General features: G+C 42.9%; 4 protein-coding genes across 8 annotated transcripts; 2 read left to right on the top strand and 2 right to left on the bottom strand.

Annotated features, from left to right (window-relative positions):
- Positions 1-44,177: 44,177 nt before the first annotated feature.
- On the top strand, positions 44,178-151,106 carry LOC135507577 (mineralocorticoid receptor-like). Of its 3 annotated transcripts, none has more exons than XM_064927099.1 (9): positions 44,178-44,609; positions 46,425-48,368; positions 103,301-103,428; positions 121,647-121,763; positions 122,675-123,034; positions 124,895-125,039; positions 132,096-132,226; positions 143,334-143,491; positions 145,980-151,106. In XM_064927099.1, exons 2-9 carry the CDS (start codon positions 46,444-46,446, stop codon positions 146,133-146,135), a joined length of 3,120 nt encoding a protein of 1,039 aa, XP_064783171.1. In that variant the 5' UTR covers positions 44,178-44,609; positions 46,425-46,443; the 3' UTR covers positions 146,136-151,106. The 3 variants fall into 3 exon arrangements, with proteins under 3 accessions (XP_064783171.1, XP_064783169.1, XP_064783170.1); XM_064927097.1 differs by having other exon boundaries at positions 103,301-103,437; XM_064927098.1 differs by having other exon boundaries at positions 44,178-44,637; positions 103,301-103,437.
- Positions 151,107-158,354: 7,248 nt separating this feature from the next.
- On the bottom strand, positions 158,355-225,973 carry LOC135507574 (rho GTPase-activating protein 10-like). Its single transcript, XM_064927095.1, has 23 exons — positions 225,318-225,973; positions 201,879-201,974; positions 201,297-201,358; positions 194,320-194,391; positions 193,776-193,877; positions 192,222-192,332; positions 191,245-191,349; positions 190,075-190,204; positions 189,879-189,985; positions 189,529-189,623; positions 188,416-188,497; positions 188,203-188,245; positions 188,017-188,085; positions 186,870-186,944; positions 184,583-184,667; positions 181,967-182,025; positions 179,325-179,430; positions 177,475-177,634; positions 174,436-174,565; positions 171,395-171,548; positions 164,546-164,629; positions 163,431-163,531; positions 158,355-161,643 (listed from the first exon to the last, which is right to left on the bottom strand). Exons 1-23 carry the CDS (start codon positions 225,469-225,471, stop codon positions 161,555-161,557), a joined length of 2,271 nt encoding a protein of 756 aa, XP_064783167.1. The 5' UTR covers positions 225,472-225,973; the 3' UTR covers positions 158,355-161,554.
- Positions 222,738-239,721, top strand: LOC135507573 (protein arginine N-methyltransferase 9-like). Of its 3 annotated transcripts, none has more exons than XM_064927093.1 (13): positions 222,738-222,827; positions 227,253-227,460; positions 228,037-228,185; positions 228,501-228,737; positions 229,184-229,351; positions 229,834-229,936; positions 230,652-230,761; positions 231,095-231,284; positions 231,560-231,743; positions 233,923-234,664; positions 234,787-234,940; positions 236,914-237,036; positions 238,246-239,721. In XM_064927093.1, the coding sequence occupies exons 2-13, from the start codon at positions 227,263-227,265 to the stop codon at positions 238,513-238,515; spliced, it is 2,628 nt and encodes an 875-aa protein (XP_064783165.1). In that variant the 5' UTR covers positions 222,738-222,827; positions 227,253-227,262; the 3' UTR covers positions 238,516-239,721. The 3 variants fall into 3 exon arrangements, with proteins under 3 accessions (XP_064783165.1, XP_064783166.1, XP_064783164.1); XM_064927094.1 differs by lacking the exons at positions 222,738-222,827; positions 238,246-239,721 and adding exons at positions 226,494-226,845; positions 237,361-238,229; XM_064927092.1 differs by lacking the exon at positions 222,738-222,827 and adding an exon at positions 226,495-226,845.
- On the bottom strand, positions 239,048-246,249 carry LOC135507576 (transmembrane protein 184C-like). Its single transcript, XM_064927096.1, has 11 exons — positions 245,614-246,249; positions 245,375-245,505; positions 245,202-245,238; positions 244,654-244,770; positions 244,344-244,432; positions 243,026-243,100; positions 242,209-242,302; positions 241,954-242,066; positions 241,435-241,534; positions 240,978-241,149; positions 239,048-240,720 (listed from the first exon to the last, which is right to left on the bottom strand). Exons 1-11 carry the CDS (start codon positions 245,728-245,730, stop codon positions 240,386-240,388), a joined length of 1,380 nt encoding a protein of 459 aa, XP_064783168.1. The 5' UTR covers positions 245,731-246,249; the 3' UTR covers positions 239,048-240,385.
- Positions 246,250-247,448: the final 1,199 nt, after the last annotated feature.

The following is a 247,448-nucleotide window of genomic DNA, read 5'->3' as shown; positions in this document are numbered from 1 at the left end:
GAACAAATGTGAGGTAGTCTGTTTTACAGTGTCCAGTATCCACTCTGTACTACTAGCAGTTCTCTCATTGGGAGATTCTCAATTAGAAAAAGTCCATCCTCGTCTCCTCCATCCTCCATCAGGAAACCGATAAGCGATCAAGGAGAGTGTCAATTTGTTAGTAGGCGAACTAAGGAGTATCCTCCCCTCCCGGATTACCTCCTTTGGTTCACTAGAGTATCCAACCAGCATCTATTTCAGAGGACTTTTGAAACCAGCCACGCCCCCTTTGAAACAGCTGTGCTTCTCTCGGAGGAGGAAAGCACATATTTAAAACAATATGATACATTATTTTATCTATAAATGGTCTAGCACAATTAGATTTGATTTGACAATTTTACACATTTATTTTGTTATTCCCTTTAAACGTAATTTGCATGATGACGCGCTAGTGATTATGAAGAGTCTAATTTCTTACAAGCACATTTGTTTCCATGTTTTCTCTCCTCATTTATCTCTAACCTTTTACAAAAGGAACATTTCCTGTTGTCCTCGGTTGGCTGGCAGGCATCTTTTGTTTCCGCCCAGTCTTTGTCAGCCTAGACAGTGGGAAGTCAGTCAGTCAGTCACGTGTGTCTTCTCCGAGTGTGTAGTTTGTGTTATGCCTTGTTGAAGTTAAAGGTCCAATGCAGCCATTTTAATCTCAATATCAAATCATCTCTGGGTAACGATTAAGTACCTTACTGGGATTGTTTCAATTAAAATTGTTTAAAAAAGCAAAAAGCTTCTAAGTAAAGAGTAATTTCTGGAAGTGTTTTGAGAGTGGAGGGACAAACTAAAAACTAGCTGTTATTGGAATGTTGATTGCACTGGGCCTTTAATACTCGGGAGCTTTTGGTTTAAATATTTCAAAACAAGATGATCGGATGAAGTTTCCTTGTTGTGTGGTGACATCCATTGGTGTGATGTTCCGAGCCCATCCTAAGGGGGAAGAGGAACGAAGCCAGCAGAGAGAGAAGACCCCGAAAAGGATTTCATTATCTGCCAATAGACTTTTCTCACTGGCAGCTGTGTCACCCACAACAAGTAGACTACACTACTATCCAGAATCACATCACCTTAGGGCTGAAGTTGTTGATGCTTGGGAGGATTTATGTGCCAGCTTTCTCTGATGTTTGCTTTAAAATGTGACCTGATTAAACACCGTCTCTCTCTCCCTCTCTATCGACCTCCCTCTCTTTCTCACACTTCTCTCTCTCTATCTTTCTCTCTTCTCCGTCTCTCTCTTCTTCTTCCTTCTGTCTCACTGGTCTCTCTCTCTCCCCCTCTTTCCCTCTCTATCATACACTAACACGCTTCATCTTTTACACGTCTGTAGATTGGGACAGGTGGCCTTTACATAATTGACCACATTGCTGTGTGGGCTCTTCTCCCTCCCCTCCCTTGGCGTGCGGGGCGGCTATGCCGGCTAAAACTCAGCCATGCTGCTTCCATCGAACCCCTCAGCTGAACCCATCACACTGTATCTAGAGCTAAGAGCAGTCGCTAAGAGGAATCTCTCACAATCTCACAGACAAACTTTTGGGTAACTGCATAATGCATTATGATTCAGGTATAATGCATTGCAAGACTTGTCATAAGAATGTTATGACACCTTTATAATGGATTATTGATGACTATCAGAAAAGCCCAACCTTGCGTGGTACTAATACTATGAAATGTTCTTCGCGAAGGAATGAAATATCAAATAACATTGGCACTGGTCCAAACAAACTGCCATCCATAATTTATTACCCTGTTAGTGGGTTTATCAAGTAATACAGTAGGTTGGGTTGGGTTGGGTTGGGTGACAGTTGAGATAAACATGGTGTTGTAGATTGATTCTGACAATCTCTGTTGGTTGCATGGTTGGTGTATTTATACTGGACAAAATTTGCTTACATCCGTGTTAGTGAGCATTTCTCCTTGTTTTAGAGAATTTGGCAGTACGCCCAACCAGCCTCACAACCGCAGACCACATGTAACCATGCCAGCCTAGGACCTCAACATCTGGCCTTTTTACCTGCGGGGTCGTCTGAGACCAGCCACCCGGACAGCTGATGAAAGTGTGGGTTTGCAGAACCAAAGAATTTCTGCACAAACTGTCAGAAACCATCTCAGGGAAGCTAAACTGCGTGCTCATCGTGCTCACCTGACTACAGTTCAGTGTCGATACCAACTTCATTGGTCAAATTCTACCCTTCGATGGCCACTGGCACGCTGGTGAAGTGTGCTCTTAACAGATTAATCCTGGTTTCAACTGTTACAGGGCAGATGTCAGACAGCGTGTATGGCGTTGTGTGGGTGAGCGGTTTGCTGATGTTAACGTTGTGAACAGAGTGCCCCATGGTGGCGGTGGGGTTATGGTATGGGCAGGCATAAGCTACGGACAACAAACACAATTGCATTATATCAATGGCAATTTGAATGCACAAAGATACTGTGACGAGATCCTGAGGCCCATTGTCGTGCTATTCATCCCCACTTCTTCCATGGCCTGCAATACTGACATGTTTGGGATGCTCTGGATCGACGTGTACGACAGCGTGATCCAGTTCCCGCCAATATCCAGCAACTTCGCACAGCAATTGAAGAGGAGTGGGCCACAATTAACAGCCTGATCAACTCTATGCGAAGGAGATGTACTGCGCTGCAATGAAGCAAATGGTGGTCACACCAGATACTGACTGGTTTTCTGATCCACGCCCCTACTTTTTTAAGGTATCTGTGACCAACAGATTCACATCTGTATTCCCATGTGAAATCCATAGATTAGGGCCTAATGAATGTATTTCAATTGACTGATTTCCTTATGAACTGTAACTCAGTAAAATATCTGAAATTGTTGCATGTTGCATGTTGCATTTATATTTTTGTTCAGTAGTATTTTATTAGGATCCCCATTAGTTGTTGACAAGGCAGCAGCTAGTCGTCCTGGGGTCCAAACAGGAATAAAACAATTCTTCATAACCTACATCGTCAAATAAAACACCACATCAAACAAAACATTGTGCATTATACATGTATACACTGCTCTATTACTGCATCCTGTATTTACAGTATAAAATGTACAGTATTAAAATGTGTGGCTGTGTGTTCTGTGTGTGTGTGTGTGTGTGTGTGTGTATGCGTGCGGGTGTGTGTGTCCCTTCCCAGTCCGCGTTGTGATGCGAGGTGTTGTTTTATCAGTTTATCTGGTGTGTGAGTTATATGGCCTACAGTATATTACAGTTGTACGTCCCTGGAACCAGTCGGTGGAGCCATGCCAGTGTCATGCCTCTACGGCTGTAAATCACTACCATTGACAGACTGAATTTTGGTCTGGGGAAATCTCTAGGTGTGTGTGTTCCTGCCCTGGGTTCCTCTCTCATGGGGAAACGTGCAGACGGATGGATAGTGGGTCAAACTGGGTTTTGTTACCGGATAACCTAGCAAGATCAAACATGGCCTCAATATACTATGTCAAAGATGCTGAGATAGGCGTTTTACATTCATTCAAGCTTTACATTGTTTTATAGTTATATCGATGAGCTCCTGGTGTTGAGTGTGTTTCTATATTTGTTGTACAACCAGGCTGCTCGTAAAGTTTGGTCGAAGAATTGAGAGTCCCATCAATACGATCAAACACCCCTCTCTTCTGAAACACGCCACTCAAACAGACAAGCTATAACACATTCTCGTGTTGGATAACAACCTAAAGCAATACCAAAATGTCGCTATGTTGCCAATAGCATGTTAAGTAGCTGACTTGCAGCACTGCAGAACTACAATGACAATGCAGTTCGAACAATTGTGATTATTCACCAAGTGGAACAAACGAGGACTTGTTGAAACAGTGTAGAGATACCAGGGGAATGTAGACGTGACAGTGCGTGCAGTAGAAGCATTTGGAGAAATTCAAGGAATGAGAAGTGAGAGGTTGGGACAAAATATAGGCCAATCATTTGATCACTTTCCCACTTTTCCTGTCTGTGAGAACTAATATTACATAGTGATATATATATAGTACGTAGATGCAGGGGAATTGCCCTAAACATTCACATATAGAACAGAGACATAATGGCTGAAATGGATCGTTAGAGGCAAGTTGCATACACAAAGCACCATTCCAAGAAATTCCAAGAAACACAGTATCTGTATGTGGGAAAGCTGTGCGTGTGAAAACAGTAGGACTTGTTTAGCATTAGGCTATATGGTTGCTGGAGCTACTGTAGTTGATTCTTTTAGAGTCTTCTATGCTATGATGTGGAGGTTTCTGGTGATAACTTGGTGACTCGGTAACAGAATGCCAAAGCAAAGTATTGAGGGAGTGGATATAATAGGAGATGTTTACACTTCCTCGTTCCACATACAGTACCCTGAGTACAACTATCCAAGGTGCTGGACACCTCACATCCTCTATGTATACAGATACGACAGTAAAAAGGAACTTGAAGCAGTTGCCATCAAGAAGAGTCAGCAAAAAATAAAAGTTTTCCAATAAGTGGGAGATTGTGCTTGTGTGTGCAACTCTCCACAGGAAGCTCATTAACACTGGAGCCATGGCAAATTCCACAGCTGATATACTGAAAGTGCTTTGGCTAACTATCTAAGAGTGTGGACAGGCTTAGATTGGAGTCATAGGTCTCGCAATTATTGAGCATGGATATTGTCATAGGAAGAGCCAGATCAAGGATTCCTCAGGGGACCAAGATAATCTTTCAGAGAAACCATGGATGAAAAGGAAAACTTCAACCAGGAATCAAACATACTGTTAAACTTGATAACACAACCAATACATAAAACATCAAACAAAAACGGCATCTCTAAGGCTAAGGTCAAGGAGAACAACAACTAAACAGTACAGCAATACAGCTCTGAGGTAAAGGTCAAGAACAACAACGTGTTGATTTGTGGTACAGGAGTTTCCTCTAAATCCCCTCCAAAGGATGAGCTTTAGGCCTGTGGCCCTGTTATGTTTGTTAACTCACAACACACCATGAAGGGTGTGACCTTTCCCCTCCTAACCCTGCTACACACACACATACACACACACACAGCTATTCTATTGTGGCCTCAGGGCGGCTAACTTCCCCTCTGACTGACGAACAAGTCCTGCTCTGTGATTCTGACTCCAGTCCAGTGGGGTCTGGCCTGGGGGGGAAGGAAGGAGGTAGTATTTCCCATCAGGAAAGTCAAATCTTGCCAACGGTCAGCAGATCTGGAGTTATTCCTAAAACAACTATAAATAAAACAGCCTAACCTTTATGTACCTGTTTTGTCTTCACTTACTGTACAACTAGTCTCAGTGGGCTGAGTCCTGTTATCTACTGTGTTATTGAATGGTGGGTTAGAGGGACGTCCCTGCTTCACTATACACAGTATCTGTGTCTTTATAACACACCAACATGGTTCTCCTACTCTTCACACTGTTTTGCTGACCCAATCTGTACTATGCTGCCTTGGATATCTTCAGCATAGTTCTAGAAACTATGTTGGATTGCGTAACTAGGTCAGCCCGGTACGGCTTGGTTGGGCTCAGTGGTGTAGAAAGGGTAACAGAGGATGTTATGGTCCTTCTAAAGGTGAAGTGTGTGTTTTCTGTCATGTGACTCTGCTGGAGGGCCCATGTGGGTTCCCGCTGTGGATTCCTCCCTAACAGATGGTTATGGGCTGTGTCTGTGTGTCTCTCTCTTTCTCTCTTTCTTTCTCTCTCTCTCTCTTTCTCTCTCTCTCTGTCTCTTCCTCTCTCTCTCTGTCTCTCTGTGTCTCTATCTCTCTGTCTCTCTGTGTGTCTCTCTCTCTCTATCTAATTTTCTCTCTGTGTCTCTGTGTCTCTCTCTATCTCTTACTCTCTCGCTGTCTCTCCCTCTCTCTCCCTCTCTGTCTCTCCCTCTGTGTCTCTCCCTATGTGTCTCCCTGTCTCTCCCTCTCTGTGTCTCTCCCTCTCTGTGTCTCTCTCTCTGTATGTATGTGTGTGTCTACTGTACAACAACCCTGTGGTATTAGTATGTTATTAGTGCAGTAGGTGTCCTGTGGGCGACCTGATCCTTTAGTGAATGGTTTATCACTACAAACGGAATTATTTAGCCAGGGCCTTTATCCCAAACTGACCTATATTTTACATTGAATTACTTGTTGCGTATCATTTTGCTTTAATTGTAATGTTTACCTCAGGTAACAATCGGAACAATCAGTCCAGACAACCTACAATCAATTCAGGACAAATACTCCTATGCTGACCTATTGTCTGACTAGACCAGACTGAATCAACAGTGCATATTTTGGGGTAAATGTGAAACACGCAGGACGGACCCGTTATTATTGTATCATACAGTTCATAATGGTCATTCTTCTTACGGATAATTAGAGGGATAGCAGTGAATACTAAAATGTCTTATGATAATGTCAGAAATAGTCAGCTAGATCATGTGAAAATGTCAAACTTGACAGTCAAGAGATGTTAAAACTAATTTCCGAACCCCAAAAGGCACAATTAAAGGGGATAGGTGTCTATCTATCCCCTTTAAAACAATGTACTGAAATCAGTATTCAGACATTGCTCTTACACAATGACCTTTCCTTGAGGTAAAGGTTGTGCTATATTTGATGTTGCACAAAAGCAGAATCTTTAGTCGCTTGAATGAAACTAACTGTCCACTGGCGCATTCAGCAGATAGATACACAATTATGTTGAGCAGTGTGTGTGTGTGTGTGTGTGTGTGTAGCAGGGTTAGGAGGGTAAAGGTCATATCCTTTATGGTGTGTGTGTGTGTGTGTGTGTGTGTGTGTGTGTGTGTGTGTGTGTGTGTGTGTGTGTGTGTGTGTGTGTGTGTGTGTGTGTGTGTGTGTGTGTGTGTGTGTGTGTGTAGCAGGGTTAGGAGGGTAAAGGTCATATCCTTTATGGTGTGTGTGTGTGTGTGTGTGTGTGTGTGTGTGTGTGTGTGTGTGTGTGTGTGTGTGTGTGTGTGTGTGTGTGTGTGTGTGTGTGTGTGTGTGTGTGTGTGTGTGTGTGTGTGTGTGTGTGTGTGTGTGTGTGTGTGTAGGACAGGTATAAGCCAGAGGAACTGTTCTGGTATTAGCCAGAGGATCTGTTCTTGTCCCTCTGTGCTGTGGACAGTGATGTTAGCCTACTTTGCATGTGTTTGTTGTCTAGGGGTTGTTCAGCTCAGGTTTGTGGCAGAGCTAACCTCTGTTTTGCATTTTCATTTGGGTTTAAAATACATTAATAAAATATTCCTTTTGCATGGAATTTGCATTAATGTCAGTTCCCATAAGGGCACGCCAATGTCTCATCGCTACAATATTTCTGGCAAGTGTTACAGGTTATTTTTGACGGCTTGGTTGCTGAATATGTTGTTAATGACAATTCAGTTTTTCATAAGGTGTTAGAAATGTACACTACTCAGTCTCACACTCTCCCTACAACAATAATATAATAAAGTGACAAGGAATAATCAGGGGACAGAAATGTACCATTAGGAACATTTTGAATATCGTTGCAATTTGGCAGAGACCTTACTTGAACTATGAGAAATGATTATGTGTTTAATCACTTTGTTCTCAAACTGATGAGGAAGCCTCACAGCACAGGTGTCACTACAAACCTTCTTCTCACTATCCATCCCTACAACACTACTAGCTTCACAAGCATACCATTCTCGGACTTCTCACTGCAGAGCAAAACAGCACTGCCCATAATTAAATAAGTCTATCAGCTGAGTGAAAGATATGATTACATCCACTGACTCTATGTTTTTACAGTATATTCCTTAGGGCTGTAGCTCCTGCCTAGGAAATATTGTTAACCTACAGGGCCATTCATTCATGTTGCATCATCTTCTCATACTGTCTGTGTGTCTGCCTGCCTGTCTGTCTGTCGGTCGGTCTCTGTGTGTGTGTGTAATGACTTATTGTGGAAAGGTGTTTACAGAGGAGTTGTCAGGACATGCAGAGTCAACAAGGGTGTGCCTTAGGGGCCACTCCACTCCTATGCAGTAGTAATTAAAGAATCCTCCAAATAGGCCGAGTTTGAGAGAAAAGACAATTACTGTAAATTATTCAAAGGGTTTAATATTTCAAATTAGAGCCAATCAAATTCCCAAACTGATTTCCTACCGACAACCCCTCTATCTACGCAGCACTCACACAGGAAGGATTCAAGAAAGGCAGTATCTTGGAATCACCTTCATGTTATTGTTTAAGATGAACTGGGCTGTTGCCACGACAACGCTGGGGAAGTGTTGGTTGCCTCAGGCTGCCTAATTTCTTGTTTCCTGAAATAGCCTCTTAGCGCTTTAAATTGTTTAAACAGATAACTGGAAATCTGGCCCTGTGCCAGGAGCATGCCCCACTGCCACATGGGATATTAGAGGCGGCACAAACAGAGGCCCGGCCACTGCGAGGGAATAGGTCCAGCAGCCAGAGAGTCACATCTCCCCCGATCAGTCGCTTTCAACCAGCCCGGCCTGCTAATTGTCTTCATCTCAGTCAACGAAGGTCTCCCATTTGCTATCGAATTAGACCAATAAGGAGCTAAGTCATAGGGCGCTGTTGTTGGAGTGGAGGGGGAGGAGGGGAGGCTAGATAATTAGATGATAAATGAATGCTGTCTAGTTCATCCAATAGGCTTGGCTGTCATAAGATCCTGGAGTAATAGTGTTACATTAAAAACCAGACAGGAACATAATCTGTTGACTATTAGTTATATTGTTTTCATAGCATTATTACTCAGAAGAGGGCATTCCACACACACACACACAAACTCTCACTCACACTCTCCCTCTCTCTCTCTCTGGCTGCTGGGGTCTGGGGGAGATCATTTTCGGCTACATTAGCAGCAGTCTCCATGTCCCTCCAATCCCCCAGCGAGCCAGCCAAGTCCCCTTGATGAAAGCCATCAGTCACTGCTGACCAACGGCTCTAGTCACTGGACTGTGAAGGGGATGTCTCTATAAGCACCTCTCTGCCCACCGCCAAATTATGATTTAATGACTTTAATTCCCACCTTCCCGGGGCTTATCAAAAGGTTAGTTCAGGAGCACCCTGACAAGTTTATAAGGGCCTTGTTGGGTGTTTGGCTGGGGGACACTGCAATGCAATTGCTTTGGACTCCGGACACACAAGCTATGTATGGCTTGTTGAATGCATATTTTGGTGGTTGTTGGTTACCACCAGGGCTGTTGGTGGTTGTTGGTTACCACCGGTGCTGTTGGTGGTTGTTGGTTACCCCTGGGGCTGTTGGTGGTTGTTGGTTACCACCGGGGCTGTTGGTGGTTGTTGGTTACCACCAGGGCAGTTGGTGGTTGTTGGTAGTTGGTGTTTACCACCAGGGCCGTTGGTGGTTGTTGGTTACCACTGGGGCTGTTGGTGGTTGTTGGTTACCCCCGGGGCTTTTGGTGGTTGTTGGTTACCCCCGGGGCAGCTGGTGGTTGTTGGTTACCCCCGTGGCAGTTGGTGGTTGTTGGTAGTTGTTGGTTACCACTGGGGCTGTTGGTGGTTGTTGGTTACCACCGGGGCTGTTGGTGGTTGTTGGTGGTTTTTGTTACCACCGGGTCTGTTGGTGGTTGTTGGTTACCACCAGGGCTCTTGGTGGTTGTTGCTCGTTGTTGGTTACCACCGGGGTTGTTGGTGGTTGTTGGTTACCACCGGGGCTGTTGGGGGTTGTTGGTTACCACCAGGGCAGTTGGTGGTTGTTGGTAGTTGTTGGTTACCACCGGGGCCGTTGGTGATTGTTGGTGGTTGTTGGTTACCACTGGGGCTGTTGGTGGTTGTTGGTTACCACCGGGGCTGGTGGTAGTTGTTGGTTACCACCAGGGCTCTTGGTGGTTGTTGGTGGTTTTTGTTACCACCGGGTCTGTTGGTGGTTGTTGGTTACCACTAGGGCTCTTGGTGGTTGTTGGTGGTTGTTGGTTACCACCAGGGCTCTTGATGGTTGTTGGTGGTTGTTTGTTCCATTCCCCCAGCGAGCCAGCCAAGTCCCCTTGATGAAAGCCATCAGTCACTGCTGACCAACGGCTCTGGTCACTGGACTGTGAAGGGGATGTCTCTAGGGCTCTTGGTGGTTGTTGGTGGTTGTTGGTTACCACCGGGGTTGTTGGTGGTTGTTGGTTACCAACAGGGCTCTTGGTGGTTGTTGGTGGTTGTTTGCTAACACCAGGGTTTTTGGTGGTTGTTGGTTACCACCGGGGCAGTTGGTGGTTGTTAGTTACCCTCGGGGCTGTTGGTGGTTGTTGGTTACCCACAGGGCTATTGGTGGTTGTTGGTGGTTGTTTGTTAACACCAGGGTTTTTGGTGGTTGTTGGTTACCACCGGGGCAGTTGGTGGTTGTTAGTTACCCTCGGGGCTGTTGGTGGTTGTTGGTTACCCACAGGGCTGTTGGTGGTTGTTAGTTACAACCGGGGCTGCTGGGGATTGTTGGTTACCACCGGGGCTGTTGGTGGTTGGTGGTGGTTGTTGGTTACCACCGGGGCTGTTGGGGATTGTTAGTGGTTGTTGGTGGTTGTTGGTTACCAACAAAGCTGTTTGGGTTTGTTGGTTACCACCGGGGCTGTTGGTGGTTGGTGGTGGTTGTTGGTTACCACAGGGGCTGTTGGGGATTGTTAGTGGTTGTTGGTGGTTGTTGGTTACCAACAAAGCTGTGTGGGTTTGTTGGCTACCACCGGGGCTGTTGGTGGTTGTTGATCACCACCAGGGCTGTTGGTGGTTGTTGGCATTACAGTCATATATTCTTTAGGCAGAGAATGTTGGTGCTCTACACTTTCCCAAACACACACACACACACACACACACACACACACACACACACACACACACACACACACACACACACACACACACACACACACACACACACACACACACACACACACACACAACCCTCTCCTGCCCCCAAACATACACACACTGGGAGTAAGACTGATGTTTGACTGAGTGCGATCAATGTGTGGAAAATGTAACATATGCTCTTGGTGACTGTGTAGATGAAGAGTGATGTCTTGGGGAGTGACACGTTGAAAATAACATGGAGGGAGAGAGGATAGTCCCATGATTGTAGATAACACACAAACATTTAGAGAGGATAGTTTTCTTGACTCTGTTGATAGCCTGCTTAAACCAGACTAAATGCTGCAATCAACATTGTGAAACAACGTTCAGTCAGTTTCAATCAGGTTAATCCACCAATGTTCAGTCAGTTTCAACCAGGCTAATCCACCAACGTTCAGTCAGTTTCAACCAGGCTAATCCACCAACGTTCAGTCAGTTTCAACCAGGCTAATCCACCAACGTTCAGTCAGTTTCAACCAGGCTAATCCACCAACGTTCAGTCAGTTTCAACCACGCTAATCCACCAACGTTCAGTCAGTTTCAACCACGCTAATCCACCAACGTTCAGTCAGTTTCAACCAGGCTAATCCACCAACGTTCAGTCAGTTTCAACCAGGCTAATCCACCAACGTTTTTCCTACACATACATGTGTCTCTGTCAATCACCCTCATCATGTCTTCTTATGGAGTGATTTACACAAAATATATTCTGATCGAAAGGTAGTCATAATAAGATGCAGCTGCCATACCCGTACACACACACACACACACACACACACACACACACACACACACACACACACACACACGCTCCCATGATTTCATGAGTGGTGTGCAAAACAGATCGTGCCTAAGCATTGGATTTATCTGTCAGCACCAATTTATGACTGTCATTTAATTTTAATTTTTTTTATTTTACCAGGCAAGTCAGTTAAGAAGAAATTCTTATTTTCAATGACGGCCTGGGAACAGTGGGTTAACTGCCTGTTCAGGGGCAGAACGACAGATTTGTACCTTGTCAGCTTGGGGGTTTTGAACTCGCAACCTTCCGGTTACTAGTCCAATGCTCTCACCCTAGGCTACCCTGCCGCCCCTGTCATCATCATTATCATTGGGAGTAATATCTTTGGAGTACATATGGAGCAGTACTTTCTATTCCTGGGTGGGTTGTTAATGGTGAATATTACTCCTACACAGCCTATCTAACAGACATGTCATACACTGCCTGTCTGAGTACATAATCTGGTTATAGGATGGATATGCCTGAGGATCCTCCCTATCTACAACATATGGAAGAACAAGATAGCTTTTATTTAGGGGGAATTGGGATACTGTTGTATGTCTCTATAAGATTTTTTTAAATGATGGTGATTATGTTGATGGTGATGATGATTTTGTTGTTGATGATGAAAACATCAATGGACAATACAAATATAATTGTTGATCTCCTCCTTTATATGATATGGGCTTGTTTGGAATTACTTACAAAGACAAGCATTTTGATATTCACTATACTCTTAAAAAAGGGTTCCAAAAGGGTTCTTCGGCTGTCCCCATAGGTTGGGTTCTACATGGAACTCAAAAGGGTTCTACCTGGAACCAAAAGGGTTCTTTAAAGGGTTCTCCTAAGGGGATAGTCGAAGCACCCTTTCAGTGTTCTAGATTGCACCTTTATTCCTACGTGTACCGTAGGCCTAATAAAGCATTGTCACCATATGCTTATGGCTGTTCAATATGATTACCCATAGGTACCTCCTCTCCTCAGCCCAGTGACAAACCATCAAATGGAGAACATAAAGGTTTACTAGTCGAGTTGTGAGAATGGCACGGATGAAAGAACCAGTTTTCAAAGGGACTCCTTTTCTTTGTACTGTGTCATGCACATTTAAACCAATATTCTCCAACACAACACAACACAGTGACCTGGATCTGATCTGAAGCCTGTGTGGAGGAAACCAAATAATGAAAGTAGCTATAGTTCCAGTGGATTTTTTTATCCTTAGATAATTAAAGATTTACCAAACCGATTCCTCTGTAAGGCGTAACCACGTAAGTGAAAGTTTGATTTATTTGATTTTAGAAAATAGGATTTGGATTTGTGATTCTATATCAGACTCGTCATGGTTGAGGAAATAACTATCAAAGACTGGAGAAAAAATGATTCTCCCCAATCCCGAATGAAAAGGAAATGTATTTCTAAGATCTCTGAGCCAGATATGCCTTTTTGTTTTGCTAGAGGTAATTACTTTGCTGCATTTAATAACTGCTCTTTTTTACATGTCCTCGAATCAAAACAGGACTGGAAATGTTTTATTCAAAACAAGTTTTTTAATGAATGTAGGTCAGATCATTCTATATATATATAAAGACATCTGCATAGTTCTCTATTTCATTTAAAAACAATATTTCTGTTGTTGTTGGATGTCTGCCATATCTGCCAAGATAGAATTTAACATGGACAAAATAAGGACGGAATTATGACACCACTTATGTAGAGTACTTGTGAATGTGTTAAAATAATACACTGAACAAAAATATAAACGCAACATGCAACAGTTTCAACAATTTTACTGAGTTACAGTTCATATAAGGAAATCAGTCAATTTAAATTAATAAATTAGGCCCTAATTTATGGATGTAATTTGAATGGGTATAAGCACACCCACTTGGGAGCCAGGCCCAACCTCTGGGGAGCCAGGCCCAGCCAATCAGAATGAGTTTTCCCCCACAATAGGGCTTTATTGCAGACAGTAATACTCCTGTTTCATCAGCTGTCCGGTTGGCTGGTCTCAGACAATCCGGCAGGTGAGGAAGCCGGACGTGGAGGTCCTGGGCTGACGTGGTTTCACGTGATCTGTGGTTGTGATCCCGGTTGGACGTACTGCAAAATTCTCTAAAATGACATTTGTGGCGGGCTTATGGTAGAAAAATGAACATTAAATGTCGCATTGTGTTGTGTGACAAAACTGCACATTTTAGAGTGGTCCCCAGCACAAGGTAAGCACACCTGTGAGCACACCAAGCACAACTGTGTAATCAGCTTCTTGATATGCTTCACCAACAGGGATGCATACAAAGTTGTGCACAACATTTGAGAGAAATACGTTTTTTGTGCGTATGGAAAACTTCCGGGATCTTTTATTTCAACTCATGAAACATGGGACTTTTCATGTTGCATTTATATTTTTGTTCACTAATAGTTTGGGCTAAATGAAGAAAACAAAACAGTTCTTATATGAGATTGGCACCTTGGCCCATCCTCTTTCCCCGCCTCCCCAGAACTTATGTGGGTCCTCAAACTGACCTTTGACTGCAGTAGTGAGGAAACATGACCTATACAATAAGGCAACCAAATACTTTGAAGCGCAACTATTTATTTTTTTAGACCCTTTTTCTCCCCAATTTTGTGGTATCCAATTGTTAGTAGTTACTGTCTTGTCTCATCGCTGCAACTCCCGTACAGACTTGGGAGAGGTGAAGGTCGAGAGCCATGCTGTCACGACTTCCGCTGAAGTTGGCTCCCCTGCCTGTTCTGGTGGTGCTCTGCGATCTTCGTCACCGGCCTACTAGGCACCACCGATCCCTTTTTAGTTTTCTGTTTGTTTTGTCTTATTAGTTGCACCTGTGTCTTTTGTGTTTGCTTGATGGGCTTCCTAATTTAAAGTTAGTATACCCACCCTTGTTTTATGCAGGATTATTCTTGTGTTACGTGTGTGTGTGTTATTAGGTGTGTTCGTGCTCTGGACCTGGTATCCTGTGTTGTGGGCATTGCTTTTGGTGCCGTATTAAAGTGCAATTCTTCCTGTGGAACTCTGCTCTCTGCGCCTGATTCTTCCCCACACACCTAGTCTCTCGTGACACATGCATCCTCCGAAACACAACCCAACCAAGCCGCACTGCTTCTTAACACAGCGCGCATCAAACCCGGAAGCCAGCCGCACCAATGTGTCGGAGGAAACACCGTACACCTTCCGGGTGGCGCAGGGGTTAAGGGCGCTGTACTGCGGCGCCAGCTGTGACACCAGAGACTCTGGGTTCGCGACCAGGCTCTTTCGTAACCGGCCGTGACTGGGAGGTCCGTGGGGAAACGCCCAATTGGCCTAGCGTCGTCCGGATTACGGAGTGCTTGGCCGGTAGGGACATCCTTGTGTCATCACGCACAAGCGACTTCTGTGGCGGGCCGGGCACAGTGCACGCTAACCAAGGTTGACATTGGTGCGGCTGGCTTCCGGGTTGGATGCGCGCTGTGTTAAGAAGCAGTGCGGCTTGGTTGGGTTGTGTATCGGAGGCATGACTTTCAGTCTCGCCTGAGCCCGTATGGGAGATGTAGTGTTGAGACAAGATAGTAGCTACTAACAATTTGGATACAGTGAAATTGGGGAGAAAAAGGGGTAAAATTCAACAACAACAAAAAACACCATACACCTAGCGACCTGGTCAGCGTGCACTGTACCCAGCCCACCACAGGAGTCGCTGGTGCGCGATGAGACAAGGATATCCCTGCCGGCCAAACCCTCCCTAGGCCAATTGTGCGCCATCCATGGGCCTCCCGGTCAGAGCCTGGGCTCGAACCCAAAGTTTCTGGTGGCACAGCAGGGACTGCGATGCGCCACCCAGGAGGCCACAGGCAACTCTGTTTTAATGTTAGTTATGTTTACTCAGATAACCCAATTCTGTTTAATATTCATACTGCCAGTGCACATATGATCCTAATTTACTCTCAACATCACAGCTTAATGTAACTGGCCACATAACAACTCAAGCTTGTTTTCTTTTTGTATTGTTCAATTCTTCATTTTTTTAAATCTTAAAAATAAACCAGAATTCCTAGGAGATGACTAAAGAACATGTGCAGCCACAACACTTAGCGATAATGAGGCAGACTACAAACTAAAGAGCGAAGAACTACATACAATAACACAACTCGTTTCTGAAGTAGTGTGTGTGTGTGTGTCTTCTGTGCGGTTGAAGCAGCCTTGAGTGTGTAGCTAAGCTAAAGGCTGCATACCCACTGATGGCTCTGTATCGAACAGACGGTGTCGTCTGCCACTCCAGGCCATTCACGTAGACTCTCGGCAGAGGAGAGTGAAATGTGAACAGCTGTCTCTTTTTGCAATTAATCTTATTCTGCTGTCCAGCAATGAGGTATGGTCCTGTTTCAAGGTTATTCAAGTTCTGTGTTTTATATTAGTTTTAGTTTACTATAATAACCTTGTCTTGTATTACCATATTGATCGCTTGGGAGGACTGTAATATACTGTATTATTGACAGAGAAAAAAGGAAAAGGTTCTTGATAGAAACAGTTCTCAATGCCACCGAGGTAGTCAACAGATGATCTCACTGAAGGACAAGTTCATAGCACTGAATGACACTGTACTGCCCATAGTTCAACTATACCATCATGGTATTAGCCTGACCATGAACTTTCTTATTATCGCCATTGTCCCACATCTGCACTGACTATCCGATGAGTTCTACAGCAACGAAGGCAATAGTTGACCACTAACACTGTAGCGTTCCTATCTTCTTCTAGACTTTACTGAGAAACGCAGTGAAACTGGCTTTAGTGGAATCCTTCACTCCGATATTACAGGACCAGACGAGGTCATGTAATCATTTGAGTCTCACAATTTTGTAGTGTATTGAATATCTAAATACCTACTGCTCTGTGGCCGGCAAAGCCTGAGATGCACTGACAATGTTACCTCTAATATTAGATATCTAGACTGGATCTGTCGATGTTAATACCTGGAACAATTCCCCCCCCCATCTCAACTTACAGCAGCCAGCCACTCAGGTCAGAACTCATATTCCAAAAACCTGAAAAGTTTCAAAAAGTTGTATTTCTCCTGTTGGCAAAGTGCGGACTGTGAAGTGAAGAAAATGATTGTGGAAGCCAGACAAATTTACACCTTGGCGGAATATCACGAGTCCTGCAATTTCACACAGACACAGTTTTTTGCTCCACAGAAACAGCCAGGAAAACAGCCAAGTCTGCCACTTTCCAGATGGAGGGTATGCTTATGAATAATGACTAACTCCGAAAGTTGACTCTGACTGCCGGTGTTACAATGTTAGCTAAGGCGCAAATTTTCATCCACATTACTTATATAACTAATTGTGTGTTCATTTGGGGCCAAAGTTTCTTCATTGTTACCAAGCACAGGCCTTTAAAGGTAATAAGAATATGCAATTACAGTATGACAGCATTGTAATATACTGAAGAGGCTGTTTGTTTACTGACATGAACAACACATACTATCAGGTATGAAGGTAAGACCCAGATGCAGACAACGTAGAATGAACAATGGTTTAATAATCCAACAGGGGCAGGCAATAGACAGGTCAAGGCAGGCAGGGGTCAGTAAACCAAAGGTGGGGCAACGGTACCGGCAGGCAGGCTCAGGGTCAGGGTAGGCAGAGGTCCATAATCTAGAGGTGTGGCAAAGGTACAGGTCGGCAGGCAGGCTCAGGGTCAGGACAGGCAAGGGTCAAAACCAGGAGGGCGAGAAAAAGAGACTGGAAAAGCAGGAGCTGAGACACAAAACGCTGGTTGACTTGACAAACAAGATGAACTGGCAACAGACAAAGAATCCAGGTATAAATACACAGGGGATAAAGGGGAAGATGGGCGACACCTGGAGGGGGGTGGAGATAATCACAAAGACAGGTGAAACAGATCAGGGTGTGACACATACAGCGCATTCGGAAAGTATTCAGACCCCATGACATTTTGTTACATAACAATTTTATGCTAAAATCAATCTACACACAATACCCGATAATTACAAAGCAAAAAAAGTTTTGGGGAAATGTTTGCAAATTTTATTTAAAAAAAAAAATGAAATATCACATTTACATAAGTATTCCGACCCTTTACTCAGTACTTTGTTGAAGCACCACTGGCAGCGATTACAGACTTGCGTTCGGAGACCAAGCATCATACCCAAGTCTTCTTGTGTATGGCTCTACAAGCTTGGCGTACCTGTATTTGGGGAGTTTCAAATCCAATTTTATTTGTCACGTGTGGAATACAACAGGTGTAGACCTTACAGTGAAATGCTTATTTACAAGCCCTTAACCAACAATGCAGTTTTAAGAAAATACCCCCCAAAGAGTAAAAGATAAGAATAAGCAGTACATTTAAAATGTTGTATTTTATTTAACTGTCATTTAACTATGCAAGTCAGTTAAGAACAAATTATTATTTACAATGATGGCCTATGTAATTAAGGTATTTCTGTTTTTTATTATTCATAAATTAGCAAACATGTCAACCTGTTTTCTCTTTGTCATTATGTGGTATTGTGTGGAGATTGATGAGGAAAAAAAATAATTGTATCAATTTCAGAATAAGGCTGTAACATAACAAAATGTAGAAAAAGCCAAGGTGTCTGAATAATTTCCGAATGCAGTGTATATAGAAGACATTTGACAAAAAAAAGGTGGCATCCTATGCCACGTTAAAAGTCACCGAGCTCTTCTTCAATCAGGCCATTCTACTGCCAATGTTTTGCTATGGAGATTGCATGGCTGTGTGCTCGGTATTATAGCATAGCCGAATCCACTCATTTGAAGGGGTGTCCACATACTTTTGTATATATAGTGTTAATATTATATAAAATAAACAGGTGAAATGAAGAAGAAATACACAGAGAAAGCTTGCAGTGAGTGGTCACACTTCCTCCGATAGTGTAACGACTGTTGGTGGAAGAAGGTGAGGACCAAGATGCAGCGTGGTAAGTGTTCATCATTATTTTAATAAACTGAACACTAAATACAACAAGGAACAAAAGAAACAACCGAAACAGCTCCGTCAGGTGCAAAACACACAAAACAGAAAATAACTACCCACAAACACCAGGTGGGAACAGGCTACCTCAGTATGGTTCTCAATCCGAGACAGCGATTGACAGCTGCCTTTGATTGGGAACCATACCAGGCCAAACACAGAAATACAAAACATAGAACAAAAACATAGAATGCCCACCCCAACTCACGCCCTGACCAAACTAAAATAGAGACATAAAAAAGGAACTAAGGTCAGGACGTGACAGATATGTTACATTTCACTGAAGAATCCACTTCCTTTTTACTCCTTTGAGGCTAGTAGGCATTCCCTCCATTCCTCCCCTCCACCCCACTTTCCCAGAGCTCTCCACGTAGCAGCAGCTACTCCTTCCTCAAAATTGAAAGGCACTAAAACCTGACAGCACTTGCGGCAAGTCTCCGAGAGAAAGAGAGAGAGAGAGAGTCAATTAAAAAAAAGTGAATTTAATTTAATTTAATTGAGAGAGAGAGAAAGAGAGAGAAAGAGAGAGGAAGAGCAAGAAAGACAAGTCTCCAAGAGAGTGAGAAAGAACAAGAGAGAAATACAAATCTCCAAGAGAGAGAGAGAGAGAGAGCGAGCGAGCGAGAGAAACATGCCTGAGATACAAAGAGAGATAGCGAGAGATAGAGAGAGAGATAGAGAGTGAGAGCGAGAGAGGCACTAAAACAGCCGCCTGGCTGTGGCCTAGATTTTCTTTTCAAATCCGCTCTGGAAGCCCTCGTCTCTCATCCTCAGCTGCACTGTACCATGAGCTCCGAGCTCTGAGTGGGGCTAGGCAGCCGTCTCTCGCCTCGCCGATCTGTGCAGCACAGCACATCAAATCCCAATCTGTGTTAATTTGAGTGTGGGTCATTGTTTATTTTTAGCAACTGCCCTCGTTCTTGGGAAACAAGCAGTGATTTCTTTTTGCTCTGGTGACTCCAAACCTAGAGAGAGACTGGCTGACTATGCACTGTATGTAGACGCATGTTTCTAGTTTATGGATACAGTATTTGATATGTTCTGTATATTCATGCTGTTTCAATATGTTGTGATAAATCAAGACTACAGTAGTTCTAGTTTGTTTTCTTTCGTCCATCTTCACAACTTTTAGAATTTAGACCTATTTAGGATTTAGACCAATTATTTTCTAAAGTAATTGGCCTTAAATGCATTATAATTAAGCAGTAAGGCACGGGGGAGTGTGGTATATGGTCAATATACAACGGCTAAGGGCTGTTCTTACGTACAGCGCAACGCAGAGCGCCTAGATACAGCCCTTAGTCACAGTATATTGGTCATATACCACAACCCCCTGAGGTACCTTATTGCTATTATAAACTGGTTACCAACGTAATTAGAGCAGAATAAAACAGGTTTTGTCATATCCATGGTATACGTTTTGATATACCACAGCTGTCAGCCAATCAGCATTCATGACTCGAACCTCCCAGTTTATAATTATAAACAGTATTTGCTTTCCTATCACTCCATGTAGTCCAAGTCAGGTCAGTCAGTGTGAGTGAGTCAAAGCGGTGCTGTACTGAGTTTGGTAGCCACCCACCCTGACACATTGTATGGCATGTTATGCAACCAGTATCAACTAAATCACCAGTGACAACACATAGTGTTCTATACTGTAGCCTAATCCCTACTAACAGTGCAATATTATTGTCCAGGGCCCACTATCAGGAAATAGGGTGCCATTTCAAACCCAATCCCAGTAAGCAACCCAATTTGTGATGAGTTTGGTAGCCGCCCACCCTGACACATAGTATGGTGCGTTATGCAATCAAGTGTCACAGCCTCCTAATTGCCAGTGACATCGCTCAGAATGCTTCACTGTGAAATGAATCACAACACAAGCGCCAGGCAGCTCTACATATTTTACACCCAGTGCGGCTTGTAATTCACAACAGACGAGCTAATTAATAAACCACATGCAACACAAATACCAATGAGCTACATTACAAGACACTTGATGTCTAAATGATCATCGGCCACCTGTAAAACGATGCGGGGGACTCCGAGTCAGAATACCAAGCACATCATTTTTTATATCTTTTCTTTCACTAATTGGTCTTTTTGCCAATCACATCAGATCTTTCCCATTAGATTTGTTCCAGAGCAGATCTGATTGGGCAAAAGATCATTTAGTGAAAAACTAATTTGGGCTGCCTGTGTAAATGCAGCCTTAAGAGCAATATCCAGAAACAGATTGCTTCTAGGTAAAGTATGGACAGATAGAACTGATTGTATTTAGGACCACGTTGTACATCCAACTCAAAATACATTCAAAGCTCATTATAAATTGGGTGGTTCGAGCCCTGAATGCTGATTGGCTGACAGCTGTGGTATATCAGAACGTATACCACAGGTATGAAAAAACATAGATTTTTACTGCTCTAATTACGTTGGTAACCAGTTTATCTGGGTTTGTGCTACACTACCAGTCAAAAGTTTTAGAACACCAACTCATTCAAGGGTTTTTCTTTATTTTGACTATCAAAGACATCAAAACTATGAAATAACACATATGGAATCATGTAGTAACTGCAAAAGTTTTAAACAAATCAAAATACAATTTACATTTTAGATTCTTCAAATAGCCCCCCTTTGCCTTGATGACAGCTTTGCACACTCTTGGCATTCTCTCAACCAGCTTCACCTGGAATGCTTTTCCAACAGTCTTGAAGGAGTTCCCACAGCGGGGCAAAAAAGTATTTAGTCAGCAACCAATTGTGCAAGTTCTCCCACTTAAAAAGATGAGAGAGGCCTGTAATTTTCATCATAGGTACACTTCAACTATGACAGACAAAATGAGAAAAATTATGGTGGAAAATAAGTATTTGGTCAATAACTAAAGTTTATCTCAATACTTTGTTATATACCCTTTGTTGGCAATGACAGAGGTCAAACGTTTTCTGTAAGTCTTCACAAGGTTTTCACACACTGTTGCTGGTATTTTGGCCCATTCCTCCATGTAGATCTCCTCTAGAGCAGTGATGTTTTGGGGCTGTTGCTGGGCAACACGGACTTTCAACTCCCTCCAAAGATTTTCTATGGGGTTGAGATCTGGAGACTGGCTAGGCCACTCCAGGACCTTGAAATGCTTCTTACAAAGCCACTCCTTCGTTGCCCGAGCGGTGTGTTTGGGATCATTGCCGTGCTGAAAGACCCAGCCACGTTTCATCTTCAATGCCCTTGCTGGTGGAAGGAGGTTTTCACTCAAAATCTCACGATACATGGCCCCATTCATTCTTTCCTTTACACGGATCAGTTTCCACCCCCATGCTTCACAGTAGTAATGGTGTTATTTGGATGCAGTGTAGTGTGTTACTGATGGTAGGCTTTGTTACTTTGGTCCCAGCTATCTGCAGGTTATTCACTAGGTCCCCCCGTCTGGTTTTGGGATTTTTGCTCACCGTTCTTGTGATCATTTTGACCCCACGGGGACCCCACGGGGTGAGATCTTGCGTGGAGCCCCAGATCGAGGGAGATTATCAGTGGTCTAGTATGTCTTCCATTTCCTAATAATTGCTCCCACAGTTGATTTCTTCAAACCAAGCTACTTACCTATTGCAGATTGAGTCTTCCCAGCCTGGTGCAGGTCTACAATTTTGTTTCTGGTGTCCTTTGACAGCTCTGTGGAGTTTGGAGTGTGACTGTTTGAGGTTGTGGACAGGTGTCTTTTATACTGATAACAAGTTCAAACAGGTGCCATTAATACAGGTAACGAGTGGAGGACAGAGGAGCCTCTTAAAGAAGAAGTTACAGGTCTGTGAGAGCCAGAAATCTTGCTTGTTTGTAGGTGACCAAATACTTATTTTCCACCATAATTTGCAAATAAAATCATTAAAAATACTACAATGTGATTTTCTGGATTTTTTTTCTCATTTTGTCTGTCATAGTTGAAGTTTACAGGCCTCTCTCATCTTTTTAAGTGGGAGAACTTGCACAATTGGTGGCTGACTAAATACTTTTTTGCCCCACTGTATGCTGAGCACTTGTTGGCTGCTTTTCCTTCACTCTGCAGTCCGACTCATCCCAAACCATCCCAATTAAGGTTGAGGTCGGGAGATTGTGGAGGCTAGGTTATCTGATGCAGCACTCCATCACTCTCCTTCTTGGTAAAATAGCCCGAACACAGCCTGGAGGTGTGTTGGGTCATTGTCCTGTTGAAAAACAAATGATAGTCCCACTATGCCCAAACCAGATGGGATGGCATATCGCTGCAGAATGCTGTGGTAACCATGCTGGTTAAGTGTGCCTTGAATTCTAAATAAATCACTGACAGTGTCACCAGCAAAGCACCCCTACACCGTAACACCTCCTCCTCCATGTTTGACGGTGGGATATACACATGCGGAGATCATCCGTTCACCCACACCGTGTCTCACAAGAACATGTCGGTTGGGACCAAAAATTTCCAATTTGGACTCCAGACCAAAGGACAACTTTCCACTGGTCTAATGTCCATTGCTTATGTTTCTTGGCCCAAGCAAATCTCTTATTCTTATTGGTGTCCTTTAGTAGTGGTTTCTTCGCAGCAATTCAGGGTAGCCTAGTGGTTAGAGTGTTGGACTAGTAACCGGAAGGTTGCAAGTTCAAACCCCTGAGCTGAAAAGGTACAAATCTGTCATTCTGCCCCTGAACAGGTAGTTAACCCACTGTTCCTAGGCCGTCATTGAAAATAAGAATTTGTTTTTAACTGACTTGCCTGGTTAAATAAAATAAAAAATATAAAACCATGAAGGCCTTATTCACATAGTCTCCTCTGAACAGTTGATGTTGCGATGTGTCTGTTACTTGAACTCTGTGAAGAATTTATTTGGGCTGCAATTTCTGAGGCTGGAAACTCTAAAGAACTTATCCTCTGCAGCAGAGGTAACTCTGGGTCTTCCATTGCTGTGGCAGTCCTCATGAGAGCCAGTTTCATCATAGCGCTTGATGGTTTTTGCGACTACCTCATGAAGCTGATTGAAAGAATGCCAAGAGTGTGCAAATCTGTCATCAAGGCAAAGGGTGGCTATTTGAAGAATCTGAAATATAAAATATATTTGGATTTGTTTAACACTTTTTTGGTTACAACATGATTCCATATGTGTTATTTCATAGGTTATTCTACAATGTAGAAAATAGCAAAAAAAAAAACAACTTTTGACCGATAGTGTATATGCCAATATTCCATGGCTAAGGCACTCCAAGTTGCGTCATGCGTAAGAACAGACCTTAGCTGTGGTATATTGGGCATATACCTCACTCCCTTCGGGCCTTATTTCTTAAATAGACTCTAGTAGTGAATAGGAAATTGGAGTTCGACAGTTCCATATCTACAGTAGCTCACAACTGTTAAAAACGTCTTAGGGATGAGATGCCGTTAACGACACGACAACAGCCAGCGAAAGTGCAGGGCACCAAATTCAAACAACAGAAATCTCATAATTAAAATTCCTCAAACATACAAGTATCTTATACCATTTTAAAAGTAATCTTGTTGATAATCCCACCACAGTGTCCGATTTCAAATAGGCTTTACAGCGAAAGCACCACAAACGATTATGTTAGGACAGAGCCAAGTCACAGAAAAACACAGTCATTTTTCCAGCCAAAGAGTGGAGTCACAAAAATCAGAAATAGAGATAGAATTAATCACTAACCTTTGATGATCTTCATCAGATGACACTCATAGGACTTCATGTTACACAATACATGTATGTTTTGTTCGATAAAGTTCATATTTATATAAAAAAATCTCAGTATACATTGGCGCGTTATGTTCAGTAGTTTCAAAAACATCCGATGATTTTGCAGAAAACCACATCAATTTACAGAAATACTCATTATAAATGTTGATGAAAATACAAGTGTTATACATGAAACTTCAGATACACTTCTACTTAATGCAGCCGCTGTGTCAGATTTCAAAAAATCTTTACAGAAAAAGCAAACCATGCAATAATCTGAGTACGGCGCTCAACAAGCCCAAAAGATATCCGCCATATTATAAATATTTACTTACTTTTGATGATCTTCATCAGAATGCACTCCCAGGAATCCCAGTTCAACAATAAATGTTTGTTTTGTTCGATAATGTCCATAATTTATGTCCAAATAGCTACTTTTGTTAGCGCGTTTTGTAAACAAATCCAAAGTCACGAAACACCTTCACTAGGAGCAGACGAAATGTCAAAAAGAATCAATCTTTAGAATGTTTTTAACATAAATCTTCAATAATGTTCCAACCTGAGAATTCCTTTGCCTGTAGAAAAGCAATGGAATGAGAGCTACCTCTCACATCAACGAGCGTCACGAGCTTGTGGCACTCTGCCAGACCACTGACTCAAAGAGCCCTTATGAGCCCCTCCTTTACAGTAGAAGCCTCAAGCAAGTTTCTAAAGACTGTTGACATCTAGTGGAAGCCTTAGGAGGTGCAACATGACCAATATCACCTGTATCTTCAATAGGGAATGAGTTGAAAATCGACCAACCTCTGATTTCCCACTTCCTGGTTGGATTCTTTCCTCAGGTTTCTGCCATATGAGTTCTGTTATATTCACATACATCATTCAAACAGTTTTAGAAACTTCAGATTGTTTTCTATCCAAATATACTAATAATATGCATATATTAGCAACTGGGACTGAGTAGCAGACAGTTTACTCTGGGCACCTCTGGGCACCTTATTAATCCAAGCTGCTCAATACTGCCCCCAGCCATAAGAAGTTATTAACACAATTTGGTAAATGTATCCTTATTTCCAAATGACTGAGCTATTAATGTTGTGCCTGGTATTAATAATTTAGTTATTCTATTTTCACGACAGGTTGAATAAGATATAATGTGAAGATAGCATGTCATGAAGTTACATTTCAAGAGCTTGGGTGTCATGTATCTCCCCAAGGAGAAGTGGATAGGGAGTCAGGCGCAGGAGAGAGCAAACTTCGAAAAAGGGCGTTTTATTTTTATTATACAAGTCCAAAGAACAGGAACAGGACTACAACAGTAGCCTCAAAACAACCGGACACCGTCCAGAAAAAAAGACCTGTTCAACAGAACACAAGAAAACACAACACAAACAAAATGACAGCTAATGTATCAATCCCGCACAAAACCCAGAGGGTATGGCGAGATTAAAATACCCCCCCTAATTACTCTAAATCGAACACAGGTGAAACACAAGACAGACATAACCAAACGAAAAGGAAAAAGGATCGGTGGCAGCTAGTAGACCGGCGACGACGACCGCCGAGCGTCGCCCGAACAGGGAGAGGAGCCACCTTCGGTGGAAGGCGTGACATTGGGGCTATATCTGCAACAAGATGATTCTGAGATAATTGACTTTAAAGTTTCAAAACCTCATTGGTTTGAATGGTGTCAGCAATTTTTATATTTATATTCTTTTTTGAGTACTATATAGGTAGAGAACATTGAACAGAACAAGACTATGTCATTAACTACTATTTGACAAAAATGCAGATATAACCTTATAGTCCCAAGCTCTCGGTTTGTTTGGAGAGGTAATGCAGGGAAAATGGCAGCCTCAGACCCATCATAAAGTTATGTTGGAAATGGTCTGTATCTGGGAACCCATGAAGAGTAGTTTATCCCCTCCCGTTTTCTTAGCATTATAAATATATGAACGGTTCCCTCAGAATCACACACGACTGTACATAGAAGGAGTCAAGCATAATCGATGTGACATGCATTTCACATTTAGTACACTTTAACTTCTGGAAGGGCTGGTTCTGACCGGTTTCTGATGTTTGGAACACATACGCCCGGCATGGAGAGATAGTAAGCTGCCCAATTTGGGACGAAGCACAGGCTAATTGGTTTGACATTTCGCTTTTGTTTAATGAGTGTTAAAATTAGGTTGGGATCATGTTTACCTGCTGGTAAACTGTGTTTCTTTTCAGGGGTCTATGATTAGCTTTGATCTTTGGCGAGGGCTTCTAAGTCTAATTGCTCAGATTGTTTTTTTTGTTTGAAAAATACAAAGAAAATAAGTTGCCTTTTCCGTCGAGACATCTTTAAGATGGAGAGCAGACAGACAATTAGTTTATTTTTACAACATTGAAAAAGATGCGAAAAAGTCAAACATTGCTCTTTAGATAACTGTTGATTCTGAAGTTCCTTATTGGTCAGAAGTTCTTTGTTATTCTCCACACGAATGCCCAATGAAGTTATGCTTCATCCATGAATGACATGAGATCTCAGTCTCAAATTTGATCACCAGTGCATCCAGACTGTCTTGTTCTCTGAATAGCATAGCTTCAAGGTGTCTGTGTGAGTTAGTGTCAGGTCATTTCACCATATTCACCATGTTTTTCCACCCTTCTCTGAGGCAATCCTTTGCTGCCTCCCACCTGCTCTGGCTGAGATGAGTGTATGTGTGTGTGCGTGTGTGTATGCGTACATTCGTACGTGTGTGTGTGTGTGTGTGTGTGTGCGTGTGTGTGTGTGTGTGGGTAGAATGAGTCAGATTGGGCAGACGGCGAAGAGAGGGAGAGATTTACCAGACAAGTAGGAAGCTGGCTACAGCCGCTGGCCGACCAGATTGAATACAGTACTTTAATCAATTTAAGAGATGTGGAGCACCACAAATCAACTAAAGAGATGGGGAAAACCACAGATTATCTAAAAGAGATGGGGAACACCACAAATCAACTAAAGGGATGGGGAACACCACAAATTAACTAAAGAGATGGGGAACCCCACAGATTAACTAAAGAGATGGGGAACCCCACAGATTATCTAAAGAGATGGGGAACGCCACAGATTAACTAAAGAGATGGGGAACCCCACAGATTAACTAAAGAGATGGGGAACCCAACAGATTATCTAAAAGAGATGGGGAACCCCACAGATTATCTAAAGAGATGGGGAACGCCACAAATCAACTAAAGAGATGGGGAACACCACAAATTAACTAAAGAGATGGGGAACGCCACAGATTATCTAAAGAGATGAGATGGTGAATGCCACAGATTAACTAAAGAGATGGTGAATGCCACAGATTAACTAAAGAGATGGTGAATGCCACAAATTAACTAAAGATATGGGGAACACCACAGATTAACTAAAGAGATGTGGAGCGCCACAAATCAACTAAAGAGATGGGGAACACCACAGATTAACGAAAGAGATGGGGAACACCACAGATGATCTAAAAGAGAAGGGGAACACCACAGATTATCTAAAGAGATGGGGAACACCACAGATTAACGAAAGAGATGGGGAACACCACAGATTGTCTAAAAGAGATGGGTGGAATGCCACAGATTAACTAAAGAGATGGGGAATGCCATAGATTAACTAAAGAGATGACAAACGCCACAGATTAACTAAAGAGATGGGGAATGCCACAGATTAACTAAAGAGATGGTGAATGCCACAGATTAACTAAAGAGATGGTGAATGCCACAAATTAACTAAAGAAATGGGGAACACCACAGATTAACTAAAGAGATGTGGAGCGCCACAAATCAACTAAAGAGATGGGGAACACCACAGATTAACGAAAGAGATGGGGATCCCCACAGATTATCTAAAAAGAGATGAGGAACACCACAGATTATCTAAAGAGTTGAGGAACGCCACAGATTAACTAAAGAGATGGGGAACGCCACAGATTATCTAAAGAGATGGGGAATGCCACAGATGAACTAAAGAGATGGGGAACGCCACAGATTATCTAAAGAGATGGGGAACACCCCAAATTAACTAAAGAGATGGGGAACACCACCGATTAACTAAAGAGATGGGGAATGCCATAGATTAACTAAAGAGATGACAAACGCCACAGATTAACTAAAGAGATGGGGAAAGCCACAGATTAACTAAAGAGATGGTGAATGCCACAGATTAACTAAAGAGATGGTGAATGCCACAAATTAACTAAAGAAATGGGGAACACCACAGATTAACTAAAGAGATGTGGAGCGCCACAAATCAACTAAAGAGATGGGGAACACCACAGATTAACGAAAGAGATGGGGATCCCCACAGATTATCTAAAAAGAGATGAGGAACACCACAGATTATCTAAAGAGTTGAGGAACGCCACAGATTAACTAAAGAGATGGGGAACGCCACAGATTATCTAAAGAGATGGGGAATGCCACAGATGAACTAAAGAGATGGGGAACGCCACAGATTATCTAAAGAGATGGGGAACACCCCAAATTAACTAAAGAGATGGGGAACACCACCGATTAACTAAAGAGATGGGGAATGCCACAGATTAACTAAAGAGATGAGATGGTGAATGCCACAGATTAACTAAAGAGATGGGGAACGCCACAGATTAACTAAAGAGATGGGGAACGCCATAGATTAACTAAAGAGATGAGATGGTGAATGCCACAGATTATCTAAAGAGATGGGGAATGCCACAGATGAACTAAAGAGATGGGGAACGCCACAGATTATCTAAAGAGATGGGGAACACCACAAATTAACTAAAGAGATGGGGAACACCACAGATTAACTAAAGAGATGGGGAACACCACAGATTAACTAAAGAGAAGGGGATCACCACAAATTAACTAAAGAGATGAGATGGTGAATGCCACAGATGAACTAAAGAGATGGGGAATGCCACAGATTAACTAAAGAGATGGGGAACGCCACAGACTAACTAAAGAGATGTGGAACACCACAGATTATCTAAAAGAGATGGGGAACACCACAAATCAACTAAAGAGATGGGGAACACCACAGCTTATCTAAAGAGATGGGGAATGCCACAAATTAACTAAAGAGATGGGGAACGCCACAGATTAACTAAAGAGATGTGGAGCGCCACAAATCAACTGAAGGGATGGGGAACACCACAGATTAACTAAAGAGATGGGGAACACCACAGACTAACTAAAGAGATGGGGAATGCCACAGATTAACCAAAGATATGTGGAACACCACAGATTATCTAAAAGAGATGGGGAACACCACAAATCAACTAAAGAGATGGGGAACACCACAAATCAATTAAAGAGAAGGGGAACACCACAGAATATCTAAAAGAGATGGGGAACGCCACAGATTAACTAAAGAGAAGGGGAACGCCACAGATTAACTAAAGAGATGGGGAATGCCACAGATTAACTAAAGAGATGTGGAGTGCCACAAATTATCTAAAGAGATGGGGACTGCCACAGATTAACTAAAGAGATGAGTTGGTGAATGCCACAGATTAACTAAAGAGATGGGGAACGCCACAGATTAACTAAAGAGATGGGGAACACCACAGATTAACTAAAGAGTTGGGGAACGCCACCGTTTAACTAAAGAGATGGGGAACGCCACAGATTAACTAAAGAGATGGGGAACACCACAGATTAACTAAAGAGTTGGGGAACGCCACCGTTTAACTAAAGAGATGGGGAACGCCACAGATTAACTAAAGAGATGTGGAACACCACAGATTAACTAAAGAGATGGGGAACACCACAGATTAACTAAAGAGATGGGGATCACCACAAATTAACTAAAGAGATGAGATGGTGAATGCCACAGATGAACTAAAGAGATGGGGAATGCCACAGATTAACTAAAGAGATGGGGAACGCCACATATTATCTAAAAGAGATGGGGAACACCACAAATCAACTAAAGAGATGAGATGGTGAATGCCACAGTTTATCTAAAGAGATGGGGAATGCCACAAATTAACTAAAGAGATGGGGAACGCCACAGATTAACTAAAGAGATGTGGAGTGCCACAAATTATCTAAAGAGATGGGGAACACCACAAATTAACTAAAGAGATGGGGAACACCACCGATTAACTAAAGAGATGTGGAGCACCACAGATTAACTAAAGAGATGGGGAACCCCACAGATTAACTAAAGAGATGAGGAACACCACAGATTAACTAAAGAGATGGGGATCACCACAGATTAACTAAAGAGATGGGGATCACCACAAATTAAATAAAGAGATGAGATGATGAATGCCACAGATTAACTAAAGAGATGGGGAACGCCACAGATTAACTAAAGAGAAGGGGAACGCCACAGATTAACTAAAGAGATGGGGAATGCCACAGATTAACTAAAGAGATGTGGAGTGCCACAAATTATCTAAAGAGATGGGGACTGCCACAGATTAACTAAAGAGATGAGTTGGTGAATGCCACAGATTAACTAAAGAGATGGGGAACGCCACAGATTAACTAAAGAGATGGGGAACACCACAGATTAACTAAAGAGTTGGGGAACGCCACAGATGAACTAAAGAGATGGGGAACACCACAGATTAACTAAAGAGATGAGATGGTGAATGCCACAGATTATCTAAAGAGATGGGGAATGCCACAGATTAACTAAAGAGATGGGGAACACCACAAATCAACTAAAGAGATGGGGAACACCACAAATCAATTAAAGAGAAGGGGAACACCACAGAATATCTAAAAGAGATGGGGAACGCCACAGATTAACTAAAGAGATGGGGAACCCCACATATTAACTAAAGAGATGTGGAACACCACAGATTAACTAAAGAGATGGGGAACACCACAGATTAACTAAAGAGATGGGGATCACCACAAATTAACTAAAGAGATGAGATGGTGAATGCCACAGATGAACTAAAGAGATGGGGAATGCCACAGATTAACTAAAGAGATGGGGAACGCCACAGACTAACTAAAGAGATGTGGAACACCACAGATTATCTAAAAGAGATAGGGAACACCACAAATCAACTAAAGAGATGGGGAACACCACAGTTTATCTAAAGAGATGGGGAATGCCACAAATTAACTAAAGAGATGGGGAACGCCACAGATTAACTAAAGAAATGTGGAGCGCCACAAATCAACTGAAGAGATGGGGAACACCACAGATTAACTAAAGAGATGGGGAACACCACAGACTAACTAAAGAGATGGGGAATGCCACAGATTAACTAAAGAGATGTGGAGTGCCACAAATTATCTAAAGAGATGGGGACTGCCACAGATTAACTAAAGAGATGAGTTGGTGAATGCCACAGATTAACTAAAGAGATGGGGAACGCCACAGATTAACTAAAGCGATGGGGAACACCACAGATTAACTAAAGAGTTGGGGAACGCCACTGTTTAACTAAAGAGATGGGGAACGCCACAGATTAACTAAAGAGATGGGGAACACCACAGATTAACTAAAGAGTTGGGGAACGCCACCGTTTAACTAAAGAGATGGGGAACGCCACAGATTATCCATCAATAGTCTAGCTAGATAGAGATGTTTATCTTGATCAAAACCAGCAACCATCCACAAAATCCACAGACAGACAGACGCACACAGACATATACACACACAGGCACACACACACAGACATATACACACAAACAGGCACACAGACATATACACACAAACAGACACACACACACACACACACACAGGCACTCAGACATATACACACAAACACACTGGAGGTGGCTTTACTAATCCCTTCCCCCTCCTGCCTGGAAAGTTACATCACAGTCAGTCTGACCCATTTAGAAAGCTTGTCTCCGTCTCTGCATTAGGGCTCACATCCAACAGGTTCAGGTCAGGTCACCAGGATCTAAAACCGCCCACGGAGCCCAGCGCAAGCCTATTCTATATGTTGTGTGTGTGTGTGTGTGTGTGGCTGAGTGCGTGTGTATGAGGAGAGAGAGAGAGATGTGTGTGTTTGTCTACTGTATGTGTAATTGTATGTATCTACAGTATATCTAGGTCTGCATTTGTGCAGGTGTGAGCCTCTGAATCTTTACAAGGTACTGCCAAATAAGATGACCTTGCAAGAGAGATGCAGTATATCATGGATACCAATTTATGCTCGCATAGACAAACAGTGACTAACGTGTCATGAAAAACAAGGAACTCAGTTGAACTGCTATGCAAATGAATCTGCATTCACCTCAGTGGCTTAACTGAATCTGGCGCCCACCTATTTTCCAACAGATAATGAGCTAAAACCTTTTTGTTTTCATAAAGAAATAACTTTCCTGGACAGAGAAAAAGGAGGACGGTAATTCAAACCACTAATTTGTCCAGATTGAACCTTGTCGTATTTACTAAGCCTTTCACCTCTCTAGGTGTCTCGTTGTCGCTTGAAATCAACTTGCACAAAGACACCACTTATCATGTCAGCAATCAACTCTCTGCGACCATCCTCTAGCTGTTGTTGTTGATCCAAAATGGCCACTGATAATATATGATCCTCCCCCCTAAAACGCTGTTTAAATAAATCTGACACCATGTGGCGATGCATAATTCAATTTACAGTAGTGTCCTGGGTGTTCGGATTGGAACCAGGGGCCTTATTTAGAACTGTTGCTCAAATTTCACAGTAAATATCTGCATGTGGATATATGTTGACATTTATGAACTTGGCGTACACCATATGATTCCCGTAAGCCTATAAATCGTGAACAAGCATTATAAGTCTGCCTGGAAAACGCCCTTCATTCACCTTTTATGGTGACAGTAATGTCCATTATTTGCTGTATAATTTGGAACTACTGAAATTGGGTCACGCCAGTTTCTAAAAGAAAGAGCAATTAAAAATTTGATCAAATGTTTTTGTTGGTGTTGGCAGAGTATTTTAATATTTTGTAGTAACTTATGCTGTATTTGCCAAAGGAGATAACAGAGATAACAGGTCTGTGGACAATGCTGTCAACATGGGCCTACACTACATCCTCAAAACACCTCGATAACCCAAAGACAAATGCAAGGATATTGTCTGTGGACTTCAGCTCTGCGTTCAATACCATCATCCCAGAACTGCTACAAGACAAACTCTGCCAGCTGAATGTGTCCAGCTCTATCTGTCCATCTTTATCCCCTAGCACTGGAGCGCCACAAAGATACGTGGAATCACCTCTACTCTACTCACTCTGCACCAATACCTGCCCCTCCAACAATGCTGTCTCGTTCGTTATATGGAGGAGATCAAGGCGCAGCGTGATGTGAATACATACTTATTTAATGAAGAAAACACTAAACAAACTTACAAAAACAACAAAACAAACGTGATGCTATAATATAATAGTGCCGACACAGGCAACTAGACATAGACAATAACCCACAGAGAACCTAAGGAATATGGATGCCTAAATATGGTTCCCAATCAGACAACGATAAACAATAAACAGCTGCCTCTAATTGAGAACCAATCTAGGCAACCATAGACATACATAACACCTAGACTAGTAAACATCCCCATAAACATACAAAACCCCAAGACAAGACAAAAACACATAAATCACCCTTGTCACACCCTAACCTCACCAAAATAATAAAGAAAACAAAGAATACTAAGGTCAGGGCGTGACACATGCATCTGTCAAACTACTCAAGTTTGCAGATGGTACAACTCTGGTTGGTCTCATCACCAACGACGATGTACTACTTGGGGCAGCAAAATCTCCCAGTCAATCTTGATCCGGTTTTACGTATCAATCGTTGAGTCCATCTTCACCTCCTCCATCACCATCTGGTTTGGGTCTGCGTCTGCCCGCTGCAAGGACAAACTGCAACGCATTGTCCGGTCTTCAGAGAGGGCTGTCGGCCACCACCTGCCCTCCATCGGGGAAAGATCATCGTCGACCCCTCCCACCCCGGTCCCCCCCTTCTCCAAAAATTCACCTCTGGGAGGCAGTTCAGGTCACTGATGACCAAAACCTCCCGCGACCTGAAAACGTTCTTCCCCCAGGCTGTGGCCCTCACCAACTGGCCATCTGGCCCATAGAGACTAAAGGACTGTGCACTCCATGCTGCACACCGCATCAAGCCTTCTCTGAACTCTACACAAATTAACTGCACTATACTGCATTGCACTCTGTCCATCTCTCTGCATTTAGATATATTCATACTGATGGTGTAAATATGTACATCCAATGTATATCAACCATATACCCACTATACATTTGTATATCTGCTAATTCTGTATTAGCTCTATGCTCACTCTACCTAGTTGTATACAGTATAATATAAGTCAACTTTGTTAAAACTCTGTTGTATGACTCTAAATGTTGTCTATCAATAGCTGCACCACGTCACCAAATAGTTTTATTTATTTGACCTTTATTGAACTTGGCAAGACAGTTAAGAACAAATTCTTATTTTCAATGGCGGCCTAGGAAACAGTGGGTTAACTGCCTTGTTCAAGGGCAGGATGACAGATTTTGACCTTGTCAGCTTGGGGATTTGATCTTACAACCTTTCAGTTACTTGTTCAACACTCTAACCACTAGGCTACCTGCTGCCCAACATTCTGGGTATGTGTAAATGTACTTAGTGAATAAAAGTGATTCTGAGTCTGAAACATAGTCTAGGCTATGCCAAAAAAATATAACAATAGTAGTTACAGTAGTTGAATACATAATTCAATGTAAAAGGTCAACTGTTTTTTCACCTGTTAAATTTGTATGTTATAAATGCACACAGCAAAACTTGAAATATATATTTTTACGAGGCTACTAACCAAAACATGTCGATTTCACTAACAGACAACGGCTGCATCTTGTTATGTTTTAATTTTGTAATATACAGTATTGCAATTAATAAGCATGCCATCATATTGCAAGTACTTCCTTGCAATACAATACTTCAACCACTAGAAAATGTGCGTACGCATGGTCTGAAGTTTGGGTGGAGGTAAGGACATTCTCACGCCAAGTCAAATAACAAAACAAAAAAAGTTCTGTTTTTAGAAATGACAACTTTTGCAGGAAAACTTGCGCACGCACGTTTTGAGGTGTATTATGTACTTACGCAATGTTTATAAATGAGGCCGCTGGCACCTTGGGCTATTTATGTTTTGAATGTTTTCCCTGCATCCCATGCTGCTTTGGCATCTGGTCCAACCCGGGCAAGGGGGAAGGAAGCGTGTGCTACAAGGCAACTGGGGAATATCAATTTGTAATCTACTTGACACAATTTCGTCAAACATCCCATTATGTAGTGATGAAAACGGACATGTTAATGTGCTGATCTGGAGTCAGGGGATGTAGCCTCTATACCCGGTGTTCCTACTAAATATTGATCATGTGTCTCATACTGCCAGGCAGCAGGAGTAAACAGGTTATTCAATAATAAACACGTTTCAGCTGACTCGCCTATGCTTTAGTCAACAGTGTACAGCTGTAGGATCTTAATTCGAACCAGTTCAACCACTTTTGTGTGGGTTGATGCATTTTTCGTAAGGGAAAATCAATTTTGAGTATGGAGATTACAAACCTCAGAAGGAATTTTAAAGTTCAAGTACACTACACATTTTACAATGTTCTGCATTGCAGGAAAGTTCTCCTGCAAAAGGGTGATCAAATTAAGATCCTACATCTGTAGGCTAAATCCCCTAGGGGTATTCACATAAATACTGGCTAGCATTTTATATAGGGAGTAGGTTATTCCAGGCTTAGGTGTTATATCAACCTGTCTTATATTTATATCAATGCAAAAACATGTTATGGTGTACTACTGTGTCAAAGGCTGGATATGGTATTTGTTGATATTCACAAAGTACCTCAGAGTAAGAGTGCTGATCTAGGACCAGGTCTCCTCTTCCATATAATCTTATTATTTATTATTTAAAAGAAGAAACAGATCCTAGATCAGCACTCCTACTCTGAGATTCTGTGCTTTGTCTCTGAATGTACTTAGTAAAAGGAGACCGCTAACAGTCAGTTGAAGTCTCACATGTGAGGGCTTAAGGTACGTGGCAAAAAGGATATTTAGACAGTCTGTCTTCGATTTCCATCGACCTCTATTATGGGAACGAATCAAAGCGCTTAAACTTTATTTTGAGCGATCTAAAGGCCATATATTGGAGAATTTGACTTTTTTTTGATGACTCTCTCTCCCCATCTCTTTCTTTCCTTCACTCACTCACTCTCACATAATCTCTGTCTCTCCTCCCCACTCTCCCTCTTTCTCTCTCTCGCTCTTTCGCTCGCTCTTTCTCCACATGAGGTTATTATGTAGTCTGGGCACCTGTGAAACCACCGTAACCTTTCTCAGTGTGCCCTTCCTTGGTATTGCCAAGAGGGACATACAAGCCATGGCCAGCCAGCGCCCAACAATGGATTCCTATGAAAAACATTAGTAATTGCCCTGATGGGAGAATTGAATCAGTTTTCCAATATCATTTTTAGTTTTCAAAATATCTGCACGTGAATTTCCACCAAATCAGACTCAAACGTATGCGATGATGCAACCGCCATAACCCCACCTCTGTTTTTTATGTTACTAGTATCACTGCTGTAAGTTTGCTTTGCACATGCGTCCATTTTCATTCTATCTCTCTGAATCACAATGTAGTTCAATGAGACAAATGGGTGGATGGACGGATTATTACATTGTAGTGGGGCGGCAGGGTAGCCTAGTGGTTAGAGCATTGGACTAGTAACCAAAAGGTTGCAAGTTCAAATCCCCGAGCTGACAAGGTACAAATCTGTCGTTCTGCCCCTGAACAGGCAGTTAACCCTCTGTTCCTAGGCTGTCATTGAAAATTAGAATTGGTTCTTAACTGACTTGCCTAGTTAAATAAAGGTAAAAAAGTACATTATGGCTAATTGCTCTTTTACCAAATTTGAATAAGTACATACAAAGGAAATACAAGTGTTATCAAAAGAATCTGACTGGCTGTAGGCTGTAGTTCTTAGTAGGCTTTGGTTATGTTATTTCACAATAACTGGCATCATATATTTGATATCAACCAGGCGCATCACATTCATGTTCAACTAACTCCACTGACCCAATAAACATATGACACCGAACAGTCTAAACATGAGTTATACATGTTGTTTTGACTAAATGTAATTATGGTTGAGTACCTTAGCAGCATTCCCTGACCTATATACTGCACATTAAGACTCTGGCTAGCTCCGGTTTCAAAAGAGATGAGTTAAGCCATGCTAACAACACATACCCTTTAGTTGACCTTTATGGACTAGCTAGAGAGTTAGAACCTCACTGTGAAGACAATACTGTGTGTGCTGTACATGTGTGTGTGTGTGTGTGCATTGAACTACACCCCATATGCATTATGGTGTGACGCCGCAATGCATCATGGACGTGTTAACTAAAGTCGGACACACACAGTGAGACCAGGTTGCTCATCCAATATGCTCCTGGCACGGCCGAGGATCCAACTCATTTACTAAAGAAATTGTTTACGGTGGCAAGCGGACAGAGGCTGTCATTAGAGACGTGTCGTTGTGTCTTCCCCAAATGAGTCACTGTGTCCAAACAAACAACCTTATTGAAAGCTACACCCATGGGCCTGTTAGCCCACTGAAACGTAAGACACACGTAGCATGGACGACGGATACAAAACGTGCCACACACGGGCAAGGCTGTCGGAGAACACTGCTTAAATTGGTGAAAGTGGGTACTGGCCTGTACACTTGACCAGTAGCGTGGGTTTATCACAATCCAACCGCTTGATAACTAAATATATTCACTGAGCTAAATAAAGAAGATGAGGTTGAGGAATAGCGTCATTAGACAAAAGAAACTGTGTCATTGGACAAATTAAAGACACAATAATATAGGGAAGAAATGGCTTAAAGTTGTGTGATTGTTTTTATTGTACTCAATACAACTGGTGACTGGTAGGGTCCTGAAAAAATCTCTTTACTATTGCTGGAATTGAACATTAGCCAGTCAATGGCTGAAAAGAAAAATGACACTACCGACATTCGAGAGTGGGACTTTAACAAAACAGGGGATGTCGGGTTGGCAGTTGGCTGATTAAAACTAACACCATAATTACTACATACAGTGGGGACAGTAACTTCTGCTGTTGCGAAGTGTTTTGTTTTGGAGTTAACATGCTCCAATTCACCTGTCCCCATGAGGCACCCTGTACCTCTCCCTCTCAAGATAACGTCGCTGCTGCTGCTCGAGTAATCTGCCGTACCGTCTACCTGACTCCGATCACTGGAGTGGATGATGCCTCTAATCATAGTTATCATTCAACCAAGAGGACTAACTGTCACTACATGTTGGATGTTCATTTGATCACCCTGTTGCTGGAGAACTTGTCACATCCTGACCTTAGTTCCTTTGTTATGTTTCTTGTTTAGGTTGGTCAGGGCGCGAGTTGGGGTGGGCATTCTATGTGTTGTTCTAGTTTTGGTTTTCTATGTGTTTGGCCTGGTATGGTTCTCAATCAGAGGCAGCTGTCAATTGTTGTCTCTGATTGAGAACCATATTTAGGTAGCCTGTTTTTCCCACTTGATTTGTGGGTAGTTGTTTTCTGTTTAGTGTATGTCACCTTACAGAACTGTTTCGTTTCATTTGCCGTTGTTATTTTGTTTAGTGTTCTCTGTTTAATAAATATGAACACCTACCACGCTGCATATTGGTCCGATCTCTCCTACTCGTCCTCAGACGAGGACGACGAACGTTACAGAACTACCCACCACCAAAGGATCAAGCAGCGTGGTAACGGGCAGCAGCAGCGGCCGAAATCGCAAGACTCCTGGACATGGGAGGAGATTTTGGACGGCAAGGGATCCTGGCCACAGGCTGAGGAATATTGCCGCCCCAAGGATGAGCTGGAGACAGCGAAAGTCGAGAGGCGGTGGTATGAGGAGGCAGCAAGGCAGCGCGGCTGGAAGCCCGGGAGGCAGCCACAAAAATTTATTGGGAGGGGGCACACGAGGGGTATGGCTAAGTCAGGTAGGAGACCTGAGCCAACTCCCCGTGCTTATCGTGGAGAGAGAGGGACCAGGCAAGCACTGTGTTATGCCGTGAGTCGCACGGTGTCCCCGGTGCGCATGCATAGTGTGGTACATAGCAGCGCCTCGTATCGGCTAGGTTGGGCATCGAGCCAGGTGCCATGAAGCCGGCTCAGCGCATCAGGTTTAGTGGCTGAATAAAGTGAGATCCCAGAAACTATGTAAAATCTTGATAGATCAGAAATTAAATACAGTAAATGCATTGATTTATACCAGTGAAGTCCTTATAGTGTCACACCCTGGCCATAGAGAGGCTTTTATTCTCTATTTTGGTTAGGCCAGAGTGTGACTTGGGTGGGCATTCTAGTTTCTTTATTTCTTTGTGTTTGGACGGGTGTGGTTCTCAATCAGAGGCAGCTGTCTATCGTTGTCTCTGATTGAGAACCATACTTAGATAGCCCTTGTTTCCACCTTTCTTTGTGGGAAGTTGACTTTGTTTAGGGCACATAGCCTTGAGCGTCATGGTTTGTTTTTTTAGTGTTTATTGTTTTGTTTGGCGTCATTTTCCAAATAAAGAGAAAATGTAGACTCACCACGCACCTTGGTCCTCTTCTTTTAACGGCCGTGACATATAGTGAAAGTTCGCCAAAGACTTTAAAGGTCATGTATCATAATAAAAAAATTAAAAACTATAATAAGAAACACATTTTTTGGGGGGGGGGGTTGCCATCTACAAGTGGTGTATATTCTATTTTTGGAGGCAAAATTTAATTGCAACTTGGCCTTTAAAGATCCATACCCTAGAGAGAAGACAAGCCCAGGTAAATGATTTAACCCATCACGAAACAGACATGTTTATGATCTTGTCTGTACCTATTGCAGGCAGGGATTGATTGGCGGCCATTTTGTGAGATAAATGAGGAAGAACTGCCTGGCTGCCAGAGCGGAGGCGGGAAACTGTGGTGGTTATCACCTCCTTGGGAACAAATTTCCTGCTCTTTTAAGCAGGTTCCCAACCATGCAGGATTAACAGCCAGCAGAGCAAACTGCTGGCTGCAGGTTGGGCTCTGTCTGTCTGTCTCTCAACACTGTCTGCTGGTAGATGTACTGTAGGTAGCTTCACCTTGGTCATGGCCCTCAAATGAACCTGTAAATACCATAGATAAGTGCTCTCTCTCTCTACCAGTGAAGGCTGGTAGGAGGAGCTATATATGAGGATGGCTCATTGTAATGGCTGGAATGGAATAAATGGAACGGTATCAAACACATAACACAAATGGAAACCACGTTTGACTCAGGTCCATTTATTCCATTCCAGCCATTACAATGAGGCTGTCATCCTATAGCTCCTCCCACCAGCCTCCACTGCTCTCCACTGACTCCCAGCTGCCGATTCTCTTATTTGGGTTATGTCTGGCTCAGGGGAAACTGAACTGGGATCACGGTATACTGAATTCAGCCCACTGGTTATAGGGTTATGTCTGGCTCAGGGGAAACTGAACTCAGCCCACTGGGTACAACTGTTTTTGTTCCAGCCCAATACCTACAAAAATTATATACAAAAGTGAGAATGTTATCACAAAGATTCAAACATGTCACACCATCATGACAACTTTAACTTGACTGTACGTACATACCCCAACCAGAAGCCATAGATTACAGGCAACATCCACACTATGCTAAAAGGTAGAGCTGCCGCTTCCAAGGAGCGGGACTCTAACCCTCAAGCTCATATGAACTCTCACTATCCCAAACAGGCAAAGCATCAATACAGCACCAAGACTGAATCGTACTACACCAGCTCCGACGCTCGTCGGATGTGGCAGGACTTGCAAACTATAACATACTACAAAGGGAAATACAGCCGCGAGCTGCCCAGTGATACAAGCCTACCAGACGAGATTAATTACTTTTTTGCTCACTGCGAGGCAAGTAACACTGAAACATGCATGAGAGCATCAGCTGTTCCGGACGACTGCATGATCACACTCTCAGTAGCTGATGTGAGTAAGACAGGTCAACATTCACAAGGCCGCAGGGCCAGACGGATTACCAGGACGTGTACTCCGAGCATGCGCTGACCAACTGGCAAGTGTCTTCACTGACATTTTCAACCTGTCCCTGGCTGAGTCTGTAATACCAACATGTTTCAAGCAGACCACCATAGTGCCTGTGCCCAAGAACGCTAAGGTAACCTGCCTAAATAACTACCGACCAGTAGCACTCACGTCTGTAGCCATGAAGTGCTTTGAAAGGCTATTAACACCATTACCCCCCCCCCCCTCCTCTCCCCTGTAACTATTCCCCAGGTCGTTGCTGAAAAGGAGAACGTGTTCTCAGTCAACTTACCTGGTAAAATAAGGGTAAATTAACATTTTAAAATATCCCAAAAACCCTAGACCCACTCCAATATGCATACCGTACCAACATACCAGATGATGCAATCTCTATTGCACTCCACACTGCCCTTTCCCACCTGGACAAAAGGAACACCTATGTGAGAATACTATTCATTGACTTCAAAACAGCGCTCAACATCATAGTGCCCTAAAAGCTCATCATTAATAAGCTAAGGACCCTGGGGCTAAACACGTCCCTCTGCAACTGGATCCTGGACATCCTGATGGGCTGCCTCCAGGTGATAAGGGTAGGTAACAACACATCCCCCACGCTGATCCTCAACACAGGGGCCCCTCGGGGGTGTGTGCTCAGTCCCCTCCTGTACTCCCTGTTCACTCATGACTGCAGGACAGGCATGACTCCAACACCATCATTAAGTTTGCCGATGACACAACAGTGGTAGGCCTGATCCCTGACAACAATGAGACAGCCTATAGGGAGGAGGTCAGAAACCTGGCCGTGTGGTGCTAGGACAACAACCTCTCCCTCACTGTGATCAAGACAAAGGAGATGATTGTGAACTACAGGAAAAGGAGGCCCGAGCACACCCCCATTCTCATCGACGGGGCTGTAGTGGAGCAGGTTGAGAGCTTCAAGTTCCCTGTTGTTAACATCACCAACAAACTATCATGGTCCAAACACACTTAAGACAGTTGTGAAGAGGGCACGACAAAGACTATTCCCATTCAGGAGACTGAAAAGACTTGGCATGGGTCCTCAGATCCTCAAAAGGTTCTACAGCTGCACTGTCGAGAGCCCTGACTGGTTGCATCACTGCCTGGTATGGCAACTGCTCGGCCACCAACCGCATGGCACTACAGAAGGTAGTGCTTACGGCCCAGTACATCACTGGGGCCAAGCTTCCTGCCATCCAGGACCTCTATACCAGGCGGTGTCAGAGGAAGGCTTAAGAATGTAAAAGACTCTTGCCGCCCTAGTCATAGACTGTTCTCTCTGCTACCGCAAGGGCAAAGCAGTACCGAAGCGCCAAGTCTAGGTCCAAAAGACTTCTTAACAGCTTCTACCTCCAAGCCATAAGATTCCTGAACAGCTAATCAAATGGCTACCCAGACTGTTTGCATTGCACCCCCCCACACCCCACCTCTTTTAAGCTGCTGCTACTCTCTGTTTACTATCTATGCAGTCACTTTAACTCTACCTACATGTACATATTACCTCGACTAACCGGTACATTGACTCTGTACCGGTACCCCCTGTATATAGCCTCCCTTTTTTATTTTACTGCTGCTCTTTAATTATTTGTTACTGCTCTTTTTTTATTTTTTACTGAACACTTATTTTTCTTAAAACTGTATTGTTGGTTAAGGGCTTGTAAGTAAGCATTTCACTTTAAGGTCTACACTTCTTGTATTCCCGCGCACGTGACACATACAATTTGATTTGATACGATTTGGAGTGCCAGATCAGAAACTGAAATATAGCGCCATCCGGTGGACACAATTTCTCCAGTCATAACATGTTGCAATACTGTACTAAAACTGAGAGCTCCAAAGGTGATCGCATATAGGCTATAAAGCCGAGAGAAATCACTGAATTCACCTCTATGGCATAGTGACGTGTCCAGTGTGCTGGTATTTATATATTATGGGTTATTAGTCACTCCTATCTAAGATCAAAGGATGTAGTCAGAGGAAAAGCACCAACATCCTGTTTTGATTTCACTCTGCTAACACTACACAGCAGAATGTTTTTTTTAATCATCTGAACAAGACTTGTGTATTATCATGTATTATGTCCACTACATATCATCATTAAGGATCATTTGATGCTTATTTATGATTCATAGGCACTAAACACTTACTGTTGTTGATGGTGTTATTTTCATATCTCTGACTAAGAAAGGTTGATAGATTATGTAGCCAGTTCCTGCCAAGGGGGAAGATGTAACAGTCTCATTAGACCTATGCCCTATATGTCAGACAGTTATTAACATATATCCACTTCAGGGTCTGTGGACAACAACAAGTTGGCATACAGTTAGTATAACCTCACAACAGCACATTATTACAGATACATGTGCAAAATGTCAGCCTTGCAAAGCACAGTGCCATTGTCAAAGATCAATACTGAGGTTTCAAAGTGGTTAACGATGCATACTATGCATAATATACCTGTTTTTATTCAACATGAATAGGCCTACTGTGTATTTTATTCATGTTGAATTTAGGCCTATTAGTAAATGTCGTAATTATATCCTACTGCAATGTATTATTCTGTTCGACACTATCTACAAAAAAAATGACAGCTGTCATATTTATTTCATCTCGTTCAACGCTCTTGAGAAGGGTCTCCTATCCAAAAAGCATTTTGAGTATTAAGTATTAAAACGGAGAAACTCAACCATACTTTAAATGTAAAGGTGCGACCGAACGCACTCCCCTCCCTCCCTCCCCTCTCCCTCTCTCGTCCCCGCCACCCCTTCAGAGTTTGTATTGCACTCGCTACAGAAGGAGGGTTCATGTGCACAGAATGACGTCGCACTGCAAGTCTGTCTGACTCCTTCGCTGTTTTTATCAGTCATTCTATCGAAGGGCTAGAAAATCATAAATCTGCGGAATTATGGTCCGAATGTGAGAATATCTGATGCGTCCGATCTATATGTCGCTCTCGGTCGGTGTGTCAAAGCAGCGTCTTGATGTTGAGGATTACGAGTGATATAGGCTACGCAGCTCAGCAGAGTTCTAGCCTACTGTTCTGTGCGTTGAGCTGTCAGAACTGAAACTAGTGGATGTATGGCAAGAGACAATGCAGAATAGCTGATGAGGGGGATATTGTAAAGAAGAAGATATAAGGTATAGGCTTGGTTTCGTGTCTTTATTCTCTCTTCTGGATTATTGCCGCCCAGCAACACAGCCACTTGACAAATCTGAATGTCGTAATTAAGGTAAGGGCGCCGAATGATATAGCTCGAGGTAGGTAAACGTCTTGTGGTTATTATAATACTTAGATGAATATGTCAACTCCCTAAACGAAATGTACATCACTTTAATTGTCACCGGAATTATCCCCAGGCAATCTTTAACTTTGAACTATATCCTGGGGGACCGCTCGGACAGATTGTGACCTACAGTATAGGCTATAAATACAATTAAAGGCTGCTCTCTTTCTCTCTAAACAATAAAAATTGCTTAATAATTTGACTTATTTTCGCCCAGCAAGCTATTGGCGCATTTATTTATTATGGAATCTAAACTTAAAATCAGTTGTTTATGACTTTTCAAAGATCAGTTAATAACAACTTGAACTTTGTCTCCAGCGACATTTCCATCAGATAATCATGCTTTACAATAAGAAATAATGGATAAGAGTACGGCTTGCTCTGCTGTCATTGCAGAACTGAGACGTCTGAAATGACCTGCTTGCTAACTATTAATGCACTTTTGAAATAGTTTTGCACACTCTTCGATCAGTTGCCATCAATGTCAAAACTGTGATGTTCATTTTGGTAGATCAGATTGCCCCTCAAAATATTGCATAGCCATCATCTGTCGTTACAACCTGGCATGTAGCCTACCTGTTTTTGTAGTTTGTGCGTCGACAACTATCCTATCTCATAAGCGTTCTCATTTAGTATAGCCTAACCCGTAATTAGGTCACCTCAATCAAAATATCAGTGTTTTTCTTTAGTCCTTCTCTTTGACAGTAGGCTACAACATAAGTTTACCAGAGTATAAATTTAGGAACAACAGCATTACATTACGCATAATATAAAGGGCTAAATGTGATAGCATGCGTCAATATTGCGCATTGAATTATTCTAGAAAATTGTTATATGTTTTCCAGAAGACGCTCAAAGATAGATACCATTTTCAAGTTATGTCGCAGCTATGTTGTGCCTGAAAAAACAATAGGGGATTGACAGAATAGTCGGACCAATCCGTGAATGGCGTGATGAAAGTTTATGTGACGCTGGGTCTGTCTCTATCCAATGGAAGTGCCCAAGAGGAGGAAATGGACACTATAAAAGCACGTCATGTATTCTTTATTTTTTTAATCAAACTGTACTGACTTGGCGATTTAATAGTACAGTTAGTGCAATTACTCCAGCAAACCAGAAATTATCATGTCATACATCTAAAGAAATGCATAACTATTAACTAACTATAAGGAACTTGTTATGTATGACCCCAGAGATATTCTGAGGTCTCCAAACATGATTTAGGCTGTCCCAAATGACACCCTATTCCCCCATAAGGCTCTGGTCAAAAGTAGTGCACTTTAAAGGGAATGGGGTGCCATTTGGGACACCATGCCTTAGACAAAGTTCCCCTATATAACCATTTCAGGGATTCTTAGTTTAAAATCCAAAGCAAATAAACAGTTAACTAAGTGAGGAGGAATGTCTAAATGATTTTCCAGAAATGACTGACTTGATTGACAGAGAAAATGCTTGATGATTTAAAAGGATACTTCACTTCGATACAGGCGATGTTTGGCAAAATTTTCCCGCGATAAAACACACTTAAGTCAATCTTAATGAAATCGCCACCCATTAAATAAATACTTTACACTGTTCATGCTTTAATAAATATTTGTGTTAAATTACAGTTTTTATATTCAGTAGTATGTTCTCAGCTTCGGCAATGTGAGATTCTAGCGGCTTTTGCATGATATGTGAATAATGCATAAAAAATACCCTACACTTTGAATTCATATTTAAACAGCATTTATCACATTAATGTATTCCTTCAACCTGCAGGTAAATCAATGACCCAACGATGGAGACCAAAAGATACCCAAGTTTCTTCGAAGGATCCACGGACACAGAGAAGAACAGATGGTCCCATGTCCCCAGCAGTGCCATGGACTACTGCTGCAGCGGAGCCGAGGAGGCCGACAGCCTGAACCTGAACAGCAACAGTGATGTCCTGATGGACATAGTCAATGTCAGCTGCTCTCCCAGCAGCAACACAGCCGACAGCAAGGAGAGTAACAATAACAACGAAGAGAAGAAGAAGCCAGAGCAGCAGCCTACTCTCAAACTGACCCAGAACCAACACCAGCCTTTTGTTCTCCCCCTCTTCAACAGTTCCCTCCATGGGAGGAAGCCAGAGATGATGGACTCCAAGGAGCTGTCCAAAACTGTGGCTGAGTCCATGGGCTTGTATATGAACGCGGCCAGGGAGGCCACAGACTTTGGCGGCTTCGGCCAACAGGGGGGTCATTGTAGTCCGGGGAAGATGTACCCAGCGGGAGTTTGCGGGCGCCCCTGTCTCGAGGACAGCCAGTGTGCTGCGTCCGGGGGGAGCCCCAAGTTGAAGTCCCCTTCTACTGGGTTCCCGAAGCAGCCTAGCTCCACCCCAGGGGATTGCTGCTCATCTGGAACCCCAGCAGGGTCAGCCGTCTTGGGCTTGTCTCTGTCCTGCAGCCCCCAGACGCCCAGCTCCATCTCCAGCCCCGGGGGCAGCAACAATCTAGTTTCGTCCACCACCAGCCCCACCTGCTTTGGGGGGCCGTTCGCCTGTACGACTATCAGTAACCCCGTCAACCAGCATAACGCTGCCGGACCAGCTCTGGCCCACAACCACGTCCACAGGAGGAACTCTGCCACCTGCAGCCCGGCAGGCTCCAGCACGGTGGGGTCACCTCCGCTCACCAGCCCCCTCAACGTGATGCGCTCGCCCATCTCCAGCCCTCAAAGCATGAGCAGCGTGCTCTCCCCACCGTCATGCAGCACCTCTACCAACATGAGGTCATCGTCTGTCTCCAGCCCCACTGGCAGCACCAACATGAGGGCTTCATTGTCTATCTCCAGTCCGACCACCGGGGGCCCCATGGCAATGTCCTCGAGCCCCAGGAACCCCTCTGGCGGCGGGTGTGGGTTTGCTGTGTCCAGCCCTGCTAGTGAACTGGGCCTGGTCCAAAATGACTCCAACAGTCCCGAGGGACGAAGAGACCAGCAGGACTTCAAGGAGTTTGAGTTCCCCAAGGTGGAGAGTGTGGACGGGGAGATGTTCAACGTAGGCCTGGACCACATGGGTATGGTAAAGTTCATCAAGAATGAACCCGACACGGACTATAGGAGCATGTGTCTGGGTAATGGTAGCAACAACACAAAGTGTAACCAGGCCACCGGCTGCCCCGGCAATGGCTCACCTTTCATCACACAGGTAAAAAGTGAGCCAAACAAAGATGGCGGCGGATGCATGAATCCTCAGTGCTACACTGAGCAGCAGCAGCAACACTCTATGGGTCTCTTCCAGTCAGGTCCGTCCGAGATTACCTACTTGTCCCTGAGGGACAACATTGACGAATACAGTCTCTCTGGGATCTTGGGTCCTCCGGGCACGGAGATGAATGGCAGTTACGAAGCCGGCGTGTTCCCCCACAATCTCCTGTCTAAAGTTAAACAAGAGAACAACGATGGCAGCTACTACCAAGAGAACAACAACAACGTTGTGCCCACCTCGGCCATTGTGGGTGTTAATTCAGGCGGACACTCGTTTCACTACCAGATCGGAGCGCAGGGGACAATGTCTTTCTCACGGCACGACCCAAGGGATCACGGGACGAACCCCTTGTTGAATCTAATTTCGCCTGTTACCGCGTTAATGGAGTCGTGGAAATCCCGGCCCGGCATGTCGCAGGGTCCAAGAGGAGAGGGCTATCCAGGTCACGGCTGCATGCCAGACAGCATGTCAAGGTAAGAAAGAAATCGATGTATGGACAAAAACAAACTGCATTGTGGGTACTGTAGTGTTGCTGCACAACTCCAGCACAGTAAGAGCGGCTGGCTGGCTCAGAAATGTTTGTTACTTTCAAAATAGAAAAGTTCAAGGAGAAAACAAACAGCATTGTGGGATTGTAGTGCTGCTGCACAACTCCAGTACAGTAAGAGTGCTGGCTCAGAAACTGTTGTTACTTTAGACTTGTTACTTTATGTTACTTTAGACTTGTTATAAGACATGATTGATTGTCCACAGCATCTGCGCAAAACACACCCAGTGGTATAATCCAAGGGCTCTCATGTGCAGAGAGATTCTCCCTGCTATATAGCTTTCGGGTGGAACTGAGTCTGTTTACTACAGTGTGACAGGATGAATGAAGGGGACAGTGTGTCTGACTTAAAGACCATGTTGCTCAGAACTGAGAGGTTAAAGAAGGGCGTTTTCTCCGAGTTGGGGACTACCAGAATACTAATAACAACAAGGCTTGGGAAAGGGAAAAGTAGCTGGATGTTGGCTTGGCTGGGAGAACAGGAACTAAGGGATGGGGTCCAGCATGAGATCGCAACATCGCAACATACACTGCTGCCCTGGCCCTATTCTCTACTGTATCCAACAGAGGCTAAAGTTTGTTCTCTTATCAGAGCTATGTGTATGGACAAAAACAACATTTATTGTACTGTTATTGAGAGGTCCTGAAGGGACCTTGTGTAATGCAAATATATTTTTACGAGCCTGGGCTGGCCATTATGTGGCGACGTCATAAATTATTATGAATGATTGATCACATGCTTTTGTTGCCAGATGTAGGAAACAAACAGTCGCCTGGCAGGGCAGAGCCCCGGCCACCAAACAAAAATAAACATGCAGAAAAACGTTTTGTTTTGCACAGGCAAATACTGTATGGCAACGTCTAACTTTGACACCGTTGATGTTCGGACAGTTTATCTGATGTCCCAGTAGAGTGTGAAACTAAATACAGCATTATGATATTAAGATCGAGGATGAATAAAACAAAAGTATCACAGCTATGAAACCAACCAGGAAATTGGAAAACATTGTCCAACTTTGTTGCAATTTCAGTATGTGAAGGAGTTACATAAGGAATCCCTTCCTTGCAGAAGGAGTTTATTTGTTTACAGTTAAATTAAAGATATGAAGATATGATTATGGTTCTGGTATTTGGAGAGTTTGGGAGTTGTTTTTGGTGTGATATATTATTTCATTTTTTCCATTTCACAGAGGGGATGTATATTAATGGTGGTATAAAATCTGAGCTGATCACCGAAGTCGTAAACGAATACATGACATGGCACACTGTAAATGCCCTGCTTATTATTGCATTTTTACCAGCTCGAGTCAGTGCAGGAAGCACTAAACAAATCTGCAAATGGTATCCCCTCCTGACTTACAAAACCTTGATACTCAGATGTTTCCCAAAGAGAAATATATATATTTGTTTCACCTTTATTTAACCAGGTAGGCTAGTTGAGAACAAGTTCTCATTTGCAACTGCGACCTGGCGAAGATAAAGCGTAGCAATTCGACACATATAACAACACAGAGTTACACATAGAATAAACAAAACACAGTCAATAATACAGTAGAACAAAGGAAAACAAAAAGTCTATATACAGTGAGTTCAAATGAGGTAAGTTAAGGAAATAAATAGGCCATGGTGGCGAAGTAATTACAATATAGCAATTAAACACTGGAATGGTAGATTGGCACAAGATGAATGTGCAGGTAGAGATACCTGGGTGCAAAGGAGCTAAATAAATAAATAAATACCAGTATGGGGATGAGGTAGGTAGATAGATGGGCTGTTTACAGATGGGCTATGTACAGGTGCAGTGATCTGTAAGCTGCTCTGACAGCTGGTGCTTAAAGCTAGTGAGGGAGATGTGAGTCTCCAGCTTCAGATATTTTTGCCAAGGAGGGGCCAGAAGTATACAGAATGGTGTCGTCTGCGTAGAGGTGGATCAGAGAATCACCAGCAGCAAGAGCAACATCATTGATGTATACAGAAAAGAGAGTCGGCCCGAGAATTGAACCCTGTGGCACACCCATAGAGACTGTCAGAGGATCGGACAACAGTCCCTCCGATTTGACATATTGAACTCTATCAGAGAAGTAGTTGGTAATCCAGGTGAGGCAATCATTTGAGAAACCAAGGCTGTCGAGTCTGCCAATAAGATTGTTGTGATTGACAGAGTCGAAAGCCTTGGCCAGGTCGATGAATACGGCTGCACAGTAATGTCTCTTATCGATGGCGGTTATGATGTCGTTTAGAACCTTGAGCATGGCTGAGGTGCACCCATGACCAGCTCTGAAACCAGATTGCATAGCGGAGAAGGTATGGTGGGATTCGAAATGGTCAGTAATCTGTTTGTATACATGTGATTATTTGTGGCAATGGGGCCTGGCTTGGTATGTTTGTGTTTGTTGGTTTTCCCCAGAGACAAGCAGAGAAGATTAGGCCTACTACTGCTAGGAACTAGGCTAGCACAATGGGTCAATGTGTTCCAATTTGGTTGCAACCAATGATTTATGTGTACACTAGTTGACTGATAGGGGGCGCTGTGTTGAAACCACCGTGCCTCCATTTTCGCACTCCCTTATGTTGTAAAAAAAATATTTTGGAAGCTTTAGAAATGCATTTATTAATGTCTACATTAATTTTGCCACATGTATTATATTACAGACACCTTAATGCATAATCTTAAATTATATTATGTGAGCTAAACATTTAAAAAATGAAAAAATACATCATGTATTTTCCTTTAGTATATATGTTTTAGCTTACTAGTGTTACTTTCCCCACTATAGCAAAATATACTTCAATACATGTAATTTTGTCATTAAAACAAATTGAAATACTGTAGAATCCCATTCATTCCTATGGAGGACTGCTCCTACTGGGGGAAGTGCCAATATGGCCGACTGGTGACTTCAAAGCCTCTAAATGGCCAATACATAGCATCAGCAATCCAGGGTTTATATACATCATTGGTCGTAACTAATGATTTCTCTCTCTCCCCAACCACTTTATTTGAACGCACTCACAAACAGATCTAAAACAATTATCCAGTCTCACTCAAAATAGCACCAATAGCACCATCCGGCTGGTTAAAAATGGGGCAATGATCATGTCAGCCTTTGTCCTGAGGCTGTTATGTTGGTCCAGGTCAGTCCCTGTCCCATTGACCTCCTATCGATAGACCATGCTACAATTCATCCAGTTGTTCTGGCTGTCTGATCAGGGCTATTCTTGTCATACTTGGCTATGGAATGGTCAGTCCACTTTTGGCATTCCAGTACAGTAGAGTATGTGACAGGGGGTTAGGGCATGTATTCAAAAAGTGTTTTTAGAGTAGGAGTGCTGATCTAGGGTCAGGTTATAAAATGTTCATAAAATGTTATTCATTATGAACTAAAAGTCGTAACTGATCCTAGATCGGCACTCCCAATCTAAAGACTCTTTGTGAATATGGGCCCAGAAACTTAGTTGAGATGAGGTGGGAATGAGTTAGATTTGCATGTAATTCTGTCAGCTCAATTTCTATGGTTATATGCAAAGTCATGTCATTTACTGTAAACAACCCAATAAAAAAACTATTTTCTACTGCCCTTTATGACCTAAATACTTGACTCTGCTTGTATAACCCTCTCTAACCCCCTCTTTCAAGATATCTGGCCTGGTTTGACCCCCCACTGATTTGAATAATGCTGGCTCATGATTAACAGAAATCAATTTCTCTTTCAACAGTGAGAATGATTATCCCTAGGGTACGAGCAGCAAATGAACTCAATGGTTTTTCCTAAACGGTTGGCCCGCCCCTGGATTCATTGTGTTTTAAATCAATACTGGACACAGAGGAATAGCCGGATGTTTGATTGGCAGAGAGAGAGCTGATGTCTATGTGCAGTGGAGTGACTATACGTGTGTTTGTCTTTACACACGTGTATTGTGTGTGTGTGTGTGTGTGTGTGTGTGTGTGTGTGTGTGTGTGTGTGTGTGTGTGTGTGTGTGTGTGTGTGTGTGTGTGCGTGTGCGTGTGCGTGTGTGTGTTTGTATGTGTGCGTGTGTGCCTGCCTAGAGTATCTGTGGGTTTCTGTGGGAATACAAGGCATGCAGTTCCTGCCAAATGACCTGGCCGTTACCTTGGAGACAACCTGTCTCTTCCCCTATGGTGGGAGCCAGAGCTTCAAGTGATGTTGACGGGATCACTGCCACCCTAGGCCTAATGAGATACAGCTTAGCCCCCTAATGTCAGGCAGGATGACAGTCAGAGGTGGGGCCTGGCCTGGCCGTATGGCAGAGACCCAGATACAGACACATCTCTGGAACTTCCCCACTCTATAAAACTATACACTTAGCTCCTCACAGGAGAGGTTCAATCAAACACACACTGGGGAAGACTAGCCAGAGTCCTGCTGTTCTCAGGGAAACAACACTTCATTCCAACTACACATAGCTCATCACAAGAGGAGGGGTTCAATCAAAACTGCACTGCAGAAGACCCATATGCCTGTGGTTAAGAAATATTGCTTTATTTAGTTATATTCCTGTGCTGAGATTGCTGTTTTTATGTGATTAATCAAAGTTTTTTGGAATCAGTTTTACTCAGTAAACAATGTATATGGTACCTATTAATTACATTTTATTAGAGTGTTTACAATCGTTCCAAGTAGCCAAGCGTTGCCGCAGTGTGATTTGGATTGACTTCCTGCCAGGATCACATAACCCCCAAAAGTCCAATTGCAGGAATTCTATGGTCCAGTTCAGCCCTGGATGGGTTAGTATTGTGCCCAGGCCAGTATTTCATCAGGAGAAAGTTACATAACCGTTAAAAACCAGCAAGAAACTGGAACTTCCTTTGATCAACTGAAGCCTTGGATGGCAGGGAGGAAGGGAGGGAGGGAGGGAGGGAGGGAGGGAGGGAGGGAGGGAGGGAGGGAGGGAGGGAGGGAGGGAGGGAAAGATTGAAACAGAGAGACAGAGAGTGAGAGAGGGAGAGAAAATCGAGAGAGAGAGAGAGAGAGAGAGAGAGAGAGAGAGAGAGAGAAAATCGAGAGACTGCTAGGTCGAAGTAGAGAGAGAAATCCCTGTGCAGTTAATATTTCTTTCAGGCTTCACTTTGGTTTCCTCTGTAAATGGGGTAATGTTTTTAATTAAAAATGACTGTTCGTCGGAGGAGTCTGGATTACTCAGAGCGAAAGCGTTTTAACTTTAATTCACAAGAGCAAAAAAAAAGAGAGAGAGAAAAAGAATCTCCTTGGCCCAGAATTATTTCCCGTCAGAGCCTAGTTTGCTTCAGTGCTTTGGGAGAAACAGGTGGCCAGCTGTATGCGGTGCAGAGATTGACATTTTGAACGCAGAGGATTTCCCCTGCTGTATTTAAATAAGATTATATTTGACTGTATGTTTTGTAGGGAATCCGATAGAAGTATTTACTGTTTAAAGCGTGTAGGGGACCCTACAGTCCCATGTACAATACAGTACTACTTTAAAGTCTGTGTAAAAGCTTAAAATCTTATTTTCAGTCTAGTTTCCTTACCTCCTCAATTGAGATATACACAGCCATGATCAAATGATCAATTATCTGAACAAAATATATTACTATAAAATGACCTAGTTTTGGGTGCTGGATTATTTGTGTGCTCATTCCCTAAATCTCCAGATCTCTGTGTCACCCTATTTAGAGAGTGCCCTGTTGACTGGGACTATGCTACAGTGTGTTGACATTTCTAGAGTTTTGTTTAAAACTCTTGAGACGCCATCCTAAATGACGAGCTACTTACAGGATAAATGCTGTCAAGCACCATTAAGTCATGGAAATGGTGTTAGTGTTTAAATCAATGTGGCCAGGGACCAAATTCAGATACAACCCAAAAGGCCCAGTACACTTGTAGGTACCTGGTGGCTGGGTCTAGATCAGTACCACAAACATGCAAATACAAAAAGAAAACATATTTCTCTATCATCCTCCCACTAAATGTTATGCTTATGGATAAAAGAGAGTATTGATTTAAAGTGACGCCGACGTTGATTTTTTTGCACATACTACATCTCGTCATTGTACTTCTATGGCACCAGCCTGGAGAAGAGGAGTAGAATCGAGTCAGGCGGAGGAGAGGAAGTGCCGGTTAAAAGAGAACGCTTTGCCTCTGGACCTGGGCCAAGTCCCAATGTTCTCCTGGCAGGATGAAAGGGCAGACTCCTGAGAGAACGCTAATAGCCCTTTAATTGTATGTTCTTCTACTAAATTAATGAGTAGCATTGATTTGATTAATTCAGACGCGGCTGGATACTAATATCTAATTAAATCCACGTCCTCGTGGTGTGGCTCGGTACGGCTGGCCCCAGTGCATTGTGGGTTGTGAGGCTGTGAGGGACGTTAGTTGCTCGTTTGGGATGTGAATGTGAAACAGGGGTGTTGGGGGTCATGTCCAAGGTGTCTTTCCCTGCCCTAGCAAGGAAAGTGTTGCTTGAGGAGGTAAAGACATTGAAGCCTGGGTCTTTGCTAATTCCACGTGGTCACATGAGAACTACTGTATGTCGGGTCCTCACCTTTGTGTTTGTGTGTGAGTGTGTGACTTACACACACACACTATTTTATGTTGAGTGTGGTATAATGCTGGATAAAAGAGGACTTATTAAACGACAGAGCTAACAGATGGAAAGTTAGTCATAGACTGGAGATATCACAGGGGTGATATATAAAAACACCAGTCATTATTATCACTATAAGGATTATGAGAGAAATGTGCTCAAAAATAATTACTTGAAGCTATGGACTAAAATAAAATAATTATTACAGTTGTCTTATGAAATAAATGTTGTATTATAACATTCAAAGACTGCCTTAGTTAAAAACACTGAACATGATTCTCTTCATTAAAAGATGAGAGGAGAAAGGAAGGATATGACCTAATTAATTGATACTCATACAGCGGTAACTACTAGTTTCCTACCTCCCCGTCTTTCTCTGTTGCTGCATCTCCCCTCTCTCTCACTCTTTGACTGTACATTCCTCTCTCCCTTCCCCCCTTTTCTCTCTCGTTCACTCTCTGACTGTACCTTCCTCCCTCCCTCCCTCATTTCTCCTCTCTCTCTCTCCCTCTGACTGTACCTTACTCCCTCCCTCCTTTCCCCTCTCTCTCGGACTGTACCTCCCCCCCTCTCTCTCTGACTGTACCTTTCTCCTTCTCCTTCCCTGCTGGGATCAGAATGCCTGTCCTCAATTCAACCTCTTCTTGAAAGGGTTTGATGAAACTTGCCCAAATTTCCAGGGTGGGCCGTACTGTAGGCACAGTCTATGTGTGTGTGTGTGTGTGTGTGTGTGTGTGTGTGTGTGTGTGTGTGTGCGTGTGTGTGTGCTCAGACTTTATTACCTATCGCTGACATACAGAGGCTTGTCCCTGTCCGTCATTGAGCTCTTTTACATACTGTATGAAGAGAATGTAACTGTATACATCTACCACTGCAACACAAAGCATGAGATTATTGTGACGACTGCCCTGGTTTCTATCAATAAAAGCTGAAATGTGAAATGGATGAGAATAGTGTCAGGCCTAGTTGATGAAAGAGTTATCAAGACACTGAGGCTCCTATCATTAAAATAGACGACTGTTTATGAGCTTCCACAATGCCCCTTTAAGTTTGTTCTTCATTGTTGGTGTAGGCTACGATTCATAACAGCAGAATTCGATTGTACGATTTTGATATTACGATAACTTAATTGTGTCCAGATGGATTTTAAGGTAGCAAATGTTTGATTTCTATCGATTTGATGGACAAGGACATAATTCACATTCATCCGAACTATAAAAAGCAATGTGATCCATACTACATTTTAGTTTAGTTCTTTGAGTGAGATCCATACTACATTTTAGTTTAGTTTTCTGAGTGGATTTCCCTCCTCTCCTTCTCAGCGCATCATTGTCTTCCTCCCTGCATTCTGATCTGCTCTACTGACCAAAATGGCATGGCTCGATTCATCATTCATGTTTAATTGGAGTTTGTATTCAAGTTCTGAACTGCTGTGTTTACTTAGTCTAGCTAGCATCTTGCTCATCGCTGGACATGACGGGACTCGATGTCACGCCCTGACCGTAGAGAGTCTTTTAATGTCTTTTGGTTTGGTCAGGGTGTGATTTGGGGTGGGCATTCTATGTTTTGTTTTCTATGTTTTGGCCAGGTATGGTTCTCAATCAGGGACAGCTGTCTATCGTTGTCTCTGATTGGGAACCATACTTAGGTGGCCCTTTTCCCTCCTTTCTGTGTGGGAAGTTGTCTTTGTTTGTTGGCATTATAGCCGTTAGCGTCACGGTTTGTTTGGTATTTTTTTTATTATTTTTTTATTTAACTAGGCAAGTCAGTTAAGAACAAATTCTTATTTTCAATGACGGCCTAGGAACAGAGGGTTAACTGCTTGTTCAGGGGCAGAACGACAGATTTGTACCTTGTCAGCTCGGGGATTTGAACTTGCAACCTTTTGGTTACTAGTCCAACACTCTAACCACTAGGCTACCCTGCCGCCCCCTGTTTGGTTCGGCGTCTTTTCTCTAATAAAAAGAGAATGTACGCTCACCACGCTCACTGCGCCTTGGTCCTCTTCTTTCAACGGCCGTGACACTCGACTCACAGACATAAGCGGAAATGGATGTCATTAAGGAAAACACTTCCAAAAATGTTAATTGTTCTGCTTCAGCAGTCCGTTAACTAGGTCAACACACACCCACGTACACATACGCTCTGTTCTCTTCAGAATATGTCTAATACATCTGAAGAAATGGCACTATGGCTATGTGATGGCATCGACCTATATTAGTAGTAGCATACTCTCACACAGAGCTTCTCTTTATATTCTAACCCGGTGTGCTCTGTGCTTTGTCGGGTCTTGAGTTGCACCCATAAAAACCCACCCCATAAAATCCCTGGTAGATTGTTATGACTCAGGCTATTGGGAGCTTGGCTTTGTCACAAAAATCATGTATGTAGCGCCCTGGGGACAGGCTCTGATAGTGTAGCACCCTGGGGACAGGCTCTGATAATGTAGCACCTTTGGGACAAGCACTGATACAGTGACCCAGCCAAGGTAAAAGGAGACTTCCAGGGGTCTGGTGACAGTCCATAGAAAAGACACTGTATCACATTACACAGAGAGCTGACACGGACACAATTGGGTGACCAAGACGTAAAAAGGGGTAAACTGGTTTAGCAGGAATCAAAATGGCTGCCTATTTCAGGAAGGGATGGAGGGTAGGGTTAGAGAATCATCCTGTAATTGCCAGGGCTTTTGTGTTAATGACAATGACATTGGCCCACAATGGTCCCTGTTATGTAGAACAGATCCAACGGTATTGTGTACAGGTTGTGTGAAGGTATGTGTTGGGGTGGCTCTGGCGCCCTAGAACACTTGTGTGACTTACAGGCTGTTGTATTGTTGTGCATACCATGTTGTGCAAACGAAAAAATGTTGACTTGACAGTGATATTTTCATACAGTAATGGTGAGAGATATTTGTTCCCATGTCGTGTTTACGAGTGTGCCTGGCTGCCATGTCCAAATAGACTGGTGTCTTTTTAGGGGAAGACCTGGTCATAGGTCAACCTGGACCAACCTAGATCCAAAATGGCAGATCAGGATACACTAGAACCATTGTGTTCCTTGTCAATTGGCTCCGTGGACCCACAACGTTTCTCTACAATGCACTGCCCTAGGACTGGCACCCCCTGGCCCTGGTTTTACTGTACTGTACCTGGCACAGGACAGACATTCCCTGTTTACTGTCTGCTGTTGGTTTGGCTGACACCAGCCACTTGGTTTCAGCTGCTTGGTTCAGTCTAATCGGTTAGGGAGACAGGGTGGCTTTTATTTGGATTTAGCCCTGTTAAGCAGGTGGGTTTCTGTCCCGGCTTCAATAGGAGCCATGTTTTATATACAAACTGCCTGGGTTAGTAAGCCAGAAGGGGCTAGGGTGGTTGTGTTGTTAGTTACAGTGGCCCATACTTTGAGATTATGGTTCCAGCCACAAAAGACACCTATGAAGTTATGTTAGTTTTACTTTTGAATAGTTACTATACATTACTCTCAACACAATACTTGTTGTCTTCTTCTTTGAGTAATGTATTCATTGGCAAGGTAATTTAGAGGGTAGAAGGATCCTGCATGCTTCAGGTGTCCATGCATATGATTCTTCTTGTGCTTCTTGTGCTTCAGCACACAAAACATATTTATCTTGCAGGAGCACTGTCTTGTCTATAAAAAAAAGAAACAGAGAAAACAAACAGTGTTTTTTCCTCTTGATGCAAATTCAAGTAATACCCGTTGCAGAGTAGATCTTACTAATGCAAATTAGCATTTAATCCGGCGTTTAAGGCATAACTGGAGCACAAATCTGGAGTGATAATTTGCAGTTTTACGGTCTGAATGGATGGCTCACTCACATACTTAGAGGCTTGGGCCAGTCAGCCAGCCAGCCAGCCAGCCAGTCGGCACTTAAAACACAGGTAGTAATGCAGCTAGCTAGCTTGCTCCTTCAACCCAGCTTTAGCTAACACAATAACCCAGCTTCAGTAAACAACTCAAAACAACAACAACTAAATTTAGGCCCTCTAGATGGCTGTGGCACATTGTTTTTGTGGAATGAAACTAGCTCCTTTAGCAGAAGCGTCAGCTAACAGCTAACACTATGACACAGCTTCAGCTAACAGCTAACACGAAGACACAGCTAACAGCTAACACTATGACACAGCTTCAGTTAACACTATGACACAGCTTCAGCTAACAGCTAACACTATGATACAACTTCAGCTAACACTATGACATAGCTTCAGCTAACAGCTAACACTATGACACAGCTTCAGCTAACACTATGACACAGCTTCAGCTAATAGGTAACACTATGGCACAGCTTCAGAAACAACAACTCTTGCCCCAACACTGCACTGTATCCCATCTAGATACGGCTGTGACATATTGTTTATGTGGTGCCCACTCTGGTAGAGCCAGTCCACTTTTCTCCCCATTATTCGGAGGGGGAAGTCTGACCTATTTATGCTCAATGCATTAGCTAGCAGTGTGCTTCAGCTTCATTTTGTATCAGCCCAGGCAACAGTTGTTATCTTTGGCCTTGGGTAGACCATGATTGCATTCCAAATGGCACCCCTTTCTCTTTAGTGCACTACGTTTGACCAGGGCCCATAGGGCTCTAGTCAAAAATAGCACACTACATAGGGAATAGGGTGCCTTTTGAGAAGCACCCCAGGGCTAACAGGGCTGAGTGTCTGTCAAGCTACATCCAGGAGTGTTCATTAGGGCCTCTCTGAAAAACTAGCTGAGTAACCTGACTAACGAGCTTGTACGCTACAAACGTTTCCATGGTAAATGGCTGTGTCACTTTACTGCCCTTACATTTGCCATTGAAAGCGAATTGTTTTCCCTATATCCATCCACACAGTCAAATGTACCCTGACTTCCACATACTGTAGTTTCTTTGAACAGAGTAGTCTATTGTCAGTTCATTCTCTAAACCTCTCCTCTGATGTCTTTCCCAGTTTATTGACAAGGAACACGTGCAAAAGCTTCTGCAGACGGTTTGTTTTTGGAGGAGGAGGATGTTTTCTTGGGTTGTTTTTGACACGTTTGAGATGCCTGGAGTTCTTTCTTCCATTCCAGTGTATGTACTTACACCCCTGCAACATGTACACAGTCATTCTTCTAGAATTGTAAGAACAGCTGTTTAAAGAGCATAGATGTTCAGGTACTCGGCTGACACCATTCCATCAGGCCTGCGGGACAGCTTGTTTGACAGGTCGTGTGAAAGGTGTTGAGCAGACCTGTTTGAGACCAGCCCAGGGAAGGATCCAAGTCACTCACAATAGAGCCTAGAGACGTTTCCACAATCATCAAGTAAACCAGGGGACAGAAAGAAAGAGTTTGTGGCCTACATATGGTCTTACAGTTTAACAGCCTATATCTACAATGGTGGTGTGGTATAATGGCATAGCCTTGGTTATTATTCTTGCCAGTAGAGCTTCCCACGCAATGTTAACCTGACACTCCTGGGCAAACACCCTCCCTCCGATCCTATTCATCACAACCATAACTCCAACTCCAACACGTCAGTCCCAGATGCACTCCCTGAACCCTTGACCCCTGGGCCCTGAGTTATACTAACAATGCTCTGTTAATAGGGCCCCTTTACCATTCACATGCTCATAAATAAGCTTTTACTATGGATATTTTCTACCTTTTATGGATTATTTTGTCCATATAGATTTTTCTTTCAATGACTGTCCAAATGAGAGGAATAAAACATCAGTGTATATTACACCGAGGTGTGAGAGGTTGAACAGCCCAATCACCACAATGTCCGGTTCATAGGCTCAGTCTGGAAATGTACGTTGTGTTTTGCCATTGCTTGTTATACTTCAGCCCACACCAGTTTCCTACAGTACAGTGCTGCTACTAACAGTCCATGTCCGAGGCAGTCACTAACAGATGCCATGGAGCGGACAAATCTATGTACAGTAAGATTCTGTTTATGTTGCTGGGCTGGTGTCCTCTGTGCTAAGAACAGGGTCACGGACATTCTAGAACCAGATGTTGAAAGCCAATAAAAACGGACAAGTCATACCAGAGTGACTGTCAGTTTGTCCCTGCTGTACAGTACGTGACAAATAGAGGCTCTTTCCATCTCTGTGATGGAAGTTTGCCGACACATCTTATAAAGTCAGAAGAGCACAGATTCAAATCGAAATAATCTACTGTTAAAACGGGCCAAACTACAATACAAGACTCGGAAGGCTACAGATTTGAATCTAAGCCATCTGCCGTAAAAACAGGTCAAACTGCAACTGGTCAAACCAAACACTATCAATGAGGGCCGTTGTGTCCTGTTGTCTCCCGGCTGTGCTGTAATGTTTATTAAAATCCCCTTTGTGGTTGTATTAGACATGCTCCAGTGCCGGAGTGGCATTTTCAACATCCGAACAAAGCTACATCTCATTACATAAAATATAAAACACACACAACCACAAACGTGTGCACACACGCATATAAAAACATACACTACCATACTATGAAAAAAAGTCCAAACACTCACAGTGTGAGGGGTGATTTCCCCATGTGATTACACTGGAAAGAGACAAAACTCAACAAGAGAACATTTCCATACGGCAGAGGATGAAAACCTGTTAATAAGAACTGTGCACCCACAATGCATGCATGTGTGTGTGTGTGTGTGTGTGTGTGTGTGTGTGTGTGTGTGTGTCTGTGTGTGTGTGTGTGTGTGTGTGTGTGTGTGTGTGTGTGTGTGTGTGTGTGTGTGTGTGTGTGTGTGTGTGTGTGTGTGTGTGTGTGTGTGTGTGTGTGTGTGTGTGTGTGTGTGTGTGTGTGTGTGTGTCTGTGTGTGTGTGTGTGTGTGCGTGCGTGCATGTGTGTGATGGAGGTTGGACCTGGCAGACCGGGGCATGGGTCATAAAGGTTTTACTTCTTATCTCACCCCTCATATTCTCACCAGGCATATTCCCAAGTTGTTGATTACGGTAAGGACCGATTTGATTTTGAAAAGGTTGAGAGAGGAGGAGAGGAGGAGGTGAAACACTTATTCCTGTCTGCGTGCAAGGCGAGCGGGAGGGCAGAAAGTAGATCAAATGAGAAAACATTTACAACGAGTCACCATGCAGGCACCTAAGGTTATTGTTTTTAATGACAGCCACATCCTGGTGCAGGAGCCAGACAACCAGACGACTAGACCACCGCGGCTATGCTGCACTGCCTCAATGGGAACTGAGAACTGAGCGGTGGGGTAAGCTTTGTCCCTCATCACAAGACGAAAACAGTGTGTGTGTGTGTGTGTGTGTGTGTGTGTGTGTGTGTGTGTGTGTGTGTGTGTGTGTGTGTGTGTGTGTGTGTGTGTGTGTGTGTCTCTACCAACAAGGTGAGCATGTCTGCCGGACACACACAGATAAGCATGAACACAAAAAAATGCTGAGTCAAGTTTACAGAATACCATCCCGTGCATTGCCTTTCGTTTCACCTCAGGGTGAGTGTTTAATGGTCCTCCCCCTCATAGATACCGAAATGTACAGCCCTAGGAGATCTTTACTTTACATTATCCTAGAGTATAAACTCCTCAGTACTCTTGACACTCAACAGCTGCTGCAGAAGACTGCTCTCTGTGATGCTACGACACACACACACACACACACACACACACACACACACACACACACACACACACACACACACACACACACACACACACACACACACACACACACACACACACACAGTTCGCCTATGACTAAACCTTCTGTTTCTCTGTTCACAAAATTCCTAACGACGAAAGATCATAGAAATGGATTCTACTCACTAATCCGATCCTCACACATTTACTGAACAATATGTAGCCATTGTCTTAGTTGAGCCAGCGCCACCCTGAAGCATATGCCAACATTACATTGGTTTTGGCCACAGGGTGTGCTGGTTCCATCGTTTTCTTTCCCAATTGTGGTAGTCAGTAAACATCTGCAGGGCCGAACTATGTCAGTCATTCCCTCTGTGGTTTACTGTGGTTTGGCTTCCTCTGTGGTCCTCTAGTCTATAGACTCACACGTGTCTGTATTGGCTGTATGGCAGACTGTATGATGGGCTGTGGGTTGATGATGTGGCTGCTGATTTGGGGCACTGGTAGCAATACACAAAGTAAGCATGTACAGTATGTCTTGTTTCATGGTACAATGTTCAATTGTGTTATAATCGCAGACCTAGAATATTAAGTTTTCATCGCAAATCTGCCCGAATGAAGGTCATGGTGAGATGATGAGCTTTGAAAAACCAAACAACTATCTTTGGGTTTTGGGAGCCTATATTTCTTGGCCAGTTGTGATTGATTCTTGGATGAGAATGAGCGGACGCTGTGGTGTGGCGTTGGATTACAAATTACATCCGTATTGGAAAGACGAGAATTCTTTGCCGGAGGTCCGACCTTGAGGCTAGTCCATTAGAAATCAATAGGCATTTGCGTCTGAATTGGCTAAATGCTTTCCTTAAGGACTTCTCCCCCATAATCATCATATTACCGCCAATGTCTAGTGGAAATCTGTCTGTGGCAAAGACTAGGCAGTTTGAATCAAGATCAGGTGTGGGCTCTTTGCTAAACTTAAATGCCACAAGCTGTGATATTTACAGCTATAATACCCTCAACTTGATAGCAAACCAAGTGGCGGTCAATGGGTTGCCATTTTGTTGTTTTTCTAATCAAGGATTGGGCCTTTAAAAAATGAGGGAAGTGTACACAGGAGCAATGTGACACGGAGGACTAGAGTCACTTACAAGGAGAGTGAACGTATGATTGGGCATTTCTTTTTTGGGACGACACCAATCTATATTTAGCAAATGGGTAATGATACAGGGCAGATACTGAAGGACAGAGAAATGTGTCAGACATACTCTTTTACTGCACGCTACATTGCTTAGGACTGGGGAGGACATTGATGGAAATCTCATTATCCAATGAATTAAGAATATATTTAGTGGGTGTGTTAGGGACATACTCTGATTGGTTGGGTTTTAATGAGTGATTTGCTTTGTCATTCTACTATTTAATACTTTGTGACTTGGCCTTAAATGACCCTAGTTAACGTCGAAACCTATATAGAATTGTATTATATAGGCCTAAGTCTAGAATATGTGTTTTACGTTTCATGAATGTCACATAGACCGTTATTGCAGAGGCCAGCTAAGAAGGTCAAATATACTGCCATGAGTTCAATCAACCATCTATAATTAGTTAATACTATATTCAAATTACTGTCAGTAAGCTAGGACATACACTTACAATACATTTCCTGCAATATGAGTCTGTGCATGCTACTCAAGACCACTGGCTGTTTTGTCCATTGGCTACTATTTTTAACCAATGAAACATATTGTACCTGAATCAAATAACATTGTATGTTCTTAAATTAGAAACATCACTGGCTTAGCTATATTGCTCAGTATTTCTACTGTCACGCCTTGGTCTTAGTATTTTGTGTTTTAGTTAATTAGTTGGTCAGGCCAGGGTGTGACATGGGTTTATGTTTGTTGTATTTCTTAGTGGGGTTTTTTAGTTATTGGGATTGTGGCTGATTAGGGGTGTGTGTTGCATAGGTTTGGCTGCCTGAGGCGGTTCTCAATCAGAGTCAGGTGATTCTCGTTGTCTCTGATTGGGAACCGTATTTAGGTAGCCTGGGTTTCACTTTGTATTTCGTGGGTAATTGTTCCTGTCTCTGTGTTAGTGTTCACCAGACAGGCTGTATAGGTTTTTCACGTTCGGTTTGTTGTTTTTGTTATTTCATGTATCGTCATTTGTTCTATTAAAAACATGAGTAACCAACACGCTGCATTTCGGTCCGACTCTCTTTCGACAAACGAAGAACGCCGTTACAGGATCACCCACCACACACGGACCGAAGCAGCTTCAGTGGGAGAGGCTACACCATTTGGAGAATTGGACATGGGAGGAGGAACTGGACGGAAAAGGACCCTGGGCTCAGCCTGGTGAATATCGCCGCCCCAAGGAGGAACTAGAAGCGGATAAAGCGGAGAGGCGCTGGTATGAGGAGGCAGCACGGCGACGTGGATGGAAGCCCGGGAATCAGCCCCAAAAGACCTGCGCAAACTCCCTGTGCTTACCGGGGGGCTAGAGAGACCGGCACCGTGTTATGCAGTGGTGCGCACGGTGTCCCCAGTGCGGGTGCATAGCCCGGTGCGGTATATTTCAGCTCCGCGTATCGGCCGGGCTAGATTGAGCGTCGAGCCAAATGCCATGAAGCCGGCTCTACGCATCTGGTCCCCAGTGCGTCTCCTTGGCCGGCTTACATGGCATCAGCCTTGCACTCGGTGTCTCCGGTTCGCCTACATAGCCCAGTGCGGGCTATTCCACCTCGCAGCACTGGCAGGGCAACCGAGAGTATTCAACCAGGTAAGGTTGGGCAGGCTCGGTGCTCAAGAGCTCCAGTGCGCCTGCACGGTCCGGTCTATCCAGTACCACCTCCACACCCCAGCCCTCCGGTAGCAGCTCCCCACACTAGGCTTCCTGTGCGTGTCCTCGGCCCAATACCACCAGTGCCAGCACCACGCATCAGGCCTACAGTGCGCCTCGCCTCTCCTGCCCTGTCGGAGCCTTTCTCCTCTCCAGCGCTGCCGGAGCCTCCTGCCTGTTCGGAGCAGCCTGAGCTGCTAGTCTGCATGGAGCAGCTAGAGCTGCCAGTCTGCAAGGAGCTGCCAGTCTGCATGGAGCAGCTAGAGCTGCCAGTCTGCAAGGAGCTGCCAGTCTGCATGGAGCAGCTAGAACTGCCAGTCTGCAAGGAGCTGCCAGTCTGCATGGAGCAGCTAGAGCTGCCAGTCTGCAAGGAGCTGCCAGTCTGCATGGAGTTGCCAGTCTGCATGGAGTTGCCAGTCTGCATGGAACAGTCAGAGCTGTCAGTCTGCAAGAAGCCGCCAGAGCTGTCTATCTGCATGGAGCAGCCAGAGCCGCCAGTCAGCATGGAGCAGCCAGAGCCGCCAGTCAGCATGGAGCAGCCAGAGCCGTCAGTCAGCATGAAGCAGCCAGAGCCGTCAGTCTGCCAGGATCTGCCAGTCAGCCAGACTCTTCCAGATCTGCCAGTCAGCCAGACTCTTCCAGATCTGCCAGTCAGCCAGACTCTTCCAGATCTGCCAGTCAGCCAGACTCTTCCAGATCTGCCAGTCAGCCAGACTCTTCCAGATCTGCCAGTCAGCCAGACGCTTCCAGATCTGCCAGTCAGCCAGACGCTTCCAGATCTGCCAGTCAGCCAGACGCTTCCAGATCTGCCAGTCAGCCAGACGCTTCCAGATCTGCCAGTCAGCCAGACGCTTCCAGATCTGCCAGTCAGCCAGACTCTTCCAGATTCTGCCAGTCAGCCAGACTCTTCCAGATTCTGCCAGTCAGCCAGACTCTTCCAGATTCTGCCAGTCAGCCAGACTCTTCCAGATTCTGCCAGTCAGCCAGACTCTGCCAGTCAGCCAGACTCTTCCAGATCTGCCAGTCAGCCAGACTCTTCCAGATCTGCTAGTCAACCAGACTCTTCCAGATCCGCCAGTCAGCCAGGATCTGCCGGATTCAACTGCCTGGCTGGGCTTCTTCTCAGTACTGGGCTTCCTCTCAGTACTGGGCTTCCTCTCAGTACTGGGCTTCCTCTCAGTCCCGAGCTGCCCCTCAGTCCCGAGCTGCCCCTCAGTCCCGAGCTGCCCCTCAGTCCCGAGCTGCCCCTCAGTTCAGTGGGGTTCTGGGTGAGGACTATTCGGCCATGGTCGGCGGCGAGGGTGGATCATCCCAGGACGCGAAGGGGAGGAACTATGACATTTATGGAGTGGGGTCCACGTCCCGAGCCGGAACCGCCACCATGGACAGACGCCCACCCGGACCCTCCCTATGGTTTTGAGGTGCGTTCGGGAGTCCGCACCTTAGGGGGGGGGTTCTGTCACGCCTTGGTCTTAGTATTTTGTGTTTTCGTTAATTAGTTGGTCAGGCCAGGGTGTGACATGGGTTTATGTTTGTTGTATTTCTTAGTGGGGTTTTTTAGTTATTGGGATTGTGGCTGATTAGGGGTGTGTGTTGCATAGGTTTGGCTGCCTGAGGCGGTTCTCAATCAGAGTCAGGTGATTCTCGTTGTCTCTGATTGGGAACCGTATTTAGGTAGCCTGGGTTTGACTTTGTATTTCGTGGGTGATTGTTCCTGTCTCTGTGTTAGTGTTCACCAGACAGGCTGTATAGGTTTTTCACGTTCGGTTTGTTGTTTTTGTTATTTCATGTATCGTCATTTGTTCTATTAAAAACATGAGTAACCAACACGCTGCATTTCGGTCCGACTCTCTTTCGACAAACGAAGAACACCGTTACATCTACAGTAATGTAGTTAATCGCTTGTAGTTACTGTCTTTCTACAGTAATGTAGTTAGTCTCTTGTGGTTACTGTATTTCTACAGTAATGTAGTTAATATTTCTATAAAGCATTTGCAAGAGCTTTCTATCTTTCACTGATTGCTCACGGTACTGTTATTTTCTAAATATGAATTTTATGATAAATGGAGTGTATTTGCTTTGGCCCCCGATGTTTAAGTGTAGCCATATGTGAAAGCAATGTCAATTGGTTTAAGATTTAACTGTAAAGGCTATTTATATATAAAATGAAATCGTTTTTTAAATGAACGTATTTGTTTTGTTATTTTTTACCTCCAACCACCCATCTCATTCCCCCAACCTCACCCAGCCAACATGTCTCCACCCCCAACCTCCCATCACATTCCCCCAACCCCACCCAGCCAACATGCCTCTACCTCCAACCTCCCATCTCATTCTCCCAACCCCACCCAGCCAACATGTCTCCACCCCAACCTCCCATCACATTCCCCCAACCCCACCCAGCCAACATGTCTCCACCCCGAACCTCCCATCACATTCCCCCAACCCCACCCAGCCAACATGACTCCACCCCCAACCTCTCATCACATTCCCCCAACCCCACCCAGCCAACATGCCTCTACCTCCAACCTCCCATCTCATTCTCCCAACCCCACCCAGCCAACATGTCTCCACCCCAACCTCCCATCACATTCCCCCAACCCCACCCAGCCAACATGTCTCCACCCCGAACCTCCCATCACATTCCCCCAACCCCACCCAGCCAACATGACTCCACCCCCAACCTCTCATCACATTCCTCCAACCCCACCCAGCGAACATGTCTCCACCCCAACCTCCCATCACATTCCCCCAACCCCACCCAGCGAACATGTATCCACCCCAACCTCCCATCACATTCCCCCAACCCCACCCAGCCAACATGTCTCCACTCCCAACCTCCCATCACATTCCCCCAACCCAGCCAACATGTCTCCACCCCCATTCTCCCATCACATTCCCCCAACCCCGCCCAGCCAACATGTCTCCACTCCGAACCTCCCATCACATTCCCCCAACCCCACCCAGCCAACATGTCTACACCCCCAACTTCCCATCACATTCCCCCAACCCCACCCATCCAACATGTCTCCACCCCCAACCTCCCATCACATTCCCCCAACCCCACCCAGCCAACATGTCTCCACCCCCAACCTCCCATCACATTCCCCCAACCCCACCCAGCCAACATGTATCCACCCCAACCTCCCATCACATTCCCCAACCCCACACAGCCAACATGTCTCCACCCCCAACCTCCCATCACATTCCCCCAACCCCACATGTCTCCACCCCCAACCTCCCATCACATTCCCCCAACCCCACCCAGCCAACATGTCTCCACCCCGAACCTCCCATCACATTCCCCCAACCCCACCCAGCCAACATGACTCCACCCCCAACCTCTCATCACATTCCTCCAACCCCACCCAGCCAACATGTATCCACCCCAACCTCCCATCACATTCCCCAACCCCACACAGCCAACATGTCTCCACCCCCAACCTCCCATCACATTCCCCCAACCCCACATGTCTCCACCCCCAACCTCCCATCACATTCTCCCAACCCCACCCAGCCAACATATATCCACCCCAACGTCCCATCACATTCCCCCAACCCCACCCAGCCAACATGTCTCCACTCCCAACCTCCCATCACATTCCCCCAACCCAGCCAACATGTCTCCACCCCCAACCTCCCATCACATTCCCCCAACCCCGCCCAGCCAACATGTCTCTATCTCCAACCTCCCATCACACTCCCCCAACCCCACCCAGCCAACATGTCTCCACTCCGAACCTCCCATCACATTCCCCCAACCCCACCCAGCCAACATGTCTCTATCTCCAACCTACCATCACATTCCCCCAACCCCACCCAGCCAACATGTCTCCACCCCCAACCTCCCATCACATTCCCCCAACCCCACCCAGCCAACATGTCTCCACCCCCAACCTCCCATCACATTCCCCCAACCCCACATGTCTCCACCCCCAACCTCCCATCACATTCCCCCAACCCCACATGTCTCCACCCCCAACCTCCCATCACATTCCCCCAACCCCACCCAGCCAACATGCCTCTACCTCCAACCTCCCATCTCATTCCCCCAACCCCACCCAGCCAACATGTCTCCACCACCACATCAGTCATCCACTACACCCCCCACCCTCCCAGCGACCAGAGAAAACCTCCCCATACCACTCCTTCCCCATGCGCCTGAAAGCAAAGGGGAAAAAAATAGGAAAATATGTATAAATATATTGTTTGTTTGTATGTGTTGGGCTTTAGCTAAGATTATTCTTTACATAGTCAAGTATTTTGTACATGCCTCAATTGTTCCTTGACTAGCACCATTCATTCTCGCTGTCGATAATTCTAATGTTACAACTTCCATCTGTAAATAGCCCACCCAATCTATCTACCTCATCCCCATACTGTTTCTATTTTATTCACTTTTCTGCTCTTTTGCACACCAGTATCTCTACTTGCACATCATCATCTGCTCATTTATCACTCCAGTGTTAATCTGCTAAATTGTATTTATTCGCTCCTATGGCTTATTTATTGCCTACCTCCTCATGCCTTTTGCACACACTGTATATAGACTTTCTTTTTTCTACTGTGTCATTTATTTGTTTATTGTGTTATTGGCTTGTTTATTGTTTACTCCATGTGTAACTCTGTGTTGTTGTCTGTGTCACACTGCTATGCTTTATCTTGGCCAGGTCACAGGTGCAAATGAGAACTTATTCTCAACTAGCCTACCTGGTTAAATAAAGGTGAAATAACTAAATAAATAAAACAGTAACTGTATCTATCCGCTGGTGAATTGGGAGAGAGTGAGGTGGTTGCCATCTAAGAGACAACATGTTTTTTGCGACAGTGCTGCCTGCCAGCAGTAATCGTCTCTGATTGATTGAGAGATTCAATGATTCATTGTTAAGTAACATAATACTGTAGATGCATAGCATTGAATATTTATAGTCGTGCATTTCAAAATTTATTTTGTAACTTTGCCTCAGAATTATTTAACTGCAGGGCATATCACATTTCGACAAAAACTTTGGCAACAGACAGTGAACTTTTGGATAGAGAATCATTTCAGCTAACATTTTTCCTATTTCACAACTGAATTCTATTTCCCCCTTCAAACATTTCATTATTTAATTACATATCTGAACTGTACAATACTCCTCTCTACTCTCTATTCAATTCTCATCACAGTGTGTGGAAGGAAAACAAGTGGTATAATGTGAGAAAGGATGAGGGTAACGAAGAGAAAGGATGAGAGAGCAAAATCCCTTGAGGGCATGAGGCCAACCCTAGGTCTCCTATAAATCTGTATATAATTTCCCCAGTGTACAAAATAACCTGGTTTATACACTTTTAGAAAAAAAGGGTTCCTAAATGGTTCTTCAGCTGTCCCCATAGGAGAACCCTTTTTAGTTCCAGGTATAACCCTTTTGGGTTCGAGATATAACTCTTTTGGGTTCCATCTAAAACCCTCTCTGTAAAGGGTTCTACATGGAACTCAACATGGTTATAGCTGGATCCAAAAGGGTTCTACCTAGAACCAAAAAGGGTTCTTCAAAGGGCTCTCCTATGGGAACAGCTGAAAACAAATGTAGGTTCTAGATAGCACATTTTCTTCTAAGAGTATAGAGCACAAAAACCTTAAAGGTCCAATGCCATCATTTTTTATCTCAATATCAAATCATTTCTGGGTAACAATTAAGTACCTTACTGTAATTGCTTTCAATTAAAATGGTCAAAAATAAACAAAAAAATAGCCTCTTAGCAAAGAGCAATTTCTCAAGAATTTTGCTAGGACTGTCTGAGAGTGGGTCTGAGTGGGGAGTGGAAAACTGAAAATCTCCTCTCTGTTATTGGCAGAGAGGCTCCCACCAAAACAGGCTGAAATTTCAGGTGGTCTTTTCAAACAGCTCTTAATCTAAAAGGGCATTATCATCATTTTCACAGTATTATTTCAACCTAATAGTGTGGAAATATATATAATTCACGTTTTTGAATGCACTTGGCCTTTAATATAGCCCCTACATTAGCACAACTAAAACGACCCTGTATCATTAAACATCTCATTGGACTTATCCTCCATCCCCTGGACCTATTAATAGATAGAAAAATAGGTTTACCCAGGAAATGAATAGTAGTGTTCTTGGTAATCTATGCCTTATGTGTACAAAATCAGAACATTCAAATTTCCCCCTGCCGCCATCTGTGCATACAATTGATTGCATTTAGGTATAATAAGATTAAGGCTCAATGCAAATGTTCCGCCGATCTGTCGTATTATACAGTATACCCTTAAGTAGGAGACAAATACACACAGTAACAGGACATTGAACAGTCGATAAGGGGAATAGAAAACAGTAATAGGACATTGAACAGTAGCTAAGGGGAATAGCATACAGTAACAGTACATTGAGCAGTAGCTAAGGGGAATAGCATACAGTAACAGGACATTGAGCAGTAGCTAAGGGGAATAGCACACAGTAACAGGACATTGAGCAGTAGCTAAGGGGAATCGCACACAGTAACAGGACATTGAGCAGTAGCTAAGGGGAATAGTACAGAGTAACAGGACATTGAACAGTCGTTAAGGGGAATAACACACAGTATCAGGACATTGAACAGTAGCTAAGGGGAATAGCATACAGTAACAGGACATTGAGCAGTAGCTAAGGGGAATAGCACACAGTAACAGGACATTGAGCAGTAGCTAAGGGGAATAGCATACAGTAACAGGACATTGAGCAGTAGCTAAGGGGAATAGCACACAGTAACAGGACATTGAGCAGTAGCTAAGGGAAATAGCATACAGTAACAGGACATTGAGCAGTAGCTAAGGGGAATAGTACAGAGTAACAGGACATTGAACAGTCGTTAAGGGGAATAACACACAGTATCAGGACATTGAGCAGTCGCTAAGGGGAATAGTACAGAGTAACAGGACATTGAACAGTCGTTAAGGGGAATAACACACAGTATCAGGACATTGAACAGTCGTTAAGGGGAATAACACACAGTAACAGGACATTGAACAGTCGTTAAGGGGAATAGCACACAGTAACAGGACATTGAACAGTCGTTAAGGGGAATAGCATACAGTAACAGGACATTGAAAAGCTGCTAAGGGGAATAGCATACAGTAACAGGACATTGAACAGTCGCTAAGGGGAATAGCAAACAGTAACAGGACATTGAACAGCTGCTAAGGGGAATAGCATACAGTAACAGGACATTAAACAGTCACTAAGGGCTTACGTAACAGGACATTGAACAGTCGCTAAGGGGAATAGCATACAGCAACAGGACATCAAACAGCTGCTAAGGGGAATAGCATACAGTAACAGGACATTAAACAGTCACTAAGGGCTTACCGTAACAGGACATTGAACAGCTGCTAAGGGGAATAGCATATAGTAACAGGACATTAAACAGTCACTAAGGGCTTACCGTAACAGGACATTGAACAGCTGCTAAGGGGAATAGCATATAGTAACAGGACATTAAACAGTCACTAAGGGCTTACCGTAACAGGACATTGAACAGTCGCTAAGGGGAATAGCATACAGCAACAGGACATCAAACAGTCGCTAAGGGGAATAGCATACAGTAACAGGACATTAAACAGTCACTAAGGGCTTACCGTAACAGGACATTGAACAGCTGCTAAGGGGAATAGCATATAGTAACAGGACATTAAACAGTCACTAAGGGCTTACCGTAACAGGACATTGAACAGTCGCTAAGGGGACTAGCATATAGTAACAGGACATTGAACAGTCGCTAAGGGGAATAGCATACAGCAACAGGACATCAAACAGTTGCTAAGGGGAAAAAACATCAGCTGTTTGTGTAAATACATAGGATATTATGGGCTGTATACACTGTATATATATATTAAGGTCCAAAATGACTGGCACTCTTGATAAAAGGTGAGCAAAAAAAACTATTAAATACATAATACAAATACTGAGCTAAATTGTATGCGCCAATAGTTTTTTGTCTTGTATTATTTTATACTAATTCAAATGCTAAGAGAAATACATTTTGTTTAACAAGTAATCGTTGACTTTATACAAACAGGCAGGGGTAGTGACCTGTATAGCCTCAAGGCAGACCCTTTCGAAGTATACAGTAGTAGAAGGTTACATTATGTAGTGTAAGCAACAATGTCTACAGTGCATCCGTCCGTCTTAACCTGGCTGATGTCCAGTGGCTCGGTAGACTGTATTGTACGTGTTAAAGCCCCAGCTTTATCTGCGTTCTGTACATTCAACCCACTCTTAGAAACAGAGATTCTACACGGAGTAACACGTTCCTAATATTGAGTTGCATCCCCTTTTGCCCTCAGAACAGCCTCAATTCATCAGGGCATGGACTCTACAAGGTATCAAAAGCGTTCCACATGGATGCTGGCCCATGTTGACTCCAATGCTTCCCACAGTTGTGTCAAGTTGGCTGGATGTCATTCTTGACCACACACGGGAAACTGTTGATTGTGAAAAACCCAGCAGCGTAGCAGTTCTTGACACACTCAACCATGTGCACCTGGCACCTACTACTATACCTCGTTCAAAGGCACTTCAATCTTTTGTCTTGATCCTACACCCTCTGAATGGCGCACATACACAATCCATGTATAAATTGTCTCAAGACTTAAAAATCCTTCTTTAACCTGTCTCCTCCCCATCATCTACACTGTTTGATGTGGATTTAACAAGTGACATCAATAAGGGATCATAGCTTTCACCTGGATTGACCTGGTCAGTCTGTCTCATGGAAAGAGCAGGTGATTGTCACGTTCTGACCTTTATTTCCTTTGTTTTGTCTTTATTTAGTATGGTCAGGGCGTGAGTTGGGGTGGGCAGTCTGTTTGTGTTTCTATGTTTTTTCTATGTCTGTGTTTGGCCTGATATGGTTCTCAATCAGAGGCAGCTGTTTATCGTTGTCCCTGATTGAGAACCATATTTAGGTAACCTGGGTTTCACTGTTGGTTTGTGGGCGATTGTTTCCTGTGTCAGTGTTTGTGCCACACGGGACTGTTTCGTTTCCATTTCACTTTGTTATTTTGTATTTGTGTCATGTTCAGTCTTTTCTATTAAAACATGGACACTTACCACGCTGCGTATTGGTCCGATCCTTGCTACACCTCTTCAGACGAAGAGGAGGAAATCTGCCGTTACAGTGATCCTAATATTTTGTACACTCAGTGTATATTGGCTATGAAAGCAAAGTTCATATCTACTGATACCTGGCCTTTTCACCTTGTCCCTATCAGCATGGTTCCAGCAATGATGGTGGATGCATAACCAGGCCAGCTAAATACTTGTTTTGGTTCTGTTCGGTCCAGTAGTGTTAAAAGCCCTAGACAGGGTGTTAGCCCCACTGCTGAGGACAAGGTAACCTGACTGACCTGGAATCAGCGGGAGAGCAAATCTCACCTCAGGTCTGTTACGACCCTATCACTCCCTTATCAATATTCTGGACTTGTGTGTGATCCAGTCTCCTATCCTCACATCACCTACACAGGACAGCCCCCCTGGAACCAAATCCCTTGACGTAAACCCGAGCCCACTTAGGTAACAGACCCAACACAGGTTAATGCAATAGCCACGAGCAGGGGGAACGGCTCAAAACATATAGGAACCTGACTTGGACTGACCTCAGTCTATACATTACACAAGTACTACTACTGCTGTCTGTAACCTCGTTCCACACAGCCCCAATTCATTTCAATGCATACATTTGGATAAGCAGATACCACACACATGGGTATAGAATCAGATTTAATCAGGGCAGAGGGTAAACATGTGCAATGAAAGCCAGACAAAGCAGAACGGGAAGGGAGAGGTCTGTTTGTGCTGGTCCACCTGTAGTCACTTACATGCCTCAACAGAACAGAGTGGAGGTATACTCTTCCTCCGTGCTGTTTCACAGTGCCAGCGCAAACGCATAGACAGATGCTACTGGGCTACGTTCCAGCTGCTGTGTTCATTTGGGCCACACAAATAGCTTCTACCTTCATAGTCTGTTACTGTCAGATAGTTAATGGATAAATCATTAGAAATGGCTCCTGAGGTTCCTTCCTTGAGACTGTCTGAATTGAATTCTGGGTAATTGGATTGAATGGGGCCACCTCATTGGCCTACATACGTATTTATATTGTACTTAAGGCGCTTAATGCCAATGACACTGATCTGATGGGACTGACATTAAAGCTTTTCCATCCGTAGGGCTGTTATGAGGTCTTTGGACGAGAGGGAGGGGGGGGAAAAGAAGATATACCCAGAATAGAATAGAAGAGAATCGTCATTGCAGTCGCTTTTGTTAGAAAGCTCCGGTGACGTGTCAATTTCAATGTGTCATTTTCACTGACGTCGCCCGAATGAACACGGCGGTTGAGGCTCGCACTCGAGCGACAACGGCGTCTTGCGTTCCGTCTGAGACAGCTCAGGGTGCTGAAACCAAAAGAGGTTCTTCTGCAATTTTCGGAGGAACGTTTCTTTGCTAATACACGCTGCTCGACTCGAGCGAGGAGAGAAAGTATGCTAAGTACTACCAATGTTTATTCCCTTGACCTAGAAACTCCACATCCCTACAGTCCTTGGCTGGCACACACACTGCATAGGTACATACCCAGTGTTCATAGCAGTCATAAATGATTTCTTCGCTCACTACCTGTGCTACGTCTCCCTTGCAAGTTCAGTCCCGAAAGTTATCAGGCTAAGTAAATGTGTTATCGGGGTAAGTAAAAAGTTATCAGGCTAAGTAAACGTGCTATCGGGGTAAGTAAAAAGTTATCAGGCTAAGTAAACGTGCTATCGGGGTAAGTAAAAGTTATCAGGCTAAGTAAACGTGCTATCGGGGTAAGTAAAACGTTACCAGGCTAAGTAAACGTGTTATCGGGGTAAGTAAAAATTTATCAAGCTAAGTAAACGTGCTATCGGGGTAAGTAAAAAGTTATCAGGCTAAGTAAACGTGTTATCGGGGTAAGTAAAACGTTACCAGGCTAAGTAAACGTGTTATCGGGGTAAGTAAAAATTTATCAAGCTAAGTAAACGTGCTATCGGGGTAAGTAAAAGTTATCAGGCTAAGTAAACGTGCTATCGGGGTAAGTAAAAGTTATCAGGCTAAGTAAACGTGCTATCGGGGTAAGTAAAAGTTATCAGGCTAAGTAAACGTGTTATCGGGGTAAGTAAAACGTTACCAGGCTAAGTAAACGTGTTATCGGGGTAAGTAAAAATTTATCAAGCTAAGTAAACGTGCTATCGGGGTAAGTAAAAGTTATCAGGCTAAGTAAACGTGCTATCGGGGTAAGTAAAAGTTATCAGGCTAAGTAAACGTGCTATCGGGGTAAGTAAAAGTTATCAGGCTAAGTAAACGTGTTATCGGGGTAAGTAAAAGTTATCAGGCTAAGTAAACGTGCTATCGGGGTAAGTAAAAGTTATCAGGCTAAGTAAACGTGCTATCGGGGTAAGTAAAAGTTATCAGGCTATGTAAACAAGTCCTCTGATGAAATGAAGAAAAAAAATGAATTTTTATTTTGCTCAGAGATTGACATACTTTCAGAGATGAAACACATTCAAATGACTATGGGTCTATAATCTGCAATGAAGGGAATAACAGAGATCTAATGACCCACAGTCTTGAGGGCATGAGAAGTTGACGTCAGGTAAGAGCATGGTACAGCCTTCACAGGTTAATTGCATGGCTTAACATATAGCATGAACACATAGCATGCTATCTGCCCAATGGGCAGTCGGTAGGCTTGTCGTTATGCTCAAATGTACATTACATTTGCATGGGGCAGAGGCAGAGAGACGTGAGTCAAGTTGACACATTTACTGAGAAGATATCATGGCAACACTACAGGTTATGGATAAGGGTCTTTGAACTTGACCATTACAAAACAAACTCTTTATAAGACATTGCTTACTACCGTGTTTGTACAATGCCTTTCTGTAAACAGGAAGTAAACAGGAAGTCAGATTATGAGCCCTGTATGTCGCCCATCTGGCCATTAACATGCATTGAGCGAGATCCAAAATCCATTTAGCTAAGAGCAAACAAGTTTTGTAATGTGCTATACTCCAAGTTATCCCGAAGCATTCATTCATTCATACAAGTGCATCATTAACTGATTGATCTTCGGAAGCCTTTGAAAGAGGCGGCTAGTTGGATATCCATGATGAGACTATTAAAGAGACAATCATTTACATTTGAAGTCACCTTGATTTGATATTAAATACAAGCAATTAACCCTGGACAACATGTTGATTTAACCAGTTAATTACTTATTGGCTTACTGCTGTGTAGCCCTCTTTGATGACTTCTTACTTCCTGGAGAATAATACAAACATTCCATATTGATCCGCTTGCGTCTTACTCTTAGTTTGCTTACAGATTACTCAATAAGACAATTATCACTGAGAATGCAAGATAGAGGGTGGGAGAGAGAGAATTAGAGAGAGCGAATTAAGAGAGAAAGTGATAGGAGGGGCTGAGAGATAGAAAGTGATAGGAAGGGCTGAGAGACAGAACGTGATAGGAGGGGCTGAGGGAGAGAAAGTGATAGGAGAGGCTGAGAGAGAGAAAGTGATAGGAGAGGTTGAGAGAGATAAAGTGATAGGAAGGGCTGAGAGACAGAACGTGATAGAAGGGGCTGGGAGAGGGAAAGTGATAGGAGGGGCTGAGAGAGAAAGTGATAGGAGAGGCTGAGAGAGAGAAAGTGATAGAAGGGAATGAGGGAGAGAAAGTGATAGGAGGGGCTGAGGGAGAGAAAGTGATAGGAGGGGCTGAGAGAGAGAAAGTGATAGGAGGGGCTGAGAGAGAAAGTGATAGGAGAGGCTGAGGGAGAGAAAGTGATAGGAGAGGCTGAGAGAGAGAAAGTGATAGGTGGGGCTGAGAGAGAGAAAGTGATAGAAGGGAATGAGGGAGAGAAAGTGATAGGAGGGGCTGAGGGAGAGAAAGTGATAGGAGGGGCTGAGAGAGAGAAAGTGATAGGAGGGGCTGAGGGAGAGAAAGTGATAGGAGAGGCTGAGAGAGAGAAAGTGATAGGAGAGGCTGAGAGAGAGAAAGTGATAGGTGGGGCTGAGAGAGAGAAAGTGATAGAAGGGAATGAGGGAGAGAAAGTGATAGGAGGGGCTGAGGGAGAGAATGTGATAGGAGGGCTGAGAGAGAGAAAGCAAGCCTGTGTGCGACCGAGTGTGAGAAAGTCAACGAAAGAGAGAGAAGGAGAATAAGTGAGAGAGAGAGACAGAGAGAGAGAGAGAGAGAGAGAGAGAGAGAGAGCGAGAGAGAGAGAGAGGGAGTGTAAGAGAGAGTGAAAGGGAGAGCAAAGCAAAAGTTACCTCACAACGTGTTGACCTTGGGCACATCAACGCTACACTCAAGGAGGACTGTACGTGGCCCGGAGTTAGGTTGGATCGAATTGTTTTCTACCAGGGACAAATAAAGGCCCTAAATGAAATACTGTTGGTATTGTTTTGGGGTTCTACATTGGTACTAACACTAAAATCTGTCCCAGTATAATAGTGTCTAGCGTAGGGCCCAACAGTGTTTGTCCACAGGGGAGAAGTCCACTGTTACAAATTCCCTGCCGGTTACTGTTATCAGCACCTCACAACCCTGAGCTGCACACTCCCCTCTCTATCCCCCACGACTGACCGGAGTCTGAGAGTCTAGGAGGTACCATAAACCTGCCTCTCAAACTCTCCCTGACCTGTGGGACCTGTGCCCTGATGGTTGCTAGAGATGTTACTAGGGGGCTGGACATCTGCCCATCCTCTTGACTTGAGTCACACAATACCATCAGTTTCTCTCAAGCAGTGGCAGAGTGCCTCTGCTCATCAACAACTGGACTCAATAACACTTTCTGGACTAGTGGGATGCTGTGCGTGCACAAAGTGAGTTGACATTTGTATATTGTTCTTCACAGTTAGTTGTTACTATGGTGGTACACTGCCTTTGTGTATAGCTGTATTGTAATATGTACAGGTAGAATATACATTGTCATCCTTCCCTTGTTAATAAGCTTGTTGCTATACTTCTGCTATCAGTTGTAGTATTGTGTACAGTGAATGGATTACCTCTGTTTCAAAAACCACCACCATTCCACTACCATTCCACTACTATTCTACTACCATTCTACTACTATTCCACTACCATTCCACTACCATTCCACTACCATTCCACTACCATTCTACTACCATTCCACTACCACTACCATTCCCATGTTTATTTTGTATTTATTTAACCTTTATTTAACTCATCCCCATGTTCATCTTCCTCAGTGTGCTTAAATAAAGTTCCTGTGTATGTTAACTCTTGGGCTGCTTTATTCCCCTCTAACTGGGGGTGGAGTCACAAACCAGGAAAATAACCCTAACCCTAACGATTGACATGGTACTAACCCTAACCCTAATGATTGACATGGTACTAACCCTAACCCTAATGATTGACATGGTACTAACCCTAACCCTAATGATGGACATGGTACTAACCCTAACCCTAATGATTGACATGGTACTAACCCTAACCCTAATGATTGACATGGTACTAACCCTAACCCTAATGATTGACATGGTACTAACCCTAACCCTAATGATTGACATGGTCCTAACCCTAATGATTGACATGGTACTAACCCTAACCCTAATGATTGACATGGTACTAACCCTAACCCTAATGATTGACATGGTACTAACCCTAACCCTAATGATTGACATGGTACTAACCCTAACCCTAATGATGGACATGGTACTAACCCTAACCCTAATGATTGACATGGTACTAACACCTAACCCTAATGATTGACATGGTACTAACACCTAACCCTAATGATTGACATGGTACTAACCCTAACCCTAATGATTGACATAGTCCTAACCCTAATGATTGACATGGTACTAACCCTAATGATTGACATGGTACTAACCCTAACCCTAATGATGGACATGGTACTAACCCTAACCCTAATGATTGACATGGTACTAACACCTAACCCTAATGATTGACATGGTACTAACACCTAACCCTAATGATTGACATGGTACTAACCCTAACCCTAATGATTGACATAGTCCTAACCCTAATGATTGACATGGTACTAACCCTAATGATTGACATGGTACTAACCCTAACCCTAATGATTGACATGGTACTAACCCTAACCCTAATGATTGACATGGTACTAACCCTAACCCTAATGATTGACATGGTACTAACACCTAACCCTAATGATTGACATGGTACTAACACCTAACCCTAATGATTGACATGGTACTAACCCTAACCCTAATGATTGACATAGTCCTAACCCTAATGATTGACATGGTATTAACACCTAACCCTAATGATTGACATGGTCCTAACCCTAATGATTGACATGGTATTAACACCTAACCCTAATGATTGACATGGTACTAACACCTAACCCTAATGATTGACATGGTACTAACCCTAACCCTAATGATTGACATGGTACTAACCCTAACCCTAATGATTGACATGATACTAACACCTAACCCTAATGATTGACATGGTACTAACCCTAACCCTAATGATTGACATGGTACTAACCCTAACCCTAATGATTGACATGGTACTAACCCTAACCCTAATGATTGACATGGTACTAACACCTAACCCTAATGATTGACATGGTACTAACCCTAATGATTGACATGGTACTAACCCTAACCCTAATGATTGACATGGTACTAACCCTATCCCTAATGATTGACATGGTTCTAACCCTAACCCTAATGATTGACATGGTACTAACACCTAACCCTAATGATTGACATGGTACTAACCCTAATGATTGACATGGTACTAACTCTAACCCTAATGATTGACATGGTACTAACTCTGCATCTAAATTCACTACACTTCTGCTCTAAGTGTGCACCTGTTCACTTCCCCTCATTGGTTTTAGATGCATGGGGAGGAGTGCACAAGTGTATACTTTCCTAGAGAATTGGGATTGAGGCTAACTAGTCGTTATTGCCATGGTTGAGGAGGTGATGTTTCAGTACAATCTGTAGCCAAGCCAGCATTCACAACCAATTAAATCAGCAGTATTGTTACTGATTGATGGCCGACGGCAAGCGTCTCAGACACACGGATTAATTGATCCTCTGGTTCCTGTTTTCCGTTAATAACAACTGATGGTATCACAATAAAACAAACAGGATTCAAAATGGAGCTCTAGACAACATCCTGACTCCGAAGGGGAAACTGGCTTTCAGGAGAAACTAGTATGCATGTTCATGTGAATTACCTTCAGTACAAACAGTATACTGGTATTGCCAAAAACCTAAAGCATATTTACCCAAAACCAGGACACATGAAGAGGAATTTGTCCATATATTAAGAGTCGAATTGTCTGGCCACCAGAAAATAAAAAATCTCTATACAGTCCTGTGTGTATGTTTGACAAACAGAAGGAACTAAGAGACGAGGAGGAGGAGGAAACAGCTGAAGAAAGATGTGGTGTTTACAAGACCTTGTAGAGTACAGAAGTGGTGGCAGGCACAGGCCCTGTGGCGCTACAAAAAGCCAGTCTCTTGTGCGTCCAAAATGACATCCTATTTCCAATATGGTGCACTTTGTAGTGAATAGGGTGCCATTTGGATGCAGCCCCACAGAGGAGGACAAAGGAGAACCAGGGGGCAAGGACTTGCCAGAAGAGTGGATTTACTACAGCCAGTGTAGCACTTAGGGAAATGTGAATCTTACTCCTCAGTTTGAAGTGTCGCCACTTGCACCACCGAATAGCTAGTCTTGGTCAGGAGGGCGGTGGTGTGTGCTAGCAAAGCAGAGGTCCTGGGTTCGAGTCTCAGTGTGCGCTGAATCAGGAGGAAGCGGTAATCGCTAAGCAGGCAGTGTGATGTCTGTTATACCAGGACATGAGGGGGAATTCAAAGCAAAGGTCAGAGGTCATTGAGGTTAGATTTACTGTATGTTTTACATTGTATACAAATCTGGGTTGGGGTGAATTCAGAAAGTAAACCAAATTGGAATTCCAGTGTATTTCTTGAATTGAAATGGAATAGACCCCAACCCTGAAAAACATTTATATATTGTGGGGGCTTTTGTGTTGGGATAAGATGTGTTAGCAGAGGGGAAAGTGGTTTTGGAAACAACCATGGCAGTTTGATGAGTGGGGATATAGTTAAAAATATATACATCAAAAACCTATTTGAGTTAAAGGATATATGGTATTGATGCTTGTGGGGAAGAATAGTCTAGCTCTGAGTCCGGAGTGACTGTAATGTATACCTAAGTGACAACCCGTACGACGGTAGTGGCTGCCCAAAGACAACAGATTATATATACCATTACTGGGCAGTTTATCTAGTAGAAGTAGACTGTGACGCTAATGTGTGTGTAGAGACCGGAGGTGCTAAACGGAAAATATGACCTATTGGTTCTCTAAAGACTAGCAGCGGTAAACCAGTTCAAAGGAGTGTGTGTGTGTCACCTCGTCTGGGGTTAAACTGTAACCAGAGTGTGTGTGTGTGTGTTTTGGCCCGGCATCATCCCAGCACAGGGCACTACTTACACTATAATACCGTGTTTTGACAAGCTTTCTTGTAAAAGTTACTAAGGACAGGCAGACCCCAAGGGCAAAATACACAGAGAGAGAGAGGGGCGTATAGTCGAACCTCAAAGGCTGCCAATGTCCTATACCTGGTGTCAAAACAGCACTATGTAGTATAGAGCACAGGGCCCATATTCAAAACGCCTCTTAGTAATGCTGATCTAAGATAAGGTCCCCCCTGTCGATATAATCCTAATCATTATGATCTTAAAGGCCAAACTGATCCTAGATCAGTACTAGAGCAGATGGGAGATTGCATATCCCTCGTTGTTCTTCCCCCGTCTTAGTATTGTATTTCTAGCTCTCAATCAACCAATCATGCTTTATTTTCCATTAACAACAGCGAAACAGGGTTTTACAAGATGAATCAGAATTGTGAATATATAAATGCCACAGCTACAAGCAGCTTTTCCGCTGTGCGTACAAAGCCCTGTCTTTTCAATAGGAAATCCTTTGTTCGCCGTACAAATCCCCACGGTCTCCTATTTAAGCACTCCTGAAAACGAATCTCACTTGAGACTAAACTCCAGCCCACAAAGAGTAATTAAAGAGGCCAGAAATCCACACTGACTGACTGACTGACTGACTGACTGACTGACTGACTGACTGACTGCAGTAGTGAAGCGCTGTTAGGACTTTTAGGAAGAGATCCATCTCCACAGATCTAAAACCCGTCTCCAGCTCCTGTAAAAATTATACACTATTTTCACTTCCCACTTTAAACAAAGATAACTCCCACACACACCTTCCAAATAAAGCACTATATATATTCCCCCTCCCTCCATCCTTGCCTGAGACCTAGCCGTCTCCCATCATTCCTAAATATTTATGAGTGAACTCGGAGGGATGTCATGTATTTATCCTAATCTTCAGAGTTTTATACACCTCCAACAATGAGACGTACTGTTTGCAGAAGACGACAGTGAAAAAGAGGGGGATGAATTGACAGTATTTCCTTGGGAGGGAAAATAGAGGGAGATATTCCTGGAGGCCCCAAGAATATTTGAGTTGGGCAGCGTTCTATTTGAACTGGGGCGTCTGAGCTGCAAAGCCTGGTCGGTGTGATGATTCATTAAAAGTGCGACGTGATAGGAATTATGATGGGGCTGCTTTGGATCAGCTGGGGAGAGAGAAAAGATAGAGGAGTAGAGGGAAGGGGTCAGATGAGTTGAGAGGAAAAGAGGGAGCCTGTAGAAGAAGAAGAAAGGGACAGAGATGGAGGTGGAGGGAGAGAGAGAGAGAGATACAGAGAGTGAGAGAGAGAGACAGAGAGAGGGAGAGTGAGAGAGTGAGAGAGACAGACAGACAGACAGACAGACAGACAGACAGACAGACAGGAGAAGGTGGGGGAGATCAAAGAGAGGGACAGTTGTACTAGATTACTGTTTCTGGTGGTTACATAACTGTGTTCTACTGCTAGGTAGCTAGGCTACTCTCATTTAGCTGACTTGTAGCAATATTTTATGAGCAGGATTTCAAGCATAGTGTACAAGCACCACCACAACACTGTCTGCTGGTAGATGTACTGTAGCTAAATTCACCTTGGTCATGGCCATCTCTCCAGCCCACAAATGAACATGTAAATCCCATAGAGAAGTGCTCTCGCTCTCTCTCCCTCCCCCTCTCAACTGTACTGGACCGCCTGCCTGCTGACATCCAAGGTCCAAGGTGACATTGGCGCCCGGCTGAAAGGGCACAGCTTCTCGCGCCACTGCAAATATTTTTCACCTTATTAAATATACATCAGTAGATGGGTCCGGGCATATCTGAGGTAGCTCTCTCTCACCTGAGCCAAGGTTACTGTGATTGATGTTATTTCTAACCTCTTGTCTTGAACGGCCGGCTGGTTTTTAGTTTTAGGGCTTTGCCCTCCCGTCGAACGGTCGTCTGTGTGGAAGGACAGCAGGGAGAGAGAGGGATGCAAAAAGGGGGTGGTGTTTTTGAGGGGGTGGGGGGGGGGTGAGTAGAGGGCAGGGAGTGTGTTCTTAGAAAGCATCCTGATCTTTGAAGCATCTCTGACTGGCTAACTGCACATGGTTCTCTCTCTCTCTCTCTCTCTCTCTCTCTCTCTAAACATATGTCTACATTGCCAAAGCAAGTGAAATAGATAATAAACAAACGAGAATGAACAGTAAACATTACACTCACAAAAGTTCCAAAAGAATAAAGACATTTCAAATGTCATATTATGTCTATATACAGTGTTGTAACATGTCTCTCTCTGACTCATGTCAACACAGCTGGGCATAACTGCCTGGCAGTGCCTGGTTTGGGGTGCTGAACCCACTGTGTGATTGGAACTGGAATCACAGTCAATCCAGAGACATTGATGGTGAATCACTGTATTCCACACTGTTACAGTCCAAATCGACTCTCTGTGCATTTGAATAGTCACCCTCCCATTACGGTTTCTCTGTCTTCAATGCTCCTTGTTGCACAACCACCCGTGACCTTTCTCTTTTGTATTTTTGAATAACACAGTCCAAATTGTGCATAGAACTGGTTTAAACGAGAAAGCATCTTACAACTTTAACGTGACACAGCTTCTTCTTCTCATGCGACTGACTGGCCACATTATTATTGCTCTGATTAGAATCAGACGTTTCACAGGAACATTATCATCCACAGGAGGCTGCTGAGGGGAGGACGGCTCATAATAACGTCTGGAACGGAGTGGATGGAATGGTCGCGAACGTATGGTTTTCATGTGTTTAATACCATTCCATTCCAGCCATTACTATGACCCTGTCCTTCCCAATTACGATGCCACCAGCCACCTGTGACATCATCTGAATTTGAGGATTTTAAACAACATATAGCACTGCTGGGATTGTGGAAAAAGCGTCATCAGATGCATTACGTTCCCTGGATAGTCTATTATTGTCTGTTTGAGGCTTTTCTTTATAATGGTTTTGTTTTTCACTGGGACGTGATTGCAGCGCGTCCTAGAACAGGTGTGGCATTGTTCGTCCAATGGCCATATGTGCCAGTAATCCACTGACGTGCACAAATTCAATAAAGGTCATCGGGCAAGGACACATTTAGCTTTAGCAGAACCGGGTACGTGTGTTTGTGTATGTGTGTGGTCCTAATGCTTTTGGTCCTTAACATTTTGTAGCACGTCTGTGTAGGATCCTTTGTACTACTGTGGTGGGTCAGAATCTCAAAGTTGACCTTTCAGAAAAAGAAAAATACAATGCTTTGTAATGAGTGTTGCCCTGGGTTAAGCCAGTCAAATGCGATTTCAAATCAGTGTTTCCCCTAGGATTTTTTTCATCTGCGGTGGCAAAGTTAGCAGATGTGGTCTTTCTGGGGAATACATCTATATTATATCTATAAAAACATTTGGGCAGTGGCGGCCACGATTTAGGTTCGCCTCTGCTAAATGCATGTAGAGGAAACACTGAAAGCCTAGTTTTATTTTATTGACTCAGGTGTAAAAAAACAACAACAACAAAAAAATTCTTTTTATTGGGGTGGGTAGGGGGGGGCGGGCGGGGCATTCTACAACTACATCCATTATCCTCAGCTAAACCGGGATTAGAGAGTATTATGTTACACTTGAGTATCATAGATGTGACCTCCCTTATACTGTACTCTACCAGCCTCATATGGCTGATTGGACGTTGTTCATGTAATAACAGAAGCTGTGCAGCTACACAGGTCAGGTCAGGTCAGGTCAGGTCAGGTGCTTGTAGGGGTTTCATTGCAAAATATGATGAGAGGGAAGACGTCATCACGCACTATTCTCTCCCAACAAACACAGAGTTGTACAACGAACATAACAAAGTTATCATATAGAGGTATCATATAGCTATGTTTTTCATTTATAAAAGACCTGCACATTTGATGGGAGACAGGAGAGTTTCATGCATCATCAGGTCTTATGGTATATGGTACAGGCCTAAAGAAAAGGTACAGGTTCAGGCAAGGACAGGTACAGTAGCCAATAGCATAGTAGTCTATAACTACATTTACCCAAAATGCCTGCAGAAACCTACATCTCAGTTGGTGGTCCAGCTATCTAGCTAGCAAGCAGCTAGCTTAATGTTATCCTGGTGAGCTAGCTAAAACAATAAAAAAATTTAAAACTATATATTTTTGCGTATTCATACCTGTCATTACACCCAGTCAGTTGATGTGTTGTTATTTTTTGAGGGAGTGATATTCAACCCAGCTTACCTGTCAACAAACTCTTGAGGGATAGTTGTGCCCGGACTAGTCCATTTTAGAAATTAGTGGACATGGAGACAAAGTACAAACTCAGAATCATCTTAGAAATACATTGTGAGATTACTACAGATACAGTTTATTCTTCATAGTCAAATGGTAATTTGTGCATTCTTGAAAATGAACATAATACATGCAATTTGTTTGCCACTCTGTCTATACTTGAAAGAGTCCCCCCCTTTGGAGGAGGATGCATTTTGCCATTGCCCAATGCTCTCTATACGTTTTTTATTTTACTAGGCAAGTCAGTTAAGAACAAATTCTTATTTACAATGACGGCCTAGGAACAGTGGGTTAACTGCCTTGTTCAGGGGCAGAATGACAGATTTTGACCTTCTCAGCTCGGTGATTTGATCTTGCAACTTTCCAGTTACTAGTCCAACACTCTAACCACTAGGCTACCTACCACCCCAAGACATAGACAGAGTTTACCTAAAGTTGGACATGATTTTAAATATGCTAAAGTTGTGATAAATGCATAAGCTAAATGTATATTTGGGAGATTTTTTTTTAACACAGTAAACAATGCATCAAAGCATCAATTCGTGCAGGGATCACATGCATAATACTTAAATGTATGCACTCTCTGTCGGCCTACTGTTGAACTGCTTGGGATAAAAGCATCTGCTAAGTGGCATGTATTGAAGTGGAGGTTGGCCTCACATGACACCTTGTTGTGACGGGTGTAAGCAGCTTACAGAGTTTTGCCTGGCCCTAGATGAGGGAATAAGTGTCTGTGGATAGGGCTTCATGTTGGGCTCCAGAATGCAGCTATTCCATAGCTCAGCATGTCAAGATATCCAAAACAGCATCCTATTTCCTATGTAGTGCCAAGGGCCCTGGTCAAAAGTTATGCACTATATAGGGAATAGGGTGCCATTTTAGAATTCAGACGTAGTCAAATACTACATAAAGCCTGACTGGAAAGATTCAACAGTGCTAGGCAGTCTAGCTAGCACTCCCAGTCCTATGCAGAATGTGCTGGTCTAGTGCTAACCACATGGCAGTGTGCCAGCTAACGAGGGCCCTGGCTGGCAAGCAGTCCTGTGCAGTGCCTGCCTGCCTTGTAGTTTCTTGTGGTTGCGGTTTCATACTCTGTGACTTTACTGAGATGCTCAACCCTTACAGATGTAGGATCTTAATTTGAGCCAGTTTGCTACAGTAGGAGAATAATCCTGCAGCAACAGGAAATGTGAATTATTATGTGGATTATAATTAATGGGATTTTTTTGTAGGTGTTGATACATTTTTCATTAGAGCAAATCATATCAAAGTGGAAATTACAAACTTCAGAAGCATTTTATTTTAAGGAAGATTCTCAGCAACAAAAGAATGGTAACATTAAGATCCTACATCTGTAACTGTACATACAATAAACCCTACTGGCAGATCTGCTAGCTTGGCAGCTATACTGTAGTTTAGGAGAGGACACTCTGAATATATATTGATGTACTGTATATCACTGGAGGCTGGTGGGAGGAGATATAGGAGGACATTCTCATTGTAATGACAGGAATGGAATTGATGGAAAAGAGTCCAGCCATTACAATGAGTTTGTCCTCCTACAGGTCCTCCCACCAGCCTCCTCTGATGTATATACAGTAGGTTAGAGAATTAGGCTACAGACCTATACCCACACACTCAATATTTTGAAGCATAGTACTATACTGTAGGAGTACAGTATATATGTATATATGTACTGTATATCGTGTACATATTACAGTACATTAGAAGTAAGCTATATCCCCATTGCATAAGACATCTCTCAACCAGTCTCCTTCCAAAACCTATTCAATCTTTTATTTAGAATTCACTGACTGGTGGTTGGTGATGGATATTGCATGTGACAGCTATGCTAACGTCTATGGTTGCTGGCAACACGTCACTGCTAGTGTAGCCGAGCTTCTCCATCTGCATTGCTTGCTCTTTGGGGTTTTAGGCTGGATTTCTGTATATGCACTTTGTGACATCTGCTGATGTAAAAAGGGCTTTATAAATACATTTGATTGATTGATTGATTGCCTACCTACATTACTGCTTTTTGTGCCCAGCTAACACCCACAGTCTTTTTTTCTAAATATCCTCATGTTACGATGAAGGTCATTCTTTGAATACGGTTCTGCAGATTACAATGTTATGCCAAGCTTGACTATGTGTTTTAACCATTAACGTACTAATGCACAATTCAATTAAATTCAATACACAAAGTGGGCTATGTTAAAGACTAGGCCTATTAAATAGTAGTGTATCAACAGCATGACTGAAGCCCACCCACAGCTTTTATCGTAGCGTGTGTGTGTGTGTGTGTGTGTGGGGGGGGGCTCGTTTCTATCATGGGGATGAGAGAAAAAAATCAGTTTAAAGCTCATTTCCTTGAATCTACACATTTTTCCATGGGGCTGAGCGAAAACCAAAACATAATAACAATGGGGGCCCCATGCCATGACATTTTTTGAATTTTACATTCTCTCTGAATGTGTAGTTTTAATTTGTGGTTGTTAGTTCTCAAAGATGATCTCATAATAGCGCCATGATCTTTTCTCCATACTGTATATCTGGTTTAGTTGTTCAAGTTAAATGAATATAGCGGAAACACTGTGTTTGTCTTTGTATCGATGCTGAGTGATTTTCACTTGTATGCGGACATCTGGCTACTGTAGCTATAATGTTTATATTGAACTGCAGGGACTCTCATACTCTCACATTTAACTCATTAAGATACTGCGATTGGTCAAGTTGGCTGTCTGACAAGCAGGAGGAGGAGCAGTCTGGGTCTGAGTTTGGCTGCTCATTGTTTATTGTGCTGTAGTGTAAACACAGTCTAGATGCAATCTTCAAAGCTCAAGAGGAGGTTAGGGGTCATTGTACAGATGGAATTCATAAGGGAGGCTGGCTGCTGGGTTTACTGTCGTCACGTGACTACGGCATGAAGCAGTGGAACAAATGGGACACGCCATATAGTATTAAAACATCATTTCTTTAGGGGACTTCCAAGTGGTGCAGCGGTCTAAGGCACTGCATCTCAGTGCTAGAGGTGTTACTACAGACCCTGGTTTGATTCCAGGCTGTATCACAACCAGCTGTGATTTGGAGTCTCATGGGGCGGCGCACAATCGGCTCAGCGTTGTCCAGGGTAGGCCGTCATTATAAATAAGAATTTGTCCTTAACTGACTTGCCCAGTTAAATAAAGGTTAAATAAATAATGGTAAATAGTTTACTTGCATGCCCTAGATCAACATCTGTTTTTAGCTGCACTTTTAGAGTCCTACTCTTTACATTTATGCATGCTCAGGTCATGACCTCTCCACACACTTGAGTCTCTACACTTTCTCCCTACATGTGCACAATCCATCTTACTGGCCCAATACTACTGTACTCTGTGATGCGACACAAAGCATGGGCTTTGTGTCGTTAAAGTGTGAAATAACTGTTGCTGCAAAGTACAATAGAGAGGGAGGAGGGGGAGAGAGAGAGAGAGAGCTGTTAGCCTGGGTCGAGGTGCATGGCTCAGGTCAGGGCTAGGGCCTGATCCTCACAAGATAATCTTGCACTTTAGAGATTTGCTATTCCTGTTTGTCATAGCTACTCTAAACTGACTGTGTTTTGGTCCATACCCTGGCTTGGTCTGTTGGGGCCGAACAGACAAGGCCTGGAATCGGAGCTGTAGAGAACCGTGGTAGGGCGGGGGGATAGGAGGTTAAACGCTAAGGGTGGCAAGGGTCACAAGTTCAACTGTGTCACCGAAAGCAGAGGATTTGTTGCCTTAGAGAAACAGGATTTAGCAGTGCAGCTTTGACGCAGCAGGTTCTGTTTATGTCTATGGGCTACGCCACTAAGCGAGATTAGTGTAAATAGTGTGCCGGGTTACCCCAAAGGTGCTGAAAACATGGCTTTTTCTTCAGTTTGATTAGATTTAACGCTTAACGCCAACTCGCTCGCTTGTTTTCCTTGCTATTGTACAGGTTTTATTTTGAGGGGGGAATACGATCAAAGTCATTGCATGGTGCTATTTATTTCATTTTCTGTTTTGTTTTTAAAGCTCATTGTGTATATGACCAGGCTTCTTGTTTGGGGTAACTCACAATTTCCCATGGCCTGGAAATCAATCCTATGCCCAGTAAGTTTATTTCTCAACAAGTCGTCTTGCCAGCTGGTTGCCGAATGTGTAGGCCTATTACTGGGAATTTTCTGGCTGCTTCCAGCACAACGTTCCTGGAAGTTTGCAGCTAAAAACAGAAACAATGAGGTTCATTAACTGATCAGAGAGCTGTACTGGACTTGTGAGGCCTTGATTCTTTGAGTCAATACAGATATTGTCTCAGCTCCAGATCAAAGTGGTTCAGACTTGGGTTGCGTCCCACACGGCAGGGCCCATAGAGCTTTGGTCAAAAGTAGTGCAATGTAGGGAATTGGGTAATGGTGCAATTTGGGATGCATCCTTGGACTGTTGATCAAGAGGTTTTCTCTGGTCAGATACAGAGCTGGCACAACCGGAGTCATTACTCATTATCGGCCTAGTAGATAATTCAGTTGCAAAACAACAGCAAAGATGTCTACCAAGAACCATTTGAATCTGATGAACCCTATTTGGAAGATGGGGGTTCTTTGTAAGACAAAAGGTTCTACCTAAAAATCCAATCTATTAATAGTTGGACTTATTGCACCCGTTACTGAGATGGTTGTTCCAGTTTAGATGATTTAGGGAGTCTCATTACTCAGCCTTGCCTATCCTGGCAGTCATTCTGAATGCAGGTAGCAGGTGATTAAAAGTTCAAATTGTTGTAAGTGTTCTACAAATCAACAGTGATGGAAAAGTACTCAAAAGTCATACTTGAGTAAAAGCAAAGATACCTTAATAGAAAATGACTCAAATAAAAGTAAAATACTACTTGTGTAAAAGTCTAAAAGTATTTGGTTTTAAATGTACTTATGTATCAAATGTAAAAGGAAAGTATTCTAAGTCCTTATATTATGCAAAACAGACAGCAAATTTCTTGGTTTTTAATTGTTTGTTTTTTAAACTTACAGATAGCCAGATCAGAGGCAGTAGAGATGACCAGGGATGTCCTGCCAAAATGTAACAAGTACTTTTGGGTGTCAGGGAAAATGTACAGAGTAAAAAGTACATTATTTTATTTAGGAATGTAGTGAAGTAAAAGTAGCCCAAATTATAAATAGTAAAGTAAATTACAGATACCCCAAAAACTTCTTAAGTAGTACTTTAAAGTATTTTTACTTAAGTACTTTACACCACTGAAAATCAAAATATATTTTAAATGTGAGATTCTTCAAAGTAGCCCTTTGCCTTGATGACAGCTTTGCACACTCTTGGCATTCTCTCAACCAGCTTCATGAGGTAATCACCTCATGTAAAAATGAGGTAGTCACCGGTAAAATAGGAGAACCATTTACAGGTGGTTCCATGAAAACCCCTCTGCAAAGGGTTCTACCTGGCACCAAAAAGGGTTCCTATAATGGGACAAACCAAAAAAACATATATTATTCCACTTGGCACCTTTTTTTCTACGAGTTTAGTACAGAGACATAGTTTGTGCGCCAGGCTAGACAGCAGCTCATTCAAAACCGTATCACATGACTGAGGCCTATGGATTTTATTACTACTTCTGTCTCTCTAGACTCTCTGATGTTGACAACCGGGAATTATGGGAGTTTCCAGCCAGGAGTTCGTTCCTTCCCACTGAGATAATAACAGCCTGTCACTCACATCGCCGTGGAGATTCACACGAACATTCTTAGATGGTTTCATTATCTCAGGCAATTAGTTACAGTCAGTGCTGCATCTGTAATGGCACCCCATATTATACCATATATAGTGCACTACATTTGACCAAGGCCTATAGGTGTGACAATGAGTGATGGAGGCTAAATTTAAGTTGCATAATGGATTATTTTGTCCTCAGGCTTAGTTTTAATCACTAAATGTCAAGGTTCTAGCTTAAAGGAGGGTTATACCAGGTCAGCTCTATGTCTCTACTAACCTTTCAGCTGGTATTCTAGGTTATTTAAGGTAAAGGTCAAAGTTCTCGGTCGGGAATGGGATACTATGTTGTGAAATACTAGCATACGAGCATACCCATAGACTTGCATTCATTACGTTAATTAACGCGATGGACACAGAGACATAAAAAGGGTATCCACATCTGGGGAAGTAGATAAAGGGCCTCGTTGCCAACATCCTGAAGTATCCGTTTAACTTGCCATAAAACGGGCTATTCTCAGCTATATGTCAGGAGATACACTAGGCGAGGTGCAGTTAGACCTGTGGATCTGGTTGGGCTGTTTTGCTAGCAATTAAGGCGGGGGTGAGTTGAGATATAATCTCTCTCTCTCTCTCTCTCTCTAGCCAAAAGTGAAACAAACAATAAAACATTTCCAGTAAACATTACACTTACAAAAGTTCCAAAATAATAAATACATTTCAAATGTCATATAATGTAATGTAAAGTGTTGTAACGATGTGCAAATTGTTAAAGTACAAAAGGGAAAATAAATAAACATAAATATAAGTTGTATTTACAATTGTGTTTGTTCTTCACTGGTTGCCCTTTTTTGTGGCAATAGGTCACAAATCTCGCTGCTGTGATGTCACACTGTGGTATTTCACCCAGTAGATATGGGAGTTTATCAAAATTGGATTTGTTTTCGAATTCTTTGTGGGTCTGTGTAATCTGAGGGAAATATGTCTCTAATATGGTCATACATTTGGCAGGAGGTTAGGAAGTGCATCTCAGTTTTCACCTCATTGTGTGGGCAGTGTGCACATAGCCTGTCTTCTCTTGAGAGCCAGGTCTGCGTTTGGCGGACTTTCTCAATAGCAAGGCTATGCTCACTGAGTCCGTACATAGTCAAATATTTCCTTCATTTTGGGTCAGTTACAGTGATCAGGTATTCTGCCACTGTGTATTCTCTGTTTAGGGCCAAATAGCATTCCAGTTTGCTCAGTTTTATTGGTAAATTATTTTCAATGCGTCAAGTAATTATCTTTTTGTTTTCTCGTGATTTGGTTGGATTTAATTGTGTTGCTGTCTTGGGGCTCTGTGGGGTCTGTTTGTGTTTGTGAACAGAGCCCCAGGACCAGCTTGCTTAGGGGGCTCTCCTCCAGGTTTATTTCTCCTTAGGTGATGGCTTTGTTATGGAAGGTTTGGGAATCGCTTCCTTTTAGGTGGTTGTGGAATTTAACGGCTCTTTTCTGGATTTTGATAATTAGCGGGTATCGGCCTAATTCTGCTCTGCATGCATTATTTGGTGTTTTACGTTGTACACAGAGGATAGTTTTGCAGAATTCTGCATGCCTAGTCTAAAATGTTTCCTCCTCCTCCTCTCTAGGCTCTCTCTCGTTCTCTTATGAGAGAGAATGTAGATCTGTTGTTGTTATCAGGAGGGTCAGGGACAGTTTATGTGGTGAGCAGACAGCACAAACACAGATAAGATACAATAAGGAATGAAATCACAGCCCAGATACAATCGGACAGTCAATTCATGTTCTGTTGCGCAAGAAAAAAAAATTGGGATGAAATACCCAGAATTCCAGATATGCCCCACTTTGTACACTACCGGTCAAAAGTTTTAGAACACCTACTCATTCAAGGGTTTTTATTTATTTTTACTATTCTCTACATTGTAGAAAAATAGTGAAGACATCAGAACTATGAAATAACACATATGGAATCATGTAGTAACCAAAAAAGTGTTAAACAAATATTTATATTTTAGATTGGAATGTATTTCAATGAACAGGTGTGCCTTCTTAAATGTTAATTTGTGGAATTGCTTTCCTTCTTAATGCATTTGAGCCAATCAGTTGTGTTGTGACAAGGTAGGGGTGGTATATAGAAATAGCCCTACTTGGTAGACAGCTCAATTAAGCAAAGAGAAACGACAGTCCATCAAAGGCTATGATTTGAAGAGGGAGTGGTTGCAGAATTCATTGGACAATACCCAGTAAGCAATACAAAAAAAAGGAAAGGGAAAGGGGGGAAACCTAGTCAGTTGTCCAACTGAATGTAGTCAACTGAAATGTGTCTTCTGCATTTATCCCAACCCCTCTGAATCAGAGAGGTGCGGGGGCCTGCCTTAATCTATACACATTCAAAAGTGAAAAACTGTAGATATGTTGTCAAAAATGCAACTCAAGGCTAGAAGCATCAGAACCCATAGAAAGCAGCGTTGGCCACAGTTAACCTTTTACCACCCGTGCAACCACAGTGGCCAGTGTACAGTACTGTAACCATAGTATCACTGTAACAGAAGTCTGGCGTAGGGATACACATATCAGATTTCTGTGTGCTCAGGTACTCTCCAAACAGGCCTTATGCTAGGGTCACCTTCACAGAGGCTGAAGTAAAGTAGCTCCCTAACAACAGTCTCTAATTCCACCTCAATAGACCTCTGTGTCTCGTTGGGAGGTGGTGAGTGGGTGTCCTAATGTTTAGGCTGTCTGACTACAAGTTACATAACTCGTTTTATCCGTTCTCTATCCCTCTCTCTGTTTGTTTTACATCATCTTTTTCTACATTTCGAGGTGTGGATTATATAAATAGTGTACTCTAGACCATAGCGGGTCACGGTACTGTAGCGCTATTGTTTGCACAAGTCAAGGGTACTTCTCTTTCAAGACTGTGGGTTCAGTGAGGCTATGGCTCTTGTCTGACCCCTGTAATACAGTATAGCTGAGTGGAATTAGTCAGTGACTATATCGCTGTCTATGTACCCGAGCTAAGCCTACACAAACACGCACACGCGCCTAGTCACCTTACCCATATACATATCTACTGTACCTCTATCACTCCACTATCCCTGCACATTGTAAATATGGTATTGGAACTGACTCTGCATGTAGTTTCTTATTTCTTATTATTATTTCTCGTGTGTTTTTGTTCTACCTTATGTTGTTTTTAGTGCTACATTGATATTGACCACTGCTTTGTTGGGTTTGAAGTTTGCAAGAAAGGCATTTCACTGTACTTGCTCGTGACATTAAAATGTGAAATACACACACATCCACACACACGCACAGACACACACAGACAGACACACACACACACACATGACCCCCATCCTTTACGTCCACTCTGTGTATAGTTCAGATGTGGGTGACGGACAGAGAGATAGGAAGAGAGCAGTATAGTACATGCCTGATGATATCTTTGTCTTATATCCAACAGGGCCCTTGTGAGGTTATCCAGGTTGTTTACGTGATATGTAATGTTAATGTACTTATCGGGGTCAACGGGTTTGATTCCCTCACATAGGTTCTGCCTTCATGGTCACAGCGATGACATCTAAAATCACCCACGTAATGCGTTTACACGAGTAACCTTCTGAGAACGCCTCCCATTACTTTGTCAATGACGGCAGATACCTTGTTATTTTCTGTTCAGTTTCCACGGTAACCATTCCGAAATCTAACCTCATTTCAGCGTTCATCTGACCCCAAGGGCACTCTCCTTTCCTGACCTGTGTTCTGGTCTTGGAGGCTAACTGACAGTCTTGAGCTAAAAACAAACCAACTCTTTCTCTCTCTAGCCAGGCAAAATACAGAGGCAACTGACACACTAAGACAGATTTGTAGTGAATAAATAAAATACACATGGAAAAAAACAAATCTGTATCGACAGACAATTATTGTAGGATATCCAATAGGCTGTTTATCATCCATAGAGATAAACAATCTCCAATAGTATCCTTCTATGAGGCTGCATCCCTGCCTTTCCCCCGAATACCACCACCATTAACTATAGCTAAATCACCCATCTTCACTAACTTAACTCATTCTGACCAAGCATTCCTTACACAGCTGAGAAAGTGTCCAGATATTCGAAGCATTCTGAGTATTCTCAGTGTTATCCTAGTGTGACATCCAAATTAGCCTGGCGTCTAGTTTGAGCTCCAACATCTGTCTTGTTGTTGCCCAATAACGCATTCGCCGTACAGTCAGTGAGTGGCTCTTTTCTGGCTTCACACCCACTATCACATCTCCAGGCCTTATCTAGTTCTCCCATTATCATATAGTCCCCTGAGACAAAATAGAGTCTCTAGTGAGATATTGCTGGGGGGAAATCAATCCCATAGATATTTTACGGATTCATATGGAGTGAGGCAGGGCGAGAAATAAAGGTTGTTTGCTCAAGTTTTTCTGACTAGAGATTTGTGCGATGAAATAAACTGCTATTGTATTGCCTGTATTATTGTTTGAAGATTAAAGTTAGACTACAAACAATGAAAATGCTTCCTGGGACTTTTTGTATAGAAATATATTTAAAAAGGACTGTGGGGGAGGGGGGGGGGGGCTTTGATCTTCTGGTAGCATTGGCAGTCCCCTTGAGTTCGTCTCCAATGGTATATGTCTAATGTCAAAGAGGCTGGGGTCAAGAGTGAAAAGAATAAGAGCTCCTTTTTAGACATGTATCTTGAGGCTAGATATATCACCTGCTTTTGCATGTGTCTGGTGGTGGTAGAACATTGGGCCCTTAAAGGGATAGTTCGGGATTTTGGCAATGAGGCCCTTTATCTACTTCCCCAGAGTCAGATGAACTCGTGGATACTGTTTTTATGCTCTCCTAACCTGCTATGAAAAATCAGTTCCTGTCATAGCTGTATTGAAGTGGTGTGTTTTTTTTAGGGAGTCGCCTATTGGAACAGCTAGCATGCTAGCTAGACTTAGAGTCATTATGCTAATGGTTCGCAAAAACCACCTCTAACTTCCTTCATACTGGATGCAGAGACAAAAAGGGTATCCACGATTTCATCTGACTCTGGGGAAATCCCGAACTAACCCTTTAAAAGTAGTTATATCATTTAGGATTAATTCATTATAAAAAAAGTAAGTCATATACACTGAGTATGCAAAAGGTTAAGGACACCAGCTCTTTTCATGACATAGACTGACCAGGTGATTCCAGGTGAAAGCTATGATCCCTTATTGATGTCACTTGTTAAATCCACTTCAATCAGTGTAGATGAAGGGGAGGAGACAATTTAAAGAATGATTTTTAAGCTTTGAGACAATTGAGACGTGGATTGTGTATGTGTGCCATTCAGAGGGTGAATGGGTAACACTACATATTTAAGTGCCTATGAATGGGGTATGGTAGTAGGTGCCAGGTGCACCGGTTTGTGTCAAGAATGGCAACTTTGCTGGGTTTTTCAAGCTCAACAGTTTCCCGTGTGTATCAAGAATGGTCCATCACCCAAAGGCCATTCAGCCAAGTTGACACATCTGTGGGAAGCAATGGAGTCAAAATGGGCCAGCATCCATGTGGAACGCTTTCGACACCTTGTAGAGTCCATGCCCGATGAATTGAAGCTGGAAACTCAATATTAGGAAGGTGTCCCTAATGTTTGGTATAGTCCATGTATAAAGAGTTGAACTGACAAATTGGTAGATATTGACATTGTGATTCTGATTCATCGCAGAGTGCTGGTTGAATGTTGCGTTATATACTTGTGCTAACTGCAAGGGTTGATAGCATACTTAATGTTCAAAACAACACCAGCAACACCCGAATATCATTTCCACGGACCAAAGAAGTGATTCTGTTCATCAACTCGTACTCGGCGAAACATATAAAATGGCTGATTATTAGTGTTAGTTTGTTGCTGCAGCCTTATAAAGCACATTTGGGTGTTGGCACGGTTTTAGTCAGGAGCAGATGGAAGGATGACACTAATATCTGGCTGTAGTATTAAAAGAGGTTGAGCTCATTGCATTAAACAGACATTACTGGAGAGAGCTGTGGTTATGCTGATTCTGGTGAAAGTACATTAGAGCTCTTCATACAAATAGACAACTGTCTCTGTTTCGCCATAGAGCAGTGCCACGCAAAGTTGGGGTCGCCAAAATGTTTAGAAAACATTGAGTACAGATTGTTGAATGGGAAAATATACAAATGTTTTTGAGAAATTTTATTGAGCAAATGTATTTATTGGTTTCTTTTCATTTTGATAAGAGTTAAAAATGCAACGAATTTACCGATTTTAAGGTTGTGTCATTAGATTTGAGGTCGGGTCACAAGAAAATATTGGGGAAAAATAAGGTCCACAGAAATTCTGGTGAAAGAAATTGGATACCAGCTGAAAAACTTTGAATACCACTGCCATAGAGGTTTAACAGTACTGTATAAATATGCTATTGAAATAAAGATATACCAACTAACAAGTATTATATTCCATAATGTTTGTTGTTGGTAGGTTCATGTAAAAAAACATTCTAGAAACAGGTATGCAGAGATAGCCCATAGGGAATTGGGTGCCATTTCATATGCATCCATGTCTGTATGGAGCCCATGTCAGTTCTCTATCCTGACTGGGCTGGGTGTTGTCTTCCTTCACTATACTACAGTTCTGTTGGAGCTGTGTGTGTGTGTGTGTGTGTGTGTGTGTGTGCACAGTCACTGCAGCCAGCCTTGGCCCGCTGTCTGTCTGCTTGTTTCATAAGCAGGAGTCGGGATGACCTACATAACTCCTCCCAGGGAGGGGAAGTCACCTTGTCGGGGACCGGCCGGCAGCGAGGCAGGGGCGGGGGCGCGGGGGTGGGTGGATGAGTTTATTGTGACGTGGCAACTGGCTTACTGGCCCTGTATTCACCACGCATCTCTGCATCGTTTTGCTGATATTACAGAGTCCAGTCAATGCATTTTGGTGTGGGAAAGATGACTGGGTTTGTGGGAAATGAGGTCTGCTTAGCAGGCTGATCATAAATAGAACCACCCACACATACACACACACACAGGCCCTGTGCCAGATCCCCCCCCCCCTCCCACACACACACACACACACACGCACACGCACACACACACCTCGATAGAGACTCCTCTAAGCGCGCTAAGAAATTGAATGTGTGTGTAGATGGTCAAGGTTGAATTAGATCAGCGCTCCTGATTGTATCTGCTTGCCGCTGTTGGTTTACCCCCTCCAGCAAGCCCTGGCAGGAAGTGTGTGTGTTAGAGCCAGTGTGTGTGCCTGAGTGTGTGTGTGTGTGTCTGTGAGAGAAGACAGCTCGTTTGATGAAGGATGTCGGTAGAATGCTAACCAGACAATCACCTTGTGTGTTATTGATTGAGATGAGAGAGGTAATTAGATGGAAGGAGGGGGGCTGGAGGGAGGTCGTTTTTAATGTCTTGATACGATGTGTCCTGCTTTTGTACCTATCCTTGTTTTTGTTGTTTCAGTGGGGGGTAGGGTGTGTGTGGGTTTCTATGCATGTGTGTTTATTTGTGTGCATAGGTTATTTTTGTGTAAATCAGCAAAAATGTGTATTATAGACTAAACATATGTTTTTACCATGTACAGCATTTAGTCCACAGCACTGTAGCTTTACATTAAACACTTCAAATACCCCTGGAATAATAAGCCATCTTGTCAATAACAACGCTGTGCTCTGTCTGGTTTTTACATCTCTCTCTACATAGTCCTCTTTTGGTTACGGCTGACTCAGTATCTGGAGTAGACATTAATAACTGACATTAATGAATGTCCCGCCCTGAGAAACAAGCCTTCAATATGTTACCCAGTGTATTCACAACTTCTCCAGAGTTTACTCCCGCAATTTAGGCTGATGCCATGTGCATCATTTGAAAGGGTCACTTTCAACCCTTTCCACAGGACATCACTGTGCCGCTGCCGAGTTCCTGCCCCGAAAACTATGTCAGGTTTCACCCAGCGATTTAATCTGATCTCTGCTGATTCAGCAAAACTATTTGGAGCACCCAGGCCTGGTCCGTTTTTAAAAGTTTGGGCAAAATGTATACTTCTCTCCTTCCCTTCCTCTCTCTCTCTCCTTCCCTTCCTCTCTCTCTCTCCTTCCCTTCCTCTCTCTCTCTCCTTCCCTTCCTCTCTCCCAGTGCTCAGAGAGATTCATTTTATGGTGCGTGTAACTTACAGTATAGATTTGAACTTATCGTAACAGAATAGCCATATCTTATCAAAGCCTCATTTTCGACCTTGCCTAAGTACAGCAGGCCAATTGACCAATGACACTGGCTACACAGTACAATATTGAGTCTTCACTCGGTATTTCTTGCATAACCCCAGTACGCTCTGGTTAAGTTGACCTAAGACATACAGTGCCTTGCGAAAGTATTCGGCCCCCTTGAACTTTGCGACCTTTTGCCACATTTCAGGCTTCAAACATAAAGATATAAAACTGTATTTTTTTGTGAAGAATCAACAACAAGTGGGACACAATCATGAAGTGGAACGACATTTATTGGATATTTCAAACTTTTTTAACAAATCAAAAACTGAAAAATTGGGCGTGCAAAATTATTCAGCCCCCTTAAGTTAATACTTTGTAGCGCCACCTTTTTCTGCGATTACAGCTGTAAGTCGCTTGGGGTATGTCTCTATCAGTTTTGCACATCGAGAGACTGACATTTTTTCCCATTCCTCCTTGCAAAACAGCTCGAGCTCAGTGAGGTTAGATGGAGAGCATTTGTGAACAGCAGTTTTCAGTTCTTTCCACAGATTCTCGATTGGATTCAGGTCTGGACTTTGACTTGGCCATTCTAACACCTGGATATGTTTATTTTTTAACCATTCCATTGTAGATTTTGCTTTATGTTTTGGATCATTGTCTTGTTGGAAGACAATTGACAATTGGACCTCTGAGACTATCACAGTGCAGGTGTATTTATACGGAAACTTGATTACACACAGGTGGATTGTATTTATCATCATTAGTCATTTAGGTCAACATTGGATCATTCAGAGATCCTCACTGAACTTCTGGAGAGAGTTTGCTGCACTGAAAGTAAAGGGGCTGAATAATTTTGCACGCCCAATTTTTCAGTTTTTGATTTGTTAAAAAAGTTTGAAATATCCAATAAATGTCGTTCCACTTCATGATTGTGTCCCACTTGTTGTTGATTCTTCACAGTTTAAATCTTTATGTTTGAAGCCTGAAATGTGGCAAAAGGTCGCAAAGTTCAAGGGGGCCGAATACTTTCGCAAGGCACTGTAGGTGAACTCGTCTGGCATATTATTAGAAAATGTCTCCGTAAGCCATAGTGACCCCGTAAGCCATAGCATGACTCACAACATAGAAATGGAGAACAACATGATTGAGCAAACTTGTGTGATGTGTCATCACATCAACGCATACATAAGACCTACAATGCCCTGAGCCCAATGACTAAGCGATCCACCTATATACCTGTGTGTGTGTGTGTGTGTGTGTGTGTGTGTGTGTGTGTGTGTGTGTGTGTGTGTGTGTGTGTGTGTGTGTGTGTGTGTGTGTGTGCGTGCGACTAAGTTTTCGACCTATCTGTGTCATCAATAACAAGTTAAGTCCTCGTCCGATTACCACCTGGAGAATCTTTAATTATGGCGCAAGACTCAGTGACATGACAGGATGTGAACTCTGCTGCCAGGCCAGCCCACAGTGGGAGCTGTCCCATTATCAACTTGGCTGATAGTCTATCGACATTGGTTTCACATCTCTCTCCACATGTGGACAACGGCGTAGGTCAGACCTATAGCCTACATATCTTAGAATCCATTATTTAGGAAACAGTTGTTTCAAAGTTGACCTTAGACATCAGCAATAGGTAGTTGAAGGGGAGATATTGTTAGGTCAGCCTAATGTAACATCTGCTAACAGTTTCTGCCTTTTGTCTGTAGTGATTCTGACTTTAACCTGTACTCTGTCATCTGGGCCAAATCAACTCCATAGTCTTGCTTTTATTTTGCACGAATACATACAAACGCAGGCAGGCAGGCAGGCAGGCAGGCAGGCAGGCAGGCAGGCACGCACGCACGCACGCACCCCTCCTCACAGCCTCTTGTCTGTCCTTTGTTTTTCTTAGCCTGCTAAAGACGTCTCCTCTGTGTTTCTGTCAGCGTCATTTCCAACTCGCTGCAGTAAATCTGACAAGTGCAAAGTCTCTTTTCTGTCAGTTGGCAGGGATCCTCATGGTTAGCCACATTGTGCGGCTAATGTACTGTTTACGTAGTAAAAATGTGAATGTTTCACAGCATCTCAGAGGCCTCCGTTTCTTTAAAGGCTAAACTGTGTCGTCTCTGTGTGTGCTTTTGTTTCAGCGCGTCGCTGAGACACCCGTCGTCCACAGCCAAAGTGTGTCTGGTTTGCGGGGACGAGGCGTCGGGATGTCACTACGGGGTTGTTACATGCGGCAGCTGCAAGGTCTTCTTCAAGAGAGCCGTAGAAGGTAGGAAAAGTATGATATGCCTTTCCGTTTGGGTCTGGGTTTGGGTGCTTACTAGCGTGCCTCCTGTTGAAGTCTGAGGAACCCTCCCTTCTATGGCCTCAGACTCCAAATGGGACACAGTGTAAAGGAAAGTTTTAAAGAAAGTGTGACATGCATTTTAAAGAGCTTCTGTTTATAATCTGCTTTTCTGTCTATAGGAATACAGTTGTTTGGGGACAGAAATATGCCTGGTCAGAAGATGTGAATATGGCCTTTAAAGATAATTGTCGGCCATTTTGGTTGTGTGCGAAACACAACCCCTCCATTAGCGGGTTTAAACCTCAGTGCTAAGTTAAGTTAGCGCCCTGGCACTAGGCTAACTCACACCAGTCTCCATATAGTCTCAGAGGAATAACCTCCAGGAGAAAATGCTGAGCTAGCAACAAAGTAGCCCAAACCGAAAACATACTCACCCAGAGAGAGGTGACACCAGACCAGTCAGTCTAAAAAAACACCAGTAAAGTTTAAAAGGAAGTCGTAAACTTGTGTTTACGAATGACTCCATTTTTGGAGCTTCTAGATAATTACCTGTGAAATATTTATATTTTTAAATAGAAATGTATGACTCATTCAGAAACAAATAAGGTTAAATTGCTCCGCATGTACAGTTTGTGGCCTAAGATGACTGAAAACGTCATAAAAACTTCACAAACTACATACTTCTCCCACAACAGCCCTTTATGCTGTGTTTTAGCTGGGGAAAATCAACAAAAACTCATAATGCGCTTTTCATTTCTGTGTGTAGCGTGAGCTGCTTGGCTAAATCTCTCACACACATATACGTGCACGGACACACACACACACTCTCCTCGAGGAGGCAGGCAAGCAGAAACAAGGCAGTTGGTAGGTGTTTTTTCAGCAGTCAACTGAGGAACTACAGTGAACTCCTATTGAATTATGTCTTCATTTGATGATATTTACAAACAGTCAATATATGTATCCCTATGAAACCGGATTAGGTCTCCTGGGTTATCGGATCAGAAATTATATCATTCCACTCTGAGCGTGCCCGGGAGGGCTGGGAAGAGTTAACATCTAACAGCTGAAGATGTATGTTTGCATGTATGTATATATGTATGTATGTATACTTGCATCTGGGTCTAGACTGTGTAGACTGTGTGTGTGTGTGTGTGTGTGTGTGTGTGTGTGTGTGTGTGTGTGTGTGTGTGTGTGTGTGTGTGTGTGTGTGTGTGTGCAGCTGTTTGTGCAGAAAGCAGGCAGCAGAGTTGGCCACATGAGGTTGGTTAAGAGTGTTATCACCCAGGCCTATTCAGTCTTATTTTAGGCTCATTCAATTCCAAATGGGATACACAGTAGGAATCTGTAGACTGTTTGCCTCATGGGAAACTGCTGTGATTTCTGTGGAACAACTGCTGCTTTGTTTGCTTGTTCAATTAGCCCCTAAACATGTCCTCTTTCCGTGTGTTAGATAGCCATGTCAAATGATCAAATCAAATTGTATGTCACATGCGCCGAAAACAACAAATAAGAAAAAAAGTGTAAAAGGAAATAATAAAATATCGAGACAATATACAAGGAATACGAGGTAGTTGATGTGAATGGGGGCGTTCTCGGCTCTCTGTTTCCTGTAGTCAATGAACAGCATACTCACGTAGGTGTTCCTTTTGTCCAGGTGTGAAAGGGCAGTATGGAGTGCAAGAGATTGCATCTTCTAAACCAAATCAAATCAAATCAAATTTATTTGTCACATACACATGGTTAGCAGATGTTAATGCGAGTGTAGCGAAATGGTTGTGCTTCTAGTTCCGACAATGCAGTAATAACCAACAAGTAATCTAACTAACAATTCCTAAACTACTGTCTTATACACAGTGTAAGGGGATAAAGAATATGTACATAAGGATATATGAATGAGTGATGGTACAGAGCAGCATAGGCAAGATACAGTAGATGGTATCGAGTACAGTATATACATATGAGATGAGTATGTAAACAAAGTGGCATAGTTAAAGTGGCTAGTGATACATGTATTACATAAGGATGCAGTCGATGATATAGAGTACAGTATATATGTATGCATATGAGATGAATAATGTAGGGTAAGTAACATTATATAAGGTAGCATTGTTTAAAGTGGCTAGTGATATATTTACATCATTTCCCATCAATTCCCATTATTAAAGTGGCTGGAGTTGAGTCAGTGTCAGTGTGTTGGCAACTCAATGTTAGTGGTGGCTGTTTAACAGTCTGATGTCCTTGAGATAGAAGCTGTTTTTCAGTCTCTCGGTCCCAGCTTTGATGCACCTGTACTGACCTCGCCTTCTGGATGATAGCGGGGTGAACAGGCAGTGGCTCGGGTGGTTGATGTCCTTGATGATCTTTATGGCCTTCCTGTAACATCGGGTGGTGTAGGTGTCCTGGAGGGCAGGTAGTTTGCCCCGGTGATGCGTTGTGCAGACCTCACTACCCTCTGGAGAGCCTTACGGTTGAGGGCGGAGCAGTTGCCGTACCAGGCGGTGATACAGCCCGCCAGGATGCTCTCGATTGTGCATCTGTAGAAGTTTGTGAGTGCTTTTGGTGACAAGCCGAATTTCTTCAGCCTCCTGAGGTTGAATAGGCGCTGCTGCGCCTTCTTCACGATGCTGTCTGTGTGAGTGGACCAATTCAGTTTGTCTGTGATGTGTATGCCGAGGAACTTAAAACTTGCTACTCTCTCCACTACTGTTCCATCAATGTGGATAGGGGGGTGTTCCCTCTGCTGTTTCCTGAAGTCCACAATCATCTCCTTAGTTTTGTTGACGTTGAGTGTGAGGTTATTTTCCTGACACCACACTCCGAGGGCCCTCACCTCCTCCCTGTAGGCCGTCTCGTCGTTGTTGGTAATCAAGCCTACCACTGTTGTGTCGTCCGCAAACTTGATGATTGAGTTGGAGGCGTGCGTGGCCACGCAGTCGTGGGTGAACAGGGAGTACAGGAGAGGGCTCAGAACGCACCCTTGTGGGGCCCCAGTGTTGAGGATCAGCGGGGAGGAGATGTTGTTACCTACCCTCACCACCTGGGGGCGGCCCGTCAGGAAGTCCAGTACCCAGTTGCACAGGGCGGGGTCGAGACCCAGGGTCTCGAGCTTGATGACGAGCTTGGAGGGTACTATGGTGTTGAATGCCGAGCTGTAGTCGATGAACAGCATTCTCACATAGGTATTCCTCTTGTCCAGATGGGTTAGGGCAGTGTGCAGTGTGGTTGAGATTGCATCGTCTGTGGACCTATTTGAGCAGTAAGCAAATTGGAGTGGGTCTAGGGTGTCAGGTAGGGTGGAGGTGATATGGTCCTTGACTAGTCTCTCAAAGCACTTCATGATGACGGAAGTGAGTGCTACGGGGCGGTAGTCGTTTAGCTCAGTTACCTTAGCTTTCTTAGGAACAGGAACAATGGTGGCCCTCTTGAAGCGTGGGAACAGCAGACTGGTATAGGGATTGATTGAATATGTCCGTAAACACACCAGCCAGCTGGTCTGCGCATGCTCTGAGGGCGCGGCTGGGGATGCCGTCTGGGCCTGCAGCCTTGCGAGGGTTAACACGTTTAAATGTTTTACTCACCTCGGCTGCAGTGAAGGAGAGACTGCATTTTTCCGTTGCAGGCAGTGTCAGTGGCACTGTATTGTCCTCAAAGCGGGCAAAAAAGTTATTTAGTCTGCCTGGGAGCAAGACATCCTGGTCCGTGACTGGGCTGGATTTCTTCCTGTAGTCCGTGATTGACTGTAGACCCTGCCACATGTCTCTTGTGTCTGAGCTGTTGAATTGGGATTCTACTTTGTCTCTGTACTGACGCTTAGCTTGTTTGATAGCCTTACGGAGGGAATAGCTGCATTGTTTGTATTCAGTCATGTTACCAGACACCTTGCCCTGATTGAAAGCAGTGGTTCGCGCTTTCAGTTTCACACGAATGCTGCCATCAATCCAAGGTTTCTGGTTAGGGAATGTTTTAATCGTTGCTATGGGAACGACATCTTCAACGCACGTTCTAATGAACTCGCACACCGAATCAGCGTATTCGTCAGTGTTGTTATTTGACGCAATACGAAACATGTTCCAGTCCACGCTGGAGTGTGGAGTCAGCTTGGTCGGACCAGCGTTGGACAGACCTCAGCGTGGGAGCTTCTTTTTTTAGCTTTTGTCTGTAGGCAGGTATCAGCAAAATGGAGTCGTGGTCAGCTTTTCCGAAAGGGGGGCGGGGCAGGGCCTTATATGCGTCGCGGAAGTTAGAGTAACAGTGATCCAAGGTTTTTCCGCCCCTGGTTGCGCAATCGATATGCTGATAAAATTTAGGGAGTCTTGTTTTCAGATTAGCCTTGTTAAAATCCCCAACAACGATGAATGCAGCCTCCGGATAAATGGTTTCCAGTTTGCAAAGAGTTAAATAAAGTTCGTTCAGAGCCATCGATGTGTCTGCTTGGGGGGATATATACGGCTGTGATTATAATCGAAGAGAATTCTCTTGGTAGGTAATGCGGTCTACATTTGATTGTGAGGAATTCTAAATCAGGTGAACAGAAGGATTTGAGTTCCTGTATGTTTCTTTCATCGCACCATGCCTCGTTAGACATAAGGCATACACCCCCACCCCTCTTCTTACCAGAAAGGTGTTTGTTTCTGTCGGCGCGATGCGTGGAGAAACCCGTTGGCTGCACCGCATCGGATTGCGTCTCTCCAGTGAGCCATGTTTCCGTGAAGCACAGAACGTTACAGTCTCTGATGTCCCTCTGGAATGCTACCCTTGCTCGGATTTCATCAACCTTGTTGTCAAGAGACTGGACATTGGCAAGAAGAATGCTAGGAAGTGGGGCACGATGTGCCCGTCTCCGTAGTCTGACCAGAAGACCGCTACGTTTCCCTCTTTTTCGGAGTCGTTTTTGGGGTCGCTGCATGCGATTCATTCCGTTGTCCTGTTTGTAAGGCAGAACACAGGATCCGCGTCGCGAAAAACATATTCTTGGTCGTACTGATGGTGAGTTGACGCTGATCTTATATACAGTAGTTCTTCTCGGCTGTATGTAATGAAACCTAAGATGACCTGGGGTACTAATGTAAGAAATGTAAGAAATAACACGTAAAAAAACAAAAAACTGCATAGTTTCCTAGGAACGCGAAGCGAGGCGGCCATCTGTCGGCGATGTATGAGAATTGGAGTGGGTCCAGGAGTTTGGGATGATGGTGTTGATGTGAGCCATGACCAGCCTTTCAAAGCATTTCATGGCTACAGATGTGAGTGCTACAGGGTGATAGTCATTTAGACAGGTTACCTTGGCCATCTAGGCACAGAGACTATGGTGGGCTGCTTGAAACATGTAGGCATTACAGACTGGGTCAGGGAGAGGTTGAAAATATCAGGGAAGACACTTGCCAGCTGGTCAGCGCATGCTCTGAGTCCTGGTAATCCGTCTGTGAATAACCTGTTTAAAGGTCTTACTCACATAGACTACGGAGAGCATTATCACACAGCCATCCGGAACAGCTGGTGCTCTCATGCATGGTTCAGTGTTGCTACCCTCGTAGCGAACATAGAAGGCATTTAGCTCGTAGGCTCGCGTCACTGGGCAAATCGCGGCTGGGGTTTCCCTTTGTAATCCGTGATAGTTTGCAAGACCTGCCACATCTGATGAGCATCAGAAAGGTGTAGTAGGATTCGATCTTAGTCCTGTATTGAAGCGTTGCCTGTTTAATGGTTCGTCAGAGGGTGTAGCAAGATTTCTTATAAGCGTCCGGACAAGTATCCTACTTCTTAAAATTACTTAAGGAGAAGATTGTGTCACATCTAAACTGGTACTCTCAGGTATTGTAGGCCATCACTCTCTCTCTTACTGTAGTATGTGTGTCCTTTGTGATGTGTGCAGTGAGCCCAGCTAGCGCTTACCTTACCTGACATCAGCATAGCTGCTATGAGGGGAAGGGTGGGGGAGTGAGGATGAGAGGTAGAGGGGGAGGGAAAGAAATATAGAGGTGGGCGGGAAAGAAACGGGGGAGGGAAAGAGAGGTAGGGTATAGAATGAGAGTAGGAGAAAAAGACAGGGGAATTGCAAAAGAGAGACAGAGGGCAGAGAAACAGACATAGAAGGGAGGGGGAGTGAGAGAATGAGGCAGACAGAAATAATGAGAGAGAGAGAGAGAGAGGGGGACAGACAGACGCAAAGAGGAGGAGCTGAGAGAGAAAGTAAATGAGAGAGAGGGAACAAGAGCGAGAGAAAGAAAACTAAAGTGATGCGTCAGCACCGAGCTCCGGAGAGGTGTAAGTAGGACGTGAGGAGACGTTCTAGTTCTCCTCCTCCCCCTCTCTCCTCCTTCCCCTCGTCCTCTCTCCTCCTCTTCCTCAATGTGAAAAACCTGGCCTCTGTGAGTCTGATAATGAGCTATGAGAGGAGACTGCAGGACAACATCAAATCAACGGGAGAAATAATCCATGTTTAATTTCTGTCAAGGCGCCCCCCAGCTGCCTCACAGGCACGACGGCCTCCTACTGCCTCCGCCCATTAGACCCAGTTACAGACTCAGAGTCTCAGACCCATTTACAACCCACAGCTAGTTAGTATTCTTTACTCATCGTCAGCTCACATTAAAATCCTGTGTACTAGGGAGGGGCCACTTCCTCTCAATGACAAAGTCGAGTAGTCTATAGGCTGGTCTCAGATCTCTTTGTGTGGCATTGGCAATAACCATAGGATTAGGTGATACTGTACAAAGGGCCAGTGTGAGTAGTGGAAGGAACTGGAATATAATCTATAATTCAGGTTATAATTTTGGATTGGACGTAAAATAGGTATGTACTGGGTTTGTGTGAATGGTAGTGTTTGGTGGTTTGGTAAGTGTAGCTTTAAACTGTGGTCAGCTGAACAGTATACCACTCTGATCTCAATGGAACTTCTCATATACAGTATATACACCTCTTGGGCCAAGTAACCGAAAGGTTGCTGGATCGAATCCCTGAGCTGACAAGGTCAAAAATCTGCCGTTCAGCCCCTGAGCAAGGCATCCACTGTTCCCCAGGCAACGATGACGTGGTTGTCAATTAAGGCAGCCCCCCCCCACACACCTCTCTTTGAATGCATTCAGTTATACAACTGACTAGGTATCTCCCTTTCCCTTTCCACCCCATGCTGCCTCCCACCAGACTGAAACCAGATGATGTTTAATTCCTTTACGGAAATGTTCGCCCACTAACTGTTCCCTTAAAGATCTCTCATTTCAATGAATAAATATTCCATCGTAATTTAGAGAATAACGGTGTATGCATTTTAATACTCGTCCGTTTGTCTTTTTATATACATTTAGTTATTATGACAAATCGCCTTCTCTGTGTAGCTGAGCACAAGGCATCATTTATTTGAGCTTAGCAGCTGTTGCTAAATGGAAAGGGTTACGGGGCTTATGAATAACACCCAGAGGTATTGCTGTAGAATCATTATCTCCTATAAAGTTGTAGACAAATGATCATTCATTTCTGAGCCTTGTTGGTCGTTGTTTCACCTCATACAGAACCTACAAAACTAACTGTTCAGGCTTACTGTAGTCTCTGTTACCTCGCGTAGGAATTTGGTTTTGTACGTGACTTGAATTGACAATGTATATAAAAGCTGTTAGAAAAGGTTGAATATAGTACCTTTCCAAGCCAAGCATCTTCACATGTTGAACTAGTCTCTACTACCCCCTCCCCTAAAGCCTCCCCTCCACTACCCATCCCCTATCCCTCCCCTCCCCTATCCCAGTGTGGATATAGTATCTTTCCAAGCCAAGCATCTTCACATATTGAACTAGTCTCTACTACCCCCTCCCCTCCACTATCCATCCCCTATCCCTACCCTATCCCTGAAGTCATCCCAGAGACAGTGTGTTGATACAAGACAGCTGGGCTCTGTAAACCACTCCATGTGGACTGCTGCTCTGGGATGCGTCTCAAACGGCACCCTATTTCCTAAACAGTGCATAGGGCTCTGGTCAGAACTAGTGCACTATAATAAATAGGGTGCCATTTGGGACACATCCCCTTTCTGGTCTGTAAGACTAACTGTTGAGTGCTGCTAGCTTATTATTCACATGTCATCAGTGGTTTGGCATACCGCTCCGTTTAATAATATTCACTACAGTTCCTTTATTCCATGACTTATTACTTTACTGCTTTTACTTTATTGACCTCAAAGGTCTACTGTGAACCCGTTCAACCGTGTTACAGGCTATCTGTGTATATTATTACAGTATGTGGCATAGGGATGGTTAGCATTACACTGATGTAAAGTTCTCCCTCTCTAACGTTCCCTCTCATTCTTTCTCTCTGTCTCTCTTCGGGCATCAGTTGAAAAGTTCATCTGAGGACACGAAGGGTACTGTTTATAAGTTGACTGGCAGGTCCGTGCTCCAATCAAATGGTTTATATTTTGACTGACAGGTCTGTGCTCCAATCAGATGGTTCATATTTTGACTGGCAGGTCCATGCTCCAATCAGATGGTTTATATTTTTACTGACAGCTAGGCTGGGTCTCCCAGCCATTTATTAGACTCAGTCCCCGTCTCAGTCCCTCTCAGACGAATGGCATACATGTCCTTCTATCAGACTTACAGTAAACATACATTGATGTAATGTATATTTATTACTGTCACGCTATATGCATTTTCACATTTTATAGAGATGTGATGTCCTTTGACTACTCTGATATATTTTATATGAATTTGTCATGCTATATGCAGAATAACAATAAGCATGGTGTTCCAAAATTGCATATTTATCCAAGTTGTACCATACAATGAACACCACTTGTCCCTTTAACGTAAGGTAAAGTGAAGTAAGCAATCATGGATTGTAATCAAAGCAGGCATTATAGCAATCTAATCCATACTAACAACGTTACATAAACTAACAGGAAGTCATTAAGACCACCTCTTAGGTTGTGTTTCACCCACTTCGTTAAGGTTACCTTAATCCCGGTAAACCCAGAACTAAAATCTTGCCTAATTACTGTAGGTCAGATGCTCGTAACATTTATATTTACCTAGTCTGGCCACGAGAAATTCAAGTTACCAAAACACCCAGTGAAAGCAGTTTTTGATCATGCACCTGTATTAGAGCCTATAGACACCTATATAATCCATGACGACAGTGCCCTCCCCTTGACCCCATTAACGACTGTCAACGTAATTAGTGAACAAGGCCAGACAGTGACTGACTGAGGGTGCAGAATTTCCTTAAGCCTCCAGTAATTATGCTAGATAATTAAAAGTAATTGTGTCATTTAATGGAAGCCGAACCCTTTCACACCACAGTTGTATTAATTAAATGTTGCAGGCAACAACAGCTGTGGATGATGCATTGATAAAACACTAGGCCTGAATTCTATATTTTTTTTTGCAGATTATAGTAATTTGTTTAGCAACATGAGTAAGTAGGCAAAGTACCAAGTTTACCCAAGGTTCATTCAACTATTGTCTATGCTCTGAATGCTAGTCACCTTAGTAGCAGTCCTGGTTTATCGTATAGGCCTTTTAAACAGTGATGTGTGGATGTAGGCCTACGGCTGGCCTTCAACTTGTCCAGCTCCAGACCCAAATGAGCCTACAGTATCAGCGGTTGCCAGTTACTATTAATTGGTTCATTCTAGTATTTTGTAGTTTAGATGAATAGTAGGCAGTAGTTTTAGTAGCAGTCTTAGTCCATTGTATAATAGACCTATGGCAGTGCTATGCGGATGTATCGTAACCGTGAGTGCCAGTTAATATCTAGCCAACAGACCGACCGGTCCCTCCGTGTTTCCTCTGTGTCCTTAACTCAACCTGACCTGAGATGACCCATGTAGAAATGTGTGTGTGTGTGTGTGTGTGTGGAGCCACTCATGCCCTCATTGCCCCGCGGCAATAAAGGCCTCAATTACCACCCATCTACTTCCTCTTCCAAGCTGATACCTTTGTTCTTTGACATCAATGCAAAGAGGGTTCCGAGCACTGGGTCGCTGGGTAGGATACACCTTAAGTGTTTAACCAAATAACACCGCCAGGCCAATCAGATGGGCTTTATCAATGTTATCACTGGCTCATTGGTTTGTGGTTGATATGCGCAGGAGCAGTGTTGATACAGTTGTGGTGTGGGGGTAAGTGTGTGTGGGTGGGTGTGTGTACTGTTGATGTGTGTATTGGTGTTGTGACTGTGCTTTGCAGAACGTTTTTTGAAGAAAATGATTTTTTTGTGCTTGTTATGACTGAAATTAAAGTTGTATGACTGTACCTACTACACCAAGCCAGATCAAATTGCGTAGGTCTATATTATGCTAAATATGCAAGTGTGCCAATTATCCTCCACCTACAGTATTGCATGTCATTACATAGACTGTTGAATTATTGCATCACAAATGGTATAATTCCTTGAGAGTGACTAAGCACTGTGGTTGTCGTGGTAAAGCGGGAAGTTCAACCTGTAGGGGCGGATGTGGTTGCCGTGGTTACTGGATTAACCTTTAGGATAGGCGGTGAGTCAGGTCAGTGACTTTATAAAATCAGTAAATCGTGCACACACTGTTGTGACAGACAGGGCAGTTGGGAAATCCAAGAGGGTTGTATATGTGTAACTATTAGCCCCAGAAACAGGTAATGAAGCACTTTCTGATTTGTTTTATTTGGAAGAGAAGTCACTTTTGTTTTGGCCCGCTGCCGGAAATGTTTATTTTCAAAACCTCTATAAAAGAACGCTGCTCCTTCCTTCTGAATAGAAATCAAATATATTGTCTTTCATGTTCAAGTTTTTAAATGTCAATTGTAAAGTATTTTGTCTGTAATGTCTTTTTCGCTGTGTTGGACCCCAGTAAAACTGGCTGTCACCACTGGCGTTGACTAATGGGGATCCTAATGAATGAAATGGAGGTCCAAGAGAACGTCGACCACTAGATGTGTGTGTGAGAGGGAAGGATGGAGAGGTAGGTTAAAGAATGGGGACTATACCTTCATGGATATAGACTATACCTTCATGTTGAAATAAAGCCTCATTAGAATGGGGACTTGATATAGACTATACCTTCATGTTGAAATAAAGCCTCATTAGAATGGGGACTTGATATAGACTATACCTTCATGTTGAAATAAAGCCTCATTAGAATGGGGACTTGATATAGACTATACCTTCATGTTGAAATAAAGCCTCATTAGAATGTCCCGGTGAGAGAATAATGACCATGGAGACATGTAAGGCTGTGAGCCTGGGGTAAAATAACAGACGTTTGAGATAATAGGGGAGTAGATGGGAAACCCAGATCAACTTGGTTGGGGGGTGCCTATTCCCTCTCGTTGAATACAAAATGTATAGAGTGTGTGTGTTTGAATGACTTCCTCAAGGTGTACCATGAATGTAATAGGAATGTGTTGAGAACTTCTGTTGAAAAATACCACTCATTGAAAACAAATTAGTGCTTTTCATTCTGAGCCTGTGTCAAATTCTCCAGCGTTTTGTTTTTTTTATCTGGTGAAAGCCATTTAGGAGCCGACTGCCTTAATCCAACAACAACAGTCGTTACACAGCTGTATGCAGCCTAGGTGGCCTATGTCAAATGTGTTGGATGTGTGGTTGAAGACATTGCCTGGCTAGAATAGACATACCACTGGCAGGATCTCTGTTGTTGTCGTCGTGTGTGCGTGTGACGCTCGGTAAACACTAAATATAGCCTCTCCTAATGACACAAGTGTCTTAGACAACGCCTCTTCACTCAATGCGGGACAGATATCGGACAACCTATGACCACGAAACACGAGCCACGGTCTCAAGTTCAGACTATTTAAATAGGAACTGCTTAAAGGCTACAGTACTGTATGGCCTAAACCTGAATCTGTGGAGGACATGGGCCTCTCAGACTCTTCTTTCAAGGATGTTCTCAGTATCTGGCAACCCAGGTCAAAAAAATAAAATAAAGGGTTGTTCAAAAGGGTCTCCCATAGGGAGACATAGTATTCCCCACATAGTAATATCCCCATAGCGGTTTTATGCTCCAGTTGACAGACAGGGTCCGCTCATAGGCCGGTTGCCAGATTTTGATGTCACAAATGCAGCGAAAAAGAGACATCAATGGAGTTCATTCAGGAACTCCCTCGGTTGCCATGTAATGTAATGGAGTTCTCTCTACTGGAGCTGGTTGAGCACTTACGGTAGTAATGTAGCCGTAGCCCTTTTAAGACGATTGCAGGAGATTTTATATTGTATTAAAGTATAGTATTATAGGAAGGAAACTATGTACAAAATGTGTTTTTGGTATCATTATAAAAAGTATAATGTTGATTTGATCTGTTCCTTGGTATATGAAAACATTATGATGTAATAATGGTCCACCATGTCCATCAGTGCACATTCACATTCTAGGAATGCTTCTATGGAGTACAAATAGAGGCAATGGTTTCTTGGATTAAATCAAATCTATTTGTATTTGTCACATGTGCCGAATACAACAGTAGACCTTACAGTGACATGCTTACTTACAAACCCTTAACCAACAATGCAGTTTTAAAAAAAATACCTAAAAAAGTAAGAGATAAGAATAACAAATAATTAAAGAGCAGCAGTAAATAACAATAGCGGGGCTATATACAGGGGGTACCGGTACAGAGTCAATGTGCGGGGACACCGGTATAGAGGTAATTGAGGTAATATGTACATGGAGGTAGAGTTATTAAAGTGACTATGCATAGATAGTAACAGAGAGTAGCAGCAGCGTAGAAGAGGGGGGACAATGCAAATGGGCTGAGTAGCCATTTGATTACATGTTCAGGAGTCTTATGGCTTGGGGGTAGAAGCTGTTTAGAAGGCTCTTGGACCTAGACTTGGTGCTCCAGAACCACTTGTCGTGCAGTAGCAGAAAGAACAGTCTATGACTAGGGTGGCTGGAGTCTGACAATTTTTAGGGTCTTCCTCTGACACTGCCTGGTATAGAGGTCCTGGATGGCAGGAAGCTTGGCCCCGGTGATGTACTGGGCCGTGCGCACTACCCTCTGTAGTGCCTTGCGGTCGGAGGCCGAGCAGTTGCCATACCAGGCAGTGATGCAATCAGTCAGGATACTCGATGGTGCAGCTGTAAAACCATTTGAGGATCTGAGGACCCATGCCAAATCTTTTCAGTCTCCTGAGGGGAAATAGGTTTTGTCGTTCCCTCTTCACAACTGTCTTGGTGTGCTTGGACTATGTTAGTTTGTTGGTGATGTAGACACCAAGGAACTTGAAGCTCTCAACCTGCTCCACTACAGCCCAGTCGATGATAATGGGGGCGTGCTCGGTCCTCCTTTTCCTGTAGTCCACAATCATCTCCTTTGTCTTGATCACATTGAGGGAGAGGTTGTTGTCCTGGCACCACACGATCAAGTCTCTGACCTCTTCTCTATAGGCTGTCTCATCGTTGTCGGTGATCAGGCCTACCACTGTTGTGTCATCAGCTTAATGATGGTGTTGGAATCGTGCCTGGCAGTGCAGTCATGACGGGGAGTACAGGAGGGACTGAGCACGCACCCCTGAGGGGCACTGTGTTGAGGATCAGCGTGGTGGATGTGTTGTTACCTACCCTTACCACCTGGGGGCGGCCCGTCAGCAAGTCCAGGATCCAGTTGCAGAGGGAGGTGTTTAGTCCCAGGGTCCTGAGCTTAGTGATGAGCTTTGAGGGCACTATACATTTAAGCATTTAACACTATGGTGTTGAACGCTGAGCTGGAGTCTATGAATAGCATTCTCACATAGGTGTTCCTTTTGTCCATGTGCAAAAGGGCAGTGTGGAGTGGAATAAAGATTGCAACATCTGTGGATCTGTTGGTGTGGTATGCAAATTGGAGTGGGTCTAGGGTTTTTGGGACAATGTTGTTGATGTGACCCATGACCAGCCTTTCAAAGCATTTCATGGCTACAGACGTGAGTGCTACGGGTCGGTAGTGATTTAGGCAGGTTACCTTAGTGTTCTTGACCACAGGGACTATGGTTGAAAATGTCAGTGAAGACACTTGCCAGTTGGTCAGCGCATGCTCGGAGTACACGTCCTGGTAATCCGTCTGGCCCTGCAGCCTTGTGAATGTTGACCTGTTTAGAGGTCTTACTCACATTGGCTACTGAGAGCATGATCACACAGTCTTTCGGTACAGCTGGTGCTCTCATGCATGTTTCAGTGTTACTTGTCTCGAAGAGAGCATAGAAGTTATTTAGCTCGTCTGATAGGCTCATGCCACTGGGCAGCTCTCAGCTGGGCTTCCCTTTGTAGTCTGTAATAGTTTGCAAGCCCTGCCACATCTCACAAGTGTCGGAGCCGGTGTAGTACGATTCGATCTTAGTCCTGTATTGACGCTTTGCCTGTTTGATTGTTCGTCAGAGGGCATAGCGGGATTTCTTAAAAGCTTCAGAGTTAGAGTGTCCGATCCTTGAAAATGGCAGCTCTACCCTTTAGCTCTGTGCGAATGTTGCATGTAATCCATGGCTTCTGGTTGGGGTATGTACATACAGGCACTGTGGGGACGACGTCCTTGATGAACTTATTGATAAAGCCAGTGACTGATGTGGTGTACTCAATGCCATCGGAAGAATCCCGGAACATATTCCAGTCTGTGCTAGCAAAACAGTCCTGTAGTTTAGCATCTGCTTCATCGGACCACTTTTTTTTACCCGAATCACTGATGCTTCATGCTTTTTGCTTGTAAGCAGGAATCAGGAGGATGGAATTATGGTCAGATTTGCCAAATGGAGGGTGAGGGAGAGCTTTGTACACGTCTCTGTGTGTGGAGTAAAGGGGTGTAGAATTTTTTTTCTCCCTCTGGTTGCACATTTATCATGCTGATAGAAATTAGGTAAAACTGATTTAAGTTTCCCTGCATTAAAGTCCCTGGCCACTAGGAGCACCACTCTCGGGATGAGCGTTTTCCTGTTAGTGTAACGGATGTGAAATGGCTAGCTAGTTAGCGGTGTTCGCGCTAAATAGCGTTTCAATCGGTGACGTCACTTGCTCTGAGACCTTGAAGTAGTAGTTTCCCTTGCCCTGCAAGGGCCGCGGCTTTTGTGGAGCGATGGGTAACGATGCTTCGTCCCCTCACGCCCGGGTATGGGAGAGGGGACGGTCTAAAGTTATACTGTTACATTAGCTTATGGCGGTATACAGCTCATTGAGTGCGGTTTTCGTGCCAGCATCGGTCTGTGGTGGTATGTAGATAGCTACAACAAATACAGATGAAAACTATAGGTCGATAGTGTGGTCTACAGGTTATCATGAGATACTCTAACTCAGGCGAGTAAAACCTTGAGACTTCCTTAGATATCGTGCACCAGCTGTTGTTTACATACATGCATAGGCTCCCGCCTTGTGTCTTACCAGAGGCTGCTGTTAAATCCTGTCGATAGAGTGTATATCCTGCCAGCTGTATGTTCTTAATGTTGTCGTTCAGCCATGACTCCGTGAAACATAAGATATTACAGTTTGTAATGTCCAGTTGGTAGGATATACTTGCTTTCAGTTCGTCCCATTTTTTCCCCAGCGATTGAACATTAGCAAACAGGACGGAAGGCAAAGGCAGATTAGCCACTCCTTGCCTGATCTTCACCAGTCACCCTGATCTTTTCCGCGTAATCTCCGTTTCCTTCTCCAGCGAAAGCTGGGGATCTGGGCCTGGTCGGGTGTCTGTAGTATCTCCCTCCTGTCCAACTCAAGAAAAACTCTTAGTCTAATCTGAGGTGAGTAATTGCAGTTCTGATGTCCAAAAGCTCTTTTCGGACATAAGAGACGGTAGCAGCAACATTATGTACAAAACAAGTTACTAACAAAATATCATGGTTGGTTAAGAGCCGATTAGACGGCAGCCATCTTCATATTTATTATAGTGGACGACTAGGTGATGAATCTGGAAATGGGGAAATCTGTTGTAGTAAGTTGAGTTTCTAAGTATGTGAACAAATAGATTCTCTGTAGAGCCGATGAGGATAAACAATATTTGTCCGGTTCATATAAAGTGTACGGGGCAAAATCCCTGGAAAAGGAATTCATCACTTATCAGCAAACACACCTTTTGTAAGTGTTGAGAAACATAAAATCCACACTCACCCACCAATACATACAGGAACAAACAAAATACTGTACATGTACACACACAATTTGGAGTGTGTAACTTTCTGACCATGATTAACAGGATTCATGGGAATGAGCTGGACACTGGATAGAAGGGCTCCAAGAAAAGTTTTCCTTTTTTCAGAGTCTGAACCATCCAGTGAGGGGGCGGGAAGAGGGCAGGAGGGGGTGGGGTTAGCGTAGTGCGTTTCCTGTGTCGCAGTTTACTGTTTTTTAGAGCAAGAAAAATGGGCTTATGTAAGAGTCATGTGATATAGACAGAAATAGTGGAGGACTGGAGGGAGCTAGACCTAGCTACAGCTGCTGCCTCTCCTCCCTTCCCTCCTCCCTTCCACTCTCTTCTCCTATCTCCTCTCCCCCTTCCCCTCCACTTTCCCCTGGCAGAGATCAGACTACACACACACTGTGCAGCTTCACACACACACACACACACACACACACACACACACACACACACACACACACACACACACACGGTATGGTCACACATACTGTACATTGACGCACAGTCATGCATGCATGCACACAGAAGGCCAATGCAGCAATACGCTTGCATGCCAACACTCCCACACACATGCTCAGAAACGAGTATGCATGCAGGTACACACATACAGTAGGCACTCTCACACAGAAACACACATGTATGTACCAGTGGAGCCTGCTGAGGGGAGGACGGCTCATAATAATGGCTGAACTGGAGCAAATGGAATGGCATCAAACACCTGGAAACAATGTGTTTGATAGCATTCCACTGATTCCGCTGCAGCCATTAACACGAGCCTGTCCTCCCCAATTAAGGTCCCACCAACCTCCTGTGGCACGTACGCACACCCCCACTTATGTAGACACTCCGACTTTGTCAACCCTCCGACTTTGTCAACATCAAATGAAATGTAATGAACTATGTCACTGTATCCTGTTTTCTGGCTGTACTCTGTGCATCTTGCTTGGCCACTTCCTGTGGCTGTGACATACCATAGTGAAGGTTTTTGGGCCATAGCTCGGGTCAGTGTGTGTGTGCATGTGTGCATGTGTGTGTGTGTGTGTGTGTGTGTGTGTGTGTGTGTGTGTGTGTGTGTGTGTGTGTGTGTGTGTGTGTGTGACAATCACGGTGTTTGTGTAGCTTCCGTGGAGCAGTGGAGGCGCGCTAAGCTGGCCGTCCCTGGCCTGAGGAACGAATGTGTGTGTGGGCGCGTGTGGCACTCTGAGGCTGGCGGACGTGTAGAGAGGAAAAGAAGAGGGATGAATAGAGGAGAGGAAGAGGAGACGTACAGTGCTGGTCCAGTGGCGCGGAAGCTGGCTCTCTGAAACAGGAGATCATTTGGTTTAGCTGTGGGCTAGGCAGGGAGGAAGAGGGGGATTCTCTGCCTGTTAGCGTCACTGTCAGAGACTGGAGCAGTCCAGGCACTAGTCAGAGAGAGACCGACACACACGCAAAACAGGGTGCGCACACACACACACAACCGATGCCTCAGCCAGCCACACTCTAGTGTTTAGATATAGTACCCATGTACCATACAGAAACACCATTAGTGACTATTTATAGTTCTAGTGGAATAATCCCATTTGATGTTATGTGCAATCAATTCTAAAGCCTTCGTTTCTATGATGTAGTATTCATATCACGAGACCATACTGGCCAGTTGAGGAAATCCTCAGTATATGTACTGTATATGTCTGTGTGCAAGAATGGCTTAAGGTATCAAGATTTCTTGGAATTTTAGGTTGTTATAGTATATTATGGAAACACATGCATTTGAGTACAGATGTAGGATCTTAATTTGATCTTAATTTGAGCCAGTTTGCTACATCAGGAAAATAATCCCGCTAACAGGATATGTCAACGATTATGTTGATGATAATTAATGGACATTTTTGAAGGGGTTGATAAGTTGTTCATAAGGGAAAATCAAGTCTGAAGTGTCAAAGTCTAAATAACTTCAGAAGAATTTTTAAACGTTAAGTACACAACGTTTTCCTGCAATAGGGTGATCAAATTAAGATCCTACATCTGTAAGTTATCCTATTGTCCTCCATATGTTTCAGCTTCCTGCTGTCTTGTCTCTCAGCGTTCGGCTCACTATTAAACTTCCTGTCTTCCTGTCTGTGTGTGTGTGTTAAGGCCAGCACAACTACCTGTGTGCCGGAAGAAATGACTGTATCATCGATAAGATCCGGAGGAAAAACTGTCCGGCCTGTCGAGTACGGAAGTGTCTCCAAGCCGGGATGAATCTCGGAGGTACGGAATCATAAATGCCAGATATCCTAAATCTGAACCGATGCATCTGAAATAACACCCTATTCCAAGGAAATGGGAGCTTTCTAGGACTAACGGCTAGTATTGATGAGCGGCCAATCAGATTCCTAGTCTGATCATAGGCAGGTTCAATGACAGGAACCTGAGAAATATGTCGGTGCCCCGACTGATTGTAGAACCGTAAAAACAGCAAAGTTGAGGGTTATTGTGTGGAGTCAAATTGGTGCTACTTTGAGATGTTCTGTATCATTACAGAATCCACAGACAAGTACAGTTTGCAGGCCAATATTAACGTGTGATACAGAGTTTGGATACGGCCAGGGAATCAAAATAGACTTGCTTATACAGCAAGAAAAGGTTTTCCGTTTTACCGCTATTGCAATATACAGAACAAATGTTTTCCTTACTGTACTTTGTCAAAGGTGGACAGTCTCCAAATCCTGATTCACTTCCTAACATACTTTCCCTCAAAGTTACAATGTCCCTGGAGAGGCAGAAAACACTTCTGTTAGGATATCTTGAGCACTACTACATCTGACAAAAGTGCCGATAGAATATTTTATTGAACCTTTATTTAACTAGGCAAGTCAGTTAAGAACAAATTCTTATTTTACAATGACGGCCTACCCTAGCCACACCCTCCCCTAACCCTGACAATGCTGGGCCAATTGTGCACTGCCTTGTGGAATGGTCAAAATGACACTTAGCTTCCAAAAGTCCAACAATTGCCAAACAAAGTTAAGCTCAAATTCAGCTTGAATATTTGTAGTTACTTCAGTATGTACACTTTACATGCTCTCCTGTCAACAGAACATCCTGAAACAACACAATGCAGAAACATCATGGTAAGTTGTACTTTAAGTTGGAGCGTCATTCTCTCTTCCTCCCTACAGCGCGGAAGTCTAAGAAGCTAGGCAAGCTGAAGGGTGTGAACGAAGACTCGACCCCCACCAAGGAAGGGGGGCAGACGTGCCCTGGATCTGGAGGTGGAGGGGGGTACTTGTCCTCGGGAGAGAAGGAGCTGAGCACCAGCCCCACTAATGCCCTGGTGCCCCACGGCCCTGGAGGGGGGCTGATGACCCCCTACCTGCCCCCCTCCATCTGCAGCGTGTTGGAGCTGATTGAGCCAGAGGTGGTGTTTGCGGGCTACGACAACACCCAGCCTGACACCACCGACCACCTGCTGTCCAGCCTCAACCAGCTGGCTGGGAAACAGATGATCCGCGTGGTCAAGTGGGCCAAAGTACTTCCAGGTTAGAGTGAGATACAGTATCTTCCTTTTATTTCTAATATCTTTGATGGCTTTGGTGGAGGCCAAACTACTTCCAGGTTAGACAGACATGGGGGTTCTGGATGGGATTGGGCGGTACAGATGTAAGGAAGAGTGGGTTATCTTCCTTTCCTATACAGTAATATCTTTGAAGGGGACATCTGAAACAGATAAATGTCGAGAGTCAACTTGATCCCATTCCATTCTAAATGCTTGGGGGCAGAGACATCATAAATCTCTTGAGTGGGCGTATTGGCTGTTAGGAGAAATCACTATCATGTATTTTATACTCCAGGCATATTTTGACATGGTGTGGTATTATTAACATTTGTGTCTTCTGAATATATCCGGCAGAAATGTTCCCGATCTCGTTAGGAAATGATTCTGCAATGCGTTAATGAGATTAGCGATAGCATCCTATTTAAAGCGAAAATGTAATCAAGATTTAAGATTTGGAAACGGAGCTAATTTACATTCATCAGCCTTTTATAAATAATGTAAATCAAACTCGTTTATGCTAAATTTTACTTTAATATACCATTTGTTTTTTTAAAGAGGTGAGTAAGTTCCTAAAACTGTCCATTGGTGAAATATTCAAAAGATGCCTTACAGGCTTACAGTCACAGGTACCTCTTTGATGCCGTTTCATTCGCTGTATTGCAAATATTTGATACCTCTTCCAGGGTGTCTGCTTGCCATATCCGGACATATAAATAGAAAGGCAGACACAGTAGGTGGAAACCAGCCCCTCTCTCTCCCCTGTCCCTCTCTCTCTCTCTCTGACTTTGAAAGTTCCACTGCATTCAGTTTACATTTGGACTTAGCTCTGCTAATAGAAGCTCAGAAACTCAACTCCAGAAGACTCTAATAAGGCAGACTGCTTTGCGCTACATGGCTGCTGTAGACTATAAACAAGCCTTGGTCTGGACAGTCCAGTGCCACAGTACACAGGAAGCCTAGTATATGCTGTGTGCAGCATCCTGTACTGTCGTCACTGTAAACACTATTGACTTGTTGAGTGTCTTCAGTCCTCAAGCACTTTGATGGGCGACCCAAAAGTTAATCTTTTAATAAGCATCTTAGACCCAGCTATAGATTCTTCCAGGGAGCACCATTGATGTACAGTAAGCCGGTTATTTGAATCAAGAGCTTTGAGTCCTTTTTTAAAAACCCACAGGCGTAGCCAGCAATACAACCCACACACTAATTCAACAATGAATTGATACCGTGACACATTGCGGGCTTGGCAGCGGCTGCATGGCTGACGACTGACATGCAAAGCCTGGAATAGTACCTAAGCTCTGATCAGTCACTTTCAGTTGCAGCATTGGCACCCTCGTTGGGACTCTGCATTATAAAATGAGGAAGAGTTCATATGTAATGCTCTGTATAAAGTCGGAGTGAGAGATTGGCAACTTTCCCGCCTGTCTTTTTAAGGGCCCACATAGACAACAGGCCAATAATTAGAAGCCTTGGGGGATTTTGTGTAAAACAACACCGGGTGAATACTCTGCGGCAGTTTGTTCATGTCTGAACAAATATTGGTGCTGCTAGGCACCTTGCCATATGCGTATACACTACACGCATGAGACAGAGAGAGAGAGGAAAGACTGGGTGAATGCCTCATGGGTTGTTGTACCTGTGTCTCTCTAGGTATGTCACTGGTCCTGCATTCACTACTGTACTCAATGTAAGACTCACTACCTCTCACCGTTTCCCTTCCCATCAGCCCCCTTCGATTCAATTCAATAGCCTTCATTAGCAGTAGACGTCAGGGACTTTCATTGCCAAATCAAACATGCAGGAACTTATCACATCAATAATGGTCCTCTCTCTCTCCCAGGTTTCCGGGGCCTGCCCATAGAGGACCAAATCACCCTGATCCAGTACTCTTGGATGTGTCTGTCCTCCTTCAGTCTCAGCTGGAGGTCCTACAAACACACCAACGGACAGATGCTCTACTTCGCCCCCGACCTCGTCTTCAACGAGTAAGTCTGTCTACCACCGGCCTAGTCTCGCTTTACACTTTACAGATATGCAGTTTTCAGAAAAAAAAGTTATAGAGTTCCCGAACAAAGCCAAACGGCAAGTCCATAGTTCCTCCTACTTCTCTCAGAGTGACGCCGGGATTGAAAAAACTGCTCAGTGTCTTCTGACTGATAGTCAGATAGCCCTGCTCCCTAAAGCAAAGGCTTTTGTACCTCTAAACGGCTCCTCGATCCCCAGAGCACAGTTGATCAGAGCGGAGCGGGGAGTCAATGGGGCGTGTGATCCGCTCTAATATATTTGAACAGGAGAACAGGAAGAGGAAATGTATATGGGGCAGCTGCTTATTGGAGCTGTGGTGCATGACTGGTGCATTGAAGTGGAGGGTAATGGTATGGGACCTGGACAGGGCCAGTGCAGAGGGAGAATACTGGCCCCTACAGGTGGCTGGGGAAAGTGCATCAATCCCAGATGGAATGGAATTGATAGTTGGCTTGTTTGATTTTGTAAAAGAAGGACTTCAATGCAAGGTTTCCTGGCACACACACAAAAAAGACAGACAATAATGAAGTCATTACAGAGACCAAGTATGCTTGGATACAATGCCATTACATGTAAAGTAAAATGAGAAAGTTACATTCTATCATTTAACTAATTCCATCTATGATCATAAAGTTACCTACAGTAGATGCCTTCCTAAGCATGTGCTGCTGATACATATTCTAAGACCTTCTGAAACGCCTGTGTGTGACGCAGTTACAGTGGAACTGCCTGTCTGAGTGACAGATGGTCCAGGTATTCTGGGTGACAATCCCCATGAGAAGTATCCTACACCAACTTGATTTACTGCATGGCCTGGATGTCGGCTGGAATGTCCACAGTGCTCTGTCACGAAAACCTGCATGTCACCCTAGTGTCCCCACTATCCCCGGTGTGTCAGTGACTGACCATGGTATCAGGCCAAGGTCCCCAGTTAGGAGGATGGCTACAGCATGTCCCTGTAGAGATATAGACGTATAGCGAAACAAACCTGTCTGTCGCTCTATAGAGACATATAGAGTAGAGAAACTAACCTGTGTCGCTCTATAGAGACGAGTAGAAAAACTAACCCGTCTGTCGCTCTATAGAGATGAGTAGAGAAACTAACCCGTCTGTCGCTCTATAGAGACGAGTAGAAAAACTAACCCGTCTGTCGCTCTATAGAGATGAGTAGAGAAACTAACCCGTCTGTCGCTCTATAGAGATGTGTAGAGAAACTAACCCGTCTGTCGCTCTATAGAGATGAGTAGAGAAACTAACCCGTCTGTCGCTCTATAGAGATGTGTAGAGAAACTAACCCGTCTGTCGCTCTATAGAGATGAGTAGAGAAACTAACCCGTCTGTCGCTCTATAGAGATGTGTAGAGAAACTAACCCGTCTGTCGCTCTATAGAGATGTGTAGAGAAACTAACCCGTCTGTCGCTCTATAGAGATGAGTAGAGAAACTAACCCGTCTGTCGCTCTATAGAGATGTGTAGAGAAACTAACCCGTCTGTCGCTCTATAGTGACAAATAGAGAAACTAACCCGTCTGTCGCTCTATAGTGACAAATAGAGAAACTAACCCGTCTGTCGCTCTATAGTGACAAATAGAGAAACTAACCCGTCTGTCACTCTATAGAGATGAGTAGAAAAACTAACCCGTCTGTCGCTCTGTAGAGATGTGTAGAGAAACTAACCCGTCTGTCGCTCTATAGAGATGAGTAGAAAAATTAACCCGTCTGTCGCTCTGTAGAGATGTGTAGAGAAACTAACCCGTCTGTCGCTCTATAGAGATGTGTAGAGAAACTAACCCGTCTGTCGCTCTATAGAGATGAGTAGAGAAACTAACCCGTCTGTCGCTCTGTAGTGATGTTTAGAGAAACTAACCCGTCTGTCGCTCTATAGTGACAAATAGAGAAACTAACCCGTCTGTCGCTCTATAGTGATGTTTAGAGAAACTAACCCGTCTGTCGCTCTATAGTGACAAATAGAGAAACTAACCCGTCTGTCGCTCTATAGAGATGTGTAGAGAAACTAACCCGTCTGTTGCTCTATAGTGATGAGTAAAGAAACTAACCCGTCTGTCGCTCTATAGTGACAAATAGAGAAACTAACCCGTCTGTCGCTCTATAGAGATGAGTAGAAAAACTAACCCGTCTGTCGCTCTATAGTGACAAATAGAGAAACTAACCCGTCTGTCGCTCTATAGAGATGTGTAGAGAAACTAACCCGTCTGTCGCTCTATAGTGACAAATAGACAAACTAACCCGTCTGTCACTCTATGGAGACGAGTAGAGAAACTAACCCGTGTCGCTCTGTAGAGATGTGTAGAGAAACTAACCCGTCTGTCGCTCTATAGTGACAAATAGAGAAACTAACCCGTCTGTCGCATCTATGGAGACGAGTAGAGAAACTAACCCGTGTCGCTCTATAGAGATGTTTAGAGAAACTAACCCGTCTGTCGCTCTGTAGAGATGTGTAGAGAAACTAACCCGTCTGTCGCTCTGTAGAGATGTGTAATATGTGTAGAGAAACTAACACGTCTGTCGCTCTATGGAGACGAGTAGAGAAACTAACCCGTCTGTCGCTCTATAGAGATGAGTAGAAAAACTAACCCGTCTGTCGCTCTAGAGACGAGTAGAGAAACTAACCCGTCTGTCGCTCTATAGTGATGTGTAGAGAAACTAACCCGTCTGTCGCTCTATAGTGATGAGTAGAGAAACTAACCCGTCTGTCGCTCTATAGTGATGTGTAGAGAAACTAACCCGTCTGTCGCTCTATAGTGACAAATAGAGAAACTAACCCGTCTGTCGCTCTATAGTGACAAATAGAGAAACTAACCCGTCTGTCGCTCTATGGAGACGAGTAGAGAAACTAACCCGTGTCGCTCTATAGAGATGTTTAGAGAAACTAACCCGTCTGTCGCTCTGTAGAGATGTGTAGAGAAACTAACCCGTCTGTCGCTCTATGGAGACGAGTAGAGAAACTAACCCGTCTGTCGCTCTATAGAGATGAGTAGAAAAACTAACCCATCTGTCGCTCTAGAGACGAGTAGAGAAACTAACCCGTCTGTCGCTCTATAGTGATGTGTAGAGAAACTAACCCGTCTGTTGCTCTATAGTGATGAGTAGAGAAACTAACCCGTCTGTCGCTCTATAGTGATGTGTAGAGAAACTAACCCATCTGTCGCTCTATAGTGACGAGTAGAGAAACTAACCCGTCTGTCGCTCTATAGTGGTGTGTAGAGAAACTAACCCGTCTGTCGCTCTATAGTGATGAGTAGAGAAACTAACCCGTCTGTCGCTCTATAGTGATGTGTAGAGAAACTAACCCGTCTGTCGCTCTTTAGAGATGTGTAGAGAAACTAACCCGTCTGTCGCTCTATAGTGATGTGTAGAGAAACTAACCCTTCTGTCGCTCTATAGTGATGTTTAGAGAAACTAACCCGTCTGTCGCTCTATAGAGATGAGTAGAGAAACTAACCCGTCTGTCGCTCTATAGTGACGAGTAGAGAAACTAACCCGTCTGTCGCTCTATAGTGATGTTTAGAGAAACTAACCCGTCTGTCGCTCTATAGTGACGAGTAGAGAAACTAACCTGTCTGTTGCTCTGTAGTGATGTTTAGAGAAACTAACCCGTCTGTCGCTCTATAGTGACGAGTAGAGAAACGAACCTGTCTGTCGCTCTATAGTGATGTGTAGAGAAACTAGCCCATCTGTCGCTCTATAGTGATGTTTAGAGAAACTAACCCGTCTGTCGCTCTATAGTGACGAGTAGAGAAACAAACCTGTCTGTCGCTCTATAGTGACGAGTAGAGAAACGAACCTGTCTGTCGCTCTTCCCCTCCTCGAGGAGGAAGCAGTTTGTTCATCTCTAGTCCTCGAGGAGGAAGCAGTTTGTTCATCTCTAGTCCTTGAGGAGGAAGCAGTTTGTTCATCTCTAATCCTCGAGGAGGAAGCAGTTTATTCATCTCTTGTTCTTGAGGAGGAAGCAGTTTGTTCATCTCTTGTCCTCAAGGAGGAAGCAGTTTGTTAATCTCTAGTCCTCGAGGAGGAAGCAGTTTGTTCCTCTCTAGTCCTCGAGGAGGAAGCAGTTTGTTCATCTCTAGTCCTTGAGGAGGAAGCAGTTTGTTCGTCTCTAATCCTCGAGGAGGAAGCAGTTTGTTCATCTCTAATCCTCGAGGAGGAAGCAGTTTATTCATCTCTAGTCCTCGAGGAGGAAGCAGTTTGTTCATCTCTTGTCCTCGAGGAGGAAGCAGTTTGTTCATCTCTAGTCCTTGAGGAGGAAGCAGTTTGTTCATCTCTAGTCCTTGAGGAAGCAGTTTGTTAACTTATGGTTTCTATGGCTCCTTAGTGACTTCCTTGTCTTGACATTGTTTAATGAATTAATTTGCTGGAGCTGGATAGTCCGCCCACTTGGATTTTTCGTCCTAATTTAGTTAGGTCTACTGATTGAGAGAGAACTAAAAAGACAAATGTGCCCTTGATGTCAAAGCCAAATACATCTAAATTAAAGAGCAACTGCCTTCATAAAGCAACGAATCCCTTTGAAAACTATGTGGCATCGATATGAGTCCGAAACGGTTATTCTAGTGTCAAAATTGACTACAACGTGTAAATAGGATAATTTTGGTCATAAAGTCAGTCTCATCTAAAATGGAGTTTGGAACGTCTGTACATGTAAATGAAGGTTGGGTTTTGATTTGATTTGGCGATTTGGCCATTTTCCCACTAACATGGGGTGAACAGCTGCAGTGATTGCTGTCTATCCAATAGCATAGACGGTGAGGCAGACCTACCCAGCAACTCCCACTTTGTTTACATAAGACAACACATTATTTACTTGAAAAATACTGCACCAAATACCTTAATGTAAAATTTCACTACTAAAACATCATTGGCATAAATGTAAAAATTAATGAAAGATTTGTTGAGTTCTTAGATTTATTCTGGGGATTATGAGGAAGTGAAATAGGCTTCTGCACCTGCAGTGTCTCATGGGAGACCAACGTCATTAACCAAATGCAGAATCGGTCAGGAACACACTTCCAAGACTGAAATCTCATCTTTCTAATGAGCAACAGAAAAAAACACACCAATCTGTGTTCAGTGGCTCTTTAAACTTAATTTATGCATTAACGTTTGATAATAGCTTGCAATAGCTCTATTAAAACGGTTATTCCAACTTTTGGGCCCGTAGTGGGTGCATCTAGACCTAAACTGTAGCAATTGACAGAGGAGGGTCAAGAAGGTCATGCAAAGTTCCTTCTCGACCCAAGAGGATAGAAGATAACGAGGTATAAACAAGACTCTGAAAGACGTTTGCCAATAATATCCAGTGACCCCAAGAAAAACAAACACAATACAAACTATTGTATTTTAAGTGGGGGTTATAGAGTTGTAGTTGCTCTGTCTATCAGGGATATTCACATCAGTGAAGTGAGTCTGACTTTTTACGTCCTCGCTCTTGCTTCCTGAATCTCTCTCCATGGCAACGGTGAGAGCCGGAGAGAGAAAAACCAGGGGCAGTGAGTTTCTTCTAATTTTGGGCAATGATTCAGCAAAATTGATTTCAGACAAAATATGTAGAGACTTCTTATACTCAGACCCAAGGTTCTCCAAATAATGAAATGCAGTTTGTAGAACTCCAACACAATGCTTCTCCTAAAACACATACATTTTTCATATGTTCTTAAGTTAGACAAAGTCAGACAGACAGAAATACAGTCAGACACTCAGAAAAAGAACGAGACACTCAGCTAAACCAAGCCAGATGAACATCGTATACAGTAAACTAGTTGGACTAATTAGTATTTGAAACCTACTTTATGCTTATAATGAGAACATATGCACCAATTCTCCCTTGTTGCTGCAAATCTGTTTCAGAATGTTAAGACTGGTTCGATCCACAGAGCAGGATCTCCCTCCTCTGTCCTAGTGTCACGATGCGGTTTCTGCAGTAGTATCACATGAGCTGCCTCCCAAATCGCACCCGAGCCCCACAGAGCACTGGTCAGAGGTAGTGCACTAAATAGGGCACGGGGTGCCATTTGCTATGCAGCCCTATGGTGAACTCCCTTTCAAGTGGAGCCACACCGCTTGCATTTCATTATTCGAGTCTCGACATGATGGATGATTTAAAGTGGAGAAGGTGGCTTCCAAAACACATAATTCCCTGGGATTTGCGGCATCTGCATAACACATTGGCTCTCCCTCTCCATCCGACCATACCTACTCTACTGTCCCTTTGCCCCGTTGTTGTTGGTTGGCCCTTTCTGCACTTTGAAAGGATTGAGATCAACGTCTCTGATATGGTGTGTGAGTGACTATGTTTAGAACAGAGTGTGTATGTTAGTGTATCTGCGTGTTTTCAGGTACCATGACTGGGGTGATGCAGTAAGTCTTACCCAGCCTTTACACGGTGTACTGAAGCAGCTAAGTCATCTGCGTTGTGTTCCTGTGGGTGTGCAGTGCTCTGCACTCTAGAGGAATTTGGCTCTCAACTCATCCTATCTCAGCGAGTAGAATAACGATGTGGAAAGATGTTCCAAAGGGTTGAGGCGCAGTAGTGTGTGTGTGTGTGTGTGTGTGTGTGTGTGTGTGTGTGTGTGTGTGTGTGTGTGTGTGTGTGTGTGTGTGTGTGTGTGTGTGTGTGTGTGTGTAGGGGGGAGGTTACAAATATGTTGTATGTTATCATGTGGTGGATGGTGGGAAATGTACATAAGAGTTTACATGGATGATTCACAGTGTTTTGGGGATGTTGGCTGTATTTCATGGACATCTGAGATGAGTTTGGCTGGACACAATACAGTCAATGCTACTGGGAGCTTACTGAGCCATCCCACACTTCAACGTCTACTCCACATTGGTTCAACGGAATTGAATCGAACTGACGTGAAAACAACGTTGATTGCACCAGTGTGTTCCCAGTGGGAATGCACTCAAACAGTTGTTTTTAGAGGTAAACGTACAGCGCTGTATAGTGAGAGCAAGAACCAATACGCCTCAGGCACTGACCAACCATCCTTTCTCCCCCCAGGGACCGCATGCAGCAGTCAGCCATGTACGACCTGTGTCTGGGCATGAGGCAGGTGAGCCAGGAGTTTGTCAGGCTGCAGCTCACCTACCAAGAGTTCCTCTCCATGAAAGTGTTGCTGCTGCTCAGCACAGGTAAGTCAGCTGAAGGTGTGTGGAAGGGGGGGAAGTGTGAGTTCCTTTGCCAGAAAAACATCCAACTCTAAGTGAGTGTGTGCATACAGCAGTGTGTGTGTGTGTGAGAGAGTGTGAGTGAGAAAGAGAGTCTATATGGTGTGTGTGTTTTTATTGTTGCACCAATAAACAGATCGCTGAAGTGAGTTAGTGTGTATCAGCCACATGTCAGTATACAAGCAGGTTGACAGAGTAAATAACAGGTACATCACTTGTCATTTGTTTGCTGAGCTTGGAGTTGGAACACAAACAGGAACCAGGGAATAATAACAGGTATACATACAGGGTCATGTCTATAATAAGCTGGAGTTGTATACCTTCTAGGTATGCACGGAAAGCAGGATTGGGTGACACTACAGGATACAACGATCATGCTATACCTCTGGCATGCAACCTGTCATGACACTAATGTGCCAGAGAGAAAGAGAGAGGGCAATCGATGGAGAGAGGTAAAATAGTGAGAAAGCACACACAGAGAGAAGAATCTCAGTGTGAGAGAGGGATTTACATTTTAGGCGTTTAGCAGACGCTCTTATCCAGAGCGATTTACAGTAGGGAGTGCACCCCTTTCTGTACTGGTCCTCCTTCTGGAATCGAACCCACAACCCTGTCATTGCAAGCGTCATGGTCTAACAACTGAGCCACACGGGACATAAAGAAAGCGAGACCCCCATATTGTTTCACCATATGGCAATTGAGGACAAGGTTCTTGTTGGCGTCCAGCAGTAAACGCAGTCGGGGGCAGAGCAGGCAGGCAGAGCTACAGGAGGGCAAGGCTACATAGGCCAGTTATGGGAGCTATTTTGGGAGGCCAGGCTTCAGCCCTCTGCTCTGCTTTGAACTGCCGCCGTGCGGATTTGTAGGAATGTTTATTAGACTTGTCAGGCAGGGCCTCCGTTTGGAGGATCCTGGGTTGTCTCACTTGGAGCTATAGGCAGCACTACTCAGCTTTCCATGGATTTCTGCCTGATTGATAATGCCTGGCTAGGAGTGTTGTTAGAGCAAACAGAGCGGAAAATGACAAACTATTAAAGGGATGCTTTGGGATTTTGACAATGAAGCCATTTATCTACTTCTGCAGAGTCGGATAAACTCATGGATTACATTTGTACGTCTCTGCATCCAGAGGAAGTTCGAGTTAGTTTCGCGAGCCAGTGCAAGCTAGCGTTAGCAATTACGCCAATGCTAGTTAGCAAATTCCTTCAAACGGTTATTATTTAACGAGGCAAGTCAGTTAAGAACAAATTCTTATTTTCAATGACGGCCTGGGAACAGTGGGTTAACTGCCTGTTCAAGGGCAGAACGACAGATTTGTACCTTGTCAGCTCGGGGGTTTGAACTCACAACCTTCCGGTTACTAGTCCAACGCTCTAACCACTAGGCTACCCTGCCGCCCCTCATTACAACAACAAAAAAATGTAGGCACCCCCAAACTACTTCCCGCAGCTATGACCCTTTTAATACAAAATTACGTTATCGACACCTAATTTAGTTGCATATTGCTTTATCTACCTGCAAGGGGTGGCATTTAGCCTCGAGGTTAGAGCATTGGGCATTTAGTCTCGAGGTTAGAGCGTTGGGCCAGTAGCCCAAAGGTTGCTGGTTTGAATATTGGAGCCAACAAGGTAAAACATTTTATAATAATCTGTTGATGTGCACTTGAGCAAGGCACTTAACTCTAATTGCTCCAGGGGTGCTCCAGTGGCACTGGCCATGACCCCACTCAGAGGATATGCATAAAAAAATACAATTAACTAAAATGTGTATCTTAAATGAAAAGGATTTGAATTAAATGAGATTTTAGTCCCTAAATTCTAAGCATTCCCAAAGGGCATTGACACTGGCCTGACATAACCTGAGTATCAGTAAATTAATATGAACGCAGGAGTGCTGTTGGAGTGGAAGGATGGAATGAATATATATGTGAGTGAGTGAGTGAGTGAGCGAGTGAGAGCACAGAAAGAACGAGAGCGCTCTCTGGTCCGTCTGTTGTTGTTGCCTCTTCCCTCCTCATCCTCTAGAGCCTCTCCAAAGAGCCCTGCTGTACTTAATAAAGTCCAGTCAAGCACTGGGCAGCACTCCAAAACCTGCTGTTTTTCTCCTACTTCCTTCAAACATGGCCCAAATGGAGGGAGAGAGAGAGTGCTGTGGTGATCTGACTGATCGTATGTGGCTGCATGGATCTGTCAGAATAGGGTTTTAGTAGTGTCTGTCAGAGATTGCATCCTACTGTAGGTCTTGTGGATGATGATAGAGGTTTTCATTTTAGCATCTCAATCCTTCTATACTGAAGTGACTATGAATTTGATGTTGTTTACTTTTTAGGTTTGTAAAAGGCTGTTTCATCCTCTTTTAATATTTGTGACTAACAGTGAAATTAGATCTGATACTTGAGGCAGAGAAAACATTTCCAGCTACCAACATCCTCCATATCCTTGAGCACAGACTGTCACCAACTAATAAAGAGAGATAAGGATAATGTGTGTGTGTGATAAGTTATTGTGGAAAGGTGTTTACAGATAAGTAGTTGTGTGTGGAGCTGTTTTTTGTCTTTGACCTTGGTTAAGGGTTCACTTGCCCTGCAGTGTCTCATGAGACCCTGTAGAATGGGTGTGATCTGATAAAAACAGATGTACCCTTCGGCTCCACAGTGATAGTGTATGGAAACATTATCTTTTAAACAATACTCGGTAATAGAACGCCCCCTAATACATATTGTGGTGGATGATTTGGTCATAAAATGGTTTCTAAACTTGACATGCATTAGCCTCACTCACTAGGTGGGTGCTACACTAAAGGTAGATAACGTGAGTTACCCCACGTAAAGTAGTGTTCTAAAACTAGTACAAAAAAAGCAATATAATCATTATATAAACCACAATCCATTATTATAATCTGATTTATTTGTCAGATAGATAATAATCCTTTGAGTGTTATTCATTAGGGGGGCTGTTTTTGACATTGTTTTATTAAACGTTTCCGGTGCGACAGGATGCGATATCTTTCTGGATTAAGTTTTATCTAGGAGCAAAACAGTCTACAGGCATATTTGTACGGCAGTCTTTGAAATACCCTGCATTTCCCTTTGTAAGCCGGTACATCATGGCTTGAATCAAGGCCAAGACACACAGTCAGTGAGGTATGAGCTGGTAAGACTAAAGCAGGAAGCTTCATGTCATGTGTGTTTAACGATAGCATATTTTCACAATGACACCCAATATAATATATAGGCTATGTACAGAACATATCAGGAGGCAGAAGCAATGCAAGTATTTCTAGGTTGTGAAAAAAAAGAAGAAAAAAAAGAGGAGGGTTCAACAGGTTGCAATTCATAAAAAATCCTGGGTCATATTCATTAGGGAGCACCGTAGCAAAAGGTTTTGCAATGGAAAATGAAAACAAGCATTTCTTATTGGACAAGTTCAGGTATAGATAGTCCCTCGCTATTTCAGTCAGTTTTCTTACGTTTGGTGCTTATTATTATTTATTAAACCCGGTGCTGCTTAAGAAATATGGATGTGCGTGCGTGAGTGTGAAATACGGCCTGGTTGACACATCTAGGTTGGGTACCTGCGTTGAGTAATTGCCCCACTTACTGCCGGCCACGCCCCTAAATGACACACTTTCTGCCGGCCACGCCCCTAAGACACTTTCTGCCGGCCACGCCCCTAAAAGACACTTTCTGCCGGCCACGCCCCTAAAAGACACACTTTCTGCCGGCCACGCCCCTAAAAGAAACTTTCTGCCGGCCACGCCCCTAAAAGACACACTTTGCCGGCCACGCCCCTAAATGACACACTTTCTGCCGGCCACGCCCCTAAATGACACTTTCTGCAGGCCCGAGACACTAAATGCCAACTGGAGCTGAATTAAATTAGGGACTGAGTCAGTGAGGCAAGAACACAGGGCCCAAATGTGGCACTGGTTTTAGCATGTTCCTGTTAACCTCTTGAAACTCTGGGGGCGCAATTTCATTTTTGGATGAAAAAGGTTCCCGTTTTAAACAAGATATTTTGTCACAAAAAGATGCTCGACTATGCATATAATTGATAGCTTTGGAAAGAAAACACTCTGAATTTTCCAGAACTGCAAAGATATTGTCTGTGAGTGCCCTAGAACAGGAGCTACAGGCAAAACCAAGATGAAACGGCAACCAGGAAATGAGCAGGATTTTTGAGGCTCTGTTTTCCATTGTCTCCTTATATGGCTGTGAATGCGAGAGGAATGAGCCTGCCCTATCTATCGTTTTCCCCAAGGTGTCTGCAGCATTGTGACGTATTTGTAGGCATATCATTGGAAGATTGACCATAAGAGACTACATTTTCCAGGTGTCCGCCCGGTGTCCTCCGTCGAAATTGGTGCGTCATTTTCAGCTGCTGGTATTTTTCCATGGGATTCTGAGGGGAAAGCAGGCTTCCACGAACGGCATATCAATGAAGAGATATGTGAAAAAACACCTTGAGGATTGATTCTAAACAACGTTTGCCATGTTTCGGTCGATATTATGGAGTTAATTCGGAAAAAGTTTGACGTTTTGGTGACTGAATTTTCGGTTCGTTTCGGTAGCCAAATGTGATGTACAAAACGGAGCGATTTCTCCTACACAAAGATTCTTTCAGGAAAAACTGAACATTTGCTATGTAACTGAGAGTCTCCTCATTGAAAACATCCGAAGTTCTTCAAAGGTAAATTATTTAATTTATTTGGTTATCTGGTTTTTGTGAAAATGTTGTGTGCTAAATGCTACGCAAAATGCTAAGCTAGCTTGCAATACTCTTACACAAATGCTTGATTTTCTATGGTTCAAAAGCATATTTTGAAAATCTGAGATGACAGTGTTGTTAAGAAAAGGCTAAGCTTGAGAGCAGGCATATTATTTTCATTTAATTTGCGATTTTCAGAAATCGTTAACGTTGCGTTATGCTAATGAGCCTGAGGCTGTATTCACGATCCCGGATCCGGGATGGGTAGTATCAAGATTAACGGGATCGATATGACAACAGCCAGTGAAAGTGCAGGTCGCCAAATTCAAATCAAATCAAATTTATTTGTCACATACACATGATCAGCAGATGTTAATGTGAGTGTAGCGAAATGCTTGTGCTTCTAGTTCTGACAATGCAGTAATAACCAATGAGTAATCTAACCTAACAATTCCAAAACTACTACCTTATACACATAAGTGTAAAGGGATAAAGAATATGTACATAAAGATATATGAATGAGTGATGGTACAGAACGGCATAGGCAAGATGCAGTAGATGGTAACGAGTACAGTATATACATATGAGATGAGTAATGTAGGGTATGTAAACAAAGTGGCATAGTTTAAAGTGGCTAGTGATACATGTATTACATAAAGATGCAGTAGATGATATAGGGTACAGTATATACATATACATATGTGATGAGTAATGTAGGGTATGTAAACATTATATTAAGTAGCATTGTTTAATAAGGGCCACAAAACAAGCCGCAAACAGAAAGAACAGAATCCCTCTCTCTCGCCTTGATGCTTTTCCAGAGAGCTCTAGTTACTTCTTTGTCATTCTTTTGCTCTTGGTCTCTGCTACGTTCTAGGCTAGGTTTGTGTGTGTGCGTCTGCATCTCGCACGGTGTCTATGCCTCTGTGTGTGTGTCGTGCCTGCGTATGTACGACTGAGCATTGCCATTCGCTGAGCGATTTCCTCCAAGATGCAATGCTAACTGACAGGCTCTAGTCCTACTCTTGCCTGTGGCTGTGTGTTCTAAAAAACAAAAAGTCCTGTCAACTGTATTTTCCCACATGGCTCTCAGCATCAACAGGTGTGTGTTTCTGTCTGCCACATGTTTGTTTGGGTTAAGTCTTCAAATGCAGAGCTTCAAACTAGGCTAATTAAACATAAAATCAAATCAAGTGTATTTGTCATATGTACATGACACACATGGTGTACACAGTACAATTAAATGTTCACTTGCAGGTGCACCACATTTACTACAGACGGAGTATAGTACAGATGTAGGATATTAATTTGAGCCAGTTTGCTACAGCAGAAAAAATAATCCTGCAGCAACAGGAAGTGTGAATTATTACGTGGATTATAATAAATGGGCATTGTTTCAGGGCCGGTAACAGAGCGAATCAGTTGGATGGGCATTTGATTTCTAAAAACGAGCCGTTTTTTTCCCAGGAATTGTGTTATTGAGTGTTATAGTAAAGACCACAGGCAGCTCGTAGTTTCAAGTTTGGAGATTTTACAATTTATCCTACCATTTCTACCGATCTTTGTTCCAGTTATGGATTATATTTTATATAAAATGTTTGTGGAACAGTTTCATTTCAATAATGTTTTAATTTTCAAAATTATTGTCACGTGGTTAATCATAAAAATCTGAATCAAAACGATAAAATCTAAAATTTAACTAATGCAAGAGTACCAGCCTTTGCCATATGAACACATTGATACACCGTGATACTTTGGCAGCTAAAGAAATGAGTGCATGTTACCCAGAGATAGCCTACTAGCCAATACAGCAGTAGGCCAATAACTTCCATCGTCAACTAAGTAAAATACATAGGCCTAAAGCCAACTAATAAATCAGCCTGGTGAAAATTCAGGTTCTGTCAATCGTATTAATCTCTATACTCTGCCTCCCTTTCAACCTGTCTTGACGTGAGCTATCACTAGTAAAGTGCAATGTTGTATCAACTCAGCAGGTTGGCGTGCTCGTGGGCGCGCGCTCCCTCAACCACTCACATCCTCATTGCTGACATGGAGCACTCCAAACAAAAGACAAAAAATGTTAAAACTCCTAAATTATGGATATAAAATTAACTTCAACGGATTTCTCTGCAAACAACATTTCCACTCTTAGAATGAGAATAATAAATGTCTGTAATACATGCATTAACATAAATTAAAGTAGCCAGATGACAGGGATGAACGGTACATTTAGTAGACCTACTGGTTACATATGTAATGGTGAATTGATTAAAACAAATCTAATCAAAAGGGCAAACAATTCACACAATGAAACAATGCAGCAGACAGCGGAGCACATTCTGGAGAAAGACGCCCATATCGTCGCCACACACCACTCCCCTTCTTGTCTCAACACTTTAAATGATACTCAAGACACATTATCTTCACACATTTAAGATCGTTTTCACTGACAGCCGCAACTAAATAATCAACTAGGCCTATTGCCAAGCGCGCTGCCCAAATCGCTGGCTTCCCAAATAGGCATAGGCCTTTGCATGTGATTTGAGACAATCCACAGATTTAAGTGCAACGTGCCATACTCCTTTTGTCCAGACTATCAGATACATGACCTGCACATACAGAGACGGAGGGGTGCTGTTTCGCTCACGCTGATACTTTATCTGAGATTGAGTCTTTCTGTCAGCGTGCATCTGTCAGATCAATGGATGGGCAAGTAGGTACGGTAGGGCGGGCCAGACCCCCTAAGGGAAAATCAAGTCCGGAATTTCAAAGTGGTATTAACAAACTTCACAAGCATTTTTAAAACTTACAGTGCCTTGCGAAAGTATTCGGCCCCCTTGAACTTTGCGACCTTTTGCCACATTTCAGGCTTCAAACATAAATATATAAAACTGTATTTTTTTGTGAAGAATCAACAACAAGTGGGACACAATCATGAAGTGGAATGACATTTATTGGATATTTCAAACTTTTTTAACAAATCAAAAACTGAAAAATTGGGTGTGCAAAATTATTCAGCCCCTTTACTTTCAGTGCAACAAACTCTCTCCAGAAGTTCAGTGAGGATCTCTGAATGATCCAATGTTGACCTAAATGACTAATGATGATAAATACAATCCACCTGTGTGTAATAAAGTCTCCGTATAAATGCACCTGCAATGTGATAGTCTCAGAGGTCTGTTAAAAGCGCAGAGAGCATCATGAAGAACAAGGAACACACCAGGCAGGTCCGAGATACTGTTGTGAAGAAGTTTAAAGCCGGATTTGGATACAAAAAGCTTTCCCAAGCTTTAAACATCCCAAGAAGCACTGTGCAAGCGATAATATTGAAATGGAAGGAGTATCAGACCACTGCAAATCTACCAAGACCTGGCCGTCCCTCTAAACTTTCAGCTCATACAAGGAGAAGACTGATCAGAGATGCAGCCAAGAGGCCCATGATCACTCTGGATGAACTGCAGAGATCTACAGCTGAGGTGGGAGACTCTGTCCATAGGACAACAATCAGTTGTATATTGCACAAATCTGGCCTTTATGGAAGAGTGGCAAGAAGAAAGCCATTTCTTAAAGATATCCATAAAAAGTGTTGTTTAAAGTTTGCCACAAGCCACCTGGGAGACACACCAAACATGTGGAAGAAGGTGCTCTGGTCAGATGAAACCAAAATTAAACTTTTTGGCAACAATGCAAAACGTTATGTTTGGCGTAAAAGCAACACAGCTCATCACCCTGAACACACCATACCCACTGTCAAACATGGTGGTGGCAGCATCATGGTTTGGGCCTGCTTTTCTTCAGCAGGGACAGGGAAGATGGTTAAAATTGATGGGAAGATGGATGGAGCCAAATACAGGAACATTCTGGAAGAAATCCTGATGGAGTCTGCAAAAGACCTGAGACTGGGACGGAGATTTGTCTTCCAACAAGACAATGATCCAAAACATAAAGCAAAATCTACAATGGAATGGTTCAAAAATAAACATATCCAGGTGTTAGAATGGCCAAGTCAAAGTCCAGACCTGAATCCAATCGAGAATCTGTGGAAAGAACTGAAAACTGCTGTTCACAAATGCTCTCCATCCAACCTCACTGAGCTCGAGCTGTTTTGCAAGGAGGAATGGGAAAACATTTCAGTCTCTCGATGTGCAAAACTGATAGAGACATACCCCAAGCGACTTACAGCTGTAATCGCAGCAAAAGGTGGCGCTACAAAGTATTAACTTAAGGGGGCTGAATAATTTTGCATGCCAAATTTTTCAGTTTTTGATTTTGTTAAAAACGTTTGAAATATCCAATAAATGTCGTTCCACTTCATGATTGTGTCCCACTTGTTGTTGATTCTTCACAAAAAAATACAGTTTTATATCTTTATGTTTGAAGCCTGAAATGTGGCAAAAGGTCGCAAAGTTCAAGGGGGGCGAATACTTTCGCAAGGCACTGTAAATACACTACAAGTTTCAAATGGCCTGCATAGCAGGAAAGGTCTCCCGGAACAGGGTGATCAAATTAAGATCCTACATCTGTATATCAAATGCAGGCCTCAAGGGTCAACACAGTGCCTCAACTCAGCCATAGGCAACCCAAAAAATAGCTTTTTAATTGACATTTTTAAAGGTATCAAAACTGACCATAGAAACAGTACAAGGAGAGCAGCTTGTCATTAGCGTACCACTGTGAGGCAGGTCGAGCCACGCTGTGACACCAGAAGGATCTAGCCAGGCAGGTAGCCTATCCTCCTAGACTGGTCCTAGATCTGTTTGTGTTATCTTGCCATTTCCTAGGGTTATTGTCATCATGTGGGCAAAGAACAGATATTGGACCAGGCAAGTAGCCTAGGCTTCTAGACTGATCCCAGATTGGTTTGGGCTGTCTTGCCAACTGCTATGGTCACTGCCATGTAATGTTTGGATCAGATCTGGGACCAGGCAGGTCCTAGACTGATCCCGGACCTGTTTGTTCGGCATGATTATTCTGACCATAGGTGATGGCTATACAGCACCAACAGATTTGGGACCAGTCCGGCAGGTAGACTACTAACCTGGGCTATGGTGTCATCCTTCTCCCTATGAAAGAGGATGTCAATTAGACTTTAAAGTGTGTCATTTGGAACAGTTGGTTGCTCTGGTTTGAGGTAATCATTACCTGAAGCTGCTTAGTCAATTACCAACATTAGGTAGAGAACACCTGCCTTAGTGTGCCAACACGGTGTGTGTGTGTGTGTGTGTGTGTGTGTGTGTGTGTGTGTGTGTGTGTGTGTGTGTGTGTGTGTGTGTGTGTGTGTGTGTGTGTGTGTGTGTGTGTGTGTGTAGAGTACCTAACTAAACACTGTCCCGTGATATTGCACTTAATAAAACTAAACAATTGTTTTTTGACCTATAGACCTGTTTTCAATATATGTCTGAATAACATGTGATGCCTCTGTATGACCATAATAATGTAGGTTACTGTGTACTATGATCATCTACTGTAGTAGTAGCAGCTATGATAATCAACAGTGCGCAGGAGGCTGCTGACGGGAGGACGGCTCACTATAATGCCTGCAAAAACATTAAAACCATGCTGATACAATTCCACTGATTCCACTCCAGCCATCACCCCTCCCCAATTAAGGTGCCACCAACCTCCAGTGCAACAGTGGCAGAGTTGCAGGCTACTAGTGATAAAAGCACTGTGCTGGTTAGTTTGATTACTGTACCTGCAGCACTTTGTTCATTACACCACAGTGTATATCAGAAGTGTTCCTGTAGGCCTCCACTAGAAGAAAGATCTAAGAGAGACTGTGTTGGGAGACTTGAGAGACAGACATTCTTTGAGAGACGAGGTGTTTCTTAATCAGTTAGCCAGCCAGACACGGAATGTCATTTAAGATGAGGTTGGCAGGCAGCCATATCGCCGTTAGTTTGTCCTCTACGGAGATATGAGCGAGGGAGGGAGAGAGAGAGAGAAAGAGAGAGCGAGCTAAAGGGAAAGAGAGATTTAGAAAGGGAGAAATGGAGAGGATACCTGTATCCATCCTGAGAAGACACACTTATATAATTTCTCACTTAAAATACTCTGTACATCCTGTTCATCTCTCAGTTATTTGACTGACGCTGTAAGTCTAAACAGTACAACTACCATGAACTGAATTAATGGGCGAAGTGACAAAGGGTTGATGTGGTTGGTCAACAAAAAAAAGAGTAAAAAAAGGTAATTGATTAAAATACTTTATGGTTAGAACTGTCGGGTGTTCAAATGAAATGTTCTCAGGTCAAGTTTAGGTCAAACTGCCATGTGCTTATACAATACATGTACCTTGTGTTACGCAGGCTAGTTGTTTACACCTCCCATTAATACTTATCTTTTGGCTTCCTCTCTCCTCTCAGTTCCCAAAGAGGGTCTAAAGAACCAGGCAGCGTTTGAGGAGATGAGAGTGAACTACATCAAGGAGCTGAGGAGGTCTGTGGGCAAGGCCACCAACAACTCTGGACAGACGTGGCAACGCTTCTTCCAGCTCACCAAGCTACTGGACGCCATGCATGATGTAAGCACTGGACCCGCATCACTGTATCCATAACATCAGGCACTAGACCCGCATCACTGTATCCATAACATCAGGCACTAGACCCGCATCACTGTATCCATAACATCAGGCACTGGACCCACATCACTGTATCCATAACATCAGGCACTGGACCCGCATCACTGTATCCATAACATCAGGCACTAGACCCGCATCACTGTATCCATAACATCAGGCACTGGATCCGCATCACTGTATCCATAACATCAGGCACTGGACCCGCATCACTGTATCCATAACATCAGGCACTGGACCCGCATCACTGTATCCATAACATCAGGCACTGGACCCACATCACTGTATCCATAACATCAGGCACTAGACCCGCATCACTGTATCCATAACATCAGGCACTGGATCCACATCACTGTATCCATAACATCAGGCACTGGACCCGCATCACTGTATCCATAACATCAGGCACTGGACCCGCATCACTGTATCCATAACATCAGGCACTGGACCCGCATCACTGTATCCATAACATCAGGCACTAGACCCGCATCACTGTATCCATAACATCAGGCACTGGACCCGCATCACTGTATCCATAACATCAGGCACTGGACCCGCACCACTGTATCCATAACATCAGGCACTGGACCCACATCACTGTATCCATAACATCAGGCACTGGACCCACATCACTGTATCCATAACATCAGGCACTGGACCCGCATCACTGTATCCATAACATCAGGCACTGGACCCACACCACTGTATCCATAGCATCAGGCACTGGACCCACATCACTGTATCCATAACATCAGGCACTGGACCCACATCACTGTATCCATAACATCAGGCACTGGACCCGCATCACTGTATCCATAACATCAGGCACTAGACCCGCATCACTGTATCCATAACATCAGGCACTGGACCCACATCACTGTATCCATAACATCAGGCACTGGACCCACATCACTGTATCCATAACATCAGGCACTGGACCCACATCACTGTATCCATAACATCAGGCACTGGACCCGCATCACTGTGTCCATAACATCAGGCACTGGACCCGCACCACTGTATCCATAACATCAGGCACTGGACCCGCACCACTGTATCCATAACATCAGGCACTAGACCCGCATCACTGTATCCATAACATCAGGCACTGGACCCAGCACCACATCACCATGCCAAGTCCCATCAACAAGCCTCCTCTATGCTATGCATACACAGAGCAAGTTCAAATAGCAGGTCCCCATCACTGATTGGAGTTTAACAATGTAAGGTAGTATCTCTGAAATAACATATTGCATTCCAATGACTAGCCCTAAAGGGTGTTTATTTTGGAATGGGCAGAGATTGCCCTGTATTGGTGAATGAATGGAACATGGAGGAATCAATGTCCAGGCTCAGAGTGGTGGCCTGGTGGGTCAATACAACTGTCCCCCTAACTAAATGCACTGAACGCACTGACTGTAGGGGTTATGCAAGGACAACTTAGCATGTGGTGAAACATTAGGAGCTAGAAGCATTAGGAAAAATACTCACATCTCACAAAGGGAAAAGTCCCTGATATTGGGGCTTTGACAGTCTAAAATCAGTCTGTCAAACCATACGTTTGAAAGAAGTAGGATTTGAAGTGATTGACATGCATCAGAAAGGTATTGGGAAGTTCAGAAGATCAGGCAATAATATTGTTTTTTTTTCCTCCAGTCTGATTTAGTGCCTGGTCTTGTCCACTCTAATGAATCCTGCCCTGTTTGTGGGCATTGTAGACACATACGTGTTCCTGAGAGTCTTCTCCTTCAGTGATGGGGTCATAATATTTTGTAGCTTAAACTGCTGAAAAGAGAGACGCATTTGTAGGAAGAAAACAAAAAACGCTCTGTTTATTACAACCACATCTAGCAGCTACCAGAGGTTACTGACGTAACCCTGGTTCTATGAATCAAGCAATTATTATATTTATTTTTCCACCAGAGTTTCCCTCGTGATACCATTTTCAACTCATGCAACCCCTAGTTTGGGAAACAATGCCCTATGTAGAAGAGCAGGTATAGTCTATTGAGAATCAGTAGCACCCCCTAGTGGTATGTCAGACTCATGAGTCGTGACCCCTAACCGCTAAACAATTACAGTCATATCAATGCCATGACAACGTTAACCTAAGGATCTGGCTATGGTAGGTGGCATCACAGAAAAGGGGAATGCCAATGATCCCAACTTCCAAGAACAAGGCTTTGATTGTATTGTGTATTATTCACACTTCACAATAAGCCAATGAAATCCCTATGCAAACACAGCTTGATTCTATCAAACTTACAACTCTCCTTCCCGCTCTCCCTCCCCCGCTCTCTCTCTACCCCTCTCAATGTGTATTTTCTACATTTATTTCTCTGCATTGTTGGGAAGGACCCATTTCACTGTTAGTCTATATGTGACAAATAACATGTTATTGATTGATCCCTCCCTCTCTCTCTCTGTCCTCTAGCTGGTGGGGAACCTGCTTGACTTCTGTTTCTACACGTTCCGTGAGTCTCAGGCTCTGAAGGTGGAGTTTCCAGAGATGCTGGTGGAGATAATCAGTGACCAGATACCAAAGGTGGAGTCGGGCAACACACACACCCTCTACTTCCACAAGAAGTGACTGTACTGAGTCCTTGGGAGGAAGAGAGGAGAGAGAATTAAATAACGAGAGGGGGAGGAATGGGAGAGGAGGAAGGCCAAGGAAGGACCCTAGCCTCAGGAGTGGCCTAACTACTATGCCAGCCAGTCAACCTGCTGCCCCCTCCCCTTTCACAAATGAGAGAGGAAGTGACACATGAGGGGCAGGAAGTGAGGTGGAGAAAGTTGAGTCCCCCACACTGCAATCTCCGTCCGCCGGTTAGAGAGGTGACGCTGAGTGAGTGACATCTCAGCACCAAGGAAAACGCACTGAGGACGACTTTTTAAAATGTGACAAAAAAGCATCCCGACCCTTAGCGTGCCCCCCCAAAGACAATGATGATGATGTTTTTCTATGGATTCGAAGCCATACATTTTTTTGGTTGCGCTAGTCCATACATTCACACAGACCCACGTGTACAGTAATGCAGCACGCACACAGGTAGACAGTAACACACACCATCTTACCATCCTGAAAAATGTCAGATGATAACTGTGCTTTTGCATTGATTCATGGATATTAGTTCTACTACTCTGACAATATGGAAAACAATGCTTAGATGTTGCTATGCAGTGTATTTTCATTAGGTTACATGGCAACATATACTTTTTTCATGACAAAGACTAAATGTAGGGTTTCTGTGAGAGGATCAAGGTCTATTTGAACATACTCCAAGGGCTATACAAGCTTAACAATAAACTGAATAGTTGCTTAAAGAGCTAACTAATTCCACTTTTGTTCTGCAGTGGTGTGCATTACAACACCCAAATGCCCGCATAACTAAAATTGTTTTAACGTTGTATAACGATCAAAAACGTAAACTCTTATTAATATGCAAAAACTTCAAAATGAAGAATTTTCAAAAGTATGGTGTTTTGTGTGATCCAGTGTGAAAAAAGTTGAATAACAGTTAAAAGTGAATCTGCCATGTCATACGTGAAGGCTTTCTGATATGTAGATGATTAACTACGCAACATTTGTCAGTAGATTAATTCCATCCAAAATAGGTGCGGGAGTATGGAAACACCTGATAGATTCACAATGACGACTTTCCCTCACATCGTAACGGCGGTACACCCAGTTAGTTATCCAGGGGTTCTCAACTTTTTGGGGCTGTGACCTCTTTTTTCATAGCAAATTCATCAGGAACCCATTCATAAATCAGAACACAACTCTAATGACTAAAAATAGCGTAAAATGATTTTTACTAGGACTTTGGCTGTGCATGGCTGGACGAACCAAGTCTTGGGCCCTGGGAAAGACCATTTTAAAAGGCCCTTGGCATCGGAGAGAAAACGTTGCCGTTTTCAAGCTAATTTCCTGCAATTCTACACATTTTGTCATGGGGCCGATTTGTTGTTGTAGCTTTAAAGTTAATATCCTGAAATTCTACACATTTTCCACAAGGCAGAGAGAAACCTTAGCTGTTTAAAGCTTGAATGACAGTGCATATAAAAAAAAAACATTTTTGGGGAATACAAGCATAATTAATATTGAATATTGATAATTGGTTGAGTACTGTGGATACCAATATCCCTGTGAGCCTCCCAGGCCTATGTTCCCCAGGGTTAAGAACATCAGTTGTACAGTAGATTAATATGTATTACACCCTTTATATAGTATTATTCCACAGATCCCTTGGCCCAGATTTGTTTAATCTGTTAGTAATAATAAAAGTACAAAAAGAAATGATATATTTTGAGATGTGGAGCCCACTTTGAGAACCCCTGAGTTATACAGTATAGTTAAAACATCAGAGCACCCATTTCTTGGTCTATTTCTACGTACTTACAGTGCATCCAAACCAGCACCCTTTGTGAAGTCAACCGACACTTATCTACCGTTTCCAGAAATAATAATGAAGCATTTGTGTTGTTGCAAAGGTTTTCGGTTTCATAAACCAGACATTTTACACCTAAGGTGCTTCTTTTTGTAAACGTAAAGATGAAATAACACTTTTCTGGTAACTAACACATGTACAATTATCAGCATTAGATACAGGGTTGGGTAGGTTACTTTCTAAATGTAATCTGTTACAGTTACTAGCTACCTGTCCAAAATGTTAATCAGTAACGTAATTTTGGTATTACCCAAACTCAGTAACGCAATCTGATTACTTTCTCCTTAAGAGACATTAGATGATGACAAAAATAGTCCATCAAACGCATTGTGTGTGTCATCAGTGGTCTCCGACTTGTGATCAGATCCGCTCAGGTGGAACTTAAACTTGCCTTTCTCATAGAGAAAACGGAAAGGTGTCGTAATGGATTTTTTTTTCACAAACATCCATTCTGAATTTAAAAGTAATCCAATAAGTAATCATCTGTTTTTAAAAGTAGGCATCCGTAATCGGATAACAACATTTGTGCTGGTAAAGTAACTGATTATAGTTGCATTTTTTTGTAATCAGATTACATGTAACTCTCCAACCCTGATTAGATACAATAACCTTCAAACATACTGTATGGCGTTGATATAGGAACTGGATGTTGGAAAATGCCATTACTCTACAGTCACAGTGCTTTCAGTAAATGCATAATGTATTCAAATTTACCTGGCAAGTGGCAAATACATACAGTAAATGCAATGGCACTTGCTTAGGTTACAGTCACATTTCCCCCACTGTTGTACAGAAACTGTTTTGGAAGTACATGTTGATACTGCTGATAAATGATTGACTCATTGCATTGGCCACCTGTCCTGATTTTGTGTTGTCCATCTTGTCTTTGGGCCAACTCTAGATGTATGGCCAGTCATCTGGACCATTCTTACCAGACCTGGGTTCAAACATGATTCAAAACCTTTCAAACTACTTTGAGCATTTGCTTTAGTCTGCCGGGACTGGCAGGTGGGTGGGGTTTGCATTTTTTGGGAAATTTCAATTTGTTCTATTGCAAAAGTCAAGCTCAATTAAGTACAGCTAAAGAATTTGAAACCATTTCAAATAGTACTTGAACCCAGGTCTTATTCTTACTAGTTTCACACCAGATTGACTGACTGCTTAACCATTGTGGAACACTATGATGCTACTGAATAGCGTGAGAGATAGAGAGTCGTTTGAGAGGAAAAACAGAGGGGGCGTTTGGTTCCATCGTTTCACCTCGTTTGTGAGTGAGTGTGTGTGGTTGTTTGTTTTTTTTTCCTGGCAAGCACGAGCATAATTGATCTGCATTTTTCGAGGGCATTGTTAGTTTTCCTACATTCTATAGGATTATGCTGAATATCCTAATTGCCTGAATTAGATTTGTACAGAAGAGATGTGACATTTGAGGCATTAACCCAACTAGAACATTGTGTGTCTGGTTGATAACTAAATGTGAATAAAAACGGGGAGACCATGCATGAATAAGGCCTATAGTTTAAAGAGATAGTTCACTTCAAAATGTGAACTCCCCCTTTAAGGTGCTGTTGGTGTTTCACTATAGGTTCTACTTTCTAGGAAGCTGTCCAGAGTTGGACATAGAGAACAGACAATGGCAGGAGGATCACGATTAAAGAAAAAGCCAGTCCCTATGCTTAAACGGTCTCATTTTGCAGACTGTCCATCCATGTCCCTTTTGTACATTGCTGTGTTGAAGTTGTGAACTGAAGGACTCTAAAGACATGCTGTAAAGAACTGCTATTATTTTTCTTCTTGTTCTACTCCTCTACCCTCTCCTTTTTATTTTTTAAAAATAGTGTCAAAAAAGGTTCATAGGACGAATGGGAAAAGTATTTTTGAAAGAATTATATTTTGCTGGAAACAATATTTAAGTACTTTGTCTAAAAATAAAAAACATAACTTTTTTTGTAAAGTGAAATGTTTATGCATGCTTTTTTTGATGAGATGTTTACATTGTATTTAAGAAGGGAAAATTGTGCCTTTTTATCTCACCTGATTTAAAATTTTACAGTATATATTGTAAATAATAAAGTCATTATGTTTGAGTAGTGTAAAAAACATTTATACTTTAAAGGAATAATCCAGTCAAAAACTATATTTTGGTATTGGTTTCATGAGTCCACTGTTAGTGTAAAAAAAATAATAAACTACTTCATCAGTCAAGTTTTCAAGATGTAAGATTTTCAAGAAGCAAATGCTGTCGTGGGTGTGGGGGGTAATTTTCAACTCGGAATTCCAAGTGGGAAACTCTGGCATATTTCTAGAGCTCCGACTTTCTAACCCTGAAGATCTCTGACATGATTTTACCCCATTTTTTGTCTTGAAAGCACCAAAGTTGCACTTTGCTTATTGAAAAACATACATCTTGAAAACTTGGCTGCTGACATGCAAAAACATTGAGACTGTATCAACAGGGGACTAATGAAACAAATTAAATATATCGTTTTTGAGTGGATTATTCCTTTAACTTACATCTTGTTGGAATATCTGCAGTTCATGCGGCTCCCACTTGTTATCTTGTCGTTTTGGATCATAGAAAGAAATGGCACAAGGTTCACACGGAAAAGCTAGCCTGCTCCCAGATCTGTTTGTGCAGTATTGTCAACTCTTGCCAGTCATTGTGATGCCAAACATGATAACGATTGGCAGGAGTTGGCAAGACAGCACAAACAGATCTGGGACCAGGCTACAAAAAAGCCAACGGGTTAGAGTGAGTTATGAAAGTACCAAACATTGTGACAGACACTTTACTACCTGAATGTTAGAGAAAGAACAGAAATGTCATCTTTTTTTCTTCTTCCTTTACAAATAATGTTAACTGTTTATCTGATCTGGCATTGTTTTGTACTTTTATTTTGCATTTTATGTCAATGTGACTTAAAAAAAAATAGGCAAACATATGTAATGTCTTTGTTACAGAGAGTAGACAGTACCAAACTATGGATCAATGAGTTCTTGCTGTTGACATGATTATCTCCCAAACCCCTTGGCGATATGTGATTTAATAGCACCACACAAATCAAGCAATCAAAAAAAAAAGATTAAAGCTGAAATACTGTAGGTTGAAAATACTCTTGCCTCTTCAGTTTGTTCATCTATTAAGGTTCCAAATCAGATGCATTGTGAAAGACAGGTTGATGTGGTCACCACAATTGGGATTCATTTGACTACACTTCCAATCCATTTAGGAAATAATCTGGACATACCATTTGAATTGGAAGAAAAGGCTCATTGGGGTATAACTCTTGGATTGACTGAAAGTCTGACACCTAAATGGATTTGACTCCAATACTGGTGATAATATAGAACCCAAACCGTGCTACCCTGGGATTTCTAGAAATAACCATTTGTATCATTGAGATATGGATGCATCATGACTGTTCACAGGTTTAGTTGGCTTGGTCTCAGGTTTTGCAGTGCTCCCAATGGAAGTTCTACTGTATATGGCTTACTGCCTTGCTCAGAAATAAGTTAGTGTTTATCTGCTCATCCTTTTACAGTACAACACTATGCATGTGTACAAAGGGATTTCCGACCACCATCTCATTTACAGTATGCATATAGAATAACAAATGAGGACTTTCAATTCCGATATATTCTAAACAAAAAAGCGTATTACTCATCTTTTACAGCATTAATTTATCTCTGTGCAAGGACATGGATGTACAGTAAACTCCAAAAGTATTGGGACAGTGACACATTTGTTGTTTTGGCTCAGTATTTCAGCACTCTGGATTTGAAATGATGCAATGACTATGAGAGGTAAAGTGTATCACTATGCTAGGATATGGGAGCAAATACTGAACTTTAGACTATTTTATTACACAAGTGAATTTGTCCGAGTACTTTTGGTCCCCTAAAATGGGGGGACTACGTACAAAAAATGCTGTACTTTCTAAACGGTTCACCCGATAAGGATGAAAATACCCTCAAATTAAAGCTGACAGTCTGCTCTTTAACCTCCAGTCATTGTATCATTCCAAATCCAAAGTGCTGGAGCACAGAGCCAAAACAACCAACCATGTGTCACTGTCCTAATACTTTGAGCTCACTATGTAGCTTACCATCGATTTCTGTCCTACTTCACCGATTATTTGCAGGTTACAGTTGTAATGGAGCCACAGCATTCACATTTTTTAAACAAACTATAACCCCATATATTGAGACTAAGCCATATCCCCAAAGCCACATCCAAGCTCAGCATTTCCTATTAATAGCTCCTGGTTTGTTTTTATCCCAAAATACATTTTTAATCCAATGCTTTGTACAATATTTGTCAGCAACTATCCACAGTACATGAATATCCTTCAGCGTGAATAAAAACAACTAGTTCCTACTACAAACTGTATATCTTGAAGCAGATATTTGCCATAACTGTGTTTGCAAAACTATCAAGAGATTCCAATAAAACCGTTAACAAATAATGTCATTTTTGATTTGCAGTTTGTAAGTAACATCGAGTGTGTGAATGCGTCGGAAGACCCCAATGAGATTGTCTGAAAGAGGAAAACCAGAGGGAATGCACACAGCTCGGGCCACTGGCTTATCCAATATGTATATATAGATCCAAGACTGGGAAAATTAGAGTAGGAGGATGGGAGGGATAGAGAGCCAGATGACTAATTAAGATGTGCCAGGAAGAGAAGAAAATGAGTCAAGAGACAGAGAGAGTTTAGCATGTTATCCAAATGCATGTTTATTTGTTTTGCTAGTATCAACTTATTTGTTTAGCTCATACAGACTTAACAATTCAATAGATAATGAAAGAGGGATGGAAAACAGCAGAGGAAAACAGAAGAGAAAGAGAATGAGACTAGAGACATTTATAATATTATAACCCCTCCCACCCCTCCGCCAGCCACCCTTGTAGACAGAATCACCATTAACCTCATTAAAAGCTGATCTGAAAATACTCCTGGATGCCAGACTGCAGCAACAGAACCCGACCAGACAGTATTACTTTTGCTCATTTCTTTTCTCTCCCTCGCTCTTGAAAAATCCACAGCCCACTTCCAAATCTCCCCCAGATTTCCAATAGCTTTCACTGTGTAGTCGTGCCAGATAAACAGAATCTATTGGATCAGTCCCATTTCACGGCTGCACCCGGCGCACATGGCAGCTTCTGTGGCCCCCTTTCTCTCTCAGCTACCTCTTTTTTCTCTCTCCCAACATTCTACACTCGGCTTTACATTTATTTCTCTCTCATTTCTTCATCTGTTCTTTTCACCCTGCATTGATTCTTATCACTTTCATTTTCTGTTGCCTAATCGCACTCTGGAAAATCCTTTCCCACCAAGATAGGCTAATATTCAGATATTCTGATTGAAGGGAATTGAGATTTTAATCTGGTGTATTAGGATAACAATCACATTGTGTTCGTCATATTCTTCAAAATGCTTACTTAGGGGCCCTTCCCAACAATCCAGAGAAAGAAAACAGAGAAATAATAATAGAAAAAAACCCACAAGTAATAGATACACAATGAGTAACTTGGCTATATACACGGAGTACCAGTACCGAGTCAATGTGCAGGGGTACGAGGTAATTGAGGTAGATATACACAGCAATAAAGTGACAGGATAGATAAACAGTGCAAAGGGTCAATGCAGACACGCTGAAAAAAAAACGCAACATGCAACAATTTCAAAGATTTGACTGAGTTACAGTTCATACTGTATTAGGAAAGCAGTCAATTTAAATAAATTGATTAGGCCCTAATATATGGATTTCACATGACTAGGAATACAGATATGCATGTGTTGGTCACAGATACCTTAAAAAGTAGGTGTGGATCAGAAAACCAGGCAGTATCTGGTGTGACCATCATTTGCCTTATACAGCACGACATCTCCTTTGCATAGAGTTGATCAGGCTGTTGATTGTGGCCTGTGGAATGTCCACTGCCACCATGGGGCACTCTGTTCACAACTTTGACATCAGAAAACTGCTCGCCCACACAACACCATACAGTACATGCTGTCTGCCATCTGCCCGGTACAGTTGAAAACAGGATAAATCCGTGAAAATCACTTCTCCAGCATGCCAGTTGCCTTCGAAGGTGAGCATTTGCACACTGAAGTTGGTTACGATGCCGAACTGCATCAAGACCCTGCTAATCTCAAACGATCCCGCAGGTGAAGAAGCTGGATGTGGAGGTCCTGGGCTGGCATGGTTACACGTGGTCTGCGGTCGTGAGGCGGCTTATGGTAGAGAAATGTACATTGCATTCTCTGGCAACAGCTCTGGTAGACATTACTGCAGTGAGCATGCCAATGGCATGATCCCTCAACTTCTGTGGCATTGTGTTGTGTGACAAAACTGCACATTTAAGAATGGCCTTTATTGTCCCCAGCACAAGGTGCACCTGTGTAATGATCATGCTGTTTAATAAGCTTCTTGATATGCCACACTTGTCAGGTTGATGGATTATCTTGGCAAAGGAGAAATGCTCACTAACACAGGGATGCAAACGAATTTGTACACACAATTTGAGAGAAATAAGCTTTTTGTGTGTATGTTCATTTTCTGGGGATCTTTTATTTCAGCTCATGAAACATGGGAACACCACTTGACATGTTGAGTTTATAGTTAACCAAATACCGACCCGGACTAACTACTTAGCCATTTTATGGATTGGGGTAGAAGCTGTTTAGAGTCCTGTTGGTTCCAGACTTGGTGCATTGGTACTGCATTGGTACTGCTTTCCGTGCGGTAGCAGAGAGAACAGTCTATGACTTAGGGGGTTGGAGTCTGACAATATTTAGGGCCTTCCTTTGACACCGCCTGGTATAGAGGCCCTGGATGGCAGGGAGCTTGGCCATAATAGTGTACTGAGCAGTACGCACTACTCTCTGCAAGGAGTTGCCCTACCAAGCAGTAAGGCAGCCTCCGTTTCCTGTAGGCCACGATCAGCACCTTTGCCTTGCTGACGTTGTGGGAGAGGTTGTCCTGGCACCTTACTGCCAGGTCTTTGACCTCCTCCCTATAGGTTGTCTCACCGTTGTCGGTGATCGGGCCTACCACTGTCATGTTGTCAACAAACTTAATGATGGTGTTGGAGTCGTGCGTGGCCACGCAGTTGTGGGTGAACAGGAGGGAACTAAGCACGAACCCCTGTAAGGTATTACAGATTGGGTCAGGGAAAGGTTGAACATTTCAGTGTAGACACTTGCCAGCTGGTCAGCCACATATTCTTTTATAAAAAGGAAAGTGTTGAGACTTCTGTTACATTGTTATGGCATAAGCTGAACACTGTCACTAGGCTATGTGGTCTAGGGGCCATGATGTAATAAAAGACAAGGTCTACTTTTAGGTGCTCAAGGACACCGCACCGCAGGTGGTGGACGACAGCTGAGGCGTGGACGAAGACTGCTGGCCGAGGATATTAAAAACATCCAGCTAGATTTTTACTGTATCAAAGTACACAAGTATAAGTGACGACATGGATGATTGGGGCTATGCTGTAAGTGAATCTCACGAATAGACAGACAGGCAGGCAGCCAGTCAACTTTTTCTAAGTGAGCAGCAATACAGAGTCATTTTCATCCCAGCTCCTTCAAGTCCTAATATAAGTAATATTGGGTTAGCTCCTCAACTAGAGTGACTACAGTAGTATCAGTGATTTTCTTAACAAATTACCTAAATATTGGCAGGGAGGGTGAAAGAAGTGGAGCAAACAGACGCTGAGTGAGACAGACAGAGGCTGCCCACAAAGCTCGCTTTGCAAAATAAATGTAGACATGCATGTTATTCAATCATTGCACCCACACTGCTCATGAGTGTCTGCGTAGCCAGGCGCTAAAAAGTAACTTGGTTCTATTTGTGACGCTTGATATGCTGCAAGTCCCGACTCTCCCATCTCATCATTGGTTTTTAGGAGCATATACCCATTTGGGTGATTGAAAGATGAACTGAGGTCCACACTCCAGGCCAGTTGATGGTGGTAACGCATCTTGAAGATGGTTGCCAACCGCAATATAAAGTACAAAGAAGAAGCCAGAAGGAGGAGCTATTACTAGAAACAAAGTCTGTTTACCCTTTTACCTGTGGATTAATTGTCAGACGACTAGAGGACCTTGTACATTTCAGGTAAAATAACCAAATGTTTATATCCCAGGACATATTAGCTAGCAACAAACAGCAAGCTAGCTAAATTTCCATAAATGTTTGCTTATCCACCGGTCCCGATATTAATATAGTTGGTTCAGAGTTCGTTTTGATATCTCAATCTGCGTAGTCCTGATCACATCTGGTGTGGGGGGACAAAATTCAACATGTGTGGTCAGCATGTGAGGCAGTAACATGCTGACCAGACACGTCGCATGCGCGAGCATCGCAAAATAAATGTAGAAATCCATGTTATTCAATTATTTGGCGCGCCATCAAGCGATCTGCAATGCCAAGGGCTAAAATAGAGGTCAGTTCTATTTCTGACGCAGATCGTGCTGAAAGTCCTGCCTCTCCCATCTCATTGGTTTATAGAAGCAGGTACCCACGTGCCATCTGCTCATTGGTTATACCCACCGTGGGCGATTGAAAGACAAACCGTTTTGCCGGTCGTCATGGAAATACTATGAAAGTTTAGATGGATCACCATATAAATTCAAGGATGAAAAAGGCTGGAAGGAGGAGAGATGACTAGAAACGATTCGGTTGGCCGTTGTGTAGATTAATTGTCGGGGTAGAGGAACCTTGTGCATTTCAGGCAAAATAACAACTCAATGTTTATATCCCAGGACAAATTAGCTAGCAACAGCAAGCTAGCTAAATAGGACAAATTAGCTAGCAAGCGCAAGCTAACTATATAATTTCCATACCTATTTAATGCTTTTCGACCTGTCCCCAAATTAATGTGTCATTGGTTCAGAGTTTGTTTTGACATTTTAACCTGCGTGTCGTGATCACGTTTGGTGTAGGGGGACAAAATACATGTATGCACGATGTCGCAAGCGCAGCCTGTTTGGGTTCCGTGTAAAATGGACAAACGCAAAAAAGAGATGAGACGTAAAGAGAAAAAGAGCAAATTAAAGCGACACATAAAGACAAAGAGAGAGAGGCAGATAGTAAAGACAGACAGAGTGAGAGAGACAAAATCGAGGCAGTCTGATAGTGAGAATAATTTGAGTCTCATTAGCTCAGCCTTGTTTGATTATGTAACCACTACTGTCACAGCCTCTTTTGCCGTCTTCATTTCGAGCCATGACTCCTCCTTCGCCATTACCCCCCCCCCCCCCACACACACACACACACACACACACACTACCCTCCCCCTGGACACAGACCACCCTGTATTTATTTTTAGCCTAAACATCCGACCCAGCTAGTCGGCATGCCCTGCTCTCCAGTACAGACTACGTAAGAGTGGATGTCTTATGGTGCTTTCAAGACAACTGGGAACTCTGGGGAAAATAAATAAATAAAACTAGGTAAGATAATGACGTCAGTGATCTTCAGGTCGGAGCTCTAGAAAGAGGCCCAAGTTTCCGACTTGGCTGACCATTTAAAACAAATGTTTCCCAGTCGGAGCTCGTCCCCCCATCATGTTCCAAGCGGTCTTGAATGTGCTGAAGTCAGATTTCGAAGTCCGGTTGTTTTGAACTCGGCAAGACTTGGGAGGCCAACGACGCGTGATAATGATCGAACACTGCATCACATCCCAGTGGCCCGCTGGAAGCAATTTGTACATTAATTACGCCAGATGAAATCCCAAGGATTTTCACATGTGAGTGGATGATTGAGGTTAGATAGAGACATCACGTGGCCTGTTGATACAGCCTATGGTCCTTCGGAAAATACTGTAGTCGTACAGCTCGTACAGACTAGCTTTGTCGGTCTATCCTAATGTATAATGCAAATTTAAGTAGGCCTCCATTATAAAGTGGAAGACCAACTCGACTGCAGACAGTCGGATGTAGCAGTCTGAATCAGTGATGAAAAATCTCTGCAGTGTCTATAGAAAAATGTCTACTGAATATCCAATGACTCAATAAGTAGAAAGGAAACATTCAGTAAGACTTCAAATGATTTCAATGTACTTAAAAATACAGATACTGTTAATTTGTACCGCTAGAACAAGCAGGTAGAGGTTGTTTCATTAAAAACTGCAGTAGCCAAAGATGTCCATTTCTTAAAAATGATAACCTTTGATATATATTCTATTCAATTGTTCTTCCACAGAAAGTCCTGACAGTCCAACAAACTTCTTTGAAAAGATTCAGTGGAGTTGCCATTTTACTTTATATCAAATATTCTTTTGGAAAGACCATTTCAGTCTTCAGTGTCCATCTACTCTCCAGTTATCAGAAGAATACATAATTGGGTAAAGAATAAAAATGTCTTTATTTAACATTGATCAAGAGGACATCCAATGTTACAAAATTGAAATGGATGCCAAGACCTTCAGACATGTCATGAATCAGTCTTAAATTACTGCAATGCAAAATGAGAGAACAAAAGCTCTTAGAAAAATGAAACTGGCTTTTTTGAACGGCAATAGAATAAAAGTATTGTGATGCGTTTAGTACACTTACAATTCTAAAAACCACTCCAAATGAAACCACTAAACTTTAATTCAGTTGACCACTTAAAAAAAAGGGCTTTTGGAATAGAATATACTTGGCATTTTGTGTGGCCTTTTAAAATAACTATATACACAGCCATAGACAATACGATTTGGAAAATACTGCATTTGTGGTCGTGGTAATAAAATATTTTGTCAATTTGGTACAGAATGAAAAAAATTAGATGTGAACGTCATCTAATTTTTGTAAATTCTGTTCAGAAAGATTGACCGTCAAATTTGGATCTATAAAACCAGTTTTCAATAAAACCCCACTGTTTTGCACATTCCCACACATAACTGCGATGAACATGGTCACACCTAAAGAATTGATTAGAACTTTAGATACTCATTCCATGTCATTTCAGCAAGCCATCTGTATTTTGAAACATAAGATTTCCATTCCTGCAACATAATTTTCTTGACATTTTATTTGAGAAATGAAGCTAATTGATTGCACCCAAATTGGCCCTTGTAATTTACAGGATTCACATAATATTCAATAAATATAGTACCCAACATCTTACTTGGACCAAAGGTTTTCCTATCAAACGCCACCCAAGGACCCCCACACCAATCCCACCCCAATGGTCAGTATACCGCATCAGTTCTGTCTAACAAGTAGTATGGAGCTGCGGCTTGTAATGTAGTCCCTCTGAATCAGGTGTTTCACCCCCCCCCCCCGTTCAGAGAAATTTGCCATTTGAAATCAATTGCATTATTTACCAAATATTAGTCTAAAAGTACCAGGTTGTCAACTTGATGTTGCTGTTCCTACTACTGACACATCCCTCTGTAAATGTTAATGGTCTCGTGTTTATTAAAACAGATTACAAGTTTCTTTGCAACTTTGGGTAGAAAACCAATAGCTTTTGCTACATTGTGTGGTCATCCTCACAAGTCAAGACAGTCATCTATGAAAGCAATTCAGTTCGTCTGTCTTAGCAGCCTAATGATTCAACCCAACAAATGGCAGCTGAGTGGGCAACACCTATGGTGCAATTCTCATGATAACTTTTCCTACAAGCCCAAAACTCTGAAGAAATGGGCTCGTGATTAAAATGTGACAAAAACCCTAACAAAATAATAAAATCATAAACTATTGCATGGCAGTCGTACATTTTTAAATATAATTATTTGAATATATATGTTGTGTGATTAGCAACCTGTAACATTAAACCCAACACCATTGCAAAATACTATACAGTGTGTGTTTGGGACTTTTCCCATTGAACCCATTAGAACTGCTGTAGCCTAATGGTTTGTTTATTCACCAGGAATGGTCAAACTAATCCAGACCTTTTTTTAAAGGGAACAAACCACACAGAGGGGCTGTTTCCTGGACACAGATTATGCCGAAGAGAAGGACAACCTGAATTGCTTTCATGGAGGACTGGCTTGAATTATGAGGATGGCCACAATTTAGTTTCATCATGAGCAAAAGCTATTGGTTTTTCTACCCAAAGTTGCAAAGCATGGCAATTTTGTGACCCATGTTTGGTACAAGGGTCACAAAAGGTGTGACCCATGTAATAAACACAAGAGACCAGCAACATGGATAAAAGGGTGTGGCAGTAGCAGGAACAGCGGCATATAGTAGGAAAAACCTGGTACTCACTAATTTATGGTAATGCCAGCGACTTCAAAATAGCTAATTTCTCTGAACAGGGGGAACCCCCCCCACCAGATTCACAGGAAATACATTATAGGATGAAGAAGCAACACTCCAAGCCGCAACTCCATACTACTTTCTAGACAGAACTGATACTGTATACTGGTTGTGGGGTGCAATTGTGGAGGAGTGTGAGGGGTTTGGGTGGCTATTGGATTCCTCATGTCTTACTCATTGGTAGGAAGAATTATGGTCAAATGTTACTATATTTATTGAAGATTATTTCAATCCTATTATTTTAAATAGCCAATATGGGTGCAATCAATTAGCTTAAATTCTTAGAGATCAAATTATGTTTCAGGAATGCTAATCTTATCTGTAACTACAGAAACGATTTCAGCACAATCTGAGATGGTGGGTGTCAAAATCCTCCTTGTGCTTTTTGAAGTGGAAACGATCCGATAGCTAATCTAAGCTCAGACATCATTGAATGGCTAGGTCAACAAGTATGCAGAGGAAGAGTGTCTGAACCATAGAAATACAATTATATTTCTATGGTTTGATCGAAGGAGAACCATTCCAATATGACTGCCTCTATGTCATGTCAGTGTACAATCTGTCACAACGGTGGATACCATACTTTGAAAAAAACAATGAAAAAAAAGAAGAGCTAATATTGTGGTAAAAAGAAAAAATGCAATCAATGTGCCAATTAAATAAATCACAATATACCAAAGCACCTCTTGAAGAGTATTTCAGACATTCTTCACGGAACACAACTCTTTAGCATTTTCCAAACATACCCGTTCAGTAAATACACGTCAACTGTCTTGGTGTTGTAAGGCACCTTAAAATGTTTCTTGCTTTCCTATATCCAAGATAATGGATTGTACATCATTGCTGGGGGATATTTATTTTAATTTTTTTATTATTATTATTCTGCATTAAAGTTAATGAACGTGTTGATGAACGCATAGTAGTCGCCGGGCAGGGAACGTGAGAGTTGAAGGCATAAGAAAAAGTATGAATTTGAGAATGGGAGTGTGTCATCATCGACTTCATGGATACCATGTATAAGGTGACAGTTGGGCGAGATACAGCCATAGATGGGAGCAGGCCAGGCGACCCTTGGGTTTGGCATACAGCATCTAGACGTAGATTGTCAGGGATGACGAGACCCCTCTTCCACTAGCCTGATCCAAGATATGTTTGTGCGGTCTTCCCAACAATGTTTTGCTGTATAGCAAACTTCCACAGTTTGGTAATGACTATGACCATAGAGGTATACGGCACAAACAGCTCTGGGACAAGGCTAGTCTTCCACAGAGTATACAGGCTAAGGTTCTGGACTACAGCATCTCCACATAGTTTTCAGGGATGAGGCCTTTCTTCCCCTCCAGCTCTCCTTCCAGCCAGCCAGGTTCCCTGGAAGGTGCCACTGCAGATGGGAACAGAAGGTACCAGGAGACAGGGTGAGATAGGAGTAAACACACTGCATTTCATCAGTGTTAGAAAACACAGATGGCTGTGTCAGTGAGAGAGAATTTTGCTCAGAACTTTATGGTTGACTTTTTATAGTCGGCATAGATAGAGTATATAAACAACCATCATCTCAGCAAACAATGAAATTGTGGTGGAAATAAAAATTAAAAAAACTTTCTGTGCTCTGGAAATACTCAGCAATTACGGAAAGTGATGGGCCATGTCATCCTCATTTTGTCCATTCAGGTAATGTACCCCATTTGCTGGGAGAATGACTCAAGAGGGTATCATTGTAGGCTGTGTTTGGCACAGATAAGCTTTTCAGATAACAGGGACATGTTCATTTGGCACTAAATGGATTAAAACAGACATACAGAGAGGGACTTCAATCAGAATTATTCATTTCAGTTCTGCATTGCAAAATGTTTGAAAACGTTTTTAAGTTGGTCTTCCCATGGTGCCGGACCATCTTCAGACTGAATATGAGATAATGATAGTCGATAATGATAGTCGGAAGTAAATTGGCAGCAAAATACAGCACCAATGGATTCCTACCCAAACTCTGTATATTTGACTAAAGTGAAATGGGCTGAGATATCTTGATGCATAACTTTAGTATTTTCTAACCCATCTCTCTAAAATGTTTATACTACGTGATATTTGGCTCCCTTGCTTGTGGTGTATATTTAATGTGATACTATTTCTTATGAGATGGAAAACTCAAGATGATATTAAAAAAAGCTGTGCCATTATTAAAACTATTATTGATAATAGGTTGAGACCATGTTTGGTTAGGTATGCGCAAGCCAATATAGGTCTCTAGTTAAGCGTTTGGCCATATTTGCCCTCATACTGTAACACTTCTTTTGACAAGGGTTCTTTCATTTGTCGAGCCATGCACTGCCAATTGACTGTGGCTTTGAGATAGTTGGATTCTCAATATGAGACAGTGAATCATATTTTTCAAATATTTTTGGTTCGAGGGTGTACATGTTATATTTTCCGTCTGAGTTACAATCTCAAACACCTCAGTTAAACTCAATTGGAAAACAACCCCATACCAGATAATATTTTATTAGTAGAGTGTCTCGCTTGCCTGACCACTCACCATGAATTTAATTCCTCTGCTCTATTAAATTGCTATATACATTCAGTCTGAATCTGACATCCTAGAAGTCATTGAGGGGAGTTGTACAAAACAAATTGAATCAGCGATTCAATCATCTCTAACAAATCAAAGTTGATAAAGTCATCATGGAGGCTGGCTCTGGCCCAACCCATCAGTTTCTGGGACCAATCAGAACTGTCAGAATGTGTTCGCATTCTAGAAATCATATGGCAAATATCCAGACTCATCGTTTGGCAAGAGGCCTATGGATGGGTAGCTAGGCAAGTGTCTTGCATCTTCAGGAACCCCAGCCCATATGCATACTTGAGTAAGCCCTCAATGATAATTGACTGGTAATACCCAGCCACGGACGCATCTTATCAACAACAATTACATATCCTCTTGTTGTAAAGACTCATATCAAGACCATTTCCCTTGACTGACTAGAGCTCTGTCAAGTCCCCTTTCAGATGGACTGGAGAGTCACGACCTCTCCTCTCTCCCTCTATCCATCACTCAGTCTGATTCAAGATCAGATTGGGCTGTCCTGTTACTGGTTCCCTCACGGAATCCAATATGCCCGGCGGTTCTTTGAGATTTGAGTGAGCGACAGTTGTCGGAGCGATAACACTTACCGGCGCTGAATATTGCTCCGACCTGGAAGGATAACTCAGATTCGTGCTCGGCCTCGCACGGGTACACCGCCATGGCTCTCTTGCCGCCGCCACCGGTGACACTGAAAAATGAAGACAATCAGTGAGCTGGTGGGGCTTTGGGAGAGAGGGAGATCAGAGGATTACTCCACGGTTCAATCTAGGCTAGGTGATCTGTACTGAAACAGCAGGGAGAAAATGAGCAGAAGGACTATGGGTATCTCAGGGGCTGGCGCGAACCAAGAGGACTGTTGTCTGGCCGCTATCTGAACCTGGCGAGCGAGTCCACACACCACCGTCCCCCTCTGAGACACAGGGTCAGTGTGGATGCATCTCAGACTGCAGGCATGCACCAGGCCACAGCGATAGACACCCATTATGGTTCTACTGAGATAAAGAGCAGGGCAATTCTAAAGCAGGTTTCTACACACACAGAACATCCGAATGGAATTCCTGAGTTCCTCTCCTGGCACTGTTTTATGAAAAATTCTACCCGTAGTGGTTACAGACCTAGACACTGAGGCTACATTCTTAAAGTGAATGTGAGGTAAAAGGGTTGTCTAAGACGTCATATGCATGCATAGCCTTACAAAGGTTAGAGAAGATGCTTTTCTGGCCTTGACAAAACAACGTGTTTATTCGGCAAGGTTTTTGTTGTTGTTGTGCCCCCTTTGCAAATAGTAATGCCTGCTGCCAGTTGAGAACTATGTCGAAAACTCAGCCTTCAATACCTCATACCCTGATAAATATTTCATATACCTACACTCTGCAACAACAACATTGGAGAGCAAAACATATCTATTCAAACTGAAAAACTTTTGCGGATGCCGAGTTGTCACCGCAACAATCTTCACCTGCACTTTGGGATTTGTTCTTTTGAATAGAAGGTATTCTTACTGCATCTGGAGGAACAGGCCTTTTGTATATATTAAATAACATAATGGATTGCCCATAACGACTTGGCCATGTGCAATTTCCTCAGCATAATTTGAAAGCTTGAATTAATCATTGTCTGGTAGGTAGCCCAACTATGGGCTTCATGTCTACAGAGTTCCAACAGAGTCCATTCAAATACCTGTGTGTGCGCGCGTGCTTACCCATCCACTGTCTTGTCCCCATCAGAACTGGCTTTGGTCAGGGCTCCAGAGTTGAGCCACGAGGCTGCTACAGCGATGCAGGCCCTGCAGTCAAGAGGGAACAGAGGGTCAAACGTCTACAACCAGATACCAAATACCTACAGTACCATCCCAATGACACCGGACAGTGGTCATTCACCCAGTAGTGGGTCTTAGTCTTTTCCCTGGCCAGCGTGAAGCCTATGAACTCAGATTGTTGCAGCATGTTTGACTGAATGGTTAATGTCCTCCCATCTGTATTTTACTGCAGTGAGAAGGTCTAGGTGACCGCTATCGTTAAGTTGAAAAGTGAATTCCCTTCTCAAACGCATATTTCAAGTTGTTTAAGTTAAACATGCTTAATTCCCTGTAGTCAAACATAAAAAAAGTACACAGCCATCTCAAAACGACTGCTATAATTTACACTGAAATCATTAGCAATTGTCGGGAGTGAGAAGTAGAGTGAGGTTTTAATGGCTAGTGCCCTTGAGCTGTGGGGGGGAAGCCAAAGGGATTTCAGCAGGGGACAGTGTGTGGCAGAGAGAAGAGGCTGGGAAGAGCACCACACTTAACAGCTAGCTACTTTCGCACACAGCCAATTAATATTCCACCTCCAGAATCTACACAGCCTTGGCAAGGCTTACAGAAACTCACAGGTTTTGTTCTAATTACCTTTGTTTGTACAGTTTTTGTAAAAACAATTCTGTAGTGAAGGGCACATTTAGAAAATTCTACACAAGTTCATTTATGTGAGATATTTTTTTTTTTAAAGGCCAAAATCAGTGGAGTGTTTCAAAAAGGAAAGAACAAAACAAAAAGGAGAGATTTGGCCCTTTGTGAAGCACAGCAGGGCACCCAATCAAGGGTCATCACAAAAAACTATTGACAATTCATCAGATCTAAAAAAACAAAACAAAAAAAGTCTCATATTGTGGCTGAATTAACACGGGATGTTTTTGATAATAATACAGGGGGGGGGGGTGTATGACCACCACACCATCTCAGGGCAACTCAACAGCCTTTAACATGCTGATTGCAGAATGCCAGGGAGAGCAAATTTTAGACAGAGGAACACATACACAGAGAGAGAGGAACAAAGAGACGAGCGGCACAACCCCCTGTGAATAAAACATTGAGATTAGGTGCATAATTATTACAAATCTGCCAAAGTTCACAGCTGTCCTTATGAAGCATTGCTTGAATATTCTTGAAAATCAATGTCCTACATTTTAACCACTTGTTTTACTGATATTTGAAGTATGGATTAGTCCAATGGTATAAAAGTACATGCGATTGACCCATTCTTCTTTAGAGCCATAAATTGTATTTTCCCCCTAGGAACAACTTCCACTGTTCTCAGGACAGACAAAAAAACAAAAACAGTATCACCAACTTAGAAAGTTAGAGAATGTTCTAGAGAACCATTACCAGAGGTCCTTTAGCCTGAACAGTGTAACTGGAGGGGAAAACAATTCCCTTAACAGTAAAGCCTCCACTTCCCCACTAATTCAACTGTCCTCTATAAACTACCTGGGGAGGTCACAGCCCATAACATCTGTTCACCAAATGGATATAAGTGGAGACAACCTATAGACATGACCATTCACCCTAAAACAGCTATACCAATCCTATTAACCATTACTAGTAAAGATGTCTTGTACCATACGCTAAAGCAGGAGGACGGACGGGGCAGAGTGCGTCTGCGCTCTTTTATGCTCTCTGCGTCAAGTCTCGTCCTACTTTAACCTCCAGAGACAGAGCAGGGTCAGCCAGGGCACAGAGGGGCTGAGAGGGACAGCCAGCGTCAAGCCGCCCTCCCTCCTTCCCTGCCTGGGGCCCATGCTAATACAGCGCAATGAGTAAATTGCTTCTAGCCGCTGCTCCCATAGAGACACAAATACAATTAGAGCGAGCAGCTTGGGAGGGCTTGGGGGGCAGGGGTTACAGGTGGGATGGGAATGAGGGAACATAGTCCATACCTCTCTCTGGCCATGACTTCTGCTATCAGAATACGAAGATTGCATTGAATAGACGGGCCAAGATACACAAAAGTGGCTTTGTGGTGTGATTGTGTTCAGATCTGTCTGACTACTTCAGGAGGTGGTCAGGGCTGCATTGTGTGTGGATTTCTCCTCAGTCTGGACACAATCACGTCATCAGCACTCCTCCCACGAGTCTCCAGAAAACGTGTTTTGGGACAGAGTCACCCTTTCATTATAAAGTTAGAGGAAATACATTCCTAGCGTGTGAAGAATGTGTTTTCTGGACTCAAATGCTAGCCTACATTTTGAATAACTTTCACTAAACAAAAAAATAGTTTGTCTAACCTGTTTGCAATCCATTTAGCTTTGTTGCTAGCTTGCTATTGAGGTTAGCTGGCTAGTTAGCTACAGTAGTTAGCTACTGCCATCAAGTTGTTGTTGTGTTACCATATTTAGCCTATTCCAAGGTTTGTAGAATGCATACTGGCATTTGAATATAGCAGGAAAAAGGAATCTGGACACACTGTGGCCACGGTAGACACTTAAAATGTAGGTGTAGATGCATAACGTGTTCAGAATTCCACGATCAGAATACAAAAACTGTATTAACTCAAGTGCAGACATGGCGTCTCTCCTTCATCTATCCGTCCCCCCTCTCCAACCTCTCCCTCCATCAGGTGCAGTCAGTGCAGTGGATGCCGGATGGTGTGGGTGATTTATAGCTCTGCAGTGTGTGTGTGGAGAGGGACCACTGGTGTCTCAGCTGCTCCACGGGGACGGAGCGCTGCAGCAAATCCACTCATTAACCTCAGTCTCCGTCCTCACAGCACACTGTCTGCCTGGCCCTCTGCCTGAGCCAACAGCAGCACTGTCACTTCACCCACTTCTCACCACACACAAAAACGAACAGAATCAAATCAGACTCAAATCGAAATATTCAGTCACAAAAGTCATGACTTTACTACACAAGTGAAGGCTAATAACGAAATGGCAATTATTAAGATCTGGAACAGACATGTCAAGTAACTAGATACTGAAATGATTACAGGATAAAATGGTTGGGAAAGTATTCAACATGGTCTCCCTAGAAACCTGTTAAATGAACAGTGGAAAATGGATTTATCCAAAAACAAATTACAACTAAGTCAGACAGGAAAATATTTTTTGGTGTCTCGTTAACCAATATATCAGAGCCTCGAATTACACATTGGTTGTTTTTGATCTACAAAATGTGTTTCCTATTGAAATATGATTCAATACACTGAACTTACAATACATTAGGAACACCTGCTCTTTCCACTTGCTCTTTCCATGACAGACTGACCAGGTAAAAGCTATGATCATGACATACCCAAATCTAACTACCTGTAGCTAAGGACCTAATGCAAGGATATGCATATTCTTCATACCATTTGAAAGAACCCACTTAAGGTTGTGGAAATGTGAAATGGATGTAGGAGAATAACAAATTAGATCTGGTAAAAGATAATACAAAGAAGGAAAAAAGTGATTTTTGTACCATCATCTTTGAAATGCAAGAGAAAGGCTATAACGTATTATTCCAGCCCAGGCAAAATTTTGGTTTTGTCCACTAGATGGCAGCAATGTACAAACAAAGTTTTAGACTGATCCAATGAACCACTGCATATTTCTTCAAAATGTATCATGACTGCCCAAATGTGCCTAATTTGGTTATTAATAACTTTAAGTTCATAACTGTGCACTCTCCTCAAACAATATCATTGTATTCTTTCACTGAAATAGCTACTGTAAATTGGACAGTGCAGCTTTCTGCCCATATCAGATATGTCTATGTCCTGGGGAATTTTTTAAAACTTACAACATCATGCTAATCGCATTAGCCTATGTTAGCTCAACTGTCCAGAGGGGGTATGGTAGTATGTGCCTGGCGCACCAGTTTGAGTGTCAGGAACTGAAACACTACTGGGTTTTTCATGCTCAACCGTTTCCCGTGTGTATCAATAATGACCTACCACCCAAAGGACATCCAGTCAACACAACTGTGGGAAGCATTGGAGTAAACATGGGCCAGCATCCCTGTGGAACACTTTCGACACCTTGTAGAGTTCATGCCCCAACTCAAGCCTAGTTATTCTGTGTCCATTGTGAAAAACTGAAATTCATCCAACTGCCCATCTAAACCCCCCACAAATAAAACAGGCACGTTAAGAAGCACACAGTAAGCCACAGAGCAGTGCCTCTGGATTGAGAGCAGAGCAGTGCCCCTGAATCAAGAGCAGTTTTGGCATTAAGTGCCTTTGCCCAAGGGCACAGAGCAGGACAGGAGATGATACCTGGGATCACACACTAGCAGCCCTCCAGTCACCAGTTCAGCTCCCACTAGTTTTATAATCGTGTGGCTATGGGGGCAGTCACCGTACAAAAGAGGTGCACTGCTGGTTCCCATTATCGTATGGCACGAAAGGAATTCAAGCCCACAGCCTCCAGGCCTGGTAGGGTCTGCCAATGGGGGACTTTCTACTGCTCCTCTTTCTGGGCTAACATCACTGATTACTGGAGGAGTGGTGGGCAGGGTCTCATATGTATAAACTGTACTCTAAAGTGACTAAGATACCTTAGAATAGTATAGTTGTGTGTAAATATTGCATCACCCATCTCATTTGTATATACTGTATTCTATATCACTCAGTCCAATGCTGCCGCTCTGACATATGTATATATTCTTAATCCATCCCTTACTTAGATGTGTATTTTGGGTACATGTTGTGAAACTGTTAGATATATTACTGCACTGTCGGAGCTAGAAGCACAAGCATTTCACTACACCCACAATAACATCTGCTAAACACACGTATGTGACAAATACATTAGATTTGAGCTGGTAAGCACCAAAAAACAACTGCCTTCAATCTGGGTGGACAGGAAACCCTGTTCTATTGTCCACAGTTGTCCACCAACAGAGAGGGATGGGGAGGAAGAGGAGAAGAGGCAAAATTACAGTCTCACTCTCCAGGTCTGGAAATGACTGCCACGTGGAGATCCAGATAGTTAATTTGCGTGGGGGCGGGTGAGATACTGAAGTTGGCAGAGATGATAAATCACTCTACAGAAAATAGTGTCTGATGTAGAGAGTTGTAGTTGAACTTGTGTATAAAATGTCATTTTTTTCCAGGTAAAAGCTTAACAGATGTACTAATTAGGTACAATTCCAGATATTGAGCAGTAAGCACCACATCACAGTGACTTCACGTTCCAGTGTTGAGGCTGGTAGTTATTCTAGCCTGGTCCCAGATCTGTTTGTGCCGTTTTGGCAACTCCTATGGTCAATGTCACCGTCAAGCTAAACAGGAATTGCCAAGGCAGCACAAATTGATCTGAAAACAAGCTACCTACTGTACACACACATTCCACCTCCCACGCCTTTTTTGGTGGCAAGTAACGGTGCCGTGGCCTCTGCCAGAAAGGTGCTCCCTGCCATGCTCTCACACACGGCAGTCTTCATAAAGGTCAGAGCTGAGCTATAAGAGGGAACTAGAATATCTCCCAAAGCCAATACGATTTACACGGCTGACGCACCGCCACCTGTCTCCCAAACAAATAATGGCGATATTCACGACCCCCTCCCGGTCACTCCTTCCGTTCCACTGGAGGAGAGGCAAAGCCACGAAGTGGGAAAACATGGAAAAAAACGAGTCTTGGTTATGTAACCCTCTGTAGCGCCGTCTGTCTACCATGGCGACTTGGAGCCAAGGCTAGAGGTGCGACACAGAGCGAGAGACACACATACACGTTGAAAACCAAAGAGAAATCATATTTTTCTCCTCAGTTAAGTATGTGCTAATTTTGTTGTTTTACAGCTCGTGTGTCTTGTGAGAACTCATTACACTGAGCATCTCAGAGAGAGAGAAAGGGAGGGAAAGTGGGCGAGGGGTAGAGGGAATCGGAGAAATAAAGTTTATTTCACAAGGTGAATCTGCAGACATGAGACACTGCAGAGACAAAGAGCAGCCCAACATCTGCAGTCTAACCCAATATTATTATTAGCTCTCGCATCAGCATTCAAGGCAAGCTGTGGGCTGGAGACAACTAAAGGAAACCAAGGACTTCAGAGAAGGGTTGGATAGAGGGGGAAGAGAGCGAGCAGGGGAGAGCGAGCGAGCGAGCGCGAAGAGAGCGAGGAAAGCGAGCGCGAGGAGAGCAGTGAGAAAGCAAGGAAATTGAGAGACATGCATATGTACATGGAGACTGGGAAGGGGTAGACAGGAGGAATTGGGCATCAATTTACTTCCTGTGCCACATAATAAAAAAACAAATAAAATTCATATTTTCTTGGGCAGGTTATGACACTAGCGATATATTCAGCTCAAAGAGTTTCTCAGAGACAGAGATAGAGTTTCAATTAAAGAGATATGAAGGTTTGATGTATGAATGGAGCCAGCAACACCAAAATGTCCCCGTCAGTGACTAAGTGTAGAGTAGAGAAAACAACTTTCAATCCCACTGCAACACGTCAGCTCTTCCAGACTGTCTGAGTTTGAGAGGGTGAAGCCAGACGGCTACAGATCTTACTGTGGATGGTAGTAGGGGGGGTGACTTGGGGGAAAGTTAGGTATGCAGAAGAAGTTTAACTAGAGTGATTAAGAATGAATGACTATTTCAGGAGAGTTGGTAGCCTGTATTAGATACAGCATTTTAAAGAGGTTAGGGTAAAATGCAGGCTTCTCTTTTGCCATGGAGAGCTGTAATGATGGCTGATCCTATAGTGACACCAATCAGGATACATTACTTGCAACTGAAGTTGCCAGAATATCTGAAGAGACTGATGCTGAGGTTAACCGCAGGCATTTCTCCATGTAGACCCACTTACCCTGGGCTGTCTGTGCTGAGGCTGGCGAGAAGGGAAGCATGGTTGGCCTTCTCCGGAGGCGTCCCCGAGGCAGTCGACTGGGACGACACCGACTCGTTGCTGCCGAGCGACGCCTCATCCGAGTTGGAACAGACATCAGGTGACGTCGGTAACACTGAGAGGAGAAGACTGTTAGTCATTGAGAGCAAATTGTTGGACGAGAAAGTCTTTGTCCTTTATTTAGGGGAACAAGGCTAAACATGGCTCTGTGGATGACCCTGTGCCGCTACAGCAGCTGAATGTGGCAGTGGACAACCAGGAGATCACCATGACTAAGGGACGCTAGGAGGTTCCAGGCCAAGTACAACTCTTAGTTCCTGTTTTTAAAACTGAGGGACAGACGATCCTAAGCAGCAACTAAAAGTTAAAAAAGGAAGTTGCTTGTTTAAATTTGGAAGTGTGTAGTTTCCTTTCCCACCACTCCGATCAAAGCAACTGGGCGGTCATTCTGGATTATGGGAGTCTATATTAAAGGAGTGATGTTCAGGCAGGGTCCCCACGTACTCCACTAAAAGCAAATGGCTGACAGCGCTGTGCGAGAAAGTGTTTGCAGATTCTGTCGAAGACAATCATGATCATAAAAGGGCCGTTCATGAAATACTGTAGCTTTTCGGCCCGTATACAATTGGCCTTATAGATCAGATGACACTGATATGAAACATCCATATATAACATATAGCCTCAATTGTATCAAAACAAAGTCCACACAACTACAAGAAGCCTTCTTGCTGTCGGAGAAAAGGCAACTGTTGCTTTGTTGGTTGCACTGAGCACAAGATGGATGACTGAGTTTTAGAACCTCTGGAACCAGTTAAACCCGTTCTCTTCTACCATTATTAAAAACATTCACTACCATCAGCTGTATAGAGTTAAGAAGAAGCATCTATCAAGAGGATATTGCAGTCAAAACAAAACTCATGTTGACACGATCCAAATGAGCTATTCAGAACTACTTCATTACTTTACTAGAAAACACAGCCCAAATAGAAGCAAATAATCAAAACCAGAGACTTCTTGTAGAATGTAACATATGCTTTGTCCACAATGCCTGGGCCATTCTGTGGATTAATTATCTTCCGCATAAAAAATAAAATAATCAGGTCACGACCGGGTTTATGGAAACAGGAAATGCTGGTACAATTGTATAAATGCTGGCAGACAATTTGTTCATTTGACATGGTGGCATCTTTGTGTCAGTAAAATGAATTATGCAAAAAATGGGAGGTGGAAACACCTTTATGTGCAAATATTGATATAATAACTATCACAGTAAACTTGGAGTCGAACAATACGTTGACACGAAAAAGCATGCAGTTTATTAGGCTACAGATGAAATAAGTTATGATGAACTTCACAGGGTGGTGAAAGTGCACGTGATGAGATTGATGCTCTTTCCAAAAAAAAAAAAAAAATATATTATTCTGCTGACATGATCAATGCTGTTAGACAAATAAAAAACAAAACAATTGTTCTTATCCATAATAATCTCTTTTAGCCTATCCGCACTGGGCTGTTGGCTAGAGCGTACATAAGACCAGAATAGGAACATCTGCTGTATAACGTAACAGTTTGTGACAAAACCATCAGTAGAGTTGAAAATTCAAATGGAAACCATTTTTTTGGGGTACATTTGAATTTAACCGCAAAACAATTTTTTTTGTCCACTACGTCAACCACGCACAGCCTTCTCTGCACAATGAGCCAGTTTGATAGAAACATGTCGGGTGGGAAAATGTGCACACCATTTTATACAGATGTGACAATATTCGCATGAAAATCTGTCGCCAATTGGATGGAAACCTAGCTACTGTAGCAAAACCTTTCATACAGAAAGAGCAAACAAGTGTTTAGGATTTGACATTTCAAGTAGTCTTCCATTTGATGACTAACAAATATAACCCTAGCTAATGCTAAAAGCTAAACACAGGATTGAACTGGCAACCCTGGCAGTCATATCTTTCACTAACGTGTCAACATATTGTTAAAAGTACATGTTCCGCTTCACCGGAGTTTTGGAAAAATGTAAGATGTCCATCACAGAGAGAAAATAGAGTAAGGTATAAAACAAAACTTGATCATGAATGATTTGATCCAGGAAAATATGATGGCACTCCAAACTGCCGTGTCCTCAGAAATCCAATATCTGTTGGACAGTTGCCCCATTGCAAATGTGTTAATACACTTCCCTTTCAAGGGGCTGAAGCTACGGCCACACAAAGACGTGTGAAAATGGCTGAGAAACACATACCTTCCTCACGGTCCATTGTAGTCCGTCAAATGTTTAACTAATTTCAACTTTTAAAACACACAAGTTGCATATGTAAATATGATAGACAAATCTATGGATGCCCTCAGTTCTCCTTCAACCATTTTCAGCACCATAGAAAAAAGCCCTTGGCTTATCAGTTTTCCATGGATACAAAATCTGGTGCGGACGCAGCCTTCAGCGTAGTCGCCCATATCTACTGGGTATATTTGCCCACACATACATTTAATTAAAACGTTCTCTGCCAGGTAGTTAGACATCACTTTAAAAACATCATCCACAGACTCCGAACACAATATGGTTAAAGAGAGGATTAAATATTTTTCATCCCAGGTATTAAAATACCCCAATGGTAAAAGCCTGGAGCAATATGAAGGGAGGAGAGTCAGTCTGATAAGCAGATTCGGCCTCCTTTAGGTCATGTTCCAGGAGGAGGATCTGATGGGGGCTGGGGATCTGGGGTTCACAGTAGGGCAGCAGGTCAAGTCACCAGGCTCTCCTGGTAGAGCAGTGTGGGAGGAGAGGCCTGGTACAGCTGTCCCCTTTATATTAGTGATGATCTATAAAAGCTATTGTGCAGGTTTACAAAGGTGCAACAGCAGCTTCATATAGTACAGGAACCTTTACTGGGATCGTTTAGTCAAATACCCGAGTCATGAGAGTAGGGGTCCCTCATTCCAACTCAACATTTCAGCAAGCCTAGCTGAGGATGTAACGTTAGGGCTCTGTCTCTTACCCGTCTGCAGGTCCACGGTCTTTGGGTTATAGACCGCAAGGGGTCGGTTCTGTCGAACCGACAGTTTCTTGGACTGCCTGGTGGGGGCGGAGAGCCCTGGGGAAGACGCGCCTGGGACATCTCCAAAGATCTGAAACAAGAAGAGTAAGCGTGTGTGTGAGTGGCGGGGGATACTGTGTGCGCATAACCAAAATGTATTTAACTATTCCCTCAAAGCAAAGACTGAGCATATTGAGCCGAGGCATGTCCTCATTTGACCTTAGTAAAATGTGTTTTGAAGAGCTCACATCTTTGACACAAGTCCGATAGTAAAGCACTTTAGCCTAGCAGCACGGGTATCTCTAGGGACAGTTGAGATGCACTTTGCTCACTTATTGCGCACTAGGAAAACACATTGGATTTATTTGCAACTTACATCAGGGTTAACAAATAAGGAAGCTGCTGAAAGCAGTATCGGTGTTTATTAGAGCACCCAAGAGAAAACATTTTTTGCAATAGAAAACAAAAATGACCGTTTTCATTGGACAAACGCTCGGTTTTAGCGCCGTTTAGTGCCTAATGAACAAGAGCCAGAGGTGGCTAGGCGCTGCTGACCCACTGACGGACAGTAGATCTGAAGGAGGCTTACATAGTGGATGTGTTGACATACAGACTAACTTCAGGATGTGGAGTTGAAAGAAATTAGGCAGAGAGGATCAGAGGGAGGGAAGAGAGCAAGGTAAAAGGAAATAAAAGAAAAACGACGATAGTGTGAGAGAAATCTGATATGGTTGAGAGCAGCAGAGTTTCAGCAATCTCTGCAGATGGATGTGAATGTAAAATACTGTCTGCTAGCATCTGGGGTATCAACAGTCTGGCAAGAAGGAGAGAGGGGGAGGGAGAGAGGAGAGGAGGGAGGCACTGGGCCTGAGAGGAAAGCTAATGTCTGTCTGTCTGGCTACAAAACTCCCTCACCTCTCGTCTCGCAGCTCAGCACTTTACTTTTCTTAAAGCATCCAATGGTATTACATTCTGGCTCTGACACCAAGTCTTCATTCAAATTGTAATGTGCCTGGTGAAGTTCTGGAACATTATTTATATGGAAGTGTCTCCTCACCAAAACTTTAATTGAAGGTTGAGCGCTCTCTATTTGGACTGTTAGAAATAGAGGAGCTCAAAATTGACAAGGAATCCATGGCCAATTCATGTTTTGGAGTTTAGGTGTACTCGGCATCTTATAGCTGGCCAGAATACAGATCACATACTAATCTCAACCCTTTCTGTTTTGGCTCTGGGAATTGAGCCCCTCTATAGGATGTAGGCAGATGACTATTTACATTAATTAAAAGCAGATTACAGTTCTGTTGTAGCATGGCTCAAAATGGGACTTAAACCCTGTAGGCTAGGCAAAGGACCTTCCATGTACCCTTGTAGATGTCAGAGTACCATGACATACTATCGTTTTTAAGCACAAAAAAGGGGCAAAGTGAGAATCCCTGCTTTGTACGTCAACTGCTGGGCAGATGGAATATGTCAGCCAGGTTCTGTAGTCAGCTCAAAGTGATCATCTCTACATTATGTCAAACACATAGATAAAAACTGTTTAATGCTTCTTATCAATAAGCTGCTTTACAGTTTCATTCGTCTTAGAGCCCTAGTCAAAGACAAACAGGGATTTCAATAAGTTTTACTGTACTCATAAAATGTGAAGAATATTACAAACGAGGAAATGCTTATACATTGCTCTGAGTGACATTTTAGGCAATGTCCTCAAAATCCCATTACCAGCACTGGAGAAAAGTCTCAGCAGTGCGTTTAAGACAAGCTTTCCTCTGGTTGCAGCTTTGAGGAACAATAGAGGATGGGTCTATAGATGTTACTGTGGTCAGGGGGACAAGCTCAGGAGCAGTGGTGGAAAAAGTACCCAATTGTCATACTTGAGTAAAAGTAACGATGCCTTAAAAATGACTCAAGTAAAAGCCATCCTGTAAAATACTACTTCAGTAAAAGTATTTGGTTTTAAATATACTTAAGTATCAAAAGTAAATGTAATTGCTAAAATATACTTAAGTGTCAAAAGTAACTTAAGTATTCAAATTCCTTATATTAAGCAAACCAGAATGCATCATTTTCTTTTTTCAAATGATGGATAGCCAGGAGCACACGCCAACAGACAATTTACAAATCAAACATGCGTTTAGTGAGTCTGCCAGATGAGGGAGTATGGATGACCTAAGGATGTTCTCTTGATAAGTGCGTGAATTGGACCATTTTTCTGTCCTGCTAAGCTTTCAAAATGTAACGAGTACTTTTGGGTGTCAGGGAAAATGTATGGAGTAAAAACTACATTATTTTCTTAAGGAATGTAGTGAAGTAAAAGTTGTCAAAAATATCAATAGTAAAGTACAGATACCCCAAAAAACTATTTAAGTAGCAGGTATATCTCTGGTCACCCCCAAAATCAATTCTTCCTTTGGCCGCCTCTCCTTCCAGTTCTCTGCTGCAAATGATTGGAACGCACTACAAAAATCTGAAACAGGAAACACTTCTCCCTCACTAGCTTCAAGCACCAGCTGTCAGAGCAGCTCACAGATTACTGCACCTGTACATAGTCCATCTATAATTTAGCCCAAACAACTACCTCTTCCCCTATTGTATTTATCAAGCCTCTTTGCACCCCATCATTTCTATCACTACCTTGCACATACTTCCACTGCAAATCTACCATTCCAGTGTTTTACTAGCTATATTGTATTTACTTCGCCACCATAGCCTTTTTTTTTGCTTGCCTTTATCTCACCTCATTTGCTCACACCGTATATAGACTTATTTTTCTACTGTATGTTTGTTTTACTCCATGTGTAACTGTTGTTGTATGTGTCGGACTGCTTTGCTTTATCTTGGCCAGGTCGCAATTGTAAAATGAGAACTTGTTCTCAACTTGCCTACCTGGTTAAATAAAAGGTGAAAAGAATTATGTTTTTACTTGAGTACATTTCACCACTGCTCAGGAGTGCGTTCGGACGTCGGTTTCGTTCAAGAGAAGAATCCAGCGGTTACCTTCTCGTGTTGCTCGATGAGGATCTCCACCACAATGTTCTGGAACTTGAGGTCCATGATGGCAGCCACAGTATCCTCCTGGGGCCTCATCAGGGTGGGACCAAACACCACACCCAGGTTGGCCACCGTCATCAGGTTCAACTTACTGTGGGCCGCCACACTGCATGGGGAGATCAGGGAGGATAACAATTCATGAATTCATAGACAAGGGATTTAGAGTGCTTTTCCCTGATGTTTAAAATGTTTTCCTTAGGGAGATACATACACTTTAGAAGGCCTGTATACTGTGAAGAATTCAGCTGGAAAATTCTAATTCGCTTTGAAGATCTGATTACTCCACGTCTGACGGCTTACTAACGTCTGTCTGACAGTTTGCCAAGGAAGGAAGGTGTTGCTACCACCTTGTTATGTCAGTCAGAGGTGTCTCGAACAGCATCTCTGGCTTGGCCTCATAGGTGTTAGCTAGAGTTCTGACTGACATCATTACCCAGTTCATCACCACTTCATAGATTGTTCAAGAACATTGACCTTCCCTTCAAACTGAACTTTTTCAGTTGCATTCCAGCCGATTCACAGTAAGTGGACGCTAAGTTGGGTTGTTTTTTTCTAGGGCAGGAATTTTCACTTGACTTTAGAATGACTGAAGAGTAGCCAAAAACTGCAGAGGTTAGACTCCCATTAGTCTTAAGCCAACTGCCAAAGCTAGTCTTACTGGGTTCCTCTGCACACAACAAAAAAGACATCAGACAAGACAACAATTTACATACATTTAAAAACAATAGAAATGTAGTCTGCACGAGCATCTATCAGTTCCACATACGTCAGTACATACACACAACAAGTAGGTCACATGCAGGAGAGGCATGTGCCATGTGTTGCTTTATTTGTTTTTTTTTAAACAGAGACGAATCAAGTGAATCAACTGTTACGATTTTGGATCGTAAGAAATGTACGTTGTTCATAAGAAGTTAAGACAAATTAAATTCAAAGTCATATTAGACCGGTTAAGATATTCTCCTTAAAAATGTATATAATGACAAATTGTCATTCAGAAGAGTGATGGTTGAAATGCATGAAAGGGAGCCTTTGCAGACCTAAATATGTCACCGAGTGACAACCTTCCTTTATCACATCTCTCAAACCATTTCAGACAGCGGTGTGAAATTTCAGCTTGCCTCTCTCCCTGCAGGACAAGCTCACACAGTCAAAACACACCCCACACACGCAGCCAATTTAAAAAAAATAAACTCCAGTCGGAAGAATTTCATGCTGGATAATCCAAATTCAATTTCAATTGCTGCACTTAAATGCCTTTTTATTTCTACTCTGAGAACCCTGGGGCAGGTTCTCTAAGAAATAAGATCCTCCAGACTTTGATTGCCTCAGGGAACAAGGATTATATACTTATCTTCAATTTGCTACTATTTAGTTTGTCGTAAAAAAATAAAAAGCGAGTTGCTGAGGTAAAACCTGTAATGTTAGCAAAGATTATTTTGAAATCTCAGATTCTATCTAATCTCTGAAAGGGCGAGTTGTGTAACAGCTAACGGTCCAGTTTGGAGAGAGGGGTACCCAGAGGAGCGGGTGGGAAATGGAGGGAGCGGGCCATTTCATTAAAGGCAAAGAGAACTGTTGAAGAAGTTTAAACATCTGACTACTATTGTGGAGGGTGCTGGGATGTTCTAAGACAGGGTGGGGAGGGAGTTCTCTGCCTGCACTTAGTTGGAACAGAACATGAGAAAGGAAAGATTGATGGGGAAAGAGAGACAGACACACAGAAGAGATAAAGATGAGGGGGGATGGAACAAGGAGAGTGGAGAAAGAGTACGAGACTGAGGCTGCTAACTCACGTAGCCAGGTGTTTCATCAGTAGCCCCAGGACCAGACGGTTCTTCTCAGGCAGCTTGTGGACCAGGCAGTGGATGGCTTGGCTACGAGACTCTGGACTACCACCCTCTGTTTAAAAACAGGACAAACAAGGTTATTTGACAGTTGCTTACAGAAATGCCATCATTTTATGTGGACCATGCAGGAATCAAACCCACAACCCAGGTGTTGCCAGCACCATGCTGTAGGAGTCACCTTTATTGCTCTGCAGAAATCCTTTGTTGAATCCAAATGGGTATTTAATGAAGGTAAAACTAAGTACATGTTATTTTTCAAATCACATAAAAAGGTATGAATTATGCATATGTACTTTGGATGGAGCCCACATTGACCGTATCCCGATTTATAAATATCTGCGCAACTGGATTGACGAAAAGCTATTGTTCTAAAAGTATGTTGATGAGTTAGTTAAGGAATTGCGAATTAAAAGGTTTCTATAGGAGCAAGTCCTGCCTTCTGTTAAATAGCAGAAAACCAAATGAGTATGTCAACATTCTGGTTATTGACTACAGTTTATGAATGCAGCTGCCACTGTATTGAAGCCATTGGATGCAGTTTATCACAGTGCATTGCACTCGTCTATAAAGCCCTCTTTGCATAAACTTTCACCACACCTCACTGTTAACCTTAAATATGTCTAAGTTACTAGACTCCGGGATGGCTAACCCTGGAGATCCCTCCAATCTCCACAGAGACACTCCGCTTTCAGTTTTTTTGCACCTCATGTGGAATATGCAAATTCAGATGGACATTAGGAGGCTTTTTAAATGAAGAATGCATTTCATGTGTTTGCGCTTTTCATTTATAGTGTAATGGATGTGTATATGTATAGTGTCATTGTTGTTGATTGATGTGTATGCAGGGCTCATCTGCGAAAGAGACTGGTCTCTTTTTACAATTGGAATCCACCAAAAACAGAACAAACATTTATGTGTTATTATAGTGCTGTACTATCCATTCCTTAGGGGGAGAGACTCCACAACGGAGAAACTGCACAGCATAGAACAAGAAGGATTTGGATTTCCCTGTGATAATCCATCCATAGACATTTTGGATTGAGCTGCAAGCGCTCTGGTGCAGTCAGATCTCACTCTGGATGGAGCGGTCACAGTAGGAGATGTGGAACCACCAACTCCGGATCTAGTCACTGGAGACACAGGGTCGTCCGTTTTAAAATATAGTTGGCAGCTCTAGTCAATATTGGTGCAGTTACAGTAAGGCAGGTAACAGAAAGTGGAGACAACCATTTTTCTTCACTTTAAAAATGTATGCCAAACAAAATCAGATTATTTCTAAGTTAAACAAAGTACCACAACTCAATGCACAAGGACGACTTTGGAAATTGTTCACCGAAAAGGTTACAAAAATACATGTAGTTGAAGAACAGTGCAAAGTTTGGTAACAGAATGACAGCAAAAGTCTGTTTAGCCCAGTACAAGCTACCAATAAAGAAAACAGATGCGGTTTACATTGCCTTAAAAATCAGCTAGTGTAGGCTACAACAGGTTGTTTCATATTTAAAAGAAATCAGTAAAGGGTTAACAGCAAATAAAAATAAAAAGAGTATGAGATGAACAGCAAACTTCCTGTTTGACGCTGATATTAGACATGAGTGCATTTTGCCAGAGGATATGTAGGCTACTGTTGCTGGCTATAGAGAGATAGCTTCTGTAGTATAAAGCTACCGTGTAAAAGGGTTGTGATAAAACCCACAAGATCATCCCTTAAACATTTCCTCACACACCCACACAGGCATCTGATGGCTACTGCCCACACACACACAGAAACAGCCGGCGTGCACCCCCTCCCCCCATTACTATGGGAACGACACAAATTTGAATAAGGGAATAAAGCTTCTTAAGGATGCTGTCATCTTTCAGAAAATATTTATTGCTAATGCATTTCTGTACCTGCATTATGAGGGCATTGCAAACAGCTGATAAAAACACTCCATCGTGATCCAATTATGGGACTTGAGGGTAATTCATGTTAGGAGGATCACTCAGGACATGTCAGGCAGGCTATTGGAGTAAGATTATATAGGGAGAGAAATGTCATGTTTCTCTGTTCAAAGTCACTGGGCCATTTGAGGACATTAGTGTAGGATACTAGGATTTATAGTGTTTAACAGGTGGTAACATTTCCCTTTTAAGTTACCTTAATTGCAAAGAACCAAAGGTTACTTTAAAGGCAGATGAAGGTTGAATTAAAGTGTGTGTTTGTGTGTGTGTGTGAGCGATGAAGACATCTCTCGGTCACATGAAAGGCTTTATGGGTACATGCTGGGGCACTTTTACAGAGGAAAACAAGCATTTGTTTGGACTACAAGATGCGAAACATTCAAAACAGTTACGCTGGCATCCGTTTTCCATAGAACTACTGAGACAATGAAAATGATTCATAACCAACAACTACACTGGGACACTTAGACAATGAATTTTCTCACAGACAAACACTTGCTAGTCATGCACACAGCATTGCACTCATTGATAACGTGCAATAAAATAGAGAAGTATTCCTTTGCTCTGCTCCTACACCCCTGTGTGGTTTTACATCTGTTTTGAGCAGAACTGTATTGTGAGTGAGGAGGACGGCCCAAACTTACTTGCAGGGGCGATAAAGTCTTTGTAGAGTCCATAGGTCATCAGTGGCTCAGGAAGACTCCTAAAGAGAGACAGGAAAGAAAGAGAGAATGCATAAGAGAGCAAAAGTGAGAAGAGCGAGTAGAAGAAGTGTAGACCAAAAGAGGGCGCAGAAAAGCGGGAGAATGGGGGGGGGGAACAGAAATAGACGCAGCACTGTTTTATAGGGTCTGCACACAACAATGATTAATGTGGCCGTGTCGGGATGGAATTAGATGGCGCACCATGCCACAGTGAGATAACCAGGTTCTGAAGGTCCTTTCACGGTGCTGCACCAGGCCCTGTGCCAAGGCTACTTAGCCTCCCCTGAGGAACCAGAGGAGCAGGGGAGGAGAGAGGCTGACCCTCTGGCTCTGCAGCAGGCCAGAGGAAGACAGATGGAGGATGGAGCTGCAGGACGATTTACAGTAAATCTACTGTCTCTACTGCAGACTTAAGCCTGTAATAAGGTTTCAGCTGACTCAATGGATGAGTTTAATTACATCATATGATTGGATGGTTTCCTAGATTGTTAGATTGCTTGTGTAAAAAAAAAGTAACACATTTTATCATATGACGTGTGCAATGTATAAATGACAGTCACATTAACAGCTGCAATATCTCAGTAGCAATCTAAATGTCTTAATTATAATTTAGTGAGTGCTTATAAAAGTGTATTAATATGCATGGGTGAGTTGGAAATATCCCAACTCTCCCTGAGATACCATTGGAGAATGGGGCAGGGTCTGCCACTGACATAGACACTGGAGAAATTAGGGTTAAGTGCCTCGCTCAAGGGTACAGACAGATTTCCCATCCTGTCGGCTCGGGGATTCAAACTAGCGACCTTTCGGTTACTTGCCTGACACTAATCCCACTGGCTGACTGTCAGGTTTCATTATGAAACAGGAAAAACTCCTTGACATAAACCAGAAAGGCAGTTCGCTGCCTGGGACCAAATCTATTTCTGCAGTCATGCAAATTTACAGCAATTTTTTATTGAACCTTTATTTAAAAAGGCAAGTCAGTTAAGAACAAATTCTTATTTACAATGATGGCCTACCCCAGCCAAACCCGGATGACACTGGGCCAATTGTGCGCTGCCCTATGGGACTCCTGATCACGGCCAGTTGTGATACAACCCAGGATCGAACCCGGGTCTGTAGTGATGCCTTAGACCACTTCGCCACTCGGGAGGCCAACGAGCATAGGAGTTGGCAAGAGCTCACAAACAGATCTGGGACCAGCCTGGGAGAGTTAGTCCCATGACCCACAGCAAGCAACATCAAAATACTTCCTGTAAGGGTTGCGGGCGGGCAGCAAAATCTGGCCAGTCACAACACAAGGTGCCGTGACTTCTGACCTGCTAGCCTATCAGAGGACAGACTGACACCATTCCAGTTCCCATGCTTTTACATTTACCACTAAGCTAAAATCCTCTTTATTTATTGTTGTTCAATTGATGGAAAAATAGACTTGGCTCACTCAAAGTTTATTATTTAATAGGCTATATGGCAATTGCACTGGTGAACTTGCCAATCTTTTATAATTTAATTTTGATAACTAAACCTTTTACAGCACATTGAGTACTGAACAAGCGTAATGAACTAATTCCAAAACAAGTGCAGAAGAAAGTGTCACAGACTGGCCTGGGTTAACGATAAGTTGGCTATAATTTTATTCAGTATATCGCTCCATAACGAACCAAACCTCTAACATCCCTTCAGTTTATGCAGCACTACAGAGTGCAAATATCACTCATTAGTTTCCGTTGGATACCATAATTGCATTGGTGTCAGATTATGCAGGGAGAGTTTCAGTTAGCTAACAGAACTTTGGCTTAGCTTTTAGGGTACATTTAACTAGTTACCTTGCAGATAGTGTTTTTATTTCAAATCTAGGACTATCAGTTAAATGAATTGCTATTTGAAAAAGCAAGCAATAACTATATAATCGATTGACTCATCTTTGAACAAAAAAAAAAAACAGGATTCCTTAAATATGTGGCATCCAACCTATTTTGAGTGATTGTTTCTCCTCTGATCAAATCAATGACACTAAAATCCTTATCAAGTTAATGTATTCATATCACTGCTTGGTTGTGTGGCGGTAAATTATAGTTAAATTACCTACCACAGGACACCATTTTGTTTTTCACCTGGTCACCTAATCAATACATTCAAAGATGGATGATAAACTACCTGAAGCCAGGGATGCAGCTCTTCTTCCTAGAAAGTGGCCAAGACTCCTTACCAATTAAGTCTTAGGTCAACAACGGATTTCTTAGAACACACAGCGACTGGGAATAATGAAGTCAGAGAGACGGGTTTGGTTGATGAAGTGGATTGATTATGTGTCTGAATTTAAATGCATGGATGTCTATGCGGCAATGTGAATGTCCTGTTGCATTGCAGGAGTTGAGCTCCAGGAAATGATTATGCTTCTACCCCCGGAGTAGAATAACTTCAAACTCAGACAATGACGAACAGTTATCATAAAGTCTCCACAGCTTGCTAATAAGACATAATAGTCGACATGAATACATAACCTAGCGATTATGTAGCTGACTACGAGTGATTGATTCACAAAAGGATCCTTACCTCAAATACAGCTTTAGCGTGCTGGTGATTGTTTTCACATCCCAGTCCTCACACGTAGACAGATCCACATCGTTACTCTTCTCATCTGCAATATCAACAAATTATACAAAGCACCAATACTTTTTACTTTAGTAGAGTACACTCCAATTCCCATGATACGAAACAAGTTTAGGCTCAGGGTAAGTCAACTAGTGTATTGTAACTTAACCCTATGGTGAAATGAATGGCTGCAAAGAAGCTAAAATATAAAGAAAGTCAAATGTGTCTTATGTGGATAAAAGCAATGCAGTAGTCTTGAGGAGCAGTTCTGCCCAGTGGCGATTGCTGGCTGGCTTAAAAGTATAGCCTTCTTACACTACAGAGTCAAACTGGACCGAGCCAGGCTTAACTATACTGGTCTGACCTGATGAATAATCCACCAGTTGAGTGTGTTTGAGTCAGAGGTTGGTGCGAGGCCAAGCCCCAGGTCACCAGGAGGTCTCCAAGGGGTTAGACTTGGTGGGAGGTAGGTTGCTGCTCCAGGCCATTTATGTACTTCATTTGACTGTATTCCCTTCAGTACTAAAACCAGAAGGGCTGTGTTTATTTACCCACAGAACAGTGGCCTGTCCAACATCAACAGGCTGGACCAAATGTTTTCCTAGAAGGCCAACAGCCAAATGTGTGTGTACACAGATACAGATGGTGGGAGAGTGGTGTGTGTGTCTTTTAGCTACTGTAATGCGCACATCAATATGAACTAACCCACAGTTCTCTGTAACAGATGTATTTGGACATGACTGACTACACTAGTAGTATCCAAGTCCTTTTACCTCGATTCCCAGCAGTGAAATTCCAGGCTGTAAAATAGCTATTCTCTATGCTAAGCTTTAGGAGTTCTGTCAATCCACTGTCAGAGATTTGTGAGCACAGTGGGAAAATAATGTGATCCACTTCTGCTGTTTTGGCCTCGTTCTGACCACTCCATTGAACTGGAGTGTTTCCCTACATCTGGTCCAGTGAATTGTCAACTACGCGCAGGGTGGCGATCTGGTCACGACTAACTAACCACCCCACTGATCGGATTCTGCCCATGTTAGTGGGTGAGATATGAAAGGAGGTGAGGGATGAAGTACATCTAAAGGCTTTCTTCAGGGTCTCAGCCCAGTGCTGCGTTTTGTTAACCCACACATCATACACTGATTTGGCTGTTGGCGAAATGCTTGTGTTTTATGGTTAACATGACGAAGACAGCGTAACAAAATAAATGACTGGTGACCTAAATCTCAACTACCTCAGAGTTACCTGTGTCCATATGGTATTTGAAAGAAAACCGATACTAATTGAACCCAGTCGGCACCAGCAGACAGTGTGCCAATGGGCTGTGAAGTATGAGTCGGCAGGTTCAGGTGGAAAGTTTGGAGTGGGCTCCGGGACAGCCTGGTGGCAGACTGGGTTTGTTACCATTCAGATTCAGAACACACAGCCGACGAGACACAGATGGTGTCTAGAGAGGGCAGTCGTCGAGAGGGGGAAAGGTAAGAAAAAGGGGGGTAGAGGATAAAGAAAGATGAGGGGGATAAAAGAACATTAGGATGGCGGGGTAGAAAGAGTAGGAGAAAGAGAGCAAGAAATAACATTTAGAGGGGGGGGGGAAATGGCGAGGAAATCAAATGTTCAGCTCCCGCTGAGCGACTCAAGTCCCTGCAAGGACGGCCGGGTGCAGGCAGGAAGGGGGCCTCTCAGGCATGAATGCAAATGCCGAACCAGCAGCACTTGTTGCACGCAGGCTTACATCGTCGTCTAGGTCCCAGGACACCATTACTCGGAATACTACTAAGTAGATCAGACAGGGTGCACAATGCCTACTGTATTAATTTAACTGTCCAGAAGTTCCAGATTTTTATGAAATATGACCTATAATTAATTACAATATGAGTGAAATCGTTTTCCTCCCATCCCCAAATGTATTTTTTTTTAAAGCAGCTTTTGTGTGTTGGAATGGTGTGGTCATACCCCAACAGAATGGTGTGGGCTTATACCTGTCGTTAAAAACATTAATGCGAGCAGACCGATTGGCCAGCTAATCCTACACAGGATGACATTGACAAAATAGCAGGCCTTTTTTGTTGGAGATACAAGTTTGAGGTGGGATTTTAAAGTGTTTTTCCTCAAATGTATGCTTCAGCCTCAAATATGAGTATAGGATGAGTCAACAGCATCATTTGGGTATGAGTTAACAGAATATTAACTTAAGTGATTTTCACTGGACAGTTACTTTAAAGGGTGCTAAATGAGCATGTCTTACCGATCATTAGGCTAAGCAGCTTCTGGACTTTGGAGCTGACCCCCACCACTCTGTACAGGCCCTGGTCATTGATACCTGTCAACAGACAGTTTACATGGCCCTTATTAATAGCACAAACAATCATAAGAGGATGAATGGATAATATTTGAAAATACAGTTTCTCAAATCAAAAGATGGGCTTCTTCACTGAGTGTACAAAATATTAAGGACACCTGCTCTTTCCATGACCGACTGACCAGGTGAAAGCTATGATCCCTTATTGATGTCACTTGTTAAATCCACTTCAGTGTAGATGAAGGGGAGGAGAAATGTTAAAGGATTTTTTAAGCCTGGAGACAATTGAGACATGGATTGTGTATGTGTGCCATTCAGAGGGTGAATGGGCAAGACAAAATAGTGCCTTTGAATGGGGTATGGTAGTAGATGCCAGGCGCACTGGTTTGAGTGTGTCAAGAACTACAACACCGCTGGGTTTCTCACACTCAACAATTTCCTCTATCAAGAATGGTCCACCAGCCAACTTGATAACTGTGGGAAGCATTGGAGTCCACGTCGGTCAGCATCCCTGTCGAATGCTTTCGACACCTTGTAGAGTCCATGCCTCAACGAATTGAGGCTTTCTGAGGGCAAAAGGGGGTGCAACTCAATATTAAGAAGGTATTCTTAATGTTTTGTACACTCCGTGTATATGTTGCCCCACTACCTGTAAACTATGAACAGTGGCCACAGCACAAGATATGACTGGATATTGGTCCAAGCCTGCCCTCATGTGTTAAAAGGGAGAAATCACAACATTTCACAAAACCCTCTTTACCGCTCTACCCCAGGTGTGGCCAAACTTCGGAACGAGGGAGTTGAGTAAAACAAAACTAGCACAACCATTGGCCACTCTTGAACCACAAACGTGATAGAAAGTATGTATAAATAACAGATTTATATATTCAAATAACTGCCATAAATTGCCTTTAACATAAAATCAGTTCGGAAAAGAAATGCGCGGCCCTCGCCTGAAATTTGGAACCCCGATCCCCCCCACAGAGACAAAATGAATGCTCACCCCTGCTCTAGCCAGTCAGCTAACCTCAAAGTACACTTCTGTAGGCTTTATATTGCCTAGGCCTTCCATTGTCATCATGCATCGTCTTACCTCTTGTCTCAATGGCGTTGATGGCATTCTTCACAAATGATAATCCTACGTCATCGAGCTGTGCATCGACTGCAGAGTCATGACAACAGTTATTTAAATTATTCAAAAGTCATTTGAATTATCACAGAGATTACATTATCACAGAAATGATTGAGATCAGGGGCTTCTAAATCATTGTATACTTACTTCCACGTTCTTTTGAATAGGTTTTACCCAAGTACTGCCCAGCCTGTAAAAAAATAATGATATGTAGCTTTCCACAGATCATTTGATATCCAAGAGGTCACCACAAACCAACAAGACATGTTGGCATTAATGTACCACTTCCATAGAATTTCAGTAGAGTTCAATAGACAATAGAAACTACAGTGAAGCTGTCAGGATGATGTGGTTACTCACTGGTTCTTTCCCACCCATGGCGTGAATCCAGAACTTGTGGTCATCTTCCGAAAGCGACTGGACCGTGAGGACCGTTCCTGGTCTGGGAACAGAACACAACGCACAATTATTTATTGTAATAGTCTTGATTGTTTTTTTTTTTAAATGGCGTGAGGGTTTGTTCCGTTTTTAATTATGGCGGCTGTATGACAAACTAATTTCACCCTTGGGGATTGTAAAGTACAGTCAATCTCATCTAATTCTCTCTGTCAGACTGGGCCTGGGGTTCCAACAAACTACTATTACTACTAAGTCAATTCATGTGTCTAAGATTGATCTAGAATCAGGCCTAAAAATGTGCCAGAGGGGCTGGGCTCTTAAATAGCAAAATTACAGGAATACCTGAGCTTCATTTACCCTAGTTTTTATAATAGGCTACTACATCAGGCTAACCCTAACCTGTTGCACTCAGATACCAAATACCTTACATCTGCAGGCTGACAAGCAGGCACCAGGAGTGCAACACAAATTGCAAACCCTCTAAGCTTGGGGGTTGCGGTTGCTAATAATACCCCAGACAGAATAGCTGTTTGGTTCAGCAGAGTGACATAAAGAGCCATATCTATCGCAACCAAGTGTAGCAGATGAGCAAAGAGAATCCTCTCAGGTATGTGGAGGGGCCATCTTCCATGACAAATCCTCTCCAACCCAATCCTGTGTTAGGCTAGAGAGCAGCTCTCAGCTCTACTGTACACAGGACCTGTGTGGAGCGAAGGCTTCAAGCAGAACTGTTAAATGGGGAGTGTTACTGTGTATTTGGGAAGGCTGCCAACAGTGCATGAATAAGCTACAAGTGTGGCAATGTAATCACATTTTCCAGGTCTAATGGCATAGACCTCACCCACTCTCCCCCCACCCTAGATGGTACTGACCAACCCCCCCTGGTTTATGTACTAAATGTATGAATCAATGACTTCTGGTGATCTTGAGGGGAATGCATCTAAAAATCCCCCTTATTTCCTAGATGTGACGAGATACTTTAACAGGTGGTTGTGGAAAGTTTGTCTTACCACAGAGAACACATGACTGAAGTGATTGAGAAGTGTAATGGTGTAGTGCGACGCGACAACATACCGGTCTGTGATTTCTATATCGAGACAGAACCGCCTGTCCAGCATGTCTGTGGTTTTGCGGACACAAGACTTAAGGGTGACCGACTCAGTCTCGCCCTGAGGGAGAGAATCACTGTTCAGAGAGCCTGTTCTGATGGCAAGAAAGAGAGTTGTTCCTTATAAAATGACTACAGACTGCACTTTTAATGCGGGTTTCAATGGTAATTGTCGATTTGACAAATTATGACTTCATAGATGTATTTGAATAGGGATGGATACACACATTAAATAATCAATCATTTGATGTGCTACTTGGACCATACTCTGTATAGCTTCCCAAACCTGTCTTTGATTGTATGGGTCACGACTCACCATCTTTCCTCCTGACCTGTGGTCAAAGGTGACCATGTGTAAGATTTTCTGTTCCTTCACAAACGTGCAGTAACGCTTCACCCAACTGGAACCAAAAGGAGGGGGCCCTGGGGACGAGAGGACACATTTCATTGGAACACAACCAGTTTAAACTGCCCTCCCCTCTTGGACACACGCGTCGTTCCTCTATCCTTACGTTTCTCCTGGACGTAGAGGTATCCTTCGCTGCTGATGGGGCTGGTCTGTCTGTACTCCTGGGGAACCTCCCTTATCCTCTTCATCAGCTCAAACACCTCCACCCGCGTGCCCTCAAACCGACTCCGTGTCTATATTGGGGGGGGGGGGGTGTCTTGTTATTATCGGTTTAAGCGGCAAAGCTGGCGGTATAGTAACCTCTCTCCAAACTGATATGAAAATGAACCCCAACCTTGTCTATTCCCCTAATCTTATACTTAATTAACCTTCATTTAAGGTTACGATTGTTGTTTTTTTGTCAAGTTTCACAATGTAGTACATTGACTACAGGGAAACACCCGATGAAGGAAGACCCCTCGTGACCCTAGCTAAAATGGTCATGCAGGGGTCAATCACACAAAACAAAGCCACTGGAAAAGAAAATCTGCAGAGCTCCCATTGGAGTGTGAGTGAAAGCTTGGGGTCAAAGAACATAATCAAAACACTAAGACTAACCCAAACACCATTAACAATAGTGTGAGTGAGTCAAAAAAAAAAACATACATCTCAAGTACCTAGGGAAAGTCCCACTAGAAGCAGATCACATTTATAGATATATGAGCCAACATTCAAATGTAGGATATGTATAACATGGGGTGTATGTACAGTTTTTGTGAGGAGTGTGTAATCTATAGTATTTAGAACAATACTCTGTGTACAAGACATGTCCCTCTAGGACAAAAACTTATAATTCTAAAATTAATGGAAATGATCATCACCTCATTTAAAATGTTTGTCATTTAGCAGACACTTCTATCCAGAGCGATTTACAGGAGCAATTAAGGTGACGTGCCTTGCTCACAGACACATGACACATACCTACCTATATTTACACCACTTTGTCTCATACAGTATACTGACATCCTTGTACTATGTGGTTAAAAATGTCATCCTTATTAAATGGTTAAAAAGAACCATGTCAGACTGGGCTATTACAACAAAAGTTACTGCAAAACACCCCTCCCACCGGACACCATTGCATGCTTGATAGAATAGCCGAATCTACACTGCAGAAATGTTGACCAAAAACAACAAAGGTTCTGGGGGCAGACAGTGGCGCTGTTTCCCCTAATGGGGGATTCCATCTTTAAACAGAAATCTAATAAGACCTGGATGATGACGAAGGTCTCACATTTTGTATATTGATCTGTAAGGCTTTCTTGTAGTGGTTAAAGTCATTGGCCAGCTCAAATCCCTGGTGGTAGAAGGTGAACACTGTCTGAAAGAACGCCAGCATCTGGGGAGAGAAAGAACATGGGACACGAGAGTATAAATGACATTTATTTTAATGCATTATAACCTGGGGCCGTCAACACTTTTCACATTGTTTCTCAGGTTTACAGGGAATGAAGACTCATCTGATTTTTCACACTCACTTTCAGGGCTGGTTTATAAACACACTTCATTTGACTGCTCGGGAACCTATATAAAACACTAACTGTAGTGTACACTACTTTATGAGCACTAAGTTAATGAGCACTGTAAAAGAGAACTGCTGACCAGGCTAGACAAGTACTAAAGGTGCATTCGCCAGCAGTTCGTTCACTCATTGGCTCCAAATGTCATGATGCAAAACTTGTCATACTGGCTGTGTTTCTGCCTGCTTGAACGCTGAACAGCGTTTTAAAAATCACTCAGATGTACAAATACAATGTAACGAAATAAAATAATGGGTGAATATTTGGGAGTACAACAGAGAGGCACATTGGGAGTACAACAGAGAGAGCGTACAAAACATGAAGAACATGACAGACTGACCAGGTGAACCTATGATCCCTTATGGAGGTCACATGTTAGATCCACTTTAAATCAGTGCAGATGAAGATCCGGGGACCGATTAAAGGCTCGAGACATGGATTGTGTATGTGTGCAATTCAGAGGGTGAATGGGCAAGAAAAAAGACTGAAGTGCCTTTGAATGGGGTATGGCTGTAGTTTGCTAGCGCATGTCACACGCTCAACAGGTTCCTGTGTGTATCAACAATGGTCCACCACCCAAAGGACATCCAGCCAACTTGACAACTGTGGGCTGTGCAAACAATATTAGGAAGGAGTTAATGTTTTGTCCACCTGGTTTAGAGTGTGTGATTGTGTATTTTCTAACACTCACTGGCTCCACACAGTCAAACTTCTTCCTCTCCTGGATCTCCTGCAGTTTGCACACGTAGTCCAGAGACTCCTCCTGGAAGTGCTGTCTAATGGTCTCCACCTGGCTGTCCGCCTGCACAACAGAGGACAGAGAGAGAAAGCGAGAAAATGTCAGCGTTATTATACAGTACAGTCAGGTGTACACAGAGAGATGGAGGACACAGCCTAGCTTCTGTCCCAGACAGACCGAGAAAGTATGAGCTATGAGAAAGTCTCTTTTTTGATAACTTTGGTAGAGTTTGAAGGGCTAAGACACTGATGACATGTGGTGTATGACAGCCCCCCCCAAAAAGTGACCAATCAACTGGCGAATATCGTTTGGTCGACTAATAAGCTAATTGATTAGGCTACATGGTTTGTTGACACAATCTTCACAACATCCCAGTATTCAATGTTATTTACCCCTTTACTGTAGGATATTCATGTCTTTCATGCTCAATCCAGTGCAATCCAGTGCATCAGTTTCCATTAGCGGCTGGTAGTTTTTCCCCTAAGTGCCATAGGTCGGGTCTGTGCTTCGGGCCCGTCACATGAGTGTACAGTATGACATCAGATTAGTTGAGTTTAGACGGTGCCTCGTGGCTACGAACACTCATATATATATTCTACTATGCCCTGATTACAATCTCTGTTCCAAACACAGAACCCTGGGGTCTGTTCAGGAGGGTATCACAACACAGAAATGTAATGCATATAACAGCTGATATATAACAGGCTCTCAGGTATAATTTGGAATTGTGTCAGCTCCCTTCACATTTCTACCTGAAATGTTCAGAAAGTTTCATCTCATTGAATACACCACAAGAGTCAGTGAGGGAACAGAACAGTTCCCACAAGGGCAATCTATAGGATACAAAATAATGTGTTAAGTGAAGGGGAGTTTAGGTTATATTACATAGACATGCAGTCTGGTACTAGATTGTGTAAGGTACTATATGGTAAGTTTAGTATATCCTTACAAAGGATAGCTCCACAAGCCTTCACAGTGAAATGCATATAAACTACAATGATAACCAAAAAGGTTTGTTTTTCCATTACCAACCCCAATATAATCCACACTAGGTCTGTAAAGCTTGATACTGTATCTGCAATCTCAGGATGTCTTGAGGCGCTCCAAAAGCTACTGCCTCAGAGGTACGACCTTGGTGGCTGGTACAGAAACACTGAACATGACTTCCCTTTCAGAGCAGGAAAGAGAAACTCACTCCGTACTCTAACCCTAGGCCTGTGGACACTCACACCGCTCCACACACTTCAGCGCTACAGAGATGAGCCAAGATGTCACCCTATCCCCTACCGTGTATAGGTCTCTGGTCAAAAGTAGTGCGTTATACAGGGAATAGGGTGCTATTTGAGAGGCATCCTATGGGTCAGGATTCAGGAACTTTTCCCTAAGCAAATATTCTTTACAGCCATTTTGGGGTTGGGAAGATGTTGGGGCCCGTCTTTTTGGCCTGTTTTCCATTTTCCGTAAATATACGCACGAGAGCGAGGGTAAAAGTATTAAACAAAGTACCTCCTGTAGCTGCGGTTCCTTCTTCTTTGCTGACATGTTCAAAAGCTTTTCCAAGGAGCTGTAGTACTTCTCAGTTTCCTTCTCATACTTCTTCCTTTCCGCCTTAAAAGGGCATAGCATAGAGGAACAGATTGAGAAAGAGCATGGTAAGAGAGCGATGAGAGAAGTGAGCAGGACAAACGTCATCTTAATATTGCATTAGTTTCACTGACCAAAGGAATGTTCAGAACATGATATCAAGAGGTACACATTACAATTAAAAGGGGATTTTGATAAAAGATACTGTCTAATACCCTTTTCACATTACTGTGCTGACCCAAAATGTACTTATCTGGCTCTGATATTTTCATTTCACATTCCTCTTTCCAGCATGGTTTCTGCAACTATGGTGGATGCACAACCAGGCCAGGGCAGTACAGCTTGGTTTGGCTCAGTGTTGAGAAAAGGGTATTACTTTATAGCTGTGTTCAGAGCACACAGAATTGTGCTTGTATGAGCTCATTTACAAGTAGACTGAATTAAGCAGTGGCATATGATAGAGTACCTTGGCTGAGCCCAGTTGCTCTTTTCTGAACTTCTCCAGCGGTTTCATTAGCGTTTCTGTAATATTCCTCATCTGAGAGAGCAAGAGATGATAAGACATGACCATATTAGGACATTCCACAAAAGTGTTTCATTTATTCACAGGTAGTGTTACACTGGACTTAATACTCTACTAAGCATTCTCTGTAGATGCTCCACAACCTCAGCATGGAGATTTTAGTGCATGCCAGAATTTCTATCTTTACGGAAGAATCAGTGACGTATTGCCAAGACGACCGTTTGAGTGTAAATCCAGCCTAAGAGGCAGCAGGTAGCCCAGCAGTTACTGAAAAAGGACAAATATAAGCACCGTCCGATTTGACATAACATTCCAATGGAAAGCCAAAGGTCACAATACTTGCAGAGGGTTAATGACAGCATAAAGTCAGTGAAAGTTGCCTGTTGTTGTATATCTTTTTACAAGCATCCACAACACATTCAAGTACACTAGTTCCAGTCACATTACAGCTGGAAATCAACAGCGCTGACTTATTGATCACTCGCCCTGCCATATCTTCCCCTCTCTGAATCATGCCTACCTCCCTCTCTGCTAAAGGTCCTGTTGCTGGGGGTCATGTCCATGTAAAAGGACCCATGAGCACCAACATGTGAAGCTCAAAGGAGCATGTCAAATTTGGTGTCAAATCAAAGCTAGAGTTCTATATTTTTTGTTGTTGAAATCAAGGCATATATACTTTGGTCAACCATTTTCTCATCCCAAAAGATGTTGATTAAGCAAAGGTTTTGATTTATGGTTTTCTTAAGGTATTAGAAATACATCAAAACAGTATACTGTTGAATTAAAGTAAAGACCCCTGCCATCTAATATCAACACATATTTTGGAGAAAGAACTGCCTTCTGTAAGTTTAAGAAACTTTGCCTCGCATATCTTTCAAATTTCTCTCCCTCATGAGGGAGGATAATGAAGGTTCAGAAGTCAAGGTAGACCTATCAATTGTTTATGAAATATGAGCAATAACTTGAAATTCCATTATCAAAAACTGGTAACAGAGTATCTACAATTGAATTGGCACAAATGGAAAATCATAGTAGTCACTAATCAGAGTTGGGTTCAGAAGTGTGGACAGACCAGTAGAGTACAGTACACAGCAGAGAACAAGAGTTGAACACACTAATGTACACTACGGAGGGTAAACACATTAGGAACACGTTCCTAATATTGAGATGAACCTTTTTTCACTCAGAACAGCCTCAATTCATTGGGGCATGGACTCTACAAGGTGTCCAAAGCGTTCAACAGGGATGCTGGCCCATGTTGACAACAATGCTTCTTGCAGTTGTCTCAAGTTGGTGATACACACGGGAAACTGTTCAGCGTTATAAAAATAAAAACAGCAGCGTTGCTGTTCTTGACAAACTGGTGCGCCTGTCACCAACTGCCATTTCCAGTTCAAAGGCACTGAAATATTGTCTTGCCCATTCACCCTCTGAATTGCACGCACAATCCATCTCTCAAATTGTCTCTTTAATCCATATCCTCCACTTTATCTACACTAGAGGTCGACAGATGATATTTCAATGTCGATACCGATTATTGGAAGGACCAAAAAAGCCGATACCGATTTTTTTTTTAAACGGCCGATTTTTACTTATTTGTAATAATGACAACTACAACCATACTGAATGAACACTTATTTTAACTTAATATAATACTTCAATAAAATCAATTTAGCCTCAAGTAGATAATGAAAGATGTTCAATTTGATTTAAATAAAAACAAAGTTGGAGAAGAAAGTAAAAGTGCAATATGTGCTATGTAAGAAAGCTAACGTTTCAGTTCCTTGCTCAGAACATGAGAACATATGAAAGCTGGTGGTTCCTTTTAACATGGGTCTTCAATATTCCCAGGTAAGAAGTTTTAGGTTGTAGTTATTATTGGAATTACAGGACTATTTCCCTCTATACCACTTGTATTTCATTAACCTTTGACTATTGGATGTTCTTATAGGCACTTTAATATTGCCAGTGTAACAGTATAGCTTCCGTCCCTCTCCTTGCTCCTCCCTGGGCTCGAATCATCAACACAACGACAACAGCCATAATTGAAGCAGCGTTACCCATGCAGAGTAAGGGGAATAACTAATTGAAGGCTCAGAGCGAGTGATGTTTAAAATGCTAATAGGGCACGCTAACTAGCAAGCCATTTCACTTCGGTTACACCAGCCTCATCTCGGGAGTTGATAGGCTTGAAGTCATAAACGGCGCAATGCTTGACGCACAACGTAGAGCTGCTGGCAAAATGCACGAAAGTGCTGTTTGAATTCATGTTTACGCGCCTGTTTCCACCTACCACCGCTCAGTCAGATACTTGTATGCTCCGTCAGATTATATGCAACGCAGGACATGCTAGTTAATATCTAGTAATATCAACCTTTTTTTTTTTTACCTTTATTTTACTAGGCAAGTCAGTTAAGAACAAATTCTTATTTTCAATGACGGCCTAGGAACAGTGGATTAACTGCCTGTTCAGGGGCAGAACGACAGATTTGTACCTTGTCAGCTCGGGGATTTGAACTTGCAACCTTTCAGTTACTAGTCCAATGCTCTAACCACTAGGCTACACTACATTCGCGTAACAGGCAATCTCCTTGTGGAGTGCAACGAGAGGGTCAGTTAAATAAAAAGGAATAAAAATAAAAGACAAATCGGCGCCCAAAAATACAGATTTCTGATTGTTATGGAAACTTGAAATCGGCCCTATTAAATAGGCCATTCCGATTAATCGGTCGACCTCTACACTAATTGATATTTTGACCAATCACAGATGTTTTTGCATCAGAGCTGGCCTGATTGGTCAAAAGACCAATTAGTGAAGAAAATGTCAGAATTGGGATGCAACATGCTTAACACCCCAGCCCATACAATCTAAGCTTTATTTCCTCAATCTCACACAAATTATCAATGAACCTACCAGGTACAACCCCAAAGTCGTAAACACCGGCACCCTCACAGATATCATCCTAACCAACTCGCCATCTAAATACACCTCTGCTGTTTTCAACCAATATCGCAGTGATTACTGCCTCATTGCCTGCATCCGTAAATGGGTCAGCGGTCAAACGACCTCCACTAATCACTGTCAATCGCTCCCTGAAACACTTCAGCGAGCAGGCATTTCTAAATCGACCTGGCCCGGGTATCCTGGAAGGATATTGACCTCATCCTGTCAGTAGAGGATGCCTGGTTATTCTTCAAAAACGCCTTCCTCACCATCTTAAATAAGCATGCCCCATTCAAGAAATGTAGAACCAGGAACAGATATAGCCCTTGGTTCTCTCCAGACCTGACTGCCCTTGAACAGCACAAAAAACATCCTGTGGCATACTGCATTAGCGTCGAACAGCCCCCGTGATATGAAACTTTTCAGGGAAGTTAGGAACGATATACACAGGCAGTTGAAAAAGCTAGCCTTGGCTTTAAGCTGAAATTTGCTTCCTGCAACACAAACTCAAAAAGGTTCTGGGACACTAAAGTCCATGGAGAATAAGAGCACCTCCTCCCAGCTGCCCACTGCACTGAGGATAGGAAACTCTGTCACCACTGATGAATCCACTATAATTGAGAACTTCAATAAGCATTTTTTCTACGGCTGGCCATGCTTTCCAACTGGCTACCCCTACCAACAGCACTGCACCCCCCACAGCAACTCCCCCAAGCCTTCCCCATTTCTACAAAATCCAGTCAGCGGATGCTCTGAAAGAGATGCAAAATCTGGACCCCTACAAATCAACCAGGCTAGACAATCTGGACCCTTTCTTTCTAAAATTATCTGCCGAAATTACTGCAACCCCTATTACTAGCCTGTTCAACGTCTTTCGTGTCATCTGAGATTCCCAAAGATTGGAAAGCAGCCGCGGTGTGGGACACACTCAAACCTCTACAGACCTATATCTATCCTACCCTGCCTTTCCCTTTCTAAAGGTCTTCGAAAGCCAAGTTAAACAGATTACAGACCATTTCAAATCCCCGCGTACCTTCTCTGCTATGCAATCTGGTTTCAGAGCTGGTCATGGGTGCACCACAGACACACTCAAGGTCCTAAACGATATCTTAACCACAATCGATAAGAAACAATACTGTGCAGCTGTATTCATTGACCTGGCCAAGGCTTTCGACTGTCAATCACCACATCCTTATCAGCAGACTCAACACCCTTGGTTTCTCAAATGATCGCCTAGTTCACCAACTACTTCTCTAATAAATTTCAGTGTGTCAAATCGGAGGGCCTGTTGTCCGGGCCTCTGGCAGTCTACGGGGGGTGCCACAGGGTTAAATTCTTGGGCCGACTCTCTTCTCTGTATACATCAATGATGTCGCTCTTGCTGCTGGTGAGTCTCTGATCCACCTCTACACAGAAACCATTCCGTATTCTTCTGGCCCTTCTTTGGACATTGTGTTAACTACCCTCCAGACGAGCTTTAATGTCATACAACTCTCCTTCCGTGGCCCCCAACTGCTCTTAAATACAAGTGAAACTAAATGCATGCTCTTCAATCAATCACTGCCTGCACCTGCCTGCCCGTCCAGCATCACTACTCTGGACGGTTCTGACTTAGGCATTTGTAGTTGTCCTCATATTCTAGGTGTCTGGTTAGACTGTAAACTCCCCTTCCAGACTCACATTGAGCATCTCCAATCCAAAATTAAATCTAGAATAGGCTTCCTATTTGGCAACAAAGCATCGTTCACCCATGCTGCCAAACATACCCTCGTAAAACTGACCATCCTACACATCCGACTTCGGCGATGTCATTTACAAAATAGCCTCAAATACCCTACTCAACAAATTGGATGCAGTCCATCACAGTGCCATCCATTTTGTCACCAAAGCCCCATATATTACCCACCACTGTGACCTGTACACTCTCGTTGGCTGGCCCTCGCGTCATACTCGTCGACAAACCCACTGGTTCCTGGTCATCTACAAGACCCTGCTAGGTAAAGTCCCCCCTTATCTCAGCTCGCTGGTCACCATAGCAGCACCCACCCGTAGCACACGCTCCAGCAGGTATAGCTTACTGGTCACCCCCAAAGCCAATTCCTCCTTTGGCCACCTCTCCTTCCAGTTCTCTGCTGCCAATGAATTGGAACGAACTACAGAAATCTCAAACTGGAGACACTTATCTCCCTCACTAGCTTTAAGCACCAGCTGTCAGAGTAGCTCATAGATCACTGCACATAGCCCAAACTACCACCTCATCCCCTACTGTATTTATCTTGCTCCTTTGCACCCCAGTATTTCTACTTTGCACATTCATCTACTGCAAATATACCATTCCAGTGTTTTAATTGCTATATTGTATTTACTTTGCCACCATGGCCTATTTATTGTCCTACCTCCCTTATCTCACTTCATTTGTTTACATTGTATATACACTTGTTTTTCTACTGTATTATTGACTGTTTGTTTACTCCATGTGTAACTCTGTCGAACTGCTTTGCTTCATCTTGGCCAGGTCGCAGTTGTAAATGAGAACTTGTTCTCAACTAATAAAAGGTAACACAAATAATAAAATAAAGGTGAAATAAATGTATTTTTAAAAATAAATACATTCCAGGACATGTCTGAGCCTGCCTGCCCACCCCACAGTCCTCTGCTGTGGGCTGCGTTGTCATCCCATACTGCTATGCGATGCTGGGGCTGAACCAGGCCCTGGTAGAGATGGTTACATGGTTACATACAACGATAGACCCTATCGAGAGCGCAAATACGGTACATAACATGCATTGTAAACATAACCTATTCTGATTGCAAGGGGTCAAGTAAAACAATAGTATTGAATGGTTTTTCAAAATGCCATACTGTATCTAGCTACCATATTTTAAGGGCCGCACACATTGCGTCGAAGCTGGATCTCCCATTCGTCTACCGATTGTTCAGCGTGCTGTTGCGCGACTCTACAAGTAAAATCGGTTTGCACTAGATCCGCAAGTACTCACGGCAGGCAAACACTATTGGCGTGTACGAGCTCTTAGAACTCCCAGAACAAGCCATAGGCTGCATTACAGGAGAATATAAATAACACTACATTATCTATGTTGCATGAGTCACCAAGAGACCACAAGATATAGCCTAGCCCTTGATTAAAACGTTGAGTCAGCAAAACCTACAGTAAATAGAGGTATGGAGGAATAGGGACAATAGAGCCAGGAGCCTTGAGGGATATTATTCTGTGAAACGGAGACGCCCATCTGTTGACACACGAACACCGTGACTCAACGAGAGAGGCTGGGTTGGTTGCAAACTTCAGGGTTACCCTAGGTTGCATCCCAAATGGCACTCTATTCCCTATGTAGTGCACTACTGTTGACCAGAGAAGGAATAAGGTGCCATTTAGGACACAGACCCAGTCTTTTCTGCATGGGTCGAAAACACTAACAGGCTACATTTACAACATTCATTTCAGCTGTAACTTCCTCTATACATTATAGCAGATGTAACTGAACTTTAACATGTCACTGTAGTGTACTAGTATAGCACTACACATCAGTGAGTGTTGAATGACTCCATTGACTCTGGTATGTCATGTCTTCTGAGGTTGTGTTTAATGGTTCTGTCCCACCGCCTCCAGGGGAGAGGTGGGGATAGCACACACAGTGACCCTTAGACAGGTGCAGTGAAGGTGGCTCTGACTCCTCTCCTCTGGGTCATGTTCATTAGACACCAATCATACGAAAACAAGACAGCAGGGACTACCCAGACTTGTCTAATAAGAAACAAATGGTTTTCTATTCCAATAAGTTTTGCTGCAGTGTGCCCTAATGAACATGGTGTTACAACACAGAGGCATCATTCAACCCTCCACCCACCGAGGAACTGTAATTTACAAAGAAACAGAGCAGACTTTAGTTAGACACAAACAGAGAGCGGTATTTCCCCTGGCTTTTAAAGCAGGTCTCAACTAGTTACTGCTTACCATCAGCTCTCTTTGGTCTTCCAGGTTCTTAAGGAAGTTGGAAAACTCCTGCAAGGATTCATCTGCAAGACAGAGAAACACACTTTAATAATGGAACACTAGTCACTTTAATAATGTTTATATACAGCTTCACTCATCTCATGTACTGTATTCTATTCTACTGTATTTTAGTCAATGCCACTCCGACATTGTTCGTCCTAATGTTTATACATTTCTTAATTACATTATTTTAGATGCGTGTACTGTTTTTTTAGATACTACTGCACAGTTGGAGCTAGGAACACATGCATTTCGCTACACCTGACATAACATCTGCTAAATATGTGTGTTTAGTATTTCAAACACACACACACACCCCACTCCCCTCAAACAGGAGGCGAGACAGGACACACACCAACATAAGACCACACAGAGAAAAAGAGAGGGACATAAGTACTGGTGTTTCCATCTCTAAAGAAGCCAAGGGTTTGGGAAATTACACATGCAAGCACTTAATTTGGTGGTAATCAGAACCAAAAAGTTCTCAGTCTGGTTACGCTGGCAGAACCACCCAGCTGTAGGTCGTAACAGCACCACACTCACCAATACACCTCTCATCGTCGGTCTTCGCGTCGCCGATGTACTCAAACTGGAATTCTCCCAGGGACTGGGCAAACTTGCGCTGGGCCAATGCAAGCTCTGAAAACAAAACGAAAATAATTTCAAAAATAACCCTATGGGGTTGATGTGATTTCAGATGTGACTTTCCCCTTGACCATATTTTGACATCAAATGCACTGCGGTCACACGTGCTTCCTATTTACAGGCTTGAATCAATGTTTTTTTTTATTTTTTATTAGTGGATATACTAGCTTGATAGATATTAAATCACATTTGAGTCGGCCCAAAGCACAAATACTGAAGACTGAAAAAAAAAAAAAAAAAAAAAAAAAACAGAAGTCATTTATTCAAGGCTGGCTGACATGCAGGCAGTAAGGCGCCTACTGTAACCCAGTGGTTAACCCACTCTGCATACATCCTGTTGCCTCTGCTGTCAGACTGTAGCATCCTGTCCCTGTATAGGTTATGAAGAGACAATGCCTACTGGTCCATTGATGGCGACAGGCGTTTACATTTGAGCAATACATTAAACATATGACCCTATGGAAATTAGCCTTATAGGCCTGGTTTATCTATGGGGGTGTGGTGGGTAATGGCTCAAGGGTTAATAATGAGCCAACTGATTTACAAACATACATATTAGCCTACATAGGCTAACCTTTGGTCTTGACCTGCTTGTTGTGTAAGAAAACCGTATTTATAACATTTATTTCTTAGGATCATCGTTTAGGCTATGCGCTAGCCTTACCATGTTGTGAGGAGGAGAAGAGGGGCTAAACAACAACCACATTCGGATGTAGCCTAGCCTGGAACCCACACGGTGCACCATAGTGAACTTCGGAGCGTTTGTTTTCCAGGCATGTTGAGCCCGCTCTGTTTTCTAAACAGACAAATATTCACAGCGGTGTGGATCTCAGACTGATGACAGTCCCATAAGGACAGCATGGGAGAATGTAGCAGGGTATTTTTAAAGACTGGAGCTATGACTGGTATCCAGAGGAGCAGTATCATTAGCAGCTGGCTGGGGCTCTATGGGGAGGATCAGCTGGGAGTTTTGAATACAGTGAGAATCTGATAGCCATGATGGGCTTGTTGACAATGGAGGGAGGAAGCCTTTATTTTAACATTATTATTACCAGCAGGTTAGCATTTTTTGTCATGACCCGGAAGCCAGCCGCAACTGACGACTGAAGTCAGCTTGCAAGCGCCCTGTTGGCGACAAGGAGTCGCGAGAGCGAACCCCAGGCTGTAGTGGCGCCTCAGCACAGCGATTCAGTACCGTCGACTGCTGCGCCACTCGGGAGGGCCTTTTACATAAAATTTGCAAGTGTAAAAATGTGACTTTGCAGCTGGCATAAGTGGAAATGGCTCAGTCCTGCCACCAGGACAAGACTCTTGACAATAAACCTGCATATTGCCATGAGTCATAGTCTGCAGTATCTTACGCACAACATCTAAAATGTGTGTGACAAAAGTATTCAAGCAATACTGGGGTCTATTGATTACGTTAACATCTACAAACGATTTTAAGTCAATCTTTAAACAGATGTTGAGAGAATTGCCACATTAAACAAGTAGCAGTCTATCAACCTCATCACGTGGGCCATGTCAACCAATTCCTCTACAGCAATAACCCTGCCAATTAAGCGGCTTGCTAACACCCACAACTATCACACCCCCCCAAAAATTGTAACTTTGTCACTCAGTGCATGCGGATTATAACGACGAGACCCAAAGCTTAATCACGTGACTTCTGCACAATGACTGGTATAAAGTGTCTACCCCTAACATCTGCCTGACTGATCCCAAGCCTGTATTTCTTTCAATGTTTCAATCAATTCCCCAAACTGATCTGAGCTGTGTGGACCTTAGACACAAGGAAATGGATGTAGGCTGGCTAACCCACTATGATTGGGCTTGTTCAACATTAAAACTGCTGACTGACCTACAAATCTTGCATACACATATGTAGATCAGTCAGGCAGTCAATTTACCCACAATGCATCATGGATTTGATACTCTTGAACACAGCCACATTCTGAAACCCCACCTCAGTTCACTCGTAATTTGTAAATACATTTACACACATTTGGAAACCATTTTTATGTAGTACTAAGACCTTGGTACGTTTGTCATCCAAGTTACTACAGGAAACACTGTTGCATTCTGCTCTACAGCAGCATTGTTTACAAGTGCTTGCTCTGAGTTAGGCCTGCTTTATATAGCACCTGCAGGAAGCTAGCTTTTCCTTTTTTTTCTTCTTTTTTTTTACTGGTGAGGTAATGTAATGGTCGTTCTTAGAAAAGTTCAGCAGTGATGACGGCCCATTAAAATATGCAGAAAGTAAAGTACAAGCCAAGGCACTCCTGAGCTGCTATCAAACCATGACAGATTAGCAATAGGCCAGGGGTCTTCAACATTCTTGCCCACGGACCCCCTCCGGGCAAACCAGCGACCCCCATTTAAATCACGTCGTCTTCTCAATATCATCAGGTGAATGATCATGGCAAGGAGAAGTAATCAACATTTTAAAGTGAGATTTAGTAGATAGTTTCAATATTTTGACATGCCTCCATTATAACTAGAAGAGTAAACAGCCTAATAGCTAGAAGGGTAACGCCAAACACATTTTCGCTATGAGCCATGTGTTGGCAAAAATGTCCAATTTAAGAAAAGCTTACCAGCAGCCAGTGGCACTTGCCACACTGGTAGCCTATTTGCAGGGGCTTATTCAAAGCCTATGTCATACTCCAGCAAGTGTAATTGTCTCCAATGAGTGTAATTTTCTCAATATTAGGAGTTGAGAAATAAAGTTGACATTAGAATGATATTCTCCCATTTTGGACCACAGGTATATAAATAAAAGACAGTTGTTGCAAGCTATATTCATAAAGATATTGAAAAAAAAAAATGCCACTTATATTAACAGACCCCCTGCAGTACCCCCAGTTGAAAAGCACAAGTATAGTTTTCCTTCACAGAAAATAGCTTCATTTTCAGATGACAGATGTGCAAAGCTATTTGGCTGGTAGCCACAAGTAAATGAGCTTATAATGAAAAGGGTATTTTTTAGTTAAAACCTCTTTGGGCTAGGGGGCAGTATTTTGACGTCTGGATGAAAAGCGTGCAAAGTAAACTGCGTGTTACTCAGGCCCAGAAGCCAGGATATGCATATAATTGGTAGATTTGAATAGAAAACTCAAGTTTCTAAAACTGTTAAAATAATGTCTAACAGAACTGATATGGCAGGCAAAACCCAGAGAACAAACCAATTTTTTTTTGTACAAATAAAAGAAATTCAGCCTACCACTGTTTCCAATGGCTGTCATGTTAATTATGAGGCAAAACCCTCCCAGATTGCAGTTCATAGGGCTTCCACTAGACGTCAAAACTTTAGAAAAAGTTTCAGGTTTGTTTTTGGAAAAATGAGCTAGAATTTGTAGTTTTTCTAGGTGGCTCCCATTTTGGCTATAGTGTTTTCATGCATGTGGATGAGAGCGTGTTTTGTTGTTTATCTCCGGTAAAGACAATAACGATTCTGTCTTAAATTTTATCGTTATTTACGTATTAGGGTACCTGAGGTTTGATTATAAAATGTTGTTTGACTTGTTTGGAGAAGTTTATTGGTAAAGTTTGTGATTCATTTTGTATGCTTTTTGAAGGAGGGAAACCGGTGGATTATTGAATGAAGCGCGCCAGCTAAACAGTTTTTGGGGATATAAAGGACATTATCGAACAAAAAAGGACCATTTGTGATGTAGCTGGGACCTTTTGGAGTGCCAACAGAAGATCTTCAAAAGGCATTTATTTTATCACCATTTCTGACTTTCGTGGCGCACCTGCCTGGTTGAAAATGTTTTTCATGCATTTGTATGCGGGGCGCTGTCCTCAGACAATTTCACCGGATGTTGTCGAGGTGGGTCGCTAGCGGAAGGCCTGCGCCAGAAGGGTTAAACTATGCATGGCCATATATTCTCATGTTTATCATAGAAAGAATGTAGCCAGCTACCTTTCCTGATGTTTTGCTTAAAGTTCTTTCATTTTACCAGAGAAAAGTAGGCTGGCTACATCGAGAAAAGTACAGGAGAAAAGTAGCTACACAGTCATAGCGCCATCTGCTGATCGAATGTCCATTTGTGAATTCTTATCCGAGTGGAAAGTACAACTGGAGCACGGAAGTAGTCTGATGCCTTTAACTAGGTAAGTCAGTTAAAAAAAAAAAAAAAAAACTTAACAATGACAGCCTACCCCGGCCAAACCCTAACGGCGCTGGGCCAATTGTGCGCTGCCCTATGGGACTCCCAATCACGGCCAGTTGTGATAGCCTGGAATCGAACCAGGGTCTGCAGTGACGCTTCTAGCACTGAGATGCAGTGCCTTAGACCTCTGTCACTCGGGAACCCAATAAAAAGCATTTAACATGTGTGTTTACAAAACGCAGCAAGATACTTATTGGTCAGTCCCTGGATTGGAGACCAGATGCTGCTGGAAGTGTTGTTGGAGGGAACAGGAGGCGGCACCCTCCTCTGGACTAAAAAAATATCCCAATGCCCCAGGGCAGTGATTGGGGACACTGCCCTGTGTAGGGTGCAGTCTTTCGGATGGAACGTTAAAACGGGTGTCCTGACTCTAGTCATTAAAGACTCCATGGCACTTATCGTAAGAGTAGGTGTGTTAACCGTGGTGTCCTGGCTAAATTCCCAATCTAGCCCCCCCCCGTAACTATTCCCCAGGTCGTTGCTGTAAATGAGAACGTGTTCAGTCAACTTACCTGGTAAAATAACGGATAAATTAAAAACGATTATGCGTTTTATCAATTGTTTTCCTTGCAAAAAAACAATTCTGCATCAACGCGACCAAAGTTTAACTTGCTAGTTAATCTTAGTGAGTGGCGCAATTAATAAGGTGACAGGACATCATATTGTGTGAGCTTTCTGACATGTTTGAGAAGTCAAAGCCCTTTGGATGGATTATTTGTACAGCTACAAAAGCTGAAGAACATGTGCACATCCAGGTATTAACGCAAGTGCTGGAGTTGTAGGCAAACTCAAAAACAGAAAGGACATCAGGAAGCACTGGTATATTATTGATACTGACCCACAATTGAAACCCATTTTTAAATATGCCCCACATATAGTTTTTAAAAGACCCCCCAAACAAGAGATAGTGGTTAAATCTGATTACCCATCAGAGAAAAGGGGAACTTTTTTGGACAAAGTTCCAGAGGGTAATAACAAAATGTGGCCAATGAGCTCAATGCAGCTTCACGTACAAATGCAACTCATTTACCCACCCCTGCACAGGACAAAGATTAAAGAGCAAGGGCCTGATTACCTTCATGTCCACCAATGTTATTTACATGCTGAAATGTTCCTGTGGTCCGTCTTACATAGGGGAAGCCCATAGAAGCCTTAAGAGACGGCTCAGTGAGCACCGCAGCAATTTACGGCCAGGTGAGACAAAAAAAAAAAAAAAAATTGGTTACTGCTCATTTTGTACAAGCTGGACATCCTATAGTTCTCTGAGATATATTGGAATAGAAATGGTCATGATGTCATGCAGGGGAGGGGACATTGAGAGGAAACTTCTTCAAAAGGGAATCATTCTGGAGCCACAGTACCCGTCTCCTCATGGCCTTAACAAGGAGCTAGGCTTGAAACCGTTTTCAATAGTTTCAATGTCTAAATTGTGCGTGTGTGTGTGTGGGGGGGGTGTAATCCTAATTTAAGATTGTGTATGTATATTACATTCCCTGTGTATGATCATATATTTTGATACATTGAATGTTAATATTGCAAAACTTACATATTTTTTTTCTTAAACCTCCTGCTTCAGGAAGTGATGTCACGTTGCTTGAGCCAGTATTGTTATTTAGACTAGCATGCTTCAAAACTTTGTTCATTTGCATAATGTGTATCATTCACATTCGCTAGTAAAATGTTCAAACTCACCATGGTTGACTTTCCCCCAGAATTCAACCATGCTACGAATTCTTTATTACGCCATATTGGAGTATAATGGCATTTAAAATTAGATCTCATATGCTTCTTGATATGGCCCAACCCTAATTGATATGGCCCAACCCTAATTTCCACTGAACATTTCACAACACATTTACTTTAAGAACAGCACAGATGCAAAATTTGGTAACAGAATGACTGTTTTGTACAATCAGTAACCAAACTATGCATCTGCACTGTTCTTCAACTACATGTATTTTTTTATTTTACCTTTATTTAACTAGGCAAGTCAGTTAAGAACAAATTCTTATTTTCAATGATGGCCTAGGAACAGTGGGTTAACTGCGTGTTCAGGGGCAGAACGACAGATTTGTACCTTGTCAGCTTGGTGGTTTGAACTTGCAACCTTCCGGTTACTAGTCCAACTCTCTAACCACTAGGCTACCCTGAAAGAGTTTGTGGAAATTGACAAGTAATCCTTGTGCATAGAGTTGTACAGTTTGTTTAATTACTGGTTTATGTTTGACATACATTTGTTTGACATACATTTTAAAGTGAAAAATTGTCTCTGGGAAAAGAAAAAAAAAACAATTCAAATATCTCACCTCGGCTTACATGCGATCATGTTTGTGTGAGAGGTGACACAAACATGATCACATGTAAGCCGCAGCAGTGCGCTTCCTTCCTCTGACGGGTTGACTGATACAAGGCTCAACGAGAGCTCTGACCACAGATTTCTGCAGCCTTGTGCCCGACTACTAAAAACACACCAGGGCACAGGTTGAGCATCGGCTGCAGACTAAAACCCACCAACCAAGAAAGACACTTGAAGTAGTTTAACACAGAGGATCAAATCTCGAAAAAGTTACGATTCGTTAAGATTAAATAACAAGCTAAATAACAAATCAGCTGCTGAACCTATACGCCATAAGCCAAAGGATTGGGCATTACTGCAGTAATGTTAAAACTCGTCATGTTATTGCCCCGTCATGTCAGTTGTTGATGAGATCTGGAGTACGTCTCCTGTACACAGTGAACATCACCTTCTAGCAGACTTCTACACAGACTAAGAAGTCGATCATCCAGTAGACTGGTAGTCCCAGTGATGTACATATGAACGGTGGTAGTAAAGTATGGGTTAATAGCCTTGATGCAGTGTTGTCAAAACAGAGGTATAGCCAGGCCAACAAGTCAGACAGGTCATTGTTTTGTTAGCAAACATACACTGCTGAACATAGCAATTAGCTTTCTATCGACTGTGGAACTCGAGTGAGTCCAAAATACTTAGGAGGGATCCAGAACTGAATCTGGCCAGTCCTTCCGCTCTCTGAATTACCACCTAGTAAATCAGGTTCCCACTGATTAAGACACTGATTAGTTTGACCAACTTCCATCTTCAGTCACTCCCAGCGAGGGCATTCCATCCAGATAGGCTATTGCTAGACCAGTCTGCCAGTACCACAGCGGGCATCAGTGCGGTGGCTGTCTGTTGCGCAGGCTGATCCAGATTCACAACAAGCAACAAAGACAGTGTTTGTCTCAGTCCCAGGGATATATGAAGAGCTATTCTACCTAACAGAGCCACAGTGTCTCATTACCTTTTGACATATGCAATAGACACTGCATTACCATGGTATTGCTACAGTATGTATATCTGTTTTGTTAGCCACTGTGATTCGAGGTACTTTAGCTCCAGTTGGCTAGCTCAACTGGCTTAGGTTAAATGTCAATGCCATGGTGATGCGGTTTAAAACGAGCACTTCATTTGTGCAACCTGAAGCAAATCAAACACTAAAAGACACCCTATGTGAAGCCTACAATCGGTATGTGGCAGCTCTTACCAAATAACAGGCCTAGACGTAAACAGCCACAGAAACCATCTCTAAAACATCGGGAGGTTTCCCTCTATTGTGTAAAAACAACTATATGCATTCTGAATACAGTTCAACCTTTAGGTTGTAGTTAGTCCTATAAATACGATATTCTCTCTCTATACCATTTGTATTTCATATACCTTTGACTATTGGATGTTCTTATAGGCACTATAGTAATGCCAGTGTAACAGTATAGCTTCCGTCCCCCTCCTCGCCCCTACCTGGGCTCGAACCAGGAACACAGACAACAGCCACACTCGAAGCATCGTTAACCATCGCTCCACCAAAGCCGGGTCCCTTGCAGCGCAAGGGGAATAACTACTCCAAATCTAAAAGCGAGTGATGTTTGAAATGGTATTAGCGCACACCCAGCTAACTAGCTAGCCATTTCACATTGGTTACACCAGCCATTAGGCTGATTGACTTCAAGCCTAACAGCGCTGTGCTTGCGAAGAGCTGTGGCAAAACGCACGAAAGTGCTGTTTGAATGAATGATTACGGGCATGCTGCTGCTCAGTCAGACTGCTCTATCAAATCAGACTTAATTATAACACACAGAAATACGAGCCTTTGGTCATTAATATAATCAAATACAGAAACTCATTTCGAAAACAAAACGTTTATTATTTCTGTGAAATACAGAAGCGTTCGGTAAGTCTAAATATTCTTGTTACATTGCACAACCTTCACTGTATGGCATAATTACGTAAAATTCTGGCAAATTCGTTTGCAATGAGTCAGGCAGCCCAAACTGTTGCATATACCCTGACTCTGCGTGCAATGCACAGGAGAAATTACAATTTCACCTGGTTAATATTGCCTGCTAAACTGGATTAGTAGTTATAACTAGTGATTATGACTGATTGTTTTTTTATAAAGATAAGTTTAATGCTAGCTAGCAATTTACCTTGGCTTATTCTGCATTTACGTAACAGGCAGGCTACTCGTGGAGTGCAATGGTTAGAGCGTTGGACTAGTTAACTGTGCGGTTGCAAGATTGAAACCCCTGAGCTGACAAAATGAAAATCTGTCGTTCTGCCCCTGAACAAGGCAGTTAACCCACAGTTCCTAGGCAGTCATTGAAAACAAGAATGTGTTCTTAACTGACTTGCCTAGTTAAATAAAAGGTATAAAATAAAAATAATCTGAAATCGGCGCCCAAAAATACAGATTTTCAATTCTTATGAAAACTTGAAATCGGTCCTAATTAAAATCGGCCATTCCGATTAATCGGTGTCTAGTAATCTAGTGTCACATCAGCAGTGAGAAATCACATAAAAGGCCCAATTCAGTGTTGAATTCATTTATTGACATCATTGGGAGAGAAATCTGATTTTGTAGTTGGGAAGAGAGCTTGTGGTTAAGACATAGAATAGGCTAACGTAATATGATGCACAAGCATTGAAGACGTTCCTTTAAACGTAGCCTTCAGTGTCAGAGCAGCAGAAAGACAAACTAAACAGAATCCATGGTTTGGTGGGGGAAGACAGCTGTTGGCAATTATAGGATAATGTGATATGACGTCAAAACAAGTGCATGCTTCCCGATGCAAGCATTCCTTTAAAAAAGGTCCAAAGGACAGCCGTAAAAAAACGACGCATTCTTTATTAACAGATGAGGAGTGCCTTGAAGTACTCAGCTGAGTGGAGGAAGCCACTGTGGAGGGAGCTCGACATGAGCCAAATGGGACACACTGAATTCTAGATATGATATTGATCGAGCTCAAGTTCTACTATCATGACATAAAGTATATTAGGGCACAAAGGAAGGGCGTAGTGTGGATGGATGTACTTCAGATATCCCTGTGCTTAAAAATGGCCACTTGGTCAACCAACTGGTTTCTCACACTTTTTTCAGACCTGTTCCTTTCCATTCCATGTGGACTGTTCCATGAAAGTCCCGTTTCCTCTCCACTTTCACTGGTGAGGGGCAGGGTTCAAGGACACAGTACACAGTAAGGAAATGCACATGGGAGGGTGATGTCATCAGAATGCAACAGTTGACATTGGCTTGCTTAGCCCCATGTGTGGTGTGTCCTCACCTAGACTCTCTTCCATTGATTCCTACTCTGGTTACAGCTACAGTGGTGTCACTGACTGAATCATCCCCTCTGTCCATATTCCTCTTTCCCTCCCAGAAGGGTGGGTACTAGCAGAGACAGGAAGAAAGCAGCTAGCTCAACCATGACATAACACCCTTCAACCTAGCATTCTGGTGGAAAAACAAACCTGGCACCCGCATAGGTTTGGTGGTATCACGGGGTGTATAACTTCAAGACAATTGCACAGAGCAGCTGCAGGCACACATCATTGGCATATCAGCGGAGCAACAAATGTGACAGGCAAGAGGTCTGTATCTATTCAATCCCAGAGTGCATTTGCTGTTCCTCAACCACAAGACACTTGCCTTCAATCTGCATGGTCAATGCAGCACATGCAACAATGTTGAAGACGACGCAGTTGTCACTTTGCTTCTTAATATAAATCCACTAGCGTTCTACAATGACACTATTAGTTTGTGTTTCTTACATCAGCACACAGCTAGTTTGTCTTTTCTTAGCAAGTTGCCCTAAATCTTGCGAGATGCTAATTGTTAGCCGCTAGCATCTAGCTAAATAATGTACTGAGTATGAGCAAACGTGGCTAGCTAACACAACCTGATGATACCAGTGACGGTGTAGACCTGAAATCAGCATGTTTGTGCAACAGTATCTTCTAAATCAAAGAGGAACATGCAAAACAAGAATGTGTTACCTACATGAAGTAGCTAAGAGAAAACATACAATGTAGCCAAAGCTTACAGGGTCCCCTAGGAAACACTTTAGTTCCTACCCTGTCACAACTCCTTCCTGGCATTTTAAGTCATCTCAAGCACAGTATTCAAAATGCCCACTATTATATTCTAACTATAGAATTAGAATAGTCATTCTATTTCAGTGATTCCTACAGTTTTGCTCTAATTGTCAAATCTCAATTGCAACATTTGGTGAAAAATAAGTCCTAGATTTTCCCATATCGTGCAGGCCTACGTGGCAGTGTGGAAATTCTCTCAATTGAACAGTGGTGGAAAGTACTAAAGTATTTTTTGGGCATTAGTACTTTACCATTTTTATTTGACAACTTTTACTTCACAACATTTCTAAAAGAAAAAGTTGTTTTTACTCCATCCATTTTCCCTGACACCTAAAAGTACTTATTACATTTTGAAAGCTTAGCAGGACAGGAAAATGGGTTAACTGCCTCGTTCAGGGGCAGAATGACAGATTTTCACCTTGTCAACTCGGGAGATCCAATCTTGCAACCTTACAGTTAACTAGTCCAACGCAATAACGACCTGCCTCGCTCATTGCACTCCACAAGGAGACTGCCTGTTACGCGGATGCAGTAAGCCAAGGTAAGTTGCTAGCTAGCATTAAACCATCACAATCACTAGTTAACTACACATGGTTGATGATATTACTAGATACTATCTAGCGTGTCCCGCGTTGCATATAATCTGACGGAGCGTACAAGTATCTGACGGAGCGGTGGTAGGCAGCAGCAGGCTCGTAAGAATTCATACAGCACATTCTTTGCGTTTTGCCAGCAGCTCTTCATTGTGCGTCAAGCATTGCGCGGTTTATCTCTTCAAGCCTATCAACTCCCGAGATGAGGCTGGTGTAACCGAAGTGAAATGGCTTGCTAGTTAGCGTGCCCTATTAGCATTTTAAACATCACTCGCTCTGAGCCTTCTAGTAATTATTCCCCTTGCTCTGCATGGGTAACGCTGCTTCAATGGTGGTTGTTGTCGTTGTGTTGCTGGTTCGAGCCCAGGGAGGAGCAAGTAGAGGGACGGAAGCTATACTGTTACACTGGCAATATTAAAGTGCCTGTAAGAACATCTAGTCAAAGGTTAATTAAATACAAATGGTATAGAGGAAAATAGTCCTATAATTCCAATAACTACAACCTAAAACTTCTTACCTGGGCATATTGAAGACCCATGTTAAAAGGAACCACCAGCTTTCATATGTTCTCATGTTCTGAGCAAGGAACTGAAACGTTAGCACATATTTCACTTTTACTTTGCATTATTTAAACCAAATTGAACATGTTTCATTATTTATTTGAGGCTAAATTGATTTTACTGATGTATTAAGTTAAAATAAGTGTTCATTCAGTATTGTTGTAATTGTCATTACTACAAGTAAATAAAATACAATTAAAATTCTGCCGATATCGGTATCGGCTTTTTTGGTCCGACAATAATCGGTGTTGAAAAATCATAATCGGTCGACCTCTAAATTGAACAGTATAAAACAAAATCAGAATGGAGAAAGACTTTGAATGTATGTGATGCCACCCTAGGATCACTCACTACTCATAAAGCAAAAGTAAAACTTTTATTATTCACAACTAAAAATAGTGATATAATATTTTGCCCATATCACCCAGTCCTACACTTCGCCTCACTTAACATTCATCAGCATAATCCGACTGCTTATTCATGCTTCATTCAACCCCACCCTACAGCACACTGCAACCGGTTCCATGTTAATGCTGGACCTTCAGTACCACACTAGTGTACAACCTGTTGCTCATGACGTAATGTTTTCCCTCAGAGCAGCAGAGTTAATACAACCACATCAACCAATCCAGTTCAGGTCCGGACAAACACCCCGTAAAGTCCCATAGTGAATTCAATGAAGCCATGACAAGCTAGTAGGACTAATATGCATTTTGACGCATCCTTTGAAAAGTTTCCTGGATTGCTAATGTGACTCACTCCATGCACAGCTGTTCTGAAGGAGGAGTGGCAAACATAAGCAGCTTAGTGAAACTGGGGAGGGTGGATCTTAAGTGTTGAAGTGACCTCACCTCAGACTAGCAGGGCGGGTGAATCATTAATACATTTGCCTCACAGAGAGATGTATTCGTGATATTTTTCTCCGCAAAGCTGAATTTCCTGAATTTCCCAAGTAGGCTAGCTTTTGGATACTGTAATGGCTGGCCCACTGTGTAGCTGCAGCCTAATCAAACTACTGTACTTTCTAAACTCTACCAACTTAAAAATGACTACCTGCTAGTCTAGTGCTTGTAGTAGGCAGAGTAAAGCCTAACTCCAGCCAACACAAACACAAATCTTACTCCACTGATAAATTAAAATACCTGTTTGGATCAGAAGTTTTTCTGTAGAAGAGTCATTGACATTTAGTTGTATATTATCAACAAAGAGCATCAGCTTATCTGATGTGCCACTTGGGTCAGCTTTCATCAACAGGCAGAGCAAGAGCGCTGCTGGGCCCAGGGCCTCACGGGCCAATGAACTGTTTACACGGCTATGCCTTTCCCAATCCTTCCTGTTCCATTCGCCCATCTTTCCAGTCAGATTCCACACTCCGCTCTACTCCGTTCCACTCACAGGCACAACCATTTTCCTCTCGGGAGGCCACTCTCCTTCCCCCTGTAGCTTGTTCAGAGTTCTGGAATTTTTTGTTTTTTCCCCCCATCAATATTCCATGGTATTACCCTTCATGACAACAGCAGCATTCCCCAATTTCTACCCTCAGGGTTCTTTAAAATCAAAACAGGTCTAAAAATAGGTCAGCAGAGTAATTAATCAAGATCTCCCAGCCCCTGTACATCCAAAAGACAACTACGACAGGATCTTAATCTGAGAACTCTAGCTTTCACTCTGACTGGTCAAACTAGTTGCATAGGCTGAGTGAGAATTCCCTGTCCTTGTGTCCACATTTCTAGACATCTGCAATTTTTTTTTAAAGGGAGGGGCTTCAAGTGGATATGGTCTATCTGGTTTTACCTTGAAGGTAACCTTCACAGAGTCAGGCATTTGAAACACTGGTTTTAATCAATTAATTTTAAAAAAGGTACAAGAGTTCAGAGCCACCCAAGGGAAAGAGGGTGGAGCCTTCAGCAAACTAAAACACCTGCACCATAAAAGGGACTCCTGAGTGTCATGACCATGATCAAACCCAGGTAATATACACTGGTATCAGTTTCATAAAAGAACCTCGTGTGTTGTTTAGAACGGCACCGGACGGATGGAAAAAGTTCCTCCTGCATGACCTCACGTCTGTGTTAATGTGATTTTAATGAAAGATTGTGATGTGGCTCTTTGGCAGAATCAGTAATACGATTATAGGGGAGAGAGCCTGAGCAGCTTGCCAGACCGAATCATGCCCGTACACTCACTCTGGCCTGCCTGCCAACACCCAGCAAAAGCTGCAAAACCTCTTGGCCTGTTTTTTTTTTTTACAGGGAAAATGTGGGGAAGGAAAAGACAAAACATTTTAAATTTGGAAGTTGTCATCAGTTGACCAGAGGAAGTCAAGCTGTTGCTATGGTGGACTGAACATAGCCCACCAGTCACATCAGCACAAACTGATTGCCTAGTTTAGTTTCACATGACAGCTTGATACTTTGTTTCTCAATGTACTCATCTAAAAAAATTTAAAAAAAAACTGAGGAATATGAGGTAGGGTTGGGCGATATGGCGTAAAAATCATAACCAATGGGCGATTCATGATATACACCAAGTTAGGCCTGCCCAACCCTCTTCCTGGAACTCTACCGTCCTGTGGGTTCAGTCCAACCCTAATTTAACACACCTGATTCTACTAATTAGCTGCTCAACAAAACCTAGCTGAATCAGATATGCTAAATTAGGGTTGGACTGAACCTACAGGACAGTAGAGCTCCAGGAAGGGGGTTGGGCAGGCCTAACTTGGTGTATATCATGAATCGCCCATTAGTTATGATTTTTACGCCATATCGCCCAGCCTCATAGTACATTGAGAAACAAAGTAGCTCCAGGAAGAGGGTTGGGCAGCCCTGCTCTAAGTGTACAAAACATTAGGAACACCTTCCTAATATTGAGTTGTACCCCCTTTTACCCTCGGGACAGCCTCAAAATGCATTCCACAAGGATGCTGGCCCATGTTGACTCCAATGCTTCCCACAGTTGTCAAATTGGCTGGATGTCCTTTGGGTGGTGGACCATTCTTGATACAGACAGGGAAACTGTTGAGCATGAAAAACCCAGCAGGGTTGCAGTTCTTGACACAAACCATACCCCTTTAAAGGCACTTAAATATTTTGGTCTTGCCCATTCACCTGCTGAATGGCACACATACACAAGCCATGTCTCAAGGCTTAAATATTTACACCGAATGATGTGGATTTAAAAAGTGACATCAATAAGGGATCATATATATCCCAAAAAGGATCATAGTTTTCACCTGGTCAGTCGGTCATGGTAAAGAAACACTCAGTGTGTATCTTGATATTTTCAAAGTTATGGGTGAGTCACAAATATATTTTTTTATGTTCTCTAAATAAGCTTTGTTGCACAATTTATGCTCAATGCACTGCATTTCAAACAGCCTGGGATAATCTATGAATTTAGGATGTTAAATTATGCCTAGGGTAAATATAAGCCTTCAACCCTAAAACCCACTAATAATTACATTTTATTTCAAAAATAGTTTAGTGCTTTTTGCAATAATCACTGATTTGGTATCAAGTTTATCTATAAAAAAAAATGCCTTTTGTTACTAAATTTGCCAGAACCATGCACAACTTCTGGTAGCAGCCATTATAGAAAATGAACATCTCAAACATAAGCCCACTTGCTAGTGCAGGGGTAGGCACCCCTGTTCCTGGAGTGCCACAGGTACTGACAGATTTTGTTCCAACTAGGCACCACACCTGACCAGAGGTGGAAAAGTACTCAATTGTCATACTTGAGATAAAGTACAAAGTAAAAGCTATACATCAAATGTATAGGTTTTGATGCACAATTTTTCAATTTTTTTTTTTACAGCCAGGGGCACACTCCAACATAAATGCTTCCTTTATAAATTGTTTAAATGAGTCCATCAGATTAGAGCAAGTAGGGATGACCAGAGACATTCTCTTGATAAGTGTGTTAATGTGACGGTTTTCCCTGTCCTGCTAAGCATTCAAATTGTAACTAGTACTTGTGTCTGGGAAAATGTTTGGTGTAAAAAAGTGCATAATTTTCTTTGGGAATGTAGTCTCAAATATAAATACCCCCAAAAACAACTTTAGTACTTCAAATAATTTTTACTTAAGTACTTCACACCACCTTACCAAATTGATCAGTTCAGTGACCGTCTAAATTCAACACACCTGGTTTTCCAGGTTAATTAAATCAAAAACATGAAGTGCCTGCAGCACTCCAGGACTAGGGTTGCCTACCCCTGTGTTAGTGAGTAGCCAGCTAATCTTTATATTTAAAGTCTTGCCAACTTGGATCTATTTGCTTGCTCACAAGGTATAACAGTTGAACTGTTATGAACATGCCCTCCTAAAATAGCCTGTTCACTTCAATTGGCCTACCTGGATAAGAAGATGCTCATTTCTCTGAATGATGAGTGCATCAAACTGAGGATTATCTTCAAAATCATGTTCATTTACAAGCCCGTTTTAGTAGTGTCTGCTCTGTTAGACATTTGAGTTGAGACATAAAAAAAAGTGGAGGACGACCGATTAATTAGGGCCGATTTCAAGTTATAACAATCGGAAATCTGTATTTTTCTTCCACACACCTATATTTAATCTTTATTTAACTAGGCAAGTCAGTTAAGAAAACATTCTCATTTTCAATGACGGCCTAGGAACAATGGGTTAACTGCCTTGTTCAGGGGCAGAACGACAGATTTTTACCTCGTCAGCTCAGGGATTCAATCTTGCAACCTTACGGTTAACTAGTCCAACGCTCTCGAGCGAGCAGCCTGCCTCTCGAGGAGCCTGCCTGTTACGCAAATGCAGTAGAAGCCAAGGTAAGTTGCTAGCGAGCATTAAACTTAATCAAATCATAATCACTAGTTATAACTACACATGGTTGATGATATTACTAGATTATCTAGCGTGTCCTGCGTTGCATATAAATCGATGCAGTGCGCAGTCGCAAAATAGGACTCATTGCTCCAACGTGTACTTAAACACCAATGCCCTTCTTAAAATCAATACACAGAAGTAATATATTTTTAAACCTGCATATTTAGCTTAAAGAAATCCAGGTTAGCAGGCAATATTAACCAGGTGAAATTGACTTCTCTTGCGTTCATTGCACGCAGAGTCAGGGTATATGCAACGGTTTGGCCTGCCTAATTTGCCAGAATTTTATGTAATTATGACATAACATTGAAGGTTGTACAATGTAACAGCAATATTTAGACTTATGGATGCCACCCGTTAGATAAAATACGTAACGGTTCTGTATTTCACTGAAAGAATCAACGTCTTGTTTGAGAAGTTTCGGATTCGGATTCGACCCAATTAATGACCTACGGCTTGTATTTCTGTGTTTATTATGTTATAAGTCTATGATTTGATAGAGCAGTCTGACTGAGTGATGGTAGGCAGCAGCAGGCTCGCAAGCATTCGAGCATTCAGCCAGCAGCTCTTCAAGCATTGCGCTGTTTATGACTTCAAGCCTATCAACTCCCGAGATTAGGCTGGTGTAACCGATGTGAAATGGCTAGCTAGTTAGTAGGGTGCGCGCTAATAGCGTTTCAAACGTCACTCGCTCTGAGACTTCTTGTAGTTGTTCCCTTACTCTGCATGGGTAACGCTGCTTCGAGGGTGGCTCTTGATGTGTTCCTGGTTCGAGCCCAGGTAGCGGCATCCCTCTGGATGGAAGCTATACTGTTACACTGGCAATCCTAAAGTGCCTATAACAACATCCAATAGTCTAAGGTATATGAAATTCAAATGGTAGAGAGAGAAATAGTCATAATAACGACAACCTAAAACTTCTTACCTGGGAATATTGAAGACCCATGTTAAAAGGAACCACAAGCTTTCAAATGTTCTGAGCAAGGAACTGAAACTTTAGCTTTCTTACATGGCACATATTGCACTTGTACTTTCTCCTCCAACACTTTGTTTTTGCATTATTTAAACCAAATTGAACATGTTTCATTATCTACTTGGGCTAAATTGATTTTATTGATCTATTATATGAAGTGAAAATAAGTGTTCATTCAGTATTGTTGCAATTGTCATTACCACAGATTAATCGGTATCTGCTTTTTTTTGGTACTCCAATAATCGGTATCGGCGTTAAAATCATAATGGTCGACCTCTAATAAAACGGGCATTGTTAAAAGGTTAAGTTATCCTCTATTACAGTAAAATAACATCTGGATGCGTTTCGGTTTCCATGTGACTGATTATGTTGGACCAAATCTGAAATGCAAATAGAGAGTTGAAACTGCTTGTTGTTATTGTGTGGCAGGGGAGGGGCTTGGTGTCTGTGTGTGAGTGGAAAGGTGTACACGACACAGCAGTGAAGGAGCCAAAACCAAAAAGAAAACCCCCCATAAAAATGAAAACAAAACCTTGATTCTTGCCATACAGGCATTTGGAACATTGTGCTAAAACAGATATATCACCCAACCCTAATAGAAGATAACATTATCAGAAATCAAGACAGTTTTAGTGGGTAATACTTCTCACAAGACAAAGCTCCCATGAAAATTTCAGGATGTTCTTTGAAAAGCAGACATTCTCACCAATAAGAGAGACTAAACCCTAACATAATGACTTTTTTTTTTTTTTTTTTTACTGACATGTTGAGTTGGGGGTTGGGTAACAGGGGGTACGGAGCGGGCAGACTTCCTATGGAGGAAACCACTCTTGAAACAGGAGCACATCCTCTGGCCTGTCCCTCCTCTAGTGGGCACTTCCATGTCACAGGCTAGCTCCCTGGCCAAAGGCCCTGTTTGCACGTTTCCTTCCCCCCCAAAAATCGAAGACTTTCCATTGCGGGACATCCCCTCAGGCATAGGACTGAAAAGGGTGGCCCAGGGCCAAAGCAGGACCAGAGTAACTTGGGATTTTGGAACTTGAGCAAGACCCAGGGAATTCCACTTGAAGATCCTACAGCAGCGACTGGCCCAAGAGAGAGTGCAACATTCCTCATCCCTAGTCCCGACCTTATTCAAACTTCAGCCTTCATCTAGCCTGGTTTCAGATCAGTTTGTGCTGTATAGCCAACTCCTGGGAACAGGCGACAGTTCATCACTCAAGACATGATATGTATACAGGCAGTGACACCAAATCTCTGGATGTTTACTAAAGATTAGCGTAATGCTGAATCTGCCCTTTGACAAAATGGCTTTTAATGTTGCCAGGAAGCTGATGGGAGGCCCACATGCCATGAGGATTATATGCCATATTAGAGAGCCCGAGTCAATTCCTCCGGTCAACAACATGGTCTGACTTCAATGGTGATAAATGACAATCTCACTGAATCCCAGCCAAGCCTCGTCATCCACAAAAGCAAAGACGCTAAAGGCAGATAGTTAAACAAGTACAGCCAATTGCTGAGACATTTTACTCTGATCTCAGACTGTAGGCAGGTTTCCATTGATCATGGTATAGTCGACAAAAGAAATGTCCATTTAAAAAAAAAAAAAAAAAAACATATGATAACTTAATGCGCAATTTGCCTAAATGTGTAATGGAAACACTTCAACCACTGCAAATTCTATTGATTTTTTTTTTAAAGGTGTGAAGTCATTACATCCAGCTGTTTTTAATCAACAGACAAGACAGTTAAATGGAATCACACCCGAGCAGTCAATTATCACATTTATTTTCTATGCAAACTTCCTAAATGTCATCAACAACAAACGAAAAGTTAATGGAAACATAGCTAGTGAGGGACTATAGATGGGTTAGCTGACAACGTTACAAAAACGATCCACACGCTTCAATGGGGCAGAAGTTTGAGTTGTTGAGATTCTGGATGGCCAGGTAGCTACCATGACGAGAAACTGCCATGTGGTGAATCGTAAGTGATTCATTTCAGCTAGTCATGTCTATTCTTGACGATTTGTCACATTTCATGGCAATGCTAACAAGGCAACGAAATGCTAGCTAGCTAACCAACTGCAATGTATTCGAGACAAATACATTTGCTCAAGGAGCACTTCTGTTTTTAATAAACATTGAAGACGAAATATAGTTTACATGTTAACAATCTAAGCCAACCCCATCTGTTTTGCCCATAGCTGTGCACGCGTCAATTGTTGCTGCTAAACAGCCAACCCGTCTATTCAGTGCAGTCTGTCTCACGAGACCTAGCAGCTGTCAGTCGATGCTCGGTCTTAAAACAGTCATTCTAAGTCAATGTAATGAGTACTTGGCGTTGGCTCATGACTGACTTCACGCAGAGAAGTGAGTGAGTGCACAAAGCTGACACTGTATATACTGGAGCAGCTTAGAGGTGTAAGAGACTAGTGAAGACACCACATGCCACTTTACGCGGGCACAGACTGCACCGATCCCATCTTATTTATCGCTTAATAAGGACATAAAACCAGGTACACACTGCTACCTAAAATAAACGCTGTTCTTGATCTCAGACAGATGATCTTGACCCTCTGTTCAACCCACATCACATGTCTAGCTAACTAGGCTAAGGCTATAGTGTAGAGCAACCATATACAGTAAGCACATTAGGAAATTGACTTGTAGGCCTAGCCCTAGCCTAAGTTGATGCACAGCCAAATGATTTTTTTTTAATTTTTTTATTTTTTTAAAAATTGTCTGTCATTTAGCAGACGCCCTTATCCCGGTTGAATTATAAGAGCAATTAGGGTTAAGCGCCTTGCTCAACGGGATATCTACAGATGCTTTCACCAGTCGGCTCAGGGATTCAAGCCAGCAACCTTTTGGTTACTGGCCAAACCCCCTTAACCTCTAGGCTACCTGCTGCCATTTTGCTCTGGCTCCTGGCAGTTGAGTAATGTCAGAATGATTTGGTAGACATCCACAACACTAATAACCTAGCCTATCTGTTCATTTCCATGAAATAAAACACAGTAGCCTATTCACTGATTTGACATTCTAAAGGGGTTGTCACGCGCTGAAGACGTGAATGTCGATTAAGGCAGCCCCCGCAACCCTCTGGTTCAGAGGTTGGGTTAAAAGCGGAAGACATTTCAGATTTCACATTTCAGAAGGCATTCAGATGTACAACTGACTAGGTATCCCCCTTTCAAGTAGGATATTAAATCTGCACTGCTTGTGGTCTTTGGTCTCAACAAATGTCTTCCAAAGAAGGTATGTTACTAGAGGCCTACTTAGAATCACAGAAACCAGACATTTAAAACAGATTAACAATTGAAAAATGTATTGAACTTAGTAGGAAATGAACTAAATGTTTTGAACATTAATTTTCACAAGTTAATCATAAGTCATGAACAAACTGAATCAGTGATTTGTATTTTGCACGCGTATGCCTACAGTACACTGTGTAGCCGTTGGCAATGAAGCTAATGATAACTGTCTTCTGGTAGAGATGGAAAGACTAACAAAAACCTTTTCAATGAAATGTTAACCAAAACGTAGCCAATGCCTTTCTGGCAGAATTATATGATTATTTGCATCAATCCAGTGGACATTTGTTTAGCAAATTCTGAAATAACACAAGGGCTACAGAAACATTGATAACCAAAAACATTCTCTGGCTGGTGCTCATCTGCAATACAAGGTAACTTCACCAAAAATAATACATTTCTTATATTTTACACAGATCTCAAAAGTAGTCTCTTGGTGTGGTTTAAGCATTGTTGAAGACTTACAACATCCAATTATTTTTCCCCAATAAAAATGTATTTACTTCAGTGTTATTTTAGAGCGAAAACTGGGAAAGCAGAAACAAAAGATTTGAGCCCAATGTTACCAGCAAAAGATAGGCCCACTTCAACACAATACCTGCCACAAATATATCCACCGAGCCCCCTGCAGAGAGCCAGCCTACCAGGGTGATGGTCCGTGTGGAGGCAGAGGGTGTGTGCTGCCTGCATTATGAAATAAGCTCACCTTTCCATTCTAGAACCTTCAATTCTTTGGAGTAACAATAGACCTAGGGTACATCAAATACATGTTATTGTTACAGTTATGAAGTGCAGCAGCAGGGCTCTCAGATGGAATCCCTACTGCCTAAACAGACAAGTCAATGTTTATTTTCTTACAGTGGGAGTGTGGCCTACTGCAAATTAACCTCGGAAACACTTTTTAGTGCGCTGCACTGAAGGTTAAGAGGTTAACCTGAGCTATTCTGGGCTGCATCACCAATTGTAGTGAACCGATAAACTCTTAACAAGCTCATCGCTGGCTTCTAATGAGACCAGTAGAGTACCAGTTGCACTAGGAAGGGACAATCAATTGTCAAAGCAAGCAAGCAATCTCTCCTGACCTGAACAAATAATTGTGTGGGCTACCTACAGCTACACTACTCTGCATTGTATTAAAGCTCACATGCAATGTGAATAACAGAGGTGGTTCTATTCCAAACAGTTCGTCTGAGGCTGCCCCAGAGAGTCCCGCTGCACATGTTGGTCCCTGATAACTCCCAAAATGGCCTGCAAAACAGAGGTGTCTGCGAAAGTCACGTTACTCTTTATTTTTAGAAATATTCTGTTTCTTCACTGGCTTTTCCAAATGGAACATGCAATCTCTTTGCACCTAGAAAAGGAGAGACGAAAGTACACCAGTGTTGAGTGTAATGAAAAATGCATTAGCATGCCTTGCTAGAAATCCTTGACTTATTAATGACAAGGAAACCTCAGAGGCTTGCAGTGGGCTAAAAGCTGTATCCTCCTACAGCACTGCAACAGTTGCACTCTAAAGCAATATAGTTAAATCAGCTAACATTAGTGACTAAATTAAGTTAACCGGTTTGCCTGACAGATATCAGTGGTGTCTTCAGGGCTTTGTTCCAGCAATAAACAGGTAACTGATTGCCTCAACCTGTACCCCTGCACGTTGACTCTGTACAGGTGCCCCCTGTATATAGCCTCGTTATTTTAATGTGTTAGTTTATAAATGTTTTATCTACATTTCTTGAACTGCATTGTTGGTTAATTTTACGGTAAGGTCTACACCGGTTTTATTTGGTGGATGTGACAAATAGCACTTGATAATACCAGAGTTCACAAGAAACCTGACAGACCCAACCCACTGGGCTAGAGTGCATGGAGATTATGATATTTGCCCAGGTGAAGGTGTGCTCACAAATAAATCCATGATTATTGCGACTTGTGTTTCAACCTTGTCACATACCCTTAAGTCATTTGGATAGAATTTAGAGGAAAAACCTATCTTCAAGGAAAACCCTTTTAATTTTTGCAAAGAATTCCACATGAATCGTGTTCTGGCCTCTAGACAATGGGTGAATGTTAACATCTGGGGATTTTTCAAGTTCATGCACAACTAATTGGGTTGTCAACAGACATCACCTGTCAGCAATGTGTTCCAGTTTATTGAAAAATGAAGGTATTGTTTCCAGAACTGACTATGGGTCCATGTACAAAATGTTGAACACAGCTGTTTAGAGAAACAAACTTTTGGTAGCTACAAACAAAGGTTTAGGGCGATTGGATACAGCTGGTTGCAAGCAAAGAGTCAGCCATAACGTTATAATATTAACCATATAGCTTGCACAGTCCAAGAGGCAAACTTCATAGGGAGAGACCTGTCAACAAGCCACGGGTCAGCAACTGAATATAACCATTCCAGGGCAATAAACTCAACTGCATAAAAACTCACGTTTTGTGGCATTGATGAGACTCTTTCCATCCTTGTAGAGTTCTTTGATAAATCTGTTGGTTTTGTCCAACTCTGCCTCGTGTGCCTTTATTTTCTCCCTGAAAACGGGACTGTCCAGGTAGCATTCGCTAAACTCCAACGGGTGTAATCCCATGTCTTTAACGTTAGCTAGTTAGCTAGGTCAACTAGCTAGCATAAGAGGCTGTAAAACTGCTTTATAAAAACCACGCGCTAACTAGTTAGCCACCACCAACAAGTTGCTTAGTGTCAAGTGAAAAAAAAAAAAAACTTTAACCAAATAAAAACGTTTTTTTAGGGTGAGCAACTAGCTTGAGCTGTCCCCTAACTCGTTAGCTAGCAAACGTTAGCTACGTTTTGCTAGCTAGTCTTCCCAAATCATAACGTGTTGGCTGACTTGCTAACTACTAGTTTCTAACAACAGCTAATTCACGAAGTAACTTGGCTAGCATGTTACTAGTAGTTGAAAAGGAGCATGGCATTCCTAAATTAGCAACTATTTTATTAGAGCTTGTTCAAGAGTAACAGCAAACCATTATTTAGTTCGGGAAAAACTCAGTATATTCTTGTGTCAATCCAAGTTGTTGTCCACGTCGTCCAATATAGACATTCAATTGACAGTCGAAAGGAGAAACTCCTATTTGACAAGTAGGCGTTGAGCTCAAACCTCCTCCCCAGACGCGGGATAGGGCGTTTATTGGCTTCCACCCACCTTCTGATTAATTCATACATTTGCCAACAATGTAAAATATTTACATTTTCTACAAAATACATACTTATAATACATCTAGCTGGTGTCCGTTTTTTATTATAATATTTCAGACGCTCTAACTTGATTTTCTTCACTCAGAACATCCACAACTTTACACAATGGAATCATGAAAGATATCTTTGTTCCCACCCTTACTTATTTACTCAGCGGACATGTGCCGAAGTTCTTATTATACCTAAGACACTACAGTATAAAGATAGGCAGCAACTGCTACACCAATAGAAATCCCCGATCACGCTTTGTAGGCCAGCTAAACTCATGAGTAGAACGCGTCATCGGGTATAACGGTCCTTTCACGCCAAACTGCGCATGTTCAGGCCATCAAATTGAAGGTACACCTTCGATATGAAGTTGTTTTTGACAAAAATGAAGACGTGTCAGTTTGTCACATTCACGAGATTAGAGCAAATAAATTCAACTACTTGAGACATGGTCTTCAATCTAGGCTGTGCCTTTAGATTTCGAGAAGATTAACAGCTAAGGAATAATTTTTCACTTATCTTATTGATTTCTCTAAACCAAAACCGCGGCCTGTTCTGTTGGTCTGCTTCGCAATCGTTCCCGGAAGTCTGGCGATGTTGCGTCTCTGGGTTTAGAAACTCTTATTATACTTCACTGTCAGTGGTCTTCAGCTAACGGCGCTATCAGATGCTGCTATCGCTACATTTTATACTATTAATGTGATCGTTTATAACGTTACTGTTGTATTTAAATGCATGATTGTGTGATACATATATAGTAAGTCATCAACATCACTGAAAATGAAGTTTTACAGTCTGCTGGCTATATTTAGCTAGTTAACATACAGTAGTAGCTAAGTTAGCGACTCGTTTTGAAAATAATACCTAGTAGTTAGCTAGTGATAGTGCATGATGAACACAATACTGCTAGTTTGTTACACTCTTGTATCATTTGATGTGGCTAGTATATGTGGCATTTTGCAACAATAGTCTAGACTTGTATGATTATAACGTTAGCTTGCTAGCTCATGTATTGTGGTTACAACCAAAATATCTGCTGCACACTTTTACAACCACAGCAACACAACACCTAAACTAAACTGCTCATCAGTGTGATGAATGTTGTGTGGCTATGCGTTTATGTTTCTGTGTGCTCCTAACATATGTGGTCTCCTAACTCATCAGTGTGATCGGAATGCCCAACACCAGCACCAGGCCTAAGCGGGGCAGACGGAACCGTCGGGTGCCCAGGGAGGACCCTGCCAGGAATGAGCTGGTGTCCAGGTCACTGGAGAGTGCCCAGCAGTGTCTGTTCAACCAAGACTATGGGACCGCCTTTGTCCACTACCTTCTCGTCCTCAACCTGGCTCCTGTGCTGAAGGACTTTGCCAATGTAGGTAGCAAAGGAAAGCATGTAGACCAGGGCTCTGCAACCCTGTTCCTGGAGTGCTACCCTCCTGTAGGTTGTAACTAACCTAATTTATCAACCAGCTAATTATTAGAATCAGGTGTGCTAGATTAGGGTTGGAGCGAAAACCTATAGGACTGTATCTCTCCAGGAACAGGGTTGGAGAGCCCTGCAATATACCGTTCAGCCTGTCTGACAATTGACATTCCCATTGAACTTTCAGAAATTTTTATTAGATTTGTATTTGTTTTCACATACACCAGATAGGTGCTGTGAAATGTGTTATTTTACAGGGTCAGCCATAGTAGTATGGTGCCCCTTTAGCAAATTAGGGTTAAATGCCTTGCTCAACCTTGTTGGCTCGGATATTCAAACCAATGACTCTTCGGTTACTGGCCCAACGCTCTAACCGCTAGGCTACCGTTTGTTTTGAAGTTGAAGTGTGTATTCTCTCTGCACGTTATAATATTAATCTTTCCCACTGAAGGAAAAGACAAGTGAGGTCATTTGTAGATTAGTCCAATACATCACCAATAAAGTTTTTATAATGTGTGTTTTCAGGAGTCCTTTAGGTTCACTCTGTTCAAATGGGCAGATGAGCTTGACTCTCTGGGGCGCATCCAGGACCTGTTTGACTGCTATGAACAGGCTCTGGAGCTCTTCCCTACTGATGAGGTCATCATCAACAGCATGGGTGAACACCTGTTCAGGTAGCCCTCACGCAACAGTCTGACTGTGTCTTGTCTGTAGGTTTGGGAACTGGAAAGAATTTACTCGTCAGGCTTACTAGGTTGACTTTACTAGTCAGAGTTATGGTGGGGTAATATTGTACCTTAGGTTGTGCACAATACCGGATCAAAACTATAGTTATCTTTTCTTTCATGGCTTGCATGTTAATTGTTTGTTTGCATGCAGTGGTATAAAGTGATTGAACTAGCGAGACTGCGCTGTGTCCTAGTAAATGTGTCCCAGTATTCTTAGATTGCTCACAATTGTTCCATTCCAATCTTCCATGCACGCTCCAGAATGGGATTCCGGGATGAGGCCGCTGGTCATTTCCACAAGGCCCTGAAGCTGAAGCCGGACTACCCCGAGGCCAAGGAGAATTTCTACCGCGTGGCCAACTGGCTGGTGGAGCGCTGGCACTTCCTGATGCTCAACGATCGCAGGAGGAACCACAAGTACCAGCAGGCCATCCAGAAGGCTGTTGAGGGAGGCTGCAACACTGTGTTAGATATAGGCACAGGGACCGGTATCCTCGGGTGAGATTTCTTTTTGCCTATTACAGTTAAAGGGATAGTTCATCAAATGAAAAAATTACATATTGCTTTCCTTAACCTGCAAGAAGTCTTTGGACATTTGGAAATAGTGCCAGCCACTGCCAGGAAAACAACTAAACCAAAGCATGGATTGCTGTCATACCTTGTACATTCCTTACAGGGTAAGGAAACCAATGTAATTTTGTAATTTGGGTGAGCTATCCTTTTAAGTGCATCTTTAGTTTTATTACAGTGCCTATGCTGTATGAAGAATTAGGTTAAAGTTTTACAATCTTAATGGTTAGTATTTATCCCAGAGAAATCTACACATCTCTGGGATTGACTACGTTTGTGTTAAAAACACTAACTGTCATGGCTGTGGTCTGTCCATTTCTATTAGTTTGTTACTGCTTGTAATCCTTGTTCCTCTCCGGTCTCTCTATGGACAGAATGTGTGCTAAGAAGGCAGGGGCGGCTGAGGTGTACGCCTGTGAGCTGTCCAAGACCATGTACGAACTGGCCTGTGAGGTGGTCACCGCTAACGGAATGAACGGACTCATCAAGATCCTCCATATGAAGTCGCTGGAGATGGAAGTGCCTAAAGACATCCCTAAGAGGTGACCTTTCACCTTTTCACCTTACTCTGACATCTGTATGGGCCAGTTTCCTGGACATAGATTAAGCCTAGTCCTGGACTAAAAAGACACGGAGACTCCATTGAGCATGAGCATCAGTCCAAGACTTAATTCAACCCCATGTCAAGACAGCAGAGTCGCTGCCCATCTTCCAAAAGCGTCTGAAACCCTACTTCTTTAAAGAGTATCTTGAATAAATTCCATGTCCTCTCCCAAATAAAATACAAGTAATGCACTTGTCTTTTCCTACTAGAACTACCTATGCTGATAACTACTTTGTTGAGGGAAAATGTACTTGTTACGATTGTGATGTGTTGTCTGACCTATCTTACTTTAAGATGAATGCACTAATATAAGTCGCTCTGGATAAGATGACTAAGATGTAGTTTGTGGCCTGGAAACTGTCCCTATGCGTCGTCCTCTAATGTTTATGTACCGTTTGTGTGATGTGTTTTCTGTGGTAGGGTATCGCTGGTTGTCACCGAGACTGTGGATGCTGGCCTATTTGGTGAAGGTATTATAGAGAGCCTTATACACGCCTGGAATCATCTGCTTTTGCCTCCACAGGTAATTAACTAGCCTAGGCAGCCATTTTGAGGATTACTTTTGTGTTCATACTGAGTTCCAACACTAGTGAATACAAGCCACCATTTAGTGCAAGTCTGAAAGCCTTACCGTGATTAGTAAGTAACATGACTTGGTTTTAGTATTGATTATTTATTTCCCAACACTTTCTCATGACATTTTCAGTTTCATTGCAACCGTGGATTTAGATGCCAGTCATGTTCATGTTTTTCATTCATTTAACAGGATTGTCTGTCTCTCAATTCAACACAAGTGATCGCAAAGTCATCTTCAAGAGGCTTTAGCTATATTTTTGTGTCACAATCACAATTGTCAAACATGATTATGGAGCATCAATCCTCTTCTATTAAATGTCCTTTATCCAGCCAAATCCTTTGTTTATTGGCAAAGAGATTAATCCAAAATCATTTTTAAGGTTACAGTAGGAGGCTACAGTACCAATCAACCACCTTCCTCAATATCATAATGCTGCAGTCAATATAAGCCAACAGTGTCATCTATGGTCTCAATGTGATACTACATTTGAGGTAAAAAAAACAAAAAAAAGAATATATGAAAATCATAAATACAGACAAGTGCATTTAGTAAACATATTATAAATTGCAACACCAACCAAAATCCTATTATAGCAAAGTTAATGGCATGAGGCCTGATGTATGAAGACGTGAAGGCTCACTTTCTGCTCCTGCTGCTGCAGAGCACCCAGGACCCATCCAGGCCTCCCTCCCAAGCAGGCCGGGTCATCCCTGCCGGAGCCACTGTGTTTGGGATGGCTGTCCAGTGCCTGGAGATCCGCCGCCATCACAGGTGACCTGTCCCTCTGTTGTTAATAAAGGCTAACTTAAGTCAGTCAGACAGTGTTCTTCAACGATGGATTTAGTGGTATAATTTATTTAGCACGTTTCAATGCCGCAGCATTTAGAACAGTAGACCAAACATCAACAAGTTCAACATGTTATTCACCTTTCGTGTCCTCATCTGTTGGAATATTTCATTGTCGACATGGAACAACAGCTGAAGGCCTTATGTCCCTGGAGGGTGTGTGTGTGTGTGTGTGTGTGTGTGTGTGTGTGTGTGTGTGAACAGACACCGGTGTTAATATTTATGTCATACCATCTATTTATAACCATGTGCCTGCAGGCTGTGTGTGTCTGAGGTGGGAGGCCTGTCCACGGCTGCAGCCGGAGAGCTCCACAGCCCAGTAAGCTGCAGCTCAGAGGATGACTCCACAGAGCCCTACACCACAGAGAGACTGAGCAGACTGCCTGGAGGCTACACGCCCCTCACTGAACCTTTCAATGCCCTGGACATAGACTTCAACAACGTGCAGGTCAGCGGCAGTAGAGCGTCTTTATGTGTACATAGATTTACATCTAAATGGGGAATCTACTGAACTGTTAGTTATCATCAACAGCTACGACTTACAGCTTCACAGTGGCATTGCTGTGTGTAGATTCTGTATAATGATACCAAAACAATATGTCAAAAGCCTCATACTCTCTCAAGCTTTTCAAAGTCGAACAAGCTAGTTAGCGTGATATTTGGCTATAGGTTCCAAGAGTACAAGAGCAGTGATCGAATTATGCTATGCTAACTGTAACCCAGGAGCTGGAGGGTCTGTGCTCCAGGGAGGTGAGCCGGGTGCGTCTACCTGTAACTGGGGAGGGTCTGCTGGACGCCCTGGCCGTGTGGTTCCAGCTCCACCTGGACCAGCAGAGTAGCCTGTCCACCGGCCCTAAGGAGGACACCTGCTGGGAGCAGGCCATCTACCCCGTTCAGACACCACACAGTAGGATCATTTATATAAGACATGTATGTACACTGAGTGTAGAAAACATTAGGAACACCTTCCCTTTAGCCCTCAGGACAGCCTCAAGTTGTCGGGACATGGACTCTGTAAGATGTGGAAAGTGTTCCACAGGGATGCTGGCCCTTGTTGACTCCAATGCTTCCCACAGTTGTCAAGTTGGCTGGATGTCCTTTGGGTGGTGGGTCATTCTTGATACACACGGGAAACTGTTGAGTGTGAAAAACCCATCAGTGTTGCAGTTCCTGACACACTCAAGCAGGTGCTCCTGGCACCTACTACAATACCCCATTGAAAGGAACTTAAGTCTTAAATCTTTTGTCTTTGCCCATTCACCCTCTGAATGGCACACATACACACTCCATGTCTCAAGGCTTAAATATCCTCCTCCCCTTCATCTACACTGATTGAAGTGGGTTTAACAAGTGACCTCAATAAGGGATCAAAGCTTTCACCTGGATTCACCTGGTCAGTCTGTGTCCCTCAAACTCAACTCTGGACCTTGAAGCCAGTTCCACTGCTGTTTAAAAAAAAAATCCTTGTTCTCCTCTAATCAAACTGATTTAGACCTGGGACACCAGGCGGGTGCAATGAATTATCAGGTCGGACAGAAAACCAGCGGGCTCCGGACCTCGTAGGGTAAGAGTTGGGTACCCCTGGTCTATTTCATGGAAAGAGCAGGTGTTCATAATGTTTTGTACACTCGGTGCCTATACACATGCAGTGAGGTAGTATATTTAGACAACTGCACCCTACTCCTCTGTAGGAGTATGATGTAGTGTTTCAGTGCGTAGGGAGCAGTGTGCATAAACATCTCTACATAGAGCCCTTCTAATCATACAGTAGAGATACACAGAATGCACTGTAGAGACTGGTCGACACAGTTCGACACAGATTCTCCTGACATCCACTCAGAACAACTATTGCAGTAATAAATTACACATCTATTACATACTGTACATAATATATACAAATGGTGTTCTTGCATATTCCGCTGTAATATTTGTCCCCTTCTGATGTTTGCAATGCAATTCCCCATTCCGTCAAACGGGGGCAGTAGGCCACATATAGAAGAAACCTATTCCATTGAAGACAGTAGGCAATGACTGAAGTCAACTTGCACTGTAACCTCGAGGCTGTTATTGGTTGTCTCTGGTTTGCCTAGCTGGGTTTCACAACCGTGAACATTCAAATGGGTTGAATGAGTTCTACGCAAATAGGCTTGACCTTTGTCTGTACTCCTTCATCCTGTCAGGCTACTGTGCTCCTTCCAGACGTAGAATAGCAAAGTGAAGTTGTACCGTGGTGTTGTCGTTGAGGCACCATCATTCAGCTGCTGAGCTCTGTGTTGCTAATTGACAGGGGCAGCGTCTAGGGACCCACCAGACACCATCCCCGCTATTTTTCCCGATGATCATCGACATCCGTTTCCCGGCTGCCGTGGCGAGATAGGCGGGTGCACCGGGATTGCCTGTGACACTCTTTAGTGTTCATGAATCTCTTATAGGCTATACATATGTATTTTCCCCAAACGCCCCCTGACAACGACAAGCCACACGCTGACACAAACAGATGTTAGAGGAATCTCTCTGTCTCTCTGTCTGTGTGCCTCCCTCGCTCCCCTGCTCCTACCCCTCTCTTCCTCTTTCTTTTTGTGCAGTGGCAAAGCATCTTGGTCCATGTCAGTTCTGTTTACTTGTTGTTGTGGTTCATGAATAACAGTCATGTGCTTCGTAAAAAAAGAAAGAAATCAACTTGTTACTTATGGTATGCCAAGAATTTGTACGTCATTTGCAATTTTACGCGCTTTATTTATTAGACTTAGAAAAGGGTCACACACTTCAAAACAAATGTACATACAGTGAGTGTACAAAATATTATGAACACATGCTCTTTCCCTGACAGACTGACCAGGTGAATCCAGGTGAAAGCTATGATCCCTTATTGATGTCACTTGTTAAATCCGTTTCAATCAGTGTAGATGAAGGGGAGGAGACATGTTAAATAATTGAGACATGGATTGTGTATGTGTGCCATTCAGAGGGTGAATGGGCAAAATATTTAAGTGATGGTGCAACGCATTGGATGGTTGTTTATTCATTGTTAATAGGTTTGTATCTGTCCTTATTCAAATGAACCATAAAATTAAATGTCTCGTCAGATTTTCCCCTGAGGCCTGGTGATGAGCTCATCGTGGAGATCTCCTGCCGGGACGCCTACCTGAGACTCTGCAGCGTTGCCGTAGCGAGAGACGGACGAGAGTTCTGTCTAGACGACTGTCTGGATCCAGACATACCTAGAAACAACCCAGGCTGCAATTCCAACCCAAGCCTTAATGCAGAGGCAGAACTGTGCAGTGCCCTAGCTTGCCTCGGGACAGAGCAGAGCAGTGGACCTCGAGACTACACCATGCTGGAGTGTGCTGAAATGGCTCTCCTCAACAACCAGCCCTATCACGATAGTTTTCGCAGGGCGCTGGCTAAACTCATCACCAACCTGAAGGACGCCCGTTCGGTCCAGGGTTCCAGCCAGGGTCAAGGGTTAGAGGTCATGCCTCTCACTGATCCCCCCAGTGGCCCTATGGACCCTGGTCCTGACCCCTTCTACGTGCTGGACGTGTCCGAGGGTTTCTCTGTTCTCTCCCTCATGGCGGCCAGTCAGGGCCAGGTGAAGGCCTATAGTTCGGTAGAGAAGACCCAGCACCAGGCGGTGCTCAGGAGGCTGGCCATGGCCAATGGTGTCCCAGAGGAGGCTCTCGAGTTCTGGCTGAACCAGGTGGAGGACGAGCAGGCGGTGCTCCAGAGACCCTCCAGGGAAAAGCTGTGGAGCGCCATTATATTAGACTGTGTGGAGACCTGTGGCTTAGTGAGGCAGAAGCTGATGGAGAAAGCCACCCTAGCCAGGTAGGAAGATGGAGCAAGCGCTGATGGGAAAGACAGCTTTGGTAGACTACTTGGGTTTGGAAGAATCTGTCCCTTTTTTTGTACAATAGTTTGATTGTTTTGGTGGGGTCCATCCATGGCAGGTGCCTGTTGGAGGACGGCGGTCAGATCTTCCCAGAGAGAATAGTGTTGCACGGGATGCTGGTGGAGTCTGACACCCTGCTGCTGGAGAGTGCTGTCCAGGGCCAGGAGCCGACACTGGGCTTCAACATCGCCCCGTTCATCAACCAGTTCACTGTGAGTTACTGACACACCTCCCCAGATCCGCTGCATGCTGACTGCATCTCCCCACCTGCCTTGCATATGTCGTCACTAGGGCCTGAGGTTTTAATGATATAGTTAAGCAATAAGGCCAGAGGGGTTGTGGTATATGGCCACGGGCTGTTCTTATGCAAGATGCAACACGGAGTGCCTGGACACAGCCCATAGCTGTGGTATATTTGCCATATACCACAAACCCCCGAGGAGCCTTATTGCTGTTATAAACTGGTTACCAACGTAATTAACATTAAATATGAATGTTTTCATATTGGTATACAGTCTGATATACCACAGATTTCAGTGAATCAGCATTCAGGCCTCAAACCACACAGTTTGTTTTGGATATACTATATATATATATATATATATCTCTTTACACATTGTACAAAACAATAGCAACTCCTGCTCTTTCCATGACACTGACCAGGTGAATCCAGTTGAAAGGTATGATTCCGTATTGCTGTCACTTGTTAAATCCAATTAGTGTTGATGAAGGGGAGGAGAAGGCTTTTTAAGCCTTGACATGGTTTGTGTATGTGACATTCAGAGGGTGAATGGGCAAGACAAAATATTTAAGTGCCTTTAAACGGGGTATGGTAGTAGGTGCCAGGCGCACTGGTTTGAGTGTGTCAAGAACTGCAACGCTGCTGGGTTTTTCACGCTCAACCGTTTCCCGTGTGTATCAAGAATGGTCCACCACCCAAAAAGGACATCCAGCCAACTTGACACAACTGTGGGAAGCATTGGAGTCGACATGGGTCAGTCCATGCCCCGACGAATTGAGGCTGTTCTGAGGGCAAGCGCCATGCTCTACCATCTGAGCTACAGAGGACCTACTGCATGGTTAGGGGGGAATGTATGGTCAACTCAGAAATTCATTGTACGTGACACAACTCCCAAACTTTTCTCGCTCAACATGTCTCCTCTCCTCTCATATCTGGTATTCCCTCTCATGTCAATGGTGCAATAGTCATAGTATTGACAGCTGCCCCGATGTTCTTTGTACCTTGCATCATTCTTCTGAATCAAAGGACAGGCTCCTGAGACACAGCAACATGTTGCCTGAGGGTTGTAACATCTTGACTCAAGATGGCTGCTGACATAAGGCCAACCCCCCCCACACACACACACACACACACCAAATATTCTGGCGAAAGCTAAACATTGTTTTCTTGTAGTTTCTTTCGCAGAACTAGTGGTTCTTGGGTCTCCCGTATTGCAGTTGCGCTCAAGTGAACCAATTTGAAATGGCACAATGCATTTAAACTGACCTTTTACTGTGCTTTTTTAAGTTAAAAAAACAAACCATTTTGCTTGCAATGCAACCTTCTACGTTGAAACTTGAAGCTGAGAAATCCTTTTAAGATGTCTGTCTTTTCCGGTGTCATGTTGGCGCTCTAATTTTCGGCGTTGGCTCCCGCGGGACGGCAGTTTGTTTAGACAGATGTTGTCTCTGAAGAGCTCAGACAAGGGCACGACTGTCACTCTGGGGGAAAGCATTCACACGGCTTCACGTAAGGACATCCCTACCTGGATCCATCAGGAAGCATTACATCAATGACATCAAACGGAGAGCGGCGGAGACACCGGGAGCTGTGACCGGGAGGAGGAGGCGGCAGCATTAGTTTGTTCTCTGTGACAGTGACACTCCCGCTCTGTCGCTTGTTGAGCACTCTCCTCCTGCTTTCGAGAGTGTAGTGGTGCGTTTGCAGCAGGTCACATGATGCACATGACTCTAAAGGAGTTCTAAGAGTTGGAGATTTTGTTAAAAACGCCTGACAACTAGTGAAAGGAGCTGGAGAGGTTTGGGAAATACTGAACTGGACTACATGGACTGCCTTGTCATTCTGTTTTAAAGGGGTTGAATTAGTCTCAGATGTAGGGTTGTGTAGATGTCCGCTGAATGGACATCTAATATGTAACAATGATATGATCTCTCTCCTTCCTAGGTTCCAGTCCATGTGTTTCTGGACTTGTCCACTCTGCAGTGTAGACATCTCAGTGACTCTGTAGAACTCTTTATCCTGGACCTCATGAACACCAACGCCAACTATACCAACAGAGACGTCAAGGTAAAGCCCCAAACCCAACAGATTCATTTAGTTATAGATACATTATCAGAAATTGACTGAAACATTCATATAAAAACAAACATCCGAACATCACACCTGCGGGACAGGTACAGGATGGCAACAACAACTGCCCGTGTTACACCAGGATACTCACAATCACTCCATCAGTTCTCAGACTGTCCGCAGAAGGTTGAGAGAGGCTGAACTGTGGTCTTGTAGGCATGTTGTAAGGCAGGACCGGCAACTACGTCGCCTATGGGCACAAAGCCACCGTCACTGGCAAAAAGTGCTCTTCACTGACAAGTCGCGGTTTTGTCTCACCAGGGGTGATGGTCGGATTCGCATTTATCGTCAAAGGAATGAACGTTACACCGAGGCCTGTACTCTGGAGCGGGATCGATTTGGAGGTGGAGGGGCCGTCATTGCTCGGGGTGGTGTGTCACAGTGTAACTCTGTGTTGTCTGTTCACACTGCTATGCTTTATCTTGGCCAGGTTGCAGTTGCAAATGAGAATTTGTTCTCAACTAGCCTACCTGGTGAAATAAAGGTGAAAAAATAATAATAATAAAGAGCATCATCAGACTGAGCTTGTTCTCATTGCAGGCAATCTCAACGCTGTGCGTTACAGGGAAGACATCTTCCTTCCTCATGTGGTACCCTTCCTGCAGGCTCATCCTGACATGACCCTCCAGCATGACTGCCACCAGCCGTACTGCTTGTTCTGTGCGTGATTTCCTGCGAGACAGGAATGTCAGTGTTCTGCCATGGCCAGCGAAGAGCCCAGATCTCAATCCCATTGAGCATGTCTGGGACCTATTGGATCGGAGGGTGAGGGCTAGGACAATTCCCCCCCAGAAATGTCCGGGAACTTGCAGGTGTCTTGGTGGAAGAGTGGGGTAACATCTGGCAAATCTGGTGCAGTCCATGAGGAGATGCACTGCAGTAATTCATGCAGCTGGTGGCCACACTTGATAATGACTGTTACTTTTGATTTTGACCCCCCTTTGTTCAGGGACACATTCCATTTCTGTTAGTCACATGTGGAGCCTGCTCAGTTTTTGAATCTTATGTTCATACAAATATTTACACGTTAAGTTTTGCTGAAAATAAACGCTGTTTAGGACGTTTCTTTTTTTGCTGAGTTTACAATTACTACTTTATTGATTACAATAGTCTATTTCTATGGCCCTGACTGTGTGTTTCTACCAGGTCCAGGCTAGTGCCTCAGGCAGGGTAACTGCTGTGCCCTTCTGGTACCAGATCCACCTGAACGAGGAGATCAGCGTGAGCACCTTCAACCAGGACTCCCATTGGAAGCAGGCTGCTGTGGTGCTGCACCAGCCCCTGGCAGTAAGGGAGGGAGACTGGGTACGACTGGCAGTCACTCTGCAGAAGAGCTCCATCTCCATATCAGCCAGTATAGAGGAAGAGGTTGGGGAGACCGGGACTGTGGATTCTGTTAAGAGTTCTGTTAAGTAGATGTCTGGTGATATGAAAGTACAAGAGTCAACTTCATAAGTGTTTAAAAGGAGGGAGTTGTGGTGCTTTTGATTCTACAAGAGCATCAAGTCCACTCAGTCTTACTGGGAGAGAGGTCAAGGTATCACTCTGGGTTCTATATTGTTAGTGTGAACTGCATATATGTCGAGGAGGGGAAGGGATTGGACTATGGACTCTCCGGAAGCGCCAGCTCTAAAATGACCCATGGTCTACAATAGCTACAATCTCAATATGCCTTCTCTCAGGACTTTCACAAAGACATTTACATGTTTTATGATGTGCTCACCTTGAGACGTTTTGGTCTTCAGTGTGTTCATAATCTTGTTTTGGAATGACGTCTCTTGATTATGGTTGCAGTCTTCATTCAAATGTTTTATACCAGCACTTGCATTTTATCTCCAAAAGAATAATTTAGAAATCAAAGAAAATCATAATGAACAAACAAGAGACTTGGTGTCATCTCAACACACATTGTGTCAATTTCTTATTGACCTTTGCAAAAACTGACAGCCACATTTCATTTCATTTATTGGAGGGTGAACGTTTGGAACGAACCTTGAGTTGAACTCTCAAAAGACAAAGCTGCTGACACGTTTGATGTAGTACTTCCCTCTGAAGGTTAATGCTTTGTGACAAACATCAGGTAAGGCAATAGCTGCACACACTTGACACACATTCCCGATAGGAAGACATTCTACTAATGGATGAATGAAACTAGTAAAAGACTGATATCAATCCCTTTCAGTACAGTAAATCACAACTAATATTCCTGAAAGGCTTAAAACAGAAATTAGAATGGTAAGTTAAATGTCAGATACATTTTGTTTGACCAATGTATATCGATAACCATGACTATGTAAGCATCAGTTGATATTTACAAATGAGAGGCAGACGTGAAATGTGTGAATTACTTGATAGTGGATACACTAGGACAAGGCATCTGAGAAGACGATCGAGGCTGTTAGCGTTAATGCCAAAGTGAGACACCGCTTCATGCTTCAAAAACTGTACTATAGGTTCGAAGACCGTATTCAAGCATGTGCAACCCAATGATGTACAGTACCAGTCAAAAGTATTGACACCTACTCATGAAGGGTTTTTCTTTATGCCAAGAGTGTGCAAAGCTGTCATCAAGGCAAAGGGTGGCTACTTTGAAGAATCCCAAATAAAAACATTTTGATTCCATGTGTGTTATTTCATAGTTTTGTCTTCACTATTAATCTACAATGTAGAAAATAGTCAAAAGAAAGAGAAAAAACCCTTGAGTGTGAGTGGTACTGTATATAAATCAATCATTGGTGCAAACCAGTATTTTGTGTAAGTTTCAGTTTAAAAGCTACATATGTTTTCGTAGCAACAACTAAAACCCTTGGTAAATGATTAACGAGTTTGTAGTGACATCACCCAGGTGCTATTATAGAACACGTATACTGGTAAAATCTCTCACCAGCTTTTGAACTTGAAGTCCAGACCCATTAAAATGAGGGGTTACACTAAAATAAGGTATTGAGGTACCGTACTTTACCATTATGACTCAGTAGTACAATACAGATACAAGAAAAGATATCTTAAGTGTCATGAGACCCTTACGAAAGCTTATGAACATTCTTCGAGCTGTCATTGACTGAGGTCCATCTGCATCAACCCTGGTGGACGAATGACTCACTACAATATTTCTTAATTAACGTGTGCTTTTTGATCGCTTGCTTTAATTTGATCTTGTGCGGATTAGCCAAATATCATCTGTAGGAGAAACGTAGCCGAGGCCATACTTGGTTCCTGCCAAACTGTGTTTGGTATAACGTGCATTCCCGAGACCCCATTGGAGGATTTTAGCGATGACGCTAAGCTAGGTGATAACGACAAGGTCGTCTGTAACCGAGTCTGTTGGCTCGTTGGTGGTGTTTCTGGGCTCTGGAGCTTGTCTACCATCGTCTTCCCTCTCCTCTCCATCCCCCTCTCCAATCCACTGAGCATTGCTGAGCCCGGCGGGGGCTGACAGGGAGTGGGGCGTTTGGGTTTTGCCAAGGCCCTGGTACCGACCCTTGGGGGACGCCGGGTTGGACAAGGTCTCCGTGGGACCGATGGCGTCCAGGGAGCCTGGAGAAAGCAAGCCTGAGCGCTCACCGTCGTCCTCCGCCTCACCAAAATAGGTCTTCCTAGTTCGGCCCATAACCGTTCTCCCTGTATCAGGAAATAAATGTTTGAAGATTTGAGAATGGCAATACACTCACATAATAAGGAAATTTATCAAAGTCTTGAAGATTTTGAGTAGCCATTTTCTATTCTCTCATGACATTCTATTAACATAAATTGAGTAGCTAGCCAATGCACTTGGTTCTGAGAGGAAACCTTTTCAAACAAAGTTCTTAAAAGCGGCTTCTTTGATTCCATCCATGCAGGACTGCTATTGAGTCAAGCCAAATGGGATGAGAACTAACCGACGTTGCGGACTTGCTCAGAGATGTCAGCCCTGACGTCAGAGATGTCCCACATGGCCAGGAAGGAGTCGAAGCAGGATCCCTCCTCAGCCTCCTGGATGTAGGGCTTGTAGGTGAAACTGAAGTGGTGGGCGATGGCCGCCAGGAACATCTCCACACAGATGATGAAGTCCTGGATGAAAAATTGACTGTATAGCAAAGCAATTCTATTCTCACACCTGTTTCATGTACTTAGTATGTAACAAACCATCATCTCTATTTAGGTTATTTAGAAATCTTGCACAGGATAGAAGTCCATGAATCATCTTGTTTTCTAGGGGCTTGAGACCACAAGCCTTAACAGATATTACCTTATACCAAACAAGTCATTGTACAACTGCATTACTACAGCATTATGTAGCATTGTAGTAAAAGTGTTACTATGGCGTTATATAGTGTTGGTATTGTCTTGCATTACCTGTAGGCCTGTAGCTACAGCCTCCACACTGTCCCAGTCCCACGTGTGTCTTTCTGAGATCACTCTAACCTTGACCAGGAGAGCGATGAACGCAGCTTGCCTAAGATAAATTCCAGACAACAGAGTGGAAATAATCAACCCTCTACACTGCAGCCAACACAGAGAACGCATTAACCCAATTACTGGCTATAATCCACACAGCTTTAAAACATACTTTCTTAACAAGTACTACACATGCAATTCTGAAAAGAAGTTGTATAAGAAATACAAAATGGGCAGCCAAAACTGTGTTACTTTAATGGATAACAATGCTAGATCCATGAATGGCAGACACATTGACTGGTAAACAAATATGTTATTAATCATGGAGGTCGATGGCCCGGTCCCAGATCTGTTTGTGCTATGTCAATGGCTTGACATTGACCACAGGGGTTGGCAAGACAGCACAGACAGATCTGGAACCAGGCTAGGAGGTAGATGCAGGTGATCCAAAATGGCAGCCCCAAAAAAAGCACTCACCAGAAGGAGACGAAGACCACCATTTTGACACACAGGAACTTCCCCACTGGTCTGATGGGGGCCAGTTCCTCTCTTAGGGCCTTGTAGAACAGGACCAAACAGTACATGGCAAACTGGGAGAGAGAAGAGAGAATGATAGAGAAAGAGACCACATACTGACTACTAAATATTTAATAATGTTATATTTGTGGTGGTGGTATGGTGACAGGAAGTTTACAGCAATGTGGAGATAAGTGTGAAAAATGCAGAACCTACCAGCTGCGACATATTGTTGAATATCACCAGGTACGTCCATGCATTGGTTGAGCTGAAGTTACCTTCATCATACGCACCACAGAGCTGACATATCCTACAGGATAGTGAATGGAGACATGTGATATGACTTGATACCAAAAGTTAATTTATATTTGGTGAGTGTTAGGGAACAGGTAGGTTAGATAAGTATAATAATAGGTAGTTTAGACCGCACGCTACAGCCCACTTCCACACCCCAGTCCCCCAAGGGGTGGCAACTTGGTAGCCGTAAGGCTGCTGGTTGATTTGGTGGCCATGATCATTTTTTCCTTTTAAAATCTTTCGGTTTGGGCATGCCTTTGGTATTTTTCCTTTTAAAATCTTTCGGTTTGGGCATGCCTCTGGTATTTTTCCTTTTAAAATCTTTCGGTTTGGGCATGCCTCTGGTATTTTTCCTTTTAAAATCTTTCGGTTTGGGCATGCCTTTGGTATTTTTCCTTTTAAAATCTTTCGGTTTGGGCATGCCTCTGGTATTTTTCCTTTTAAAATCTTTTGGTTTGGGCATGCCTCTGGTATTTTTCCTTTTAAAATCTTTTGGTTTGGGCATGCCTCTGGTATTTTTCCTTTTAAAATCTTTCGGTTTGGGGCATGCCTTTCTTATTTTTCCTTTTTGTACATATTTATGTTTTGTCACCATCTGAACAAATGATCATCTGCTTGGACTGGCCGACCCAGAAGTCAAGAGAGACAGAGCTGGCCCTGGAACAAGGCACATGTACATTCAACACTTAGGCATATAACATATGTTCATCCTGAATGGAATGTGCAAAACACTTACAAGGCAATAACTGTTGTGACTGGTCTGACAACCGTGTATTGCAACACTCCCAGCTTGCATCTCAATAGCAATACCCTGCAATAGGAAAACACAGTACACATTATTAAGGAAAGACATTCACACAAAATGTTAGCTTTTTCCCACTATAAATAGCATCTTACTAATCACCAGCTTTGTTTTTCATGAATTTCTTCCATTTCTTAAAATCAATAACATCCTATGAAGAAAGATGTTGCAATACCTGTGGCTAAAATCACAGATGCAGAGCATTAGTTAAAATGCAGAGTAAACAAAACAGATGAGCCTAATGCTGTCTTTCTGTTCTTTAGGCTGGTGCATTTTTCCTAAATGAGAACATGTTGTTCCACTTGCAAACACTTCTGGTTCTGTTCTTAATCAACTACAGGCAGACATGCTACATATTACTATTGTTGCCTGACTGGGGCTTGTTTGGAGCTGGCGAGTAGCAATGGAGACTTGGAGAGACTTCAAGCAGCCAAACAAACACCTTGAAGGTGAACCTTTTAGAAAGAGACTCAAAATGGAGGCCACACAGACTGGAGCCACTTTAACACCCAACTTCCTGTTTTGATTATGAGCCTGAGATATAAATGTATACTTAAAACACATCAATGTGGTAAAAAATCATGTTATTAATCGTAAAATATCCATTCATAACACGTAAAACAAAGAAGTGGTAGTTTATTGCTGCACAAAAACATAGACCTTCATCCTAAAATGTAAACTCATAACACATGGTATGGATAATGTTTTAGATACTTATTAGCCTGGCTGATTGTGCAGTAATGCCATAGATATTGATAGAGGACTCTAATGGCCAAAAGCCAGTTTTAGCATGGACAGCGCCATTAAGGACTTTCACCATTTTGAAATAGTCAATTGGGTGGGACTTCCTATGGTTTAAGGAAGGATCACATAAATCCATCCAGGTCATAAGGAGGCATCAGCCAATGAATTATAAGTGATCAAAAGTACATTTGCCAACCTTGGCTTTATACCTGTTCAAACAACACATTCTAGGTGGCAGTATGACCATTTAATTGTTCAATACCAACTTATAAAAGTAGTAGAAAATTCACTACTTCAAAATGCAGCATCAATGCCCTGCCCATGCTCCCACAGACACCCTAATGGGACAGATACAATGTTACGTCCTCTATCGCTATGAGTAAAGCCAACCCCTACATTTGTTCTCATGCCAAACGCACAGCACTAACAGATCTGGTACATGGGGCCTGTTCATTATAGCACACATACACTTAAAGAACTACAAAAACTATAAAAGCAACAAACTCACTCTCCCATGGGCCATGCCGGGCAGCAGCAGAGGGGAGGAAGGTGTTTCTGCTGCTCCTGCACCTCCAGCATCAGTACCAGGCTGGGGTACTGGTTACCCATGGTTGAGAGAGTGAGAGAGAAATAAAGAGAAGAGGGGAATTACAGTGTGAGGATATTGAAATAAATATAGGCTACTCAGTCTAGCCTGGGATCCAGATGTGTTTGTGCTAGACTTATGTTTGGCATAGGACAAAGAGTGGCCATGATTGGAATGTTAGAACAAACATGTCTGGGATCATTCTCAGTCAGGTCATGACAAGAATGTGTACCTGGTTTCCCAGGTAGTTGAGCAGGAAGATCATGAAGTTGTAGATGACGTATGCCTCGTAGCACTCCCTGCACGTATCCACATAGATGGCAATTCTGGGGTATTTCAACGCAATCCACTGTGTGAGAGAGAAAGGGAGAGGGTGGGAGAGGAAGACAAGGAGAGGAATGGGAATTACATTATCTCAATGATATGTTGCATGATAATAGTGAACACTTGCAACACTTACACTGAAAAGTCAGTCAGGGTGTGAGGCACTTTTTTGTTTCTCTGTTTTGTTTTTCTAAAGGAGCTCTGTTCTCATTCTTTGGGAAGTAGGATAATGGAAATTGTGTGACAGGGGGAACGCTGAGCGTAGCAGATGCTAATTGAAATGCCACGCTCATGTCAGGCGCTTTCAGTTTTACTACTACAGTGACTTCTGACTTCTGTAAAAGCTACAGTGACTTCTGTTAACTTATTGTGACAAATATTTGTAACTTAACAATAAACCCATGTTGACTTTAAGAACATCCAGCTACATGATCAAGAATTGAAGGCATTACTTACACTGTCCAAACTGTAAATGGGGACCATCCATAATATTCTGTAAAAAAAAAGGAGACGAGGTCATTCACAATCAGTTAAGTATTATTGTACATCCTTCAAGATAAAGACACAAACCCATGACGGTAATGAAGTAACACTATCCTACAGCTGTGACAGAGTAGTCTTTCACTTACCTGATAATTGGCTTCTGTAGCTCTGGTTGAGTATAGTTTACAAGATGCTGCAGGATCCCCCATAGTGATATGGGTATGGTCATGAACACGAATATCCCAGCTATGAACCATGCTTTGTTATGGGTACCAACCTGAAAGGTATACATTACGTATGTAATCAACATCCAAACAACAAAACATGAACTGGGCTATTCAGTGTCAAGTAACGATATGATTGGGCTGCAATGATACCAACTGACCTCTGATTTCTGTAGTTCCCAGATGCACAGGGGTAGTAGGACAAGCACAACCAGAAAGTATAGAAGAACGACCAGAGGCCGAATCCATCTCCTCCAGTTGCCACAAGTACAAGGCATATTTTTAATGGTAAGCTAGTTAGCCACAGCAAGTTAGCCAGCTTCCTACACTCACTATGTCAATGGGTGAGATTGCTGAAAACAGGGCTAATGCTAGCAAGCTAGCTAGCTAAAAACTAGCTATTACCGCTGCCAGCTATAGCTTGGTATATAAGAGTTCGTTTCAAATGTGCTTTGGGAAGCATGAATACTGAACGATAATTTCCAAACACATTGTAACGTCAGCTGCTTTACTAAACCAGAAATTGGTAGCTAGCTAGCTAACGTTAGTCAGCTGATCTCATGATTCACTATGTAAACAAACAATGAATCCACGCTGCATCCATTTCAAACGAAAGCTCTTGATAAAATTAATAACAAAAATGGATCATTTAATAAAATCCAACTGGTCAAAAACAACGCAGTTCTTGTATTAATAACGATCTATTCATTACTAAAACTTCCTAAACATCAGCATAAGTTTTACAGCGTAACTGATGGTTACTTCTTGTTGACGTTCTTGACAAATGCCGCCCATGCTTCAATCTGATTGGATATGGAAAAGATCTCAATTACTTTCCATTGCTCACGTTTTTAGTCCATTACATTGGAAGGCTTAGGCACAGTTGTAGTTCGGTTGATCTGCAATCTGAGTCCTCATGCAAGCTCCACTAGATGGCAATGCAAATCAATCATTCTCAGTATTTCACACAAGTGGAAAATGATAATTAATTTAAATTACCAAAAGTTGTTAAGAATAACTCAACTGTATAAAATAATGACAAAGTATAAATGTGACATCCACTGTGGAAACTCATGTTCATTGTCATGCTCCACATTGAACTAGCCTAACTTCTCACATTTATTCATAGAAAATACCACAAATATGCATTTGTTGAATATTATTTGTGTATCCTTTGCCTATTTAAAAAAAAAACATACTGGAGTTGGCTTCTCTCTCTTTCTCTCTCTCTTATTTTATATATATTTATTTATATCTTTCCTTGCTGTTAAACATGTGGCCTGTGAATACATGCTTCTAATTAAGATTCTTAAGAAGTGAGAAATGGTGTGAGAGTATTTAGTCCAAAAGCTCCACTAATTCAAACAAAGGCTTTCAGAAAGGTGCAAGTCATCACTAAATATTTAGTCAGGTGAAACCATTTGTCCAAAGAAAGATAACACAATGAAGATGAATGACAACAGGAATGTATTTGGCTGAAGTTGCTTTAAAAAAAATCTCTACGACAAGTTCTCACAAGGCATTCATTTGAAAAACACAACGACCACCTGTGTATAGTCCTAGGATAACTATTTCAATACAGATCTGTTATCCTTTAGACAATTTAAATTGTTAAATAATGTCAGAGAAGCATCCGTTGCTCCGTTAATTAGAGTGGAGTAAATAGGCCACAGTCTATTAGGCTCTCTTTTCTTTGTCCAATTGAAGGTTTTCAATTGATTTATTCCAGTTGAAACTTGTTTAGTTGAACATTAGGCTCCACATGGAATAGATTGAATCACAACAGAGAATGTGATCTGGGTCTAGCTCGGTGCAGGTAAGCAGAGAAAGTCAAGGATGTGGGATTGGAGCTTATGTTTACCAGAGATACTTGTTAACAAATTATTTAAGAAATGTGCTTGTTATTTTTTTAACGAATGTAGGTGAATTTACAGCAGTGAAGACAAGGACTGCATTTCTTACCACAGAGTGCAGATATCAGGGAAACTTCTCAATT

The sequence above is a fragment of the Oncorhynchus masou genome, chromosome 21 (genome assembly GCF_036934945.1).
Source record: "Oncorhynchus masou masou isolate Uvic2021 chromosome 21, UVic_Omas_1.1, whole genome shotgun sequence".
Classification (NCBI taxonomy): Eukaryota; Metazoa; Chordata; class Actinopteri; order Salmoniformes; family Salmonidae; genus Oncorhynchus; species Oncorhynchus masou.
This window is presented reverse-complemented; position numbering and strand designations above follow the sequence as displayed.

Bases quoted from the DNA above. Each gene is read 5' to 3' on its own strand.
- LOC135507574 (XM_064927095.1), bottom strand. From the start codon at position 225,471: ATGGGATTACACCCGTTGGAGTTTAGCGAATGCTACCTGGACAGTCCC. The intron at 164,630-171,394 runs GTAAGTGGGTCT...TCTTGACTGCAG, and splicing joins CTCAGCACAGACAGCCCAGG to GGCCTGCATCGCTGTAGCAG. The intron at 161,644-163,430 runs GTAAGTGTTATC...TCCCATCTGCAG, and splicing joins CGGAGCAATATTCAGCGCCG to TGGCACCTTCCAGGGAACCT.
- LOC135507573 (XM_064927092.1), top strand. From the start codon at position 226,820: ATGCATGATTGTGTGATACATATATA. The intron at 226,846-227,252 runs GTAAGTCATCAA...CTAACTCATCAG, and splicing joins GATTGTGTGATACATATATA to TGTGATCGGAATGCCCAACA. The intron at 231,744-233,922 runs GTAGGATCATTT...ATGTCTCGTCAG, and splicing joins CCCCGTTCAGACACCACACA to ATTTTCCCCTGAGGCCTGGT.
- LOC135507576 (XM_064927096.1), bottom strand. From the start codon at position 245,730: ATGCCTTGTACTTGTGGCAACTGGAGGAGATGGATTCGGCCTCTGGTC. The intron at 242,303-243,025 runs GTAAGTGTTTTG...ACTATCCTGTAG, and splicing joins GTCACAACAGTTATTGCCTT to GATATGTCAGCTCTGTGGTG. The intron at 240,721-240,977 runs GTTAGTTCTCAT...TTCCTGATACAG, and splicing joins TGAGCAAGTCCGCAACGTCG to GGAGAACGGTTATGGGCCGA.
- LOC135507577 (XM_064927097.1), top strand. From the start codon at position 46,444: ATGGAGACCAAAAGATACCCAAGTTTCTTCGAAGGATCCACGGACACA. The intron at 48,369-103,300 runs GTAAGAAAGAAA...CTTTTGTTTCAG, and splicing joins ATGCCAGACAGCATGTCAAG to CGCGTCGCTGAGACACCCGT. The intron at 123,035-124,894 runs GTTAGAGTGAGA...TCTCTCTCCCAG, and splicing joins GTGGGCCAAAGTACTTCCAG to GTTTCCGGGGCCTGCCCATA.